General features: G+C 41.3%; 2 protein-coding genes and 1 long non-coding RNA gene across 6 annotated transcripts; 1 reads left to right on the plus strand and 2 right to left on the minus strand.

The window, feature by feature from the left end:
- Nucleotides 1-10,464: 10,464 nt before the first annotated feature.
- prrx1b (paired related homeobox 1b) lies at nt 10,465-34,752 on the minus strand. Of its 3 annotated transcripts, XM_043699505.2 has the most exons (6): nt 32,999-34,752; nt 31,751-32,748; nt 27,244-27,419; nt 22,659-22,834; nt 15,047-15,150; nt 11,141-11,276 (listed from the first exon to the last, which is right to left on the minus strand). In XM_043699505.2, the coding sequence occupies exons 2-5, from the start codon at nt 31,998-32,000 to the stop codon at nt 15,078-15,080; spliced, it is 675 nt and encodes a 224-aa protein (XP_043555440.1). In that variant the 5' UTR covers nt 32,001-32,748; nt 32,999-34,752; the 3' UTR covers nt 11,141-11,276; nt 15,047-15,077. The 3 variants fall into 3 exon arrangements, with proteins under 3 accessions (XP_043555439.1, XP_043555441.1, XP_043555440.1); XM_043699504.2 differs by lacking the exon at nt 15,047-15,150 and having other exon boundaries at nt 10,465-11,276; nt 32,999-34,742; XM_043699506.2 differs by lacking the exon at nt 15,047-15,150 and having other exon boundaries at nt 11,140-11,276; nt 22,645-22,834; nt 32,999-34,749.
- A 13,450-nt stretch (nt 34,753-48,202) lies between these two features.
- Nucleotides 48,203-100,576, minus strand: gorab (golgin, rab6-interacting). Of its 2 annotated transcripts, XM_043699495.2 has the most exons (6): nt 100,435-100,545; nt 69,152-69,196; nt 68,711-69,062; nt 63,054-63,155; nt 62,177-62,317; nt 48,203-54,853 (listed from the first exon to the last, which is right to left on the minus strand). In XM_043699495.2, exons 3-6 carry the CDS (start codon nt 68,947-68,949, stop codon nt 54,433-54,435), a joined length of 903 nt encoding a protein of 300 aa, XP_043555430.1. In that variant the 5' UTR covers nt 68,950-69,062; nt 69,152-69,196; nt 100,435-100,545; the 3' UTR covers nt 48,203-54,432. The 2 variants fall into 2 exon arrangements, with proteins under 2 accessions (XP_043555430.1, XP_043555425.1); XM_043699490.2 differs by lacking the exon at nt 69,152-69,196 and having other exon boundaries at nt 100,435-100,576.
- Nucleotides 100,577-107,410: 6,834 nt separating this feature from the next.
- Nucleotides 107,411-228,275, plus strand: LOC148149157 (uncharacterized). The gene is made up of 3 exons (XR_015758049.1): nt 107,411-107,488; nt 182,684-182,764; nt 227,344-228,275. It is a non-coding gene; the product is annotated as an uncharacterized LOC148149157 (long non-coding RNA).
- Nucleotides 228,276-288,358: the final 60,083 nt, after the last annotated feature.

The raw sequence follows: 288,358 nt of genomic DNA on the forward strand, positions 1-288,358 counted from the left end.
CCCAGCAAGTGGAATATGGTGATGGTGGTGCAGGTGAGGAAAAAAAAAGATCTCATTTAATAATAAAACAACACGACAAATAAAGAGAATAAAGGAGTCAAAGTTGTGATAATGCTTATTTACTCAGTTGAGTCACCTTTATAATCTACAGTATTAACCGGGCACTGATTTAAAATGTTGCACCAGAGTACGATACTGGGTAAATGCAACACCTAGTTGATGTCTGCTTTATGACATGCTTGCAAAAAGAAAATATTTGTGGTTTAAATTGTTTCAATAATGAAAATATTCCAGTGCCTGATGTAAAGCTGAATAGAAATGGTTTATGCAACATAACAAAAGCCTGTGATTTTATCAGTTAATTACATCAGTAAATACAAAAAGAGGGCATAAGAGGTTTACAGATGATATAAAATTGGCTCTATGGTAGATTATGAGGAAGAAGCTGTATATTTCAGGAAAATATCATCGGACAGGCAGAAAAATGGAATGGGGAATTCAAATGAAGATGGCCAGAGAATACATTTGGGAAGGGAAACAAAGCAAAAAAATTACAATAAATGTTAAAATTCTGAGAAATGTAGAAGACCACAATGTCCTTTTGGAACATTATAATACTGTAATATAGCATATGGTCTATTTGCACTCCGCAAGGTCCAACAAACAGTGAAGTATACCGAACAGTATATTTTGTAACTGTGGAATAAAATATTGGCCAAGACACTGGTAGAACACCCCATTTTTTTGTGATATAGGATCTGAGAGGGACCCTCCTATACTTTTCCATCAACACAACATTTCCTGCAATGCAGCACCCCTTTAGAATTGCAATGAGGAGTTAAATTTTATAAGGGGCTTTAAAATTCTCATGTCAGGGTGAAAAGCAGAACTTCATCCTCAATTTTACCATAGACACTGTCTTAATTAAGTGCCTGTGGACTCACTGTCTAAATAGAGGGCCAGCAGCCATGACGTCAGAGCAACATCAATGGGAGAGTTGGTCACTGCTGAAGGATGCAACAGGACCAGGGGAAGGGGTTGCTTTGCCATTGCCTAAAAGCCAATAACAACATAAAATTGTACCTTAATTATTGTAATCAGCTGCCTGTCACTCAGTGGTGGGTAACCTCTCCCTGTCCAGTCCTGCCATTGGAGATATGTCCTGATGTGGGACCTCAATGGCAAGCTGATTAGACCTGGCCTTCTACAGTATTATTGGTGATCTGTCACCCATACCCACATTCCCAGGGCCAGTAAAATCCTATCAATGTGTCAGCATGGATTCAGGATCCCAGTTCACAACTTTTTAAAAAGAGATGGGAGTGCAACTACTCAGCCAAGTGATACCTGCAGGAAGTAAACACAATTTTTACTGTGATGTAAAGCAGTCTTTCGGTTCATCATTTTTTTAAAGGTTGGAATTGCAACTTCCAACTCAGTCTTATGAACTTTTTAGCATTGGTTTCTGGGTACTGACAAGATGAACTACAGAATCTGCAGTATGCTGGAAAAGGCCTCAGCTGAGTTGCATTCTTGGGTTCTGGACACTTCATAAGTGAATGTCAGTAAAATTAAAATTTATACCAAAGCTAGTCATGCAAAAATAATGTATTTGTACTTGAGGAAAAAATGGTGTACCAGATGTTGACTCTGACGTAGACAGCAATGGTATAAGTCTATTAAAATGAAAATATAAAAGTCATTATCCTTGACTCTGCCCTCGTAAATCAGTAACTCTATCACTTTGCTCTTTACGATGCAGACAAGGCAATTTCCATACATTAATTCATTGACATAAATATACACAATGTAGAGGGATAATTGTAAGATTTCTTCTTTTAGTGAGAAAAGGTCAACAAACTTGCCAAATTAATGATGTAATGTGTTCGGTCTTGTAGGTGAAATACATGCAATCTGGTCTGGAGATTTCTGTTTCCACTCAATGGAAATAAGTACTCTCATGTACTTGTGGACCCAAGACTCATTCAACTTCTTGCAATGCATTTTTTTTTGTTTGTTTTATGTTATTGTGATGTGGTCAAATGATATAGTTTCAAAGCAAACTCCCTGAGGCTGGTAGTTCCAATATATTCTGCACAGATCTTCAATTCTGTTATCCACTCAAATCTGTCAATAGTGTGTAGTTAAAAGGAACATTCAAGTTGGTGGGTATAATAAGAAAGATAGCGCAAAAGGAAGTTGACAATGAGAAAACAAATAGACAAATAAAATTCAAGTAAGTTAGAGGTAAGAAGGAAGAGTTAGAATACCATATAGAATTAAATCGAGGTAGAAGCAGAAAAGGAGAGTGAAATGATAAAGAGAGGGGAAGTTCAAGGTGGAGATATAGGAATAAAAACTAAAAGAATCAGATAGCGGCAAATGAAGAAGGAAGGTGAAACAGAGAGTGTGAACAATTGAGGCAGAAACTAGAATAGAATAAGAAATAGGGAGGAAATTGTACAGGAAAGGACAGAGAGAGAGAGAGAGAGATAGTTTCTACCTTCTTTTTCACTATGAAAAAAGAAAGGAACAAAAGAAGAAAACAGAAAATGGCCCAGCTAGAGGCAAAGAGAAGGAGAGAGGTGTACAGAGAGTAGTACAAGATATAGTTTGTGGAAGAAATAATTTACATTTTTATAATGAGTTTCTGGTCCTCCAGAGGTTTCAAAGCATTCACAACAAAATTAATTCAGATAATAAAGGCAAAATATACAGGAGCACAAGTAGACCAACCAGCCCTCAGGGCTTCTTTGTTATTCAATAAAATCATTGCTAATTTTCTACTTTGATTCCACTTTATTGTGTGTTCTTTATATTCCTCAGATCGCTGAAAGAATCTAGCATTTCACATTGAATATACTAAATGATGGAACATCCAAACCCTCCAGAAAGACAATTTGAAAGATTCACACTGCTCTGAATGAAGAAATTTCTCCTTTTCCAAATCCTGAATAATCAATCCTATATCCTTAGATTATGTTTCATGTTCTAGATTCTCCAGCCAATAAAAAGAAATCTTATTCTCATCAATCTCCTTCAAAATCTTCTGTGTCTCAGTTAGATCACTTCTCATTCTTTTAAATCCAAGATTATAATCCTAATTTATTCAGGTCCTCAGTCTATGACAACCCTCTCATCCAAAAGACCCAAACTAGTAAAATGTCATTGTACTGCTTCTAAGACAAATATATCCTTCACTGAGTATGGAGACCAAAACTGCACACAGTAAGCAAGGTCTGATTAAGCCTCTAAATAATTGCAGCAAGACCTCTTTGTTCTTGAATCCTCTTCAATAAAGAGAACATATCTTTGGGCAACACCCAAATTTCTCTGCCTCCAATTAAACCTGTCAAGCCTTTTACAAAGTATCCTTTTCTATTTTCTTGTTTATCTGCCAAAATAAATACCCCCACACTTCCTCATATTATGCTCTCTCTGCCATCTTGTTGACTATAACTTAACATGTCAATATTTCTTTGAGTCCTCATCACAGCTTGTATCTCTAATTAACTTTGAATCATCGACAGATTTGATCACATTATTATAAAACAAAAAAAATAGATGTTGGAAATCTCAAATAAAAACAGAAAATGCTGGAGAAACTCAGCAGATCTGGCAGCAAGTGTAGAGAATAAGAGTTAAAGTTTCACATTCAGTGATCCTTCACCAGAAATTCAGGCTATACATTGTTCTGATGAAGAATCAGTGGACTCAAAACATTAACTCTATTTTTCTCTCTCTGCAAATACAACTGGACCCGTTTGAATTTCTCCAGCACTTTGTTTTTGGTCCCATTATTTGTAGTCTCTGCATCTAAGTCCTTAATATAAATTACAAAGAGCTGAGGGCCCCAGCATTGATTCCTATGACACTCATTGGTCACAGACGCCCAACTTATAAATGTCCTGTTCATGGTCCCTAACTCCTGTCAATTAACCAATTCTCTCACTATCGTGCTTTTTGGAAAACTAAATATACTACATCTATTAGTTCTCTATGGTTGGTTACAAGTTACCTAATATGTCTGAAAAAATCTGTAAAACACTTGTCAATCATGATTCCTTTCTGCAAAGCCATGGTGACTTTGCCTGATCGTACTATCATTTTCTAAGAATGTTGTTAAGACTTCCTTAATAACAGATGCCAGCATTTCTCTGATGATTGATGGCTGACTAATTGGTCTGTAGTTTCCTCTTTTCCCTCTCCCTCCTTTCTTGTTTGGTAGTGTTGCATTTTTAAATTTCCAATTAACAAGAACCAATCAAAACTCGAAGAAATTTTTAAAAATTATAACTAATGCATCCGCTGTCTCTGCAGCCATCTCTTTTGGAACCCTAAGCTTTAGGTCGTGTGATTTGTTGCCTTTTCGTCCTTTAGGTTTCTTTAATACAGTTTCCCTCCTGATATTAATTGCCATAAATTCCTCACTCTTATTAGGCCCTTAATTACCTACTCTTTATTGTATGCAATTTGTGTAAAAGCTCTTACAATCTGTTTTTGTATTCCTGACCAATGTACTCTCAGTTTTTCGTATGCTTTTCCTTTAAGCAATTTTCTAGTTGCCCTTTGCAGTTTTTTCAAACACTTCAAATTCTCAGGTTTACTATTAACATTTGCACTAATATTAGCTCCCTTTGACCTTATTACTTTGCAGTAGTAGACTCTTGGGTAGATAAAGAAAAAGTGAGAGGTAATGAAATTAAGGAATACTTGTAGAGAAGTAGATGAGACTGAAAGGAACTATATGTTTAAAGTGTAATAATGTTGAGACACAAGAATCATTTTGCACACAGGTTATATAAACAACAATGTGTGATCAAACAGGTAATCTATTTTTGTGTTGATGCAGGAATCCCTCTACACCTCCATCCGCAATGACCAGGGCCTCCAAGCCCTCCGTTTCTTAAACTCTAGTCCAGGAACTCCCAATATACATTTGAGACACCACCCATACCCTCCACCTCCTCCAAGATTCCGTTTCCCCGGCCCCCAAAGCCTCAACTTCACCATGGACATCCAATCCCTCTACACCTCCATCCGCCATGACCAGGGCCTCCAAACCCTCTGTTTCTTAACTCCCGACGTCCCCAGCAGTACCCTTCCACTGACACTCTCATTCGTTTGGCTGAATTGGTCCTTACTCTTAACAATTTCTCCTTCGAATCCTCCCACTTCCTCCAGACCTAAGGAGTAGCCATGGGCACCCATATGGGCCCCAGCTATGCCTGTCTCTGTCAGCTATGCCTGTCTCTACATAGAACAGTCCATCTTCCGTAGTTACACCGGCACCACTCCCCATACCTTCCATAGCTACTTTGATGACTGCATCGGCACCACCTCGTGCTCCCGCGAGGAGGTTGAGCAATTCATCTACTTCACCAACACATTCCACCCTGACCTTATATTCACCAGGACCATCTCTGACACCTCCCTCCCCTTCCTGGACCTCTCCATCTCCATCAATGACGACCGACTTGACACTGACATTTTTTACAAACCCACCGACCCCCACAGCTACCTGGATTACACCTCTTCCCACCCTACCTCCTGCAAAAATGCCATCCCGTATTCCAAATTCCTCCACCTCCGCTGTATCTGCTCCCAGGAGGACCAGTTCCACCACAGAACACACCAGATGGCCCCTTTCTTTAAAGACTGCGACTTCCCTTCCCACATGGTTAAAGATGCCCTCCAATGCCTCATCCACATCCCGCACCTCCATCCTTGAACTCCACCCCACAACCACAAAAAGGACAGACCCCCCCTTGTCCTCACCTTCCACCCTACCAACCTTCACATAAACCGCTTCATCCGCCGACTTTTCCACCACCTCCAAACGGACCCCACCACTCGGGATATATTTCCCTTCCCACCCCTTTCCCTCCGTGACTACCTAGTGAGGTCCATGACCCCAACAACCCACCCTCCCATCCTGGCACTTTCCCCTGCCACCGCTGGAATTGCAAAACCTGTGCCCACACCACCTCCTTCACCACCATCCAAGGCCCCAATCCACTTCCACATCCATCAAAGTTTCACCTGCACATCCACCAATATCATTTATTGTATCCGTTGCTCTCAATATGGTGGTCTCTACATTGAGGAGACTGGATGCCTTCTCGCACTTTAGGGAACATCTCTGGGACACCTGCACCAATCAACCCCATCGCCCCGTGGCCCAACATTTCAACTCCTCCTCCCACTCTGCCGAGGACATGCAGGTCCTGGGCCTCCTCCACCGCCACTCCCTCACCACCTGACGCCTGGAGGAAGAACGCCTCACCTTCCGCCTCGGGACCCTTCAACCCCAGGGCATCAATGTGGACTTCACCAGTTTCCTCACTTCCCCTCCCCCCATGTTAACCCAGTTCCAACCTTCCAGCTCAGCACCAGCCTCATGACCTGTCCTACCTGCCAATCTCCCTTCCCATCTATCCACTCCACCGTCCTCTCTGACCTATCACCTTCATCCCCACCCCCATCCACCCATTGTACTCTTTGCTGCCTTCTCCCCACTCCACCCTCTTCCCATTTATCTCTCCACCCTGGAGGCTCCCTGTCTTCATTCCTGTTGAAGGGCTTTTGCCCAAAACATCGATTTTCCTACTCCTCGGATGATGTCTGACCTGCTGTGCTTTTCCAGCACCACTCTAATCTAGACTCTGATTTCCAGCATCTGCAGTCCTCACTTTTGACTAGGAATAAATATTGGCCAGGAAACCATTAAGAACTCACAGTCTTCTTGGAATAGTGTTACAGGACCTTTTACATCCACCTGAAAGAGTATGCAGCCACAATTTATTTCCTTAATCAAAGAAACTGCACCTCCAATATACAAAACTCCCTCAGTATTGTGGTGAATGAGCAGCCTAATATAGTATTCAGATCTCTGGAGTGGAAGAAGAACTTACAGCCTTCTGACACAAAAGGTATCCACTGAGCTAAAGTGTAGATGAATGAAAACCAGGTAGAAGAACAGATGAGGTTATAAGTAGGAAGAGAGAGAATACTAGGATACAGAAAGAAAATGAAAGGATAGAAGGACAATGACGTGAGGCAAAGAGAAAGGGTTAAAAAGCAGAAAGAGACAATAGAACACATAAACATTCGAGAGGATCAATGAGTAAAGAGATATGCATTATCCCTTTAACAAATCCACAAGTTAAATTATTACACCTCCAATGATTCAGAACTTAAGTGTTTGTGGAAAGGGACAAATGTTGCTGAAGAGTTTCAGCTTGCAATCATCAGGCCAATTCACAAGATTTTCAATGCAAAGGAAAAACCCTTGAAATGAACCATCAAATGGATGTCACCTATTTTGCTGAAATGAAACAGGCACAATGCAGTGCCCAGAACAATCAGTCAAGTGCTTGGTTTAAAATGTAAGCAAAGTCTGATAGTCAACGGTCATTAAACATTATTTAGTGCATTCTCCATCACAATGCTGTACCAATCAGAGCCCATTTGCCAACCTGTTAACATTGTGCTTTTGTACAGTATAAATGTTGGTTTCCACTTTGAATTATATTCTTGTGATCCTGATGAATGCAAAATGAAAAGATTGAACAAATTTTTTTTAGCAGTATTCAAAAAATGAACAAAGTTAAGCAGCAGCCTTAGATTGAAATCTCAATCAAACAAGGACACTTCAGATAGTATTGCAGTACTTCAGTACTGCACTCGAGTGTCACCAAGACTTTTTGTCCTTAGGTCTCTGAAACTGAACTTGAATCCATATCCTGCTAGTTATACTCATTGAGCCACAGCTGACTCCTTGAAATAAACAACCAAGTGGACATACAACTAAGCAAATGCGTATATGGAAAGCTATACTTTGGTGCAAAAATGAACAGTTATATTTCACAGTGATCATTAGAATTGTTTATATTAAAATAATAGTTAGTAAGAAGGAGCAAAGCACTCTGGTGTAAATATACCCGAAACGTCGATTTTACTGCTCTTCGGACGCTGCCTGAACTGCTGAGCTCTTCCAGCACCACTAATCCAGAATGTAAATACACCCGATAACTCCTGCAAACAGAAAGTGCTGGAGAAACCCAGCAGGTCTGGCAGCATCTGTTGAGAGAAAGAGAGAAGCACCGTTAACATTTCCAGTCCAGTTTAGTTCTGATGCAAGATCACTGGACCGTCTCTCTCTCTCTCTCTCACAGATGCTGGATTTCTCCAACAATTTGTTTCCGTTTCAGATATCCAGAATCCGTTGTTATTTGTTGTTATATTACTCCTGTTGCTACCCACTTTGAATGTTCCTGACCTGCCCATTTTCCCTTCCCCGTCCCCGAAAAAGCTGCTGCTACAACTGCCCCGGACCCTGGCGGTTTATTTTGGTTCCACATCGCACACAGCAATCAAGAGCAGGCCCACGTATTCTGAGTGTCTGACAAACTCCTCCAAACCTTCAACATCAAATCTACAAGCAACTTCGATCATGATTATGTGCATTTAAAATAACCTAACTTAACACATTAAAGTTACAGTTTCAGCTTTTAACAAAGGTCACTGCGTAAAATCTACTTGTGCAATTTTGAAACGAGCCGCTTTGTAAAAACGAAATTCATGTGAAAACAAAGCGTCGTCGACACTGGTTAAATTCAAAGGGTCTGCCTCACGTTTCAACAATTTATAACTGTCATTGAGGAAAAGAACTTTAAACTAAACTCCCCTCTCTTTCCGCTGACTTTAACTTTGCAAAGTTTTTTTTTAGAAGACAGCCGCTTTAAAAATTGAATGAAAGAAACACTATAGCTAGCAGCCGTGTTTGAACTTAGGGAGGCAGGCAGATAGGCGTTGGGAAATATCTACCCAACTAAATCCGAAAGTCAATGCTTTTTCTCCTTTCGACATTCCAACACATTGTGAATGGTGGACTTGTGGAAGTAAACCCCTTGGGACATTTTATGGAAGACCGGAAAGGTCGAAGAACTGCATGGAACAACTTTACAGCGGGTTCCACTTCGTTGTTGAGGTGTCTGTTCTTAAAGTAACAACATTAAAGCAATGTCCTGTCAAACAATCCCTCCCAGGGTTGACTTCAGGCCTACGACCTTATTTTCAGTTCTCCTGGTAGCTTCTCTAGATCCTGTAAGAACACATATCCCGAGCACACAACCAGCTCTCATATGACACTGGCCTGCTTTACATTCCCAGTCTCCGAGCCTTATAATTGGCAATCTCTCAGCCACTGACTAGTATTTTGTACTTTAAGATGCTCCATACATTAGGTGCTTACACCTTGCATTCGCTTCATAACTATTCCAAATATTAATAACTAACATTAGATAGAAAATTCACTACTGCAAACGCATTGGCATAGATGCATTTAAAGAAAGGCCAGAGGGAAATGAAATTAAAGGATGCGATTATAGGTTTAGATTAAATATTTGACTGAGGTAAATAATGTAGAAAACACAAGCAGAAACTACTGGAGAAACTCAGCAGGTCTGGTAGTATTTGTGGGGAGAAAACAGGGTTAACGTTTCCAGTCAAGTGATCCTTCTTTAAAACAGGTCACTGAGCTGAAACGTTAACTCTGCCTCCTCTCCACAGATGCAGTCCGGTCTGCTAAGTTTCTCCAGCAATTCGTTTTTGTTTCAGATTTTCATCATCCGCAGTTCTTTTGTTTCAATATAGAATACAGGATAAGCTGTGCTGGATGACCTATTTCTGTTCAAAGGATTATGGGCATTTAAGCGGGCATTGGATAGGTATATGGAGGATAGTGGGTTAGTATAGGTTAGGTGGGCTTGGATCGGCGCAACATCGAGGGCCAAAGGGCCTGTACTGCGCTGTATTCTTCTATGTTCTATGTTCTATGATGAGCCTTCGGTTCAATTAAACCCACTTTCCCCACCTCCGATTCAAACCTTCTACAAACCACCTGAAAAAACTACATTGCCATCCAAATTCGTGTGGAGTGATGAGAGGCCATAAATTACTTAAGGGCATTGTTCTTATGGTTGGAGCATACCATAAGAACAATGGACCGTTTACACTTACTCCTAATTCCACTTTAATAACATCTCAATGTGCTGAAGTATAACTTCCCATTTCCTAGACTGCCAAGCTTCAGTTGAAATCACCCTGCAGTAAACCATGTGAGGAACGTTTGTAGAGCTAGTCTGGCTTTCTTTTAAATAGCCAAAGCGAAATTAGATTTGGGGTGCTTGCGCCCTGTGAGAGAGATGGGAAAGGATGCAGTATTGGAAAGTTGGCCCAGTTCATTTTGTATAATTGTCTTGATGACATACGCTGCAGAAATTTAGAAACTGGGCCATCAAAAAGCTAACAAGCAATTTCAGTCCAGCACATCAACTATACGTATAAAATCAAAACAGAAAGAAATGTCCCAGTGTACCTTGTCTGCTTGACTTGTGTATATAGCAATATTGTTTAAAAAAAAACAAATAATCTTAAAAAAGACCCGTTTGGCACCAACAATACTTTAGTAATAATTTATTGATGCATTTCTAGTCAGATATAAACCCACGTCTTTTGAGTGCTTGTTCCTTTATTGTACACAACAGAATCATTTTTCCTTTAAGAATCGGTAAAGGCTGTTACAGACGTAGAAAGAATAGGAAATCAGATTTGCCTTATTTCAAAAATAGTTTGGTCAACAAAAAGATTGCCTTATCAAGCTTGCCTCTATAGAAAAAAATGCATTGCTAACAATAATCTTGTCATGGGATACAAAATGTAAAATCTGTATAGAAACAATACAATATAACTTTAATACAACACAGTTGGAAAACTAATAAAAGCCCCTTTAAAACATACACACAACAAAAAAAAGTCTTGTAATTGGTCTAGCCAAAGTTTGACAATTGTGTCCCAGTATCTTAAATCCAGGGTGGAAAAGATTTTGACAAAACTGGAATATATACTTACTCTTATCTTTTATTAAAAATCCACAGGGATGAAACGCGTCAGCAATTCTGGCTCTATACAGGTCAAGTATTTGTGCGTGTCCTTGTTTTTATTTGCCTGTTGTATTGGGATATTTGTTGCTGTTTATAGCTTGTGTCTTTGTCCTTCCATGAGATATTTTGCTGATGCTGTCTGGTTGCAGGGAATTGAAGGACCCCTGATTGCTTTAGTCCATGAAAGGCGCTCAGTTTACGGTGGGCACCTGATTTCTTTGTAAGCTGTACTCTTTGGCCTTGAGACGAAGGTTTGCAATACTGTTGGCCATGTTCATTCCTTGAGTAGGGTTAGTGGTAGCACAAGAGGAGGAGTACGTGGCCATAGCACTGCGGGACAAACACAGGGATGTGAATTAGTCATCATACAAATTTTCTTTGGTAAGATTTTATTTTAAATATTTTGTACCTGTAATAAAACTTAAGTTTTTTTTACATTACTGGTGGTATTAGAAGCAAAATCAAGAGTCTGTCTTAAGAAAGTTTTCTATCAGGGTAAATAGAGAACATGTTAGGTTCAGGCAGGAAACAGTTACTCGTAAAACAAATACCACAGCTATTTTGTAAAATAGATCACCCATTCGCACTGGTTATTTTAATACTCTCCGCTCTCAGTAATGATTTGCTGGTCTAAAACATTTCACACGAGTAAACAAGCGTCTCAGTTTGCTGTGTAAAGCAATATGCCATTTGAACTGCAGTAACAATAAATCAACGATATGAAACAAACGATTCTTGGTGGGTGAATTATTTGGAATAGGCTCTACGGATATTCACACTGGCTTGAATCGCTTCTACTGCTGTTACATTGGGCTGGAGGGTGAAAAGAGTAGGCGGAAGCTAAGAATAAAACTGTAACAAGCGACCTATTAACAACTTCTTAGTTGGATCACGGTCTGATATGAAAAGAGCTCCAGAGAGTGAATTTTACAGTGCACCCTCAATATTTTGGGAGGGCTATGCAAGAGAAATCGTAGAACTCCTGGAGCAACAAAGGGATATAGGCCAAGGAGAAGCAAATATGATCCAGAAGTTTGCTCTGCATTTAACGGTTTCCTAATCTCAATGTAGAATCTGTGGTTGAGATAACTACCTATTGTTGTATCTAATTTTATAGGCTCCTAAATTTTTGAAATCTCATGCACACTCCCTCTAAGGCATTGTAGAACTAAATCACCAGGTACCACAACTTTTTGAACGTCGGGTGCTATCCGTTCAAAAGGGCAATTTCCGTTTGCTCTTCCTAATTGTTCTCCGTAACCTTTCACAGGTTGTCACCTACTAAGCCAGGAGCATGGCTTATTACTGAGGTTAGCATACGCCCGGTTCTTTGTCTCTCAAAGTTTGTATATGCAGAAGACCCCTGTTTGTAATTTTAAAATGTACCCCATTCCAGCTCAGAGTTTTATGACGAGGATAGGAGAAACTAGGAAAAATTTTGGAGTTCAGAGAAATACTATCCAACTGTGTGTGTTTTTATATAGATAGGCGATCTGTTCGTTTCAAGTTTTATTTTTGAAAATAAATTACAGCTGCTTTTTAGCATTTAACTTTTACTCCTAGGTAAATTCCACCGCAAACACCGACACTTGTTTATTGGCCACATAAGGTCATGTTGCATGCAGCGCTTTCAATAATTTAAAACACTAAGAAGGTCCCTGGAAGCCCATGCTCTCTCAGATCATATCCTGTGCTCTTACACAAGGATGGTTTTTGCACTTCAAAAAGGCTTCGCATGTTTATGACACTAACGACACGATACAAACGTTAAGGCTTACTGTTTGTCACACTCGGGTAAGGATGACGTTTTCTCTAACAAAACCCATTTGGAACAGTGAAATTATGCAGTTCACGGCATTAACTTTTACTTTAATTATTCGTTTTTTAATGCCAAGAACCCGCAGAAAATTTTACATTGTTACAGGCATTTTCTTTAGATTAATGTGAGCTTGCATTATTTAGTTATATTTTCGTCTCTTCGCTTCCGGCCTTAGACATATCTGCTCAAATTGCATTATAATATAGTTTAACGTTCACCATTCAGAGGCTACTAAAGAAATATTTAACTTAGTGAAGAGCTGACTGACCTGTCAGCATGTAAATAACATTAAAATTATAGTAGACTACATTCATATTTTAAATGTTATTGTTACTGTTTAAAATATAGCTTCCCATTGATTGCAGTTGAGCCTATATGAAGTACAAGTCATGCAAATTGAAGCCACTACCATATATAGATAGCTCTGCCTGAGTGAGACATAACCCAAGGCATAAACAATTGCTTGCATGAGGGGACATCTCTTTCTCATTACCAACTGTTTGTGCCTGTAGGGAGAGGCCACCTACAAACCAAAATTTAAATCATCAACAAATGACTAGTCAATGATATTACAGTTTGTATTGAAGAAATGGGGAAGAACTGATGTATCAATGTTGAAACTGTCATATTTTTAACATTGAAGAGGGCATATTTCAACACAACCAACCAATACAAATTAGAGACCTGATATATCAATTGACATGCATAGCTCCTACCTCACAGCACAGTTCAATATTTACATTATTTATGAATTACACAAGATGCTAGTAATTTACTACTTTCCCAGAAATAGCATTCATATTTTTGTCCTTATTCTTTCCCCTTTTCTTACTTAAAACTTTACCTTAAATTTGAATCAATATGCATCTATGATCCTTAACACAATTCATAAGCTACACAAATAAAATATTCATGGACAGGTCATTAGGTTGACTAACACTGTTCTGAATGACTCTCAGACATTTGAATGTTCAGAGGATCTTAAAATGTTTCATATGATATTTGACCCCACAGTGAGTTCCTGACCACAAATTCACTCCATTACTAGGACAGGCTATTTCACCATCACAACATCACCAGCTTCATCTCTGTCTCAGCGCATTTGGGGTTCAAGCCCCCATTCATCCCTCCATTACATCTAGACTTGATTATTGCAATGGGCTTCTGACCAGTCTTCCATATTCTGGTCTCCATAAACTTGAGGTCATCCAAAATTCTGTTAACTATTTTTTAGTCTGCATCCAGCCTTGTTCATCAAGTGTGTTCACTTAGTACCAGTCAAACAATACTCTGATTTTAAAATTGATTTCTCACCCCTCCCAATCTCTGTAGTCTTGTACTGTCCAATAAGATATCTCTCTTCTGCTGAGCGCCCCAAAATTTAACCACAAAAATTAATTCAATTCAATTTAACCAGCAACTGCCCTCTTTGGGTAGAATCTAAGCTCTAGAATTCCTTCTGTTCATGTATCTGCCCTCTAGCTCACTTTTTTCCTTTAAGATATACCTTAAAACCTATCTATTTGACTGAGCAACACAATTTTCAGCTCTGATCTCCAGCATCTGCAATCCTCACTTTCTCCTGAACTTTTGGTCATCTGACCTTAAATCCACTTATGTGGTTTGATATCATATTTTGTTCTTTAAAGTACCTGCTGAGCAACTTGGGACATTTTATTACATTAAAGGTGCTGTAAATTGTACGCTGATGATGGCGATCAGATAGTAAAAATATCATGAATAAATTTCAGTTGAATGTCATGAAGGAAAACAGACCTTACAAAACATTTTAAATTCAAAAATTCAATTTTTTCCAGTTAAGAGCCTACTTTAGCTGTTACAATTAAAATATCCTGTCGTCAACAATGGAGTATGATATATATCACCCATCTGGCAATGATATTCCTTATGCCTTTTCTTGTAGTACCATATTTTTGTTCTCAATAGTTACGTCCCTTAAAGTTGAGTAAATACTTTTGTTTTATTTTCTTAGAGATAGCTGTGAGAAGCAAAAACAAAAATCCACATACGAGAAAAATAAAGATTCATTTTGTGTATAATTAAACATATGTGTATGAGTGGGAAAGAGAGAGAAAAAAGCAAACTCAAGGGCAAACAGAATTGTAGCATATGTTTTAGTCCCTGCTAACAAATGCTCCATGACAAATCTGAGCTACAGCTCTTATATAATAAGTGATGTACATTGCTTGAGTGTTACTGATCAGTGCTATTTATATCTAGGCATATGGGTACATTGTATATTAATGTGATTGATACATACCCATTGTGTACAGAGGAATTGTGGATGGGACTTATGGAGTCCAATAGGATGTACGGCCAAAGAGACTAGCAGTAGGGTAAGGTTGATCCTCAAGTGTATAGAGTCTGTTTAGAAAGGTTGTGCACAGAAAATGTGGAAATTACCCTTGATGTATTGATTATTGATAAGGTTCTATTGACATCAGATTATTGACATAGCAATCATTCCAAATGAATAAAGTAAATTTCAAGTGAATAAATACATTTCAGATTGTGTTGCATAAAGTCAACATTAAAACAAAGTGCTTGTGTATGCATGCATGTTGTATGTGTTGTGTGCATGTGTTTTAATTATCAACATAAATCATTAGCCCACACGTTATGTAGCTTAATTAAATTTGTAAAGATTTAAAATCTATAAAGTCTGCAGTTTTACTAGATAACTTGCACTATGCCACGGATGCTGGGATAACCCTGCCACCAATGCATTTAAGAAACACTCTGACTAGAAACAGAAGAAATATAAAACCTGCATGTGAGAATTACTGATAAGCATGCAGGCAGGACAAAGCTTATTGACATTGAATTGCCTGAGAACAAATCAATGTTCCCAATGGCGATGACAATGGAAGTGAAAATAATAGTGAGCAATAGTAATAGATTATTACTTTGCATGCTATTTCATATATCACACAGTCCTTATAAAAAAAATTATATATATATATTAATAAGTGTACTGAAATCAAGTTGTATATCGAGTGTTGTGCATGAATAAAATGCATCCTGCACTAAGAGATCATTTATACAGGAACATTTCCATTTTTAGGACTGTGCTAATGAACTGGTGGGTAAAAACAAATTCTGTTTTGTAACACCAAGCAATAAAAATGAGAAAGTCACAATCCATCCCTGGACTGTGCTCATACAATTAACAGTGAGACATCAGTGGCAATGAAACCTGTGGCCTCAGCATCTCCAGGCTTCTGAGGGAGAAATTTGCGAATGTTCCACACACTAATCACTATCACTACCTAAATGTCAGTTGCTGTTGTTGTGGTAGGTATTTACTAATTATTGCTGCAAATTATGTATGTTTGAGAATCAAACAAAGACAAAATCGAACTTGGCTGTGATGATTTTTACAATTAGATTTTATGCCCAACATTAACTATGTTGGTTCACCTATGATTAACAATTATTTGGGTGAAATATTGGAGGTAGCACAAGTTGATGGAAGTGTTTAAGGAAAGTATAATGTAATAATTAGAAAAGAAAAGGAAAACAAACAAGGATAACATAAAATATATCAATTCAGACATGATGTTTTCTCAGAACTTTGGCATAAAAATTTGAGTTTACAATTTTTCTCATGGTAGCTATATATTCACACCATATGGATAGGGGTTAGATTGGGGGACAGTGTTTTGTTCAAAAGGAGAGAAACTGTAATCTACTGTTTCATTCATTCAGCAGCTGACTGGTGAAACATGGTGTGGAAGTAGTTCTCCAGTGTTCTTGTTTGTCAGGGATCATGGTTCATAGGGCCCATGTGAGAAAAGAAATCATAAAACAAAGTACAGAAAAAAATGGAGAAAGTTAGCTGCAGAGTAGATGGAGTGGAATGAATAAATAAAAATACAAACCCATTCGCTTTTATGGTACACTTAGTGGAATAGAATGACTACTATCTACTGTCGAGGAGTAAGTGAGGACTGCAGATGCTGGAGATCAGAGCTGAAAATGTGTTGCTGGAAAAGTGCAGCAGGTCAGGCAGCATCCAAGGAGCAGGAGAATCGACGTTTCGGGCATAAGCCCTTCTTCAGGAATGAGGAAAGTGTGCCCAGCAGGCTAAGATAAAAGGTAGGGAAGAGGGACTTGGGGGAGGGGCGTTGGAAATGCAATAGGTACTATCTACTGTCACCTATGTCTCACATAGGGAACAACAATGGATTAGCTAAGGTGAACCATGAAAAATATCCATTTTATTGAGTCTAACCTTAGGAAAGCAAACAGATTTACTCTGGCATTACAGCAGAGTCAGGAAACTTCACAATTCACTGAAGCCAAAATAAAAGAAAATCCTTGATTTTCTCACTATGGACACAAAATTTATTCTCTCTCTCCCAGTTCATACTCATGACACTAATGGCAAAATTATCATTGGTAGAAATTGTTGACAGAAATGTGAACTGTAAAATAAGTCTCACTAGTAGAGGTGGTGGCCAGGCTGATTAGTGAATAATACTAATGTGGAAAATAGCCATGGATAGGCTGGGCATATAAATAATCTCTTGCAGACAAATTGTTAGATAATATTTGAAATTGGATCTGAAACAATGATTGCTTCCCATTGATTGGGAGATGGATTATTAGAAAGTTGCATTAATTAGGTTAAATCACCAAAAAGCTCATATTCCAAAACACCACCAAATTTGAAATGAACAGAAGAGAAAACAGAATAAATCTAGAAGTACAGGTTAGAAAATGCTGAACTTTGAAGCATATTGATTGTAAGAAAAGAAAACTGAAGGAGGCAAGCATTTTCACAAGTCAATTTCTAGGTGTTTGTAAATTAGATGAAAACTGAGAACAAACAAGATATATATACAAGGATTGTATGAATTGCATAAGTCTATATAAAAAGATCAGTAATGACATATGAACAATGATTATACACAATGAAATCCCATTCCCAGGACAGATAGCATATGTTCAGGATTAGGGATGTGGGGCTTTGGTCTGGTCTGGAAGTTTATATATTAAGTATTAATGGACTGGAATGTAAACTGTTTACATATAAATGACTGATGAATAATTATTTAAAATTAATTTTGTCAGATTAATTATCATTGTGATTTTACCCACAAAGCATGTTTTTCCATCACTCGGTTACTATGTAGTTTCAAAGCTATAGTATCAGAGGTGTAGAAGATGTTGACTGCCTTGACTCACACAGATATGACACATCACTGAAAAATTCAAGTAGAGAAAGGGAAAAAATAAAAAGACACTTTATATCTCAATCAAAGAAAATTAATTAATTAACCATTAAGTAGGAATGTTTCTTTGGCAATGCTGTTCACAGCAATGACCTCCCAATTCATAAAAATATTTCTGACTGAGTTTGGTAATTAGAATCATTGGTTTTCACAAAATGTGACAGATATTAGAACCAAACAATTTTGAGAATGCTTAATCATACTAAGCAAATTGTATTCGTAGATGCATGATTAATGTAGTACACTTAAAAAGGACAATTTTCTGCTTTATAGCTTGGCTAGACAAATTGGTAGTGATCTATGTAATATCTATCCACAATGGATCATCATTTACTGAAGTACTGTCTGGGATATGAAGAGAAATATGGCTTTCAGTCAGGGATGATTTCTGTTCTAATTCACATGTAAAGTGGGAGAAAATATTTAATGTGTGTATTGCAAGATTCTGTTTTTTAAGTGTACTAAATATTATATAATGGTCAGCAGCTTTGCTAATTAAATTTTGAAGATAGTACATTATTTTGTTTGCTTTGATAAATTTCATAACCTATATATTCGATCACAAAAATATCACTTTTCAACCTGGGTTAAACTACCTTTCTCTTGCACATTTCAACTCCGTTGCTTGTTCAGTAGACTTTCTTATTCTGTGTAAAATATTCAAATTTAGTAAAATATTGAAATAAAGCTTGCTCTACTGTATTTCACATTATACCATAGCCTAGAAATAATACATATTTAATAGTGAATGTCCCTATCAAACTGCAGCTCTAAATTATCATAGATAGAAATACTATAAGGAAGATCTGGCAATTTGACCCTTGAGCTTCCTAATGGCTGTCAGATGCAAAATGTTTTGCATAGAGCTCTTCTCGTGATATCTTGGTATCTCAATTCAGGAAAATAAGTGTAAGAAGTATTGTGACTGTATCAAGGCCTCTGAAATGATGTGGTCACTTTCTTGTAGTTTCATGATGTTGTATTCGATATCTCTAAACAAAATGTCTGTCTCCTTGCTGTCCTTTACTGATTACTTTAAAGCATAAACCATAGCAAAGAACAGGAGAGTGAGACATTTTATTTAAATATGGAAATTTTTAGAATTAAGTGACAATCCCCTTTGAAAAACAATATTTATTCTAAATCTTCATTAACTTTAAATTATGAATACTGACAAAAGGGTAAAGGACATGAAGTTTAAATAAAATTGAAATATATTTACTATAACTAAAGCAAGATATTAAAAAGATTAGATATAATTTAAACAATGAATCTGATCCAGTTCTAAATTGCAATATTCCATAACAATACTTCTATTGCCTTCTATTTATATGGAACTATGACTGCTATGAGGAACACGGTTGGGAAGGATCTCTTTACTGAATCCACTAATTAGCAAAGGGCAAACTATTTTAACAAGTAGCAGCTGGTCCTTGGCCAACATGAGATGAACCATCAAAAAGTTAACCACCTAATTACAGAATCTAATTACAACTGAAAAGACCTCTAGGAATTGGGATGTGTAATTAATAGCCAGTAATGATTGTTTTAAATGCAGTCTCTTGGATGTTTTAAATAATAAAAGTAGAAAAGTAATGCATCCACAAACTGTCCCAGTTTATTTACACTAATTTAACATAGTATGAGGGCTATAGTAATAAGCTGGAACTATGGAAAAGCAAGGGAAACTGTTCTGAGATTTGGAATGCTATTCAATTTTTACCTCAGAAAGTGTTGCAAAAGCTCAGATAACATGGTTTAACATAAAATAAAATGTACAACTTGTATTTAAATGGTACTTTTCACAAGTCCCAGACATTTCAAATCTTTGTGCAGCCAGTGTTGGTAGAAACACAATAGCCAATTTGCGCACAGCAAACTCCCATAAACAGCTATAAGATAATGATTAGAGGTGTTGATCGAGGGATAAATATTGGCCAGGGCACCTGGGATGATTCCCTGCTCTTCTCTGAAATAGTGCCTTTGGATCTTTTATGTCTACTTGAGTAGACTCTTATCCAAAAGATGATGCCTCCCACAATACCACACCAGAGTATCAGCCTTAATTTTGTCTGAAGTCAGTATTAAATTCAGAATCTTGTAACTCAAAGACAAATCTACCAACTAAGGCACAGCTGATACACAAAAAATTTAAGGGTGATTTGTTTTTGATTTAAGTATGACTTTGGGTGAACATTTATGGTATCCTAAACATTTATTCTTAAATAAAGTTGTTTTTAGGATCGACTGAATTTCACGAAAGCCAAATCCTCATATTGGAACTAACCATGAGTGTGAATTCAAAATACATTTGCCTTATAAATAGTCAGTGTCCCCTACAGAATATTTCAGTGCTCCACTTATCTTCAGCTATACAGATGGTGCATTATAAAAGCAGAAAACACAGTGGAAATAATTTATTAAATTGTCAATATTGGAGATGAGTTAATGGCTGTAATTTGAAAGTAATATTCCAGTAAATTCTATAATTTTATACGGTAAAGGTAGAGTCACCGTAGAGCTGCTCTCCCATTCGATAGAGACGCCTGGGTGTCAATTTAATGCCTCAGGCATGGGGAGACGTTGAGAAGGGGAGTGCTTCATGGTAATTTCAGCCTATGTAGGAATTGAATCTCTGCTGTTGGTATCACTTTCATCACAATCCAAACATCCAGCCAAGTGAGCCAAGAGTGGGTGGTGATATAGTGGTCATGTTACTGGACTAATAATCCAGAGATCCAGGCGAATGTTCTGGGGACATGGCTTTGCATCCCATTAGGGCAGAAAGGGTAATGTAAATTCAATAAAAAATAAAGAATTAAAAGTCTGATGGGGACCATGTAACAATTGTCACAAAAAATCATCTGTTTCATAAATGTCCTTTAGTGAAGGATATCTGCCATCCTTCCCTGGTCTGGCCCACATGTAACTCCAGACAATAGCAATGTAGTTGGCTGTTAACTGACCTTTGAAATGGCCGAGCAAGCCACTCAGTTCAAGGCTAGTTAGGGATAGGCAATAAATGTTGGCTTGGCTATCGATACCCACATCCCATGCATAAATTTAAAAAAATTTCAATCTTGCCTTAAGGGCACACAAAGAGAGAGGAGGCCAGCCTCTACCTGCCTCTACCACCCTCTCAGGGAGCACATTATACTTATGCCCTCTGATCTTAGACACGTCTACCACGGGGAAATAATTCTCACAATATATTCTGTCTACACCCCTCATAATTTTGTCTACCTCAATAAGATAATCCCTCCTGTGCTTCACACACACTCTAGCCCACAAAGAGCACAGAGCTGTACATCTCTACAACTCTATGACTCTAAGTATTGAGACCGATCATGTACTGACGATACATGATCCTTTCAATCTGTTGACTAATGATTTAGCGTCTGGATATCGCCTGTGGGTGCTCACTAGTGCCATGCCCATGTGGAAACTCAACCCATGCCGATTTCATCTTCTGGTTACTACAAAGAGCCCACTTTATTTTCTCTTTTTCAAAACTCTAAAGCTATGATTGTGCTTTATTATCCTACCATTATAGATTGTCATTTTTCATTGATGTTTTGCTGCCAATAGGTATAGCTACTGACACTCCAACTGTCCACTACAAATACTATCCATCTGAAATGAATAAATTACTTTAACTATCTGGTTGCCTACGGACAAGTCCAGCTAGATAAAAAGAAAATGACACAGGTACAGTTCTTTGTTATTTTAGATTTGTTCAAACACTCCAGTATTGAGGCCTCAATACTTGCACATGGCAATAGGACTTCATGTTCTTGGGGAAGTAGTTGTATTGGGTTTGAACCTATTTGGGGATGCTGTGGATTTCACATGCTGGAGTTTCTTGCTAAATCTTCTCAATAGTGTGAACAGGTGAAAACCTAAATGCGCAGGATTGCTTCTCAACCTGTATTTAGATGACACTGCCAAATCACACCAAAGTCATCGAAATCACTGCAATTGTTCTAAGAACCCGTACAATTTATTAGGTAACCATCACCAGGCAGGAGGTCAAGGTTATTATCTTACTTTGGAATTCTAATTATGCTAATTAAACCAATAATATTTTGCTCAACTTGTATCAGCCAGATCTCAATTACATTTTGTCCAATTATTCATGCCCCTGTTTTTCCACTGTAACAAGACAATTTGCATTTATACAACACCTCTCAGATTTACTGATGTACCAAAAAGGCTCACTACCACTGTGCTATTGGAACACCGTCACTGTTATAATGTCGGTAAATGTGAAATTTAATGATACTTCTCTCACATATCCATTATTCTGCATCTATCACTATTTTAAAGATTACATTTGTATCAAGGATTAACCAAAGGGATAGGTCAGGACAAGTAGAGGTGAATTTATTGTCATTATGGCTTTTGTACTTCCCTCCGAGCCAGTTAATTTGGGCTTCTTGAGTTTAAATCCAGATTTGCACAGTCCCCTGTAGCATTGTATGAGATTGTAGATAACATTATCTATGAAATTATGTTAGAATAGTTAACTTTGCGCCTTGGAGAATACAATGAGGAGGAAATTGTTGTATCTATGTTGTGGCAAATTTGCCTTCACTGCAGTTAAAGATGACATTTGTATTACCAATAAGAGATTACCCATATGGAGATGTCGTTCCCCAGGACAGGTAATCCTGGGCTCTGGGTGCTGGGCGCGGAGCCATGGGCTGCTCCACCGCCTCCCCGCTGTATGATTTGAGGATAGAGGCATTTTTACTGGCCAACAGGGCTCTTTCATTCCGTCGGAATTTTGCTCTTCTGTTCTGAAACCAAACCTGAGAGAGAAGTGAGAATGAATAATAAATACAGAACATTTAATCTTCCCTCTAAACTTATTAGCTTCTTCCTAATATAATTAGGATGCTATGTAGCAACATCCAAAGCACAAGACTCATTTGGTTATAATTATTTTTAATCAAGTTTTTCAACATGTTATGATTACCTCCAAAGTAGGAGGTGGAGTTTGAACAAAGTCCTTATTTTGCCACTGCACTCTATATTGTTGAAATATTGTGTTAAATACCAAGTTAAAACAAAATATTTGTAGTGGACTAATGTTCAAATTAGGACTGTCATCAGGAGAAATTATACCACTGACAGAATCTCCAAAGAAGTCCCATTATGTGACATGAAATTTCCACTTATTAACAACTTCAAAACTGATCCTTTTGGATTAGATTTTGATTTGTAGTGGTGGATTCAATGTTAAAGTGAACGTCCAAGTTGAAATACAGAAGTATTGCAATATGACCAACCACAACTTCTATCAATGTTGTCATGATCCCACCAAAATAGCAAGAACCTACACTTTGAATTCTTAGATTTAATAGAAATGAAAATAATCTGGACTTTTATTGATTAAGCTGTAAAATTATGGACAGTCTTCCTTCCTTGGTTTAGTAATTTACACATGTGTAGATTCGACTGAATTAGGTTCCACAAATAAACAGATTCAAAGTTAATCACAGATGTTAAACTGAGGTTCAACATCTACTAAAGTTCATTTGGAAGAAAATGTTCATTTGGAAGACATACAATCTACAAGACTTTCTCGGTAGTGCACGGTTAAACCAGTTCCTTTATTGATCACTTTCACTAATGATTTGTTACATGGTAGTAATGTATTACCCACTCAGAAAAGGAACTTTATAAGCATTCCTTTCACAACTAGGGAGAGAGTCATGTGGCAAGATGGATGTCATGTCTGTGATAAGACTGAAAGGCCACGTATTAATACTTGAACAATGATATTCTTGGACTTTAAAATAATAAATTTTGTGGCATTTTTTGTACAAATTGTGATTCTAATCATGGGCCCTCCTGGATCTGTGCGACATATTTGATTGGATAACTGAGTGAAAAGTTGTCACCTAATAACTTGTATTTTGTGGTAGTGTAATATACAGTAATCTCTATGTTCTTCTGTGAACCACCTGATAACAAAGCTCAATAAATAAACTGATATAATCCAATTTCTTCAATATGCAAAGCCATTATGACACATTCTGGGCTTGATGAGTAGTTTTCTTTCCAATTTAAAAAAAAATAAACTGCAGGTTCATAGCTCCTTGAACGTGGAATCGCAGGTAGATAGGATAGTGAAGATGGCGTTTGGTATGCTTTCTTTTATTGGTCAGAGTATTGAGTACAGGAGTTGGGAGGTCATGTTGCGGCTGTACAGGACATTGGTTAGGCCACTGTTGGAATATTGCATGCAGTTCTGGTCTCCTTCCTATCGGAAAGATGTTGTGAAACTTGAAAAGGTTCAGAAAAGATTTACAAGGATGTTGCCAGGGTTGGAGGATCTGAGCTACAGGGAGAGGCTGAACAGGCTGGTGCTGTTTTCCCTGGAGCGTCGGAGGCTGAGGTGTGACCTTATAGAGGTTTACAAAATTATATGGGGCATGGATAGGATAAATAGACAAAGTCTTTTCCCTGGGGTCGAGGAGTCCAGAACTAGAGGGCATAGGTTTAGGGTGAGAGGAGAAAGATATAAAAGAGACCTAAGGGGCAACTTTTTCACGCAGAGGGGGTACGTGTATGGAATGAGCTGCCAGAGGATGTGGTGGAGGCTGGTACAATTGCAACATTTAAATGGCATTTGGATGGGTATATGAATAGGAAGAGTTTGGAAGAATATGGGCCGGGTGCTGGCAGGTGGGACTAAATTGGGTTGGGATATCTGGTCGGCATGGACGGGTTGGACTGAAGGGTCTGTTTCCATGCTGTACATCTCTATGACTTTATGTGGAGAGTTAACTGTGCATATAAATGATAGTTTATTTTCAATTTTTCATAATTTTCTGATTCCTGTCAATATACAATAAGTCAAATCAGTACATTGTCAACTGCAATGGGGCACAGAATTGGAAGGTTCTGGCATTTTGAAATTACAATATAAAGTTTAGTCCCCATTAAGGTCTTAATGGCTTTGCCAGACTAAACTCAATATCATGAACAAATAATGTCATGTGTCACAAAATTTTCTGGTGCCATGGAAATGTGTTGAAGTGCTTCCTGTACAATGGAAATGATAGTGTACAGTACAAGTAGATGAAACGGTATTTATTATAGTTTTCCAGTTTGTCTGAAGATACAGAGATAGCCTGGGGTCAGATAACATTCTACTAAAGATTCTGATGAAAGGTCACAGACCTGAAATGCCAATTTTTCGTATTCTTCAGATGTTGGTTGATCTGCTAAGCACATCCAAAGTTTTCTGCTTCTCTTTCAAATTCCCAGTATCCCTAGTGTTTTGTTACTGTTTTCTACCAAAAGATGTTCTTTGGATTCCTCCCACCTATTTGATATGGCAACAATCACTTGTGCCAAAAACCTGCTGATTGCCTTTTTGCAAAATAAATTCTGTCTAAATACTTGTCAGTCATACTGTGGAACTTGGTGTGGCCTTCCAAAGAACATAATATAGTTAACTATAGCGGTGGAATTGGACCATAGGCAATGGGTAGAGTGTTTCTTGCTTTGTTGTTTTGATTCACGTAGAATCTTTTCCCATGTGGCTTGGAGGCTAGCTCTCAATTTGAAGGTTCCCATTGTTCCAGGGATGACTCTCCCCTCATAGTTTTCTTACATCAACACAATTAATTAGTGGAGAAGCACCTCCAGTGCAGCTAGAAACTTTCATATTTAATTGTCTTCTCGCTGACCCTAAACAAATAGTTACTCGCTCCTACTTACTTTGCATGTTCCTATGTGATGTGCTTGTGTTACATGTACTGTCTGTGTACTGCATACATTCGACTCTAGTATGTTGCATTTTCTGTTCATACGCCATACATATTCCATATATGGGTAGTATATTTTGGTGAAATGTAAGGAAAATTGGTGAAAATGTTTCAAGTTTCAATGATATCCGCATAGCTCGATATTTAACAGTTTGGAGTTCACTTTCTGCTGCTCATGTGTATAATAAATTGCGATGTGGCGTAAAGTTGGCGACTTCTGTTTCATGAGGATTCGGGGTGACTGAGTAGCTTCTCCACCCACCCTGGGCTACAGCTTTTGGGAAACTGTCACAGCGTTATTGCGTGACACCATGGTGTGCTACTTCGACTACACGAAGGGAAACATGAAGTAAATAAAAAAGGTTCGCATTAATAATCCTGTGAAAAAGTAAATTGGCCAATCGATGGAAAAAAGCACATGAATCGGACATTTGCAGTGTCCGATTTAATGGGTCTGAAACGTGGCCTTTATGATGAAGTCGCCACAACTTTTACAATTTATATTTGAGTTGGCCGGCACTTTTCTTTGGTCTTGGGTTCCGCTTGAAGCCATCACGGTTTTAAATCGAACACTAAAGCAGAAAATATGCGTCAATTACCAGGTTTAATGAACTCGTACCCACAGGCACAATTATCTCAGTCGGAAAAATGCTGGTCAACATTGTGCAACCAGGTTCAGACAGCAGGGGGTGATCTGTCCTGAAATAAGATAACGCAGTATATAGGCGAAAGGAAGCATACATAACTTTTATTCCTACAATTAAGACTTTTTGCTTTTTTCATGTTTCCTCGAAACATTTCTGTCATCTTTCGGGCTCCAGTCAATACCCGAACAATTGAGATAACTGGATATCTAGTTCCAATCACTCTGATGCTGAACCCACTCTCCAGAAGATAATATTTTTCAATTAACAGCTCGACCGAGATCTACCACTACTTATTAGTAACATACGATTTCAAAAAGCGGCAATAGCATGTAACATTGGAATTGTTCTCATTATGAGTAGAGAATGCGAGATTAACTTTGTCAAGGAAATTATGAATACCAATCTTTATTGGTCCTTGTAGGCTTTAAATTAAAATTATAAACAAATTATGTGTAGAGGGGTTTGCAAAGATATTTGTGTTCAGAGAAATGAATTACAAATTTCTATAATATTGAAGGTAAATAATAAAGCAGCGAGTACCTGAGTTAGGTCTTAAAATAACATTTCGAGTTTCTTGATTTATTTGACTGAAAGCCGAGAGTTGGACAAAGTTGCTTGGCGCTTAGCTACAAGCGCAAAACACTTGGAGCAATAGGCGCTACAACGACGCAATATTTTTGAATGGTTTGTTAGCAGTGAAAGACTGTGAAAACAACTCTTTACCCCATTACCCATGTTCCAATGAATTATATCAAATGGCGAGAGCCATTATTCGGAATAAAATAAAACTACCTGGACCCTAGCCTCGGTGAGATTGACCCTTCTGGCCAGATCTTCGCGAACGAAAGCATCCGGATAGTGCGTCCTCTCGAAGACTCTCTCCAGAGCCTGCAGTTGGCTGCTGTTGAAGGTGGTCCTGTTCCTCCTCTGCTTCCGTTTCTTCTTCTGCTCTGTGTTTATTTTATCACCTACACTCCATAAAAACAATTACATGCACCGTTTAATCAGTTAGCACATGGAAAATTAAAAGAGACAAAAGTTTTACTCGAAGTACAGGGGACCTTAAAAGACTTTCCATTTGTGTACCACCGCAACTGGATTTTCGAGACTCAGTTTCGCAGTTGATAAGCACACGGATGATTTTGGGATAGTGTAGGGGGACGAGATGAGAATAGTACACAGGTCGACGCAACATCGAGGGCCGAAGGGCCTGTTCTGTGCTGTATTGTTCTATGTTATCCGGGCAACCGTGCCCCAGTTGAAGTCAATCGCCACCACTGCGCTAATCAAAGATTAGAGACTGTCCTTCATTCTAACTTTTAAAACAGATTGGAGAGAGGGCTGTGGAGATAACAATTCAGGTTCCCTTGTCCCACAGAAAAATATAATTTCGATTTGCGTACTTAAGAGCTGAGATATGACTTGTCTGAAAAGCTGCTCACTTTCAATGAAGGACAAATGCCGAGATAAAACAAACTGGCACTGCTCTCCTAGCATTTATTTATGAAACGAAGCACACTTGTTTAGGTATCCTATGAGTTTTTAGCATTCTTGAGATATGAGAGGGAATCATTATCAGATGACTCTTTCCTGTTACTTACTGAGCCCTTTTGGAACAGCATTCGTTTATAAATCACAACTGGGTCATAAAATAGAGCCTCCATTCTCTTATGTTTTCCCAACCTTATTACTTTCCTGAATGCCTGGGGCTACATCATTTCATTAAGAGAATACTCCATTTGTTTTATCTGTAATTCCCAATTCCAAAGCAGTGCCTTAGCTTTGATTGATGCGAAGATTAAACCGTACTGAGCATCAATATTGTCCGAAGTTTTACCGGTTCCCTGAGCTATAACTGGAACTGAAGCCACGACAGGGAACTTCCTAGCACAGGAAACTTGCATGGGGATTAGAGAAATATTTGGCTAATTTTTTTTTGCCCATTAAATGGTTTCTTGCTCGACCACTAAGCTGAAATGAAATGGCTACCCCTCACTGGAAATTACGATTCGCCACAAATTCGCCAAGCGATTCCAGAATAGGGATGATTTGCCAATGGCCTGCCAACATAAGGAATACGCAGTGTCGTTTAACGATGGATGCAAGTTCCATAATGCATGGATCAACGAGATGTCATAACAGATCTGTGTTCCAACTGCCACCCATACATGGTGAATGTTTGACATGGTAACCCTTTAAGGGTAACCCCTTATTCTAACAGTCAATGTGGTGAGTGTTGTTTAAGAGTTTAGTTAGCTTGCACGATGGGCGTATACTAGATATTATTTGAAGAAATTGACTATTGGGTAACATTGTCTGAAGACCTGTCGGGTTGGGTGCGCGGTGTATTTAGGCCGTGTAAATCTGCGATGGACAGTGTGTTATCCGCCTCCTCCCAGCTTAGAATCTGTTTTACAATGTTGTTACATTATGTTGAACTTTTTTTAAATCTTGTGCACAAAACCTCCTCGTTTTCTTCATGCTAATGTGTAAGTTGTGATCTCCTTGGCGGCTACATTGCAGCAGTCCAGTGTCGGGAGTGATTCAGCACGAACGTGGTTCAGACCAGCCTCCAGCCATTCACAATCTCGGTATAAATCCACTGGAGACCTACCAACCTATACCAAAATGATCCTTTTTGTCTAACATATGAAATAATTATTTACAGCTGGAACTGATAATTAAGGTTGTAAGTCAGGTTAATAAATAACATATTTTCTTGATATAAACAAATTACAAACGCTCTGCCTCTTACAGACACAAATCGGAATGTTTGCTTCCTCGCAGAGGAAGCAAAATCAGCCCAGGAGAAAGGTTTTGGAAAAGTGCTGCTGCTGGTCGGAATGTCACTCAAACATGTCTGCGCCTTCTGCATCATTTATGTACTGTCAGTTCTCCTCAACAAAGATCAACTTTGAGCAACTTACACGCTAGGATTGTTCACTACATATTGTACAAATAAAAGGCCATCCCTCTTCGCCAATAGAAGAATGCAAAGCAATCGATGATTCTGATGGTCTTGAGACTGATGTCACGTCGTTTCGATTCTATTCAGATTTCATTCTGCATTTGCGGACGAATCAATCTCCCACTATCGGCCTTTGATGCCGTAAGTGATCAAGTATGTGAAAGTGTAAATTGAATCATTAGGTATATGAGAAAAAGAACGAAAAACTCCCTGGCTTGTGTTCTCTCGGGAGTGACATCGGCTAGTGGGACAAAGTGAGGTTAAATCGAAGATCAACTATCCTGCATCATTTCCTCAAATTGCCTTCTGAGGGGTTGGTTTAAAGTTGGTGGTTAATTGTGTGAAATCCGTTGTTTTAAATTGCTGGACAGTGGATGAATCTAGGCCTCTAACCTAGAAATTCTTATTGGGAACATCGGGCCTTCAGCTGAAAACAGATTTTAACTTGGTAGTCCAGACTGCCTTCCTCTCATGCAATAACCTCCTAGGTTAATAACCGGTCCTATGAAACTTATTACTGATACAAAATGCCCTTAACCATCAAAATGTTTCATAATTAGGTAGTTAAAATGTAGTGGAGAACTATAAACTATAAACTGTTTGTAGACATTTCCCGGGGCCTTCTCCAGAACGCTAAGCTAGTTCTGTTGCTCGGGGCAGATTCTCAGACCAGAGGATCAAGGCAGATCTCCGGTCAGGGGCACATTGCCGGCGCCGATCCACATCTGCTGTGCTGTCAGAGAGATGTAAAGGGGGTGGGGGCCAATGAATTTAGGCTGAACTGGCTCCTTAAGCCGTATCTAATGGTCAGTAGAGGTCTCTGGAGGAAAAGAAAGAGAGCAAGGCACGCTCTGAACACCTCACATCAATCAGGCATAGCATCAAACTCACTCTGATGCATGGACAGTCGGAAAACTTCTAACAATCTTTATCTTAACAGCATCGGGATGAAAGGAACTGAGAAATTTACACGCTTGCCCTTATCTTTTATTAGCAAACTGGTGCCAGCACTAAAATAAGGCCTAATTGAAATGTTTCTTCTAAAGAAAGACATTGAAAATCAACACGTTGAAATAAAATTCTGTTCAAGGTTAAATTTTGTATCAACTGACATGGTTTTCCCAAGCGTATACCAAAGCCTGCGTGTATATGTTATGGAAGATGCAGATTTCAAATAATTTCTTGTATCCATGCACACAATCTTAGACTCATCATTCAGGTTAAATGGACTAACCTTAAAGAAAAGGCTAGAAATTCAAGTTAAACTACAGTTAATAATTGTTCTACTTCCAAAATTGATAAAAATCAGACGTTTGGTGCAAGGGAAACGGTTGGGTTTTGGCCGGCGTGTTGCCGTGGATAATTAGAAGTAAATGTTTCCTTAGCGTTACATGCTAGGCATGATTCATTGAAAACAAAGATGTCGTCTTTTATCGCTGGTGCATGACAAATCAATTTATCAAACTAATCAGATTAGCTGTCATTACCAGTGTGTTGTCTGTGGGGACACTTAAAGCAGTTTTGTCAAATTCAATCGTCCACTTATAATCCCTACACATGTTCTGAGAGAATGAACTATCAAGTGCAATGTGTTCCTGCTAATGGAAGGCGATACAGCACATTGCTGAATAATGCACTCCTACACTCGCTCAATTAGCCGTGAATTAGCTCCCTGATTTTTTCAAAGCAATGCGTTTAACGTTACTATCCATACGTACATGTCCTTGAAAAGGTTTCCATTGAAGTGATGGTCTAGCTCTGTAGCCTCTCCAGTATTCACATTGTGCTGTAACATTATTGTCTGAAAATACTTGACTTCCCGACCCTGGCGACTGTATGTGTCTTGTATGTCTCCTTCACATTTTTCAACATATCGGCACTTGTTGATTTCCTTATGAAATACTATTTATTAGACCTCACCATACATTAGGCGAACAGTACTCGATCTTGGTGCGAGTGAACATTCTCCACCACATCTCTCAGATGTGAACTTTGCGTGAAGCTATGTTACATTGGGGAAGTTTTTTTAATTTCAAAAATATACTTAAAGGGAAGCGAAATGTGGGCTCTCTTGCTAATAAAGGTGAGATTCTGTATCGCCAACTTTTAAATTGTTCTACACGTCTTCCCCCCAAACTCTTAGCTCCAGCTGCCTCCCAACAGTCGCTTCGGGACTCTGCCAAGCGGTATCTCCACGTTCGGTAATATCAAACGGTTCCATGACATTTACACGCACGTGTTAATGCGATGATCCCTCTTTGCGCTACAGTGATAATCCCGTTAATTACCCCTTGTCCCCTACTGTATTTCTTTCTTTTTGTTCACACTTACTTTCTTGTTGTGGAGTGTCACTGCCGCTGGTCACCGCCGGGGACTCGACCAGTTTCCTTCCCGCCTCACTCACACTCTCGTCGGCTTGCTGGAGGTTCATCTCCCCCACTTCTTCCAGATCCAGCAGGTGACTCACCGTGAAATTCTTTTTAGACTGTAAATTGTCCATGTTGGCAGTGATAGTGTTCTCCAAGCGACTGGGTACAGAGGACGTTTGCCTGTCCATTACATGAGGATAACTGGAGGTCATGGCTTAGATGTTTAAAAAAAATCTTTTATTTTAAAACAAAAAATGTAGGTGCAAATTCTCACAACCTTCCGAGACTCGACGCCCTTCGTCTCCAGTTTAGGCCAATGTTGTCAGAAAAGAGAACTCCACGCACTTGAACCGGACGCCGGGAAACTCAAAACGTATTTTTTTAAGTTAGAAAATGAGCAAACTTCCCTTATAGAGAGCTGTTCCGACGCCCATGTAACAGCAGCACATAGCCAACTTCAGAGGAACTTGAAGAAAAGTTGTCCTTCCTTCTCCTTGACTCACATAGGTGACATCAGTTTAGAAAGAATGATGTTTTGCAGATGTACATGCAGCTTTCTCAACTTACTCTGTTTTCAAAAGGAGACACACATACAGGAGGGGGAAAAGTTTTTTTGCTGGAAGACTCGAGGCGGGAGGAACTCTGAAGTGAGCTGTACTTCTCCTCCTTGCTGAGTAAAAAAAAGGCCTTTCTGGCACTTCAAAAGCCAGCAGAGTGCCGTCCAGGGATTGTTTTGCGCCGAATAAATTAAAATTGGCGACCCCAGGGAGACGAGATTCTGCTCATACGCGCCTGTAATTACGTGGCAAAGCCCCTGTGTTCTGTGCCTCTGACGTTCTACAGACCCCTCTCCATCACAGCACTCCCACCACTTTGATTAGAGCGGGCAAATGAAACCTTTGCTCTCTTGTAATCTGCCCTGGGATCCCTTTGTATTTCGTAATAAGACGTAATTATCATCTGAAAAATATATAAAAAAGAAACTGACAGCCAGAAAAATACATCAAAGAGCGAGCTTGTTTATCCCGTCAAGTCAGACAGACTTGCTTTGCATTGCGGTTAAATAACTAATTTGCATGTTTTATACCAATCGCTGTGCACTTCTCCCCTCCCCCCCCACAAAAAAAAAATCCGCTTTCCCGGTCGCTTACTGCTATAAGTAGTTCCTTGCTTCAGGCAAAATAAAATATTACAAGGGCCGTGTACTCACCTACACGAGCAGCGCCAAATCAACGTGAAGTGGCGAGTAAAAGGCTAATCCGATGACCCTAACTTTCATTTCGGAACTGTTTGAAGATCTAAAAACCGAGCCCGTTATGTTGGCCGTGTGCGAACCGCCGGCGTCTCTAGGTATTCGCAGCGCGCTGTGGGTTCAGGCGATACACTGCCATTACTGGAGCCTGTCTGTGTGGAAGCAGCCCGGCGAGTTTTTTTTTCTCTCTGCTTTTGTTTCACTTTTATAACTGGACGTACAGAACGCAACAGCGACCAGAGAGACACGGATAAGAAGGGGGAGGGGAGAACGCCGAAGCTTTCAGGGAAAGGCAGTTTTATTTTTAGGTTGACCACTTTCTCTGTGCTTTTAAAAAGCATTGCAAAGCAATGTATGAATTTAAAGATTCAGTTGGAATTCATCTCTTTTGTCATTTTTATTAAAACTTGAGTTAAATATCTGAGAGAATCGGGATGAAGTCATTTTTTTCAATGGTCTGCACTCATTACAAAGATTGCGTGAGGCTTCTGAAACAGGGCTCAACGGGAGTGGAGGGGAGCCCATGTGTGGAAATGGCAGGAGTCTGGACTCCACGCTGCAATAGACATCCCATTACTTTGCAGCGGCCTGATATGGGAAAAGAACACTTGATGCCATCAAAGAGATCCATATTGAAACCAGATGTGAGCCTCTCGGTTCTTTCCATGCATTTAATTAAGGCAACTGAGACGGAGTAGACTTTTTTTTTCATCATTAGTTTCCCTCCAGACCCTTTCCTCAGATTTGGGCGGCCGGTACGGTGCCAGTGCAACATGTCTGTCTTTTTCATCTACAAATATCATTGAGTTGAGACTTCTATCAACATCTGTTTGGAGAAAGCTTTTCAACCCCCTCCCTCCTCTCCCCATTATTTGCTATAGTCGAACTCATAGACGCGGAAGGAAACGTCAAATGAACTCGCCAGGAAGTTTATTAACCTGATATTGTACGCTTTCTAATTGCTCTTCCAACGGGCGTGCGTGTTTATTTTTCAAATCGCGTTAAAACCTTTATTTTGAAGAAACTTGCCAGATGTCATAAAGCCCTGTTCCTAGTTCGGCTGGCGTCGGAGGCTTCATAGAACCGGTTAAAGCACCACAGTCCAAAGATTTGTCGACACCCACCACCCGTCTTCCCGCTCCTTGTTCTCCACACCCCCCACCCCTCAAAAAATCACATCTGGTCCACCAAGCTCGATACATTTCGAATAGTCATACTGATTTTATTTTTGAATTAATGTATAATCAATGCAGAGTCCCATTTAATAAAGATGCTCCAAGGACAAAAGTTACCATTTACTACCAACTTGAAGGACATTTCGGAAAGGCGGGCATTTAAAATGTGTTTTTGCATCATTGACGGGATTTATCTGAGTACTGTTTAATGTGCAATGCCCAATAAGATTAGAGTCAAACTATTTTAGCAAAGCGCCAGCCTCAAGTCCCTCGCCCCTTTTTTCCGCGTTGTTAAAGGAAAGATGAAAGCGTACATGTTGCTAACTGGTCAGAATAATCAAGTTCTTCACTCGAATTTCTCCAGGTTGTATCGCCGTTGATAGTTTTGTTCCATATTCATTTTTTTCTCTGTCAAATGCTTCTAATTATGGCAAAGGTATATAAACGTTCCGCAAATTCTGGAGATCTGAAACCAAAACATCCAATCTATTTATCGATCCAATTCATTGCCAAGCATCCATTGCAGTCAGAACATATTTGTGATCGATTGTTCATTTCGTTCATTCTTCAGATGGTTGAAAATTAACCAATGAAACAATACCGTTCAATTCCAGACTCACTTTATTTGGGGTCTGCTGATCTTTTCTGGGGGAGCGGATGTTGCAAAAGGGCTTTCTGACTTCCATAAAACGCGGATTTCGTCCGTCCCCTCTCCTAAAGAAAAGTGGATGAGGAATGGATATATTTACTAGCACCATTAATTCCTTCCCTCATAATAATGACTATGCTGGGATCGTTCATTCATAATGTATTGTTTCGTTGTCAAAGCTATTGGATAAATTGAAAGAGGCAGTGTTTTATATTTACCAAAGGATATTGGGATATAAATTCAAACCGAGGACATTCCTCGTGTGATATTGTCAGCGTGGGGAGGTGCGTGGGTTAAAATTTCAGATGTCTGTTCTGTGCACCTGACACCCAAAAATCTAGTACTCAGCAAAGTAAAAAATAATACGCCCCGTTTCTCATGGATATGACACTATTACCACAATATGAAAATATTAAGAGCTGCGTCAGTGCTATAAGCCAAATAATGTCCAGAATTAATAAATAGACCGTACCTAGAGCACTGCCATCCGGGACTGATTAAATTATCAAACATCTCTGTGGGTACACTAGGAAAGCGACCTTTTCATAAATGAGAAGAATTGATTATACTTCTCAATCACATTTCAATGAGTTTAATTTCAATGTTGTTGGCAAATTATATTAAAAAACCCCAAATCATTTCAACATTAAGATAGAAACCGCAACCTAGCATAAACTACCCTGGTGGGGTTCATATTTTTTTCCGTTTACCATTGTGAGATGACGGTTAATATAGTTTTCTTTGCCAAAGTGCAGAGAATAATTTGAAGCAAAGATGTAATGCTCAGCGTGCGCTAGTATAATAAAGCCTTTTTTTTTACCTTCTGATTTGACAGCACACCTCACAGAAGGGCGAAGCAACAATAGTAATGATTATGTTGAGAATAGAGATGTCTCAGAAACAGTGTACATATAAGTAGGTATACTTATTACAATGCTCAATTTTAAAAATACAATGATAGAGATGTGTAAAATTGTGTGGTTTGTATAAAGGAAGCTGGCATGTTATTAAACTGTAGCAATTGATGATCTTTGACTGAATCCTGTCAGTTCCATCACTTATAATGTACCACACTACCTAATAGAAATTGGCGTGATCTTTGTAATTTGTTGGAAACTTTTGCCAGTGTCAAATCCAGAAACTGAAAGGACATTTTCTGGTCTTCAAGTATGGTCTAAATTAGGTATATATTTTTAATATGAGGATATACCGCTGATTAGCGTTGCATTCACAGGTTTTGAGTTAGTTCTGTGCTACATGTATACAAATCTACAAATGCTGCAGCATAATCATACAATTACTATTCTTTCTATCTGGAATGTATTGTGTCTGTAGCCAAGGTATATGTGCAATCATTGCCAGTCGGCATGTCACTTCGTGGCTGTAATCCATAAAGCAAGTTGATTAATGTCACAACATGCATCTTTTGTCTGTATTTATCTCGTTGGAAACCAGGAATCAAAAATGATCTATCTGGCTGCCTTGCTAAATGTGTGAGACACGAACAGGAAAAGCATGAATTTATATCATATTAGCAATGTATTTTTAAAAAAATCAAATGCTGACAAACTTTTTTAAAAAAAGGCAGGGACTGTACAATACTTGTTAACATTTGCAAAGAGCAATGAGAAATTAACAAATGGGGTGAGTCCCCTTCATTGGAAAAGTTGACAATTGCAGCTCTGTATCATTCTTATGCTATTCCTTATTTATTAAATGTGTAATGAATACCTTTTCCAACGACAGAAAAAAAACTCTCAGGATTCCGTATTGAGCATTAGACCAGCCTACGTTTTATTTTGTTAATTTAAACCATCCCGAGTAGATTTAATACTAATTGATTAAAGACTAATTACAATATATTAATCACTGGTTCTCGTCTATACACGTGCAAATACGGATTTTCTTTTATAGACACTTTGTGAGCAGGCAGTGGACCATTTTATCCACACAAATCCACTTTCTCATAACTAACTCTTATACATTTCTTCTTTCCCTCTCTCTCTCTCTCACATATATACAGTATAATCTCTCCCTCCCACCGACGCTAGTAAAGTGCCCTGCAGACCAAGCTCTAATTAAGATAAGTGGTAATAGCAGAGTGCCACTAAAACCATAATTTATTATAAATGAGGGCAACGGAACAAAGTGGCGGTCAGGCGGTTCTTTAATAATCACAAGAGGTCATTGCCCAGCACTTCAACAGAAATGTTGCTGAAAATGTGCGTGTCAGACCCTGCAAAATGAAAAAGAAGCTAGGATTTCAACTCAACTGTTGGTAAAACCCGTTTTATTCAAAAGAAAACAAGTGGACCCAGTTATTTATTTTAGTCTCCTAAAATGCTATCATTTCAACAACGGAAACCGCAAAAATCTACTGGAAACGTAGCCAAGCACTTTATTCACAAAAGTTTAAGGCTGGGTCTCATTCTTGTCTCAGAGTAGATATCAGATAGCTTTTTCCCCCGGAGGGGAAAAATTCCCACGAATTGGCTCGCCCCAAAACTCTTTGTCAGAAAGTCAGGCTAGCGGCAGACGGATTGGCACCACGGATTCTGCAACGAAATGATGGTCAGCACAATTTCACATCTGCAAAATATTGCTTTCTTTCTGAAGTTTAAACTTCTCAACCAGCTTATTGGAGACGCAAATCCATGCCAATAATTGGAGTGAACATTTAATATGACACAGAGCAAAACGAGGGATTACTCTTTGAAAATAACTGATAGTGGTTCTGTTCCAAAGAATAACTATTTGCCCTTTGAAAGATAAATGCACCAACAGATTATAGTTGATTGTTTTGGGCAAGTATCCCACGCCAGATTAAAAAAAAATCCTCTCAGTTTAAACTTTGAGCACCAATTCAAAGTATCAGGAGCTACAACTGCACTCTGACCTTGATTTTCCGACCTTGACTTTCGTATACAGTATTCTTGTGAAATGTGAAAGGTGAAGCAGGAATGGAATTGACAGATTGGACAGTTTGGGTCCCAAATGATCTTTGAAATGGTCTCCTTAAATCAACCAAGTAGCAGTAATTAAAGATTTTTATTCCACGCGACTTCCCTGCAACTAACAACATAGGTAAAGTTAAAGTATGGCTTCGATAAGAAACTATTTATTTGATTTCCAAAGTGTGATATTGCTATAATCTACATAAAGGCAGTCGCGTTTTAACAGTACACTACATTTTAATTTTAAAATTCTGGGTAAGTGCCTCATCGGGGTTCAAATTAACTGGTTGGATAAGTCCACTTCTACACAAATTGTTCGAAACAATTTCAACATCAATACAGCATTGCTTTATATTCCGCATTCCCTCTTCCGTGATAGTTAGCAAATATGAATCAAGTATTTAAAACTATTACAATTAAATAACATAAAGTACTCATGTAATTTACAAACGCTGCAATCAATAGAAAACTTGATTAAAAGAGGTTGAGAACAGTGAACGAACTTTGTATTTAATAAAGCACTCTTGACTAGTTCCAAAAACTTCAATGTTTGGCTTCGACCGGCAAAGGGCGTGTTAACTTTTTATCGTTCAAGCTGCGCGGACTATCAGCTTTATCTTGTCGCGTGCCTAACCTGGACATGTGTGAGTGCGATGTATTTCCCATTAACAAGTTGAATACGGTTATGTAGATCTCCCATTTGCCATCAAAATAATACACATTAGCTAACAGGCATGGTGCTATACGTTAAAACAGTAAAGTCGAAATGCTACATTTTTTGTTCCTGAATGAGATAGATGTGGTTTGAATAGATTTTTTTATTGGAACCCGAAATATTCTAGTTAAAAGTATTAATGTCTTGTTTTAAAATCCAGTTATTTATTTGAATAGCCTGATACCCTCGTTGAGGTTTTTCCAATTCAATGATCCCATGGTTATTGAGGGGCAATGTGTCAGTGGATTGTGATCTAAACTATTCTCGACGAATACTATTCAATTTTAACTTCGCAAAAATGATTATAAATTTAATTTTGTAGATGTACATTTTCTTGCATGACCTTCCTAGCGCGACTGAGCTATGTCAAATTGCTTTTCAACAAGATTCTGTTTCACTTCCATCAACATCTTAGACATAAAGAGACATCAGATGTAAAAGGGTACATCTTTCAGTCATCTGTATTTCTGGACCATTCGCCAATCCCTTTTCTTTCGATTTTGTGAATACAAAGGTCGCTGCCTCTACCCATTGTATTCAGCGATCACACTTGTACTGGGGCCTGCAGATTGCATTAAATATAGAGACTAAATGCATTGCAAATTATTATGCATAGACTCCGATATATTTAATATTCAATTGCAGTAGATTTTTGAGGGGTGAATGTGCGAGATTTTGGTTTTACAAGAAATTACTAAAAAAAAACTACAATAGTTCAGGTGCCTCGCGCGTGACTAATCGTTACTTATTCAAACAACTTGTAATTCCATTCACTGGTGTGAACACAGTGCCCATGAGTTCTCGCATGGTTATGTGTGCATATATGTAAATTACTTAAATGCTTTGGCATATAAATAAAACCCTTCAGCTGTGAGGATACCACAAAACAGTTTCAAATGATTTTTGAATCAAAGATATCACATTAAAGTGAATATTCCAACTGAAATGTCGGGTAGGTGGTATGAACAGGCCAGTCACGTGTCCAGTATTGCCATCTGATTAATATCTCCACTGTCCCAGCCCAATATAAATGTCTCTCCTTCACGCCTCACTGATCAGTTCTTGGGCTTGTCTCACTCATAGTTTCAAACGCCTTTTTGGAATATATCTTCTGTGTAACACACAGGATTATGACATAGTAATTCTTTTTAATAGTGATTCACAGAAACATCGTAATGGCAGGACACATATGAAATTGGCATGATACAAACGAATGGCAGTACCGAACATCAGATTGCTTAGAGACACATTAAAATAAGCGTAAACAGGTAGTTCAAACTCTAAGCTGCCATCTTGTAAATACATTATTTGTCAACGTTAAGGTATTAACAAACGTGCTTTTAATTGTTAACGTGCATGCCGAGGTGCTCAGAAATTCCAGAATTGTGGATTAACCGGCACAAAGCAAGTAGATTTATTGATTTATCTTCCCTTCCTACGCATTTATTCAAGCTGATTTTAAATTATTTTATTGACTAGCGGGTTAAACTTAATTGATTTCTAAAACCAGGTTGTATTCTTTTGTGGGTTTTTTTTGGTTGGCGCAGTGCATCATAGCATAGATTTGAATGTCAATAGGTAAAAGAAACAACAATCCCCTGCTGATACATGCCACATGAAATTGAGAATGAGTTTAGTTTGACGTGAGATCACACCTCCCTATTTAAATGGCGGTGTGTAATGTCGATCAGCGCATCAGCAAGAACAGATATGCACATGTATGAGCATTCGCATAGAATGAATACACAATTACAATATCTTACATTTTTACTTCTCAAGTCTTATGACAGTCTTATGACACAAGCCGTAATTGTTTCCAATTAATACATTTTTTTCCTGTCGTCTTAATACTTCGCAATGTGCTTTCCTGATGAATAATTTCGAGAGAAAGACAAGCCACAGATTGTCTAACCTGAAAGTATTTAAATTTTAACGCTGAAGAGATTTTGCTGAGTTAGGATGAAATAAAACTGAATTCACTTATGTTAGATTAGTAAGTTGTTGTGCTTTTGTATGTGAGCATGTAATATCTATACCTGCGTCAACATATACATCTATCTCTCTGTGTAAAATATGTGTCAGCATCATTGTCTACATGTTTAAATGTGTGTCAATATAGCGATAGTATCATGCTTCTATCGCCATATGTGTGTGGGGTGGTATAGGTATGGATGGGGATTATATTATCTGACTATATTATCAGTCTTAAGTGTCTGACAATGATTTGACTCTGATAAAATGATTTATTTAAATTAGTTATGCTTTAAAAATAAATTTTTCTTTGCAAACCGTGAGGCACTGACAGGAAACAAAGTGTTTCCAATTATACCGTATCCTTCATAATTTTCGTGTAATGCAAAGCAAGCCAAAAAGGTATACTTTTACTTTTATCAGGCTGGATCCAGTTCACCACCGCGATTCTTGGGAATCCAGTCTAAAGAGAGTAGTTTATGGCCCTCGGTCGGCCGCCCAGATCAAAAATCGATAACAAATCAAGATGCCATCCTCACAAGGTCTTAGGGGTAACATTGTAATTTACTCCCAGATTGTACAAAGAAAACACTGAAGACAATTAATGCCAAATGCAAGGAAATAATACGATGCCATAGGAATGTTGTGCTGCGCTTCTTTGCAATGCACAACTCTTACTAATGTAGCTGTGGGATTTAGTACTATTTAATATTAAGTTGATGTATACAATTGTTAAGAATTGCCAGAGGCAATGTTTCCAGAAGAAAGGTTGAACTCACTGTCCAGCCACTTCTCCGATTACATAATTCGTTCCAACTTGTCTGGAAAGACTGGCTCCAGAAAAATCGGAAGGACTTTTAAAGTAAGACTGTCTGAAGCACCAATAAAATGTTGGGGGAAAGGTACCTAACTAATTTACTCTAGCTAAGCCGTCCAACACTACTGTATTGGTCCATTACAGTAAAGTGCTTGAGGGTAATAGTGTCTATAGATAGAAATACAACACCACAATGCTTATGTTCATTGTCTCTCCCACGTGTTTAAAAAAAAGTTTGGATTAAGTGTGATTGTTTCACCCTCGAAGAGTTCGTCACTTGAAGAATGTATGGATTTGATTTAACCCAATGACGTTGCGCAGATTGTTAACAATGGGACTCTCCGAGAAACGGTGACTGGGAATCATTCACTTGAAGATGCTGCTGTAGACACGGGGTTGGGGGGAAATGTTATTTGCATCCATCTCCAGTCATTACCTGTGTTTACATAGCATCTTTAAGGTTTGTGACCTTAGTTACAAAGCTGAGTCTAACCTGGTAGAACTAGATTTTATGATGCGCTGCCAAGCCACTTCTCACGATCGCTAAAGAATTCCGAGTTTCCATTCGCGCACACATCTTTCCTTTTCGCTTTTAGAACTTTGATATTTTGAGAGCGCCACTGATGGGCTAGCAAGCATTTTATATAATTCCGGGTGAGTTCCCAACGTCCCCAGTAGGTTCGGGAACTCCTGAATACTAGTTAAACCCGGTTTGGCACCGCTATGTAATTTAAAGCCAGCTCGTACTTGCTGATTTATCTTCACTGACGATTCGTGCTCTAACCTGGAGTTTGCCTGTAGAAAACGTGGAACTTACTAAACTTTACCCTAGTTTTACTAGCTTTTTTTTTAGCTAGTACTGATATTGGCCCTAATATATATTTGGAAGGATGTTGACTCTGCCACTGCGAAGACCAATCATACCTCCTGTTAGTCTGGTTGTCTGATTACCATTACGCGCTCCTGAATCATGCACGGACTAAATAAACGCCCTATAGGCCTTACATTACCGTGTTCACCCGTGCAAGATATTTTAAAATTAAACAATCCAAATCATATTTACTTCACAGTGGCTTCTTTAAATATGACAATAAATAGTACGGCCCAATTCTAAAGATTCACATGAATTTACCTCGAAATTAATGCATTTTAGATATCCACTGAAATGCATCTTAGACGTGAACATCCCTTTTCTTTGGAGTTCTGAATAACCTTGATTATTTTATCATTTACAAACACGCCATTTACTGTGTCGGTTAAAATCCTCAATTTTAGTTTGGATTTAAAATGAAATGGTTATAAACGTCCGGTTATGTAGAATTTGATTAGCAATAGACGGCAAATGGGCGGGATTGAACAAGATGTCATATGACGAAAATAGATTTTAAACATCCAGTTTAGCCTGTATGTCATGCATTTGGCACAGATCATTTCAAAATTAAGTCTGGAAATTTATATTTCCCAATCACAGAAAATGTGATAGAGTTAAGTATTCTAACGACGAAAATGAACGGAATCCCGAGCTGTTCGTTCACAAATTAACACCCGCCATCTGTCGTGGTAAACTGATGTTCTCACTGGTGCTATATTGTTACTTTGCTAAAACCACTGAAATATCACCTTGTCTCATTACTCAGGACGACAACTGCTAACCTGCGATAAAAAATCTGATTCTGTACAAAATTCTTTAATCTGTTGCTTGATCAATCTAAAAGACATTTCAATGCAATCTCATTTACTAGTTCAAAATACTACATTAAATAAAATCTAAAAATAAACGAAAGCAATCAGGACTTCTGACAATCGCTGAATCTCGACCCTTAAAATTAAGCAAAATTTCCAATTAGGGTTTAGGATTTATCAGATGTATCCAGGTGACTTAAGGCGGAGACGTTATGGAATACAGCGATTCTTTGCATATTTCTTTTTGAGAAATAATTACATTGATTTTTGCTTGGTTGACATGAACTAAAGTCATTTTCCTCGTACAACTAAATGGAGACCGCTAGTCTCTCTCTGACGACTGACCTCTAATTCTCTGAAGGGTTAACTGATGGCGCAAAGTCAATTTGCACCTTGCTTAATTAGGGTGTGGAATGCATTTTATGTTGTGCTCGTGATCTTCGCCCTTTTCTTGGTTCTCTCCACCATCAAGTCATTCCTTTTAACATTATTCCCCAGAACCATGAAACAAAAATGTTGACAATCTCAGGTCAACTCACAAGCCTTTTAAAAGAAACAAAGAAATTGCCAGAGAAACTCAACAGATCTGGCACCATCTGGAGAGAGAGTTAATATTTCGAGTCCGATTTGAGTTTTTTTAAGAACCCTAAATAAGTCATATTGCAGCCGAAACATTAATTCTGTTTCTCTGTAGAATGCCGCCAGACCTGCTGAGTTTCTCCAGCATTTTCTCTGCTTGCTTGAGATTTCCAGCATCTTTCAAAAAAAAGTTCGACCCTTTCAACTCTGATATCTGAGTTTAAGTTCCGCCTAGACTGATATAGGAAGTCTCCTCTCTGCTCAACCTGAGTGAAACGACTTTTGAAGGGCACTTGGGAAGACTCATCATAGTCGCTTTGGAGTTGAAGTCCAAAAAACCTTCCATAATTCTCTATTATTTGGTGGATCTCACATAGAGAGTCTGAAAGGTCAGATGATGTATGGAATGGGAGTATTCTTTTGAAATGTTTTAGTTATAGAATATTGCTGAAACAATTTATAGTTCAGAAGAGACAGTGACTGCCATGTTAATATAATGGCCAAAAAAAGTAGTCTGAAAAAGGGCAGCATGGCACATCTGTTTTATACAAATGGTGAAGGACTTGTGGAATATACCAATTTCTTCCCACAAAAAAAACATAGGTAATTAGACTATAAGACATAGTAATGGAAGGATGGCCATTCAGCCCATCAACTCCACTCCACCTTGGCTGATGGGCATTTAAACGCCACTTACCCGCACTCTCCCCATATCCCTTAATGCCGATGGGATTAATAATTTATCAATCTCTGCCTTGGAGACATTTAATGTCCCGGCCTCCACTGCGCTTCGTGACAATGAATTCCACAGGCCCACCACTCTCTCGCTGAAGAAATGTCTCCTCATTTTTGTCTTAAATTGACCCCCTCTAATTCTAAGGCTGTGCCCACGGGCCCTCCTATCCCCACCTGACGGAAACAAATTCCTAGCACCCACCCTTTCTAAGACATGCTTTATCTTGTAAGTTTCTATTAGATCTCCCTTCAACCTTCTAAACTCTAATGAATATAATCCCAGGATCCTCAGCTGTTCACTGTATGTTAGGCCTACCATTCCAAGGATCATCCATATGATATATATTTACAAAAATATTCACACACTCCACCACTGAAACATACACCACCATGTATCACCTGCAAAATGCATTGCAAGAACTCACCAAGGCTCCTTTGACCACATCTTCAAACCTTACAACCACTACCACCCAGAAGGACAAGGAGGCCAGATCATTGAAACACCATGACCTGCAATTTCATCTCCAAGCCACTCACTATTTTCAGTTGGAAATATATTGGTGCTCCTTCACTGTTGCTGGGTAGAAATCCTGGAACTCCCTTCCCAAATGCATTGTAGATGTACCAACTCAAAAATGGACTGCAGCAGTTCAGGATAAAAGCTCAGTACCATCTTCTCAAGGGCAAGTGGGGATGGGCAATATATGCTGTTCTAGCCAGCCAAGCCTACATCCCACGAATATGAAAGAAAGAAAAAGTTTACTCAGTCGGTGATGGAAAAGCAACATTTCCTGAGATTCACCTTCAGGGAGTCCTTGAATCCTAATCTTGGTTTGATCCTGCTCCTATTTTTGACGTTTCTGTCAGCATAGAAAACAGATGAGTAGTTGCGTGAAGGAGGTAAATACAGTGCGCAGGACTCAGTCGAAATTACTCATGTTTTGTTGCTCAGTATAGACACAAGATTCTCTGATTGTTTGACCCACAATGTGTCTCATCCAATGTAGACTTCAATGCAGATTCCTTTTTTCTCCCAAGAGTAATTTCTTATACTGCCCAGCCATCCTGCATTTTTGTGCTGTAAAAGTTCCTTTTGATCATCATTTTAATAAAACTAATCTCAGTGGGTTTTTTTGTATTAGCAGCTTCCAGCACTGTTGGTTCGAGGGTTGATCATGCCGCTCCAACTTCATCATACAAGTTTTTTTCAGAGGAAAATGTACCTTAGGTTTGAGCCTGATTTGTCTGCAGTTCCTGTGGATACATTTTCAACACATCTAGTCTTCTTTAGATCCAATATACCAGCTCTCTGAGTGAGCATTATGACTTAGTGCCATTCTCCTGCCTTTTCCCCATAATTCTGCATATTATTTCTACTCAAATAATCATCTCGTACCGTCATGATTGCCTCAATTGAACCTGTGTCCACCATACTTTTATATAATGCATTCTAGACTCTAACTATTCACATCTATGAAAAAGTTTATTCTTACATGGTAATAGGTTCATTTGAATATTAATTTAAACCTATACCCTCTCATTTTTGATCCTTCAATGTGGGAAATTTCTTCTCTGTCCAGACGTCTCAGAACTTGAAAATTTCTATGAAATCTCCTCTTATCCTTCTTTCCTCCAAGACAAAGAGCTCCAACTTCTCCAATTTACGTTCATAACTGAAGATTCTCAACTCTGGAACCATTCTCATAGTGTCGAAGACATCTATCTCTTATGTATTTACACTTTCCGAAATGAGGCATTCAGCACTATATACAATGCTCCAGTCGAGGTCTAACTAATGTCTTATACACACTCAGCATAACCTCCTTGCTGATATGTTTACTGTATGCTTTATTAACTGCTCTCTCCACCAGCCCTGCTACTTTCAATAATTTGTGCAGAGATACATCCAGGTATCTTTCCCCCACACACTGATTATCACTCTTTATTTTCTACAGTATCACCACTTTCTTTCTACCCAAATATATCACTTGAGACCTCCCTGCATTTAAGTTCATCTTCAACTTCACCAAAATGCTAATGTTCTTTTGACTTCTACACTGTCCTCCTCACAATTTACAATGTTTCCAAGTTTTGTACTGTCCACAAACTTGGATATTTCTTTTCGTACACCACTGTCTAAATCACTAATATCTATCAGGAAAAGCAATGATTTCAATATCACTCCCTGGGTAACCCCACTCAAAACCTTACTCTAGCTAAAAAAAAATCCATTAACCATTTGTCTCCATTTCCTATGAAACAGAAACTTTTATCTTCGAACATAGCATCTGATGGTCTTTTAAACACTCGGTTGCTCCTATAAGTCTAGTGATCATAACACCTTTTATGTTGTATGCCAGGTGATAACAAAGTAAACCTGAGTCAAAGCCAGTGTCTAGATGGAGTGCATGCTGGAGCTTTTCACTTTGTCAACTACCGGATTCAGACCGAAAGCATAGTCCAACAGATGCAAAGACTCAGAAGCATGCCAATGCTACTGTATTTTGTTGCACATTGATTCCCTATGATGTCATCTCAAGCCAGATAATCAGTTCCTGCCCTTGCACTAAGTCACATCAATACAAGTTAATCTACCAATGAAATAGTTGTAATAGTTTTATCTAGGTCTTCAGAATTTTGTGTTGACATCCTCAGGACTAACCATTGATGGAGCATATGTACTAATTTTTATCACCTACTTGCAGTTCACAAGTGTTATGAGCACAATCGTGAGGCAATTGTTTATGCTCCTATGGAGAGTATCCAGACTTTTTGCAGTCAAACTTGAGAACAAATCTGACACCTGCTTCTCATCTCCCACTCCTTAGCTTACCTGTGCAGAAGAATGTCTAGCCTGCTGTTACCTGGCCTTCCACTGCTAGGTGGATTTCACTTGAAGCAGGAATGTTAATATTGCATTGTGATCTTTTTAAACTGACATCCAGCACTGTTGTCTTATCGACTAGAGTTTGTCCCTTAGAAGAAGCTAAGGAAAAAATAATCCACTTTTTCTTTGATCTGTAGTACATTGCAGTGTGAGGAAGTAGTGCAGGAATGCATATTCGTTTTTAGGATAAACAAAGGATGCATTGAAGGACCCAGCATGTATACTTGGTGAGCTCCATTCTCAGTCTTGCACATCTGCTTCCAGTGGTTTGGCATGTCAAAATGATGAAGATGTGGTTAACTGCAGTACCTTTTGCATTTATGCAGATTAACTTTACAGCTGTCCACACGGTTGTGACGCAAAGCCATTTCTTCTGCTTCTTCTTTTAAGTTAGTTTTTTAATACGCTTAATATGTGGTGGTTGGAGATCAGCATTCTCACTCATATGTGCTTTGCATGCTACTCTCGCTTTGTTTGGCCTGCGTAATCAAAACTTCTGGTGGGTGGCCACTGCCTTGCTTAAGTAGCTATGTGGAGTGCCAGGTGAGAACTGGGAGACTGTCAAAAATGAAGTAATTATTCATCATTATGAAATAGGATATGGCTAATTCTCTTAGAAGGGACTATCTCTGACAAACCCCATAGATCTCAAAAACTGCAATCTTGGTCTCTTTATTTGAGAGACAAAGTAAATATATTGAAGGCAGTTAAGGGGTAGTTTAAACCTTAGGAGATTGAGGCATGATTTTACTGAAATGTACAAGATCGTAATTCTTTTGACAAGATAAACAGAAAAAGGTTGTTTTCTGTGTAAATCAGAAAACTAGGGATCACCCTTTAAGGACAGAATTGTTTCTCCTACCAAGGATTGTGCAATTTTGGAACAATTTACTGCAGAAGGCAGAGCCTTTGAACATTTTTAAGACAGCAATGGATGGATTCTTGTCAGGCATGGAAATTAAGGGTCCTCAATAGACTGGAAGATAAACTTCAAAACAACAGCTTAGCCATGATTTTATTGAAAGGGGCAAAAGTAGATACAAGGTCATAAAGTGAACTCTCACAAAAGGTAAACACTGATTACGATTGGAAAGACCAAACACAAGAAGGTATTTACAGTCAAGCCATATTTATATTAGTGGTCCTTGAGAACTGAATCAAGTGTAAAGTATGGTGATATCCAGATGACTTTAAGATGCAGACTGGAAGCCTGTGACTAGTGGAGTGCCACAAGGATCAGTACTGGATCCACTACTTTTCATCATTTATATAAATGATTTGGATGTAAACATAGCCGGTATAGTTTGTAAGTTTGCAGATGACACCAAAATTGGAGGTGTAGTGAACAGCGAAGGTTACTTCAGATTACCACAGGATCTTGATCAGATGGGCCAATGGGCTGAGTGAGATTTAGATTAGATTATATTACTTAGATTAGATTACTTACAGTATGGAAACAGGCCCTTCGGCCCAACATGTCCACACCGACCCGCAACCCACCCATACCCCTACGGGCAATTTAGCATGGCCAATTCACCTAAACTGCACATCTTTGGACTGTGGGAGGAAACCAGAGCACTCGGAGGAAACCCATGCAGACACGGGGAGAATGTGCAAACTCCACACAGTCAGTCGCCTGAGGCGGGAATTGAACCTGGGTCTCTGGCGCAGTGAGGCAGCAGTGCTAACCACTGTGCCACCGTGCCGCTCACAGGCAGAGTTTAATTTAGATAAATGCAAGGTGCTGCATTTTGGGAAAGCAAATCTTAGCAGGACTTATACACTTAATGGTAAGGTCCTAGGGAGTGTTGCTGAACAAAGAGACCTTGGAGTGCAGGTTCATAGTTCCTTGAAAGTAAAGTTGCAGGTAGATAGAACAGTGAAGGCAGTGTTTGGTATGCTTTCCTTTATTGGTCAGAGCATTGAGTATAAGAGTTGGGAGGTCATTTGCGGCTGTACAAGACATTGGTTATGCCACTTTTGGAATATTGCGGGCAATTTTAGTCTCTTTCCTATCGGAAGAATGTTGTGAAACTTGAAAGGGTTCGGAAAAGATTTACAAGGATGTTGCCAGGGTTGGAGGATTTGACCTGTAGGGAGAGGCTGAACAGGCTGGGCCTATTTTACCTGGAGCACTGGAAGCTGAGGGGTGACCTTTAGAGGTTTAAAAAAAATCATAAGAGGCATAGATAGGATAAATAGATAAAGTCTTTTCCCTAGGGTAGGGGAGTCCAGAACTAGATGGCATAGGTTTAGGGTGAGAGGGCAAAGATATAAAAGGGACCTAAGGGGCAATTTTTTCACACAGAGGGTGGTGTGTGTATATGGAATGAGCTGCCAGAGGAAGAGGTGGAGAGGATGGTACAATTGCATTATTTAAAAGGCATCTGGATGGGTTTCTGAATAGGAAAGCTTTAGAGGGATATAGGCCAAGTGATGGCAAATGGACTAGATTAGGTTGGGATATCTGGTCAGCATGGACGAGTTGGACCGAGGGGTCCGTTTCCGTGCTGTACATCTCTATGACCTCAGTGAAATGCACCCCAGTACAATTATAATCTAGAATTGTGGGTTTTAACTATAGAAAACTAATCAAATCAAAAAGGTTGTGTGAAAAATTAAGGGGATGAAGAAAGGAAAAAATGTGTTTTCTTACCTATTAACAACCACTAATTGAATTGGCACTTGATTCCAGTTCAAACCTGAAAGGTATTCGCAACAGATTTTTGTTGGTCTTATTTCAATTTTACAGGACCCAGAATAGGCCCTTAAAGAAGGCAACTTAACAGCTACAAATGTAACCAGTGTTAATTTTCATTTTAAAACAACATAGTATTGACTTTGTAAAAAATATATAGAACTACTTCACATTTGCAGATCACGTTTTCTAATGCAGAAAATTTATAACTGTGTCCTACTGGATTTAAAAAAAAAAATACACCTCAGAACAGTTTAACCAAACTGAAAGAATAATTGGATTTTAAAGAGACAACACAATTGACTTTCAGCTTCTCTCCAGACTTGGCAACTGGGCATGGGAAAAAACCATGCAATTAGGGTGCTGCTCTTGCTTAAACACTGACTTCACTGGAAAACATACTTTTGTATGGACATTTGATAAAACATTGTTTTGGAAGCTGTAAATTAGTAACCAGGTAATATGACATGGACTCCAACAATACCAAGGGATTGATTGCACTGGTGGTACTATATTCTAACCAAAATAATTAGCTTCTCAGGAAGGAACAAAATTATGCAGGTGATGGGAGGGGGTACTGTATGGTTGGCAAGAAAATATTGTACGTGAATCCCAGAATAAAATACATTTTAGAATGCAAGAATCCAATAACGACAATAATCTTTTCAGATTTAATTTCACAAAATACACTTCGATGCATCAATCTTGAATCAATTAATCCACGGAGCAATGTGTAAATACAAAAATACAGATTTAAAAGTGAAGCCACGAATTAACAAAGTGAATTCAAATCTAGTGTAAATCCATAATGTATACATTCTATAATCAATATTAGTGTTTGCTTCCATTGACACAATAGAAGTTAACAAGAAAATAGGGGTAGATGAACAAACAAATCAAAAATTTCTCTATGTTGGTGCAGCAGTCAGTCAAAACAAACATAACATTTTTGTTAGATGTGTTGCCATTAAGAATATAGGAAAGGGCTTAATGATCTGAAAAAACTTAAAGGATGTTGTTGTTATTATACTAAGGACACAATCTTTTGCACTTCTGTGAACCTAACTTATAGTATTTGCACGTCTGATTTCTGTATTAACTGATTTTTTAGCTCCCCGTTTAATTTAGCTCCCTTTGGAATTGGTTACAGTGCACAGCTTGTATAATACCCAACTTTTCTAAATTTTACAATAAACATCTACAGCTCAAGTCAAAACCAAGTTGGTATATTTGTACAAACAGAGGAAGCTTGAGAACCTCAGCAGGCAATGTCTGTAGTGAACATATAGTTAACATTTCAAGTCCAATATGACTCTTTTCAGAAGAGGTCATATTGGACTCGAAATGTTAACTCAATTTATCTCTGCACAGACCTGCCGAGCTCTCCAGCATTTTCTGTGTTTGTTTCTGATTTCCAGCATCCTCTATTTTGTTTTAAAGTAGACACAACTATTGCAGCAGGTTGACTGCAGCCTTGCTAACAATCTCAAAAAAAAAGATAGAGGTTAAAAAATTCAGAACTACACAAAAGATAAATTATTTCACCTTTAAATACTTAAGCCATGTGGTTCTATGAAAATGTTTACTTTGAAAACCACAAAGAAAGTCAAGCAGAAGTACAAACCTAAACATAGATTAATTTAAATTTTAAAGAAAATGCCAATGATATCTCTTCATGCAAATATCTATAAAAATTGTTTGCCTAAAATTAGGCATTCTCAAAGGCAACATTTTGACTGGTCAAATGTTAAGACATCATGGGGAAAACAAACTATATGACACACATTATAATTTAAAGAAAGTTAAAGTTAGTGTGTTAGAAGAGTCGATTAAGTGTAGGAACACTTATAAAGTGCCTCAAGTAAAAACGTTTAATCATCAGGTCCAAAATACCTCAATTATATTGTGATCTGGCTTTCACTCAACTTAAATTTTGTCAACGGTTGTCAATGGTCTTGTACTGGAACACTAATTCAGAGGCCCATGCTAATGTTTTGGAGATATGATGGTGAAATGTGAATTCAATTAATAAATCAGAACTAATAGCTAGCCTAAAGGTGATCATGAAACCACTATCGATTGTCATACAAATCCATTCCCTCATGTCCTTTTTGGGAAGGATAATCTACCATCACCACCATAACAGCAGTCATTATCAAGACTTCAGAATTATAGCAATGTATTGACTTTTCAACTGCTAGCAACCAATATATACTAACCCACTAGAAACAGATTAAAGAAAAATCAAACAGATTAGTTGGGGGATCAACTAAGACACCAGAAATGACAATGGCACACAGTCATATTAACCTTGCAACATCCTTCACAGTAACATTGAGGAAGTTGTGCCAACATTGGGAGAGCCGTCTCACAGATTAGCTAAACAACAGCCTGACAGGTGTTCCCACAGAATCAAACCTTGCAGATAATGTCCTAGATATCGCCAGTACCAACTGTGGTTATCTCCTGATCCATCCACCTGTAGGAATGACCACCATACAAGTCTTTGTGGGAATGAAGAGCTGTTTTTACAGTGAAGATACTCCCCTGTTGTGTAACACTCACATTATAATGAATACTGTCGATTTAGAACAGTTCTAACAATTCTACACTTGGTATCCATAAAACATGGAGGGTCAACAAGTGAACTGTATTCCACTACAATCTGTAATCTCAGCCCAGTATATTGTCCACTCTGTCATTATCACCAAATCATGAGGTCTACCCTTGTTCAAAGAAGAGTGCAGCAGAGCTCATCAGATGCTCCTAATGAGGTGAAGCAACAGCAGAGGATGCCAAGCAGAGCTAAGGGATTCCACAACCTATGGATCAGATCCAAGTTCTGCAGTCTTAACACATCCAGTCATGCATAACAATTAAACATCTCACTGAAGCTCCGAAATATCCTCAATGATGGTTCAGCATATCAGAGAAAAAGATTATGCTAATCCATTTGCAACAATTGTCAGTCAGAAACGTCAAGTGGATGATCCATGTTGGCCTCCTCTCAAGGTCCCTATGTATCAGGTGTTAGCCCTCAGCCAATCCATTTCACTCCATGTGATATCAAGAAATGGGTGAAGGCACCAGACAGTGCAAAGGCTCTGGACTCTGACAACATTTAGGCATCAGTAGCGAAGATGTGGACTCTAGAAAAAGCCATTCTCTTCATCAAGCCATTCTCAAACAATTACAAAAACGATAATTAGCCAGCAATTTGGAAAATTGCCCAGGTCATGTCCCATTCAACAAAAAGCAGAAATACAACCGACCCAATTACCACCTTATCAAGTCTATTCACTATTTATGGAATGCATCATCAACGGTGCTATCAAGTGGCAGTTGCTCAACATGAACTGAATGTCAGTGGGCAGGCTATGTTCTGCCAAGTTCACTCTGCTCCTAACCTTGGTACAAATATGGTAAAAAAAAAAGGGTGTTGAACACAAAGGGAAGTGAGAGTGATTTCCCCAGACATCAAAACATTACTTATTTGAGGGTAGCATCAAGGAATCTTAGGAAAACTGAAGTCAATGGGAATTGAGGGAAACTCTTCAATGGGTAGAGTCATATCAAGCACAAAGGAGACTAGTTTTAATTGTCCATGGTCAATCACCTCAATCAGACTGGGTCAGTTCAGTTTTTGGTTATTGGGACAGAGATGATTGACAGCCAGAAACTGAACTGGACTAGCATCATAAATACTGTAGCCACAGGAGCAGTATGGGGCTAAGTTTGCAACGAGTAACTCAGCTTTTGCTTCCTCAAAGTATGTCCACCATGTAGAAGGCACAACTTGGGGGGGGGGGGGGAAAGAAAGAAAGAACGGACGGGAGGGAAGGGAAGGAAGGGAAGGAAGGAAAGAAGGAAAGAAGGAAAAGGAAGGAAGGGAAAGGAAAGGAAAGGAAAGGAAGGGAAAGGAAAGGGAAAAGGAAAAGGAAAAGGAAAAGGAAGGACAGAAAGAAAGACAGAAAGAAAGACAGAAAGAAAGACAAAAAGAAAGACAAAGACCAAAAGAAAGAAATCTACTGTAATGCAAAATAGCAGGAATGTATACCACCTACAAGATGCACTGCAACAATTCAGAAGATCCCTTTGACAGCACCTTCGAAACCTGTGAACTTACCACCCCTAGAAGGCCAAGGGCAACAGATAGATGGGAAAACCATCTGCAATTTTCCCTACAAACCACATATCTTCCTGACAGGGAACTACATCATTATTCCTTCATTGTTGTTGGGTCAAAATCCTGAAACTCCTTTACTGACAGTACTGGTGTACCGACACATGGACCGCAGCTCTTCAAGAGGGCAGCTCTCCACACCTTCTCAAGGTTAATTAGGGATAGGTAATAATTACTGGCTGAGCCATAAATACTCCATAAGAAAAATACAAAAGCCTCAAATATTTGGTTTTTTTCCAAAAATAATTGGTAATATGGATTAAGTTTAGGAACACAAATGATTTTATATTGTGAAAACAAAACTCAATTTCATCTCAATCCATTTCTGAAGCACAAATATACACACTCAATTTGCAATCTTCTCTGATATTCTATGGTTTATGTTCTCTGACTGAGATTTATTTTGGTCCTTTGAAACCTTTTCACCTGAGATCTGTTTTTCTTCAACCTGTTTAACCACATGATTCAGTTGGTCTGCTTGAACAGCTTGCTGTGCTGACTCATCACTTGTATTAACCTGATCAGTTCCCTGGAACATTGCCTGCTGCTTTAATAAACTGTCCACTTCAATCTCCAGTTCCAGCCGTTCCTCATCGGTCTCCATCTCCAATTGCTGCATCAGCTCCTCCAGTTTATTAGCTTTGCGTAATTCATTCTGTTGAATTATTGTGCACAGATGCTCAGTCAGTTGTTCCTTCAATTCATTCTTCTTGTACAGATCTAGTTTTGCTGCAACATATTCCACTTCTGCCTGATCATACCTCTTTCTGAGAGCAAGGACAGGACATATAATGAGCAAGAAGAATTTTGTTCATTGTGCGGGCCATGTATGCAAACATCATTACAAGTCATTAAAATTGTTCCTAATCAATATAATACACAACACAATTCTGAACAACTTCTTTGCATGGATCCCTTTCTGTTTTTGCTCCTCAGGAGATACCAAAATGCACCTTTATGTCACTGTCAACTAACAGCAGATACAGTGATACAATTTAATTTTTCTCCCAAACAAACTCATTCCTCTAACCCTTCAAGTGGTGCACCAATCTTCAACTTTCATTGTGCTATACCAGGAGGGGGAAGTACCTCCAGTAGATCTCCAGTAAGTTAGTAAGGAGCAGTGTTAGTGTGAGACTACAACAGAGGAGACAAAGGCAGAGTACACTGACTGTACTATTTGAAATGTGGTTTGAAGTGAACATTTTGATACAAGGGGGACAGAGGTGCACTCTTGCTACAGGGAACTATTCAAGAGAGTGGAGTGAAGTAGGAATATCATAGCAGTAGGGGACAATGTAATTAGTGGAATAATATTCTCTGCAGCCGTGAAGGGCTGTTAAAAAGGCGGTGTTGCCTGCCCGTTGCCAGACATTGGAACGGGAGAAAAACTTGGGTGAGGGAGGTGAGGGATACAGAAGTCATTGCTCACATTGGCACCAATAATCGCTGGATTGCCATTTAAACCAAGAACAACCTAGCATTGGATAAATAAAGTCAAGGAGTTAAATACGTGGCTCACAGATTGGAGTGGGTGGAATGAGTTTCAGTTCTTGGGTAGTGGCACCAGTACATGGGCAGGAAGAGGTAGTTCTGATGGGATAGGCTTCTCTTGAGCCATGCTGGGAGCAGTATCCTGGCAAATTGAATAATTAGGGCTGTAGAGAGGGCTTTAAACTAAGTGGAGAAAAGAAAGTGGGGAAAACATATGCTTACGAAACAAGATGATATGCAAGAATTACTGCACAGTTATTTGGTTAATGATACCAAGAGTGTGACAGGAAGGGACAAAGCAGATAAACAGATGAACAGCAGTAAATACTCAAATGTGCATAGTATTCGGAACAAAACAGATGAACTAACAGCACAAATGCAGGCTAATAGGTATGAAACAGGGACGAAGATAGTGGTTAGCAGTGGAAGGCAGTAACATTCTAAGAATCCTCAAATTCTGGAAAAGTCCCAGAGGATTGAAAAACTGCCATTATACCTTCTCTTAAAAAAAAATGAAAATATACAAAAAAAGTTAACTATAGGCCACTTAGCATGATGTCAGTTATAGGTAAAAACAATTAGAGTATATTAGAAATGATGTAACAGAAGAACATTTAGAAATACATAAAAATGATCAAGCAGAGCCAGCATGGCTTCATGAAGAGGCAGTCATGCCTGACAAAATTACTAGAATTCTTTGAGAAGGTAATGAGCAGGAAAGGGTAGCTCTGATTGTAACACATTCAGATTTTCAGAAGACAGTTGACGAGGTACTGCGTATTTTTCATAGAGGGTGGTTTGTATTTGGAATTGACTGCCAAAGGAAGTGGTAGATGCAGATACAATTACAACATTTAAAAGACATTTGGAAAGGTACATGAATAGGAAAGGTTTAGAGGAATATGGGCCAAACACAAGCTAATTTAGTTTGGGAAACTCAGTCAACATGGACAGGTTGGGCTGAAGGGTCTGTTTCTGTGCTGTATGACTCTGACACTCCTAGACTACTTAATAAAAGTAACACCCATAGTGTTGGGGGTGGTATATTAACTGGGATAGAGGATTGGCTAACTAATACAAGACAGAGTTAAGATAAGGAGGGCACTTTCATGATGGCAACCTGTAACTATGGAGGGCCACAGGGATCAAGGCCACAGGGATCAAGGCTACTATATATTAGGGATTTGAACGAGGAAAGTGAATGTTCTACAGCCAATTTTGCAGATGACACAAACATAGGTGGGAAGGCAAGTGATGAAGGAGGTAGTCTGCAGAGGGATACAGAGGGGTTAATAAGCAGATGAACATTCAGCAGATGGAATATAATGCTGGAAAATCTGAGGTTATGTACTTTGGCTTGCAGAATACTATTTAAACAGAGAAAGACTCTGGAAAGCTGCAGAATAGAGGGATTTGGGTGCTCTCATCCATGAATCACAAAAAGCAAGCATCCAAGTTCAGCAAGTACGAGGGAAAGCAAATTTCAAAGGGAATACAAAAGTAAAGAGGCTTTAAAAAAAATCATAAAGGTACTAGTCAGACCACAGCTGGAATACTTTGAACAGTTTGATCCCCTAATCTAAGGAAAGATAAACTGACATTAAAAGGCAATACAGAGAAGGTTCACTAGCCTAATACCAGATATCTGGGTGGGGGTGGGGGCAAGAGAGAGATTGTCTTATGAGGAGAGGTTTAGAAAGTTGAGTCTGTACTCACTGGGGTTGAGAAGAATGAGATGCGACATTATTGAAATATACAAGACTTTTGGGGAGGGGGCAAAAATTGACACTGTTGATATAGACAGGTGGTTTCATTTAGTGAGAGAGTCTAGGACCAGAAGGCATAATCTCAGAATAAAGGAGTTGTATATTTAAGACAGATGAAGAGGATATTCTCCTGAGAATAGTGATCTGTGGAATTCTGTACTAGAGAGGGCTGTGAAGACTGGGTTGTTAAATACCTGTAAGTTTTTAATCAGTAAGGGAATTGAGGGATCTAGGGAAAAGGCAGAAAAGTGGAGTTACGTATCATCAGATCATTCATGTCTATACATGAGTGGCAGAGCTGTTGGCCTATACCGCCTAAATCTGGTCCTGAAACTTACAGGAAGAGGAGATTTGGGGGAAAGAAAAGAGGTATAAAGAAGTATGACATGTTATAACCGATGCAAAACTTTGAATTCTAAAACATATTCAAATAAACAACCTTTTAAAACTTAAAATGATTTGGCATGATTCATTAGGGCAATATCCCATTTTACGAACAGAAGGCACAGTTATGAAGTTTATTAAATTTTCTTTTAGGACTGCAGCTTTAGGGTAAAGAAAGAATCATATGATGTGTTCTGGAGTCTGCTTGATAATAAGCTTGGATTGTTTTGTTGTTGAGAGGCAGAAGAAAACACTTAAATTGTCTAAAATTTTACATTCTCGTAAGTGTTAAAGTTCAAATTTCTTGTTAAAAGTTGAGTTATCAATCTCTACAGAGATCATAACACAGCTCAAGATATTTCTACATGATTTGTTCTCATATCTCACCAACATAAATGTGATAATTAAGGCCAAGAACATAGTATTGTATTTCCTACAAGTTTTAAGTGTGTGTCTTTAATAAAGCTGCCCATTCACATTACTGAAATGCAAAACTCTGTTCCAATTTGCATCAAAAAATGTTCTGAAATAAATGTGGGTCATGAATCTAAGTTTGAAATCCAAATCAATTCAATAGACCTGGATTGGTGTGTTGCTACCACCATAACTAGTTTGATTGCATATCACTTTGACCATCTGCTTTACTGATGCAAGGTATGCCTTTTTTCATGACTCCTAATTTGTGTGGTACAGATCAGTAAGATCTGTGGATATTATCTGCGCAGTGTCTCTGAGTCAGAAGCTATTAGCTCAAGTCCCACTCCATGACGTGATAGCCACAAAAGGTGCACTGACAACTTGGCCAAACTGGGAATAACATCAAACTATAAATCCTCCCAATGGTGCCTACAGCAAGCAGTAAAAGAGGATGGGTCTCCTGGGCAGCCAAGCTTGATGCAAACTGGCACTCATCAAACTATGGTTTCTATTAACAGAACAGCTACCTGTCGCAGAAAAACCCAAGAATGGAAACAAGATGTGAGTGAATGCCTTGTCTGCCACGTATGCTACGAAGTGTGAGAACTAAATGATGATTACAAACAAACAAAAATGACAATCATCTTCTCACTTAGTTAGACATTGCAGTCCAGCATAAAAACCTTATTTTCATTAAAGTTTTGAAGGTTCAACTTTATTTGTTGAATAATCTACAGCTGATTTTAGGTCACAAAAGACTGCATAAGTAACCAGGTGGACAGCACTGTAAATTCTTTTGAGCAATGAGAGGCGATCCCATGCATACCTACAAATATTTAAAAGCTGAAAATGTGTTGCTGGAAAAGCGCTGCAGGTCAGGCAGCATCCAAGGAACAGGAGAATCGATGTTTCAGGAATGAGCCCTTCTTCAGTAATGAGGAAAGTGTGTCCAGCAGGCTAAGATAAAAGATAGGGAGGAGGGACTTGGGGGAGGGGCATTGGAAATGCGATAGGTGGAAGGAGGTTAAGGTGAGAATGATAGGCCAGAGTGGGGGTGGGAGTGGAGAGGTCAGGAAGAAGATTGCAGGTTAGGAAGGTGGTGCTGAGTTGGAGGATTGGGAATGAGACAAGGTGGGGGGAGGGGAAATGAGGAAACTGGAGAAATCTGAGTTCATCCCTTGTGGTTGGAGGGTTCCTAGGCGGAAGATGAGGCGCTCTTCCTCCAACCGTCGTGTTGCTATGGTCTGGCGATGGAGGAGTCCAAGGACCTGCATGTCCTTGGTGGAGTGGGAGGGGGAGTTGAAGTGTTGAGCCACAGGGTGGTTGGATTGGTTGGTCCGAGTGTCCCAGAGGTGTTCTCTCAAACGTTCCGCAAGTAGGCAGCCTGTCTCCCCAATATAGAGGAGGCCACATCGGGTGCAGTAAATGATGTGTGTGGAGGTGCAGGTGAATTTGTGGCGGATATGGAAGGATCCCTTGGGGCCTTGGAGGGAAGTAAGGGGGGAGGTGTGGGCGCAAGTTTTGCATTTCTTGCAGTTGCAGGGGAAGGTGCCGGGAGTGGAGGTTGGGTTGGTGGGGGGTGTGGACCTGACGTGAGAGTCACGGAGGTAGTGGTCTTTTCGGAACGCTGATAGGGGAGGGAAATATATCCCTGGTGGTGGGGCCCATTTGGAGGTGGCGGAAATGACGACGAATGATACGATGTATATGGAGGTTGGTGGGGTGGTAGGTGAGGACCAGTGGGGTTCTGTCCTGGTGGTGATTGGAGGGGCGGGGCTCAAGGGCGGAGGAGATGCGGTGGAGAGCATCGTCAATCACGTCTGGGGGGAAATTGCGGTCTTTGAAGAAGGAGGCCATCTGGGTTGTTCGGTATTGGAACTGGTCCTCCTGGGAGCAGATGCGGCGGAGACGAAGGAATTGGGAATATGCGATGGGGTTTTTACAGGGAGCAGGGCGAGAGGAGGTGTAGTCTAGGTAGCTGCTGTCAGTTTATAGTAAATGTTCGTGTTGATTCGGTCGCCCGAGATAGAAATGGAGAGGTCTAGGAAGGGGAGGGAAGAGTCTGAGACGGTCAGGTAAATTTGAGGTCGGGGTGGAAGGTGTTGGTAAAGTGGATGAACTGTTCAACCTCCTCGTGGGAGATCATTTTCAGCTCTGATCTCCAGCATCTGCAGTCCTCACTTTCTCCTACAAATATTTAAAAGACATACACAGGGTACAGAATTCACTGGTTAGGGAGTCTAGAAACAAGGACACAATTTAAAAAGAAGGGAATGTCAGTTAGGTTCGAGGTGAAGACGTTTTAAAAAAACTCAGAGGGTTGAGAATTCTTGGAGTATTCTACCTCAGAGGGCTGTGGAAACAGTCTTTAAGTACGTTTAAGTTACAGATGAACAGATTTCTGATTACCAGTAGTGTACAATATTATTGGGATCAGTTGGGAAAAGACACTGAAATGTTTGATCAGTCGAAATTGTACTAAATGGTGGGGCAGGCTTGATGGGCCTAATGGCATAAGCCTGTTCCTATGTTCTTCTCCCCACTCAAACCCAATGTCTTCTGAATTGGAACATGTTCAACTCTAACTTGATAACTTAATCTGCTAAAAAGGGGTAGCAATCTTTCTTGTGAAGTCTTTTGTCAGAGACTGAGAAACTGACAATTCCTGTCTGAACTATGTACCACCAATGAATGTCAAACCAAGTTGGTTCAAAGACTATCAGTGACCTAATCATCTTGAAACTCTTCCCTCCAGTCTCCAGTGTTGGATTCTGTTAACCCTGCAAAGTTCACTTCCACCTCCCTCCAAGATTTCATTAACAGGACTGTCCTGAGAGAATAATTGGTTTTGCCTGTTCTTATCCCACAGACTTGCTTATCTCATTTTTTCCATTCCATGTCCAGTCTGTTTCTAACCCTTTTGCCATTTTAAGAGTTTCCACTTTGCTGGCTCTAACCAGCTCTTTCACCTGTACATCCAAAACTTTCCAAACCTCATCTGACAGGGATTGTGCAAGAGCTTTCCATAACTCATCCTCGAACTGGAAAACTTCAGCTTGCAACTTCTACCCTTCCTGTCATATTATCGATTTCAGTCCCCATTTTTTAAACAATAAATTGGATATGCCTTTGTTAAAAAGGTACAAATTTTCCATAACTTCTTTTAAAACAATGGATTTAATTATATCATTTAAAACCAAACTTTATTTGGTACAAAACTGATGTGATAACATTAGCTTTAGCTGCCAAATAATCATTTAATTCTTGTCAGAATCTACAGCCCAGCCAATGTACCTGCAAGTGGAAGCTTTGGAATCTATTAAGATTGAATAAAAAGGATGACCTGACTCAGTTAAGCTTAATAGTTACCCGGGAACAGTTAGACAATTTTAAAAAAACACTAATTGCTGTGCAACTATTAAACTGACTACTCAAAATGTACCCCTCCCTGGACTCAATCACCCGACTCTGTGGCCTGACCCCACTTTAGGCCTGAAATCTCTGACTCCCAAATTTTTCCAAAGAAGTTTCCCTACCTGGTATGTCACACTCACACTTATGTGACATAAGTTACCCTTCTGCTGTCAATAGTGGCTGTGCTGCTGATTATTTTAAAAAAAATCACAGAACATGGCCCAATCACTGCTGTAAAATCAAAAGGCTGGGTGGTTTCTACATGCTTAATTTGTGGATTCCTGGATGGACTCTTAACAAGAAGGCCCCTGACCAGGAATCTCCAGTGCAGAATTCCTCTGATGAAAAATGGATAACTTATAACAAATGATTCCTGAAAGTCATGACATTTTGATTCCCACAATCTTTTATGCTACCTGCCTGGTCTGTTAATTGTTCTTTCTGCATCTCCATGCCAATTATGGCGCAACCAATCAGCACCGTCTTTCCATTCTGGATAAGTCATGTCTCTTGCATCCTTGTTCTGATGAGTGCAAGATGAAAAGCTTAAACATTGCTCAAAAAGGAGACTAAAAGTGAAATTATACAATACCAAGCATGTATTTGTATTCTTACTTAGCCTGATAATATTCCAAGCTGGTCTTTTCAATACGATTCCGTAAGATGTTAACATCATTTGATAACAAGCTATCCAAGGTCTGAAGTTCCTTTTGGATTTGCTTCAGTTTCACAGTTTCTTCCATGGTTCGCTTTGACCTGGGATGATCAGTATAATGGATTAAAATTGAAGAAATATAGCTACTAACAAATTGTCATAACATGCTTAAGTAAAACAAAATTAACAGTCTAACAAACTTAGCAAAATATAATTAGTGATTGTTATTTATATGCATATACTCTTAATGATCTCCCCATCTCTTGGGTAGACAAAGGCTCCTTTGCTTATGCTTGGCAAAGTACTGAGCTTCAATTTTATCTAAATTAATGGCATAATTTAAAAAAAAACATTCATTCTTGGATTATGGGGATTGCTGGCTTGGGCCAGCGTTTATTGTCCATCCTGAGTTGTTCTTAAGGAAGAAGTGGTGAACTACATTCTGCAGTATATTTGGCATAGACCCACAATGCCATTCCAGGATTTTGACCGTGCAATACTGAAGGAATGGCAAAATATTCCCAAGTCAGAATGGGGAGTGGATTGGAGAGGAACTTGCAGGTGTTAGTGTTATCATGCATGTGCCCCCTTGTCCTTCTAGATGGATAGTCAGGAGTTTGAAAGGCACTGTCTAAGGAGCCTTGGTGAATTTCTGCAGTGCACCTTGTAGATTGCTCACAACATTGACAATGTGGGGAAAAGCAATTAACCTTTCAATCCCTCAAAATTTGATGAACATATTAGCTCTAAAGACATACAGTAGCATAAAAACATGTTAGCGTGTGGGTGGGGGGATTTAGGTGGTCAGTTTATCTTCCTCTTATGAATACGTCCTACCTTTCTGCAACGGCCTTTGAGAGAAGAGCTTTCTTGCGTTTATTCTTCTCTTCCATTAATCGCTGCTCTAGCTGCAGTTGTTCCAGCCTTGATCTCTCGCGCCTACAAGTAAAATTGACTTTATAATGTTTCTTTATAATTTTACTTTTTGACCGGAACCAGACAATGAAATTACTTTGTTGAATAGATTATGCATTGATCAAAGAAATGTAAAAATACAGTTGCCAAGTAAATTCAAGGGATGATTCTGACACCTACAGTCATAGAGATGTACAGCATGGAAACAGACCTTTCGGTCCAACCTGCCTATGCTAACCAATATCCCAACCTAATCTAGTCCCACCTGCCAGCACCTGGCCCACATCCCTCCAAACCCTTCCTATTCATATACCCACCCAAATGCCTCTTAAATGTTGCAATTATACCAGCTTCCACCACTTCATCTTGCAGCTCATTCCAGGCACGTACCACCCTCTGTGTGAAAAAGTTGCCCCGTAGGTCTCTTTTATATCTTTCCCCTCACACCATAAACCTATGCCCTCTAGTTCTGGACTCCCTGACCCCAGGTAAAAGACTTTGTCTATTTACCCTATCAATGCCCCTCATAATTTTGTAAACCTCTATAAGGTTACCCCTCAGCCTCCGACATTCCACGGAAAACAGCCCCCAGCCTGTTCAGCCTTTCCCTTTAGCTCAAATCCTCCAAGCCTGGCAACATCCTTATAAATCTTTTCTGAATCCTTTCAAATTTTACAACATCTTTCCGATAGGAAGGAGACCAGAATTGCACATAATATTCCAACAGTGGCCTAACCAATGTCCTGTACAGCCACAACATGACCTCCCAATTCCTGTACTCAATGCTCTGACCAATAAAAGAAAGCATACCAAACGCCTTCTTTACTATCCTATCTACCTGCGACTCCACTTTCAAGGAGCTATGAACCAGCACTCCAAGGTCTCTTTGTTAAGCAACACTCCCTAGGACCTTACCATGAAGGTGTATAAGTCCTGCTAAGATTTGCTTTCCCAAAATGCAGTACCTTGCATTTATCTGAATTAAACTCATGTGCCACCTCTCAGCCCATTGGCCTATCTAGTCAAGATCCTGTTGTAATCTGAGGTAACCCTCTTCGCTGTCCACTACACCTCCAATTTTGGTGTCATCTGCAAACTTACTAACTGTACCTCTTATGTTCGCGTCCAAATCATTTATGTAAATGACAAAAAGTAGAGGACCCAGCACTGATCCTTGTGGCACTCCACTGGTCACAGGCCTCCAGTCTGAAAAACAACCCTCCACCACCACCCTGTGTCTTCTACCTTTGAGCCAGTTCTGTATCCAAATGGCTAGTTCTCCCTGTATTCCATGAGATCTAATCTTGCTAATCAGTCTCCCATGGGAAACCTTTTCGAACGCCTTATTGAAGTCCATATAGATCACATCTACCGTTCTACCCTCATCAATCCTCTTGTTACTTCTTCAAAAAAAACTCAATCAAGTTTGTGAAACATAATTTCCCAAGCACAAAGCCATGTTGACTATCCCTAATCAGTCCTTGCCTTTCCAAATATATGTACATTCTGTCTCTCAGGATTCCCTCCAACAACTTGCCCATCACTGAGGTCAGGCTCACTGGTCTACAGTTCCCTGGCTTGTCTTTACCGCCCTTCTTAAACAGTGGCACCATGTTTGCCAACCTCCAGTCTTCCGGCACTTCATCTGTGACTATCCACAGAGTTCTAGGGTACACCTGATCAGGTCCTGGGGATTTATCCACCTTTAACCATCCAGCACTTCCTCCTCTGTAATCTGGACATTTTGCAAGATCACCATCTATTTCCCTACAGTCTATATCTTCCATATCCTTTTCCACAGTAAATACGGATGTAAAATACTCATTTAGTATCTCCCCCATTTTCTGTGGCTCCACACAAAGACTGCCTTGCTGATCTTTGAGGGGCCCTAGTCTCTCCCTTTTGTCCTTATTGTATTTGTAAAAACCCTTTGGATTCTCCTTAATTCTATTTGCCAAAGCTATCTCATGTCCCCTTTTTGCCCTCCTGATTTCCCTCTTAAGTATACTCCTACTTCCTTTTTACTCTTTTAAGGATTCACTCGATCTATTCTGTCTATACCTTACATATGCCTCCTTCTTTTTCTTAACCACACCCTCAGTTTCTTTCGTCATCCAGCATTCCCTGTACCTACCAGCTTTTCCTTTCACCCTGACAGGAATATACTTTCTCTGGACTCTCGTTAACTCATTTCTGAAGGCTTCCCATTTTCCAACTGTCCCTTTACCTGCGAACATCTGCCCCCAATCAGCTTTCCAAAGTTCTTGCCTAATACCGTCAAAACTGGCCTTTCTCCAATTTAGAACTTCAACATTTAGATCTGGTCTATTGTTTTCCATCACTACTTTAAGTCTAATACAATTATGGTCGCTGGCCCCAAAGTGCATCCCACTGAAACCTCAGTCACCTGCCCTGCCTTATTTCCCAAGAGTAGGTCAAGTTCTGCACCTTCTCTCGTAGGTACATCCACATACTGAATCAGAAAATTGTCTTGTACACACTAAACAAATTCCTCTCCATCTAAACCCTTAACATTATGGCAATCCCAGTCGATGTTTGGAAAGTTAAAATCCCCTACCATAACCACCCTATTATTCTTACAGATAGCGGAGATCTCCTTACAAGTTCGTTTCTCAATTTCCCTCTGATTATTAGGGGGTCTATAATACAATCCCAATAAGGTGATCATCCCTTTCTTGTTTCTCAGTTCCACCCATGTATTTCCAGGAATATCCTCCCTCAGCACAGCTGTAATGCTATCCCTTATCAAAAATGCCACTCTCCCTCCTCTCTTGCCTCCCTTTCTATCATTCCTGTAGCATTTGTATCCTGTAACATTTGTATCCTGCCAGTCCAGCCCATCCCTGAGCAATGTTTCTGTAATTGCTATGATATCCCAGTCCCATGTTTCTAACCATGCCCTGAGTTCATCTGCCTTCTCTGTTCGGCCCCTTGCATTGAAATAAATGCAGTTTAATTTATTAGTCCTACCTTGCCCCTGCCTGCCCTGACTGTTTGAATCACCTCTGTTCTCAACTGTACCAGTCTCAAATTGATCTCTTTCCTCACTATCTTCCTGGGTCCCACCCCCCCCCACCTTACTAGTTTAAATCCTCCCGAGCAGCTCTAGCAAATTTCGCTGCCAGTATATTAGTCCCCTTCCAATTTAAGTATAATCTGTCCTTCTTGTACAGGTCACTTCTACCCCAAAAGAGATTCCAATGATCCAATAATGTGAATCCTTCTCCCATACACCAGCTCCTCAGCCATGCATTCATCTGCTCGATCCTCCTATTCCTGCCCTCACTAGCTCATAGCACTGGGAGTAATCCAGATATTACTACTCTTGAGGACCTCCTTTTAAATTTCTGCCTAACTCCCTGTAATCTCCCTTCAGAATCTCATCCTCTTCCCTTCCTATGTCATTGGTTCCAATGTGGACAATTACCTCCTGCTGGCCCCTCTCCCCTGTGAGAACATTCTGCACACTGTCTGAGACACCCTTGATCCTGGCACCAGGGAAGCAACATACCATTCTGCTTTTTCGCTGCTGGCCACAGAAACGTGTGTGTGTACTTCGGACTACAGAATCCCCTAACACAATTGATCTCTTGGAAGCAGACGTACCCCTCGTTGCATTAGAGCCAGTCTCAATACCAGTTCCTGTAAACTATTGGTCTTAAATCAATAAGTGAGAATTTTTATAATTTGTCAACAATTATCCTGTGAAGAAGAGAAAGAACCTGATAGAAAAGACCAGGGAAACAAAAGGAGCATCCAATCCCACTGCTTTCTCAGTATCTTCTGTTGCACCATCGGTTAACTCTATTTTTGTCTGTGTCTGTCAGTGTGTGGCAACATTTCAGAAAGGGGTTAAGAGTTTTAACTAGTAGACAGTTATACGTTGACTCCATAATTGCTTCTTTGTTTAGATTTAGTCAGAGCATAATGTATAGGAGTTGGGCTGTACAGGACATTGGTTAGGCCACTTTTGGAATACGGTGTGCAATTCTGGTCTCCTTGCTTTCGGAAGGATGTTGTGAAATTTGAAAGGGTTCAGAAAGATTTACGAGATGTTGCCAGGGTTGGAGGGCATTAGCTATAGGGAGAGGCTGAGTAGGCTGGGGCTATTTTCCCTAGAGCGTCAGACGCTGATGGGTGACTTTATTGAGGTTTATGAAATCATGAGGGGCATGAATAGGGTAAAGACACATGGTCTTTTCCCTGGGTTGGGGGAAGTCTGCAATTAGAGGACATAGGTTTAGGGTGAGAGGGGAGAGATTTAAAAAGGGACCTAAAGGGCGACTTTTTCACACAGAAGCTGGTGAGTGTATGGAACAAACTGCCAGAGGAAGTGGTGGAGGCTGACACAATTGCAACATTTAAAAGCCACCTGGATGGTTATATGAATAGGAAAGATTTAGAGGGATATGGGCCAAGTGCTGGCAAATGGGACTAGATTAATTTAAGATGTATGGTTGACATGGACGAGTTGAACTGAAGGGTCTGTTCTGGTGCTGTACATCTCAATGATGAATATATTTGTAACAGACAGTTCTTGGTAAGTACAGGAACCTGGTCTGTGTTTTCTGTTAACCCAAGTCAATCAAGGTAAGTACATCAGTGACTTTGGGTAGTTTGACAACATTGAACTTGTGGCAACTCTAAGAGTAGCAAGGTTTGATTTCCAGCTTTATGCGAGTGAGGTATCGTGTAATTTACTTTATTGTTTCAAGAGAAAGTACTATTAATCAGATCTTAATTGGGGACCAAGTTTGCTGTCTATTGAAAAGATGGACTTAAAGTGCAAGTCCAAAATCTGTGTAATCTTGATTAGTTCAGAATAGTATTCTATTGAATTTCTTGATTTCAGAAGCACTATCTCTCCTTGGCAGAAACCAAGGGGTGCAGACCAGCCTTCCCCAATTTTCCGTTGTCACATCAGCACACTACATTACATGGAAGAATCTTTTGGCTTGGAGAGGATTGAGCACAATTGTAGAATATCAGTAGGATTAAAATGAACAAGTTCTGAAAAACATTGCAGAATTTAGGCTTGAATCACAAAGGATGAAAGTTGAATGGGCAATCATTAAGGATAGGATAGGTTAGTTAAATCAAGAGTGCGAGAGACAATTTATTTTGGTGGAAGAATCTATAAATATAGGCGTAAGATTAATGTTGGAGCCAGGTTGCTCAATGAAGCCAGGAATCGTCTTTATGCAAAGGTCATAGAAATTTAATACATTCTCCTCCAAAAAAACATTCAAAATAGAAAAATTCAAGATTTCAAAACAGGTTTCTGAAATCTTTGGATAGGTACCGAGGCACATGAAACTACAAACGTTAAACATAATCAAGGCATATAAATCATGAGTTAACGAAATGGCAGAACAGGCTTCAGAATTTGAATGACTTACTCCTGCTATGTTAGGAAGTTAAACTTGTAACCATTTTACTTCGATATAATTAACTCCTCTTCCAATCAAAATGCTACATAGAAGATATTAATGTGACAGTTTAACTGACCTACCAGTAGTTCCAAAGATACTTTTACAATTATTTCTAGACTTACTAACAATTCCACCCCTTTCATCTGTTCTGTTGACAAGTCTTGGACTGAGTAGTCTTGGAATGTTGATGATGCTTTGGCTCTGTTTGTGTCCATCTGATGGCTTACTCTAGTTTCACTTTGTTTTTCACTTTCATTCTGAGCCTCCTTTGGTTCTAGTTTGGATGATGAAGGCTCTGCAGTTTCGGGTGGTCTCATTTTCAGTCTGGAAAATTGTTGACCTGGATCAATTTGATTATGCTCCATTGATCTGCGACTATGCAACTGATGTAACACTCGTTCCCTTTGAAGTTGCTGACGACTTTTGTTTGTGGAGGGTGTTTGTTTAAATCTTTCTGGTTTTTCGGAGATCAATGGACCTGAAAATAACGTTTTAAAAAGTTATTTTTATTGCACCCACCATCTAGCCATCTACAGTAATTTGTCTAACTACAAGGTTAACTCTTACTTGCTATTCAGATTCTGTCTCTCCTTAAATCTGGTCTCACAGTACCTGTATAGAGAAACATCGAAACAGATCTTGGAAAATAATGTGATGAAACTATCTGAGTGCATGTAAATAAAAGATAAGCAAGATACATCCTTGATCCCAAACTAAAATATTAAACAAGTTCCATTTGCTCCTGTTGTACTGCAAGTAGTTTACATTCACTCATGGAGCAGTTCACAAAGCATCTAATGGGTTGCATGTTCCAATCAATCCCAGCTCCCGGTTGCGAGCCATTTCAATTCCCACTCCCACTTGCCTGACATGACCATCCTGGACCTCCTCCAATGTTAAAATAAGGTCACACGCAAACTGGAGGAAGAGCACGTCATCTTCTGCCTCAGAGGTTTACAACCTTATGGCCTTAACATAAAATTCACTAGCTTCCAAATCTTCCCAACGCCACCCCCCACCCCACTTCATCCCAGGTTCAGCCTTCCCTCTTCACCCCACCCCCTTGACCTGACCTGATCTGTCCATCTTCCTTCCCACCTATCTGCTCCACCCTTCCTGACCAATCACAATCACCTACCTGCATCCACCTATTGCCATCCCACCTAACTTTCCCCCAGCCCCATCCCCTATTTTTCCTCAGTCCCTTTACCCGCCCCAATCCTGATGAAAGATATAAACGCCATCAACGGAGTGCAACGAAAGTTTACTAGAACCGTTTCATGTTGTCCTATGAAGAGATATAGGGCAACCCCAGCCTGCAGTCTCCAGAGTTTTGTAGAATGAGAGGTGATGCAGAAATCTACAATATAATTAGATGGTAAACAGGGTAGATGCAGGCAAGATATTTATCTTGGTTAAGTCCAGACCAGGGCAGCACAATTTAAAAAAAAAGTGAATGCCATTTAGGATTGAGATAAGGAAAAATCGTTTTACTCTGCAGGTGATGAATCTTTGGAATTAACTCACACAGAGAGCTACGGAAGCTCAGGCTTAGTACATTTAAAGTAGAGTTTAGATTAGATTATATTACATTACAGTGTGGAAACAGGCCCTTCGGCCCAACAAGTCCACACCGACCCGCCGAAGCGCAACCCACCCATACCCCTACATTTACCCCTTACCTAACACTACGGGCAATTTAACATGGCCAAATCACCTTACCTGCACATCTTTGGACTGTGGGAGGAAACCCACGCAGACACGGGGAGAACATGCAAACTCCACACAGTCAGTCGCCTGAAGCGGGAATTGAACCTGGGTCTCTGGCGCTGTGAGGCAACAGTGCTAACTACTGTGCTACCCTGCCGCCCACACATTTTTGATTATCAATGGTGGAAAGTATTATGGAGATTGTGTGGGTAATTAGCAAAGCATTCCATCAGCCATTGTCGTACCAAATGGCATAGCAGACTTGATGGGCTACTCCTTTTCCTAAGATGATTATTTTTATCTGCTTTGTAATGGGAGTTGGACCATACAATTGTAGTAAATGAGGTTATTAAAAGTTTACATCTCCAAAGCCCAAAACACCATAGGCCTTATAATAAGAAGTTCCAAAGTTCTAATACAATCAATCTTCAAATGATACAGCACAGAAAGAATCATTTGCCCCAGTGTGGCTCTTTTGTGGAACTATTCATCACGCTTTCTTCATCAGCTTGTAAATCGCTGCACTCAACTGTCTTTCGAAAGTTACTTTTGAACTTGTTTCCAACAACATTTCAAGCAAGGTATTCCAGATCACAACTTCTGTTGTGATAAGTTTGCCAAACACATTAAGCCTGGGTCCTCTGCTTAATGAGTCTCCAGTAAAGGCAGATACAACATACTTGTTTCAGACCTCAGCCATGATCGCAGTTTCCACAAAAAGATCTCCTTTTCAGTCATTTATCAACATATCCTTCCTTTAATTATCCTTTCACGAGTTACATTTGAGACACACTTTTTGGCTCTCTTTTACGTTACCCACTAATCTACTCATTTTTCAACTTCAGATCTCCCCTGAACTTTCAATAATTGTTTTAGTCCTCCCCATATTCCATATACATATGGCTGATTAACTTTTTCTGCACCTAGTAGCAGCTCCAATTTGCATCATTACACACTGTACAAATGTACGTCAAAGCAAAGATATTAATAAAATATTTGGTTTAATCCATATGTTAATAAATGCAATATCTGCTTGCTCGAAATTGATCCTTATACTAATTTGCAATCTGTCTTTGGAACCATTTACTGGTGTTCTTTGCACATTTATTTTAAAAAGAGAGGGGAACAGTTCTAGGATAATATCTTTGTGAATTCGGAAAAAGGTGAGCAGTAGGAATCTATTTATTGTACATATAGAAAAGCAATAAGATTCTTAGATCATGATATTTAAAATGATATCAATTTTTGCTGAAAGATGATCAGATATCTTGGATGGTAGAATGGAAAACTTCCCAGCTGTCATTATCTAAACACTTGTGAAATGAGTCTGAGAGTGCCTTGCAAGTGTTGAAGCATGTCCTAACTATATCTAAATTCACAGTTCAATGATTCCATATTAGGACTGCGGTGGCACGAAAGACCAACAACAATCACAATACATGGCACTAGTACTGGACTATTGCTTCAATTGTTTATGCAAACTTAAAATTGGCCTTTCACAAAGAAAAACAGATTCTATTAGTACTCACATCATACATCTGGAACAATACAAAATGTAATGCATGTTAAGAACTACCTAGCACCTGCAACAGCTTAATATCTAATGAAGTCAAGAGTGTTAAAAATTCAATGAATCACTCTTACAAATAATTACTTCTGCAATAAGCTTTTAAAAATAATGCATACTTTGATATCCCAAAAATATTTTGATTCATGGTGCAATCCACAATTCCAATTAAGCTTCCTGTTAAATCAGTGTACTATGATAGATAAGAGGCACAGGATTTCAAGCTTTTAGAATCATAGAGATATAAAGCAACAGACCCTCCAGCCCAACTCGTCCATGCTGACCAGATATTCTAGATTAACCTAGTCCCACTTGGCCCACATTCCTCTAAACCCTTCTTATTAATATACCCTTCCAGATGCCTTTTAAATGTTGTCATTCTACAAGCCTCCATCACTCCCTCTAGCAGCTCATTCTGTACATGCACCACTCAGAGAGATTTGCTCCCGAGGTCCCTTTAAAACCTTTCCCCTCTCACCTTAAACCTATTCCCTCTTGTTCTCGACTCTCCCAGCCCTATGTATTTACCCTATCCATGACCCTCATGATTTTACAAACCTCTAAAAGATCATCCCTCAGCCTCTACCATTCCAGGGAAAATAGATCCAACCCGAGCAACATCCTTGTAAATCTTTTCTGAATTGATTCAAGTTTCACAATATCCTTCCCATAGGAGTGGGACCAGAGTTGCACGCAGTACTCCAATAGTGCCTAACCAGGGTCCTGTACAGCCACATGACCTCCCAACTCCTATCCTCAATGCTCTGACCAATAAAGGAAAACTTCCAAACGCCTTGTTCATTACCCTATCTACCTGCAACTCTACTTTCAAGAAGCTATGAACCTGCAGTCCAAGGTCTCTCTGTTCAGCAACACGCCCCAGGACCTTACCATTAAGTGTACAAGTTCTGTCCTGATTTACCTTTCCAAAACACAGCTCTTTCCGTGTCCACTACATCTCCAATTTTGGTGTCATCTGCAAACCTATTAACCATACCTCCTATATGCACATCCAAATCATTTATATAAATGACAAAAAGCAGTGCACCCAGCAACAATTCTTGTGGCACACCACTGGTCACAGGCCTTTCAGTCTGAAGAGCAACCCTTCACCACCACCCTCTGTCTTGTACCTTCCAGCTAGTTCTGTATCCAAGTAGCTAGTTCACCCTCTATTCCATGTTATCTAACCTTGCTAACCAGTCTACCATGAGGAACCTTGTCGAGCGCCTTTCTGAAGTCAGTAATAGATCACATCTGTCCTCATCAAGCCTCTTTGTTACTTCTTCAAAGATTTCAATCAAGCTCGTGAGACATAATTTGGCACGCACAAATTGTACCCCTCATCAGTCCTTACCTTTTCAAATACATGTAAATCCTGTCCCTGAGGATCCACCCCAACAATTTACCCACCACCAATGTCAGGCTCACTGGTTGATAGTTCCCTGGCTTTGCCTTACCACCTTTCTTAAATAGTGACACCACATTTGCTAACCACCAGTCTTCTGGCACTTTACTGTGGCTATTGATGATACAAATATGTCAGTGAGGGGCCCAGCAATCAGTTCCCTAGCTTCTAGGGTACACCTAATCAGGTCCTGGGGATTTATCCACCTTTATGCATGTAAAGATTGTGATTATGCTGCTCCTTTAGCAAGGTTACGTTGTCCTTGTTTTTTTTCCCCCACCAGAGAGGTCATAAAAGACACATACTCTGAAAAGTCAAAGTTGAAGGGTTTTAGGGCCAATTTGATTATCGCTAACAGATACTGCCTCAGGCAGAAGGCCTTAAAAAAAACTTGCGCAATGAAAGGACAGTAGCCAGTTCTCCTAGCTCAGCTTTTCTGTGGTTTGATTTGTTTTTTTTTTAAGTAGTCTGGCTATTCACTAAAAGCAGTCAGGCAGTTTTTAAACTGCTGGATCAAAGAAGCAGGTCCATGCTGATCCTCTCTGACTTCTCTCCTGTAAGACCCAGTGTTTGATTTTTTTCCTTTTGTGCCAAGGGGGGTTGTTGCAAGTATTGGGAACAGTATCATTAAGTAGGGATAATCTGTTGGGTTTTCAGATAGGTTAAGTTATTCTGTATTCTGTTCTCTTTTGTGTTCCATTCAGTGATCTTGTAAATAAATTGCTTTGTTTAAAACTAAGTTGTTTGATCAGCGGTATCTCTCCTGGAATATTCACTTTACACCTGCTTAAAACAACAAATTTAGAGTCTGGGCTACTTTCTTGAAATGTCTTGAAGGGGCCTGGCCTGGTCCACAGCAAGATGTCCCGTATTCCTCCTCTGTCATATGGACATTTTTCAAGATGTTGCTATTTATTTACTTTCCCACATTCTCTATCTTCCATATTTTTCTCCAGAGTAAACACTGATGCAAAATACTTGTTTAGTATCTCCCCCATCTCCTGTAGCTCCACACATAGGTGCCTTGCTGACCATGGAGGGACCCTATTCTCTCCTTAGTTATCCCTTTGTCCTTAATGTTTTTACAAAACCCCTTTGGATTCTCCTCAACCATATCCAAAGCTATTTCATGTCCCCTTTTTGCCCTCCAGATTTCCTACTTAGGTGTAGTCTTACTGCCATTATACTCTTCTACAAATTCACTTGATCCTTGTTTAATCCCTGACATATGCTTCCTGCATATTCTTGACCAAAACCTGAATTTCTCTCATCCAGTATTCCCTACACCTACCAGCCTAGCCCTTCAACCTACCAGGAACATACTATCTCATTTTTGAAGGCTTCCCATTTTCCAGCCATCCCTTTATCTGCAAACATCCACCACCACCCCCATCAACTTTTGAAAGTTCTTGCCTAATATCAAAATTTACCTTCCTCCAATTTAGAACTTCAACTTTTAGATTCAGTCTATCCTTTTCCATCACCATTTTAAAACTAATAGAATAATGGTCGCTGGTCCCAAAATGCTCCCCCTCAGTCACCTGCCTGGCCTTATTTCCCAAGAGTAGGTCAAGTTTTGCACCTTATCTAGTAGGTACATCCACATTCTGAATCAGAAAATTTTTTTGTATACACTTAACAAATTGCTCTATCCATTTAAACCCTTAACACGATGGCAGTCCACAGATCAGGCAGCATCCGAGGAGAAGGAAAATCGATGTTTTGGGCAAAAGCCCTTAATCAGGAATTCCTGAAGGGCTTTTGTCCGAAATGTCAATTTTCCTGCTCCTCCGATGCTGCCTGACCTATAGTGCTTTTCCAGCACCACTCTAATCTTTACTATAATCTCCAGCATCTGCAGTACCCCATTCTGCCCAGACCATGTTTGGAAAGTTAAAATCCCCTACCATTACCACTCTAGTATTCTTACAGATGACAGAGATCTCCTTACAAATTTGATTCTCAATTTCGTGCTGATTATTGGGATTGTATTATAGAGCCCCAACAAGGTGATCATCCCTTTCTTATTTCTTAGTTCCACCCAAATACCTTCGCTGGATGTATTCCCAGGAATATCCTCCCTAAGTACAGTTGTAATGTCGTCCCTAATCAAAAAAACCACTCAACCCTCCCCTCTTGCTCCCCTTTCTATCCTCATAAAGCATTCGTATCCTGGAACATTAAACTTCCAGTCCTGTCCATCCCTGAGTATCATGTTCCCAATCATGCACAGAATACATCTGCCTTTTATGTTAGGCCTCTTAAATTTAAATGCATTTATTTCAATGTATCAGTCCTACCTCACTCTCTGCAGTGTTCCTGCCTTCCCTGACTATTTGACTTATTCCCTTTCCTAACTGCACCAGACTGACCTCTTTCCTCACTATCTCCCTGGGTCCCACACCCTTCACACACCTCCCCACCCTGCCCACTTTGCTACTACAAATCCTCCCCAGCAGCTCAAGCAAATCTCCCCAAAGCAAAATCTCCCTGTCTGAATGGTCTCCTTTCAGTTCAGTGCAACCCGTCCTTCTTATGCAGGTCAATTCTGCCTCAGAGGAGATTCCAATGATCCAAAAATGTGAATCTTCCATCGCTGCAGCAGCTCCTCAGTCGCACATTCATCTGCTCTATCCTCCTATTGCTACCACCACTACTAACTCGTGGCATCAGGAGTAATCCAGATAATACTACCCTCAAAAACGTACTCGTTAATTTCCTGCCCAACGTCCAATATTCTCTCCCCTCTCGTCATTTTATTTTCTTATGTTGTTAGTTCGAATATGTACAACAACCTCCTGCTTCTCCCTCTCTCCATTGAAAATATTCTGCACCCTCTCAGAGATATCCTTCATCCTGGCTCCAGAGGGGTAACACACCATTCTGATATCTTGCTGCCAACTGCAGAAACATCTGACTCTGCCTCTGACTAGAGAATCCCCTACCACAGATGATCACTTGGAACCTGGTGTACCAATCTCAGTACCAGAAACCTGGCTGTCAATGCTACATCCCCTCGAGTGTCCATCAGCCCCAACATTTTCCAAAACAGCGTACTGGCTTGAGACGGGAATAGCCACAGGACCCATTCCCCATCTCAGTCGAAGCAAAATGCTCGGAGACATAGTATGGTTTTACCTACTTTATCTTTATTCCAGGCCCGGGAGGGAGGGAGAACAATCACCAATGTGCACAAAGACATGAGTTCTCTGTCTTCTCTCTCAAACAGCAGTTTCTTAATGAATTATATAGTCATTTTACAGGGAAGAGGATCCAGATAAGGCAACATGCGTTTTGATTGGGTGACCATTACAATCAGCGAGTGTCAATAGACTTTATGCCATTTGTTGTTACACAATGAATGTTCTTAACATTAACTGCCTTCACATCATGAATACTTTTCACCTTGTTAAACTGACCTTACACACTGAATGCTTCCAATACTGTTAAACGGCTCTAATGAATGCTTTTTCACCTTGTTAACCTATTACCCTTGCCTCCAGCACCCCATTGTTAATTGCAGGTTCTTATCTGATCTGAATAAAGCTCAGCTGAATCTCATTTCACAAAATTCAACTTAACTCTTCCCTACCTGTTTATACCCTATACACATTCTCAACATGAGACTCCTGCACTACCTGCATCCCTCGCCTACCTTTCATGGAGGTCACCCATCCACTTGATTGTATCTTGGGTTTATCTCCCTACCTGCAACGACCATCCATCACACCCCCTAACTCCTGTAAATTCCTCAATGCCTCTTATTGCCACTCCTCCTGATCCATGTGATCCAATCAAATTCACAACTAAACACATAGCCAACACACCTGCAGACAATTATAACATGGAAACTCTCCCTAACATCCCACATCCGATAGGAAATGCACACTCTACTGAAGGCCATCTTTGCACCTTAATCTACAGATCCAGAAGATAGCAATCTTACTGCTCTAGGCTAGCTTAATACTTATGCTTTTATATTTCTGAAGTTTAATCAAGAGACAGATCTCAATAAAAACATTGAATTAAAAAATAACCCAATTTACTCACTATTGCAGATTTACCAAAACAAAGTGAGGTTACACTTTAAAACTAGCCACATTACTGCTGCCCTGCTTGAACTCCACCACAGATTTTTCTCCAAGGTCAACTGCGAATTTTGCTGTTTGCTTATCTTTTATAGAACAAGCTCTTATGTCCAGACATACTTGAAACTAAACAACAAAAGTAGCAGCAGTGCAGATTCACTGCTGGGTCAGACAGCAGTGTAAGTCTCTTTTTCAGTTTGAATCACTTCCCATGTGGTCACTACCTTTGTCCTCCTTTTACCTTTTTAAAATTGCCATTGTTTTGATTTTCTTCCCCCCCCTCAAAGTTCCAAAACAATGCAACACCTTATAAAAGAGCAATTACTGCTCTTAGAGTTCAAGGAAATTAGCTCCAACACTGAAAGTACCTCAAAAAAAAGCTCTCACAGCCACAATTTTTTCCGTTCTCCATCTTGGATTACCCAGAATCCTTGTAAAGGAGGAATATTTCTGTACTGTTGTTGGATGCATGACTTGATTGAAAAGCAATTCAACTTTGAAACAGTTCATGTTTTTATCAGAAGATTGCAGATTGATCACTTCTTATTCTACTGCAGTGCACAAAACTGCAGGTGACCAACATGATATGACAGATAAGATTCCCTGCAGTGTATAAACAGGCCCTTTGGCCCAACCAGTCCACACCAACCCTCTAATGAGTAACCCACTCATTTCCCTCTGACTAATGCACCTAACACTATGGGCAATTTAGCATGACCAATTCACCTGACCTGCACACCTTTGAACTGTGGGAGGAAACCGGCTCACCCGGAGGAAACCCATGCAGACACTGGGAGAATGTGCAAACTCCACACAGACAGTGGCCTAAGGCTGGAATTGAACCCGGGTTCCTGGCACTGTAAGGCAGCAGTGCTAACCACTAAGCCACCGTGCTGCCCAAAAATATGTAGATATATTTTTTGTGGACATTCAGGAGATAACTAAGTTAATGACTATTTTAGTTAGATTTTTTTCACAGAAACCCAAGATTCTTCAGATCTGTAGACTTAATAATTAAAGTTTTTTTTAAAAAAAGTATTAAATAAGCAAACTGGTGACATCTAGTGGCTGAAACGAGCCTGTCCATCAATATTTGCTCACAGATTAGATTAATAATAATAATAATAATAATAAATTAGTTTAGAGAATTAAATTAAATTCTGAAAAAGAGCAAAATTAACCACTTAAAAAGATAGGATTATGATGTTTGATGTGCCACTTCATTTGAATCACAGTAACCCTATTAATTTGATGACATCGAATTAAAGGAACAAGAATGCAATTATTCAACATGGACTAAGTGAAAGACTCAAATTTATTGTTACAATTCATGAAAAGCTTATCCAAATACAAAACAATAATCATCTGAATCTAACTCAACTAGTGTATTTGGTCAAGTGAACCAGTCTTTTGTCATAAATATGTCCAAGTGGATTTCTAACAGGTTGTATGTTACTCTGAAGTAAGGGGAAGAGGAGAGAGTAGTTGTTAAATTCTTACATAGTTGGATATCAAATTGAAACACTGCAAATAAAACAGTGACTATCAATCAAATAAAGTCCAAGTACAACTAGTACAGTGGTGTTCTCTTTCAGTAAGAACACAAAGAATTCTAGCAAAATTTATAAAATTCATCACCATTGCTAGGGTAAAATTGATGTACAAATTATTCCAATATGAAAACTTAATGGAAGCATCTCAATTTATTTTATAACTTACCTACATTAGGGAAATAAGTTGGTTAAAAATCCATTGTAGGATGTCCTGATAATCAAGACAACAATGGACAGCCCATTCTACACTAGTCTTCAGCCAGGACACAGTAAAAGTTTCAAAATTCATTCGAGATATTCCAACAGTTTTCTGTTCTCTCTACCTAGTTTGGCCATCAAATCAGAATACATGGCTTATTATCCATTTAACTACACATCAGGATAAGCCTTACAAGTATAATTTCCTTCAACGGAAATTTATTTTCGTCCAAAAAAAATTTAGTCAGACTACAGCTTATTACTGTCAAGAGAACATTCAATTTTTATAAACCCAAAAGTCTTAAATTAGTCCTTAAATATATTGAGGCATTGATGTTACAAATTGCTTGTAAATGTCATCACTTGTCACACAAACCTTCAATGTCTTTGGAAATTGAAGTTCTCGTTTACAATTAACTTTTCTCTTGTCCGCAATAAACTTTAGCATAATGATTGTTTTCCGTGGATTTCATTGGAACAAATGCCTGAATAGAGAAGGTTTAACACTTCACCACTCCTCCATCATTCCCTCTTATTTAACTTGCAAGTGGTGCTTCCAAGTATCTTCAGCTCTTTTGTTGAAGTGGTGAATGTTACAGGGTTGAAAGTTCTTTTGGAGGAGGCTTGGTATATTGCTATAGTGCAACTTGTGGATGGTACAAGTTACTGATCCTCATCATTGATGCTGAACAAAATGAACATTTGAAGTAGTAGCTGGAAGCCAGTCAGGCAGCCTGCATTGCCCTGGTTGGTAGCAGCTTGAGTGTTGTTGGAACATCACTCTTCCAGGCATATAGAGAGTATTTCATCACATTCCTGACTGCCTTGTGGATTGTGGACAGAATTTGGGAAGCAGGTGAGTTAGTTGCCACAGAATTCCTAGACCAAAATAGAAACACACACAGACACCTAAGCAGTGATAACTCCTAGAATATTAATAGTGAGGACATTCAATGATGGCAATGCCATTGTATATCAAAGTGTGATGGTTAGGTTCTCTCTTGTTGGAGATAGTCATTGCCTGTAATTATGAATATTACAGGTCACTTACCAGCCTAAGTCTGAATATCATGCAGCCCCTGTTGCATTTGGATGTGGACTACTTCAGCCTCTAAGGAGTTGTAAAGGGTGTTGGACATTACGCAATCAGCAAATATCTGCATTTCTGATTTTATGGAGTGGAGGTCTCGGATAGATTATATGAAAATAGTTGGGCTTCGGATGCTACCCTGAAAACCTTCTGCAGTGATATCCTGTGGCTGAGATGAAGAATCAACAACAACATCTTCCGTAGTCCTAGTCCTAGATATTCCCCCAGATTCCCATTGACTATAATCCAGCCCGATCTAAGATCTTAAAGTTCAACTGTAATGATTAATTACTCAGCATTGTACAGGAGACACATGGGCAACAAAAAAAAACAAAGTGATTAGTGCGCACGCAGGACCAGGATGTGCTTTGAAGAATAGGTTGAAAACAACTTCCATTTAAATATGTCATCCTCTGCGTGACTACCAGACTTCTCAAACAGAGTCATCATATCACAGAGTCAGAGATGTACAGCATGGCAACAGATTCGGTCCAACTCGTCCATGCTGACCAGATATCCCAACCCAATCTAGTCCCACCTACCAGCACCTGGCCCATTTCCCTCCAAACCCTTCCTATTCATATACCCATCCAAATGCCTTTTAAATGTTGCAATTGTACTAGCCTCCATCACTTCCTCTGGCACCTCATTCCATACATGTACCGCCCTCTGTGATAAGTTGCCCCTTAGGTCTCTTTTATATCTTTCCCCTCTCACCCGAAAACTATGCCCTCTAGCTCTGGACTCCCCTACCTCAGAGAAAAGACTTTGTCTGTTTATTCTATCCCTGCCCCTCATAATTTTAGAAATCTCTATAAGGTCACCCCTCAGCCTCTGATGCTCCAGGGAAAAAAGCCACAGGATGTTCAGCCACTCCCTATAGCTCAAATCCTCCAACCCTGGCAACATCCTTGTAAATCTTTTCTGAACCCTTTCAAGTTTCATAACATCCTTCTGATAGGAAGGAGACCAGAATTGCACAGAATATTCCAACAGTGGCCCAACCAATGTCCAACTGTACAGCTACAACATGACCTCCCAACTCCTGTACTCAATACTCTGACCCATAAAAGAAAGCATACCAAACGCCTTCTTCAGTATTCTATCTACCTGCGACTCCACTTTCAAGGAGCTTGAACCTGCACTCCAAGGTCTCTTTGTTCAGCAACACTCCCTAGGACCTTACCATTAAGTGTATAAGTCCTGCTAAGATTTGTTTTCCCAAAACGCAGCACCTCGCATTTATCTGAATTAAACTCCATCTGCCATTTCTCAGCCCATTGGCCGATCTGATCAAGATCCTGTTGTAATCTGAGGTAACCTTCCTGGCTGTCCACTACACCTCCAATTTTGGTGTCATCTGCAAACTTACTAACTGTACCTCTTATACTCGCATCCAAATCATTTATGTAAATGACAAAGAAAATAGGAGACCCAGCACAGATCCTTGTAGCACTCCACTGGTCACAGGTCTCCAGTCTGAAAAACAACCCTCCACCATCACCGTCTGTCTTCTACCTTTGAACCAGTTCTGTATCCAAACAGCTAGTTCTCCCTGTAGTTCATGAGATCTAACCTTGCTAACCAGTCTACCAAGGGGAACCTTGTCGAATGCCTTTCTGAAGTCCATACAGATCATATCTACTGCTCTGCCCTCATCAATCCTCTTTGTTACTTCTTCAAAAAAATTCAATCAAGTTTGTGAGACATCATTTCCCACGCACAAAGCCATGCTGACTAACCCTAATAAGTCCTTGCATTTCCAAATACATGTACATCCTGTCCCTCAGAATTCCCTCCAACAACTTGCCCACCACCGACATCAGGCTCACTGGTCTATAGCTAGAGAAGTGATTGCTGGGCCCCTTGCTGAGATATCCGTATCATCGAAAGCCACAGGTGGGGTGCTGGAACATTGGAGGCTGGCTAACGTGGTCCCACTATTTAACAAAAGGTGGTAATGAAAAGCCAGGGAACTATAGAGCGGTCAGTCTGACATCGGTGGTGGACAAGTTAGAACATAGAACTATACAGCGCAGAACAAGCCCTTCGGCCCTCGATGTTGTGCCAACCTGTGAACTATTCTCAGTTGTCCCCCTACACTATCCCATCATCATCCATGTGCTTATCCAAGGATTATTTAAATCTCCCTAATGTGGCTGAGTTGACTACATTAGCAGGTAGGGCATTCCATGCTCTTACCACTCTGTGTAAAGAACATGCCTCTGATGTCTGTCTTAAATCTATCACCCCCTCAATTTGTAGTTATGCCCCCTCGTACAAGCGGACGTCATCATCCTCGGAAAAAGACTTTCACTGTCTAATCCTCTGATCATCTTGTATGTCTCTATCAAATCCCCTCTTAGCCTTCTTCTCTCCAATGAGAACAGACCCAAGTCTCTCAGCCTTTCCCCAGAAGACCTTCCCTCCAGACCAGGCAACATCCTGGTAAATCTCCTCTGCACCTTTTCCAATGCTTCTACATCCTTCTCGAAATATGGCGACCAGAACTGTACACAATATTCCAAATGTGGCCGCACTAGCGTTTTGTATAGTTGCAGCATGATATTGTGGCTCCGGAATGCAATCCCTCTATGAATTAAACCTAACACACTGTATGCCTTCTTAACAGCACTGTCAACCTGGATGGCAATTTTCAGGGATCGATGTACATGGACTCCAAGATCCCTCTGCACATCCACACTACCAAGAATCTTTCCATTGACCCAGTACTCTGCCTTCCTGTTATTCTTCCCAAAGTGCATCACTTCACATTTAGCTGCATTGAACTTCATTTGCCACATCTCAGCCCAATTCTACAGTTTATCTAAGTCCCCCTGCAACCTGTAACATTCTTCCAAACTGTCCACTACTCCACCAACTTTAGTGTCGTCTGCAAATTTACTAATCCATCCACTTATGCCTGCGTCTAATTCATTTATGAAAATGACAAACAGTAGCAGTCCCAAAACAGATCCTTGTGGCACACCACTAGTAACCGGACTCCAGGCTGAATATTTTCCATCAACCACCACACGCTGCCTTCTTTCAGAAAGCCAGTTTCTAATCCAAACTACTAAATCACCCTCAATTCCATGCCTCTGCATTTTCTCCAACAGCCTACCATGTTGTTTGAGGAAATCCTTAGGAACAGGATTTACTCACATCTGGAAAGGCAAGGACTGATTAGTGATAGTCAACATGGCTTTGAGAGTGGGAAATCATGTCTCACTAATTTGATTAAGCTTTCTGAAGTAGTAACAAAGATGAGAGCAGAACGGTGGATGCGATCTATATGGACTTCACTAAGGCGCTCAACAAGGTTTCTTGTGATCTAACCTTGCTACCTAGTCTCCCATATGAACTAGCCATGTCGATACAGAATAGACTCAAAAGGTAGAAGACAAAGGGTAGTGGTGGAGGGTTGCTTTTCAGACTGGAGGCCTGTGACCAGTGATATGTCACATTGGTTGGTGCTGGGTTCACTACTTTATCGTTTACATAAATGTTTTGGATTTGAACATCAGAAGTATAGTTAGCAAGTTTGCAGATGACATCAAAATTGGAAGTGTATTGGACAGTGAAGAACATTACCTCAGAGTACAACAAGATCTTGATAAGATAAGGTAAGGAATGGCCGATAAAGGTTAATTTAGGTAAATTTGAGGTGCTGCATTTTGGAAAGTCAAATCAGGGTAGGACTTGTACAGTTCATGACAAGGTCCTGGGGAGTGTTGCTAAACAAAAGATCTTGGAGTGCGGTTTCATAGTTCCTTGAAAGTGGAGTCACAGGTAGATGGGAGAGTGAAGGCAGCGTTTGGTATGCTTTCCTTTATTGGTCAGTGCATTGAGGATAGGAGTTGGGAGGTCATGTTGCAGCTGTACAGGACACTGTTAGGCCACTGTTGGAATACTGAGTGCAGTTCTGGTCTCCCTCCTGTAGGAAGGATATTGTGAAACCTGAAAGGGTTCAGAAATGATTTACAAGGATGTTGCCAGAGTTGGAGGGTTTAAGTAGGGAGGGCTGATTAGGCTTGGGCTGTTTTCCCTGAATCAGAGGCTGAGGGATGACCTTATAGACGTTAATAAAATCATGAGGGGCATAGATAGAGTAAACAGACAAGGTATTTTCCCTGAGGTGGAGGAATTATCCAGAACTAGAGGACATTGGTTTAAAGTGAGAGAGGCAAGATTTAAAAGGGACCGAAGGGGCAACGTTTTCACGCAGAGGCTGATGCCTGCATGAAATGAGCTGCCAAAAGGAAGTGAGGGAGGGTGGTACAATTACAACATTTAAAAGGCATCTGGATGGGTATAGGAATAAGAAAGGTTTAGAGGGGTATGGACCATGTGCTGGAAAATGGGACTAGATTAATTTAGGATATCATGGTTGGTATGGACAAGTTGGACTGAAAGGTGTGTTTCTGAGCTGTATATTTCTGACTATGATATGCCAAGGAATTAAAAGATGCAAAACTGACTCCTGGTTAAAAAGGTTTCTATATAAAAGTGTGTATACTCACAAAGTTAACAAAAATGTAAGAACTGGAGGGAATTCTTTCATGGGATGTGGGCATTGCTTGCAAGGCCAGCATGTGTCCCGAACTGCTATCCAAGACAGTGGCTTACTTGGTGATTAACCATACTGTCCTGAGTCTTGTGTCACATATAGGGGTGGAAATGTGTTGCTGGAAAAGCGCAGCAGGTCAGGCAGCATCCAGGGAACAGGAGAATCGACGTTTCGGGCATAAGCCCTTCTTCAGGAATGGGGAAAGTTTGTCCAGCAGGCTAAGATAAAAGGTAGGGAGGAGGGACTTGGGGGAGGGGCGTCGGAAATGTGATAGGTGGAAAGAGGTCAAGGTGAGGGTGATAGGTCAGACTGGGGTGGGGGCGGAGAGGTCGGGAAGAAGATCTCAGGTTAGGAAGGCGGTGCTGAATTTGATGGATTTGACTGAGACAGGGTGGGGGGAGGGGAAATGAGGAAACTGGTGAAATCTGAGTTCATCCCTTGTGGTTGGAGGGTTCCTAGCCGGAAGATGAGGCGTTCTTCCTCCAACCGTCGTTTTGTTGTGGTCTGACGATGGAGGAGTCCAAAGACCTGCATATCTACAAACCAACCGACTCCCACAGCTACCTGGACTACACCTCCTCCCATCCTGCCCCCTGTAAAAACGCATCCCATTCTCCCAATTCCTTCGACTCCGCCGCATCTGCTCCCAGGAGGACCAGTTCCAAAAACGCACAACCCAGATGGCCTCCTTCTTCAAGGACCGCAATTTCCCCCCGACGTGGTCGACGATGCCCTCCACCGCATCTCTTCCACTTCCCGCTCCTCCGCCCTTGAACCCCGCCCCTCCAACCGCCACCAGGACAGAACCCCACTGGTCCTCACCTACCACCCCACCAATCTCCATGTACAGCGCATCATCCGCCGTCATTTCCGCTACCTCCAAACGGACCCCACCACCAAGGATATATTTCCCTCCCCTCCCCTATCAGCATTCCGTAAAGACCACTCCCTCCGTGACTCCCTCGTCAGATCCACACCCCCCCACCAACCCAACCTCCACTCCCGGCACCTACCCCTGCAACCGCAGGAGGTGCAAGACTTGCGCCCACACCTCCCCCCTCACCTCCCTCCAAGGCCCCAAAGGAAACTTCCATATCCGCCACAGATTCACCTGCACCTCCACACATATCATCTATTGCATCCTCTGCACCCGATGTGGCCTCCTCTATATTGGGGAGACAGGCCGGCTACTTGCGGAGCGTTTCAGAGAACACCTCTGGGACACCCGGACCAACCAACCCAACCACCCTGTAGCTCAACATTTCAATTCCCCCTCCCACTCCACCAAGGATATGCAGGTCTTTGGACTCCTCCATCGTCAAGACCACAACAAAACGACGGTTGGAGGAAGAACGCCTCATCTTCCGCCTAGGAACCCTCCAACCACAAGGGATGAACTCAGATTTCACCAGTTTCCTCATTTCCCCTCCCCCCACCCTGTCTCAGTCAAATCCATCAAATTCAGCACCGCCTTCCTAACCTGAGATCTTCTTCCCGACCTCTCCGCCCCCACCCCAGTCTGACCTATCACCCTCACCTTGACCTCTTTCCACCTATCACATTTCCGACGCCCCTCCCCCAAGTCCCTCCTCCCTACCTTTTATCTTAGCCTGCTGGACAAACTTTCCCCATTCCTGAAGAAGGGCTTATGCCCGAAACGTCGATTCTCCTGTTCCCTGGATGCTGCCTGACCTGCTGCGCTTTTCCAGCAACACATTTCCAGCTCTGATCTCCAGCATCTGCAGACCTCACTTTCTCCTGTCACATATAGGCCAAACCGAGGCAGGATAGCTGAATTCCTTCTCTAAAGTACGTTAGTGAACCAGATTTTTATTTTAAAGAAAACAAACAATGATAGTAGTCACAACCACGTTACTGAGACTAGTTTTATATCCCAGACATACCAATTGAATTGAACATTTCACTAGTTACCTTGATGGGATTTGAACCGCACAGTATTATCCTCGGCCTCCGAGACTGTTTGTCCAGTGACATTACCATGATCTTAATATGACATTACAGTCTCCCCACATAAAGAATACAGGCAATATTTTGAAGGCAGCCAGGTGTTAGAATGTTTAAACATATCACAGGCAGCGTTCAAAGGAGTAGAATGGCAGCAAAAGGTGGGGTTGTGAGTGAGAAGAGTAGGGGCAGCAAAGCTGATCACACATCAATTTAAGTGTATTGTGTCTTGAAATTAAATGCTTTTCTTAAATGCTATGATTTTATATTTAAACACAGCAGTAATTATTCAACGGTATTGTTGAATTCTTCTAATTCTGCTTGTGAGAGTCTAAATATCCCACATGTTATCATGAATAGCACTCATTCACTTTGACCCTATCTGGATACTCAGCATATCTGCCTTGCATTGTCCTGCCTTGCCTTGCCTCCTCAGCCAGATTGGAGGGTCATATTACAAAGAAGGAATCTCATCATTGTTGCTGTTAGCAGGCCATCGTCAAGTCAAGAGGATGGTCTTTACTCATGGGTCTTGAGTAAGTCAAGGGCAGCCTTTGATATCTGGGTTTGGCAACTGTCAGTGAGGCACCTGGATTGGTCAGAGTAAAGGCGCTCTCCACTTAAGGGACAAGGAGCAGAATGTTGGGTAGCCCACCAACCGTCCTGAATCTTTGTGCCTGATTGAGGGTTGCTTTTCTCCTGGAATGAGGCACCAAACAGATATTAAAATATATGCAAATGAGTAGCACAGCTGTATTAGTGGGGTAGTATCTCAAGCAGGTTGAGTAGGCAGAGCAGAGGGCATGTAGGGTTAGTGGTGTCAAGGGTTTGAGTGGGTGACAGTAAGTGATGGAAGATAATGCAGACATTATTGACAGTGGCACAAAAGCCTTGGTGGGAGGTGGATATAGTAACAGAGATACAAAAAGAGTATGAAGTATCAGTGAGAAGAGGAGATAATTACATTGGTGGAGTGGAGAAGGTCGTTGACCTTCATCCTACACTGTATGGCATTGCTCCTTGGAGACTACCTTGGACCACCTGGTTGGGATGGTGTTGAGATGTGATTTGTATTGCAGATTTTGGGGAGGGAGCTATTGCCTCAGCACCATGCCATGCAACAGGACCTCCGGGCCTCTCCCTGCACTGTAAGATGCAGATTTTCTTCAATTTGCCACGTCCAGGACAAATATCAGGAATGATGCCCGATAGCCCCAGCCTGACATTACTTCTCAAAACCTAAAATGGGTTTTTAAAGATGGCGCAGAAGCAACAGGTGCTAGTCCTTTGATGGATATTCACTAAAATGACAAGGTGCTATGGGAACAGTGCATGCTAATTTGCACAAAAATTTAACACGAGGGATGCCAGAGGGATGGGATAGGTAGCATAGAACACTGTAGTGCAGTATAGGCCTTTCAGCCCTTGATGCTGCGCTGACCCGTGGAACCAATCTGAAGCCCACCTAACCTACACTCTTCCATTACCATCCATATCTATCCAATGACCTTTTACATGCCCTTAAAGTTGGCGAGTCTACTACTGTTGCAGGCAGGGCATTCCAACCCTTTCTACTACTGAGTAAAGAAACTACCTCAAACATCTGTCCTATATCTACCATCTTTCAATTTAAAGCTATGTCCCCTTGTGCTAGCCATCACCATCCGAGAAAAAAGGCTCTCACCGTCCACCCTATCTAACCCTCTGATCATCTTGTTTGTCTCTATTAAGTCACCTCTCAATCTTCTTCTCTCTAACGAAAACAGCCTCAAGTCCCTCAGCCTTTCCTCATAAAACCTTCTCTCCATACCAGGCAGCATCCTAGTAAATCTCCTCTGAACCCTTTCCAAAGCTTTCATGTCCTTCCTACAATGCGGTGAGCAAAACTGTATGCAATACTCCAAGTGTGGATGCACCAGAGTTTTGTGCAGCTGCAACTTGACCTCATGGTGCCGAAACACAATCCCTCTACCAGTAAAACCTAATACATTGTGCAGCTTGACGGAAGTGGGTACTGCAAATACTGGAGATTAGAGTCAAGATTAGAGTGGTGCTAGAAAGGCACAGCAGGTCAGTCAGCTTTTGAGGAGCAGAAAAAAATCAACATTTCGGGCAAAAGCCGTTCATCAGGAAAGCTCCTCGGATGCTGCCCGACCTGCTGTACTTTTCCTGCACCACTCTAATCTTGACACTGTACACTTGGCAACCCTATCAACCTGGTGGCAACTTTCAGGGATCTATGCACATGGACACAGATCTCTCTGCTCATTCACCAAGAATCTTACCATTAACCCAGAACTCTGCATTTATGTTACTCCTCAAGTGAATCAGCTCGCACTTTTCTGCATTAAAGTCCATTTGCCACCTCTCAGCCCAACTCTGCCGCTTATCTATGTCCCTCTGTAACCTCTAACATCCTTCCACACTGTCCATAACTCCATTGACCTTAGCGTCATTCACAAATTTACTAACCCATCCTTCTATGCCCTCATCCAGGTCATTTATAAAAATGATAAACAGCAGTGGCCCCAAAACAGATCCTTGCTGTACACCACTAATAACTGAACTCCAGGATTAACATTTCCTATCAACCACCACCCATGTCTTCTTACAACTGGCCAATTTCTGATCCAAACTGCTACATCACCCTCAATCCCATGCCTCCATTTTCTGCAATAGCCTACCATGGGGAACCTTATCAAATGCTTTACTGAAATCCATATACATTACATCAACCGCTCCACCCTCATTAGCCTGTTTGGTCACTTTCTCAAAGGACTCCAAGGTTGTGAGGTACAACCTACCCTTCACAAAACCGTGTTGACTATCCCTAATCAAATTATTCCTTTCTAGATGCTTATAAACCCTATCTCTAATATTCCTTTCCAAAACTTTACCTACAACCCAAGTAAGACTCACTGGTCCATAATTACTCTCTACTCCCCTTCTTGAACAAAGGGACAATATTTGCTACCTCCAATCTTCTGGCATTATTCCTGTACACAATGATGACAAAGCTCAAAGCCAAAGGCTCTGCAATCTCCTCCCTAGCTTCCCAGAGAATCCTAGGATAAATCCCATCCAGCCCAGGGGCTTACCTATTTTCACACTTTCCAGAATTGCTAACACCTCCTCGTGAACCTCAATTCCATCTAGACTAATAGCCTGTATCTCAATATTCTCCTCACCACCATTGTCTTTTTCTTATGCGAACACTGATGAAAAATATTCAGTTGCTAATGAAGCAAGCTTGGTAATGAAGAAGATGACTGACTGAGCCTCCTGGCATTCCCTCCAAAAGAAAAACTCAACTTGGACTTGGGCAACCCTGTGAAATTCAGCACTCTACGTTTGTGCTGCTGTGGTCACTACTGCTTCAGAAATACTTCAGTTTTTTTCCCCCCTTCTTTGTCTACATTATAGTAATCCTTACATTTGCTGTGAAACATTTTGGAACAATGATTAAATAAGTTGAAGAATATTCAATTCAGTATTTCTTTTCCTGTATCTTTTAATTTCTTTATTTTTTCTCAGTGATTTTCAAGTTAAGTGCCAGTCGGGTATGGCAGTGAAAGAAGCCACTAATGAATGGGTGCAGATATTGTTCCAATATGGGAAGCGGGAGGGAAAATGCAGGCCCTCGGTGACTCCTTTCCCAATCCAAATTTCAGTTATTCACATTTCCTTCCCTCATCTCTGTTTGCTAAGGTCTTTTTCCTGGGGTGGTTGTGGGAAAGAGTCCAGAACTCGAGGGCATAGGTTTAGGGCAAGAGGGAAAAGATTTTTTAAAAAAAGGACCCAAGGGGCAACGTTTTCCACATAAAGGGTGGTGCATGTATGCAATGTGCTGCTAGAGGAAGTGGAGGAGGGTGGTACAATTACAACATTTAAAAGGCATCTGTATGTATTTGTGAATATGAAGGGTTTAGAAGGATATGAGCCAAGTGCTGGCAAATGGGACTAGGTTAATTTAAGATATCTGGTTGGCCTGGATGAGTTAGACCAGAGGGTCTATTTCCATGCTGTACATCGGTTGACTCAATGATTGTGACTCTGACTCGGCTGTTAGAGGTAGGAGGGTATTCATTTCAAACATAAAGAACAGTTAAGCCGGTGTGCAGTGTAAATGTGCACTTTAGTTACCATGCAATAGAACATCTTGATTCCAATTCTAACTGACTACTTCCCCTTTTAGGCCATCTGCTCAATCCTTATACCATTCACACCTATCAGTCTTTCTTGCTTGCACTTTGCTTAACTCTACTTTCATTCCCTTCGATTCCCCCAGTCAGTTTACAAGAGCCCAGATTTTCCTTTACGAAGCTTTCCTATCTACTTACCTTGCTTTTCAATTCTCTCAAAGCTGCTTTCCTTTCAAAGTTCAAATTATAGAAAAAAAGTGGCTAGCCCTCCTTGCTCACTAACAACAGCAAGATATGCAATGACATTCCATCACATATCACAGAATTTACTGTGTCCGAGATGAAAGATACCAAAGTTCTTTTTCACTCCCAAGAAAAGTACATTAATAAAAGATGGTCTCAAGCCTCAGCTGTAGAAGTAATTTTTTAAAAACTTTAAAATGCACCAATTTGAGTTATTTAAAACTCTTTTATATTTCCAACATGAGTAGGTGGCACTAGCACCTATTTGATACAATTTATTCAAAAGTTTAGTTTCAGTTCAGAGAAAATTATGGAACAGAGTGCAAAAACTGAAAGGCATAAAAGAAACAAACAAACAATCTGCAGTGAATAAGTGACCACCACTTGTGAATATTAAAACCCAAAAGTTGTACCAACAAAGATATAAATAAGGATTTTAATGGTTTCCAAAGTTGAATTAACGAGACATCTGCATAAATGAGCCTTTATTACAAAGGGTGTCAAACAAACTTTGTGCCGTGTAGTTGAACTCCAAAGAAGCTAAAGAATACTAAATGTCGACATGAAATAAGGCCACAAAATTGCACAAAGAATAAGTGCTAACTAAATAAAATCATTCTTTTCCCCTGATTCTGCTACAGTAGCTTGAACTGAAATAATTGTTTTTTAATTCTGACAACTTAACATGAGGGCTAATAATTGAGAAATAAATCTGACAAAATTACATTTAACTTTTTTTGAAAACGAATGTTTTATTTATTATCACATATATCTTGGGAGATAGTAGAAAGTGTTCTGCCGCCACAATCTGGTGTCAATTTGGAGGTACAAGAAGAATAAAAGAAAGTACTTTAATGGAGTTCATTTTTACGTGCCAGGGGTCTAAAACACAGCTCTTGGACTTTTGCAGGGCCTCTGCTCCAGACCTACTGCAGCCAGGAGTCCCTGCACTGCCACCACTGCAGCCAATGCCCCATGTCACCTGCAGTAAAAGAATCTTCCAACCAATTTATAATGGGGAAAAAAAACTGTAATGATTCAATTTGCATGACACAAAGAGGCAAGAAACTGCTAACAATGGAAATCTGAATTAAAAACAGAAAACGCACATTTCTATCAGCATGTACGAGGAGATTTATGCCCAAAACATTAATCTTTCTCAAGATGCTGGAAAACATCCAAGTTCTTTTATGGGATTAAATAGAACAATCTGCTGCATACCTCTTCTGCTTTTAGTACATTCAATGATGTTATGAAGATTATGACTTTTCTGAAACAGATTGTATTTCTACCCAAATTTGCAAATTTTCAGGAAAAGGCTGTCAGTAGTAGCAACTTTTGTTCTTCTGTCATTTTCAACTGTGTGAATGCAGAACATCAAGTAAAATACATGGGTACAGTCTTTATGACTTGTAATTGAAGCTTTGTAAACATTTGCCAGCCAACTGGCTTCTTTGAGCTATATTATTCATTTGGACAGGTATTTTTAAAGTATAGTATTATACAAAATATATGCAACATAGAGGCAGAGTGATTGGCACTATTTCTAGATTTTGCTGAACCAAACCCCTTTATAATATTTATTATGCGGTGGAGCCATGATGTCGCTAAGACCCCAAGAATTACTTAAATTATGGCACAGGTAGAATATGGGAGACAGACAGCCTGGCACCCTTTTTTACAATGATCTGATGCCAATCTTTCATCGTGCACTAACAGACTTAGTACAAGCCTGTATTTGTAGATTTACTGTCTATGAACTATTAACCCATACTGCACCATAAGGTCTTACTGCTTTAATGTGCAACCGCTCCTTGGGCAAAGAACTTCTCTCAAAGTACTTGAATAAACCTCCCCTTACATGCCGATAGACATTGGCGTTTTCTTTTTTTAAAACTCAGATTTCTACTGTTAGTAGTTTCTTGCCTCTTTCTGTCATGCAAATTGAATAATTACCAGTTCATTTTTTTAATATTTTAAGTTTGCAATGTTGTATCTTCAACTGGTTGACAACAGTGCTTTTGTACTATTTTTCACCCATTGTGACACCAGTCTTCTGTATTTTGGCCTGGTTTCAAAACTGAACTAACTGTAATGGCGTCTCTTAACTGCAATTATGGCAGGTATCACTTCTACATTCTGGTTTATGCTCAACACAGCAACTGAGCTCTATACATTAGATATAAAGCACAAAATCAAGTGGTAGATGATGGTACAGTTACAGCATTTTAAAGACATTTGGACAGTCGCATGAATAGGAAAGCTTTAGAGGGACATGGGCCAAACACAGACAAAAGGGATTTGTTTAATTTGGGAAACCTGGTCAGTATGGAAAAGTTCAAAGGATCTGTTTCCATGCTGTATGACTCTGACTCCTGTACAAAGTCCGCTGGCCATAAATACTAACTTTTTTGCTTTCAGAATTGTTTTCTGCTCTTGCATGTTAGCTTTTAGTGACTTTGAAATGAAACACTTAGATTGCTTTGGCTGTCATTTTCTGGCCTCTCAAATCTTTAAAAAATATTACACTTCCACTTGTCTGGCCAAAGTAACCTCTTCCTTATCCGGATATTTCTTCTACTACGCTCCAGCCTACTCACTCAGATGCCCATTAATTTCTTCGCATCTTTCTCAAATTGTATTCCAACCAAGTTTTGAATTATGTGCAAGTTTGGAAACATTACAGTTGGCACCCACATCCAAATATTGATATAGATTTTGAACAGCCAGGGCCCAAGCACTGACCCTTGGGTATATTTATTTCTACTACTCTACTTTTTGCCTCAAACAATGCTGTTATGATCCCAATTGATAGTTATACTGGATATTTCAGATTCCAGAATGAAATCTGCTTTGATAGACCCATATTTTATTTTTGCAATTTGGTTCATGTTGAGTCACTGAATGTACATCAGCTGTCAATGTACTTTTTTTAAACAAGGGTAAAAAGCAAAGCTTTACATCTTATTATAAAGTATTCAAAAGAATGATTTACCCATTTCCTTTTTCAGCAATAACCTTAACAGGCCCTCAGCCCTAGTGAAGTGCTTTCTTTAAAACTTCATTCGAATTGGAGACTTTACTGACATTTTCTTTTTGCGACTTTCTGCACATTGATCAGATAAATTATTTTCATTACTGTCTCTCCCCGAGACCACTTCCTCTGGTATTTCATTCCACATATGAATCGCTGATAAAAAGGGCCTGAGGGACAAGTTTAAGTTCTTCTCCTCTCACCTTAAACATGTGCCCCCTAGTTTTGAACTCCCCCACCCTCCAGAAAAGATCTTTGCTATTCACCTTACCAATGCCTCTCATGATTCTATTAGTAAAGAAATCTTACTTCATTTGTACAGAACAGAGACTGCATCTGGAGTATTGTGAGTAGTTCTGGTTTCCCATGTCAAAAGGAGAATGTACTTGGTGGGGAAGCAGACAGTGTGCAATAGAAGTTTACCAAACTGTTTCCTCCAATAGTGGACTTTCTCTGTGGAAGGTATTGGGGAAACTGGGCCTATCTTCAAGAATTTAAAATGAGAGGCAACCTCCTAGAAAATGCCTAAGTTCCTGAAAGGGATAGACAAGAGATGCAGAAAAGATGTTTAATGACAGCGGGATCTTGAACAGAGGGACACAATATCAGAGTAAAAGTAAAGCCACCTGCAGGCCAAGATGATCAGCTTCTTCACTCAAAGGATGGTGAAACTTTGTGGGAGCACAGTCATTAACTAAGTTCAAGACAGATTTAGGGATTTCCAATACTTATGACAGAGTCATGAGATGTACGCATGGTAACAGACCCTTCAGTCAAAATCGTCCATGCTGACCAGATATTCTAACCCACTGGCCAGCACCCGGCCCATATCCCTCCAAATCCTTCCTATTCATATACCCATCCAGATGCCTTTTAAATGTTGCAATTGTACTAGCCTCCACCACTTCCTCTAGCAGCCCATTCTACACTCGCATGAAAAAGTTGCCCCTTAGATCCCTTTTATATCTTTCCCCTCTCACCCTAAACCTATGCCCTCTAGTTCTGGACTCCCCGATTCCAGGGAAAAGACCATGCCTATTTACCCTACCCTTGACCCTCATGATTTATAAACCTTTATGGAGGTCATCCCTCAGCCTCTGATGCTCTAAGGAAAACAGCCTTAGTCTATTCAACCTCTCCCGATAGCTCAAACCCTCCAACCCTGGCAACATCCTTGTAAATCTTTTCTGCACCCTTTCAAGTTTCACAACATCCTTTCTACAGGAGGGAGACCAGAATCACACATAATATTCCAAAAGTGGCCAAACTAACATCCTGTACAGATGCAACATGACCTCCCAACTCCTATACTCAATGCACTGACCAATAAAGGAAAGCATACCAAACACCTCCTTCACTATCCTATCTACCTGTGACTCCACTTTCAAGGAGCTAGGAGCCTGCACTCCAAGGTCTCTTTGTTTAGTAACTTTACCATTAAGTGTACAAGTCCTGCTAAGACTTGCTTTCCTAAAATGCAGCACCTCGCATTTGTCTAAAATTAAACTCCATCTGCCACTTCTCAGCCCATTGGCCCATCTAATCAAGATCCCATCATGGACTATAGCGTGGGAATATGGTGTTGACGAAGATCATCAACCATGATAGATAAATAATGGAAATTCTTTACATTGAAAATCTACTCAGCTCAGTGATCACACTTGCTTTGCATTCAGAAGGTTTAGGTTAAATCATTACTACAGCAACACATTGGCAAGACTGATACCTCAATACAGCTCTGTAGAATTGCTTGACTCAGATCCCAATGAATTAAATTGCTAACTCAGTCACAAAGATCAGTGTAGGATCTCTGATTTTGACTGACATTCTTTTTTCAAACAATGTCAGACAAATTGTTTGTTCTTTCACCCACGCACCTTTATCTTGCATTATCTTATGCACAAAAAAGGTTTTTGATTCACTCCAAGACAATGTTTCATACACTGTATGTAAAGCGATTTAGGGTGTGCCAATGACAAAAGGACTACTAAAATACAAATTTGTTTGCCCTTGTACTTCAGGTTTTGTAGAAAATATCAGTGGGATGAAAACTGTAATTGCAGTCTGTAATTGCATCTCTTCAATTGGAGTTCGCAGCTTTTAAAAGTTAGGTGATGCAAAATCAATGGCAACTAATTTTAAAATCAGGTTTCAAAGCTTGCAGTCTCATTCTTAAAAGTTTCAGACTCTCAGACAACATTGAAACATTTGTTATTCTGCTCAACATGATTCAAGAACATCAACTGCTGCTGAATCATGTCTGGTATTTCTCCCTCAACCTCCACCAGCAAAAAGTATTTTCAAATCTTTGTATACAAAAGTGATGCTGTGCTTGTTGTAATAAATTATACTTTTGAAATGCAAGTTAAGCCATAAAAAGAGGCTTAAAGGGTGAAGAATTTAAATCCTATTCCAGGATTTTAATACATCATTTCAATACTAGAACAGCACAGAATATTTCAAATGTTTCATCATTTGGAAACTAGGTTAAAACATGCCTATCCTTTTACTATTGTTTAAGTAGGGGTTGTTGTTAATAAAGCAGAAATACTCTCTGGTCAATGTCTGTACTTCAGAAGTACTTCATTGCCTCTAATTGGTTTGGTATACACTGCAGTCATGAAGAGTTCCATACAAATGGGAAATATTGCAAGTTTTCCCTTTGTTACACTGTCATATTACTAAGCATCACCTACTTAACCGTAAGTAGGTCAACAATAGCAAATACCTCCCTGAAGGATATTAATGATGCAGGTGAACATCTAAAATTTGAACAATTTTTTTCTGGTGCTATTGCAAATTCAGATTTATTGAGTTTAATTTTACAATTAGGACACCATAATCATTCATGCACCATGTCTTGTGATGCTATTCAAAGATGAGTGAGAGAATTCTAGCCAACGATTATAGCATGGCAAGCCTACACCAAAGCTTTAATTTGTGATTCATCTCAGGGTGGACTGTGAACCCTTGCTTGCGTACACTGCTATGTCCCGTTTACATGACTTAATGACCATACTATAAAACCCTATAAGCACTTTTAGGCCTGTCCTTCATGAAACACACAATATAAATACATGTTCTTTCTTCCCAATAATCAAAACATTTAGATTAGATTAGATTAGATTAGATTACTTTACTTTACAGTGTGGAAACAGGCCCTTCGGCCCAACAAGTCTACACCGACCTGCCGAAGCACAAACCACCCATACCCCTACATTTACCCCTTACCCAACACTACGGACAATTTAGTATGGCCAATTCATCTGACCTGCACATCTTTGGACTGTGGGAGGAAACCGGAGCACCCGGAGGAAACCCACGCAGACACGGGGAGAATGTGCAAACTCCACAGAGTCAGTCGCCTGAGGCGGGAATTGAACCCGGGTCTCTGGCACTGAGGCAGCAGTGCTAACCACTGTGCCACCCACTTGATGAAGGCTGTCACCTATTGAGGACTTCAGTGATGCCAGACCATCAGAGCTATATATACCAATCATATTTACAGATTGTTTTGTTCACTGTGGAACAATAGAAGAATGGTAAATCACCCTAAAACACAGTAGGCAACCTCTGCCAGAACAGCAGCCAGAAAGATCCAGGAGGAAAACTCTAACAATAGTGGAGGAATATCGGAACAGTTACAGGATAGATGGCTTTTGGCATGATACATCTGTACTGGGCCTCTGAAGGAACAACTTACTTCATGACACTCCCCTGCCTTTTCCCTTAGCCAAGTTTTTCCATTTCAAATATGGGATAAATATAGGCCAAGCGCAGACAGGTGGAATTAGTTTAGTTCAGTTTGGGATTGCGGTTGGTCGCATTGGACCGAAGTGTCTGTTTGTGTGCTGTATGACTATGATTCTGTAACTATCTTCAGAACATCCTAGGTAAGGTATTTCACAGCCACAGGATTAAAGTTTTTCTCATGTCACCAAATGTTGCTTTCACCAGTAACCTTAAATCTCTGCTGTTTCTCTCAATCTTTCCAATGGGAATAGTTTCTCATCTACACTGTAGACAGACTTTATGATTTTGAATATCTAATATGAAACCTCCTCTCCGAGAACATTTCTAATTTCTCCAGTTAATGTAACTGACATTCCTCACCCCCAGATCCATTCCCGTGAATCTTCTACACCCTATTCTCATGTCCTTAAAGTAAAGTGGATACAATCCCGTAATTGAGGGCAAACCGATATTTTATACAATTTAACATAACCTCCTGCTTTTGTACCCTGCCCTTATTGATAAACCTAAGATAGTACATATTTTCTCATCAACCTATTCATGTTATTTCAAAAATACACTTTATTCATAAAAATGTTTTATGTACATAGTCACCAGAGCACTTCAATTCTATACAGTCTTCACATGTGTAGATAAACAAACTCAAGGCATTTACTTATTCAAGACTATATTTACAACATCAGGTGGGTCCAATAACTGAACGGACCCACATTGTACTTTGGCAGAAAGACCTTACATGATGGTCTTTCCCCACTGTGCCTTGGCGGCAGCTGCCCCAAACTTTAATGCATCCCTCAGCATACAGTCCTGGACCTTGGAATGTGCCAGTCTGTAACACTCGGTCGAAGTCAGCTCCTTACTCTGGAAGACCAAGAGGTTTTGGGCAGACCAAGAAGAGTCTTTCACAGAGTGCATGGCCCTCCAGTTGTAGTTGATGTCTGTCTCGGTGTGTGTCCTGGCAAACACACCATAGAACAGAGTCCTGAGTCACAGATCTGCTCAGGATGAACATTGACAAAAACTCTCTCCAGACTTCCTCTGCAAAAGCACATTTCAGTACGTGTAAGACACACAGTCTCTTACACCCCCCACCAGCCACTTTGAGGGTAGGGTGCCGTGGCAGTGTCCAGGTGTACATGAAGAATCTGACAGTTAGCATTCTTAGATACCTCTTGAACATTGGCTTCCTGGCTCAGAGGTAAGGAGAAAGTGAGGTCTGCAGATGCTGGAGATCAGAGCTGAAAATGTGTTGCTGGAAAAGCGCAGCAGGTCAGGCAGCATCCAGGGAACAGGAGAATCGACGTTTCGGGCATAAGCCCTTCTTCAGAGGTAAGGACACTAGTAATGCACCACAAGTGCCCTTTAAGATGTTTTGGGCTTAATCAATGAACAACTTTCTCAACCTACTCTGTCACCTTCCATGATTTATGTACATAAACACAACATCATCCTGCTCCTACACCTCATTGAGAACTGTACTTATATCATCACTCTACACAGTTTTCCCAAAGTGAATTACATCATAATTCTTGCATTAAATTACAACTGCTGCATGCCTGCTATGAAGTTATAAATCATGACAAGATTAATGCAAAATCATGTAACTGATCATATGACTGACTTCAGTAATCAAAAGGACAATACAGTACAGGAACAGGCTCTTCAGCCCTCAAAGCCCACACTGAGGTATTTTTATTACAGCACCAGTTTAGACTGAGCATGAAATAGTTTTAGATTCTACACAAAATAGCTGCTTTTGCTAATCTAAGTTCAGATGGTAAATAAGAAAATTTGCATACAACCATATTCTAAGATATGATTCGGAGATGCCGGTGTTGGACTGGGGTGTACAAAGTTAAAAATCACACAACACCAGGTTATAGTCCAACAGGTTTAATTGGAAGCACACTATTCTAAGCTACTTTAGATCAGTACCTCAATGACCATTTAGTTTTAAGCACAAGATCAAGTCTACACCATTCATTGTCATTCTAAGATGTGTATCATCTGCACAATTTGCATTTGAGTTCTGTAGTCACACAGTCTGCATCATTAATGTATCAGGAAGATTATGAAATCCTAACAACCCATGCTGGAATTGCACTCTAAGTTTTTCTCTAGTTTTAAACAAACCATTCGCCATTAATACACCCTTTATTTGCCATGAAGCTAATTTTGCAGCCATAACGATACGCTCTCAAGCTATAAATGTGTTTACTTTGACGAGTAGCACATCATCAAAACCACTTTGGATTTTCAAGTACACGACATCGATATTGCCCTCGATCTTCTCTGTACCTCTTCAAAAATAAACTAAGTTAGTTAAACAAGACTGAGCCTTGAGAAATCCATGCTGGCTTTTAATTAGCGTACACTTATTCAGGTGATTAGTAATTTTGGCCAGCATTATTGTTTCTAAAAAGTTTCCTGTCACCATATTTAAATTGACTCGCCGAGAGTTGTAGCACTTGGGAATCACCCAAAATCAGAATCAGCATTCAATTCTTACACCACGATTCTTTCGTTTACCTTTTAGCTGCTTTATTCGTGTTAATTCCTCATCCGAAAATCCTGCCCAGCCAGCCATATTTCACACAAAATAAATAAACCCCTAACAGAAACACAGGCTACGATAAAAACCAAGGCCTACTCGCGATGAGCCGATAACACCACTAAAGCACCACGCATGCCCATAGATGACACGTGGCACCCGAGCTAGTGCGCTTGCGCAATACGGGCGCCACGTCCTGGAAACCGCCTCGAGTCGCAAGTATAGGCGGAGTTTCTGAGCGAATGTGGGGACAGCAGATGCCGGAGGTGAGGGTCGAGGTGCTGGAAAGGCACAGCATGTCGGGCAGCATCCGAGGACCGGGAGAATTGACGTTTCGGGCAAAAGCCCTTCGTCAAGGAGTTTCTGGGCGGCCAGTCCTGCACGTGACACCAGCTGGCAACTTGCAGCACGCGAGAGAGCCGTTGGTGGAGGTTTGGGTCACACCTGCGACCTTTGATAAACCGAACAGGGAGCTGGGAAAGCGATAGGCCACGACTGCACTGCAGTGTCAGAGTCTGGCCGACCAAACGATATGGTTAACAGTTTGAGGATCATGTAAGGCTGAAATAAATTGAATCAGAAAGTGCTGGAGAAGCTCTGATTTGGAGATGTTGGTGTTGGACTGAGGTGTACAAAGTGAAAAATCACACAATACCAGGTTATGATCCCACAGGTTTAATTGGAAACACTAGCTTTTGGAGCGCTGCTCCTCCATTGGGTGATTACCACCTAGAGTCATAGAGATGTACAGCATGGAAACACCCATTGGTCCAACCCGTCCATGCCAACCAGATATGCCAACCCAATCTAGTCCCACCTGTCAGCACCCAGACCATATTCCTCTAAACCCTTCCTATTCATATACCCATCCAAATGCCATCTAAATGTTGCAATTTGCCAGCCTCCACCACATCTTCTGGCAGCTCAATCCATACACGTACCACCCTCTGCGTGAAAAAGTTGCCCCTTAGGTCTCTTTTGTATCTTTCCCCCCCTCACCCTAAACCTATTCCCTCTAGTTCTGGACTACCCGACCCCAGGGAAAAGACTTTGTCTATTTATCCTATCCGTGCCCCTCATAATTTTGTAAACCTCTATAAGGTCACCCTCAGCCCCCGACACTCCAGGGAAAACAGCCACAGCCTGTTCAGCCTCTCCCTGTAGCTTAGACCGTCCAACCCTGGCAACATCCTTGTAAATTTTTTCTGAACTCTTTCAAGATTCACAACATCTTTCCGATAGGAAGGAGACCAGAATATTCCAACAGCTGCAACATGATCTCCCAACTTCTGTACTCAATACTCTGACCAATAAAGGAAAGCATACCAAATGCCTTCTTCACTATCCTATCTACCTGCGACTCAACTTTCAAGGAGCTATGAACCTGCACTCCAAGGTCTCTTTGTTCAGCAACACTCCCTAGGACCTTACCATGAAGGTGTATAAGTCCTGCTAAGATTTGCTTTCCCAAAATGCAGCACCTCGCATTTATCTGAATTAAACCCCATCTGCCACTTTTCAGCCCATTGGCCCATCTGGTCCAGATCCTGTTGTAATCTGAGGTAACCCTCTTCGCTGTCCACTACACCTCCAATTTTGGTGTCATCTGCAAACTTACTAACTGTACCTCTTATGCTCGCATCCAAATCATTTATGTAAATGACAAACAGTAAAGGGTCCAGCACTGATCCTTGTGGCACTCCACTGGTCACAGGCCTCCAGTCTGAAAAACTACCCTCCACCACCCTCTGTCTTCTACCTTTGAGCCAGTTCTGTACCCAAATGGCTAGTTCTCCCTGTATTCCATGAGATCTAACCTTGCTAATCAGTCTCCCTTGGGGAACCTTGTCGAATGCCTTACTGAAGTCCATATAGATCACATCTATTGCTCTGCCCTCATCAATCTTCTTTGTTACTTCTTCAAAAAACTCAATCAAGTTTGTGAGACATGATTTCCCACGCACAAAGCCATGTTGACTATCCCTAATCAGTCCTTGCCTTTCCAAATACATGTACATCCTGTCCCTCAGGATTCCCTCCAACAACTTGCCCACCACCGAGGTCAGGCTCACCGGTCTATAGTTCCCTGGCTTGTCTTTACCACCCTTCTTAAACAGTGGCACCACGTTTGCCAACCTCCAGTCTTCTGGCACCTCACCTGTGACCATTGATGTTACAAATATCTCAGCAAGAGGCCCAGCAATCACTTCTCTAGCTTCCCACAGAGTTCTTGGGTACACCTGATCAGGTCCTGGGGATTTATCCACCTTTAACCATTTCAAGACACCCAGCACTTCCTCCTCTGTAATCTGGACGTTTTCCCTACAGTCTACATCTTCCATATCCTTTTCCACAGTAAATACTGATGCAAAATATTCAATTAGTATAAGGAGCAGCGTTCCAAAAGCTAGTGCTTCCAATTAAACCTGTTGGACTATAACCTGGTGTTGTGATTTCTAACTCTGGAGAAGCACAGCGTCATCTCTGGGGAGAGAGAAACAGAGTTAGCATGTGAAGTACAATTTCCAGCATCCGCAATATTTGGCGTTTGCTTTAGAAAACTGATTGAATTGGCCCAGAGGGCATCAATTTCAGTTTGTAAAAAGGCAAATCTAAGGTTGTGAACTACTTTGCTGAGTGATCAGTCTAACAATTTATAAACCTAAAGCATGTATAACTCTGTCGAATATAATGATGAAACAAAATAGAACTGAAGATGCCATTGTGCTGCCCCTGGGCTAATGTGAAGTAGCAAAGGTGTCCACATTATTGTGAACATTTTTTAAATGTAATGTCAGTGTTACTGTTATTATCATAGAATCCCCACAGTGGAAGCAGGCCATCAATTCCACATGGACCCTCCGAAGAGCATCCCATCCTATCCATGTAACCCTGTATTTTCCATGGCTCATTCACCTATACAACACATCTCTGGACACTGGGCAATTTGGCATAGCCAATCCACAATACTGCACATCTTTGGACTGTGGGAGGATACCAAAGCACACAGAGGAAACCCATGCAGACACTTTCTCATAGACAGTTGCCTGAGGTGAGAATCAAACCCAGGTCTCTGCTGCTTTGTAGGAGCAATGCAGACCACTGCGTCTCTGTGCCAACCATTCTATTGCTCATCCTCGTCTTTCTTGGTCTCCCTGAGAGGCCTGCATGCTCTGATCTTCCCTTGAATAAGACCATTTGGATATCCTTGCTCTGGAATGGCCACCCATTGTGGCAAGATCATAAAGGAATTGCAAGGCAAAGTGGCTGTGAGGTACAAAAAGGCTTTAGCAGTTTGGTGGTGCTGGTTATCATGGTTCAACACGTCATAAAAATCTGACTACTAATCCTTCCATGTCACGTGAACAGTGACACTGTTCCAAGGTCTTGAGAGTCATATATCACAGAATAGATCCTTCAGTCCAACTCCTCCATGCTGACCAGGTAACCGAACCTAATCTAGTCCCATTTACCAGCACTTGGTCCATATCCCTCTAAACCTTTCCTATTCACATATCTATCCAGATGCCTTTTAAATGTTGTAATTGTACTGTCTCCATGCCATACATTTCTATGATTCAAAAATAACAGTTATATTAACCTATACCAAGTTAGTTAAATGTTCCACTGACCATATCTGGTAAGGCATAGACTGAGCAATATGTTAGGCATATTCCATACCTTGAAATGTCACCATTGATGAGATTTAACCCTGGATAGGTTATGCCAGGTCAAACTGCTCATCCATAAACTGAAATGTCAGCAAACAAACAACAGTACTCATGTAGAGAGCAGTCACTGTCACCACACTCCTATACTGCAGTGAGACCTTTACTATGCATAAGTGACATATAAAACTCCACAAACAGTGCCTGCACAGTTCTCTGGATTCAATGAGAATATCATTGGCCAAAACGTCTTGTCATTCTTGATGCCAGCTCCATAAACATGCAGGCAACCACATGCAGAATCAACTACAGTGGGCTGGACTTGGTGTTTGGATGGTTGAAAGGTTCTGTTTCTTGAACTCTCAAATGGCCAACATTCCATGAGAGGACAAAGAAAATGCTTCAAATACGTTCGCTAGCACTATTTTACATGCAGCAGCATTGACATTAATGACTTGGTGAAGCTTGCTATTAATCATTTAAAACGGCGACAACTTGTTCATCAGGTTGCTTTGTGCTTTGAAACAAAACATCCTGATGTGGCAGAGAAGGAGAGAAAAGGGAGCAAATCCCGCATTCCAGATCCTATTAACCCCTGGCTTGTCCTGCTCATGTGTGCTGTTATAATCTCAGTTGATATTATTACTGAACAAGGCAGATCCCAGGTCGAAACCTGGCTTGAAGGATCATATTTTGATTTGTTTTGGTTTTAAATAAGTGATCTCTTGCTTAAACATAAACACACAAACCTGCAGACTTTTGTTTTAACAATAAAACAGATGTTTACTTGTAAAAGAAATTAAGATATAATAGAATAAACTAAAGCAGTTATTTCTTATACTAAATCAAAGATTTGTAAACTTAGTAAAAGTATAATCCCATTAATCCCAAAACACTCCCTCATACATTGAAAGGAAACAAAACAGCTTTTGCATAGTACCTTAAATACCACTTGTATAACACTCATACCAGAGTCCTTGCATCTAAAATCTCAATAGGCTTAAATCATAGTCATTAGAGATGAACAGCATGGAAACAGACCTTTTGGTCCAACTCATCCATGCCAGCCAGATATCCTAACCCAATCTAGTTCCACCTGCCAGCACCCCAGCCCATATCCCTCCAAATCCTTCCTATACATATACCCATCCAGATGCCTTTTAAGTGTTGCAATTGTACTAGCCTCCACCACTTTCTCTGGCAGCTCATTCCATACACATACCACCCTCTGCGTGAAAATGTTGCCCCTTAGGTCTCTTCTATATCTTTCCCCTCACCCTACATCTATGCCCTTGAGTTCTGAACTCCCCCACCCCAGGGAAAAGACTTTGTCCATTTATCTTATCCATGCCCCTCATGATTTTATAAACCTCTATAATGTTACTCCTCAGCCTCTGATGCTTCAGGGAAAACAGCCCCAGCCTATTCACCCTCTCCCTATAGGTCAAATCTTCCAACCCTGGCAACATCCTTGTAAATCTTTTCTGAACCCTTTCAAGTTTCACAACATTCTTCTGATAGGAAGGAGACCAGAATTGCATGCAATATTCTAACAGTGGCCTAACCAATGTCCTGTACAGCCGCAAAATGACCTCCCAACTCCTGTACTCAGTACTCTGACCAGTAAAGGAAAGCATACCAAACACCTTCTTTATTATCCTATCTACCTGGGACTCTACTTTCAAGGAGATATGAACCTGCACTCCAAGGTCTCTTTGTTCAGCAACACTCCGTAGGACCTTACCATTAAGTGCATAAGTCCTGTTAAGATTTGCTTTCCCAAAATGTAGCACTTCACATTTATCTGAATTAAACTCCATCTGTCACTTCTCAGCCCATTGGCCCATCTGATCAAGATCCTGTTGTAATCTGAGGTAATCTTCTTTGCTGTCCACTACACCTCCAATTTTGGTGTCATCTGCAAACTATACCTCTTATGCTCACATCCAAATCATTTATATAAATGATGAAAAGTAGAGGACCCAGCACCGATCCTTGTGGTGCTCCACTGGTCACAGGGCTCCAGTCTGAAAAACAACCCTCCACCATCACCGTCTGTCTTCTACCTTTTTACCAGTTCTGTATCCAAATGGCTAGTTCTCCCTGTATTCCGTGAGGTCTAACCTTTCTAACCAGTCTACCATGGGGGATCCTTGTCGAACACCTTATTGGAGTCCATATAGTTCACATCTACTGTTCTGCCCTCATTAATCCACCGATGTCAGACTCACTGGTCTATAGTTGCCTGGCTTGTCCTTATCACCCTTCTTAACAGTGGCATCACATTAGCCAACCTCCAGTCTTCCGGTAGCTCACCTGTGACTCAGCAAGAGACTGAGCAATCACTTCCCTAGCTTCCCACAGAGTTCAAGGGTATACCTGATCAGGTCCTGGGGATTTATCCACCTTTATGCGTTTCAAGATATCCAGCACAACCTCCTTTGTAATATGGACATTTTTCAAGATGTCACCATCTATTTCCCTACATTCTATATCTTCCATGACCTTTTTCACAGTAAATACTGATGCAAAATACCCGTTTCGTATCACCCCCATTTTCTGCCGTTCCACACAAAGGCCACCTTGCTGATCTTTGAGGGGCCCTATTTTCTTACGAGTTACCCTTTTGTCCTTAATGTATTTCTAAAAACCCTTTGGATTTTTCTTAATTCTATTTGCCAAAGCTATCTTATGTCCCTTTTTTGCCTTCCTAATTTCCCTCTTAAGTATACTCCTAATGCCGTTATACTACTAAGGATTCACTCGATCTCTCCTGTCTATATCTGACATATGCTTCCTTCTTTTTCTTAATGAAACCCTCAAATTCTTTAGTCATCCAGCATTCCCTATAACTACCAGTCTTTTCTTTCACCCTAGCAGGAATATACTTTCTCTGGATTCTCGATATCTCATTTCTGAAGGCTTCACATTTCCCAGCAGTCCCTTTACCTGCGAACATCCGCCCCCAATCAGCTTTTGAAATTTCTTGCCTCACACCATCAAAATTAGCCTTTCTCCAATTTAGTACTTCAACCTTTAGGTCTGGTCTATCGTTTTCCATCACTATTTTAAAACTAATAGAATTATGTTCACTGGCCCCAAAGTGCTCCTGTGACTTCAACCTTTCGACTAGAACTGCAAATGGATCCAGGAGGAAGTCATTATGTGCATGAGCTTCAGTGTACTCCACTTTAAGCAACTTCTGCGGTTTTGTCTTAACAAGTCTGATCTGGGACTAACAGTTCACTCTAAGGTAATCTAGTTCGCTATATATCTTTCCCTTCTCAGGAGTCTGTTCAACTGTCTTATTCAAAAGATTGCACAGAACTGCTCAATACTGGAACCAAAAGTATCCATCTCTAAGGTATGGGTGCCTCTGTTAAGCTTTAAAAGAAACAAGTTCTCGAAGTGTATAACAAACCTTGAGGCCAATGTTCCTTCCAAACTGTGTAGCTGCACATTGACCTTCAAGTCCCACACAGCTGAGAAGAGAATTAGAGGGAACACTGCTTTGAGGCCCCATTATTTACCTTGCTGGGTCACTAAACCAGATAGATTTGAAAAACTCATTCTTGGTGCAAACAAACATAATCACTCTAAAAACAGATCTTAAAAAAATTAAAAGAAAGCACAGCTACAGAAATAGTTGCATGATAATTATTAACTTCAGATGCACAGAAAGCCCACAGGTTATTAACTCAAAAGCCAGAACCCCAAACTTGCAACAAATGGGATTGAATATTTATTTATGTCTCAGAGTTTATATTATCAGCCATATATGTATGGGTTGAGAATCATCTTATTCAGTCACATGAAGACCCAGAGCAGGAACTTATGTCTCTGATTAGGTGTTATCCCTGAATCAAGAAATTACTGATGGCTGTCTCTCATGGTTTTTTAATGAAGGTAGCAGTAAAGTGCTTTTTAAACTTCCTCATTCCACAGCATGTAGGTGTATACCTGGGGCTGCCGATAGAGAGGGAGTTTTAGTGTTTTGACCAATGTCTGTTCTTTTATTGTGAGGTTTGATGCTACACTGAATTTGGGATTGACGTAGCCCAGGAGAAGGGAAAGACAAAAACTGTCTTAAGGCTCTCACTGTACTTTAATGCTAAATATTGTAGTATAGGATAATTGTAGATACATCAGACTCTGACTTAGATTACTCATTACCTATTTGATATATGTTCCTATATTTACATATCCATGCGCTTATGGATTCTCTAGTTTAGGTTGCTGTTATAGTAATGTTCTTCCAGAGTATTCATCCACAACATCCAGACTGTGCTATTTATATTCAGTGATGTGTAGCTGCGTGACATCCCTGCAAGTTTGCTCCAAAACCTGAAGCCATTACACAACAGTGAAAAAATTGTGACCGATTTCACAAGTCAAAATGATGTGGGAGTTGGAGGGGAACTTGCATATGTTCCCATGTATCTTTCTTTTACAAATGGTGGCGGCTTTGGGTTTGGAAGCTGCTGAGGAGGGAGGTTTCATGAGTTGCTGAAGTGCATTCTGTTCATAGTAGACACTGCTGTTATTGTGTTGGTGCTAATCAAGTTGGCTGTTTATGTTGTTGGAGCTGCAGTCATTTGTAAATGGAGAGCATTCCATTAAACTCCTAACTTGTAACTTCTAGCTGTTGGACAGGTTGTAAGTGGTGAGTGACTTGTTGCTGAATTCCCAGCCTCTGACTTGCTCTTGCAATCTTTGTATGTTTATTGGATTATTATTGTGCAGGTACACTTCAAGTTTACTCTTAACAATCAAGTAGTGGAGGAACAGGTGGGGGATGGTGCCAGTGTAACTGCGGAAGATAGACTGTTCCACATATCTGATGAAGAGGCAGGCATAGCTGGGGCCTATGTGGGTGCCCATGGCTATCCCTTTAGTCTGAAGGAAGTGGGAGGATTTGAAGGAGAACCTGTTGCGGGTGAGGACTAGTTCTTCCAATCGAATGAGTGTGTTGGTGGAGAGGTGCTAGTTGGATCGGTGGGAGAGGAAAAAATGGAGAGCTTGGAGGCCTTTGCCATGGCGAATGGACGTGATTAGGGACTGGATGTCCATAGTGAAGATGAGGCGTTGGGGGCTGGGGAAACAAAAGGCATGGAGGAGGCGGAGGGTGTGGGTGGTGTCCCAAATGTATGTGGGGAGTTCCTGGACCAAGGGGGACTGGACAGTGTCAAGATAAGAGGAGATAAGTTCAATGGGGCAGGAGCAGGTGGAGATGATGGATCGACCGGGGCAATCAGGTTTGTGAATTCTGGGTAAGAGGTAGAACCAGGCGGTGTGGGGCTCCGGGAATATGAGGTTGGAGGTTGTGGATGGTCTGAGAGATGATGGTTTGGTGATGAGAGGTGAGGTGGCGGTTGAGGGAGTAGTAGGAGGAGGTGTCTGTGAGTTGGCGCCTGGCTGCATCAGTGTAGAGATTGGTGCGCCAACCTACCACAGCGCCCCCTCTGTCTGCTGGTTCAATGGCGAGGCTCGGGTTGGAGCGGAGGGAGTAGAGGGCTGCACTTTGTGAGGGTCAGAGGTTGAAGTGGGTGAGAGGGGTGGACAGGTTGAAGCAGTCAATATCCTGGCGGCTGTTGGAGATAAAGAGGTTGAGGGCAGGTAACAGACCAGGACAGGGTGTCCATGTGGATGGAATATGTTGGAGGTGGGAGAAGGGGTCCTTGGAGGGTGGGTGGGTGTTCTGGATGGAAAAAGTAAGTGCGGAGGCGGCAGAAGAAAGCTTCGTTGTCACAATGCTTCTTGAATTTGTTGATCTGGGGGCATAGGGGGATGAAGGTAAAATCTTTACCAAGGACTGTATTTATTACACAATTACTACAATTTTTTTTAAGTTGCTATTTATTACCCTTTCATTAGATTGCTCATATTACTTGAATGCAGACAGATTCTGTCAGGAAATTTGAAGGCAAGCAAAGTGAATGGGTAGTTTGGGATAATTTTATATGAACTGGTTCTCAAAGTTGCCCTTTGTGACTTTCCATTTTCCATGGACAGCATTTTTATTTTTCAGGCACTTCATGTGCTCCAATTGCTCCCTTTCAGACAACTTTAGGTAGGAGGTGTTACTGCCTAAGACAAGCAATTCCAAGGTCCTATCTTCAGTAGTTTGAAAGAAAATGCAACAGATTTGAAAGCCCTAACTGGGGGAAAGGACTGGATTAGACTGCAGGACTATTTCATGAATGCTGTTGCTTTGCAGAAACAGTACCTTTATATTTTGCATATACAAGAAGTGCATTTGCTTTTTAATTGCTTGAAGGATTGCTTTACGTTTTGCTACATTTCTTTCTGATTCTGCCTTTGTGGCTCACCTACTGCATGTAGTTAGCAAAGTGAAGATGTTTCTATCTGTATGTTTCAGGATTTAGCTAACCTGCTGACTGCAAGTGCAAGATTAGTGGGCAAGCTTACTGCAACTGCTTGCCCATACTAAGGTATATTGGACCCAAGTGTCCCTGATCAACCTGCAAAAATTAGGTATGATTATTATGAAGTATGACAGCAGCCAGCCGGGAGTTTCAATTTCTGTTGACATCAATTTTACAGAGATTCCTTGATGCTTTACTCAGTCAAATATTGCTTTGATGTTAGGAGCAGTTGCACTCAAATCAGCTCATCTCACGAATTCAGCTATTCTGCCCAAATTTGAAGAGGAGAAAGTGAGGTCTGCAGACGCTGGAGATCAAAGCTGAAACTTTATTGCTGGAACAGCACAGCAGGTCAGGCAGCATCTAGGGAACAGAAGATTCGACGTTTCGGGCACATTCCTGAAGAAGGGCATGTGCCCGAAACGTCGAATCTTCTGTTCCCTAGATGCTGCCTGACCTGCTGTGCTGTTCCAGCAATAAAGTTTCAGCTGCCCAAATTTGAACCAAAGCTGCAATGAGAGATGGTGTCAAGCAGCCCTGGTCAACATCAAACTGAGCATGGTAAGCTTATTGTTGTGTAAGCAATAAGAATAAAGATTTACTGTTTGCATCACTTTGATGATTTAGAGTAAACAGAAGAAGTGACAATTGCCTGGATTGTATTTATCTGACTTTTTATACACAGGGCACACTCAGGACAATTTTCTGTAATGTTGGCTAGATGCAATGTTGTAGCTGTACTGAAACCAGGATCCAGAAGACGGCCTTGCAGTTGATGCTAATCACCAGGACCAATGGTAGTTTAGACTCACTGGGTGACTAGGCCTGCCCTTGAGGAGAATTATTTCACAGAGGCTTTGTCTCATTGTCTTCCATTTGAAGAGCTCCCAGGCAGTTACCAGAAGAATTAGCTCAAGTCTTTCATATTCCAGTTATGATTGATCAGGCCGTTTCCTAAAAGTGTGGAATTTCTGATAATTTACCTTTGGTAATAACCAGTATGCTTATTTTGATATCTTGTAGTTAGTGGCACTTTGGTGAGAGGGAGTGAATCTTGTGAGCTTTCCTTGAAATTTAATCTGCAGCAATGGGAATGAAAAACTGTACAGGTTGCTTTGCCTGGTGAGCATTGCCAACATTTTCTGTTTTATTTCAGACATCCAGCAATATTTTGCTTGTGTTATTTTGTTAAATCTGCTCTTGCCCATCCTTTAGTGTTAAGCCCCATGAAATAACTGCACAAAGGCCAGGTGCTGTCACTAAGTCACCCTTTATTTACTACTACACAGTACATTGGCTTTGGCCAGTCAACTCAGACTCTGTGCTCAATTGAAGAGATTGTAATCTTCTGGTTATGTTTTTTTTCCTGTTTATAATATTTTATTAAACAATACATAGTTTACAAAACAATTAACATTAACAGCTATATACAAAGAAACAGCAATTTTACAAGGGAGAGGAATGGCAAAGCAAAGCCCCAAACCCTAACGTTCAACCGGTTTTCAAGGAAATGAGGACAAACCTCAAATCCCAGTTTCAATCATTACAAAACAGTAACAATGACATTTGTATATATAAGACAGTCCAATTACACTTTTAAAAAAAGTACATATCATATCGACCTCAAGCAACCCAGCAAGCCCCCCCATCCCTCCTACCTTCCGGCCACACTAAGGCAGCCCGCCCCTATGCACTTTCCAGCTCTCGGTCCACCCCATGCCCCTTCCAGTTCTCGGTCTGCCCTGTCACACCTTTCGATCACCTCTAGGACAGCCCGCCCAGGGTGACAGCATTGAGGACGGCCTACCTACCTTCCAGCTCTTGGTCTGCCCCTTCATACCGTTGGCTCTCACCCACCCCGATGCGCCATCTGGCCTGTGGACTGCCCTGACACACCTCCCGGCCACCTCTAGGACAGCCTGTCCCCGATCATCTGGTTATATTGGTCAGCCAAGGCTTTTATGATTGGCCCATGTTAACAACTCTAGTCAAGAACCTGGTCCCAATCACTACACCACAGTAGGGAAATTATTCCATGTTCTCCTTCCAGTGGCATCACAATTGAGTTTGAACTAATCTTTGAACATACACTTTCAATGCTGAACAATGAATGAGAATCTTGGTGAATTCAGTCTCCAGTCTACGGGCACTGACAAAAACTATGAAACTGCTACCAATGCCCTGGCTGAGATCAGATTTGTTAGTACAGAACAGAGATTGAACTTGGAACTTTTCTCGTTTATATAGCCCAGCAGCTAAATAGCAGTTCATTAATATTTTCCACACAGAAATACTGTTTTACAGCTTAAAACAGGTCTGTGCTCTACATAATTGGCTGCCACTTGCAAATGTTCCCATTACAAAAGTTTGTTATTCTAACTAACAGAAACATAAGAGCTTAATCAAGGTCAAAATTCACATTGCATTGGAATGCCAAATATTTACCATACAGTAATTACTCTGGAACAAAATATTTTCATGAACAGCTGATCTACATTAATTCATATTCATAATTATCTATGTAACATACTAAATCTATCAACACAGAACTATTGAATAAATATAATAACACAGCAATCATAAGTCAACTGATGTAAACCTTGAGTTTTGAGCACCACTAATTATAAAATGATCTGCCTTGGCAGGCTGACATAAAAATGTTTATATTTCAAGCAAACTACTGGTCTAAGAGATCCAATGAAATGAGATCATCTTAAAAAAATTAACTATTGTTTAAAAGAGCAGTATGCCTGGGGCAGGACTTGTTAGGACAGAACAGCTAATGTTATGTTTGACCACTAGCAAATTGCCAGATGATCTTTAACATTCAGCTTTGTTTTAAATTATATTTATATTTTAGAAAAAATGAAGCATTAGCTGCTTGCTAGATTGTTGGCTGGGAATACAAGAAGCAGATGTATTGCCAATTGAAAAAAAGGACATTCCTATTTTGAGAATAGTGTGGCATTCCCTTTTTAAAATATTTCCATTGGATACTGGTTTCTGATGTGAAACCCATATTGTTACAATGTGTAATTATTGCACGAACATTTCTCACTTTTAGTTTGCTGCAAGACAAAATCAATCTGACATCAAATCTGTAGACTCCTTTGGGTCCTGCTGTTTACATTAATGCTTAGAAAAGCTTACTGTGAATCTGCAGCTGCTTTCAATCTTCTAATGTAAAAGTACCTTCTAATGTTGCTATCCTTTACCTCCACCAACCTGACCATCTTCCTTGCGAACGTAGCATTTGAATAAAATTGGGTTGCATCAAATAAGAAGAGAATGTTAAGGGAAGTTGGATTGAAGGTCTTATGTTATCGTCAAAGACTTATTTAAAATGATATATCCTTAAAGATCAGTATCCTTAGGAAGAAAAATATACAGTATTTAATATATCACTGCTACTTTAATTAAAGTCTTGATGAGATTATAGTTAGCGTATTCTTTGCGTTTTGAATAAACATTCAGAATGTTATTTCGGTTGATATTGCTGAGGGACTGATTTTGTTGGGAATAACAATAGGCTATGCAAATGTTAAGATGCTTTATTTTTCCTACTATCAAATTAAGCTTGATACTTTATTGGCTATTCCGTAGCGACTCCTTGAAGTATAACTTTATCCTTCCCAGTCTCTCCAGATTAATGAAATCCCACAGATTTGAAAATCTGCTTTGCTAAATTGATGTTTTATTGTGTAATATAATGAAATTGATGTTGAAGCAGGAATAGAAAAGCAATTTATTGTGATAATAGCAAAATAAGATGATATGAAGTCAGCAAAAAACGTTTTTGGTGTAAATACATGAAAAGGGATTATTAATGACATTAACAGAAAGAAAGCAAAATGAACTCCTGATGGACCACCGGCCTCTGACAATGTGGTTCATTAAAGACTAGTTTTAATGTGGAGACAAGGCAAAGGGACAGGGCAAGACTGATTGTAAATTTGTACTGAGAACAATTATACATAATCGCAGATATAAACAGCTGACATTTTAGGTGAGTAACAATGAGCAACATGAGTACTTAATGAGAAGAACAGCAGGAAATCCTTCCAGATTCTTACAGCAAAAAGATTAAAGTCTTAAGTGAAGGCATATTACAAGAGTCATTTTGAATTCATTTGGTCATGATTAATACAGAATTTACTGGGATAAATAGACAACCAAAACTATGTATTGTTATCTGTTAGCAATAATCCGGTGATAGTTTCCCATAAAATAGTGAGAGATGCCAACTGCTATGTGCTATGATGCGAACCACTACCAATTTTTGACTAAGTGGGCATTTGTTGCCGCCATCTATTTTCCTTGAGTAGATCTAAAGGCCCTCCTGATATATAGTAGTTGAGGAAAATTGCTAGTGCATCTTAATGAGAAGAGGGCCCTGTATTAAACAACATGTGCCTGATTGCCTCATGCAACAAAATGGTGTTATGTTTATAAGTTAGACCTTGCTACTAAGACTCTGCTAAGGCCTCAGTTATAGGTCTTCACACTACAAGGTCTTGGGATGTTCTGGTTTTTCCCTACCCAAGTCTGTATAACATAACCAGATTAGGTGTAATTTAACGCGGTGTCCAATATTAACCCTTTCAGAACCATGACTATATAAATATAATTTTCCTCAAAACTTTAATCCCCAAAGATATATACATGGATGTATAAACATTAACCACATTTGCTACTACCCTATCTTTGCCATTCCACGGTCCCTGACTTCACAATTTCAGACAGTCCAGAGGTTTTATAGTTTTTCCAGAATGGACTTGTAAGATTGATAAATCTTTGGATTGAGGACTGTGGATCTTGATTCTATGAGCCCATGTGGTTATTAAAGTCTCTCCACACTGGATGATCATTGTCCCAATACCTTTAATTCCATGAATTCCCTCATGGGAGATGGCTGCTCTGTCGAAACAAGTATTTTCGTTTTACAGTATTTTAGATTTCTGAAAGAAGTAATTTTTTTCTTGTCAACATCCTAGATCTCTGTCTCAGAGATCTACTTACTTCTTGACAGTGTCCTGAATTTGTAGATGTTGATTGTTCAATCTCAGTGTGACTTCCCTGGAATCAAATGCAACCTGCAGAATCTCTAATTTATCAGCAAATCTAAGATTCCACTTGGTAATTCCAAACTCTCAAAGGGTCTGTTTCCATGCTGTACATCTCTATGACTAATGCATCCAAATCCAAGAATTCTTGAGGTCATGGTGGCAGAGAGTGGTGGTATGTGTTGTAAGTAAATTGTCTGTATTTTTCAGAGTAACCATCAAAAACTAAGTCTAACCCCTGGGTAGCTACTAAACCTGCCTCCAGCCAATCCCCAATCCTGGGACTCAACAACACCCCTCAAGGACCTGACAGCACACTCACCATCAGATGATCTGATACCTCCTGCCTGCACTGAATATTCCTTCACTTGTCTTGTCCCTGGAACCCTAACTCTCACACATCAAATGTACTTATTACACATCTTGTACAGTAGCTATCAAACTGGCTGTAATGATAGACATTACAATTGCAGAATAGCAAATGAGTGCTGTGAAGGGGAGCATGGTTTTCCTTCCTCCAACTCTCCTGCACAATGAGGGATCTGTCACATTTTAATTATAGCTCAGTATTTTTGATGAAGTCCTGACCTTTGTGTAAAAAAGTAGAGGGGTGGCAACCTGGGTATGATTGCCAATCCTTGGAAAGTCCAGCACATGATGAAGACCTCGGGTATAAGTCTTAACAAGATTCTAAGCTGTTCTGTCTTTCCCCACCTAAGTCTGCATGAATCGTCATCAGATTGTGTGGAATTTAATGCAGACTTCAAAATTTATCTTTTCTGAACCTTATACAACACCAAGTAGTAGGAAGGATAGGGATAAATAAAAAAGGAATCTTCTCATTTAGATCAGTAATAAAATGGACAGAATTCTATTGGCTTAGTACTCCTGAGCATATCCATAAATTTAATAAAACATTACTGACTATAAGTCTAAAATCACACAACATCAGGTTATAGTCCAACAGGTTTAATTGGAAGCACACTAGCTTTCGGAGCGACGCTCCTTCATCAGGTGATTGTGGAGGGCTCGATCATAACACAGAATTTATAGCAAAAATTTGCAGTGTGATGTAACTGAAATTATACATTGAAGAATTGATTGTCTGTTAAGCCTTTCATCTGTTAGAATACAGTGATAGTTTCACTTCTTTCATGTGTAAATCACAAAACCCTTTTTTTTAAAGTTGCGTTCTCGTGTTAGCTGTTAACAATGGTGATAGCTAGACAATATGTTGAAGGTGTTAGCCCCCTGTGTTCTCTGTCTATGACCTGATGTTTAGATTGATTCCAATCTAAAAAGTGAAATAACAGAGTTTTACATAAATTCATGCAGTTTTTTACCTCAGAGTTCGACATGAATCTATGTGGTTTTTGAGCAAAGTGCAATGTAACTCTGAAAGTAACAAACAAAATTCACCACACACAATATATATGTGTGCATGTGGGTCTTTGTCTGTCTGTGTGTGTGTGTCTGTCTGGGGTGGGGGTTATGAGTGTGAGAAAGTGTGTGTGTGTGTGTGTGTGTGTGTGTGTGTGTGTGTGTGTGTGTGTGTGTGTGTGTGTGTGTGTGTGTGTAGTGAGTGCAGAGTGTCTTAAGTCTGTGAGGGGGTGCATGTGTGGGAGTCTGTGTGTCTATAAGGGTGTGTGTGGGTGTCTGTGTGCGCGTCTGTGTGTATCTGTGTCCGTGTGCATGTGAGAGTGTGTGTGTGTGTAGGAATATCTGTGTGTGTATGTAGTGCAATGGTGATCACCTGTAATGTGACATGAACCCAAGGTCCCGGTTGAGGCCCTCCCTATGGGTACCGAACTTAGCTATCAGCCTCTGCTCAACCACTTTCCTCTGCTGCCTGTTCCGAAGTCCACCTTGGAGGATGGTCACCCGAAGGTCCGAGGCTGAATGTCCTGGACCACTGAAGTGTTCCCCAACTGGGAGGGAACCCTCCTGTCTGTTGATTGTTGTGCGGTGTCGAACTCTGAGCTCAAAAACTGCATGAATTTATGTAAAACTCTGTTATTTCACTTTTTAGATTGGAATCAATCTAAACATCAGGTCATAGACAGAGAACACAGGGGGCTAACACCTTCAACATATTGTCTAGCTATCACCATTGTTAACAGCTAACCCGAGAATGCAACTTTAAAAAAAAGGGTTTTGTGATTTACACATGAAAGAAGTGAAACTATCACTGTATTCTAACAGATGAAAGGCTTAACAGACAATCAATTCTTCAATGTATAATTTCAGTTACATCACACTGCAAATTTTTGCTATAAATTCTGTGTTACGATCGAGCCCTCCACAATCACCTGATGAAGGAGCGTCGCTCCGAAAGCTAGTGTGCTTCCAATTAAACCTGTTGGACTATAACCTGGTGTTGTGTGATTTTTAACTTTGTACACCCCAGTTCAACACCGGCATCTCCGAATCATGACTATAAGTCAGAAATGATTGTGACATCATCATGCTGAGAATGTGTCATGCATTCAACAAAACAAAATGCAACATTTGATTTTTCTTTACCTCCTTTCCTGCCATCAATTCTGATTTCTCATTACATTATAATTGCTTAGCATAACTTGAAAATAGCATAAAAGCTGCCAGTGTGTATTGGTGCACTTTTAACCAGAGAACATTTTTTCTAAATACACTGAAGACCCTTGAACAAGATTATTTCAGAAGTGATGAAACTTAAGATGTTTAGAAAATGGATACATTTCCTTTGACATGAGTGAGGCTTGAAACATTTGCTGGTTTATAAACAAAACTGAAATGATCAAGAATGAGGAATAAAATAAGGACTACACAGAGTTTGGTGCCAAACATAAAACAAAAGCAGGTCAAAAACTGTAAAACATTATAGATGGTTACTTAAATGACAATGTAAGTTCACTTTGTAACTGATATTTAAAAAGATTCACTTGAATTCAAAGCTATCAGTCCAAATTGTTTGTTCATATTCTAAATATGCAAGAAATATAAAACCAGCTAGGATATTTTTCAATGTTTTCTGGTAGACTATTTTTAAAGAAGGTTATCTGTAACCTTAGATGTATTTAGAGGTCCTACGTTTACTTTTCATCTTGTTACTGGGACCTGTTTCCCCTTTTTGCTGTTTAAAGCAAAAACTTTATTTTTAAAAAATGTAAATTAAGTATTTTGGTTTGATCATTTCAGAATTCTACAACAATATTATATAGAATTTAATTTTCTGCATTAATTTAAATTCTTGTGCTAACATTATTAACTCTGTGGGTTTTCAAGATTCTAAATTATTTCTCAGCTTTATTATAACTTTTCCAATCTAATAAAACCATATGTAATATGCATGGTCATGTGTTTTTAAAATTAAAAGTAAAATATAAATGTAAAAAAAATGCACAATAATGTTATTTGAAATCTCTCTAATTTGGGTGCTCTGCTGTTCTTATGAGGGGGAAAGGAAAATCAAGATATGGATGGAAGCACCTAGACCACTCAAGTATGCATTTTCCTATTGGGTAAGACAAGGTATGGTGGATTTAAGCTTAAGCGTAAGTTATTTTACCGAGTTTTGAGAAGATTTGTAGTTCAGGTTGAGGTTCTGGATGTAAGTTTGCTCACTGAGCTTGAAGGTTCATTTTTGAACGTTTTGTCACCACACTAGTTAACATCATCAGTGAGCCTCCGGTGAAACACTGGTGTTAGTGATCCACTTTCTATTTATGTGTTTAGGTTTCCTTGGGTTGGTGATGTCATTTCCTGTGGGGATGTCAGTTCCTGTGGTGATATCATTTTCCCATTCTTTTCCCCAGAGGGTGATAAATGGGGTCCAAGTTGATGTGTTTGTTGATAGAGTTCCAGTTGGAATGCCATGTTTCTAGGAATGTGTGTCTCTGTTCGGCTTGCCCTAGGATGGATCTGTTGTCCCAATCGAATTAGTGTCCTTCATCATCTCTATGTAAAGATATTAGTGAGAATGGGTCATGTCTTTCTGTGGCTAATTGATGTTCATGTATCCTGGTGGCCAGTTTTCGGCCTGTTTGTCCCATGTAGTGTTTGTTACAATGACACCTATGGGCTCAATCCACAAAACTGGCTCGAAAATGGTAAAACCAATGCCATCTGACAGAGCGTCATCTGCGAACAGCTGTACTTCCTGCACAAATGTTTAAGGAAACAGGTATTACCAAAATGTCTGAAATACAAATCTCCCCTTCACACCCCACTAGCCAAAGAAATAGCAGAGCAAAGTGCCCACAGAGAAATGATTAATGATGCCCACAACAAACTCCATAAATACAACCGGAAAATTTCGCGGCAAGAAACTTTACTCACTGATGCAACAGACCATGCACAGATACAGCCATAGACAGTGACAAATGCAAAAAATGAAAAAAAACTAGACAAAATAACAACACAGACAACACAGAAGCATGGATAAAAAAACTTATCTGACTGACCCTAAATATACACTGAAAATCCCATCTTAGTAAGAGGATTAAATTACAACTTCCAGGATGCGGACAAGAAAGATTTCTTAACAGCATTAGAAACAATACTGAAGGACAACAAACTCGCAGAAGAAACCCAGCAAACCATTGGACAGACAGTTGCACCAGCATTAAGCAGGAAAAAGGAAGGAAACAACCTCAATACACAAGAAAGGACTAGAAGGACCCAAAAAAGATAAAAACATTGTTATCCTACCTGCAAACAAAGGACGCTTGACAGTAATTTTAAACTGAAAAGACTACATTGAGAAAGCAAACGCACTGCTTGCAGATAGTGACACTTACCAACAGGTAGCGATGAACCCGATCTCACACCAAAAGAATTGAATCATATCCCTATTCAAAAAACTTCAGAAATCTGGTGAACTAAATGTGATCTGTAGGGACTTCAGTAAGGTGTTCGTCAAGGTTCCCCATTGGACACTGGTTAGTAAAGTTTAGATCTCACGGAATACAGGGAGAACTAGCCATTTGGATACAGAACTGGTTCGAAGGTAGAAGATAGAGGGTGGTGGGGGAGGTTGCTTTTCAGACTGGAGGCCTGTGACCAGTGGAATGCCACAAGGATCGGTGCTGAGTTCCACTACTTTTTGTCATTTACATAGTTTGGATGTGAGCATAAGAGGTATAGTTAGTAAGTTTGCAGATGACACCAAAATGGTGGTGTAGTGGACAGTGAAGAAGGTTACTTCAGATTACAATGGGATCTTGATCAGATTTGTTAATGGGCTGAGGAGAGGCAGATGGAGTTTAATTTAGATAAATGCGAGGTGCTGTATTTTGGGAAAGCAAACCTTAGCAGGACTTATACACCTAATGGTAAGGTATTGGGGAGTGTTGCTGAACAAAGAGACCTTGGAGTGCAGGTTCATAGCTCCTTGAAAGTGGAGTCGCAGGTAGTTAGCATAGTGAAGAAAGTGTTTGGTATGCTTTCTTTTATTGGTCAGAGTATTGAGTACAGGAGTTGGGAGGTCATGTTGAGGCTATACAGGACATTGGTTAGGCCACTTTTGGTATATCTCTTGCAATTCTGGTCTCGTTACTTTTGGAAGGATGTTGTGAAACTTGAAAGGGCTCAGAAAAGATTTACATGAATGTTACCAGTATTGGAGAGTTTGAGCTATAGGGAAAGGGTGAATAGGCTTGGGCTGTTTTCTCCTGGAGTGTTGGAGGCTGAGGGGTGACATTATAGAAGTTTAAAAAATCATGAGGGGCATGGTTAGGATAAATAGATAAAGTATTTTCCTGGGGTGCGAGAGTCCAGAACTCAAGGGCATAGGTTTACGTTGAGAGGGGCAAAATATAAAAGTGACCTAAGGGGCAACCTTTTCACACAGAGGGTTGCGCGTATATGGAATGAGCTGCCAGAGAAAGTGGTGGAGGCTAGTACACTTGCAGCATTTAAAAGATATTTGAATGGGTATATGATTGGAAGGGTTTGGAGGGATATGGGTGGGGTGCTGGCAGGTGAGACTAGATTGGTTAGGATATCTGGTTGTCATAGATGAGTTGGACCTGCTGTACATCTCTATGACTCTAAGACACACTTCCAAAAAATGAAACCAGACGGATCCAACAAACCATGCTTCTACAGATTATCCAAAGTTCACAAACCAGGAGCGCTCCTCAGACCCATAGTCTCACTACCTGGAACACCAATGTACTGATTGGCTAAGGAGCTACATCAAAGACTAAAACACTTAGTGGAAGACTCACACCATTCTATCTGGCTCATGCAAGAATTCCTGAACACCATCAAAGATACCAAGATAGAAGAGGATGAAATAATGATCTCCTTTGATGTAACAGTCCGATTCATATCCATCAACATCAACCTGGCCAAGGAAACACTGACTACACTATTAGACGAACCAAAGATACACATACATCAAATACCACCAACGTCATCAACAAGGACAACATAATCAAGCTAGTGGACCTATGCCTGACCACCCACTTCACTTTCAATAACAAAACCGACAGACAAGCTAATGGAACACCCATGGGCTCTCCGATATCAGGATTCTTAGTAGACGCAGAAATGCTCTGCCAACCATCCAACCCAAACTTTGTCTCCGCTATGTGGATGGCACCTTTGTCATCACTAAACAAAATAAATTAATGGAAACCTTCAAGACCATCAAGAATATCCTTACTGGCATAAAATTCACAAAAGAGGAGGAAAACAACAGCAAGCTGCCATTCCAAGATTTCACAGTCGAGCGAACAGCCAATGGGGAATCAAACCAGCGTTTACAGGGAAACAACATATACAGACCAAATATTGAACTACAGAAAATGGTGAAGATTTAAAAAGAGAGGAAAACTTGTTCTCTGCTTTACAAAAAATAAATCACTGCTTCCTTGACAGATGCATAAACACATGGACTAGAACAATATCATACTCCACATCCTCATCAATACTTAATTAGCTGCCCTCAGCAAGATGATCCTCACATTTTGCCTCAGCACTCCGAGGCTGGATTGTGGAAAGAGTAACTTGGATTTCAACTCCTCATTGTTATTCAACAACCTTTCTGCAAGTTCAAGTGTTCAGACTTATAGAAGATGGAAACAGACTTCAGGTGACACTGTTGAATAGCCTGTCAACTATCATTATCAAGGAATTCAACTGAATGTTATATACTCAGGCAAAACAGCCTAATTTCATGTCACCTAAAGAAGTTAATGCCTTTAGGAGCAAAATGAGAAATGAATATATGAAAAACCAAACTTTATTTTGCAAAGTATTATAGCCTGAGATTACTCCCCAGCATCTCATTGTGGCAACTGGACTGCCAGAAATTCTCTGTTTCCAATGTTAGGCACAGCTGGGATTGCTTCCTTGAAGGACCTCCAAAAATGTACCATTGGTGTACACATCGTTTACATCTGTAATTATTTTTTTTAAAATGGCTGTTAAACATTGTTAATGTAATGCTTCAGATTATGATCTTCCCTCCATTTTAACTTCAGATCTAAACTGAAAGTTAAAGCTGTCATTCCATTCAATGTTGCATTTTCTCTCCTGCAAAAACTCCTGTTTTCTGAAAAGCTGTAATGTTTAGTGAATTTATCGAAATATACTTGGGTCTTATCCTAGACAGCTACCCAAGTGTCCTGCATGCTGTTAACCAGAATTTGATGTATGTTGGGTAATGATTTCAGAGTTGTCACCCCATCAAATTTCTCCTTTGCTTGCTCAAATCTTAATGCAGTGTGCTGTTGTGAATTAGGATCTCTGCTTTGTGCCTGCTCATTGGACCAGATTTTACTGTGAATTGTGACACCTGCTGTTTGCTCAATCTGCTCTTTACTAAAGTCATTCCATGGAGTTTTCACCGAATTGTTACAACATGGTGGGTAACTCTTTGGCCAATCATTGCCTTTCCAATGAGCATTATGACATTGTGCATTTGCCCATACCTTTGCACATTGGATAATTATTTAATTAGAAATAATGTCATCTTGAATGTCTCAATTAACACTGCTAATTCTAGGCAATGCAAACCACTCATTGTGACCTCTGTCACCATGGCCTGGATAGCGCCTACCTCCTTGATAAAGACAACTGTAATGTGTTCATCTAACACCGCAACGTCTCCATGTATAAATTTCCTTTTATGGTCCCTAATTGGCAGTATCTTCCAAACACTACCCTTTTATTACTAATGTACCTGCAGAGGACTTTGGGATTCCCCATTATGTTTGCCACCAGTGTTTTGTCAAATCATTCTTTGCTACTTTCCAATGCTTTTTCATAAATTCATAGAGTCAAACAGCATGAAAACAGATCCTTCGGTCAAACCAGTCCATGCCAAACATTATCCCAAGTTAAACGAGTGCCACCTTCTAGCTCCTGGCCCATATTCCTCCAAATCTTCCCTATTCATGTAGTTATCCAAATGTCTTTTAAACGTTGGACTTGCACCCACATCCACCATTTCCTCAGGAAGTTCATTCCACATGCGAATCACCCCCGTGTAAAAAAATTTACCCCTCATGTCTTTTTAAAATCCTTCTCCTCTCACTTTAAAAATATGTCTCCTCGTGTTGAAATCCCCCATCCTATGAAAAGGACAATTACCATTAACTCTATCTATACCCCTCATTATTTTATTAACTTCTATAAATTTGCCTCTCAACCTCCTATGCTCCAGTGAAAAAGGTCCCAGCCAAGCAGCCTTTCTTTATCACTCAAACCTTCCATACCTGGCAATATCGTGCTAAATCTCTTCTGAACCCTCTCCAACTTAATAATATCCTTCCTATAACTAGGTGACCAGAACTGGATGCAATATTCCAGAAGAGGCCTTACCAACATCCTGTACAACCTCAACATGACTTCCTAACTCCTATACTCAAAGGACTGAGCAATGAAGGCAATATGCTGAAGGCCTTTTTAACCACACTGACTATATTTACACAGACTTCAAAGAATTATGTTCCTGTACCCCTAGATCCTTCTGTTCTACAACACTACCCAAAGCCCTACCATTAATTGTATAACCCCATCCTTGTTTTTCTATCAAAATGCAATACCTCGCATTTATCAAGTTTGAACTCCATTTGCCATTTTTCATCCCATTGATCAAGATCCCTTTGTAATCTCAGAAAACCTTCTTCACTGTTTCTGAACCTTCAGTATTTCTCTTGGTTCTCAATTGTATTTTATTCCCGAATCCTGTCATAAGCACTTTTTGTTTTATTTTAGTTTTGATTCCCTTTTTCATTCATGGAGCTCTAGTTTTATTTTTCCTCCCTTTCCCTTTTGAGGGAATAGACCTTGACTGTACCCAAATCACATTCTGTTTGAATATATTCCACAATGCACCTACTGTTCTTCCAACCAACCTTTTTATTCTAGTCTATCTGCCCCTCAATTCTTGCCCAGTTGAAGTCAGCTCTCCCCTAGTTAATTATTCTTACTTTAGATTGCCTGTTATCCTTTTCTATTATATCCTAACCTTTATGAAACAATGAATACAGTCCTCAACATGTTCCCCACTGACACTTGATCTATTTGGCCAATGTCAATTATAAGAACCAGGTCCAACATAAAGACTGGATACATGTTGAAGCAGGAAATTTTCTTGAACATTACCTAGGAACATTTGGCCGTCTCAGCCCTGAATACTACCACAGTCCCAGTCTAAATTACGATAGTTAAAGTCTTCAATTATAACCATGCTACAATGTTAACATCCCTCTCTGATTTCCCTGCAGATTTGTCCCTCTACCTTCTTCCTACTAATTGATGATCAAGAGATTATGCTGAGCAATATAATTGCACTCTTTTTGGTCCTTACCTCTTATGAAATTGATTTTGTCCTTAAAACCTCTGTGACATCCTCTGTTATTCCAGCAATACAATGCCCTCCTCAACTAATTCCACTACATCTCCTTTCCTATCTTTTTTGAACAACTTTTACTCAAGAATATTTAACACTCTGTCTGTCTTTCCATGAGCCAGGTCACTTGTTTTTACAGGGTATATTGCTTTCCATGGGCATGGAAATGGAGTGGTACCCTTTACAAAGACTCTGTGACGTCAGTAAACAAGGCAAACAACTGTATGTCTCCCGAATCAATCAGTTTGAAGAACTGTTGATGTGCAGTGTGGAACCTGAACCAGGAAGTATAAGTTCAAATGCTGAATTCAATGCCAAATGAACAAAATACAAAATAAAGTGAATGAAAGAACAAGTTATTTAAGGAACAGCTGAAAGACAAAGGACAAAAAAGATTTTATTGAAATAATTAAAGTCTAAACTAATGAAATATCATATTCATAAAATTTCCAGTGTCAGATTGATTGGCGGTAACACTTGCCATACCATTAAAAAAGTACTTAAACTGAATGATTAAACCCTAACTTTTGCAACAATTTTATTCCATATTCATGACATCAGTATAGGAATATCATGCCATTCAATGCAAAATGCCATTTACAGGCAATGTATGGAGTTGTGGTACATTTTGGGCAGCAATTTTCAGAGTTTTGAATTAGACTTTGCATCCTCACATGCTGGGAGTGTGTAGCTTGTGCATAAATAACAATGAAAGACATCAACCCTTCTATTATTTTCATAGCAATATAAGGGCCAATGCTATGAATTCTCCAGAACCTGAATGTTTCTAGGTATACCTTTAGCAGGGTGGGCATCAGTTCAAATATTTAATTGTGTACAGACAATCCACAGATTTGAATTAACAAGTGCAGCAAGACACAGCTCAATTTTGAACATCAACTTAAATTACTCTGAACCAAGCAAACAGTTTTAGATCCAATCTAAAAGTTAATTCTTCTTGACATTCTACATTGGAAAGGGGACTTTAATCAACTAAAGTTTCAACCTACTAGAGTGATTATCCAGCCAACGACAGATGATTCTTGATCTGACCCAAGGAGACCTGACATGATTATGGTTCACATAATTTTTTTCAGGCATTGAACTGAATTCTCCTGAGTCACTTTGTGTTTTGGGGCAATAAGCAAAACAGGCCTTAAAACTTCCTGCTTTAAAATGACCAGAAAAAAAAAGTGCCTGAATTTTCCTTGCAAAAAAAGTCCCTGAATCTCCAGTTTCTTAATGGCCAGACACAAGTCATACTCTTAAATTTTATCGGGGTCAAAAGAAAGGTAGTTAATTTCCTCTATCCTATTCCCCACTATTTTCACCAATAATTGCTACTTCTGTTACATGTGCTGCTTCAAACTATCCCTGAGACAAAAGGGGTAGTTTTGAGTGTTGCTACTCAAGCTTTATATTTCTTTGGATGCAAAGCATGGATTTTAAAGTTTTATGAGTTGTCAGTATGCTTACTGTTACTTTTACTGTGCTTAGATTCCAAACTTTACAAATTCTTACCAGAACATTTTCATTTTGTTGTTATAAAGAAGAGGAGACCAAACACACGGGAGAGATAAAATTGGAGCATTGTGAAAGCAGGTATCAGATATACCTCTTTCATCATATAGTAATACACATCAAGCCTGTTTTTGGTATTCTAAATATGAAAAAGGAAATGGAATAGGAGAGCTAGCAGTATAGTTGGAATAGTGTTCAATCTGTTTTGGACTGTACTGATTGTAATAGGGTCAGCCAGGTATACCTCATAGAATATGAGTTCCCTGATTGGGGCTGTTAATCTGATCCAGTCATGGAGCCCTGGCTGACAGAAGAACAGAAGTGTCGGTGGTTCTACTCATTCTGAGAGCTGGCTCTGAGGGAGCTGGATCAGTGGCAAGGACTTTCCACTTATTAATAAACGATGACTTGGTGATGGGATGCTGGCCTCTGTGGAGTTATTTCAGGAACCCAGTAAAGAATTGTGGAAGATCAACTTTCTCCCCTTCTTACCTATGAAGTAGAAATACAAAATAAAACCCAATTGAACAAAAATGGTGAGAATAATTATTTTTTTAAATATTCAAGGGTAGTATATCTCAAAAAATTAGAAAAATAAGTTTCAGTGTGAAATTTGAGATTGATGACTTTACATATTTCTTTGATTCTTGGATAAATTGTGGATAAGCAGTCTCGCATTTCTTCTTTAACAAATAGAAGCTTTTTTTCTCTTAATTTTGATGTTGATAAGAGCTGAAAATTTGAGTTTGGATAAATATGTTATTGAAAATTGCAGCAAAACTCTTGGAGCCCTCTTTACAATTTTGTTGTACTTAGCTTCGATACTTATCAAAATGAACACAGAAGTGATTCATATGTACTTTAATTTCAGTGTTTGATCATTTTTGGTTATCTGTCAACTTTTATGATTGACCTGTTCTCTATGGCATTTCCATTAATATATTTCAAATCTAATTTCAATGGACAAAGAAGAAAATTAGCAGCTGATACTTGTAATTATCTAAAATATGCAGGAGACTTTCTTCACATATTATTCTGAGCACCAAAGGGAACATCCAGATTTTTATCTGAGATATTCATTTCCCACTTCCTAATTATATTTTGAACCGTATAAATTTTGCCAGTTGAACTCAGGAAATTTTCTTTTCCTCCCCACATGTTAGCGTTCACTTTGTTCTAATGCTGAAAAGTGTCAGCTAAATCTGCCAACATTGAATACCCTCCTAAGCAAATTAGAAAGCTCAGCTAGATTCTTTTGATATAAAGGGAAACAACAGTTCTAAAAGTGATTTCCACTTTTTGGAAAATCCAGCCCATTGTCTTTACTAGTGCTTGAGAAATGGGTGAAATCAAAAACTCAACAATTGTGTGTACAGTACTTTTATTCCTCCTGTAACTAGCTCTGCCACCAGATAACTTGCCTCTTGGTGTTTGTCACTTATTTTGTCTTCCTTTTCAAAACCTAAAGATATTATTTTTGGTATGTTCAAAAATAACTTAAAATAAGTCATGTTTTTATTTGGTAAACAGCTTTAATTTGTAGAACAAAACTGTTTCAGATTGTCAGGTGCCATGCCAACCTTTGCCCACAAATAATGCATTCAGGTAAAAGACAATTTATAACTCCAGTCCAAATGAAGGCTGTGCCTAAATAGATAACGTTATACCTGCAACTATTGTTCAGTTCTGCTGCTTGTATTTGATTTCACTTCATGTGAATGATTTGCAACACTTGTGATGTTATTGTCAATACTTCTCCCATATTTCCAAAGGTTGTTTGATCAAATTTTAAGAAATGTATCCATATGTTAACTACATTTTACAAAAATCCTGCTGTAATTTTTAAATCAATTTACTCACCTCACAGATAAAAAAAAATCTTGATCAAACTGAAGGTTGTGGAATTAGTAACAATACTAAATAAAGCCAACACATTCAGATGTCGAAGGAGCAAGAACAGATTTGAATACATTTGCCATGTATTAGAAATTGCTGAATCTCATCTGTAAAAAAGCCAACCAATGCAAAATTAAGTTTTACATATTTTATGTAATCTCTATGGATAATTGACTAGTCATACATATCATGACTACTGTTAAAAAAAAGCTGCAAAACCTTTTTTATCTAGCACTCATCAGGACAGTTGCAAGAATGCCAAATTTCAAGGCTACCATTTTTACCGCATGAGAAATGGGTGTTGATTTGTTTGCAAATTGACTCTGATTGGTTGAGACACTGTCATAGAAAATGCACCAGGGAATTATTGTCCTTGAGATTGAAAAGCAAAGCAGTGGTGTATTCATGATTTCGATGGACTAGTAATCTAGAACAACAGGCTAAAGTTCTGAAGACGTAGGTTGAATCCCACCACTGCAGATGGTGAAGTCTGAATTCGCTTAAAACCTCTAATAAAGAGTTGGTCTAATAACGACCCTAATGTCCCTTAGGGAAAGAAATCTGCTGTCCTTACCTGATCTGGTCGATATGTGACTCCAAACTTTCAGCAACGATGTTACTCTCAAGATAATTAAGGTTAGGGAAAACGTGTCGCCAGCAACACCTATATCTCATAAAAACAATTGGTATTCTTGCAACTAGTGCAAAAATGTTTTTCTTTTTTGTGATGGCTCACCTTGACAGCCTCTTCTAGATTTTGGAAACTACTTTTTTATCCTCACTAACCCTTTTATTAAGTGATGCAGTCACACAGTATAATTTTCTTTTGTACCTTTATTGATGCAAAGGGGTATTTGGACTTTTGCATAATAAAAATTAGAAATATATATCAATATTCCCATTAGTTATCAACCTATTAAACCGAAAACCCCAACACACGAGAAATGTTCGATTCCTAGATGCCACAGTATTATATTTAATCAGATAACCATCGCATATTAGCAATTGTTTTTCCAAAATAACTGACACATATTTTGCCACACTAACACCCATTATCCTAAACAAACCTCTGCAGACAGGTGTGGTCACAGCTGGTGCATTTCCATTGCACATTCTCAAAGTTAGAACATTAGAAATATGCAATTATTATCCTTTTCATTTCACTGCATTTCAGGTGTCAATCTCAAACTTAAATTTAACAATTCTCATAACAGGTTAACATCACAGTTTTTAATCTTTGGATATGAACATCGCTAACAATGTCAGCACATGTCTTTCCTCCCAAATGTTCCTTGAGAAGGTGGTGGTGAATACCTTCATAAGCCATTGCAATCCATGTGGTATAGGAGCTTAAATTATCACCCAGTAACAGAAGTAATGGTAATATGATTCCAATTTAATATGGTGTGCGCCTTGGAAAGGAACTAGCTGATAGTAGAATTATGTTGCATTTCCTGCTGTTGTTCTTCTAAGTGATAAAAGTTGTAAGCTTTGAAGAAGCTTTGGCAAGTTGCTATAATGAATTTTTATGGCAGAGAAAAAAAGAAACGCCAAGGAGCTGTGGATGCTGGAAATCAGAAACAAAAGCTGAGCAAATCTGGCAGCATTTGTGAACAAATATTCTGAAGAAGATTCACTGGACCCAAAATGTAAACTCTGCTTTCTCTCCACAGATGCTGTCAGGTTTGCTGAGTTTACCAGCAATTTATGTGTTTCTTTATGGTAGATACTTTGTCACTGTATCCAGGTAATCGTGAAAGTAAATTTTTAAGTGTTTTGGAGAGGGTGCCAATCAAGTTTGCTGCTTTCACCTGGATGATGTCAAGTTTCTTGAGTACTGTTGTAGCTGGAGTGCTCCAGGCAAATGGAGAGTATTCCATTACACTCCTGACTTGTTCCTTGTAGATGGTGGACAGCCATTACAGAGTGAGGAGATGGAATTACTAATTGCAAAATTTTTCGCCACTGATCTGCTCTTACAGTCACAGTATTTATGTTTCAGGGTCAGTCGTAATCAATATTATGTGTTATGACAACTGGTCATGGGCTTAGTTCCAAAAGTGTGTTCTTTAAAAGAGCGCTACTACAGAGACAAAGGACTGAATCGTATGCCTTTTTGGTTAAGTTTGATATGAAGGAAATTCAGAGGGTACTTAGGTATCAGCCTCATTCCTATGAGTTTTAAAAAACACCTTTCAATGTATCACAGATGTGAATGACAGACTCTATCATTTATCCTTACATGGAATGCAAGCATTCCTGACAAGGCTGATGGTTCTTCCAACTCTAATTGCCCTTTTACTGATTGACTAACTGATTAACCGTCTAGGGTATTTCAGAGAAAGGTTAAAAGTTAACCACATTTTTGTGGATCTGGAGTTACATATAGACCTTCCTTCAATGTCCATCATCTCAAGTTGAAAACTTTCTCTAATGGCTCCACGCAAATATCATACTCTGCAAATTATTGTCCTGTGAAAATTTGGACTCCTGATATTCGTGCTCCTGAGCTCTTCCACAAAGGGAAATTATTTCTGTTTTTTTTTCCACAGAGAAACATCTGTTCCCTCCAATCCTGCCACTGTCCCACTGCTACTTAATGATTCATCTGGTGAAAATCCTTGAATCTAACAAAATATTTTTTATGTGTGCTAGTCTATGCTAATGTTTATGGATTTAAGATGCCACCTTGTAAGACTATAAGAAATGGGTGCATGTGTAAGCCATTTAGCCTTTCAAGCATGTTTCCCCATTCAGTAATAGCTTTCACTAAAGCTGAAAAGGCCCACACAATCCCCATGTGCCTAGATTCCTTTAATGTCCAAACATCTATTGATGTCTGATTTGAATATACTTCACAACTGAGCATTACAAATGAGCATCCACAGCACTCTGAATTATTAAATTCTGGGCTAGCTGTTAACAGTGACATTTTTCTACATTATAGCAATGACCAATTTCAACTGAGGTTAATTGGCTGTAAAATTCTTTTGGATGTCCTGAGAGGTGGTATACAAAGGAGAAAGTGAGGTCTGCAGATGCTGGAGATCAGAGATGGAAATGTGTTGCTGGAAAAGCGCAGCAGGTCAGGCAGCATCTAGGGAACAGGAGAATCGACGTTTCGGGCATTAGCCCTTCTTCATTCCTGAAGAAGGGCTAATGCCCAAAACGTCGATTCTCCTGTTCCCTAGATGCTGCCTGACCTGCTGCGCTTTTCCAGCAACACATTTCCATCTCTGATCTCCAGCATCTGCAGACCTCACTTTCTCCTCAAAGATTTCAACCTACTGCAAATCCTCTTACAAGGATGCCTTCCTTGAAGAAGCTCTCTTTCTCCCCATTCCTGAAGAAGGGCTAATGCCCGAAACGTCGATTCTCCTGTTCCCTAGATGCTGCCTGACCTGCTGCGCTTTTCCAGCAACACATTTCCATCTCAGGTGGTATACAAATGCAAGTTAGTCAGTTAATCCTTCTATATATCCTTCCTTCCTTCCTTTTCCTTTTTATCCTGTGATTGGAGATTCTCTTCTGAGAGAGAAAAATGTGTAAGTAAAGGGTTGAATTAAGCTTCTAAGCTGTCCTGAATGCATAATGATGCCCAGGGCATTTACTTAATTTCATTCAATCTCTTTGAGCATAGTGTAGCAATTCTTGATATAGTGAAATGAGCACTTTTCCAACATTTTCTTATTGTTGCTTCAGCCCTTGATGCTCATCAGGTAACCTTCTGATCCTTATTTATATTATTAGCTCCTCCACTGATTCATTGAAAAATCTATTTACCCTTCTAATTGATTTGAGTCTTCTGCTCCTTTTGCAGCTCTGGCAATCAATAACAATGCCCGTTAATTTGCTTCCAACCCATTGAAAGCTGCCCCAGATTGTAGTCCCTTCTCTACCAGTGGTGATAAACCAATAAAAGAAGACTTCCTGAGATCCAAAGCACTCTGTGTTTTAGTTATCTATTGATTAATGGTAGTTTCACATTGATAGGTACTCAGACCACCTTACCACATACACATTAATTGAAAGAGATAAAATGCTCCTGACATATTTGGGAGGGAGTAGGTCACTGCTGTTGTGGAACTAAAGCCCAAATATTCCAGGAATGTAGAAGTCTTCCCAAATTTAATGCTTTTTATTTTGCCGGGTAGCCTGTTTGACAGGCTAGCCATCTCTCAATGGGTATGTCAATGGTTGCAACTGTGAGCCATTGGAATGTTCCCCATCAACTCAGAATGAATGAGGGTGCTTGCACCAGTAGTCAGGAGAGACAGGACTGGGATAGGTTATGGGAATGAGGGGAGGTGGAGATGTGGGAGTTCAGGGAGGAGGAGGAGAAGGTTAGTTGGTGGGAAAGGGTGTGGTCAGACTGTCGGGAGTGGCAGAGTAAAGATTGAATGGCTGGTATAGAGAATATGGAATCAACAAATTCTGGCTGAAGAATACTTATGGGGAACAATCCAGCCCCTGTTTGCCCACAAACACTGCCATAACATGTTCTTACCTGCTGTATATGACTGTTTTCTCTTCCTTTAGCTTCTGGGTTTATTGAGACCTGGAAACCCAACCAGAGCTAAATTTTAAATCCGGCTTTCTGCTGCACTTTGAGATCCTATTTCTAATTTTATTAGGACAGGAGTAAAATAATGCAGATGCTGGACATCTAAAATAAAACCATACTCAACATTGCTGACAAAAACTGTACAAAAAAACAAAGTTCATATTTGACATCGTGACATATAAAGAACTGAGTCAATTGGGTTCTTTGAGCTAAGTAAGAAATAATTTACATAATAAAATTAACTTGGGTGAAGGTAGAGAAAATTATTTCAAGATAAAATATGTCCCAACTTCCATAATATATATTCAAAAAACAAAAATTCAAGCTGCAGGATAGATTGATAAAAGCTAAAGTGATAAGTAAAAGGAATTAACGATCAAATGTTCCTTTGATGATTTGTTGTACTAGTTTAATCGTATGGCTCTTGTTCTCCTGGAGATGCTGAGTGGCACCTTCCTTTTGAAACTGTCTGCAGCACGTATCCTTCCACTTGGATACAGCATAATGCAGGTTTTAATAGATATTTCAGGGAGAAGGGGTAAAGCTATTGCCCTTCTGTCCCTAATTGATCTCCTATTATTTCAGGATGGTTCTGAGAAAGTCCTGTGGCCTACTGTCAGTAGCAGCTGGACCTGCTTTTGTACATTGGTAGTCATAATGGCTAGTGTTAAGTGACTTTAAACTGAAAAGTCATTGTCTCAAAAAGGTGATAATCCCATTAAGTAGTTGGTTCTCTCTTGATAACAGTTGAAATTTTCTGTTCCTTAACTAGATAGATTCACTTTCTATTATGATGAAGGTGTTAGTGGAGTTTTGTTCACTTCATTTCTGAAAAACATTGAGTCAAATCAGAAACGTGTTCTCAGGGTTCATTGAATATTCCATGATGTTACAAAATATAAAATTTATCAGGGTTGTCTTGTTATGTCCCTTTATAGTCCATTTTGGAAACTTCAAGTGGTTTGGTAAGTTTGAAATTGCAAAATAAATCTCACAGCTATTTTAGAATTCACAATGCTCAATCTAAAAAATAGTTTAATGTATTAAAGCTGCTGGAAAGTTAAAGATATAGAATTTGATACAACACACCTTCATAATACAGGCAAAGAGATAATTAGAGACAGCCACTACAGAAGAGGCTATGCATGCCAGTACTCTATAACATAGGAAAAAATATTCCTATTCAGACTATAGCAATCATGAAATGAAGTCAAATTGAGGATGACAAGTTAGTGAACGTTCTGAATAATTACTGCAAAACTTGTTCAGATAGGAACGCATGAGTAACATGCCCAATTTGATCAGGATTACTAAAGTAAAATCAACATTGCTTTTATAAACAGAATAAATGTCCAAGATAGGCAAGAAAACTCAAAATAAAACAAATACCGAATCAATGACACTTAATCAGAGTGCTTGGATAGACTAAGAAGGAGATTTGAGTACGAGCCACCATTGTAAGCATAGACATTGGAGAGAAACAAGTAGATTGGAAATAGGCTAATAAAATGCCTACATTTTAAACAGGGTTAAAAAGTAGAGGAACTGCAGAACAATTTTTTTTCTGTTCCATGCATAGTTAAGGGATTGAGTATCAAGAAGCAATTATAAGAGTATCTGTACAATAATAACTTGCAAACATGAAAGTTTCCAAAAGGTATTTAACAATGCCCTCATGAAAGCTAATTGTAAGACTTGATGATACAGGGAGAAATGATAAGTTCTGAGAATGGGTACGAAACTGACTTAAGTGTAGAAAGCAATGGGTATTTGTTAGAGTTATGTTGGAGGGGTTGGGGAATACCGAAGAGTATTCAATGAGATGTCTCTCAAGCTCTCCATTGGGACAAGTTCCATTTACAGAAATAATTGGAAGCTTGACTCTTATGGTTCTGGATGTTGAGTTACAATGGCTTGAGAGGTCACCTTCATCTGTAATTATTTTGTGGTTAACAAATGATGCATTCTGGCCCATCAACCTCATTATTATACTGGGCCATCAGTACATTGGCATTTTACTAATCCAGAAATGGATGGTATTTTTAAAATCCCAGGACTTCAAAGAAAATCAGTATATATTCCAATTAGTCTGACTGTAGTTTCCTGTAGGAATTGATAATTGTTGCCAGTGCCCTTGCTATTTCCTCCCTTGCCCCACTCAGCAGCCAGGGATATATTTCATCCAGTCTTGGAGTTTTCTTTACTTCTAAACCTGTCAGTACATAGATGCACACTTCACTTGTTCACATACTGAGGCTCAGCTCCAAATCATTATCATTTCATCCATAAAAGTGTATAAGAGTATATTCTTTACTAGCCTTTTTTTGCTAGATAACACTGTCACCCCTTCAGGCTGCAATGTTTACTACAGAGAAATGCAACGTGTGAAGATGATAAAGAAACTTGACTATATACTGCCTCTACCCCCAGAAGAAATGAAATACCGTTTCAAAGATATATTTTATGGTACACAATGGTAATTCACAAACAGAATTTAAATCCATCCATCTTTCCTCCTCATATATACAATCTTTCAGCATTTCTTAAACTCTAACCTTATTCTATCAGTTTGCACTCCAGCCTATGTGTTACATCGATATCATTTCCAGTGATGTGAATAATCTTTCCGTGAAATGGCGACTCCACCTCAATAATCTCTCATATTGAGTTTTAAATTTTTAAGTGAATGCGAGTGGATTATGGAGCACTTAGAGAAATGATATTTTTTCATTGTGTTGGACCCCAAGTGTTAAAGAACCAACAATAATCACAAAATATTTTTTCCTATGTTAGAGCACTCCCTCTGGTGCTGGCTTAGTTTCATAGTAAGGTATCCATATGGAGGCCTCTTCTGGAATACTTGACCAGTTCTGGCCATCCTGTTAGAGGAAGGATACTATTAAGCTGGAGAGGGTTCAGAAGAGTGTTACCAGGATGTTGCTGGGAATGGAGGGTTTGAGTTAGGAGAGGCTGGATAGGTTGAGGTGTTTTCCACTGGGGTGTAGGAGGTTGAGGGGGCGGCATTATAGAGATTTTTAAAGTCATAGAGTCATAGAGATGTACAGCATGGAAACAGACCCTTCAGTCCAACCCCTCCATGCCGACCAGATATCCCAACTCAATGTAGTCCCACCTGCCAGCACCTGGCCCATATCCCTCCAAACCCTTCTTATTCATATACCCATCCAAATGCCTCTTAAATGTTGCAATTGTAACAGCCTCCACCACATCCTCTGGCAGCTCATTCCATACACGTACCACCCTCTGCATGAAAAAGTTACCCCTTAAGTCTCTTTTATATCTTTCCCCTCTCACCCTAAACCTATGCCCTCTAGTTCTGGACTCCCCAACCCCAGGGAAAAGACTATCCATGCCCCTCATAATTTTGTAAACCTCTATAAGAGCGTCCAGCACCGATCCTTGTGGCACTCCACTGGTCACAGGCCTCCAGTCTGAAAAACAACCCTCAACCACCACCTTCTGTCTTCTACCTTTGAGCCAGTTCTGTATCCAAATGGCTAGTTCTCCCTGTATTCCATGAGATCTAACCTTGCTAATCAGTCTCCTTTAGCAAGGAGAACCTTGTCGAACGCCTTACTGAAGTCCATATAGATCACATTTATTACTCTGCCCTCATCAATCTTCTTTGTTACTTCTTAAAAAAAACTCAATCAAGTTTGTGAGACATGATTTCCCATGCACAAAGCCATGTTGACTATCCCGAATCAGTCCTTGCCTTTCCAAATACATGTACATCCTGTCCCTCAGGATTCCCTCCAACAACTTGCCCACCACCGAGGTAAGGTTCACCGGTCTATAGTTCCCTGGCTTGTCTTTACCTCCCTTCTTAAACAGTGGCACCATGTTTGCCAACCTCCAGTCTTCCGGCACCTCACTTGTGACTATCAATGATACAAATATCTCAGCAAGAGGCCCAGCAATCACTTCTCTAGCTTCCCACAGAGTTCTTGGGTACACCTGATCAGTGCTTGGGGTTCTATCCACTTTTAACCGTTTCAAGACATCCAGCACTTCCTCCTCTGTAATCTGGACATTTTGCAAGATGTCACCATCTATTTCCCTACAGTCTATATCTCCCATATCCTTTTCCACAGTAAATACTGATGCAAAATATTCATTTAGTATCTCCCCATTTTCTGTGGCTCCACACAAAGGCCGCCTTGCTGATCTTTGAGGGGCCCTATTCTCTCCCTAGTTACCCTTTTGTCCTTATTGTATTTGTAAAAACCCTTTGGATTCTCCTTAATTCTATTTGCCACAGCTATCTCATGTCCCCGTTTTGCCCTCCTGATTTCCCTCTTAAGTATACTCCTACTGCCTTTATACTCTTCTAAGGATTCACTCGATCTATCCTGTCTATACCTGACATATGCTTCCTTCTTTGTCTTAACCAAACCCTCAATTTCTTTATTCATCCAGCATTCCATATACCTACCAGCCTTCCCTTTCACCCTGACAGGAATATACTTTCTCTGGATTCTAGTTATCTCATTACTGAAGGCTTTCCATTTTCCAGCCGTCCCTTTACCTGCAAACATCTGCCTCCAATTAGCTTTTGAAAGTTCTTTCTGGATCAGTGGTGCTGGAAGAGCACAGCAATTCAGGCAGCATCCAACAAGCAGCGAAATCAACGTTTCGGGCAAAAGCCCTTCATCAGGAATAAAGTTCTTGCCTAATACCGTCAAAATTGGCCTTCCTCCAATTTAGAACTTCAACTTTTAGATCTGGTCTATCCTTTTCCATCACTATTTTAAAATGAATAGAATTATGATCGCTGGGCCTAAAGTGCTCCCCCACTGACACCTGCCCTGCCTTATTTCCCAAGAGTAGGTCAAGTTTTGCACCTACTCTAGTAGGTACATCCACATACTGAATCAGAAAATTGTCTTGTACGCACTTAAGAAATTCCTCTCCATCTAAACCTTTAACACTATGGCAGTCCTAGTTGATGTTTGGGAAGTTAAAATCCCCTACCATAACTACCCTATTATTCTTACAGATAGCTGGGATCTCCTTACAAGTTTGTTTCTCAATTTCCCTCTGACTATTGGCCAGGTCTATAATACAATCCCAATAAGGTGATCATCCTTTTCTTATTTCTCAGTTCCACCCAAATAACTTCCCTGTAATGCTATCCCTTATCAAAAATGCTACTCCCCCTCCTGTCTTGCCTCCCTTTCTATGCTTCCTGTAGCATTTGTATCCTGGAACATTAAGCTGCTAGACTTGCCCATCCCTGAGCCATGTTTCTGTAATTGCTATGATATCCCAGTCCCATGTTGCTAACCATGCCCTGAGGTCATCTGCCTTCCCTGTTAGGCCTCTTGCATTGAAATAAATGCAGTTCAATGTATTAGTCCTACCTTGTCCCTGCCTGCCCTGACTGTTTGACTCACTTCTGTTCTCAGCTGTACCCACCTCAGATCGATCTCTTTCCTCACTATCTCCCTGGGTTCCCCCCCCCCCACCTTACTAGTTTAAATCCTCCCAAGCAGTTCTAGCAAATTTCCCTGCCAGTATATTAGTCCCCTTCCAATTTAGGTGCAATCCGTCCTTCTTGTACAGGTCATTTCTACCCCAAAAGAGATTCCATTGATCCAAAACTGTGAATCCTTCTCCCATACACCAGCTCCTCAGTCATGCATTCAACTGCTCTATCCTCCTATTCCTGCCCTCATTAGCTCGTAGCACTGGGAGTAATCCAGATATTACTACCCTTAAGGACCTCCTTTTAAATTTCTGCCTAACGCTCTGTAATCTCCCTTCAGAGTCTCAACCTTTTCCCTTCCAGTGTCGTTGGTTCCAATGTGGACAATGACCTCCTGCTGGCCCCTCTCCCCCGTGAGATCATTCTGCACCCTCTCTGAGACATCCTTGATCCTGGCACCAGGAAATCAACACACCATTCTGCTTTTTCTCTGCTGGCCACAGAAACATGTGTGTGTACCTCTGACTACAGAATCCCCTAACACAATTGATCTCTTGGAAGCCGACAGACCCCTCATTGCATTAGAGCCAGTCTCAATACCAGAAACTTGGCTGTTCATGCTACGTTCCCCTGAGAATCCATCACCCCCTACATTTTCCAAAACAGCATATCTGTTTGAAATGGGTATATCCACAAAAGACTCCTGCCCTCGGTGTCAACCTCTCTCACCCTTCCTGGATTTAACCCATCTATGTGACTGTATCTGGGACTTTCCCCCCTTCCTATAACTGCCATCCATCACATACTGTTGCTGTTGCAAATTCCTCATCGCTTCTATCTGTCTCTCCAACCGAACCACTCGATCTGATAAGATTCGCATCCAACAGCATTTATGGCAGATATAATCCACAGTAACCCTTAAACTCTCTTTAAATTCCCACATCTGACAAGAAGTACAGATCACTGTACTAAAGGCCATTTTTGCTCCTTCACAATCTACAGACCCAGAAAATAACACTGTCTTATTCCTCTACAAACACTGCCCCAGGTTAAATTAATAGTTATGGCTTATATTTTAAGTTTAATCAAGAGACATATCTCCAAAAGCATATAATCAAGAAAGAATCCACTATACTCACTACTGCAGCCTTTCTCTTTGACAGACTTAAAACAACAATTAACTTATCTGATTCTGTGCTGTGAACTTCACCCAGCAGTTCCTCCAAGATTAGTTGAGAATTTCACTGTTTGTTAATTTTCCCAGATGCACTCCGATGTGCTGCGATACACGAATTCAAACAGCAAAGGCGGTAACTGTGCAGGTTCTCTCTCTCTCACTCCTGCACTGTCCTCACCATGTGCTTCCTTTGTCTGCTCTTCTCCCTTTTAAATTGCTGTTGTTTTGACCTTTTTTTTCCAAAGTTCCAAAACAATGCAACAGCATATAAAACAGTAATTGCTGCTCCTGGAATTCGCAGAAATCACCTCCAACACCTAAAATACCTCAAAAAAAGGAGTAGCTCTTAAAGCCAGAAATTTTTCCCATCCTCCATCTTGGATTACCCGATAAAGTGAATGGCAGGTATCTTTTTCCGAGGGTGGGGAATTTCAAGACTAGGGGCATTTTAAGGTGAGAGGAGAAAGATTTAAGAAGAAGCATTGGGACAGTATTTTTTACACAGGGAGAGATTTGTGTGTGGAATGAACTTCCAGATGAAATGGTGGATACAAGTACAGTTACAATGTTTAAAAGATATTTGGATATGCACATGAATAGGAAAGGTTTGGAGGGATATGAGCCAGGAGCAGGCAAGTGGGACTAGTTTTCGTTTGGGATTATGATCATCATGGACTGGTTGGACCAAAGGGTCTGTTTCCATGCTCTATGACTCTATGAATGTTTGATGCGATTTTCCTCTCCCAGGTTCAGACTATAGTAAAATATGTATCATCTGGGATTTGTAGGAATACAAAGAAAAGGAAAAAGACAGGGACCAAATCATCAAACTCCTAAACGCATCCCACTAGTACTATAACAGTCCCATTTACTGCATTCAGCTGTATTTTGCAAGTCTCTACTGTTATTGATTCTGCCAAAATTTTAACATGGATTCCAGAAGTATTGTCCAGTCTCTGCTTTAAATTGAAAAGAATGCAAGTGTTAAAATTTTAATTCCTACATAATATTCTTATGACTCGAGATTGATTGTTTTTTATTACATTTCTCTCTATCTTCTCTACTGCTTCTTTTTAAATGGCAGGATTAAACACTACTCCAACAGTGCTTTAACAAATGCACTTTAAAACTCCAGCAGAGTACCTGCTGGATACCTCTGTTATTCTCTGGTTGTAGAACTTGGCATTATTTTTATCTCTTAAATTATGTTGCCTCATCCTCTAATTTTTAGACTTTTTTTTAGATTAGACTACATTACAGTGTGGAAACAGGCCCTTCGGCCCAACAAGTTCACACCGACCTGCCGAAGCGCAACCCACCCATACCCCTACCCCTACATTTACCCCTTACCTAACACTACGGGCAATTTAGCATGGCCAGTTCACCTTACCTGCACATCTTTGGACTGTGGGAGGAAACCGGAGCACCCGGAGGAAACCCATGCAGACACGGGGAGAACGTGCAAACTCCACACAGTCAGTCGCCTGAGGCGGGAATTGAACCCAGGTCTCTGGCGCTGTGAGGCAGCAGTGCTAACCACTGTGCCATCGTGCCGCCCGAGGTGATGAGTTTAAATGTGATGAATTTAGCATAATTCCTGTTCAACCTCAATGCACTCTTAGTGGGCGGCACGGTGGCACGGTGGTTAGCACTGCTGCCTCACAGCGCTAGAGACCCGGGTTCACTTCCCGCCTCAGGCAACTGACTGTGTGGAGTTTGCACGTTCTCCCCGTGTCTGCGTGGGTTTCCTCCGGGTGCTCCGGTTTCCTCCCACAGTCCAAAGATGTGCAGGTCAGGTGAATTGGCCATGCTAAATTGCCCGTAGTGTTAGGTATGGATGGGTTGCGCTTCGGCGGGGCAGTGTGGACTTGTTGGGCCGAAGGGCCTGTTTCCACACTGTAAGTAATCTAATCTAATCTAATCTAATCTAATTATATGTTGTTTGTAAATTTTAGATCAAGTTATAACACAGTTAATAAAGCAAGTGTGATTTCAGTCCATCTTCCACATGCATTTAATTAAGAATTCACTTTTTTCTTCTGTTTTCTTATGTTTTAAATGTCATTAATAGATAAGTTGCTTTTGATTGTCAACCATTGCAAGTATTGTGGAAATTAAAATAATCAGAAAACTTTATTTGTGAAAAAGAATTAGGAATCTTTAGTGCATTAAAAAACTTTGTGTAGGTAAATAGTATCAGCAACATAATTGGGTTCATGTTTTCAAAGAGTAACTCATGCAGCATTGAAAGTTGATGTAATTTCCTCCAACATCCCAGCACTATAAACGCAAATGTTGATTTCGTGATAAACATGATATGCTCACTTAACTCTAACAATTCAAATCCTTGGGTGTTGATTCACGGTCAACTTGTTAAATCTTGTTGAGGGCATGAACACATAATTTTCAGAGGATGTATACTAAAGGGAATATATCAATTTTACTAGATTTCAGTGGATGCTGAGAATCAATGGCTAGAATGATAGAGTGCAGGTCAATGCACATATCCAGCAGAATCTGAAAGCGCTGGACCTGATATTCCATGACCATCGCTAACTTGTCTGTGAAAGGAGCCAGATATTCGCATGCCTGAGGCAGTAATGTCGCAACCACAATGCTGCAGTCCTGAAGCCCTTATGTTAGGTTGCCCAGTACACCTGCCAAACTTGCCTTCTGCTGTGGTATCATTTCCATGAAGTGAGTGCCAGCACTATGAGGCCCTCTTCTGCATGGGGCTGAGCAAAAGCCTGGTTTGGAACAGTCCTCAGCATGCTTGCAGCTTGGCATGTTTCTTCCTTGACAAACCAGGCTGATGTTGCAGTGAAGTGCCAACCAGCAGGTTCTCCCAAATTTAATCTGATTGACATACCCATCTGGTATCAGAATCTAAGCTGGTGGAGGATGCAGGAAGCAGCCTTGCCCTTGCTTTCATTTAGACATCTATATTCTTCTCCTCAGAGGTGGAGGAGGTATCTCTCACCTGGCAGTCCTCTTCACAACCACTGTGGAAGACTGTTTGTTCCTGTAAGATACAAGAGAATGACATGAGCAAGAGGCAGAGGTTTTGGCATAGAAACACAGACAATAGAAGGAAGAGTAGGTTACTTGGCCTTTTGAGCCTGCTCCACCATTCAATTTGATCATAACTAATTAAGAAGCTCAATATCCTGTACCTGCTGTTTTCTGATACCCTTTCAATTCTTTAGCACAAACAAACATATCTAACACCTTCTTAAAAATGTTCAATGTTTTGGCCTGAACTGCTTTCTGTGGTAGACAGTTCCACAGGCTCACCACTCTCTTGGGGAAGAAGTTTCTTCTCATCTCAGCCCTAAATATCCTACCCCATATCCTTAAACTATAACCCCTGGTCCTTGTCATTGGAGAACTTCTTTCCTGTGTCTACCCCTGTTAGAGTTTTTCAACTGAGATTCCCCCATCCCCACTCCCATTCTTCTAAACTTCCATGAATTTAGTCCTAACTGATACTGTCTTTCTTCATAATTCAGTTCTGCCATCCCAAGAATCAATCCAGGGAACTTTCATTTCACTCCCTCCAGAGCTAGAACATTATTGTTAACATGTTAAAATGCATATTGAGGGGAAATGGGAGAGTCAATACTTTTTACTTGGTTGCTAAGACATGAACATTTACCCATCTCTATAAGACAACTCCCAGTCTTTGCCTGCCAGGACTAAGATTCTCTCCTCATAGGAAGTGAATGCACAAATATTGACCATCCCACCTGGAGCTTTTGGTCCTGGAATCAGAGAAGTGGAGGGATTGAGCAAGATGAAAGTGGATGGCACAGCTGTTAGGGCTGGAGTAAAGGGGGGGGGGGGGGGGGGGGTGGGGGTGTAAGTGGTGAGGTGCCCTGCCTGAGTAAGTAGGCACTGTGGAGTGTTAGCGCTGAGGGAAGTTGGAATGGACATAAGGGAGTGAAGGAAGATGTTGAATTAACAAGTGAGCATGGTAGAGCACTATTATTCAACATTAAAAGTGATTTTCTGAATTAAATAGGTCTTTTTTGTTGTGTTAGTTGAGCTTGGAGCATTTTCAATTGTGACCCCAATTAGCCAGCATAATGAGTAATCATGGGTCCCTACAGTGTGGAAGCAGGCCATTCGGCCCATCAAGTCCACACTGACCTTCCTAAAAGCATCTCACCCAGATCCCCTGCACCCTGTTCCTGTAACCCTGCATTTCCCATGTCTAATCCACCCAGCCTGCACATCCCTAGATATGATGTGCAATTTAGTATGGCCAAAACATCTTTGGACAGTGGGAAGAAACTGGAGAACCTGGAGGAAACCCATGCAGACACGGGAGAATGTGCAAACCCCCAACAGACAGTTACCCCAGGGTGGAATCAAACTCAGATTCCTGGCACTGTGAGGCAGCAGTGCTAACCACTAAGCCATTATGCCTCCCCTGTTCTGCTGAGTTAATAGTTTTCCAGGTGGAAATTTTGTCGGTCCCTTATGTCTGCATTGGGTTCTGGGGAATCCACAAGATCTGAAACTCTGAATATCAGCAAAGCAAGAGTTCCTCAATTCCACCCTCAGAACCATCTTCTATGATGGCATTATACAGATTCCACCTGAACAATTTTTGCCCCTTTTAAAATTTATATGGAGTTACAGAAACAAAAAATTGAAATGCTAAACAATAATTAAAAGACTACTGTTGTTTCGTTCAATATTTGTATAAATAAGCAACAGTGGAAATAGAAATTTCTTTAAAAAATTAGGACTTGGTATATGTGGGAATATATAGTATTGGATAGGGATCATAGAGAGAAAAATCTAAAAATACTGCTTAAGATAAATGTAAAGCTTTAAACTCAATGTTTAAAGCAAAGTTCTTTTGACTAAAGTTTATGTATGCGAGTAAGAAAGACTGACACAGCTTTGTCTAGACAGGGTTTTAATGGGACAGGAAATTCTCATTAGTACACATAACCTAATGAAAAACGTACTTTCATTGTTCTATATTCATTAAGTAAAGGTTTGATACCCTTTGTCTTTGTTTTTTTTAATACTTTTTGATTGGTGCAACTCATCAAAATAGCTCATTTTATCACATTCTCAGACTCCCTCAGGGTTAACTGCTTTTTCTGGCGCCAGCCTTAGTCTTACATTAACCCTTGATCTTCGCAGCCTCAAGGTCAGAGGTCAGGTGTTAAAACTAGTAGCAGTGTAATAACTGTTATCGTTTTTGTTATTCCCACAGGATTGCATATCTCATGCTGGAATGGTGAAAACCTTTTTTTCTTAAGTAAGAGGTTCATTTACAGTTCTAATATTTAATGTGTTTTGAAAAAAGAAGGAATGTGGTGGGTTAAGTGGTATCAATGTGTGTGAGGCCACTTATTAATGTAAATGACCTTAATTAATTGCTGTTTCTAACATAATATGCATGATAGTTTCTTTACCTTAGGCAGTCCCTTGAGATTGAGGACAACTTACTTCCACTCTCATTTGATGAGCTCAGAGGTAGTTAATAAGTCTGATATGCAATCTGCAGACTCTGTCATCTGCAGGGCTTGAAGGGTCATGTAAATTAGTTGTTGAGAGGTTAGTGTACTCTCTTCAATACCTTGACTCCACTTTTGTACACTGTCAAAGAAGTGTCTCAAATGTGTTTGGTGTCATTCTGAATGAAGTTTCTCCATTTTAATTAGTCGTAGGTCAGGGATTCACATTAGTTGGCAGGGATGTTTGACTTCATCAGTGCTGCTCTGAAGAGATCCATAAAGTGTTCTGCCATCAGATTGGGAGACGCCTTACTTGACTGAATTCTGAATGAAACAATTTTAAGAGTGTTATGAAAGGCTTATAAAAGGAATCTCTGCTCAGTGAAGCTGGCTTGTTGGACATAACACCGTCACTCTGGGCACATTGGCTTGGGAGAGGATGTTGGTGTTGGACCCCCTTTCTTGCCACTGGATTTGGAGGATCTGGTGAAGGCACTGTTCAAATTCTTCTTCTTCGCTGCTTTGAGGTGACTGCTATCAATTATCTAAATTAAATATTTCTATTTATGGCAAGAATGGAATATGAGAAGGGGAGTGAGGTAGCTGGTTAGCTTGTCGAGCTGCTGGGATATCATGCAGACATTTCATTACCATGCTGGATAACATCATCAGTGCGATTTCATGAAGTGCTGTTGTTCTGTCCCGCTTGGTTATTATGTGGTCCGGTCTGTTGTGGTGAGTGTCACTTCTGATCTTTTCTGCAACAGTTTGTACACTGGGTCTATTGCTATATGTTTCTTGATGGTCATTTTGGTAGAAGACCAAGCTTCCAAGAACTGTCTTGCGTGTCTCTTGTTGACCTGTCCTAGAATGGTTACTTTGTCATAGTTGAATTGATGGCCCTCTAGCCTGCGACCTGCCTCCTGGACTTGCCCTCTGTTGGTCTGCTCCCAATCCAGGCTCCGACCATAACTTGCTTCCTGTGCTGGCCTAGTCTCCGACTCATCTCCTGCACCAGGCTGGTCTTGGACTCCGATCTCCATTCCAGGTAGGGTGGTTTAAGAAGTTAAAAGTTGGGGGAGGGATGGAATAAAAAATGCAGCAAAGAGGGAAAAGGAAATGAAAAAGGAAAAGGGACTGGCGAGCCAAAGAATTCCGGTTGCAGTATTCTACCCTGCTGCCAACTTGCAACATGTGGGCAGAATGGTCAACTTTTGCTCCTACGTCTTATGGTTTTATGTGGAATTCTCTTTTCCAGAAAACATTGACAGTTGAATCAATTTATTAAAGGTAGAGTTGGACAAATTTTTGATGGGCCTTGGAGTAAATGGTTGTGGGCTGGGATGGTGGTGGGGAAAGGGGAGTGGTGGGGTGGTAGAAAGTAACTTGGAATTCAGATCACTATCTGGTCAACCATTATCTTATTAAATGGCAGAATAGGATAGATGGGCCAAAAAGCCTACTCTTGCTGCTAAGTTCCTCAGTCTCCTAAGGATATAAGAGCATATAGTGCACTACAGCAATAGTATTGCGTACTATATGTCATCTTCATGAACTTTACAGTTTTTTCATGGAGAACCCCTTGAAGCACTTAGTAATTCACACTATCCAAATTTGTTCAATTACTTTAAAGTACTGAATAGTATACAAAATTAATTACATATGGTACTTGTGACAGACACAAGTCTGGTTTTAGAAGGTAACCTGCATAAACCTCACTGGGAACAGATGTATAATAACCATTGTCTGATATTACCTATAAAAATATAATGAGAAAAGAAAGCAACCACAATCCCAGTTGGTACATAGTCTAATAATTAATTGAGTACCTTTGAACATTCGGCATGTGGAAAAGTCTTATATACAACATGGGGACTAAATGATACAGTTAGTTCAGCAATAGCCTTTCATCCTGGTACATAATACAGGCCAGACTAATGAATGAACATTCTTGTTACTGACAGTTTCAGTCCAGTTCCCAAAACGTATGAGACAACAGTATAAAATTGGCACTTACTGTCAACAAATCAACGGTTGCACCTAGAAAAGCCGGGTGATAGTGGAATCCTCTGTATTTAAACGTGGGAAGACTTGTGTAATCATTTTCAGGTCAAGAACATGATTTTCTAATTGGTGGCTCAACTCAAGTTCTTTCCACTTTATTAACATCACACTTTTGGTTTCCTTCACCATTCAGAGTGTGGGTAGGCCATTATGACTATTTTGCCAAAGGAAAGAATTCTAATTGGGTTACAAAGACTCACTAATTCGAGAATTGAGAAGAGATCTGAAAATGTTGCACACCAGTTCTCTCACTCTTCACTAGAGATCCTGCTGAGTGTGTTGAGTCTCCGAAGGATTGGAGAAGGAAGACAACCTTTCTAATCAAATCTAACCTTTAGTCTGGTTGGATGTAGCCAAGGAAATCTGCAATAGAAGTGTGGTTCCCTATCCTAAGGATTGATGAGTAAAGGGGATTCAGAACCTTAGGGAAGTGGAAAAGATGAGTGATATGCTTTCAGATGCGACGCCCCACAATCTGACTTGCCGAGCAGTGTCCATTTCTATTATTCACAACGCTCTGCTGAACAACATACTTTACACTTCCACCAGTTTCGCTCTGTCACTCTCCAGGAACGTAACATCCACTTCTGTGTACCTAACAGTCACAGTCATCTTTATCTTGTTGCCCTCTCATGCCCATATCTAACAATTACCGTCCACAAATATTGTCCGCCTCTCCTCTCCACATAAATCTTTAGAACACACAATGCTCCATTTTTACTCCTCATAGAAGAAAAGACATGACTTGGTATGAGACAAAAACGAGGGGCATAGATGGGTAGTAGTGATAGACCCATTGTCACCCTCTGCAATACATATCCATTCAGAAGGTGGTGCTGTTCCAGGACACTGCCGATGTCAGCAGTGATCTGCCATCAGCTTCTAAGCCTTCTGCAGCACCAAAGCTCAGACATGTTGAGGGAACTGATCCTCCAAATGTTGATTCTGTTTGATGGTTCATGCCTGCTTCTTGATGTCCCACCTACTCTTTGGAGGAGTATAAGGCTGAATACAAGGCATTTTGTGCTGCTGGTGATGTTGTTGCTGCTACTTTTAGTTCTGTTGGTTTGTTGTCCAATCACATCCTTCTGATAGTGCAGTGACCTGAACAGCACATAGTACTCGAGCTGTGGTCTACCTAAGTTTTGTATAGCTCCAACAGAACCTCCCTGCTCTTGTAATCTATGGCATGACTGATAAAGACAAGTGCCCCTATGCCTCCTTAACTACCCTGTTAACCTATCCCACTGCCTTCAAGGATCTGTGGTCAGGCACCACAAGATTTTTCTGAGCTTCCTAGAGTTATACCATTTATTGAGTCCTCCCTCACCTTGTTACTTCTTTAAAAATGCATCGTCTCACATTTTTCAGGATTAAGTTCAATTTATCATTGATCTCCCCATCTGACTAAGCCATCTATATCCTCCTGTAATCTAAGATCTTGTTCTTCAGGCCAATCTTCATGTCATTCACAAACTCATTTATCATCCTCCCTACATTTTCTTTAATATTATTTATATGTATCATCCACAATAAGGGACCTAGCACTGATTCCTGTGTAACACCACTGGACACCTGGTTCCAGTCACACAAACAGGCTTCTACCACCACCTTCTGTCTCACATTTCAAAGCGAATTTTGGATTCAAATTGCCAAATTACCCTTCTTCCCATGTTACTTTTACCTTCTTTAACAATCTCTCATGTGGGATCTTGTCAAATGCTTTGCAGAAATCCAAATAAACCATATCAACCGTACTAACCTCACATCCATACCTAGTCACCCCCTTGAGAAGTTCAATCAAATTTGCTGGGCATGACCTCCCTCTGAAAAAGCCACATTAACTATTGCTGATTAAACTTTGCCTCTCCAAGTGGAGGTTAATTCTCTCCTTCAGAGTTTTCTCCAATAGTTTCTGTACTACCCTTGTGAGTCTCACTGGTCTGTAATTCACTGGTTTATTTCTATCACCCTTTTGGAAAAATGGAACCACATTAGCTGCCCTCCTGTGTTCTGGCACCTCCCCATGACCTGAGCAGAAATAAAAATTTGGGTCAAAGCCCCTAAAATTTCCTTTTCCATCTCTCACAGCAGTCTGGGACATGACTCATCCAGATTGGGAGTTTTGTCCACTTTAAAGTCCTCCAAAACTCCTCATTCCTTATGTTAAACTGCACAAGAACCTTACATTCTCTCTTCCCAGATTCTTTGCCGACGTCCTCCTTCTTTAAAGACAGATATGAAGTATTAACTTAACACCCTACCAATGTTCTTTGTCTCCATGCACAGATTTCCCCTTTGGTCCCGAATGGGCCTTACTGTTTCCCTGGGTTTCCTCTTAGCCTTGATATACTTATCGAGTATCTTGGGATTCTCTCTGATTTTGCCTGCTCAAGTGTTTTAATGCCTCTTCATTGCTCTTTTAATGGCTTTCTTAAGTTTCTATACCCCACTAGGATATAAAGGGTATAGGGTATTTCCTTTATGCTCTGCCATAGGAATTTCACATGCTACTTGCAATATCTCCTTACCATATCTGGGCAATCCACAATTTCAAGAAAATGTATTGTCTGTTCTTCAACCACAGGTCTGTGAGGATGTCTCCATTTCATCAACAGAAATCCTGGATTCTTTGGGAATCTAGGGAGGAGATTGCAGAGCCTTTGGCTTCAATCTTTATGTCATCATTATCGACAGGGATACTGCCAGAAGATGGAGGATAGCACATGTTGCTTCCTTATTTAAGAAAGGGAATCGGGACAACCCTGGTAATTATAGGCCAGTGAGCCTTCGGTTGTGGTTAAGGTGTTGGAAAAGGCTTTATGAGATAGGATTTATAATCATCTAGAAAGGAATAATCTGATTAAGGATACTCAACACAGTTTTGTGAAGGGGAGGTTATGCCTCACAAACCTTATTGAGTTCTTTGACAAGGTCACAAAACAGGTGGGTGAAGGGAAGGCGGTTAATGTGGTGTATGTGGACTTCAGTAAGGTGTTTGATAAGGTTCCATATGGTAGGCTATTGCAGAAAGTATGGAGTTTCAGGATTGAAGGTGATTTAGCGGTTTGGATCAGAAATTGGCTAGCTGAAAGAAGACAGAGGGTAGTGGTTGATGAGAAATGTTCAAACTGCAGCTCAGTTACCAGTGGTGTGCCATATGATCTATTTTGGGGCTGTTTGTCATTTTTATAAATGATATGGGGTTGGATGTAAAAGGATGGGTTCGTAAATTTGCAGATGACCATAAGATAGGCAGGCTTGATTTTATCTCTCCACCCTGGAGACTCCCTGCCCCCATTCCTGATGAAGGGCTTTTGCCCTAACCATCGATTTTCCTGCTCCTCAGATGCTGCCTGACCTGCTGTGCTTTTCCAGCACCACTCTAATCTAGGCTTGTGGATAGTGCCGAACGATGATGTGGATTACAGAAGGACATAGATAAGATGCAGAGCTGGGCTGAGAAGCATCAAATGGAGTTTAATGCAGAAAAGTGTGAGGTGGTTCACTTCAGAAGAAGTAACAGGAATGCAGAGTACTGGGATAATGGTAAAATTCTTGGCAGTGTAAATGAACAGAGAGGTCTCTGTGTCCAGGTGCATAAATCCATGAAAGTTGCCAACCAGGTTGATGAGAAATGTTCATCCTGGAGGTCAGTTACCAGTGGTGTGTTACAAGGATCTGTTTTAGGGTTGTTTGTCATTTTTATAAATGACCTGGAGATGGGTGTAGAAGGATGGGTTTGTAAATTTGCAGATGACACTAAGGTAGGCAGAGTTGTGGATAGTGCCAAAGGATGTTGTGGGTTACAGAAGGACATAGATAAGATGCAGAGCTGAGCTGAAAAGTGGCAAATGGAGTTTAATGCAGAAAAGTGTAAGATAGTTCACTTCAGAAGAAGTAACAGGAATGCAGAGTACTGGGCTAATGGTAAAATTCTTGGCAGTGTAAATGAACAGAGAGATCTTGTTGTCCAGGTGCATAAATCCCTGAAAGTTACCACCCAGATTGATAGGGTTGTTAAGAAGGCATATGGTGTTGGCGTTTATTGGTAGGGGGATTGAGTTCTGGAGGCACAAAGTCATGCTTCAGCTGTACAAGACACTGGTAAGGACGCACCTGGTGTATTGCATGCAGTTCTGGTCACCGCATTATAAGAAGGATGTGGAAGCTTTGGAAAGGGTTCAAAGGAGATTTACTAGGATGTTGCCTCGTATGGAAGGAAGGTCTTATGAGGAAAGACTGAGGGAACTGAGACTGTTTTGGTTGTAGAGAAGAAGGTTGGGGGTGACTTAATCGAGACGTATAAGATAATCAGAGGGTTAGGTAGGGTGGACAGTGAAAGCCTTTTTCCTCGGATGGTGAAGGCTAACACGAGGGGACATAGCTTTAAATTGAGGGGTTATAAATTTAGGATAGATATCAGGGATAGTTTCTTTACTCAGAAAGTAGTAGGGGCATGGAACGGCCTGCCTGCAACAGTAGTAGACTCGCCGACATTAAAGGCATTTAAATGGACATTGGCCATACATATGGATAATAATGTAATAGTGTCGGTCAGATGGGCATCAGATTATGTTTGCAGGCCGGCACAACATCGAGGGCCAAAGTGCCTGTACTGCTATGTAACATTCTATGTTCTTTGTTCAATGTAAAACTCAGTTTTAATATAATAACAGAGTCATGGAAGTGTTACAGTTCAGAAGGATGCTATTAGCTCATTGTATCTGTACCAGAATTCATTAGCTCCTTACATTCTGGAACTCCTTCTCACCCAGCTTCAATGTGAACTCTTTGTGGTAACTTACTTAACTCTGGATCTACTTCCTAATCTTCAATTAGTGAAAACATGTCAAATACTTCTTTTGAACTCTCCTTATTCTTAACTAGAATTTCAGCCACCCTACCACCTCCCTGTGGCATTACTCTGATCTATTTGATGGACTTAATTTAGCCATTGCTCCAGTCATTATACACAATGGGAAAAATGCCTGAACCCTGTTCTTGCAACTGTTCCATCTCTTTACCCTCAACAGGATTTCCCATGATTTTAGGTGAAACTATGTCTTTCATTCCAAATAAATAATTTCCCAGGAGTGAATCAATTCTATCCACAGTGTTTCTGAACCACCTTAACTACCATAGTTCCAGGACAATTCATACTCCAACTGGACTTTGTAAAATGGAACTGTGATATACTTCCCTGCCTATCCGACCTACTAACGCTTTGGCTTTCATTGAACTCAGTGGAGGAAAAACTGCATCATTCTATCCCATGAGTGTTTGAGTATCCCCTTTATGTCTTAGTATAGTTATGGGCTTGGATTCTGCATTTGAAGAAAAAGGGGTTATCTTCAATTCAGATAAGAACCCTTTGTATTTCAGATCTATCCTGTCTCCTTCTTCCACACTCACAGCAATGTTGTCCTCTGGTCTCTTAGTTGTAATTAAAGCAACAATCTGATCTATGGGCCTTTTCCTTCTGAGTTTTGTTTCAGACTCATTCTTACAATCTCTGATAAGTCCCATGGGGTTCCCTCTACACTTTCAACATTCTGAATGAACATATCCCACCTTGTTAGAATGGTAGCAGGTCAGGGTCCAAATCTCACCTACACTCTCAGAACTTTCTCTTCTTATCTGAGAATGGGTATTAACAGCTATTTGTTCTTTACCTTGGTACTTACCTTTCCTTTGTTCTAACTTACCTTCATTTTCCATCCCTTTTGAATTTATGAGGATTATGGAAAATGTTTAGTTTTATGGATTCATAATTGTCAGACATATTGCTGATCTTTGCAAACTTTTGATCCTCACAGTGGGTTCTTATGATGGAATGTAGTGAGTTTTTAAATTCTTTGAGAATAATCTCTTTAAGAGCTTCATGTGTGGTTTCAGTTGTTAATGCTCATTACCCTCTGTCAAAATTACTTATTTAACCACCTCTAGTTCAATTTAGCTTTGCCTTTTTTTTACTTAAATTCCAGAACCTTTGCTGACAGGTAAAAGTAAAGTTGCTGTTGTCTTATTAAACCATAGGTCTGCTCTCTCATTAGAGAGAGACGGGATTTTGGTAGCTTAATTTGAGGGTCACCATGCCTCAGGCAAGGGAAGAGATTGAGAAAGAGAGTCCTTTGTGGTAATCTCAGATGGTGTGGGAATATGAACACTGTTACCATTACACTGCATTGTAAAACAGCCATCCAGCCAACTCAGCTAACTGACCCCCATGATCTCAGACACTAACACATATGAAGTCATAATCCCTAGAAATCTCCTCTGACAGTAAAGCATAAAATTTCTTGTGCTTTACTGGTACACTTACTCTGCATGAATAATTTCCTGTCCTCTTTTGCCCAATACATTTTTCAAGAAATTTTTTTCAAATGACATCAGGAGTGCCTCTATATCCTGTTCCTCAAGTAAAGCCTGTGTAAACTTAAAAACTTCTTTTCTGGATTTCAAATTATGATCAATATTCTCTCTAACAAGGGTTGCATCAATGTCTGACATCTGCTGTTTTAAGCTGATTTCATGTTCACTTTTATCTTGTTTTGCAATTCTAATTCTACTTTATTCATTTCCATTCCTTTAGATTCTTTTTCGAGTTTTTCTGCTGTCTCTCGTTTTCATGTGAACACCACCACCCGCAAATTCCCATCCAAGCCACTCACCATCGTGCGTTGGAAATATATCACTATTCATTCACTATCGCCAGGCCAAAATCCTGGAATTTGCTCCCTAAGGATATTGTGAGTCTATCAACATAGACTGCAGCAGTTCAAGAAGGCAGCTCATTCACCACCTTCTCAAGGGCAACTAGGGATGGACAATAAATGCTGGCATAGCCAGCAATACCCATGTTCCATTCTCTCCTCATGCTCAGGCTGTTTTTTAAAAAATATACTTTTATTCAAATAAAGGAAAATTTTTTCTTTTGAATATTACAACAAATACAAAACCAAACAATTCAAACCAATATTAAAAAACAACCCTGCTAATGACATAAATAAATAATAACTAATAACTAAGCTAAAAAATGAAAATCTTAACGATAATAATAATGATGATAACCATAACACAACTCAGCAAAACAACATAATAGTTATCGATCATCGAACGCATAAGTTTATACATATTCATATGTTTGAAGTTCCTCCCCTCTGGATAGCAGATTCATTATATAGAATTGCCATGGCTACATAAAAGCTCTTATTAGTATGGCGGACAAATCTGTACCCAGGTAGTCCAAAAAGGGCTGCCATGTTTTATAGAAATTCTCAGTTTTATGGTGCACCATACTCGTAAGAAAGTCTGAAGGGGATGTGCTCCATGACTAGCTTACGCCAGGCCCCAGCTTCGGGGGATTTTCTGACACCCACTGTAATAGAATGTTCTTTCTTGCCCAAAAAGTGAGGATACTGAAAAGCCTTTTTTGTGTGCATCTAATGAAAGTGAATTAACAAAACCAAGAAGAAGAGATATCAGGTCCATCTGCACCTCCATCCCCAAGGCCTTCTCTGTTTCGCCTACCACAGCATTCCAGTATGCCCGCAGTCTGTGGCAGGACCAAAATGAGTGTGCCCATACTCACTTCACATTTAGGACACATTGGAGATTCTCCCATTTTAAATTTAGCGAGGCGGTCTGGGCCAGACGGACCCTGTGGAGAATCTTCAATTGTAAGGCGTGGGTCCTGTTGCAAATCGAAATCCTTCTTGCATTTTCCCAGATATCCTCCCATATTTCAGAAGAGCTCTCAATGTCCAACTCCCTCTCCCATACCTTAGCGAGCCATTCGGTCTTGTCTGAGGGACCCTTTCCCAATAGATGATAAGCGTTGCGAACAGATAATGTACCCTTCGCACTCAACACCCTCTTCTCCATGTTGGACCTATAAGGACCAAAAAGAGACCTACAGAAGTGTGGTCTCTTTTTGTATGAAGATTCTAACTTGAAAGGAATGAAAGAGGTCTCTATTGGGCAATTCATGTTTCTGAGCCAACTGGTCAAAGGACATCAATATGTCCCCTTCGAATAAATCACCCAGGCAAGACATGCCCCTAGCTGTCCATAGTTTAAACCCAGAGTCTTTCATCTCTGGCTGAAAGCCCAGCATACCAGCCATGGATGTCAAAAATGATGATTTGGCAATATTGCCCTCACCCTCCACGCTTTGACAATATTGATGACTATTGAGCTATGGCAATATTCCTTAACTATTCTCATTTTTCCCTCAGAACGGCAGGCTACCAAGGGGACATCTTGCCTGAACTGCTTCAATGTCCAACCAAAGTGAGTGAGGGTTTCCCTGGGCCCAATCATTCACGTAAGATAGGAACGGGTTTAACTGATAGTTTTTGATACCTGGGACGTCCACTCCTCCCAGTCAATATAATTAAGGGGCGCTTGCGATACCAGATAAAATAACTCAACCAACTGTTCGGTCTTCAAAATATTTGCTTAGTAAAAATCAGAGGAAGCATTTGCATAGGATACAGCAGCCAGGGCAGAATGTTCATTTTAATGAGGGCTATCTGACCTAACTAAGAGATCGGAAGCGCCTCCCATCTAATAGGTCCAGCTTGATTCTGTCGAATAAATGGGCAAAATTGGCTTTAAGTAGCTGAACAAAAATGGGAGTAATTAATATACCTATGTAGAGAAAGCCCTCCTGCGACCATCTAAAGGAGAACTGAGATCCACCCTCAGGATCAGGCATTCTCGAGAGACCACCCATGGGCATGACCTCTGACTTTGCAAAATTGATCTTATAACCTGAGAAGCCACCAAATAGATTGATGCATTGTATCAGCTGTGGTACTGAGACTGTTGGGTTTGATAAGAAGACAAGAACGTCATCCACATACAGTGCAGTCTTATGTGACTTCGTCCCCACTTCTGGAGTGGTTATATCGGGAGCCCAGCATATTGCCTCCGTCAGCGGTTCAATCACCAATGTGAAAAGCAATGGTGACAAGGGACAGCCCTGTTGACTACCACTACAAATATTAAAATTGCTTGACTGTACACATTGGTGAGGAACACAGCGAGAAGATTACTATACAAAACCACCACCCACCTGATGAAGATCTCTTCCAGGCCAAACTGCTTCAAAGTATGAAAAAGATACGGCCACTCAACCCTGTCAAATGCCTTTACCGCATCTAAGGAGATGACCAATCCCTGTACTGATCGTTGTTGACATACTTGGATCATGTTGAATTATCTCCTGACATTATCCATCGATCTATGACCTTTAATGAAGCCCGTCTGGTCCTCCTTAATGATGGAGGGCAGTACTGTTTCTAGCCTTAATGCCAGAGCCTTGGTTAGGATTTTGAAGTTGACATTCAGGAGTGAAATGGTTCTATAGGAAGCACAGTCCTCTGGGGACTTCCCTTTTTAAAGAGTGAGAGAGATGTTTGCCTCTCTTAGAGATAGTGGGAGGAGGCCATGACTATGTGAGTCATTAAATATACTAAGCATCGGCCCTGACATTATACTTATAAATTCCTTACAGAACCCACTGGGGAACCCATCAGAACCTAGTGCCTTCCCATTCTGGAGCTTCCACACAGTCTCTGCACCTCCTGCTCTGACAATGGGGAATTGAGGAGAGACTTTTGTTCAGAAAGTCCAAATTCTTAAAAAAAAAGCCTCCGACCTAACCCTTCCACTCTCACAGCTTTCAGATTGGTATAATTCAGACAGAGATTTTTGGAATGCTGCATTAATCCTTTCAGAATCGTAGGTCAAATTTCCAGTGTCTTCTCTGATCGAGGTAATGGCTGGGTTGGGGGACACTCCTTTTCAAAGCAAGGTACACTCGGTCCTTTCCGGGCTTATCCACATGCTTGAACAACCTTTGACTTGTAAATGTAAGCGCCCTCTTGGCTGTCCGTGTGAGCATGGAGTTCATGTTGACCGAAGTGCCGTGATCCTCTGCAGTTTTAACCAACGAGGGCCTGTCAAAATATGCCTTTTTAGCTACTTTCAGATGCGTCGCGAGGAAGCGTTGCTGCTCACTCGTCTATCGCTTCTTACTGGCTGAATAGGAAATAACCAACCCCCTAGCATAGGCTTTAGCTGTTTCCCAAAGAATGGATGGGCTACCTGCTGAGCCTGAATTAATATATTGAAAAGCCCTGAACTCAGTAGAAAAGAATTCAATAAACTTGCTATCCTTGAGGATGAAGGGGTCCAGTTGCCCGTGCCTCGAGCCTACCACGGTATCCTGACTCTAAACCATTAAATACACTGGCTCGTGATCGGAAATAGTGACATTGCCAATTGTACATGATACCACCCAGCCCAGATGTGTTGAGGGGATCAGAAAAAGATCAAAGCTGGTATGGCATTGATGAGGGTTCGAAAAGAACGTGAAGTCCCTGCCAGTAAGGGTGAAAGTGCCTCCAAACATCTACCAACCCCAACTCAGCACACAAATCCCTTAATTGTTTAGATCGCAAAGAAGATATCAGCGGCTCTTTGGGCAGTCTATCTACCGTAGGGACTATAGACAATTGAAATCCCTTCCCATGATAATATGTTGAGATGAAAGGTTAACCAGTCTATAAAATGCATCTGTCAAGAGTTTAAGGGGGTGAGCTGGAGGACAGGAAACATTTAAGATCCTGTATTCTTCCCCATGTATCAAAGCTTTAAGGATTACAAATTTTCCAAGTGTGTCTTTAATGCATTCTAATAACTTAAATGGGAGATTATTTCTAACTAAAATAGCCACCCCTCTACTCCTTGTATTGAATGATGAAAATGGACCCAAGTCATACCCATTCTATTGCAGCTTCAAAAGCTCTGCATCATCCAAGTGTGTTTCTTGTAAAAAGGCAGCATCCACCCTCTCCCTTTTGAGGCTGGAAAGTACCTTCTCCTTGACAAGTGAATGACACCCTTTAATATTCCAGGTTCACCACTTAAACACATTCTTAGCCATAACCTTCTATAGCACCATTTAGACTCCAGAGAGGAAGAAGGTGAACTACAGATCGCTGAGCTTTAATGCAAACGAATCCACAAAACCCAAAAACTATACAGATTAAAATAACTACAACCAGCAAATCTACAAAACTTACAAAAAACTATATAGAGCAAAAACAGAAAAACAAAAAATTGCCAAAGGCACTGATTGGATGAATTTACCCCCAATTTAAATGGGTATCTGCACAACCAACAACCCTACTAATCATCCCAATCGCCCTCTCAACTCCTACCAGCTAGGATTGCGCCACATACACTGACCAGCCGGTCGAGAAAAAAAATGCCCAAGAGCAGGGTTAGTACTATAGATAAGTAAACCAAAACTAAATATGTCACCCATCCCTTAACATAACTTAGAGATTAAAGATAAATACTCTATCTATCCCCGACATCATTTCACGCAATTTATTACCAAAAAGGAGACTGCACCAAGTCCTTTTTAAAGAAAAGCAAACCCGAAACAGCTCTGTCCTCTACGCCTATTCAGCCATTCGTCTTAAGTCAACATGTCACAAAGTTCGTTGCTTTCTCTGGTGAGTCAAACAAATGTCTGGATCCATTATGATTGATCCGAAGCACTGAATCCCAAGCTCTCTCAATCTCCTCTTGACGCCATTGTAGGACTTCCTTTTCCAGACTATTGACGCCGAGAAGTCTAGAAAAAACATGACCCTGGAGCCGCCACACACCTAAGCCCTTGAATCCCTCCCCTGGGCTCTTGAGGCTTCCATGACCCTCTGTTTGTCTTTATAATGATGGAACCTCACCAGGACAGGGTGTGGACGCTGATCCACACCTGGCTTTCGTGCCACAATCTGGTGAGCTCTTTCAATTGTTGTCCTTCCCTTCTCAACCTCAAAACTAAGGAATTCTGGGAACCACTTCTTGAAGAACTCCACTGGCCGCTTACCTTCTGTCCTCTCCGGTATGCCAACAACACGCAGGTTCTTTCTTCTGCCCCTGTTTTCAAGATTGTCGACCAAATCCAACAGACCATAGACCTGTCTTTCCAGGGCTTCAATCTAGCTCTTAGAGGAGTTAGAGTCTGGCTCTACCCCTGCAGCCTGGCGCTCGAGCTCATCGGTTCTTTTACCCAAGTCTTGCAGCATTGCAGATACAGGAGCCAGCTTCTCTTCGATTTTTTCCTGGATCTGCTTCCCCAGAACCTCACAGGATTTGGCCAGCTCCTCAACCAGGATCTGGTGAGTAAGCAAGTCTGCTGCTTCAGAGGGCTGGGCTGTGGCCCTGGCCCTGGACGAGCTTCCTCCTTTGTTTGGTATTCTCCAGCTGCAAGGACAAAGGTAAGTAGATTTCTTTGCAGATTTCTAGCTCCTTTACTGTGTTTTTACTTACAGTGAAGTGTTTAGAATGCGTTCTGGCTCTGTCGGGTCGGTGTTGCAGTGTGGAGCCCAGCAAACGCGATCGTAACAGGACGTTGCCATCTTGGATCCCCCGCTCAGACTGTTTTAACAATAACTGAATATCAACTGATTCTGATGTTTCACTACCTGGATACTTGGTCTATCTTGTATTTCCTTTAAACTCATGCACTGTGCCAGTACTTCAATTTTCTTTGTCTTTTTACCTCTGACAATGCAACGCTGCTTCCAGTTTAACCACCAACTCAAGCAACCTGGTCTTTGTAAGTTCCCTTAAGACTGCCAGAGACAAGTCTGCCATCTGGAAGAAATTCTTTGCTATCCATATCATGTCTTGAACAAAGTACAGAACCTGTGTTATTTGCTAATGCCATACGCAAATCCTTGTTCCCTCCATTTCAAATCGATCATAGATGAAACCCAAAATCTGGTATGTCTTTCTGGGGTAACACACTGGACATCAAGTCCTGCAATTCATGGAATTTTCACAAAATTAAAGCTTTTTAAAAGTATGCAGAATTCCCCAATTTCTGATTTTTAGACCAAGGTTGACAGAAAGGGCATACCAGATTTCTCTACTCAACAAGAATGAATATTCATTACAAATGAATAGGTTCTAACTCCAACAAACTAATATGAACTGCTGGCATAATGTTTTACTGGTTAAAATTCTAATCTCTTGCAACACACATACTTTCAGAAAAAAGATGAGTGCTATGGGTGGAGTCTGTGAAGACAGTTCCCTGGTCCCTACCCAAAGGGTTTGCTCAGATGATTCTTGTGCTGATCAAAGCACTGCTTCTATATCACCTTTTCCATATAGTAGTGCTTGTTTGCAAGAGTCATAAGTTGATTGGTTCCCACTTACGAACATCTTTAACTCAATAATTAAAAGTCAGTGCTTACAGTAACTTGGGAGTGTGTGGGGGAAAGAAATTGGCGATCCTCAGGCAGAACAAAAATAGATTCTTTTCCTCCTGAAGTCCAATGGTTTCTGCCAAATCATTCATAAGGTCCCCCCAATGTGTGCAACAACCTTGGAGCCAATCACATCATTGTTGGCAAGGAGAAGGCCTTTGTTATTGGTCTATGGACTGATGACCAGTGAGCAATCAACCAGTTGTTGCCAGCTGAAGTTCCATTTATATATCTCCCTTGACTCCAAAAAGTCATCAAACTAGGCTTTCATTATTGATTGGACAAGCAGCTCCATAAACTATACTTACAATGAGTGTCAGATACCTTGCTTTTAAAAAATGCAACAATCCTTCAGAAATTCTTGGCTTTTAAAACAGTCTTTTTCTGTTCAGTCCACAGAAAAGTAAAAAGATACTATCTTTACACATGTAAGTAGTCCTGAGTTGTAGCTTCACTGGTTTGATACCCCATATTTAGGCATGCCTGGTGATGCCCCTGACATACTGTCTCACATGTTACCCTGCCTATCAATTTTACTGAAGAAGCTTTTACTATTGCTACTCACTTTATCTCGTGAGTTGTTGACATATTGATAAACCAGTGCTCTTGCTGGGAAAGTCAAAATTCAGGACTAAAAAAGCTCTTACTTGCCTTTTGTATTGTCTTTATTAGTTTTCGGGCAGGTCTAAGGAGGGCTCCTGCTGACGTTAGAAACTATCACAGGGAAGTCCAGAAAGGGCAAAATGACATCACATTCCGTACTGACTTCAAATTCAAGGGCTAAAGTCCCTGCAAGTATGCAAACCTGCCTGACCTTGATGGGGAAAATCATGTCTGTCGCATTTGCTATAACAATTTTGGGCGTACGTGATATTTATACTGGCCACCTGAAGCAGAAATCATTCAATTTTGCAACAATAATGCCCTCATATTGATGAGTGCAAATTACCAAAAATGACCCTTTTGTGCTTAAAAACATCTATGGTTACAGTTCTTTGAAGCATAAAACTTTTAATACCTTTGATGTTTTCAAGTATTGTCAATTCAACCTAGTTTGATTTAATTGAAGACTATCTTCTTTGGAATTATGGAATTAAAACTTCTGGTGAGTCAAAAAATTGAAGTGATTAATATTTGTATTATAACATCAAAAGCTCATCCACAAAGATGTCAATCATTTATTAACAAGTCAATTGCCTTTGTTGGTGTTGAAAACTAGAGAAAGCATTTGTAAGGTATTTCCACAATGGCAGCAAGATAATTTTCTTTATTGACTTAAGAAACAGATAGTTTTCCTTAGCATCTACAATTATGTAGATATCACAATGACAAAACTAAATTTCCATATATAACATGAAGAATACAGCTTTCTACCTTGAGCTTCTACCTGTTTCAAGTTGTGGATCATTATGGAGAATGCTAGAAATGTATCAAACTTAAGAAAAGATAAAACATTTAGAATCTATCCATCTTTACCAAATATTTTTGCTTTAGTACTTACATCAGGAATTTCGTGAGGGCTCTTCTGATCAGTTGTCTTATCGTTGGAAACTTCATTTTTGTGATTTTGTGATACTTCTGTTGTCAACGATCTGTGGTCTGGGTTCTGCAAAAGTGCAGGACTGGCTTTTTTTCCCCAGTATTAGTTCCAGCCACTCCAATCTATGATACAAAGCTGCTGGAGTTACAGTGATCATCATGTAATGCCTTTGATCTTAGAAAACTTGTTGTCGACAGCCACCCTGTGGCATCTGGTCAAGTTATAGCAGACAAAGATGAATTGATCTGAAGTAAAGTTTCATCAAGTAATGGTAAGTATACAATTGCAGCACACAAAAATACTGATTGCTGAAACACATTGTTTTTAATGAATGTCTAAACAGGGACTTCAAAGCTTGTTTTTCATAATTTTGCCTAGTCATTAACTTTATTACTTGATAAATTATTTCAAAACAACTAGTAGAGAATTTGAAGTCAATGTTATAAGAATTTCTTCTGAGTGCATTTGAAAATTTTCAGAAAGTTTATAATTTCTGAATATTTGGTTCCTTCTTATAGGGGTCCAAACATTTTTTGTTTTGTGCTGGACAATTTTTAAAAGTAATTTGGTAGTTTAAAATTGTCTTTACAGAATATTTACCAACTTAAACTAAGACAATGAGGTTTGTGAAAATCATGTTACTTTAAAATCATAAAATACTTTTGATTTCAAACTGTGGTGATGAATCTTGCCAGTTCCTTGTGTGATAACACCTCTAATAGAGAAATAAATCTACAGCATATATTTCACTCTAACATGGAAATTGTTAACCCTAGTTTCAATATATATGTTCAGTGTACAAAAGAATAGGCAAAAAATAGGTTTAATTTGATTAAAAGCTGAAGGCCTATAAAAGTATAGGAGTGAAAATAAAAAGATAATTAGGAAAGCACAAAGAGGACATGAAAAACATATTGAATAATAAAATCAATGAAAGGCTAAAGTTTTTGTATAAATACTTAAAAGGCAAAGGGATAACTAAAGGATTAAAGTTCATCATGAGCCATACACATAATTTGTTTGTGGAGATGGCAGACATTCGTATGGCTCTTAGAGTCATAGAGTCATCAATATGTACAGCATGCAAGCAGTCCCTTCAGTCCAACTCATCATGCTACCCAGATATCCCAAATGAATCCAGTCCCATTTGTCAGCACTTGGCCTATATCCCTCTAAACCCTTCCTATTCATACACCCACCCAGATGCCTTTTAAACGTTGTAATTTTATCAGCCTCCACCACTTCCTCTGGCAGCTCATTCCATACATGCATCACTTTCTGCATGAAAAAGGGGCCCCTTTGGTCACTTTAAAATTTTTCCCTTCTCACCCCAAACCTATGCCCTCTAGTTCTGTACTCCTCCAAACCAGGGCAACAAATTGTCTATTTATCCTATCCATGCCCCTCGTAATTTTATAAACCTCTATAAGGTCACCAATCAGCCTCCAATAGTCCAGCGAAAACAGCCCCAATCTATTCAGCTTCTCCTATAGCTGAAATTCTCCAACCCTGGCAACATCCTTGTAAATCCTTTCTGAATGCTTTCAAGTTTCACAACAACCTTCCTGTAAGTGGGACACCAGAATTTAGTGAATGCTTTGATCTGCTTTAATATAAAGAGATTATTGCAGACATTCCAATCTGGAAGGACTGAATTAACATAGTGGAAAAGGAAGTATTAACTTTTAAAGAAGTGGGAAAGGGGTTAACATCTTTGAAAGTGGAGAAATCCCTGGTCCTGGACAAATTAAATGCTTGACTGTTAACTGAAATGAGCAACAAAATGGATGAGTTTCTGACCATCATTTTCCATCTCCCTTATATAAAACAAAAAATTGCAAGTGCTGGAAATCTGAAACTTAAACAGAAATTGCTGGAGAAACTCAGCAGGTCTTTGAGAAGAAAACAGTTAATGTTTTGAATCCAGTGACCCTTCAGAAGTGAACTCAGTTCTGAAGAAGGGTCACTGGACCCACAATGTTAAATTTGTTTTGTCTTCACAGATACTACTGGACCTGTTGATTTTCATTTCTCTCTGACTACTGTTGGCAGAGCACTGAAGAGCAGTTAACATTGTACCATTGTTTAAAAAAGGACAGCTATGTTAATCAAGAAATTTCAGTCTTACTTTAGTGGTGGGAAAATTATTAGGAAAATTTCTGATGAGCAGGATATATCTTAATTTCAGCTTTAGAGGATTAAAGGCAGGCGAGGAAGGAGCTCAACAATAGTCTGAGGAGAGCCAGGACGGGGCACGAAAAAGGCTTGGCAGGAAGGATTAGGGAGAATCCAAAGGCATTTTACATGTATGTGAGGAATAAGAGAATGATCAAAGAAAGAGTAGGGCCGATCAGGGACAGCATAGGGAACTTGTGTATTGAGTCTGAGGAGGTAGGGGAAGCCCTAAATGAGTTTTTTGCTTCTGCCTTTACTAAAGAAAAGGACCTTGTAGTGAATGAAATCATTGAGGAACAGGTAAGCATGCTGGAATGGACAGAGATTGAGGAAGCTGATGTGCTGAAAGTTTTGACAAACATTAAGATTGACAAGTCGCCACTGCCAGATCAGATTTGTCCTCGGCTGCTTTGGGAAGCGAGAAATGTGATTGCTTCGCTGCTTGCGAAGATCTTTGCATCCTCGCTCTCCATGTGTGTTAGAAAGGATTCTGAGGGATAGGATTTATGACCATCTGGAAGAGCATGGCTTGATTAAATGCGGTCAGCACGGCTTTGTGAGGGGCAGGTCATGCCTCACAAATCGTATTGAGTTCTTTGAGGATGTTACTAGACAAGTTGATGAGGGTCGAGCAGTGGATGTGGTGTATATGGACTTCACCAAGGCATTTGATATGGTTCCCCATGGTAGGCTCGTTCAGAAGGTCAGGAGGAATGGGATACAGGGAAATTTAGCTGTCTGGTTACAGAATTGGCTGGTCGACAGAAGACAGCGAGTGGTAGTAGAAGGAAAGTATGCTGCCTGGAAGTCAGTGGTGAGTGGTGTTCCACAGGGCTCCGTTCTCGGGCCTCTTCTCTTTGTAATTTTTATTAATGACTTGGATGAGGAGATTGAAGGATGGGTTAGCAAGTTTGCAGACGAAACAAAGATTGGAGGTGTCGTTGACAGTATAGAGGACTGTTGCAGGCTGCAATGTGGACATTGACAGGATGCAGAGATGGGCTGAGAGGTGGCAGATGGAGTTCAACCTGGATAAATGCGAAGTGATGCATTTTGGAAGGTCGAACTTGAAAGTTGAGTACAGGATTAAAGACTGGATTCTTGGCAGTGTGGAGGAACAGCGGGATCTTGGTATGCAGGTACATAGATCCCTTAAAATTGCCACTCAAGTGGACAGGGTTGTTAAGAAAGCATATGGTGTTTTGGCTTTCATTAACAGGGGGATTGAGTTTAAGAGCCATGAGATCTTGTTGCAGCTCTATAAAACTTTGGTTAGACTGCACTTGGAATACTGTGTCCAGTTCTGGTCGCCCTAATATAGGAGAGATGTGGATGCTTTGGAGAGGGTTCAGAGGAGGTTTACCAGGATGCTGGCTGGAATGGAGGGCTTATCTTACAAAGAGAGGTTGACTGAGCTCGGACTTTTTTAATTGGAAAAAAGAAGGAAGAGAGGGGACCTAATTGAGGTGTACAAGATAATGAGAGGCAAAGATAGAGTTGAGAGCCAGAGACTTTTTCCTAGGGCAGAAATTGTTAACACAAGGGGTCATAGTTCTAAGCTGTTTGGTGGAAAGTATAGAGGAGATGTCAGAGGTGAGTTCTTTATGCAGAGAGTTGTGAGAGCATGGAATGTGTTGCCAGCAGCAGTTGTGGAAGCGAGGTCATTGGGGATATTTAAGAGACTGCTGGACATGCATACGGTCACAGAAATTTGAGGGTTCATACATTAGGTTTACCTTACATGTGGATCAATGGACGGCACAACATCGTGGGCTGAAGGGCCTGTTCTGTGCTGTACTGTTCTTTGCACTATGTTCTATTAATTTTAAAGGTCATGCATTAATCAAAAAGCAGGCAGGGTGTCACAAAAGTCAGGTTGTGCCTGACTATCTTGATTTAATTATTTGAAGTGTCTGTGGAAGGTCAATGAGGGTAGTACACTTTCAAAAAACGGTTTGAGCTTCTCTAAGAAGGCCAGCATTTGGTGATCACCCCTAATTTCCCACAGGAAGGTGGTTCATGAATCACTGCTGCCCATCTAGTATAGATACTGCTGTTTGGAATGGGTTCCAGGATATTGACCCAGTGACTGAAAGAACAGCAGCATAGTTCCAAATCAGGGTGGTGTGTGACCTGGAGGGAGACTTGCAAATAGTGGTGTTCCCGTGGTCTGCTGCAATTCTCCTTCTTGCAATAGAGATTATGAGCTTGTAAGGTATTGTCAAAACAGCCTTGGTGAGTTGTTGTTACCTTGGAGTGCAGGTTCATAGCTCCTTGAAAGTAGAGTCGCAGATAGATAGGATAGTGAAGAAGGCATTTGGTATGCTTTCCTTTATTAGTCAGAGTACTGAGTACAGGAGTTGGGATGTCATGTTGCAGAACATTGGTTAGGCCACTTTTGGAATATTGTGTGCAATTCCTGTCTCCTTCCTTTCAGAAGGATGTTGTGAAACTTGAAATGGTTCAGAAAAGATATATAATGATATTGCCAGGGTTGGAGGACCTGAGCTATAAGGAGAGGTTGAATAGGCTGGGGCTGTTTCCCTGGAGTGTCGGAGGATGAGGGGAGATATGGGCTGGGTGCTGGCAGGTGGGATTAGATTGGGTTGGGATATCTGGTCAGCATAGATGATTTGGACCGAAGGGTCTGTTTTCGTGCAGTACATGTGAAGGAGTAAATGTTCAAAGTGGTTCTGGAGTGTCAATCAGATGAACAGCTTGATACTGGATTTTTACATGTTCTTTGAGTGTTGTTGGAGTTTCAATGAAAATTTGTTGTGCTTTTGTGTGATTTTGGCAATGCTTTTGATAAGATCACAAAAGTTAAAGTCTCTTTTTTCCAAAGCAAAGTGACATGTTTAATCCAAATTTGGTTCACAGACAAGAGATAATTGTCAATGGGTGTCTAATTCGAAAGCTGTTTGGAACTTCATAATTATCAGTACCAGGTGCCTTGCTTTTTGTTATACCTCAATGTTTGGACTTGAATGTAGGGTGTAAGATTAAGAAGTTCTCGGATTTTACAAAAATTGATTGTGTAGTTGATAATGAAGAAGAAGGCAGCAGATGCCATGATTTGGAGATGCCAGTGTTGGATTGGGGTGTACAAAGTTAAAAATCACACAACATCAGATTATAGTCCAACAGGTTTATTTGTAAGCACTAGCTTTTGGAGGGTTGCTCCTTCATTAGGTGGTTGTGGAGTATAAGATCGTAGGACACAGAATTTATAGCAAAGGTTTACAGTGTGATGTGACTGAAATTATACATTGAAAAAGACCTGGATTGTTTGTTACGTCTCTCATCTTTTAGAATGAACATGTTAGCTTCAGTTCTTTCATACATAAATCACAGGAATTTTTTAAAAGTTACATTCTCAAGTGAACTTGAACAATTGGTGTCATATCGGCCCAGATAATGCATTTAAGGTGTGAGCTGCCCTGTGTGATTTTTAAGTCAGAATATGGCAGGGGGTTATCAATTGGCTAATTGGGTGGGTGGAACAATGGTAAATGGTGTTTATGCTGGAGAGATGTGAGATAATGAATTTGAAGAAGGTTAACAAGACAGGTGAAGCCTTGCGGCATAGTGATAATGTCACTATCAATCCCTATCTCTCAACTAGAAGTTCTGTGTTCAAGTCTTACTCAAGGACATGATGGCCAGGGAAGGGGCATTCATGGCATGGCCAAATAGATTGGAAGCGCTTTTGCTCGAAATATCGATTCTCCTGCTCCTTGGATGCTGCTTGAACTGCTGTGCTCTTCCAGCATCACACTCTCAACTCTAATTTCCAGCATGTGCAGTGCTCACTTTCGCCGTTCAGTATCAAGTTGCAAATCCTTGCAATATATGTTAATGGCTATATAGTACACTATAAGAAAGATGAAATTGCACTGCAAAAAGTACAAAAGAAATCAACAAGGGTATTGTCTAGATATTATATCTTTCTAAAGATTGGATGGGATATCATTGTCTTATTTGGAACAGATGAGGGTTGGGAAGACATGATTCATGTATGTAAAATTATAAATGAAGTAGATAAGAAGGCCTTATTCCCTTTGTCTGAGAGGCCCTTATCTAGGGGTCTTAGATTTAATGTGAGAGGTTTAGAATGAATTTGAAGGAAGAATTTTTTACCCACAGGTGAAAATTTGAAACACATCGCCTGAAAGGGTGATAGCAGCAGGAATCCTTATAACATTTAAATTCAACTTGGACATGAATTTTAGGTGCCATAAATTGAGGCAATCAGGCAAGAGCTGGAAAGGAGATTACGCTGGATGGCTATTAGTCAGTTGGTGCAACATGATGGGCTGAGTAGCTTCTTTCCATGCTGTAAAATTCTATGAATTGGCATTTAGCTCCTGTTCAGCAATGCTGTTCTTAATCAGTTCCAGGAAATAAACCAAATTTGTTGTACTTAACCCAAAAACAGTATAAATTCTAAATGACCTTATTATGACCTCAGCTATAACGTAGGCAATGGAGAATGAAATGAATGCTGAATAAACCTTACATTTACATTTGTTCCAAGCATTTCAGTGAGCCTTTACACTGAGATATGTGGCTATCTCTCATATGGTGCACTTTTGAAGGATCTCCATAGCCAATCAACTTGAAGAATCTTTAATGAGTTATTCAGAGTTTAAAAGGGGAAGATAAAGTTCAAATAGTTGATTTGAATCTGTAAAATCATGTGCAGGAACTAAAATAAAGAAAGAGAAATAAGAATATTAAGAGAAAAAGGGAGACATAAAAGACTGAATTGTAACATCAAGTATTTTCAGTATCAGAGATTGTCTGGTAATAATTCAGACCTATCACACTGTTAAATGTTCACACACATTTGTATTGGTGCCTATTTTTTCTTTGACATGTTTGCTAGACAACTGATGGCTTAGTATCACAAGTTAATCATGCTTTTGAATGTTGAGTCTTGTGGCGAGTTACTTAGTACAAGTGTAGAAAAACCTATGGAAGAGTAGGTTAACTTGGACCATGCCTTCTTAATTTTGACATTTAACTGCAAACAGAATTTGTTATCTTATTTTACATTTTAGTGACAGTGTGCATTGATATTCTTAACTGCTATTGTTACTGTAAATCTGAAGCTATTGATCTCATGAGAGGACTGACTGTGGGATCATAAAACACAGTTCTTTCGTTTTTTAATTAGTATTGGGTGGATCTTCTGTCTATCTCCAGGAGGAAGTTTCACTTTGCTGAGCTGCTGACCAATTGCCGAATTGATGGCACTACTCTTAAGTCTTACAATCTGGTAGCCCTGTTGAAAATGCAGAAGGCCTAGGAGCAGGAGGAACCATGGTTACTTCTAAACTCAGTTAACTCTGAGATCTCAATGGGGCCAGGTTGGCATGCCACAACAGAGAAGTTGAAAGCATGTTGGTCAGGGCAGAAAAGGGATAGAATGAGGGTGAACACAGGGGTGCAAAGCTATGATTGGATACTTTGGCGTGGGGTGGTGGGGAGATGCACGGGAGATGCAATGTTTCGAACCGTCGATTTTCCTGCTCCTTGAATGCTGCCTGACCTGCTGTGCTTTTCCAACACCACTCTAATCCAGACCCAGGTTTAAACCTGCCAGGCTAAACCTTCAGCATGCCCGGATATTATGGAATACATCTTAACAAAACAAACTGATAGGTAAATGAAAAAACAGTTCAAAACATAATATGGTAGGAGTAGTTCACTTTATTTAAATGAGTAACTCAATCCAAATGTAAAATTAAGCAACATTTCTAATAATTTGTACAACATAAAATCCTTTGTCTGATGCTCTGAAGCATAATAATGTCCAGTGTATAGCATTGACAATTTTACTGGCCATACAAGTTAATTTTTGTTCTGAAGACCTTTACCGAGAATGTTAACTTTATTTCTCATTGCATAGATGCTGCTAGAACTGCTGTGTATCTGACACATCATCTGTTCTTATTTCAGACTTCTGACATTTGCAATTCTTCACTTTTGTTAAATTAATCTTTGCATTCTTTCTGCCATTGGAGCTGTAGATAAATTTACCAATAAAGAAAATAATTTTGCTCAACACATTTGAGAACAGCACCTGTTTGCAACATAAATCTTTTGGAAATATTGCCTGGAATTTCCTTGTAATATTTGATGTATCAACAGAGAGATACTGGCTTGGAGACAACTTTTAGCAATGATAATTGCGGATGAGAAAGTTGAGTTGCAGAGGCGAGGGCCTCTGGGAGTGATAGACCATGTAGAAGACAGCAGCTTTCTGTTCCTCCAACCCTCATTGCTAGGGTGGATGGGCAAATAGCTCCAACTAAGACCTCTTGGACTTTGTTTGGATTGATATGGGTTGGAAAGGATGGAAGAAGGATGGGAAGGTGATGGTGCTGCATCAGAAAATTGCACATCACAATGGAACCCATCTGTGTGCCTTTCTCCAGAAAGGCCTCATGCCAGAATCAATATCCTCAGAGTATTGTTAGCAGAGGTGTAGGTTGCTATGGCTTAGAATCTTTACAGATATGGATTCTTCCACTCAGCCATTAGAATCTATGTAATACCAATAGGATGTTGCATGAAGATGCATTTACTCTACAGAAGCTATTCAGAGCATTCAGGAGGTGACTGGTGCCCTTGTTTGGAGTGGATCAGATTTCACCAGCTATGAGGAGTCACATTTTCAGGAAAACACAATGTCTTTTACATCTGCCAGTCATTGGCAAATAGCTGCATGCAGCAGCTGTGCCCTGTTTGTGGAAGCTATTACCTGTGTAACAAATTGACTAAGAATGCCATGTTCGAACTTCTACTGTAAATTGGAAGTTCCGAGAGTCTTTGGAGATTTTTAATGGCACCCAAGTTGCCCTTTAGGTTTCTTCTAATAGAAGTACCAATGATGTGATTAGAAGAGGTTTATATCGCCAACTGTATGTCAATACACCAAGTGCCACCGAGGGATCTGTTATCATGTCTTCATTGGGATTAATAAATTGGTGCATTTATTATGATGGGTGGGTGCACTTAATGTAAGACAGGAGGTGTCACATTTAGATTCATATCAACACATCCATACCCCAGCAAATTTGGTCTTCAAATAATGTTAATTTAGAAATGTTCTTACTGACAAAATCTATTCATGACTATTGAATATCACAAATTGTCAGGTGAGACTGTTAAAATGCTGACCATTTCAAAAATTATATGTATTAAACATACCATTGGCAACTACACAACAATAAGCAGCTACATGGTAATAATTTTAACAGTGATTTTTAAAATTACAGAATGGTGATATTACAGGAAAGTCCTGCTATTTGCGAATTAATTTATCCATGCAAAATATCACGTATACATTTCACCCATTGCAATGTTCGCTGATCTACAGTTTTCAGGAAAGTAATTTGTCAAAAATATTGAAAAATGAAATTCTTAAATTAATTTTTTTAAGTGGCTAAAGCCATTGTCTTACAAGATGGAAAGTCATCATCCAACACTAATGCTAAACTAACTGGCCTGTAATTGCTAGCATTGCTTTTGCTTCCTTTCTTGAATCAATGTGTCACTTTCACATGGTGTCCAATCTCCTGGCACCTCCACTGTATTTAGGAAAGATTGAGAGGTGATGGTAAGCCCTTCGTTGTTGTCATTTTTAGTCCATTCCCATTAACATAGTATTGCTCTCTTCTGCATTGTGGTTCAACATGCTCATTGTATACACCTTATTCCGTTTCTTCTACCATTTGCTACTGCTCAGCCTCCACCAATTTACCTTAGTGCTTAACCAACCACACGAGAGCCCCTTCCTGTAAGACATTTGCCCCATCCTATTTTTGTGCAACTGCTCCAATACCCCAAGAACCTGAAGTCCACATTCTTCCTGCAACTTCCTTGAAGACATGGGCTGATCCTCCCAATCTTCCTACATTTATTTTTATGAGTGGGTACTAATCTGGAGATTATTATCTTCAAAGTAATTTTTTATTTTCCTGCCTAGGTTCCGAAAATCTGACTATAGTACCTTAAGCTCTGATTGTTGTTAGTACTGATGGATGCTACGACTTCTCGTTCAATGCACCTCTGTATTTCCTGCCTTCCCTGGTGACTACCCATCTATTTAAAATATTCTTACTGCCTGTTGGTTGGCCACTTCCTGGAATATAAGATCCAGGAAATTGTTATCTGCCTTGCTGCTCCACAATGACTCCAGTTGCTGAACATACTGCAAAACTTGAGTGCAAGCTGAAGCACCTGGAGATCCTGCCAACACATCTGAGATGCCATGACACATGTCCTAAAGCACAGGAATTATAAGCAACAGATCTTAGCTGCCCATAAATGACTTAAAAGAAATCCATTACCCCTTTAAAAATCTATTTAGTATCTTGGTGGAACTAGTAATTTAATTAATGCCTCGAAACTTGCTTATTAATTTTTGTACTTTTATACTTGCCTTAGTTGAAAATTTTAATTTATGAGCTCCCTGTTTGAATAAATGTGCAAGTTTTTTGAAAGAGAACGAGAGAGAAAAAAATCAATCACTTATCTGTGTCCCTCTGTCATCACACTTCAAATTTTTTTTAAACTTGACAGGTCAACTCTGAACGCATGCACCCTCACCTCTTTTATCTCCATGGTGGTCTTGATGTTCTCTTGTTCTCTATGCAATTGCCACTGCTCTTTGTATCTCTTCTAAACTGGAAATTATGCTCCTGTTTTAAGGTGTCCTAAAGGTGAGTTGCTACCAACAGATAATAGCTGAAATGTGAATAAAATGAGTTACCAAATTATAGCAAATACTTTTCTTCTTGCTCTGTTTTGTCACTTCCAATGGGACTTCCAAGTTTTTTGTGAAAAAAGCTTTATGCGTTTGCTGGCTGAAACTACTTTCCTTATATTCACTGTGAAGTCAAAAGGCGTTTGTGCTACTTGGAGAATGGAAGCAAAATGCTCTAAAACTAAGGATGCTTCTGCAAAGGAGGCACAAGACTGCAGGAGATGATGATAGTTTTCAGTCGGGGGAGAGACTATTTGTAAAGTTAATCTGTTAATGATTGTTGTGATGCAAACTATGGGATATATATTTAGACGAATCGCAATTATCTGAATGAGCTGGGCAGGCACTATTTCATTTGGATAATTGATTTTTCAGATAATTGATTTCCTCTGGGTCTTGGAGTTTTCCGTGAAGCCTGTTCCCCGTTCAGGAGACGAGGCAGCAGCACACTGTGCATGAGCCCCCACCTTCTGCCCACCCCAAACCTCATCCGCCCCTCCCAACCCTTCCGCTCTGCCCCTCAACCCTGTCTGCTCTGACCCCCATATGCCTCTCTGCCTGCCCGCCAACTCCGTCTGCCCCCACCCCCCATCCTCTCTGCTCCCACCCTGCCCCCCAAACGCCATCCATCCTCAATCCCGTCCGCTCCCACCCTGCCTCCCCAACACCATCCGCCTCCAAAGCCATCCTCTCCCACCCTGCCCCTCCGCCCGCCCCCAATTCTGTCCACTTCCTCCCCGTCCCAAACCCCATCCGCTCCCACCCTGCCCCCCCAAACCCTGTCCACCTCCACCCTGTGCCCCAAACCCATCCACTCCCACCCCGCCCCCAAACTCCATACGCCCCCACCCCATCCTCCCAAACCCCGTACGCTCCCAGACTGCCCCCCAAACCTTGTCCACCCCCACCCCGCGCTCCAAACCCTGTCTGCTCCCACCCCGCCCCCCGCCCACCCCCAATTCTGTCTGCTCCCACCCCACCCCAATCCCCATCTGCCACACCCACATCCCCAATCCCCATCCCTCCCACCCTCATTTCAAACTTCGTCCACCCCCACTCCACCCCACCCCCCGCCTGCCCCCCCAACCCTGTCCGCTCCCAACCCGCCCCCCCACAACCTTGTCCAACCCTGCCCTCCCCCACCCACCGTCTGCGCCCCCTGCCCCCGGCCCACTCCCCCCAACTCCCGGGGCAGCCAGACTGTGCTGCCTTTGTGGGGTAAGTCTCCAATAGCACACAGACACACACACACAACCTTCTACTGAGCCTTTTTGACACGTTCTACCTTTGTCTTGTACAGGACAATATTGGAGAGATTTTCTGGGAAGGGGGGGTTCATGGTGCACCCCTGTGTAGAACTCCAGGGAAGGTGTGGGGAGAGAGAGAGAGAGAGAGGGCGGGAGGTCAGTCATTTAGAGACGGTGTCTGGACTGTACAGGACTGGTCTCGGCAGCATTTCAGTGAGCCGAGTTTGTTTTTAATCATTGTACCTGTAAACAAAAGATGCGATCAGGGTTGAAACAGCTCTTTGACGTAATGTTTATTTCGGGATCTCGAGATCTCCTTTGGATAATCCGATATTTGGATAATTGATATTCGGGTAATCGAGGTTCCTCTGCAGATACAATTTATTTTAAGTTTGGATTTCTGGTTTTTGAGTTGATAAGCTCTTGACTTTTCTGTATTTCTGAAATTCATTGTTAAATTGTACATATTTTTATAGCCATGGTGATTTACTTAAAATCAGCTTTTGAGGCCTAATGTTAGAATGGTTTGTGGTTAGCTTTTATAAAAATTATCTTAGATTGTTTTATGACCTAGCAAATAATAGGGCCTAAAGGTTTGTTAGAGATTTCTGGGACTTTTTTTAAACTTGAGGGAAACACCCATTGCTTAGAGAGGGAGACTCTTGGTTTTAGTTTTACTTTGATTCTTGAGCAGTCCTGTGAAGTCCTTGGAATAGAAGGCTATGTTGATGAGTACTCCTGAGAAGGGATGGATATATAATGAATTAGGTTACCAAAGAACAAGGAGTTAGTGTTAATCCTAGACGAGAAATTTGAAATGCTGAAAAGGTTACCTAAAGCTGAGCACATTGAAGCAAAAATGTATAATAGCTTGAGCAAGAAGGTAGTTTCAGTTTAAAAGTTGAAGTCATAAGTGACTTCAACTTACGAAGGTTTTAGATTTAGGAAGAGTATGTACAGGAAAAATATCTGGTGTAAGCCAGGATTCTATCTTGTAACTGATTTGTCTCATAATAACATCAGCTGGAATCATAACATCGTGAAGTAGCAATGGCCATAGCTCCTCATTATATTCTCTCAGAATGATTCTCTCAGAAGTATCTTTTCTAACGTAAATTGATCCCCGTTTTGATGATATTCATAAGTACCAGCCCATCACAGCATGAACACATTTTTGACAATTTTTATAGAGAAATTTGACCTTTTTTAAGCCACTGAAGCAAAGATTGGGTTGTATCACATAAAAGCAAGGTGAAATATAGAGAAACGAAGAAGAGATGTCAGTGTGATTTATAGGTAGGTCTCATTGTAATTACTTGATTACTTTATAAATGAAAACTGTATTTGATCATAAGGAACAAAGAACTGCTTTTAATTCTCATTCTGTTCTCATTCATGGATTTAATGAAACAATTGCATACAGATTTTCAATTTCACTGTCTTGCTTTGTAGTTCCATAAAATATTGGTTTATTAGTGATCGAAACAGAGTTGATGTAATTTTAAAGTTGTTGAATGGTGTATCATTTTGGGGGAGGGGAGAGACAGGGGGAATCATTAACAAGAAAAGTTGGAGAAGTAGTTTGAACTGAACTGCCTCAGACAGCGCCTTGAGGGCAGTACAAAAACAAAACCAAGGCGCCTGGTATTGGGACAATTAATCTGCTGGAGGCACATGGTATGAATTTTTCAACTCTCTTGATTTGCAAAGAGTAGGGCCTATTTAGGTTTCATAATATTTGCAGAAATAGGAGGAAAAAATGTTTATGAAAGACCATTAGTCAGAGACTTTTCTTTCAGCTGTGCCAAATGTTGCCTGCCACAATTTTAAGGCTGATCTGTGACAGCTGCACCAACACCGAGATCTACAGGTCAGCTCGCAAAATCAGCATAGGTTTTTTTTTGATTATTTCAAAGGAAAAGCAAATACTGGGAGGTGGGGAAAGTCACACAAACCAGCAGGAGTTTATGACAAATAAAATTAACCCTTTTCCTGACTGAACTAACTTCATGATTACTCCTAGTTTTTTTGCATGAGGTGTAAGTAGCTAATGCCGAATTGCTGAATGTGATCATGACAAAAATACATGGCTCAGATATTTTACTGACCAGATAGTAATTTTTGCTGCTAGACTGATCACGCATTTTAAGCCCCCGCAGAATCTTAAATACAGCAGACTGTATAAGCATTGCCCGGAAAATTAAAGATTACAGTGGGTAATTCCATTGAGTCTGGAACCTTCCAAAAAAAGCCCTTAGTTTAGAAGATTCCACTTCTGTTAATAGGTAGCCCCAAGAATTTGGACAATTAAAGTCTTGTGTAATTCCTGAGTAACTATTAAGATGAACCCCGCCCCCCCCACCCCCTCCAATCCAACATTTGCTGGCATCTAAAGTAGACAGGCAGGTGGCTGGAAGATGTAACCCTTCTTCAGGACTGTGGGTGGGTGTAGAGGAAGTTACAGATGAAGAGGGTGGTGGGGGCGGGGTGGTGAAGTGGGGATATGTGAAGACAGGTAGAGGGTACGACCTGGTTGGTCAATGGGAATAATGAATCCGGTTGGTGGCAGAGAACAATGGAAGGGAGGGGGAGAGGCTGGGAGGGAGTCAGGGAATGGGAAGGGAGGTTATTTGAAATTGGAGAACTCAATGTTGAGTCCAGGGGGCTGTAGGCTGCCCAGGCAGAAGGTGAAGTATTGTTCCTCCAATTTGCGGTGTGGTTCATTGTGGCAATGGAGGAGGCCAAGGATGGTCATGTTGGAAAGGAAGTGGGAAGATGAATTAAAATGGCTGGTGACTGGGAGATCCGATCGACCCCTATTGGCCTGGATGTGATGTTCGGCGAGCCGTTCCCTAAGTTTATGTTCAGTCTCCCCGATGTAGAGAAGACCACACCAGGAGCACTTGATGCAGTAAAGTAGATTGGAAGAGAGGCAGGTGAGCCTCTGTCTGGAAGGACTGTTTGGGGCCCTGGATGGAAGTGAGGGGGAGTGGTGTGTTGGCAGGTTTTGCATCTTTTCCGGTTGCAGGGGAAGGTACCTGGGATTTGTTGGGGGGGGGGTGTGGTAGTGGTTGAAGAGTGGCACAAACCAAGGACTGTCAAAGGGAATAATCCTTGTGGAAGGCAGAGAGGGGTGGGGAGGGGAAGATGTTCTTGGTGTTTGGGTCTAGTTGTAATTGGCTGAAGTGTTTAAGGATGATGTGTTGCATGCGGAGGCTGGTGGGGTGGTAGGTGAGGATAAGGGGGACTCTATCTTTATTGTGTTGTGGGGATGGTTAGAGTAGGGAATGGAGGTAGTTCGGCGAAGGGCTGTTTGGATGACAGAGGGAGGAAAAGCATGTTCAAAATAGGTGGACATCTGGGATGCTTGTGAGTGGAATGTCTCCTCATCCAAGCAGATGCAGTGGAGGCAGAGGAATTGGGAGAATTGGATGGAGTTCTTGCAGGATACTGGGTGGGAGGAAGTGTAATCCAGGTATACTGGGTTGGAGGACTCCAGAATGCCTGGCAACTACTGTCCATGAACAGAAATACCTGAATCACAACTCTATTTCACCTGACTATTCTGGGACCTAACTTGGCACCCATGGCTCGATGTTGCCAGTCAGAGAATCTGGAATCCACTATCCCCTCTCCCCCACTCTGCAGCATGCTGACAACCTCCTTCACCAACCAGCCACAGCATCACCCACTTCTTGTGACAACAGCAACTTCACCAGCTCTGAATCTCCTCATGACCTCTCTACCCCACCAGCCACTGGCTCTGACACTCACCCTCTTCCCTAGCAGCTCCCCACACCAGCCCCAACATACCCAACTCCATGCACCACCTGCCTGGCAACCTTCTTCCGCAGTTTATGACACCAATCCCACATCTTGACTCCTGAATTCCCTGGCAACATCTCTTGCCCACTGGCCTTGAAATACCTCTGACACTGCCCTCACACAAGATCACTTCCCTGGCACCCTAACTAGCTAGCACTCTCTTCACCAACATCCTAACGCCTTAACCAATTTTAACCCTAACTCCACATTTACCTTTTATGTGTACCCTTTTCACAGCAGCTCTCAGTGTCTGGCCATGCTACTGGACATATAAATCTCAGAACATAGCAATTGATTGCTGTAAAAGTGAGAATGATTTGACTTTTTCTGACCATCCTGCGGTATCTTGGAGGTGGGGGTGGGCGGTCTTTTTTTACTCATTTGTGGGATGAAGGTGTCGCTGGCTGGCCCACATTTTATCACTAATCCTTAGTTGTCCTTGAGAAGGTGGTGGGGGGCTGCCTTCTTGAACTGCTGCAGTCCATTTCCTGTGGGTTGACCCATAATGTCATTAGTGAGGGAATTCCAATTTGGCTGTGATTGCCACTCCTCATAATGTTTGCCCAATCCTCCAACAGTCTAGAAGTTAAAATGCAATTCCCACTGTGACATTAAAATGTCTAAAGTTTATTTTCCTTTTTGTGCCAAATTGACTGACCACAAGCAAGGCAGTTATTGAAGTGCTATAATTGGTCAAAAGCTGGATAACGAAAGAAGCTCAGTCGGGGTTTCCATTTGTGATTTGTTAAGAGACCCAATACTTCCTATCCTAGAAGGTGCAAATTTATTTTTACGACCTGTTCCTTGATGATGTTCACCAATTTATTATGGCTCCATATGAGATACCCCAAAGTGTCAAGCTCCTGGGTGAGGAGGGATACACTGGCCACCCTTGTTTATTCACCCACCTCTCCGCAGTCACATAAAGCTTAATTAAAAGAATCCCTTCTCTGGTGGATATCTTTCTCCCAGACCAAATTAATTTGAAGGATCCAAGTTTTTTTTGGGTAACCAAAAACTAAATTTATTAAATGCTAAATGGGCAAAAAATTAGGATTGCAACACACAGATGAGAAGTGAATACAAAAATAAGATAAAAGTTAAGATACACTTATCTGGGGTGTTCGTCAAGAGTCAATGGTGGAATGTTGATAATAACTTAGTCAATTTTGATATTCTTGGCTTTGCAGGTTACATGAATTTATTTTGTCCCATTTCCTTTTAAAACTACTTCCAACGCTCTGAGTGAGCATATTCTTGACCTACAAAGCAGGTGTGACTGGTGGATAATTCTGTGAATGTCACTTTCAGAGCATAGCAGCATCCAATCCAAAGCACATATCAGTTTCTCAGCTGGCCACTACACATAGCCCAAGATCAAAACTTGATTTTAAACATTGCCAATGTGTATTTTTGAAAGGGAAATATGTAAATCTATCTCTTTTCCAAACTACTGTCATTTCTCCCACCATGTTCACAGTCTGAGATACTCAGAGAAGAATACGGTTCAGTTTGTAGTTCATTATTCGCTTTGAAGCTTCTTTGACACCTTCATGTGTAAAATTCCAGACTTCCTCTCTAGATAGCTACTGAATTTATATCCACAGTCAGCAATATACTATTATTGTCTCTTTTTACAAGACACAAGTCACATTTAATTGTTCAATATGTCCATAAGGAATATAGTATCCATGGTAATTTTATCATGGAGAGGATCAGGTTTCTCCCCACACTGACATTCTTAAAATTGGAAGAGGTAACAAGTGCCTGGTACTTTTCAACATGAATTAATATATTTCCTCTGAGAAGAGGGAGACCAGAAGGCTATTCCATATCAATGTAACACAGGACCCAAGACCAGTAATTTGTTGCTAGAAAAATACCACAGGTGCCAGTTGTGGAAAAGTTTACTTATCTGCTCCAGATGTAAAATAAGTAAATACTGGCTTGCACTTGGACAGGGGTAGGTTTATGCTTTTAACAAGTTATTCCTCAGTGACATTAACATTGCAACGTGGATTTTATTTTAATCTTTAGAGCCAAGCAGCTTACTAGCCCTCTCTTAATATACTCCCTTTATCTACTTAGAGGGTTCGCAAACCTTCCCGTTTGACAGGAATCTCCAGTCTTCAAAGATTCATACCACTCAGACTTCTTGGCATCATGGTAGCCCACAAACCCACCAACACACTAAAACAGCAGCTAATGAACTTGAAAGAACCTATACAGACAAGAAGCAAAACAAATGTTATTTACAAAATACCTTGCAAGAACTGTAACAAACACTTAATTAGACAAACAGGCAGAAAACTAGCCACCAGGATACATTAACATCAACTAGCCACAAAAAGACATGACCCACTCTCACTAGTATCCTTACATACAGATGAGGAAGGACACCACTTTGACGGGGGCAACACATCCATCCTAGGACAAGCCAAACAGAGACATGCATGAGAATTCCTAGAAGCATGGCATTCCAACCTGAACTCTATCAACAAACACATTGACTTAAATCCCATTTACCAACCCCTGAGAATAAGAATAGGAAATGACAGCACCACAGGAAAGTACGTCAACAATCCAAGGAAACCTAAATAGAAAGCCGGCCATGCCACGGGTGCTTCATCCGGAGGCTTATTGTTGATGTTACCTAGTATGGTGACGAAACGTCTGAAAACGAATCTTCCAGCTCAGTGAGCAAACCTACATCCAGAAGATTCATACTGCCAGACTGCTGCAACTGTCAACTTGGGAGACAATAAAATGTGCAGCTGGAAAGGCACAGCATTGGAGGAACAGGGAAGTTGATCTTCAGGGTTGGGATCCTTCGCTATCGACTCTGACTTCCAGCATCTGCAGTCGTCACTATCTCCAACTTGGGAAATAAGTTCCTTTGAAGAAGACTAATATTTGATATACAATGTTTCATCTAGATAGAGAATGGGACTGACATTTTTAAATGATGTAACAGCCAATCAGCTATTTACTGTTGCTATGCTGTGCTATGCCTGCTTATTGCATTTCAAAATTCCAGAAACTTGTAGACGTCTGGATGGAATTCGAGATGGTTGTTTGGGTATTTGTATACACATGCCTGGATCAGTTCCAACACACAGGACAGAGGCAAAGCCAGAAGTGATGGTCAGTTGAATCTATATTGAAAGGGGATATTTACAATGAGTTGTTATGTGTCTATAATTTCTGCAAGGTAAAGAAAAACATCTCACTGTAGTGCAGAATGACCTCTTTCTGCACCATAACAATTCCATGATTCTGAATACAAAATAAGACAATGGCGTTTTGCTTGTATTTAGTGTAGTAAGTTTTTTTTGTGTGCATTTGCAACTCACAAAGTTAAGATTGATCTCTTCGACCCTGTTGCAACTGCAAGTAAGTTAAGGAACTCTGGAAAGAAAACATTTAACAGTCTCATTTATGCGATTGAATATTTACAATCTTTCACTGTAGATGTAACTAATAATGACTTGACTGGAAAGTCAGCAATATTTCACTTTATTGCTGAAATCAAATCTAAATCTAGTTTGTAAGGTAGCTTTTTGCATGTATCCAGTTTTCAATAGCGAATCACTGCAGTGACCTTTCATAATTTTGTAGTTCTGAAGGTACTATCAAAAAAGAAGTGTTTTGAATAACAGAAATGACTTTGAATATTAAAACTGGATTTCAAAATTGGATGATATATTGAATATATTTTATGTCATTGACCACTTTCCATTACATGGAATGGACAAATCACAAAATTGAGATAAATAAAATCAAGAACAATTACGTCATACGATATTTTTTAATGACAAAGGAAACACTCCAGGAAAGTCTTATGATGACCATAGAATTAGGAATAGTTTGCCATACTATGTTTCACCACTATGTTACTTCAGTCATGGTAACAAATTAGCTTTCCAAAGTTTTGATCAGATTAAGAAAAAGCAAACAGAAGTTTTGTGGATGAACAGAAGAATGTAGCAAAAGTGAGAATGTTTCAGACCCGAAATTGCAGGAACTTTCGTGTGTAATCTCCAATTAGGATAGTTTCTCAGATAGAATGTGTAACTTAATTAAAAAAAAGGTTTCTTCCCATTGTTGTTTCCTATTTTTCAGGTGAGAAGAGACTTAAAGAAGGCTAACTTGATTTTTACCATTCTACTAATGCAATAATTAATGATATTGCTGTGTGTTTTTAGATCATGTCGAAGCAGAATAACCTTAATATAAATTACATTTTATTTTGTGCAGCTGATAATGCTTCCGTCAAGGTGAGGGAAATGCAAGTCAATTTACCAGAAACCAAAGCTACTGAATGACAAAATGATTCAGGTTGGATGCTGGTCCTGTAAAATTCAAACTGTTACAAATAACTTGAAAGCTTTTAATTTTAATGTGGATGGTCCCATTCCATGTATGAGCAGTTCTCTTGTGCTAAACTGTGAGAATCTGTCAATTAATTTAACAACTGTATAGAAGTTTAGTACAATTTGACTACCGCAAAGAACATTTGTGTAATATACCAACAAAGTTGTTCTCTCTTCTGTCTGTGGTAGAGTGAATCCTGATATGTTTGTCTGTATCAAAGTAACTATTTGTTTTGGAGGTAGACAAATTTTGCCATGATAATACAGGAAGCATTAATTGAGAATCTTTTTTGAATGATTCTCTTTGCTAAATGTATTTTCCCGCATTAAAAGGGACTTACCTTGGGAGTCAGACCTCCATTTTACCAGAGGGGCGAGGACAGAAGGAGAGGTGAGGCGAGGGCTGCCGGGAAGATTGAGTTTTCCCGCATTAAAAGGGACTTATCTTGGGAGTTGGGCCTCCATTTTACCAGAGTGGCGAGTAGAGAAGGAGAGGTGAAGTGAGGGTTACCAGGAAGGGTGAGTTTTCCCGCATTAAAAAGGGACTTACCTCGAGAGTCAAGCCTCCATTTGCCGAGAAATGCGGGAGGAGCGAAGGATTTCTGGGAAGTCATAAATTTGTGTGGTTGCGTTACCCGAAACACTACTCGGGTAGTGTCTCCCACCCATCCTCCTCCTCTAACCAAAAAAAAGGACCTGTGCGCTAGATTGGTAAGGTAACGAGCTTTATTTATTCCTTATTTTTTCAACAGTCTCTTTGGGAATTTAGAATAGTGGAGTGGAGGTTAGGGCAGTTGAATGTTCCTCCTGCAGAATGTGGGAGGTAAGGGTCACCACTAGTATCCCTGCTGACTACATCTGCGGGAAGTGCACCCAACTCCAGCTCCTCGAAAACCACGTTAGGGAACTGGAGCTGGAGTTGGATGAACTTCAGATCATTCGGGAGGCAGAGGGGGTTATTGAGAGGAGTTACAGGGAGATAGTCACTCCTAAGGTACAAGAAAAAGGGAAATGGGTTACAGTCAGGGGACAGAAAGGGAACCGGCAGGCAGTGCAGGGATCCCCTGTGGCCATTCCCCTCAATAATAAGTATACCGTTTTGGATACTGTTGGGAGGGATGACTTACCAGGGGAAAGCAGTGGGTACAGGGCTCTCGCACAGAGTCTGTCCCTGCTGCTCAGAAGGGAAAGGGGAAGAGGAGCAGAGCAGTAGTCTTTGGGGACTCCATAGTTAGGGGGACAGATAGGAGGTTCTGTGGGGATGAGAGAGTCTCACGGTTGGTGTGGTGCCTCCCAAGTGCCAGGGTTCATGATATCTCTGATCGTGTTTTTGGGATCCTAAATGGGGAGGGGGGGCAGCCCCAAGTCGTGGTCATAGGTAGGAAGACAGATGGGATTTAAGGTAGAAATTCAGGGAGCTAGGATGGAAGCTTAGAGCTAGGATGAACAGAGTTGGTGTCTCTGGCTTGTTGCCCGTGCCATGTGCTCATGAGGCAAGGAATAGGGAGAGAGAGGAGTTGAACATGTGGCGACAGGTATGGTGCAGGAGGGAGGGTTTTGGATTCTTGGATAATTGGGGCTCTTTCTGGGGTAGGTGAGACCTCTACAAGCAGGATGGTCTTCATCTGAACCAGAGGGGTACCAATATCCTGGGGGGGGGGGGGGGATATTCACTAAGGCTATTGGGGTGGGTTTAAACTAATCCAGCAGGGGGATGGGAACCAAAATTGTAGTTCGAGTACAGAAAAGGTTGAGAGTAGGGAGGTCCGAAATCAAGTTTCAGGGACGCAAGATGGCACCGGCAAGCAAGAAGTTTGTTTGAAGTGTGTCTACTTCAATGCCAGGAGCATCTGGAATAAGGTGGATGAACTTGCAGCATGGGTTGGTACCTGGGACTTCAATGTTGTGGCCATTTCGGAGACATGGATAGAGCAGGGACAGGAATGGTTGTTGCAGGTTCCAGGATTTAGATGTTTCAGTAAGAACAGAGAAGATGGTAAAAGAGGGGGAGGTGTGGCATTGTTGGTCAAGGACAATATTACAGTTGCAGAAAGGATGTTTGGGGACTCGTCAACTGAGGTAGTATGGCCTGAAGTTAGAAACAGGAAAGGAGAGGTCACCCTGTTAGGAGTTTTCTATAGGCCTCTGAATAGTTCCAGAGATGTAGAAGAAAGGATAGCAAAGATGATTCTCGATAGGAGTGAGAGAGACAGGGTAGTTGTCATGGGGGATTTCAAATTTCCAAATATTGACTGGGAACACTATAGTACGAGTACTATAGGTGGGTCAGTTTTTGTCCAGAGTGTGCAGGAGGGCTTCCTGACACAATATGTAGACAGGCCAACAAGGGGCGAAGCCACATTAGATTTGGTACTGGGTAATGAGACCGGCCAGGTGTTAAACTTGGAAGTAGGTGAGCACTTTGATAGCAATCACAATTCTGTTATGTTTACTTTAGTGATAGAAAGGGATAGGTTACTGGGCAAGAGTTACAGCTGGGGGAAAGGAAATTACGATGCGATTAGGCAAGATTTAGGAAGCATAGGATGGGGAAGGAAACTGCAGGGCATAGGCACGTTAGAAATGTGGAGCTTATTCAAGGAAAAGCTACTGTGTGTCCTAGATAAGTATGTACCTGTCAGCCAGGAAGGAAGCTGTAGAGCACGGGAGCCGTGGTTTATGAAGAAAGTGGAATTTCTAGTCGAGAGGAAGAAGAAGGCTTATGTTAGGATGAGATGTGAAGGCTCAGTTAGGGCGCTTGAGGGTTACAAGGTAGCCAGGAAAGACCTAAAGAGAGAGCTCAGAAGAGCCAGGAGGAGACATGAGAAGTTGTTGGCAGATAGTATCAGGGTAAATCCTAAGGCTTTCTATAGGTATTTAAGGAATAAAAGAATGATGAGAGTAAGATTAGGGCCAATCAAGAATAGTAGTGTGGAGTCAGAGGAGATAGGGGAAGCACTAAATCAATATTTTTCAACAGTATTCATTCTAGAAAATGACAATGTTGTCGAGGAGATTACTGAGATACAGGCTACTAGACTAGGTGGGATTGAGGTTCACAAGGAAGAGGTATTAGAAATCTTGCAGAGTGTGAAAATAGATAAGTCCCCTGGGCTGGATGGGATTTATCCTAGGATCCTCTGGGAAGCCAGGGAGGAGATTGCCGAGCCTTTGGCATTGATCTTTAAATCGTCATTGTCTACAGGAATAGTGCCAGAAGACTGGAGGATAGCAAATGTGGTTCCCCTGTTCAAGAAGGGGAGTAGAGACAATCCTGGTAATTATAGACCAGTGAGCCTTACTTCAGTTGTTGGTAAAGTGTTGGAAAAGGTTATAAGAGATAGGATTTATAATCATCTAGAAAAGAATAATTTGATTAGGGATAATCAGCATGGTTTTGTGAAGGGTAGGTTGTGCCTCACAAACCTTATTGAGTTCTTTGAGAAGGTGACCAAACAGGTAGATGAGAGTAAACCGGTTGATGTGGTCTATATGGATTTCAGCAAAGCGTTCGGTAAGGTTCTCCACAGTAGGCTATTGTACAAAATGCGGAGGAATGGGATTGCGGGAGATATAGCAGTTTGGATCAGTAATTGGCATGCTGAAAGAAGTTAGAGGGTGGTGGTTGATGGGAAATGTTCATCCTGGAGTCCAGTTACCAGTGGTGTACCGCAAGGGTCGGTGTTGGGTCCACTACTGTTTGTCATTTTCATAAATGACCTGGATGAGGGTTTGGAAGGGTGGGTTAGTAAATTTGCAGATGACACTAAGATGGGTGGAGTTGAGGATAGTGATGAAGGATGTTGTAGGTTACAGGGAGACATAGATAAGCTGCAGAGCTGGGTTGAGAGGTGGCAAATGGAGTTTAGTGTGGACAAGTGTGAGGTGATTCACTTTGGTCGGAGTAACCGGAATGCAAAGTACTGGGCTAATGGTAAGATTCTTGGTAGTTTAGATGAGCAGAGAGATCTCGGTATCCAGGTACACAGATCCTTAAAAGTTGCCACCCAGGTTGACAGGGTTGTCAAGAAGGCATACAGTGTTTTAGTTTTTATTAATAGAGGGATCAAGTTCTGGAATCATGAGGTTATGCTACAGCTGTACAAACCCCTAGTCATAGAGTCATAGAGATGTACAGCATGGAAATAGACCCTTCGGTCCAACCCGTCCATGCCGACCAGATATCCCAACCCAATCTAGTCCCACATGCCAGCACCCGGCCCATATCCCTCCAAACCCTTCCTATTCATATACCCATCCAAATGCCTCTTAAATGTTGCAATTGTACCAGCCTCCACCTCTTCCTCTGGCAGCTCATTCCATACACGTACCACCCTCTGCGTGAAAAAGTTGCCCCTTAAGTCTCTTTTATATCTTTCCCCTCTTGCCTAAACCTATGCCCTCTAGTTCTGGACTCCCTGACCCCAGGGAAAAGACTTTGCCTATTTATCCTATCTATGCCCCTCATAATTTTGTAAACCTCTGTAAGGTCACCCCTCAGCCTCCGACACTCCAGGAAAAACAGCCCCAGCCTGTTCAGCCTCTCCCTGTAGCTCAGATCCTCCAACACTGGCAACATCCTTGTAAATCTTTTCAGAACACTTTCAAGTTTCACAACATCTTTCCGATAGGAAGGAGACCAGAATTGCATGCAATATTCTAACAGTGGCCTAACCAATGTTCTATACAGCCGCAACATGACCTCCCAACTCCTGTACTCAGTACTCTGACCAATAAAGGAAAACATGCCAAACACTTTCTTCACTAGCCTATCTGCCTGCGACTCCACTTTCAAGGAGCTATGAACCTGAGTATTGTGTACAGTTCTGGTCACCGCATTATAAAAAGGATGTGGAAGCTTTGGAAAGCTGCAGAGGAGATTTACTCGGATGTTGCCTGGTATGGAGGGAAGGTCTTACGAGGAAAGGCTGAGGGACTTGAAGTTGTTTTCGTTGGAGAGAAGAAGGTTGAGAGGTGACTTAATAGAGACATATAAGATAGTCAGAGGGTTAGATAGGGTGGACAGGGAGAGCCGCTTTTCAAGAATGGTGACGGCGAGCACGAGGGGGCATAGCTTTAAATTGAGGGGTGATAGGTATAGGATAGATGTCAGAGGTAGTTTCTTTACTCAGAGAGTAGTAAGGGTATGGAATGCTTTAGGTAAAAACAATGACTGCAGATGCTGGAAACCAAATTCTGGAATAGAGTACTGCTGGAAAAGCACAGCAGTTCAGGCACCATCCAAGGAACAGGAAAATCAACGTCAATTTCCCTGCTCCTCGGATGCTGCCTGAACTGCTGTGCTTTTCCAGCACCACTCTATTCCAGTATGGAATGCTTTGCCTGCAATGGTAGTAGATTCGCCAACTTTAAGTACATTTAAGTCGTCATTGGACAAGCATATGGATATACATGGAATAGTGTAGGTTAGATGGGCTTCAGATTGGTATGACAGGTCGGCGCAACATCAAGGGCCGAAGGGCCTGTACTGCGCTGTAATGTTCTATGTTCTATGTTCTATAACCTGATGATTATACTCCATATCACACTCACAAGACTAGAAAGTAACAAAGCTACTTTGAACATAGCTACACTGTGTCATCAATATACTGTCTTCTTCCAATTGGATCACCATCTTGGTGCAGTGGAGAGGCTTATAATTCTCTATAATCCTTGAGCAATTCTATGGGGACCTGGTTGCTCTGAGTAAGACCATTAATGGCAGCCAGGATGTGGGGCGGTTCCAAGTAAATGTGGTCCAAAAAGTCCTCAATAGCCAAACAGATGAAGGTTGACACAGGGCAGAATCTACATCCTTCATAATTCTAGTATCCAGGTAGCAGTCATGATGCCTTCACTCAAATGACTCTGAAGCATGACCCATGCACATGTGTAAAGCCTGCATAAAACTGAACGTCATACTCATCACACAACTTAGAATGTATCTTTGGCATGCTAAAATGTCACTTCCACTGCTGAGACCACTCTAGAGGAGCTCTTCTGTGCTTAATTGAGGAGGTTTCTATATTCATGTTGGAGTGCTGCATTTTGAATAACCTTGTCACTGTACGGGAACAGTACAAATCACCAGCTTTCAGGCAAGAAGCTGGGCGGTAGCAATAAGGGATGGAAGCTACAATCTAGACAGTCCTTTTGTACCCGAGCTGTACATAAAGAACTAATTCAAGTGTGAAATTATTAACTTCAACTCCAATTCACCAATCAACAACAATCTCATCTCTTTCCTCTATCATTAACCACATTCCATACAAAAGTTAAGTAATAGCCCATTGAGCATTGCTGAAAACGTGTTGCTGGAAAAGTGCAGCAGGTCAGGCAGCATCCAGGGAACAGGAGAATCGACGTTTGCCCGAAACGTTGATTCCCCTGTTCCCTGGATGCTGCCTGACCTGCTGCGCTTTTCCAGCAACATATTTTCAGCTCTGATCTCCAGCATCTGCAGACCTCACTTTCTGCCCATTGAGCATTCCCTAAGAACTCCTATACCACGCTACCTCAGTGATTGGAGCATAGTTAGTGAAAGGTCACAAGTATAGCTGACTAAAGATGGCCCTGGATGATAACTTCAAGCAATTCTGGGCCTACAAGTAGTGATCTGAGCAGGTTGGCTGACAGGCAATAGCAAGGTCAAGGGCATTGTGGCAAATGTTGGAACATGAATATGAATACTGTCAAGCGAGCACAGCCAGCTGATTCTGAAAATTGCACTGTCTCTCTTCTGAAGTGGTACCTTGGTTACAGTAGCAATATCGTTGGATTGTTGTCTATTTGAATGCTGATATTTCCAAGCTAAGCTTTCATGGCTTCAGTCTGACTTTCCACTGCATCACTGAAATGTGGGGTAGCTGCTGCTTGCAGTGGAAACTACAACATTGGCTATCAGATTCCCCCATATGATTGAGTCCACAAGTGTGTTGGTGGAGTTAGCCACCACTTTCATGCTTGAAAAAATAGGCTTCCAGCTCTGCAAAAACCCTATGGCCAAGTAGGTGCCAGGTTGCTCCGTGTTCTTTGATATTGAATGCATACTTTTTGGCAGACTTCTCAATGCACCAAGCATTTTGTTATGCATAGCTTTCAGCTGCCTTCCGAAGGCTGCTCCAAAAACTATTTGAATCTTTTGTCGCAGAACTCTTGTGAGATCTCATCCCCTAGTGAGCTGGCATCTTGGTTGTTCCAACTCACTGTCCTGGCTGCAACATAACTATGCCTGGTGTCTCACTATGTGCAGATCTGACCTTTAATCTATGCTGTAATTTATGTGGTGTCAGTAACTGATCAAGTGAGGATGTGACTTCATCTTGGTCTTCCTCCATTATCTGCTCGGCTGTTATTTCTGGGTATCTGACAGGAAAGTAATATTGTAGTGAGGGGTCAGTGGATGTGCACACTGGTGTCATGTACAACTTTTAGTCAGAGGTTTTAAGAATGAGAGGAGTGTGGGAAGGCAGCTTAGATGTTGGGATACTGTCCGTTTCAGTTTTTTTAGTCCTGTCACTGACCATGGTTTCCATGGTGATTAGAAGATGCAGGCAGCTTTCCCCTTCCTTTTGAAAAGCTGGATTTGTTTGTGGAAGAGAAAGGGGTATTTATCAGCAAGTGATAATTATGAGGTTGTCGGGATTAGATAGCTGGCATTGTTTGCAGTTTGTGAGATATGGCTTTGAGGGAAGCAACAGTACGAATGTGTAAGGGAAATTGAAACACATGGAAGTTATGTATGAGTGATGACTGAAGAAATTGTTGGTAGGAGTGCGATGGGGATTTTGTGAATTGAAAAGTGCTAGAATTGAACCTAAGATAGTTGGCATTCATCAATCTTGCATCACTTGTATGCGATCATTGAACTTCCTTCAACATTCCCTCCAGATCTTTGGGACTAAACTCCTCCCACTGACCTCAACAGTTATTAGCTATCATTGCCTTTTCACCAGGTGGCCAGAGAGCCTCATAGCCCTAAGTAGTTACAGGATATCACTCTTTTCTGGATTCTTATCTATTTCTCCAGTGCAGCATCAGGAAACCTAGATGCCCACTTTCTCCCATGATCAGTCAATTTTTTAAATATATCCAGAAGTGCTTTCATGGACAACTGAATGTATTAGTTACCATCACCAAATCACTTGTGTTACTTCTCACAATTATCCACCACCCATGTTTCAAATTAATTCTCAATTTATCCGCAAGTTCATCAGGGCAATGCAATATCACCAAAGATGAGGGAAAGGTAAGGAGAGAACGAGGGCACTAAATCAAAATGAAGGGAGAAATAGAGCACTCCATCCCCTGCAATGCCCACCTCTCTCTAAAAGCATCAAGAGTTTTGGTGATCATTGTGTACCCCTTCTCCAAGGACACCTGGGTGTGAAGGTAGCTGCAGAAGAAGAGAAGGCAAACAGGAACTATGACCCCCTCTATGGTGTGTTGCCTGGACCTATTGGTCAGGCAGAGCAGACCCAGGACAAGGCCCTCTGACTCACTAGTACCTCTCCACACGCATGTGGGCCTGAAGTGCAGTCAAAAGAATAACAAAACGTTTTGCAAAAAACGCTTTTTTCCAGTTTAAATCCGTGCAAAACCTGTTGTGGGCAATGCAGATCACTAAAAGTGAGGGAAAGGTACGGAGAGGGAACTAAATTAAAATGGAATTGGAAGGGGAGATAAAGCATTCTACCCTCTGCAGTGTCCTCTCTCTCCAAAGGCATCAAGAGTACTGGTGGGCACTCCATGCCCCATTTCCAATGACAACTGGGCACAGATGTAGCTGCAGGAGCTTTTTTTGTATATCCAGAAGTTCTCTTACTCACAAGTGCTTGTGTTTTTTTATCCCTCATCGCTAAATCACTTACTAACCACCACTAGTAAATCACCCATGTTTCCAATTAAATAACTTGCTTGCAAAGCCTATAAAGGGGAATGCAAACCATCAATGGTGAGGGAGAGGTAGGGGGAGCAAGAGGGGGAGATCAGTCACTCTTTATATTTTTTATTTTTCTTTTCAATCTGTTCAGAAATGTTATTATACACCTCTGGAACAGGTGGGACTTGAACCTGCACCTCTCTGTCCAAGCCTTACCACTGTTCCACAGTAGGGGACCCTATCAGTCACTCTTCTCTATCCCACGGGATTCACATCACCTGCTCCAATCAGAATGCAAATCCCTTTAAGAGGTGACTTCTAATTTTGAATGCTACAGCCTGACTTTAATTTGTGCTCGCAAGTGTGTTCAGCACTGATTATGCCCAGATATCATGTAAATAAGTAGACTGCACAAACATACTCATCTAGCTGCAATTCATGAAAAGGAAAACTTGCATTAATGTAACACTATTTCAGAATCAGCTAATTGCATGTAACCGATGTTGTATGTCATCAAAAACAATCTGATTCAATGAATGTACTTTATGGAACTTTACCTGGTATCAGCTACATAACTCCAGACCGAAGGAAAGTAATTTTAACTGTTCCCTGAAATGGTTCAAGAAAACCACTAAATTCAAGAGATAGTTGAAGCTAGACAATAAATGCTGGCCTGGCCAGTTATGTGTACAACCCATGAACAAATAACAAAAATGCACAAGGTATCCTCACCTGCTTTACAGCCAATGAAGTGAACTTACTTTTGTAATGCAGAAAACCCAGTAGCAAATTTGAGAATTTTTAACAAGTTTAATTGGATGTGGACTTCACTGGCTAAGCCAGCATTTGTTGCCCATCCATTATTTCCCAGATGGCAGTTAAGAGTTAACCACATTGCTATGGGTCTGGAGCTACACTCAGTCCAGCCCGTGTGAAGATGGCCGATTTCCTTCCTGAAAGGACATTAGTGAAACAATAAAAACTATGCTTTTATTGAATTCAAATTTCACCATCTGTCTGGTGGGGTTCAAACTAATGTTCTCAACATTCGTCTAGGGTTAATGAATTGCTCATCTAATGATGTTACCATCACACCACTGCCTCCCTCAAAGCTCGCCCCCTTCAGCTGCAACGAACAGTAATGTCACAATGAGCAGCTAATCTACTTGTTGTAATACTGATTGAGGATGAATGTTGACCAAGACATTGTGGATAACATTCTTGCTTTCCTTCAAAAATGTTGCCTTGGGATCATTTACAACCACCAGAGACAACAGATGATGGTTTCAATTTCATAAGCCCTGTGGGGCGACTGTGAGTTAGGGTGAGGAGGTGAGTAAAATTAGGGAGTGTGGGGCACTACATCAGCTCCCTGATGTATTCCTGCCTCCAAGTGCTTTTCCAAAAGGGTTTTCGAATGGGTATGTACCTGTTAATTAAGCTGTTTGAAAGAACAATTCACCCCTATTCTGATGCTGAAATTTATCAATGGTACACTGGCAATGGCAAAAAAATAGTCATAGAAAAAGTTGTAGCAGAATAAAATGATGGTTTTGACCAAACACTAAAAATATTCTACTTGGACATAACATTGTTTCAGGATTTGTTTATGCTGTAAATTATGAATCCCACAAATTGCTTTCTTATTTAAAACAGTGTTAAAGTTGGAGGTCAATGCAGCAAATTACAAGCCCTGAGATGGAAACTCTTTTTCATGCAAAATTGCAGATCCAGCCAGACATTAAGATATTCTAAATTTTTTTGTAGTACTTTTGAAGAGTTGTTATTATGATTACAGGAAATGTTGCATTCAGTTTGTACATAGCAAGTTTCCATAACAGCAATGAGATAATTATCAGATAATCTGCTCTTAGTGATATTGGTTGAGACTCAAATATTATCCAATTTAGCAGGGGTCCCCTCACTCTCCTTGAAAGGGTACATGGGATGTTTCACATACCCTTCTCCCTTTTCAAGGAGATAGGTTTCGTGTCTCTTCTGATGACTGACACTGCTCAGTACTTAGTGCAAAGTTGAAAAATCAGTCTAGTTATATGCTCAAAACTCAGGTGTGAACCTTGAACTCATAACATTCTGACAGTATTATAGTCAGAATTATTTTTCTCCCTTCATGACACTTTAGCTGTTGCAATGGATGATATGACATCCTGAGCAAATTATATGTAATTACCTGGCTAACGTGCAAAGTCAGCAGTGTGATTTTGGCAATATCATTGACATGATATATTCATAATCTAAATATTTGAATATTAGTGTAAATGTTGTTGTTGCATGCAATTGTCTTTGTGATATTTTTATGTTTACAACTTTAGTGGGGCTGTTAACTTATTTTAATTAAATTGTCTTCAAACAGTCGATAGAAAAATGCCATATTCCAGTGACCCACAACTCATCTATGTTTATAATTTTAATGAAGCTATTTTAAAGTTTGTAATACTGCAAATCATTTAGTGTAGGTGTTAACTCTGAAATGATACTGAATTGTGTATAAAATTTAGAATACCTTTACTTTAGATTACCAACAAAATTAACTGATTTTCAATCTGTGTCAGAATCTAATTTCACAAGAGTGTGGAAGTTTATTGCATGTAGATCATTTTAAGTGTTAAAGTTGAAAATGAATAATAAATTTGTCAAATGGAGCAGAACGTGACATCACAAATGCAGTTCTGTCATAGCAGGAGAAATAAGTGACTCACAGCAACCAAGGCCATGTCAGATGTTTCTCTCCAGAGAAAATGGTCTCTGTTTGCAATTTTATCTTCTGATCTTAACTTAAGGTTAAGATCACAAGATAAAATTGCAAATGGAGATTGTTTAGGAGAAAGTGAGGACTGCAGATGCTGGAGATCAGAGCTGAAAAATGTGTTGCTGGAAAAGCGCAGCAGGTCAGGCGGCATCAAAGGATCAGGAGAATCGATGTTTCGGGCATAAGCCCTTCTTCAGAAATGAGGAGGGTGTGCCAAGCAGTTTTTAAACTCTCTCATCTCACCTTAACAATGTACCCTTTAGTTTTGGAAGTGTATCACTTCACATATCTCCACATTGAGCTCACCAGCTACATATCTACCCACTCATGCAATTTGTCAATGTCTTTTTGAAGTTCTCCATAGTTGTCCTCTTGGTTTACAATTTTTCCATGTTTTGCGTCATTCACAAACTTTGAAATTGTCCTGTGCACACCAAGGTCTAGACCATTAATATATGCATGAGGCCCAGTATCAATCTCTGGCAAACTCTACCACTTTGCTCCAGCCCGAAAAATTTTCATTAACCATTACTCTTTGTTTCCTATCCCAGAGTTAAACTTGTATTCATCTTGCTACTGTCCCTTTTATTTCTCATCTACCACTTCCATCGCAAGTTTATTGTGTGGCACTGCATCAAAAACCTTTTGGAAGTCATTGTACGCCACATTCACAGTTTTGTGCCAATCTACCCAATACTGTTGTCAAAAAGTTAGTTAGATATGATTTTGCCTTAACAGATCCATGCTGACGCTTTTAAATTAACCCACATTTTTCCATGTGACTATTAATTCCACCGTTTCAATTAAACTGTCCAATTAAATCATCAATGAATCCACTCTACTATCTTATTCAGAAGATGATTCAATGTTGTTCCCTCTTTAAATGAAAAAGTTTTCCAACACTTGGTGTTTACACAACAGCTTTATTGTAGAATGACAATTCGTGAATTCCCAAGTGTTTCATTTAGTGTTAAATTGTTTGGTGTTTGGCTATATGTCTATTTGCTGTGTGTGCTTAATTAAGCCTGAATACAGTTATTTAGAAAAGGATCACATATGTTTGGGTTATGGGGCATATCGGAGGACATCCTCGTGGGTCTGCTCTGGGGCTTTGCCAAATTGGTTATAAACAGGTCCACTCAGTGAGCTGTGGAGGGATCATCTATGTCAACTGTTTGCCTCTTTTCCCCGATTATGTTTTTTCATGGATATCATTGGAGAGGGAGTGTACAATGTCCATCAATGCTCTCAATGCCTCTAGAGAGAGGTTGGCACCGTGGGAGACACAATGCTTTTTCTGCCCCTACAACTTCATTTTGATTTAGTCCCTTTCCACTCTCCCTAACCTCCAAATCTTGATGTTGTTCATTGCCCCAATGGACTTTGCATGTAAATTTATAATTGGCTAAATGGATGATTTAATGGTTGTGGTCATTAGTTAAAAACACAAAAAATGTCACGGTGTTCTAGTGGTGGGGAAGCCATTCAATTGTATGTAAATAGTACTACTAGATATAGAAAAAATGACACTCTCTCTACCCTTCCCTTACTTTTGAGGGTTTGCATTACCTGTAATGGGCTTTGCATGTAAATTTCTAATTGGCAATTCGGGTAATTTACTGGTGTCGATTAATAACTAACAACAATAGATGCCATAGTGATGGGAAAAAATGTTCACTTGTACATAACAGTATTTTTGGATTTAAAAAAAGAATCAACAAAAGAAAGCAGATCCTAAGGTGTCTTGTGGTGTAGCGATAGTGTCCATATCTCTGAGCCAGAGGGCCCTGGTTCAGTTCCCACTTGTTCTAAAGGTATATAATAACATTTCTGAACAGGTTGATTAGAAAATATGTATAACAGATATTTCATGTGGGACCAAAGACAACGCATTTCTCAACAATTCGTGAAAAACATTTAATCTTGAAGTGTTATTGTAACTCTGAAGGTTTTAAAAAGAAAGAAAGTACAATCATTGTTTGTGCTTGGGTGCCCTTGGAGATGGAATATGCAGTGTCAACCAATACTCTGGAATGCTTTATTTCCTCTTCCAATTTGATTTAGTCCTTTCCTGCTTTACCTAGCTTTCTGTTACCTTTAAATGGTTTGCATTGCTCTAATAGGCTTTGCATATAAATATCAAATTGTCTATATGGATGACTTACTGGTGGTGGTTAAGAAACTTAAGGAAAAAAATGTCAAGGTGATTTAGTAATGGAAAACCCCTTTCAGCTTTGTGTGTTAGAGCTCTTTTGGATATTATAAAAAGAAGTAGACTCGAGGTCCTGGGTTGGTATTAGCTTTTGTACACCACAAGTAGTGGCTCTATTTTGGTGTTCAAGAATAAACGATGTTGCTTTCCAGTTGAGCCTCCTGTGTTATTACAGCTGTATATAGTTGTATCTTCAAGTACAGAACCCATAATTTGTTTAACCAGTTCTTGTGTGTATTGATATTGTTATGGTGAATTGAAGAAAAACATAACAGAAATCTAGTTGGAGAGATTCAAAAATGGGAGTTGCAAGAGAGAGAAGCATGGTGATGGGCAGTTGGTAACATGTCGAATAAGTTTGGAGAGCAAAGGGAAATTGGAGAGGTTCAGGATATTGCTATTGAGGAGTGGATAATGACGAAGAATAGGGACAATATGTAATGAGAGGGGACATTTACAGTCAGATTTAACTTTTCACTGGTGCTCTTCCGTTATTACTTCCTTTAATGCCAACAGGATAAATTTAGATAAAAAAGTTCTTAGCCTATTATTTTAATCTTCTAAAATACCAATTTATTGCTCTTCCAACACCTAGATGCCTTGAAGTAATGCTTCAATTTATCTTTTCCACAGCAATTTATTGCAGATATGTCTCTCAGTAGTCCCATCTCCACAATTAACTTTCAAAGTTAAAGAGGTTAGTTTCTGTATTTCTTTAGTCTATTCTTTTGCTTTGTGTATGGAATTGGTTCTGATGAAGAGCTGTATCTGTAATGATCAGATACTCTTCTTAAAATATTGATGGACCATTTATGCATTTCCAGGATTTCTGCTTCTGCTATTTATTATTTTTTTTTACTGCAATACAAATAACAGTTGTATCAAAATCAAAACCTCAAAATGACTGCAGAGGAAAATATTTTAATAATTGCAATTTTGTAACACATGAATATCTAATGCCACAGAATAAGACAGGAAAATTAAAATTATGCGCAGCATTAATGAACCAGGGGAACATAAATTGTTTAATGAAAGAAAAGGCCAAAAAATTCTCAGATCTAGCACATGTATGTGCATCACATACTTAAAAGTTTTAGTCTTTGAATTTTTGAAGTGTGTCATTTTTGGAATAGTTCATTTATAGTCAATTTGTGTATTCAATATTTTTTATGAATGCAATATACTTGGGCTTGTCAAAATATAAAACTGAAAATTGCTCACAGTCTTTCAGGACTGATAGCATAGAAGTACCTTGACTTTTCTGGAGCCAGTTTGTTTTGTTCTGGAATCTACGAGAAGAGGCAATCACTTTTGTAAGAAGTGAATCTGTCCATCTTGTTTCCATATGGGACCCAATTATTCCGAACTAAACTGCTGAATTCTTCATTGGGACATAAATCTTGCAGCTTTTAAAACAGTTTTATACATGAATTCCAGATGCCAATAAAAGTGGTGAACATTTGTAATATGCCTGTGCTTCGTTGCTTTGAGCAACCACTATTTAAGGCTCAACAGAACAAATACCCCATTACACAGAGAATCTGTTCATGTCAAAGATATGAAGCCCTCCAGGGACTGAGGTGAATTATACTAATCAACATTGGCTTTGTAAAAGGACATGTAGTTCAAATTGTCCACAGGCTATTTTTAATGATACATTTTTTTCTCCAAATTTCCAGGCTTGACATCATTTCCATTTTCAAATCAATGATCTGAGAAGCACGTGATGAGGACACACAGTTGGCATTGCAAATCAAATTAGTTTTATTTAACCCAATTTAATGCAAATGCAAATTAAAATTAGAAGAACATTTTATGGAGACAGAGGGCACAAGTTGAGTATATAGCTTATTTATACATAAAAGTGTGGGAAAGAGTACAATGCCCAAGCAATGACAACGTGTGGAATACTTAATGTAATTCTTCTATTCCAGATTTTATCAGGTGAGTTTTGAAGTGAGACTTGGTAATTTTGATAAATCTTTATTTGTATGGAGTTAATTCTGGATTTTGGCTTTGGCAATCAGCTCATGAGTTTCCTGAGCTTAACTCCCTTAAGTGAACAAGGTGAGAACACTGTGGGGAATCAGTGAAACTGATTGGGCTGGATAGGTTTTAGACAGTGACAGTGAAAGTGCATAACTGCTGGATTGCTTCTGTGAAAAAGAATCATGATCACAACGCTTGCACAGATGGCCAAATTTTACTTCTACACACGTAATTTTCATCCTACTGATAATCATTTTATCTGGCTTAGATTTTTCTACCTTGAATCAAAAACAAAAAATGTTAGAGAAACTTGAAAGGGTTCAGAAAATAATTACAAGGATGTTGCCAGGGTTGGAGGATTTGAGCTACAGGGAGAGGCTGAACAGGCTGGGGCTGTTTTCCCTGGAGCGTCGGAGGCTGAGGGGTGACCTTACAGAGGTCTACAAAATTATGAGGGGCATGGATAGGATAAAAAGACAAAGTCTTTTCCCTGGGTCGGGGAGACCAGAACTAGAGGGCATAGGTTTAGGGTGAGAGGGGAAAGATATAAAAGAGACCTAAGGGGCAACCTTTTCACGCAGAGGGTGGTATGTGTATAGAATGAGCTGCCAGAGGATGTGGTGGAGGCTGGTACAATTGCTACATTTAAAAGGCATTTAGATGGGTATATGAATAGGAAGGGTTTGGAGGGATATGGCCCGGGTGCTGGCAGGTGGGACTAGATTGGGTTGGGATATCTGGTTGGCATGGACGAGTTGGACCAAAGGGTCTGTTCCCATGCTGTACATTTCTAATGACTCTATGACTCTATGTGTGGCAGCATCAGTGGAGAGAAAGTCCTGGGACCATTTTTCAGAACTGATGGTAGCTAGGAAAAGGTGTTGATATAGTGGAGGGGCGAAGGGAGAAGAGGGAGGAGGGGGTGCGGGGGCAGTTACGATAGTGTGGTGGAATGGGGGGGGTTGTTGTTGATGTAAAGAAGTAAGGAATAAATGGAGACACACGTCCAAAAAGAGAAAAAGACATAGGCAGACAAAGGGATAAATAATGGTGAGCCAGGAAGTTAAAAGAAGGTAAGAAGAATAAGAAGATGAAAATGTGATGGCGGTGTTGAAAGCAGCCCATATGATGACAGGTATGGGTGTGGGTAAAAGACATAGAAGAAGGTATTCAGGCCCTAACTTTAATAAACTTGATATTCAGTTCTGAAGATTCAGGGTCTTGAAGTGGAAAATGAAATGCTGTTGTTCTAGCTTGTGCTGAGCATCACCGGAGCACCACAGGCTTGAGACAGAAATGCTGGCCAGGGAAGACAGTGGATTGTTGAATTGGCAGGCAACTGCAAGCTCAGGATAATTTTTCAGATGGAACATAGGGATTCCGCAAAGCGGTTGACTCCCCAGTGAGGAGGAGACCACGTTGTGAGCTGCAAACATTTGGAACTGGAACTTATAATGCAAGAATCAAAAACAATGATTTTAGTCATATTTAATTGAGGGAAGTTTCTGCTTGGTAGTACTTGATGACAGATAGGCAATTTAATACTTTTGCAACAGTGGAGGAGTTGAGAGAGCCGTTACAACAACAACAAAGCAGAGTAGTATCAACATCAAGAGCAGCTACCTTCTCCTCAGCTCCATGCCAATTTACAGGAAAGAGTGAGTGAGCCCAAAATTCCAGCATAAAGGAGTCTATACCCCTAGTATAGGTTGGACAGGCAGAGGGTCAGCCTCCTCAACCTTAGGTAGCAACGGTGCCTCAGAAGTCTCAGGCAGTTGCAGCTAGTTGTTGCAAATGCCAGCAGCCTCCTGGAATAAAACTTCTTTCCAAGAGGGGTAGGTAGCCATGCATTCCAGAAGCTGTCAAGATCACTACAATCACAAATTTCTTTTTCTCTGACTCCTTCCAGGAATTCACTGGTGAAATATGCAGGATTTCACAATCTGCTGTACATAAGCACATCTCCCAGGTTACCAGTGCCATCTTTACCATGGAATTCTATGATTTGTTGTTGTCACATGTACCGAAATACAGTGAAAAGTGTTTTTTTTGCATGCTATATCGGCAGATCGTACCATACAAAGGGCACCAGGTTGCAGAACAGAGTGTGGAATACAGTGTTAGAGCCACATAGAAGGTGCAGAGAGAGAGAGATCAGAAATAATATTGAAAAGAACTGTTCAAAAGTCTGATAACAGCAGTAAAGAAGCTGTTCTTGAATCTATTTATATGCATAGTCAAACTTTTATATCTTCTGTCTGATGGAAGTGGTGGACTAGTCAGGCACGAAGAGCTTTTGCATTTCACACAGGTACAGGGAATCATTTACCACAGACATGTGATAATCAAGGCGCTCTGAGATCAGCCTGGAGGATTTATTCATTGAAAGGGATTAAATTCTCTCAATACTCAGCTGTTGGATGACAACAAAAGGCTTATCATGCATGTCTGCGTAAAACATCCTGGAAGACTGCCATGATTCTTTTATTTTATGATAGTTACAGCTCCAAATGTCTTGGACCTCCTCACAGATTGAGAGGTTGGCTGTTTGGACTCTGAACACCTGACTGAGGACACATATAATGACTCCATAGCTGCCACAGAGGAAAGATGCAACAACCACAGGAGTGGTCATTAAATAAGCCAAAAGGTTGATGAAGATGCAATACAAGAACCTGGACAGATCTGGATGCACTCTTTAGTATAAAACAGTGTAGCAGTAAAGGTGTCAGGAACGATAGTGTTTTACAATGTGGAGATACATGAGGACAAAATTACAGACTACTTGGCATTCCAGGAAAGAATGAGAAAGACAAGCAACAAGAAGAAGAAATGGAGGAGGAGAAACTAAATATGCCTATGATGCCTTCAGACGTTCACTTGACTGTTAAAGAAGCCTATGAAAATCTTACTGAAGCATGCTTCAGCTAAGCTGAGTAAGGCTATATGGTAGTGTAGTGATAAATCCTCTGTCCTCTGCAACATGAATCACTCCCACAGTCAAAACTCCAACCATTCAGATCTTTTGCTTATCTTTCAACCTAATCATGCATTCTTCTGAATAGTAGGACAATGAAGAATTCAAATAAAGTGTTTGATTCACTTATATATGCATGTCTGTAATAATATGAACATTGCTGTACAGATGCAATCAACTTCTATGTCTTTCTCACATGCTTCTGTTACTCCTGCATTCGTATTCCTAGCCCTGGCTTTTACCCAATCACCCCCCGACCTCCCACATCTCCAATGACTCCCTGACTACTGACATTCACTGACAGAGCTAATCAGTGCTTTTTCAAATGCAGGTCAGTTCTCTCCTGTGTTTGCTGCGAATAAGCTCACAAGTAAGCCAATAAATAAACACGGAAAAGAAGCAAACTATGATTGGTGGAGCAGCTTCTCACTATTTCCTTCCATTCTGTTCTTCAAGACAACATTTTCTTTGTTTGTTTGCCCCTGTAACTGACTTCTCCCTGATACTTTGGGAATTTTATATTTGCATATCAGTTCATGTGCATCCTATCTACCTTCATTTTCACAAGGTAGCTTTTGCAACCTATCCATTGTTAATAACCGTGCTGGAGACAAAAAGGGTAAAGAAATTAGGTTTTCACATTATTCAAAAGTGAATTATTAGAACTGGCATCAATGACTAGTTGACAGTGTATTTAACTTGTCTTTCCTTGCAAATGGTTGATGTACTAAACAATCGTAGTTTTAATATATATTCTTTTTATTTCTAGAGATTTCATCCAATGCAATTATGCATGATGATATCTTTTGAAGTCTTTCTACTGTCTGTTATTGGATAAAGTGAAAATAATAGAGCTAGCCAGCAAATTGACAGTAAACATACCCAAGCATTTTAGATTAGATATTGAAGTTCGTTTAATGGAAGTACAAGACAGGCCAAGAAGATTGAACTTTCAATTGAAATGAATTGAAAATGGGAAAATTGCAGATGAAATTCTCATTCTTTTTGAAATTCTTAAAGGCAGTAAAAGAGTAAGTTATGGAGAAAGAAGAGAAAGAATTCCAAAGAACATTCAAACTTTGAAAACTAGAACATGAGAGGCAGAGAAAGAAAGCACAGAAAAAGTAAATTAAAGTGAATTTATTTTACAAATGATGCAGTTTAAGCATGTAAACTGGATATTTGGGATAATGTGGATGAGATCAGGCTTGGTTGTAATCCATAGTTATGTCGGCTTTGCCAAAATTTGAAGAGAAGGGTGTGGAAGCCTTTCATATCATTTGAGAAGATAGTATCCCAAATGAGGTGGTCAAAGGCAGCCTGGACTTTGCCCATGCAAAGTAAATTAACTGATAAAGCACAAGAGATTTATGCATCCCTGTTGGAAGGTTTTAGACATTTTGACGAGTTAATAAGGGCAGTGCTAAGCACATATGCATTGGTTCCAAAATCATACAGAGACCTTGAAACTTAGGGAAACTGCCTGGACAAATGTGAACAAATGTACATTGAATTTGGGAGAGTTAAATAAAGCAATTTAAAGTGTGTTAAAGCTGTAACTACTTATAATGCTCTCAGATAAATTATTATTTCAGAAGAGTTTAAAACTTCCCTACTTTCTGTAATAAGAACTCATGTAGAAGACTAAAGGGAAGCAATAGTTAAGCAAACAGCTATAATAGCTTATGATGATGAACAAATCTATACATCTTTAATCCATTAACCTCAGCAATTTGAAAAAAGATAAACTGCAGGAAAGTGACTGGAAGGCAGATAGCCAGGGGAATGAATGGACATTAGGAAGTATTTCAAGAACTGCTCCTCAGATGAGGAAAGAAAGTGCTGTGGTGGAGGTTCGGTTCAGAAATTTAAATGTTTCAATTGTAATAAGTTTGGACAAATATTGTATGTCATCACAGTAGCATGCTACCCTTCCTTCTGAACATTATCTGGCATTTCTGCACCAACTCCACCAGTGTGATCTCTTGCTGACTCTGCCAGGGTGACTACCCATGGGGAGAAAGAACAAGGGACATTTTACTGGAGTAGTGGACATAGGGGAAGTGATAAAGAAAAAATCAGCTACACAAGTAACACCTTAAATTTGACAACCTTTGAAGAAGTTTAATTAAGTGGAATTAAATTTAAAAACATTTGAGAAATGAAGCCTAGCACCTCACTGGAGAAGATGATGGCCTTGTGGTATTCTCACTAGATTATTAATCCAGAGACACAAAGTGTGGTCAGGTAGTATCCAAGAAGCAGGAGAGTCGATGTTTCGAGCATAAGCTCTTCATCAGAAATGTCATCCTCGGATGCCACCTGACTAGCTGTGCTTTTCTAGCGCCACACGTTTTGACTCTGATCTCCAACATCTGCAGTCTTCACTTTTTCCTGTTAATCCAGAGACCTTGGTAATCTTCTGGGGACCCAAGTTCAAATCCTGCCATGGCAGGTGGTGGGATTTGAATTCAATTTTTTAAAATCTGAAATTAAGTAGGAAAAACCCATCTGGTTCACTAATTCCTTTAGGGAAGGAAACTAACGTTCTTACCTGGCCTGGTCTACATGTGAATCTGGATCTACAGAAATGTAGTCGACTCTTAACAAGTGAGGATGGGTATTAAATGCTGGCCCAGCCAATGATGCAGGACTACTGATCGACTATCTCAGACTAGTTTACCTTGTCCCATGTCTCAGGACAACACAGCCTCCTCAGTTTCCTCACTTCCCTCTTTTCACACCACCTTGGTACCGTCTTGCCATTACCTCTCACACAAACCCTTTCCCACCAAAGGTTCAGGAGCCTTTCTGCTCGCCAGGCTCAGGAATCCCGTCCCCATGCCCCTTAGTCCAAGGCTTGGGATGAGGCTGGGTTTTTGAAGCTGGATCTGTGCTTTCAGCACTGAAAGCTGAATGAGCAAATCCACCAAATGTATTACATGGGAAATATGTTATCTTGCATCAGCACAACTGGTACAGCCTTCCCCAACCAACCCCTGTCAAGAACTGTCACCCCATCAACCAAACTCTTCCCGGTCCTGGAACATACCTGAAATTGCATGTATTGCTGTCACTGTGCCTCACATCCCACACTAGAACTAGACTGAATCAAACCTCCAGCATAACCAAGAGGGAGAGGGATGAGGGGTTTTAATATGTGGGGTGACAGAGGGATGGGTGGGAAGAGAGTGGAGCAGGGGATGGGTGAGAGAGCGAAGGAATTGGGGAGAGAGGGACAAAAAATTGGGGAAAGAGAAGCACAAGATAGACAAAAGTGCAGGAGACAGAGGGATTGGGAGAGAGAGGGGTGGCAATGGGGAGAAAGAGACCAGGACTGGGGTAAAGAGAGAAGGATGGAGGGAAGGGGAAAGAAGGGATATGATAAAGGGAGGATATGGGCAAGATAGGAGAGACAGGTGTGAGAGAAATGGAGGAAAGGAGAGATGGAGAGAGAGAGAAATAAGAAGTTGGGGAGATAATATGTGGACAAAGGGAGGAAAGCGGGGTGGAGGAGGGTGAAAACATGGGGAGGGTGAGAAGAGCGAGCAGAAAGGGAGGGGAAAGAGACGTGAAAGTGAAGCAGTGGGTTACACATAATAAAAATAGTCACTACATGATAACTAATTGCAAGTACAGGCACTCTGTTATAACACGTGTTTCATCAATGCAAATTTGCTCTAACACGATTGACGAATTGGCGATGTTGTTCCTAAAGCATGAACTTTAAAAAGTGTGTTGGCTGTAATGCAATTACAGTGCCAACACTTTTAGTTCTGTTCCTAAAGTGTGATTTTTCCATAACTCAGGGTTGCAGAAGAAAGCAACCATCACATTATAGAAGATCTGACAGTAATAAAAATTTGTTATATATTATCAATATTTAATTAGCATAATTACTACTACTTGTAATTGTATATAATTATATAATGGTATATTGTATATCCTAATATACAGAATTATGATGATCATGGTTGTGATTTGTCTATGTTCCTTAGCAGAAAGAGTAAGTTTATAAGTCGCAAGTATGCCAAGTGAGTGGCTGACCGTTACCATATTTAATAAGACAGAATCCAGCCATCGTCCCTTGATATTCAACAGCATTACCATTTCTGAACTGTCAACAACTGGGCACCTACCTTAAATAAGAACCTAACTTGCCCAGGCATACAAGTACTATAGCTACCGGAACAAGCCAGAATTTAGGCATTCTGCAGTCACTGCTTGGCTCCCAAAGCCTGTCCACCATCTACAAGACAAAAATCAGGAATGTGATGGAATCCTTTCCACTTGCCTGCATCTCCAACCATGCTCAAACAACTTGACACCATCTTGGACAACCTATCCCATTTGATTGGCACATTCTCCACCACTTTCAACATTCATTCTCTCCACCACCAATAGGAAAACACAGACAACAGTATGGATCATTGCAAGATGCACTGCGGTATCTGTCCATCTTCTCTCCCAAATCAATATCACCAAAAAGCTTTATAGAAGCCCTACATGTGGAAAAGGACCATTCAGTCCTCAAGTCTTCACTGACCCTTTGAACAGAATTCTACCTAAATGCTGCCCCTTACTCAATCCCAGTATTTTCCTGTGGCTAAACCACACATCGCAGACTCTATGGGGCAATTTAGCATGGCCAATCCACCTAACCTGCGCATCTTTGGACTGTGGGAGGAAACTGGAGCACCCAAAGGTGACCCACGCAGACTCGGGGAGAATGTGCAAATTCCACACAGACAGTCACCCAGGCTGGTATACCTGGCACTATGAAGCAACAGTACTAACCATTAAGCCACTATGCTGCCCCCCAGAACAGTAGGTGTAGAGATGTTGAGTAGTTCCATTATCTGCAAGTTCCGCTCTAAGTTACATGCCATCCTGACCTGAAATATTATCATTCATTATTTTTCCTTCATTATCTCTGCAACTCCATTCCCATTTGTTCTGTGGACATACTTTTTCCAAGTAGACTGCATTAGTTCAAGATGCAGTACACCTCACAGCACCAGCGTCCCAGGTTCGATTCCAGCCTTGGGTGACTGTCTGTGTGGAGTTTGCACATTCTCCCCGTGTCTGCGTGGGTTTTCTCCTGGTCCTCCGGTTTCCTCCCACAGTCTAAAGATGTGCAGGTCAGGTGAATTGGCCATGCTAAATTGCCCGTAGCGTTAGCTGCATTAGTCAGAGGGAAATGCGTCTGGATAGGTTTCTCTTCGAAGGGTCGGTGTGGACTTGTTGGGCCAAAGGGCCTGTTTCCACACTGTGGGGAATCTAATCTAATCTAATCTAACCACTGCCTTCTTAAATGCAGTTAGGGCTGGACAATAAAGGCTGACCTGCCCCCGGATGCTCACATTCAAATTGAAGCATACAATGAATTAAGCCTTGGAATGATAAATGGCAGGCAACACCTGTGACATGATAATGCCATTCAATGATCACCTCCAGTCAGTGAACATCTCGCCACCACTGCTTGCCATTCAGTTTTATTAACATCATCAAATACCATCAATAACCTGAGGTTCACCATTGACCAGAAACTTAACTGGATCAGCTGTATAAACATTGTGGCTGTAAGAAACTGGAATTCTGTCATGACTGACTTACCTCTTGATTTTACTAAATCTCTTTACTTTTATAAAGCACAAGTGAAGAGTGCGACGGAGTTCGCTGCATTGGCTGAATGGGGGAGTCCCCAGTGCCATCAAGAAACTCAACATTATCCATATAGTTCTTCCAATGTCTCAAACATTTACTCCCTGCACCGTTTCATCATCACTTGCTTCGAATTCTGGAGCTCCCTACAATGTGTGTCAATGTTGGAGTACCTCCAACACATGAAATGCAATGACTCTTGAAAATGGCTTACTGCCACAAGGGCAAGTAAGGATGGGAAATAAATGCTTGGGTTTGGTGACTATGAATATATATTTTTATAATTAAAAACATATGAGCTGAAAGGTTGCTGTACATTACTAATTAGAACCAACCTCAAGAAATTCCATAAGACTGGACCAGTGCGTGTGCTGTTGCTAAGCACAAATCTCACAACACTTGGGACCAGTCTTTGTATCTAGAGAGTTTTGTGTTGGAAGTGTCATTGCTGCGATGATGTAAAGCTGTCAAATCCAACTGATTAGAGTGACAACTTCTTGTAGAAGTCAATGTCAAATGGAACCTTGTTTTCTTGCTTTTTTGATACACTCCAACCACTGCAAAACAGCTAAGTTCTTCCAATTCATCATGAAATGAAGGCATGAAAAACAACTTTCCATACAAAATAATTTCAAATCAGAATGATCAGGAATGGACAGAAGGTCAATCACGTTAAGATTTCAGAATAATTCTGAGGCCTCAAATTCACACTGGAATTTTTCTGATTCATATGTTGATACATGTGCTGTGTATTTCCAGCATTAACTTTGAATTTTGGACAACTGGTACCTGTGCCTTCCCTTTCCTTTAAGAACTACACCTCCAAAACAACAAGAAAATGTGGAATTGAGAAAAGGCCATTTGGCACATAATTTGCATTTCCCTTCCAACATCATGTGCATTTCCCTTCCAACATCATGTGAAATGTATTTTGCATTGGCCTTTTAAAGTATTTGCAGTGTTATGGGAGACAACAAAAACAGATAACATCTCCAAAAGCAGTGTGAAATTTCTACAAATAGTATTGCCTTGTACAATTGCCTTGTACTGAATAATATATCTTTTGGTGCCTAAATTACATGTCCAAATGTTTATTGTTATAACTTTTAATTTCATTTTAGCCACATATTTACCAATGTAACATTGAAGTAAGTCAATTTCAGCCTTGTAAAATACAGTATTTAAAAAACAACTTTGTATCCAGTTGAGATATGGGAACACTGGTCTTTTGGCATGTCAATTGACATACTCTTATGGTGTTCCTGGTGCCCAATACACCACATGATAAGAATTCAATGGAATATGGGTCAGAGCAACCTTTAAAGGGTTGTTGCTTAACTATATAACTCCCCTGGATATACAAGGATAACATAAAGATGTGTGAAAGTATAAGTACTGTTGAGGAGGTGCAGGCTACAGAAGGACTTAGGGCCTCTATTCCTGATGAAGCGCTTTTGTCCAAAACGTCGATTTTCCTGCTCCTGTGATGCTGCCTGACCTGCTGTGCTTTTCCAGCACCACTCTAATCGAGACTCTGGTGTCCAGCATCTGCAGTCCTTGTTTTTACCTACAGAAGGACTTAGACAGACTAAGAGAGTGGAAAATGGAATATAATGTGGGAATATAATGCATTTTAGTCAGAAGAATAAAGGCATAGACTATTTTCTAAATGGGCAAAGGCTTCAGAAATCTTAAATGAACTGAGGATCCTAGTTCAGGATTCTCTTAAGATTAACAAACAGGGGGATCTAAGATGGTGGTGATCTGAGATAATCACACCGCAGAGCTTCGCATCGCAGCAGGAGCAGGACGGTCCTTTAACCCACCCAATCCAGGTCATCAGGATTTCTTGGGGTGTTGGAAAGATTGTGGAGCCCCAAGAAACATTTAAAAATTGACTTACCTGTATTTTCAGCTGACTAGAAATGTCTAAAAAGGCAGGAGGAGCATCTGAGGCCGGGCCTGCAGCTCAGCCTGCAGCAGCCTCAGAGCAGATTACTCTCCAGGACCTGGTGAACCAGCTCTCGAAATCTCGCGAGATGTTGGGGAAACAGATTGAAGAGAAGCTGGCTCCAGTCTCTCTGATGCTGCAGAAGCATGAGCAGCAGCTGGGAGACCTGGAGAAGAGGACGAATGAGGTGGAGCACAGGGTCACAGTGGTGGAAGCTGGTGCCAGTTCATTCAAGGAAGAGATCCAAGCCCTAAAGACGCAGGTTCATAATTTGTGTGACCAAGTGGATGATCTTGAAACCAGAGGCAGGAGAAAAAACATTCGGATCATTGGTCTGCCTGAGGGTAAGGAAGGTGAGCGGCCTGCGGAATTTGTTGAAGATTGGCTTCCGAAATTCCTTGATTTGGAGACTGGCATGAGAGGATTGAAGATAGAGAGGGCTCACCGGGTCGCAGCACAGAGGTCGGGTCTGGGTCAACGCCCTCGTCCTTTCCTGGTGCGGTTCCATCATTACCGGGATAAGGAGAGAGTCATGGAGGCTTCCAGACTCCAGGGGAAGGATCCAAAGGCCCTAATTTATGAGGGGTCTAAGATCATGTTTTTACAGCAATTTTCAGCGGCGGTGATCCAGAAACGAAAATCGTATGATGGTGTCAAGAGAAGATTGAAGGAGCTTGGGATTCAGTACTCCCTGAGATATCCAGCAGTGCTTCGGATTACCTTAGATGGATCCATGCATCTCTTTGACACATCGGAGAAGGCAAGAGACTTTGTGGACAAACTAATCTAAGTTAAACAATTGTAGTATGTGTAAATATCGTTGCTTGGGTATGCGTTTATCATTCTGTAAAAGAAAAGGAGGAAATCCAGTTGGAGATTTGTTTTTCCCCTTTTTTTTAACCTCTATTGATAATAATTTGGTTCAAACTATGTCTGGCAGTGGTTAAGATGTACATTTTAAATTTCTAAGTTAGGACATACCAAAGGATGGGTGGGGTATTTATTCCCCCTTTTTTTATATAAAATAATTTTTTTTAATTCATATTGATATTCTATGGGGTGTTTATTCTTTTTAGCTTGTGCTTGCGATGCGGCTCTAGCTGGGAGAAGTGAAGGTGGTTGAGATGGTTAGATGCCTATTTATGGGCAGTTCGGGATGGGTAGTTGCCCCCTCCGGGCAGGGGGTGAGTTCCCCTACTCAGTGCTATTGGCGCTTTATATGTTGGTTTGTTTTCTGGTTTTTGTTGTTTTTTATTTTTAATAATTTTGTATGTTTGTTAAATGTAGTGGTTTTAGTTTATGTAGTTTTTATATTTGGTGGATCATGCAACACTAAGGCTCAGCAATTTGTGGTTCGGGTTCCTCCTCTCTGGAATTTAAATGTAATTGCAGAAGATTATGGCGAATGATTTGATTAAATGGTGTACCTGGAATATCAAGGGAAGTCACTCACCAATTGAGAGAAAGAAGGTATTCTTGAGTCTTAGAAAGGAGAAGGTGGATATTGCTTTGTTACAGGAGACACATTTGAATGACAAAGAGCATCTGAAATTACAGCAGAATGGCTTTGACCGAGTTTATTTTTCATCATTTAATACCAGAAGTAGGGGAGTGGATATAATGGTTAGGAAAAATCTCTCATTTAAATAGTTGGAATGTGTTAAAGACACATACGGGAGGTTTGTAATTCTTAAAGCCTTGATAAATGGGGAAGAATATGGCATTTTAAATGTTTATTGTCCCCCAGCTCATCCTCTTAAATTCTTGGTAGATGCTTTTTCTAAACTGATAAGTCTTAAGTCTCAGCACATCATTATAGGGGGAGATTTTAACTGCATCATGGACCCCACAGTAGACAGGTTGCCCTCAATACCTTCTGCATAAACTAAACAGTTATTGGGTCTGTGTGGAGAATTAGGGTTGGTGGATTTCTGGAGGTGTCTCTTCCCTACAGGTAGGGATTTCACGTTTTTCTCCAATCTGCACAGATGTCACACGAGGAATGATTTTTTTCTGACCCCTGCGGTAACCCTGAATCTGGTGACATCCTGTACGATTGGTAATATTGCCACCTCTGATCATGCTCCAGTGTACCTCATGGTTAAAATGAAGGATGTTACAATGGATTCAAGGTACTGGCGAATGGACCCCTTTATTCTCCTGGACAACAAGTTTGTGGAGTATTTCTCTAGGGAATTTTGGGCATTTCTAGACATCAACATAGACTCAGTTGATAGCTCATCTGTTCTCTGGGAAACTGCCAAAGCTTATGCCAGACGGTTAGTTATTTCATATTCCACAAGTAGGAAGCGACAGAAGGGTGAGCAGCAATGTCTCCTTGAAGCATGGTTGAAGGCAGCTGAGAAGGCCTATTTTGACAGACCCTCGTTGGTCAAACTACAGAGGATTACAGCACTGCGGTCTGCACTAAATTCCGTGCTCACGCAGACGGCAAAGAAGGAGCTGGCTTTTGCAAAGCAAAGGTTATACGAGCATGGTGACAAGCCAGGCAAATACTTAGCATACCTTGCCGGAAAGAGAAGTGCCCCACAAACCATTACAGCGATTAAGGAAGGGTCTGGGAACCTAACATGTAATTCTAAAAAGATTAATGTGGCGTTCCAGAGATTCTACTCTAAGTTACTATCAGTCTGAGAATTGTGAGGAGGGGCAGGCCAAAATGGAATCCTTTTTTCGAGATCTGAAGCTCCCGGGTGTGACTCCCAAACAACACTCATTTCTCAATGCCCCATTATCAGAGCAAGAAGTGCAGGAAGCTGTGAGACAGCTTCAGAGTGGAATGGCGCCCAGTCCTGATGGACTTCCCAGTGAATTCTATAAGGAATTTATAAGTATACTGTCAGGCCCGATGCTGAATATGTTAATGATTCATACAGTCATGTTTGTCTCCCACCATCTCTGAGAGAGGCCAATATTTCACTTATCCTTAAAAAAGGGAAGGATCTGGAAGACTGTGCTTCATACAGGCCCATCTCGCTCTTAAATGTGGACTTTAAGATCCTCTCTAAGGCTCTTGCGTTAAGGCTGGAGACTGTGTTACCCTCTATTATTAAAGAGGATCAGACAGGCTTCATAAAGGGTCGCAGATCCTCCAATAACGTTAGGAGGCTGCTTAACGTAATTCAAGCATGCCAACTGCAGTCAGTACAGGGATTGGTGATTTCTTTAGATGCAGAGAAGGCATTTGACCGAGTTGAGTGGTCGTACCTTTTCTATAATCTAGACCGGTTTGGTCTGGGCGAAGTTTTCATAAGATGGGTAAAAGTTCTTTACGGTGTACCTCTCGCTGCGGTCATTACCAACGGGGTATGATCAAGCAATTTTAATATTTCTAGGGGCAGCCGGCAGGACTGTCCCCTTTCACCATTATTTTTTATGTTGGTGATTGAATTGTTGGCAGAGGCCATTCGTGGGAATCTCAATATATCAGCTCCAGAAGTGGGGTCAAAATTACATAAGATCTCGCTGTATGCAGATGATGTTCGAATTTTCTTCACAAATCCAGCAGTTTCAGTGCCTTGCCTGATGCAATGCATTCACGCGTTTGGCGCTTTTTCGGGGCATAAGATTAATTTTGCTAAATCAGAGGCTATACCTATGGGTGGTCTTATGAAAGAGTTGGCTCTTGAGAGTGACTATAGATTCCCATTTAGGTGGTCACAGGGGGGTTTTGTGTATTTGGGCATATTCATTACTCCAGTTCTGGATTGGCTGTTCAAAGCCAATTTTACTCAATTATTTGAAAAAATTAAACCAGATCTCCAAAGATGGGAGGCACTTCCAGTCTCATGGTTGGGTCGGATAGCGCTTATTAAGATGAATATTCTCCCTTGTTTGCTATACCCTATACAGATGGTCCCCCTGGTTTTCAATAAATAAACACTCAGGAGACTGAACAGTTGGTTCAGCTCCTTTATCTGGCACCGTAAACGGCCTCTCATTAAATTAGCCAAACTGCAGTTGCCTCACAGATTGGGGGGAGTAGACCTTCCGGACATTAAAAATTACTAGTTAAGCTCGCTTTTGACCTACGTAAGTGATTGGGTTTGTGGGGACCCTCTTTCAATATGGCTAGATATCGAAGCCTCCCAGGCAAGGTGCCCCCTTACCAGTTTGTTGTTTTTGGACAAGGTGAGGACAGTTAGGGAATATTGCCATAACCCAATAGTCATCAATACTGTTAAAGCATGGAGGGCAATTCGGCAGAGGGAAGGTAATATTGGCAAAACATCTTTGTTTAACCTTTAGTGGGTATGCCGAGTTTTCAACCAGGTATGATAGATTCAGGATTTAAACGTTGGACAGCTAGGGGTATATCTTGCATGGGTGATTTATTTGACGGAGATGTAATGATGTCCTTCGATCAGTTAATACGGAAGTACGAGTTACCTAATAGAGACCTCTTTCGCTTTTTTCAAGTTAGGGATTTTATTCAAAAAAGGACCACACGTTTGACTGATCCCTACAAATCTGATATAGAAAGAGGGGTACTAAGGGCTCAGAGTACACTCTCTGCCAGTACTCTATATTACCAATTGGGGGGTGCCACCTCAGATGAGTCTGATCGACTCTGCAAGATGTGGGAAAGAAAGCTGGGTGTTGAAGTTTCTTCAGAGGCATGGGAGGATATTTGGGAGAATGCAAGGAAGTTATCAATTTGCAATAGGACCCATGCTTTACAGTTGAAGATTCTCCACAGGATCCACTTAGCCCCAGACCGTTTGTCAAAATTTAAACCAGGGGTATCTTCAGCATGCCCCAAGTGCAAGGTCTGTATGGGTACTCTTACCCATTGTCTTTGGTTTTGTGACAGGCTTCAAACATGTTGGAGCGCTGTGGTGGGTGCAATGGAGAAGATTTTAGGTGTAGGGGTGGAGAAGGACCCTATTTCGCTCCATTTGGGCCTACCCATTGTATTTCCTGCAGACTCTCATAAGGCAAAACTTTTCAATATTCTTACATTCTGTGCAAGGAAGAATATCTTGCTAGGTTGGATGTCCGAAAACCCCCCAGGCCTGTCGGGTTGGCGGAAGATTGTTATGGAGCATATTCCCCTGGATTTTCTCATTAATATGGTACACCACAAAACTGAGAATTTTTACAAGACATGGCAACCCTTTTTGAAATACCTGGACACAGATTTATCTGCCACACTAACAAGGGCTTTTATATAGCCGTAACGATTATGTTTCATGAGTCCAATATCCAGGGAGGAGGAACTGTGAATGTATGAGTGTTTTGTTTGGCTGGGCTGAGTTATTACTATTTATTTGTTTGTTTTTCGGTATTTATTTAGTTAGTTAAATAGCTAGTTTAGGTTTTTTTAAATTTTATACTTCTCTATATATGTTTATACATTTGCATAGGAGGGTGGGTTGGGGAATTTTTTTTATTATTTGGGTTTAGTTTTGTACTACTTTTGTACTGTTTTGAATTGCATTGTTTTGTATTTGTTGTAATATTTAAAAATCTATATTTTCTTAATAAAAATATATTATTAAAAAAAAATAATGAACAGATTCAGTTGGCAGTTAGGAAGGCAAATACAATATTAATATTCATTTCAAGAAGGCTAGAGTACAGAACAGAGATGTGCTGCTGTGGCTGGATAAGACTCCGGTCAGACCACATTTGGAATATTGTGAGCAGTTGTGGGCTCCATATCTTAGGAAAGTGGTGCTGCATTATTTTATTGTCTAATGGTTTTATGTGAATAAATGGCAGTGTCAAAGCATCAGTTAAATTCATGCATCTGAAAAAAATAGTCCTTCAAAGTTTATTTTACAGCTCAGGACCAATCATGCAGAGATCTAGTATACATGAAGTAAGGGCCAATGCTGTCCAATCTGTGGACAAAACCTGGGATGTGAGGAAGAAATTTGTTGATGCAGAAAACTGGCCTGATAAACACTTCTTTATTGCTTTATTTTCAATGTAGTCTTCCAAAGAATAACATTTCAGTTTAAATTTGGGGATGGTTATTGAGAAAAGAAAAACTGCATCATAATGTGACAACACTTCATTTGTTTTTAAATGTGAGCTTTACTTGTTTTTTTATAGACCATTATGTTTTGCTCCCATAGAAACGTGCCTTCCCTGTGCCCATTACATGTGACAAGCAGCATTTAGTCAATACCAAGCCTGCTTTGAACGTAAAGTATCTCCACGTTCATTGACTTAAATGAATTAGTTGCTGCTTAGATGGGAGGAAACATGTATTCGATCTTATCATATTCTTATGATGACTAATCCATTGTCCAGCTGCTCAGAGAACCGGGCTGGTTGTAACAATAGTTCAAGCAGACTGAGGATAGAAAGGTGGGGCAGGGAGAAACTATCTTACATGACTGCTGTGAGAAATTTCTATGAAGATTTTCAGTATAGAGTAGTTGAAAGAATGGAAGGGTGGGTTTGGAAGTATTTTAAGCTCATGGCTAGTATTGGCCTTTGCTTTCCATTCTTTTGATTTTCCTATTAATACATTTAGTCACAGCCTCAAATATGGGCAATCTGCAATGCCACAGCATAACACATAAGGATATCTTGCTATGGAAGGATGTGTAAGCTTTGGAAAGGGTGCAGAGGAGATTTACTAAGATGTTGCCTGGTATGGAGGGAAGGTCTTATGAGGAAAGGCTGAGGGACTTGAGGCTGTTTTCGTTAGAGAGAAGAAGTTTGAGAGATGACTTGATTGAGACATATCAGAGAGTTAGATAGGTTCTCACTGTCCACCCTTTTTCCTCGGATGGTGATGACTGCACGGAGGGACATAACTTTAAATTGATGGGTTTTAGATACAGGACAGATGCCAGAGGTAATTTCTTTACTCAAGAGTAGTAGGGGCATGGAACACATTGCCTGCAACAGTGGTAGACTCGACAAATAAGGGCATTTAAATGGTCATTGAATAAACATATGAATGAAAATGTAATAGTGTAGGATAGATAGGCTTCAGATTGGTTTCACAGGTCGAGGCAACATCGAGGGCTGAAGGGATTGTACTGCGCTGTAATGTTCTATGTTCTATGTAAAGGTTTGCTTTAATGACTATCCAATTGCCTGAATTCTTTAGATTGTTTTATTCTTTATTGCACCAGTGATGTGATTGAATACAGTGTCATATTTTGCAATCCAGTACTACAGTCACAGGCTTCAGCATAGGGAATTGCAGGAAATCAATTAATGAGTTCCATCTCAAAACAGTAAACAGAGCACCAAGTGTAAATGCAAAGTGCAGTTAAGAATTGCTGACCAGAAGATTAACTTGAGGGCTCTAGCAGTGAATGCAGTGAGCTGAAACTCACATGGGCTTACCCTACAGTACAGATGGCTTCTCTCAAGTACAGAAGTAAAATTCGTCTGATACATCTCACCAAGGTACAGACTGATGGACAACATGGATATCCCAAGTAACTTTCAATGGCATTTCCCCTCAGTTTAGCCCCAAAGTTATAAGGTGACTTCCTGAGAGTTTGAGGGCACTTGGGTAAGTTCCTGAGACTCTTTAAAATTTATAAATACCTGATGATGGAAGGGCAGGTCAAAAAACTCAGAATCTCACTGTGAACAATGGTTCAGTGAACAATGTTTGGTGAACAATGAACAATGTAAGGTTGTAATACCATAAAGCCTTCAGGTTCAGGTGATCATGTGCCAGCTAATGAGGCTTCAGTATCCATAAAATAGGGCACCAGAAATTGATGCGCTGCAGTACTTTGAGGCTGAGATGTTGCATTATTTACCCTGCATTTGGTGAGTTGGATAAATTGTATGCTATTTATGATATTTTGTCAGAATACTTTAAATCTCTTCCTCTATTCTTCTTCATTATTTTCAAATTAGTTTCATTTATATATATTAATTTCAGAATTAAGAAAACAACTATACATTAAGTATTTTAATTTACTGCAGTGATTGCAATGTGTCTGGATGGAAACTGCTTGGAATTTTCAATTGCTGTTCTGTTCCAAACATTAGCTACCCATCTAAATATACATAAATTTTCTACTTCAGGTTTTGACAGATATCTACTGACCCAGGGATTACTTAAGTGACCAGATAAAGTATGACTATTAATAACTGAAATTAAAAGTTAAGTTATTCTTGCATTGACCAGGTCAGTGTAGTTACATACCATACAGTGTTTATCTCTCAATCCTGAAATTGACACTCACTGATTTATTGTACTCAAGCACTTAAGTTTACATCAAATAATGAGGAAAGCTCTACTTATATTTATACAGCTCTTTTTCTGCAATTTGTAAAGCAGCAATAACTGACTTTTATTTGCATGTTATGTTCATTTCAATTTTTATTTCCAACTGACATTGGATAGTTAAAAATAGATGTATAACTACTTTCTAATAAGTTGAAAGCTTTCTTAATTGGCATACTTTATTTTGGAGGATTCAATTCTCCATTGCTTGTAGTTGGCATGAGCTTGACCGTTCAGATTCCTGTTGCTTAATAAACAAAGTCCTTGTAAACCTTCAGCCAACATTCCCTTTCAACAAGCAATGGAATGAACAGAATTACAATTCCCTGTAATGATCAAAGGAAGGACGTAAATTAACTTTTTTGGTTGCTGCATTAGGGAAAATTTCTGCACATTGGATGTTTTTCAGCTGGAAACCTCCATACCGTACAAACTGACATACTTGTTTGCTGCACAATAAAAGTGCAATTTTCCACACTTTTTTCCTTTGGTGAAAACTGGCAAAGTAGTCAGAAATCTATTTAGGCTTTTTGAAACTCACGTTTTGACCCATGGGCCATGTCGGTGTAAGTACAGTTTGGAGGGTCTTCGAAAGTACATTGAATGGTGCTCCATCAACACCATTCTCAAGCATGAGGAATCGTAATGCTGAAGTCTTAATTATGATCCTTTCAGATGATTAGTGATTGGCTTGGAACAACCTGATTACCAACTAATGTAGTTAAGGAATTATATTTGACAAGGCTTTAACATCATTTACTTGTTTAGTTGATATCAACTTAGCAACTCCTGGAAACATGACACAGACCTGGACACTACAATTGCAGGATAATAGGTCATTCAACATTTGGTATAACTAGGCAGAGTTGCATGTTGCAATAGTCTGCCTGTCAATCTGAAATTTTAAGACTTGCTTGTTGCTTCAATTTGAATTTTAAGTAGCCTGTGCAATTTTTAGGCAGGAGAGTTACTCATCCATTCATTAGCATGTCAAAGGATTTTAGTATGTGAACCTTGAGTACCAATTAGCAGAGGAGGTACCCACTGTTCCTTGCAGATATTTGTAATCAACCTGTTCAGGGATGTTATGACACATATTTGGAACAGATAGGACTTGAACCTGGGCCTCCCGATTTAGAGGTAGAGGGACATTGCCACTGTCCCACAAGAGCCCTTCAATGTAAGTTGTAGCAATTGAAATTAAGTACATACAGGTGGAGAGCATTGATTGAAGGGTTACATGAGTACATATGAAAAGACACTTACTGCACAGGAGTACCATTAGATGTTACTATAATGTTACACTGTGTGAATAAATCAATTCCAAATCAACACTGATTCCGTTGGAGTGTGACATTCATTTGGACAGTACCTGCCCTACTTCCAGATTTTCAATGTTGGTACAGCATTTAAAATAAGAAAAGTGTCTTGAGTTTAAAATTTCCCCTTTGAAACCTATGTATATGCCTGTAAGAGAGAAGATACAAAAGATGGAAATGTAAATAAGTTCATTACATTCTGAGTGAAACATATTCCTACTATATATTTTGTAGTTTCTTTCTGTGTAAATATATTTCATACTTCTGATTTGTGCCTGCTGTCCTGGCAGCAGTACTATGGGGGAGAGGCCCTCCACATACTTCCACATTCTTCACAGGGAATGTTAAAGGAATCAATGGCACCTCTTCATGAAGTATCAGTCAAGGAAAACTTATGTAGAACCATCAAAAATTATACTTCAATTTGACGTAGCTGGAAAATAAGTTTCAAAAAGCTTTATCTGTCCTTTTTCTGCTTGGAATAATACTGTTGATGCATACTCAATGATTGGCACTGAACTGAAGGAGTTCAAACAAAATGTACCTCAAATATGAGGAAAAATCCTGCTTTGAAATTCGTTTTTCCCTCCAAAACTGTTCAAACAACTTACAGACTTCAATGAATGATATGCAAAGAATAGAAACAAGCAGAGCATTGAGGACTTTGATTGTCAAGTCAATCGATCTCTAAGTTAACAAGGTTTCCTTTTGATCCACAGTTAACCTAATGCATAATGGACATTTGGAAATTGAGGTAGATAGTGTTTGTTGTGAAGTGGCAATGTCCCTATCTTTGAACTAGGAGACCTGGTTTCAAATCCCACCTGTTCCAGAGATGTGTTAGAACACCTCTGAACAGGTTGATTCAAAATCATATCCGGTTTAATGGGAAGTCAACTGATTTCTGAATTTATTATTTCTTTCATTATGGTCTTGGTTATTTGCAATGTGTCTTCAGTCTTTTCAAGCTATCATCAATTAATACAATTAGAACTCAACTGTTTTTCTAACTTTCTTGGCTGGAGAGTTACAAAGATGCAGATGATATTGCCTTGGGAACTGCAGCTTTTTAGTAAAGTTATACTTTCCATTGGTGTAATGTGGTTATGTTAATTGTTTTACATTGTTACATGGCGATAACACAAGGTTAATTAAAATTTGGATTAATGTTCCCCTAAAGTATGAGCACAATATCTTCTATCCCACCTTTGCCCCATTTTGAGTGGGTAGGGCAGGATCTGGACTGCGGAACTCGAAGTATAGCCTGCAGACGAGAGAAACTGGCCCTCAGGGTACAGAATTGGGATAGCTCACAAAGGGGTCAGTAAAATTGTGCACTCAGAAAGCTAATTGAGATTACCACTAATTATTTTAACAAGCAAAGTCAATAAGAAAGTCAAAGAGGAGAAACAAAAGTACCTTAATCATAACCAGGAAATACACATTGATTTCTGTCATGGCCCAGTAGGTTACAAACAATGCTATGATAGCTTCTTGAATAGCATTGTTGCCCAGTACCATTTTGAATGCTCATCATTTAAAAGGGAGATTTTCTACTTGTTGCTAAGCATTTTCATCTCTCATCATCTCCCATCGGAGGCATGTATGGTGTTGACACAGCTGGATATCTGCTTCCAGGTTTATTTACTTGCTTGTGGATTTGGGGTGCATGCCAGAGTAATTATTGCTTCTCCCTGGCCAATGCTTCCTGTTCAGTCAAACTCCCCATTGCACTGATAAAACACGCTTCTTTCATTGATTTTTCCATTATGGCTATAAAGTTTCTAGTCAAGAGTCCATGTTGGTAAAAATCTTGTTTTATATAAGGTTAAGGTAGATCTGTCCTTACTTGTTAAGGTTCTAACTTAATTTTAAGCTGATTTTTTTGACTGTTTGTTTGAAAACTGTTTGCTACATTTGATTAAAGGTGGGTAACATAATGGGAAGGTATGACAGGAAACTTCAACATTTTCATCAGTTTGTAAATTCTTTGCCTTGACTGACTAACAGTCTAAAGACAAATGTTGACTCTCATGTAGATATCAAACATTTTCAGAGTTTGAATACTGTCATATTCACAAGATCCAATGAAAACCGATCATAAATTATTTTAAATATTGAATCTTGATGTTTGAATTTTATCATTGCTGGACAAAAATGTGGTTATCACTGATCACATGCTGCAAATTGGAATCTGCCCAGAAATGATGGGCAATCGAATAGTGACCAGGAAAGACCTCGGAGATGATCTGCTGGAGCATCATTCTTGAGCATTTGTTAGAAAGCAGATGACTGTAAAACTCTGGTGTTCATGGGAAAGTGCAATATTGTTGGAGTCTGATGAGGAGAGCAACTGTTTAAGTTCCTCATTTTGTTTTAAATTCAGAAGAATTAAGGATTGATCAAAAAAACAATTCAGTTCAGTTGACGCCTGGGTTGAGTGTGGAAGCACATTTAGTTTCTCTCCTTATTTCCATTGTGATATGACTGGACATTGCCAAAAGTTTAAATAGGAGATTGATTGTGGTATGAACTTCATGACAATATCTAAAGAATCCTCAAACGATGGCACCAAGAAAGAAAATTGGTGGAAATGGTTACTGTAGTACAAACAGGACATGCTTCCTTCAAATTTGCTCTAAAGGGAGAGAGAACTCAGGGCTGTCAAGAAAATTCTTCCTTGATTATTGATGAAGACAATCAAACCATTGGAGTTTGAATATTTTATGTCAAAAGGGAAGCTATTTCATTATGCTTCAAATTAAACAAGCAAGTAATGTTGAAGAAAGGATACAAAGATCTTCTTTCAGTTTACAAAGAGAAAAGCCAAAGTGAGCATAGGTCCTTTAGCGAATGAGGTTAGGGTAATAATATGAGGAAGGTATGAAATGGCAGAGAATATGAATAAATACTTCATATCAGTCATAACAGAGGACACAAATAACATTCCAAAGATACTAAGTAAGGAACAAAAGGAGGGGAGGAAATGAATACAATAATTATCAATAGAGGAAAAGGTTCTCAGGAAACTAATGGGGCTAAATGCCAATAAGTTCTCTGGACTTGATGGTTGCATTCTAGAATATTAAAGGAAGTAGCCACAGAAATATTGGATGCACTGGTAGGAATCTTTCAAGAATCTTTTTGATTTAAAAAAAACATCCCAGGGGATTGGAATGTTGTCAATGTAATATCCTTATTCAAAAGGGAGGAAAACAAATAAACAATAACTATAGGCTGTTGTTGGGAAAATTGTTAACAGTCCATATTAAAGGGTGTAATGGAAATAAATTTAGAAATGCATAATATGATTAAGCAGAATCAGTCAGCTTAATGAAGGGGAAACCATGACTGGCAAAATTATTAGAATTCTTTTGAGGTGGTAACAAGCAAGATAAGTAAAGGAAAACAAGTAGATGTGCTGAAAAAGTAAATGTACTAGTCAAGTTTATAGAGGACATAACAATAGGTGGGAAGGCAAGTGGTTAGGATGACAGAATAGTCTGCAGAGGGATATAGACAGATTATGTGAATGGGCAAAGACTTGTCCAATAGATTATAATGTGGGAAAATGAGGTTAGGAACTTTGGCAGAAAGAATAGAGAGGTTGAATATTATTTCAATGGAGAAATCCCACAAAACTCAGCAACACAGTGAGACTTAGGGGTTGTTGTGCATAAATCACAAAAAGCCAGCATACATGTTCAGAGGCAGTAGGGAAGGTGAATGTTGGCTTTCTTTCAAAGGGAATTAATATAAAAATAAGGAGGTCTTGCTAAAACTATACAAGGCACAAGGCACTAGCTAGTTGGAATATTGTAAACAGTTTTGGCCCCCTTTTCAAAAAAAAATACATTGGCATTGGAAGCAGTCCAGAGAAGGTTCACTAGGTTGATCAAGCTATGGATAGATTTTCTTATGGGGAAAGATTTGAGCAGGTTGGACTTGTACTCATTTGAGCTTGGAAAAATGAGAGAATCTTGTTAAAGCATGAAGGAGTTCTTACAGGATTTTACAAGGTGGATATGGAGATGTTATTTTCCCTTGTGGGAGAGTTTTGGACCAGAGACAGTAATCTCACAGTAACGGGAGATACATTTAAGACACAGATGAGGAGGAATTTCTTCCCTGAGGATTGTGAATCTGTGGTATTCTTTACCACTGGGTAATTTAGTATGATCACACCTGAAGTAAACAGATCTTTAATCAGTAAGAGAATTGAGTTATGACGAAAAGGCAGGAAAGTGGAGTTATTCACCTCATTGAATTTGCGCTGCCATTCAATCTATCCTCCTTAAGGATACATTTCCAATTGTTTTGGAGGAGAGACGTGATTCAATGTGTATAACTTACATGCAGTATCATTTTGGAATTTTTATTTTAACATAGATGAGTATTCATTTTTTAAGTACAGGGTTTCTTCTTTAAAAAGTAACATCAGAGAATCCTTCTGGAGCAGTGACTAAACCTGGTATTTGTCAGACAGCAGGTGACTGCAGACCATTGTGATCTTAATAAAAACTATCTATATTGTTGGGTTTACTATAGGTAGGGTTAAGTGCAAGTTTTTAAAATTTCAATTCCCGTGACACTATTATTGAGTTTCTGTTCTAGGAGGAGTTCAGGGACAATTCCAGAAGCATTTGGTTGGAAATCTGCAGGTTATTGAAAGTAGGATCTCCAGTTTGTTAGCAATTCATGGTGGCAAACTTGGAAAGGACTTATAATATTTGCCTCCATAGTCCATGGCAAAGAAAATCTGTAAGGTTCAGTTAAGAGAGACTTAAGGCAATATAGAATTGTAATTTCTCGAAATAGCATGTGGAAAAAGGTTGAAAAGTTATCTTATTGTATGTTTTAGATCTTGTCTTCCAGGTTTATATTTTATATTTCTTAATTTATGTAAGACATCTTTTGTTCGGTTGTTAAAAAAAAACTTCAGTCTTGTGAATATGGCAGTCAGTCACTGAAACATATTAACTAACTGAACAAAACAAAATGAAATATGATCTATCAAGTCAGATTTCAGTTTGGGATCTGACCTGTCCCATAATAACACCATCTGGGATCATATTAAGTGTAGGTTTTTGTGGGATTTGATTTAGGAGGGATCTGTGCATGCTCGTTAAAATAATGGGTATGTGGCGTCTCTTGACGAAAATAGCTGTGTTCTGGTGAAGTTCATTACAAAGAATTTGAAGATGGTTTTGAACATTGCTGAGAGTTTTCTGAAAGAGAAAGATATAGTAACAGTGGATTAATTGAAATCTTTGACAAATACTAAAATGAGAGTATTATCAGATAAATTGAAAGTAGGCTTAAAAGTAGAATGAGGTGCTTCAAGTGATTTCAAACCTAAATTTGGGTGTTGCAACTGGAGTTAGCTAAGCCACAATTAAAAGTGAAAAACCTTGAGTTAGAGGAGAGTGAAAAACGGAGAACAATGGAAAGAGATAGTGTTAAGAAAACTTGAAATGGAAAGGGAGGGTCATGAAAATTGAGGAAAAGAAAAATAGACAGATGGAAAGTGAAGCTTTTCAATTAAAATGCAAGACTGTCAGAAAGAAACCAAAGCAAACATTAACAGAATGTCGAAAGGAGGAAGAATGCTTTCGGGTCAGTGCTGTAGATTACTCAAGCTAGAGAGAGATTTTAAGAATGTGATGTAAATGATAATCATGGCAACTTTCACTAAGAGTATTCCTGCAAACCTGAAGACTGACTTAGAGAGAAATGGCAACTGTTAAAGAGCGGGAAGGAGCTGATGTGGAGCACACATTATTTCTTGCACAGACAATTACAGGTAGGGAAAAGGATATATGGAAATCTACAGGGCAATTGGATGAATAAAAATGGTGGATGTAAGAGGTATTACTTTTCGAGAACTGACTGATGGATGTCAAATTAATAAAGGAAAAATTTTAGAACTAGAAGTTATGGGAAAAAAAAGATAGTTTGCTTCCATTGTAATATAACTGGATATACCAAAACTATTGCTGGAAGTTAATGGGAGACCAATTGCAATCATGAAAATGTGTGGGGAATCTTCCAGAAAAGGGGCATCAGAAAAGGACATAGGTACTAAAACTGCAACAGTTGTATGGGTGGGGGAGCGTGCAGATGGGAGGACATGTCTCCTCAGAATGCACAAAGAGGAAGATAGCTCAGGATAGACACAAAGACCTTTCTTTTAATATTGATGAAGATAATCAGACCACTGGAGAGTCTGAGTATTTTATCTCAAAGAGGGAGATACTTGCTTTTGCTTCAAATCAAGGAGATAAGTCAATAAACATAGTGAGAGATAAGTTATTCACTGATTCAGGTTGATGATGCTGTTTGTCTTTCAGAAGAGTTGATTTAACTAGAAAATATGATTTGGGGTTACAGATAAATATTACAGATCAGCCTCACTTATACAGAATTGGATTAAGGAGTGACTTGGTAAATGAATAAGTTGTAGTACTGAAACAAATTTCTATAGGAGACATTTATTTTGGTTTAGGAAATAACTTGGCAGGATCAAGAAGATTAGCTTTACCAGGGACAATAGGACAGCACTAGAGCTAAAATAAACTAAAATCTTGCAGCCAGAACATCCTGGATTATTTCCTGTCTGTGATGTGACTATGAACCACTTGATGAAGGAGCGACGCTCTGAAAGCTAGTGCTTCCAATTAAACCTGTTGGACTATAACCTGGTGTTGTGTGATTTTTAATAGTGATGTGACTAGATCTTGTGCCTATAGAATTAGACAGGAAGAAAGGAAGCCTAAAAACAGGAAGATGACTTGAAAATTCAGTTATCAGATAACACTTTTGATAAATTAACTAAAAGGGAAGAAGGTAAAGAGAATGAGGCTGATATGCTTATACCATCTGCTTATTGAAAATGTAACAAATACATTAAAAAATTGGAAGCTCTACCAAGCAATCTACTTGGAAATTTAATCAGAAACAATACCAGAGTGTTGTTATTTGAAGAACAAAGTACTCATGAGAAAATGGAAACTTTTTCAAATAACACCTAATGAGAAATAGGCAGAGGACCATCATGTGATATTTCAATCTGAGTAGATTTTATGAGTATTTCACAAACTTCCAGTGGCAGGTCACTTTGGTATTAGGAAAACACAAGTTTAAACATGTTTCTTGGCCAAGATTACGTAAGTATGGTTGAATTTTATCATTCTTGCCAAGTAGTGGAGAAAGTCCAGTGCTCCCTTAAACCCTCATCTTTAATTCTGACACCAGCTTTTGAAGAACTATTTATCAGTATCTTCATAGACTGAGTAGAATCACTACCTAAAACTGAGAATGGGAGCCAGGATTTTTTAAAATTTTAATGGATGTGTTCTTTGAGATTTCCTGAAGCAATGTCTTTAGGAATAAATACAGCAAAGGCACCAATCAAAAAGTTGGTTTTCAATTATTTGAAATGACCTGATGGTACTTCTTTGGATGAGGTTCAAAGTTTATGTCACAGTTATTCAAATAAATGATCACCAGCTTGGGAATTAAATGATTTAAATCTTCTCCCTGACACCTACATTCTCAAGATGCATTAGAAAGATGGCATCAAAAGTTAAAGACCATGATTAGAGCTTATTGTCAAGAATGTTCTAATGATGAGGAGAAGTGAATTCCTTCTTAGTGTTTACAGTTATAGATGTGCACAGATGTTGAATGAAATGAATTATATGAGTATTTCAGACCAAAGGCTCAGTGAGTGTATCACGTTAACTTGTCAAAAAGATATTATGACAGAGACTATATTCAGTGAAAAAGTATACTTCTAGTAGTGAAAGAGTGACTAGAAATATCAGAACAATTGGGAATGAATCATAAGTTGAAAATTCAAAAGTTGACCATCTAGCAATCATTTAGATAATAGGGAAGTGCTTAAAAGGTTAGATAGCATAATGTTTTATCTCCCAGAAAACTGTTGAATTGACTTGTGAGAATATTACAAAATCAGACGTCAGTTTGTGGGAATAGGCCAGGAAACAGTGGGTTTGGCTGTTCATGATGTTAATGTGTCGGATGCACTGCCAATAAACACCACCCTTAAGAATCAATCCAAAGAGCTCAGCTTAAATTAGAGATGTAGGTTATGTTCATGAAAGACAATGATGTTATTGAATTGAGTCTGGTAGCTGGAGTTCACTTGTCATGATGGGGCCAAATGGGATGGTCACAAAGATCTGTGCTGATTATTGCAAAGTCAATGTGGTAATAAAATTAGACTTGTATCATATTCCAAGATTGTAGGACTACATTGAATGAATTGGACATGCACAATTTGTCACAAAAATCAACTTATTAAAAGGATTTTGACAAATTCAAATGAATGATAGAGCCAAATAAGCATTGGCTTTTATAACACTGGATGGGCATGATCATTGCAAAGTCATGCCCTTTTGAAATGAAAAATAGACCAGCAACGTTCCAATGATTAATCAATAATGTCATTGAAGGATTATGTAATTGTCTTGTTGACATTGATTTGATTGATTTTAACCAAACCTGTGGAAATGTTTTACAGAGTTTGACAACTATTTGATCAGCTACAAAAGTCAATTTGGGTATCATTCTGGCTAAGAGCGAATTTGTGAAAACAGAAGTGACTTATTTGGACCACACTGTGGGATAAGGCCAAGTAGCACCTGGAGAAATGAAAATAAGAGCTATTTTGGATTTTCCTGTGCCTGGAACAAGATGTGAAATTTTGTGTTATGTTGGCATGAGTGGATTTTATCACAAGTTTGTTCCGGGTGTCAGCACTGTTATTGCACCTTCAATAAATTTAAAGCACGACAGAAAATTTTAATGGATGCTGGAGTGTTTTGAAAATTTGAAAGCTATTGCAATATGATGAGATGGGTATTGAATGGTCAGTCAGTTTCATTTCAAACAAGCTGACTGTAAGTCAACAAAAGTATTCAACAGTTGAGAAGGAAACATTGAGTGCTGTGTTGGCTCTTCATCATTTTGAAATACAGCAGCAATGTGGAAAAAAAAAGTGTTTATAGAATATATAATTTGAAACATTTTTTATGTGCTTTGTAAAGAAAGTGTCACAGCAGATGCTTTATCAAATGCACATATAAAAGACAGTGCTGTGGTGCCTGTGGACTCATGCAAAATATGGCTATTACATCACTCATTCTAAGTTACAGATGTGAATATGACAGTGTTAAGATAACTTTTTTTGATATTGAAAATGCCTCTTGAAGATACATTTTAATTCTTCTTTGGGAGAGATATGATGAAAGTTATGTTATTTCTATATATTGATTATTTGTTTTAGTTTTGATTTTGAATGAATTGCATGTGGCACTTGGTCTGTGAATGAGCACATTTAACTATTAACTTGCCAGTATTTGTGGAGCTTTTTTAAAAAGCACTGAGATGGTGAGAATTTGTTTGCTTTGAGTTTCACCAGCAGACAGAATAAACATTTGAAGAGCATTAGCTTGCTTTCAGTTAAATCTGGACTTGTTTATTTTTGGTGGGGTGGGGGGAAGCCCATAACTTAGAAAGCTTTTGGTTTCAGTTGCAGAAGTCCTCTTTGGAGCTAGATTCTAAGGATACAATTTCTCCTGCAGGTAGGTTACCTCAATGTAAGGGTTTTGGTTGAAACCTCCAGATCAGAGTATTTTGTTCAAACACTGAAGAGGTTATTTGAAGCTGAGAAAGCTTAATCTCAAGCAAACATAGATTTCTGGAGAAACTCAGCAGGTCTGGTCGCATCTGTGGAGAGAAATAGTTAACATTTTGAGTCTGGTATGACTCTATAGGACCAGAGAGATGAGTTAAAAGAGAAATTGTTCATATTGAGAACAAGTCCAGCTAGGCGAATAAAGGTAGTGATAGATGGAGACTGTGCAGGCCTCTTTTCAAGGAAGTAGCAGTGAGCTTTCAGACCATCCTGATGGGGGAATGGCTGTGTAGAGCGATTGTGCCATCCATAGTGAAGATGAGCTGACGAGGACCAGAAAACTGAAAATTATGGAGCTGCTGAAAAGTGGCAGAAGAAAATCAAATATAATGGAAGAGACTGGACAAGGGCAGAAGAAATATGTTCAGTCAGGCAGAAGCCAGGGAGATAGTGAGGAAAGACATCGATCTGAGACAGGTACAGCTGAGAACAGAAGTGAATCAAACAGGGCAGGCAAGGTAGGACTAATAAATTGAACTGCATTTATTTCAATGCAAGGGGCCTAACAGGGAAGGCAGATGAACTCAGGGCATGGTTAGCAACATGGGACTGGGATATCATAGCAATTACGGAAACATGGCTCAGGGATGGGCAGGACTAGCAGCTTAATGTTCCAGGATACAAATGCTACAGGAAAAGTAGAAAGGGAGGCAAGAGGGGTTGTGGCATTTTTGATAAGGGATAGCATTACAGCTGTGCTGAGGGAGGATATTCCTGGAAATACATCCAGGGAAGTTATTTGGGTGGAACTGAGAAATAAGAAAGGGAGGATCACCTTATTGGGATTGTATTATAGACACCCCAATAGTCAGAGGGAAATTGAGAAACAAACTTGTAAGGAGATCTCAGCTATCTGTAAGAATAATAGGGTAGTTATGTTAGGGGATTTTAACTTTCCAAACATCGACTGGGACTGCCATAGTGTTAAAGGTTTAGATGGAGAGGAATTTCTTAAGTGTGTACAAGTCAATTTTCTGATTCAGTATGTGGATGTACGAGAGAAGGTGCAAAACTTGACCTACTCTTGGGAAATAAGGCAGCGCAGGTGACTGAGGTGTCAGTGGGAGAGCACTTTGGGGCCAGCGACCATAATTCTATTCGTTTTAAAATAGTGATGGAAAAGGATAGACCAGATCTAAAAGTTGAAGTTCTAAATTGGAGAAAGGCCAATTTTGACATTATTAGGCAAGAACTTTCGAAAGCTGATTGGAGGCAGATGTTTGCAGGTAAAGGGACGGCTGGAAACTGGGAAGCCTTCAGAAATGAGATAACAAGAATCCAGAGAAAAGTGTATTCCTGTCAGGGTGAAAGGGAAGGCTGGTAGGTATAGGGAATGCTGGATGACTAAAGAAATTGAGGGTTTGGTGAAGAAAAAGAAGGAAGTATATGTCAGGTATAGACAGGATAGATCAAGTGAATCCTTAGAAGGGTATAAAGAAAGTAAGAGTATACTTAAGAGGGAAATCAGGAGGACAAAATGGGGACATGAGATAGCTTTGGCAAATAGAATTAAGGAGAAATAAAAAGGTTTTTAACAAATATATTAAGGACAAAAGGGTAACTCGGGAGAGAATAGGGCCCCTCAAAGATCAGCAAGGCGGCCTTTGTGTGGAGCCACAGAAAATGGGGGAGATACTAAATGAATATTTTGCATCAGTATTTACTGTGGAAAAGGATATGGAAGATGTAGACTGTAGGGAAATAGATGATGACATCTTGCAAAATGTCCAGATTACAGAGGAGGAAGTGCTGGATGTCTTGAAACGGTTAAAGGTGGATAAATCCCCAGGATCTGATCAGGTGTACCCGAGAACTCTGTGTGAAGCTAGAGAAGTGATTGCTGGGCTTCTTACTGAGATATTTGTATCATCGATAGTCACAGGTGAGGTGCCGGAAGACTGGAGATTGGCAAACATGGTGCCACTGTTTAAAAAGGGCGGTAAAGACAAGCCAGGGAACTATAGACCGGTGAACCTTACCTCGGTGGTGGGCAAGTTGCTGGAGGGAATCCTGAGGGACAGGATGTACATGTATTTGGAAAGACAAGGATTGATTCGGGATAGTCAACATGACTTTGTGCGTGGGAAATCATGTCTCACAAACTTGATTGAGTTTTTTGAAGATGTAACAAAGAAGATTCATGAGGGCAGAGCAGTAGATGTGATTTATATGGACTTCAGTAAGGTGTTTGACAAGGTTCCCCATGGGAGACTGATTAGCAAGGTTAGATCTCATGGAATACAGGGAGAACTAGCCATTTGGATACAGAACTGGCTCAAAGGTAGAAGACAGAGGGTGGTGGTGGTTGAGGGTTGTTTTTCAGACTGGAGGCCTGTGACCAGTGGAGTGCCACAAGGATCGGTGCTGGGCCCTCTACTTTTTGTCATTTACATAAATGATTTGGATGTGAGAATAAGAGGTACAGTTAGTAAGTTTGCAGATGACACCAAAATTGGAGGTGTAGTGGACAGCGAAGAGGGTTACCTCAGATTACAACAGGATCTGGACCAGATGGGCCAATGGGCTGAGAAGTGGCAGATGGAGTGTAATTCAGATAAATGCGAGGTGCTGCATTTTGGGAAAGCAAATCTTAGCAGGACTTATACACTTAATGGTAAGGTCCTAGGGAGTGTTGCTGAACAAAGAGACCTTGGAGTGCAGGTTCATAGCTCCTTGAAAGTGGAGTTGCAGGTAGATAGGATGGTGAAGGCGGCGTTTGGTATGCTTTCCTTTATTGGTCAGAGTATTGAGTACAGGAGTTGGGAGGTCATGTTGCAGCTGTACAGGACATTGGTTAGGCCACTGTTGGAATATTGTGTGCAATTCTGGTCTCCTTCCTATCGGAAAGACGTTGTGAAACTTGAAAGGGTTCAGAAAAGATTTACAAGGATGTTTCCAGGGTTGGAAGATCTGAGCTACAGGAAGAAGCTGAACAGGCTGGGGCTGTTTTCCCTGAAGCATCGGAGGCTGAGGGGTGACCTTATAGAGGTTTACAAAATTATGAGGGGCATGGATAGGATAAATAGACAAAGTCTTTTCCCTGGCATCAGGGAGTCCAGGACTAGAGGGCATAGGTTTACGGTGAGAGGGGAAAGATATAAAAGAGACTAAGGGGTACCTTTTTCGCATAGAGGGTGGTACCTGTATGGAATGAGCTGCCAGACGATCTGGTGGAGGCTGGTACAATTGCAACATTTAAGAGGCATTTGGATGGATATATGAATAGGAAGGGTTTGGAGGGATATGGGCCGGGTGCTGGCAGGTTGGACTAGATTGGGTTGGGATATCTGGTCGGCATGGACAGGTTGGACCGAAGGGTCTTTTTCCATGCTGTACATCTCTATGACTCTGTATGAATTTTGGGAAGGAGGTAGAAATGGGCTGCACGGGCTTGGGGGAATGATCAGTTGGGAAGATACGGAGGGAAGATCTTCCAAAGGAGATGAGGTCCATGACAGGATGTAGCTTCCATGTGGTGGTGGTGTCACGATGCAGGGGGAGATGGCAGGAAGTGTCTGAGAGTTAGTGCTCAGCCTCTGCTAGGTGGAGGTCTGCATGCTACACAACACGTGCCCTGCTTATCAAAAACACAGAACTGCCAATGCTGGAAATCTGAAACAAAAACTAAGTACTGAGTTCTGAAGAAGGGTCACTACCACAGCAAAGTTTCTGAATCTTAACATTAGAACAAAGTGTGTTTTGGAATGCCACTGTTTACTGGTAAAATATTAGCCTCTCTCAGGGTAGGATAGTTGAGATTTGCAGATTGAAGAATACAAATAAGTACCGACAGAGACACTTGAGTAACTCCAGACACTTCTTAAGCATTTTGGGATTCAGTCCATAACTGTAACATGTAGAAGTGTCAGAATCTAAACTTGATGGGTCATTCCCAGGATAAGTACCTCAGCCAAAGAATGCCTGATGAACCCAGTGAAGAGGAAAATCTGGCTAGAGTTTCAGGAAGAAGATGATGAGTGAGAATGACCTTTTCTCAGCTGGAGAGAAAGTACAAATGGGACAAGAGAAACTAGCTATGTTACTGGGAAATGGCTTGTACCAGAATAAATGCAAACAGAATCCAAAGCATTCCAAGTGGGGGAATGAGAAAAAATGGAAGAGAACCAGAAAGATTCTATTTCGCGACTGAGAGTTGAGATGATCCTGAAAATCCTAAAAAAGGATGAGAAAAGCCGATATTGGAAAAAATAGAAGGAAAACTATGGGTATTTATGAATGAAAGGTTGGATCCTGCTGGATTAAGAGGAGTCAGGTACAACCCATCAGAGTTTAGGTCAAGCACAAGCCTATCAAGTGAAAAGGGGTCAGGATAGAAGCCAGAACATATTCCAGAGAGACTGTACAAACTAATCAGTTTCAGCCCGCAGAGCTCAGAGTCCTGACAGGGGGTAGAAGAACCTATTAGGGATCAGCTGACTCAGGCGGAACTACCTAGATTTTAAAAAGCTGACGTCAACCCTGTAAAGTTAAGAAAGGATCTGCAGATTTCAAGAGATTAAGGGAGCCAGCCAGAAATCAAACAAACACCATTCTAACAAATTAATTGGCGACCAGCAAAGCAGAGGTCAAAGGAGAGACAGCCAAAGGTTGGATAGTGGAATTCTTCTTCCTAGGGTTAAATCATGGCCAAGAAATTTCCCAGACTTGGCTGGAACGTTCAAAAGGCAGAGAGCCTATACCACTGCTGGTTGAGCAGGAGATCTGGCTACTGAATTTTTCTTTCCACATTTGGACAGAGACCAGAGAGATTTCCAAATAGACCAACAGCTGGTGAGGACCTTGCCCTAACACAATTTAAAAGAACAGAGTCCTGCATCCCGCTGGATAATCAGCAGCTCTGGCTATGCAAAACCTTTCTTTCTGCACTCCAAGGGATGCTAAGGAAACTATTAACAAGAAACACAATTGTTGACGTGGCTGTCTCCACTTTAAAAGAAAAGTAAAATGCACTCTTAGTGGTTGAGCAAGAGACCTGTCTGGCCAAAACTCAGTCCAGGAAACAGGAAATGTCCCAGAAAGATGGGAAAATAGTGAAGGAAATGCCTCACCTAGTTGAACAGCTGCTAGACTTTGCAGCAGAAGAGGGTGTCTGAGGCCAGTAATGTCATAGGGCAGGTTGGGTACCAACCCCTACCTAAAATAATAGAAGAGTAGTAGATGTTGTCCATATGGACTGAGCAACATATTCAACAAGATCTCACCTGGTAGGCAGATTATTAAGAACAAAGAATAAAGAACAAAGAAAATTTACAACCCAGGAACAGGCCCTTCGGCCTTCCAAGCCTGAGCCGATCCAAATGTACTGTCTAAACCTGTCGGTCAATTCCTAAGCTTCTGATTCCCTCTGCTCCACACCTACTCATGCATTTGTCCAGACGCATCTTAAATGAATCTACCGTGCCTGCTTCTACTACTTCTGCTGGCAACGTGTTCCAAACGGCCACCACCCTCTGTGTGAAGTACTTACCGCGTGTATCCCCCTTAAACTTTCCACTTCTCACCTTGAAAGCGTGACCTCTCATTATTGAATCCTTCACCCTGGGAAAAAGCTTGTTTCTATCCACCCTGTCTATACCCTTCATGATTTTGTAAACCTCAATCAGGTCTCCCCTCAATCTCCTTTTTTCTCATGAAAATAAACCTAACCTACTCAGTCTTTCTTCATAGCTAGCACCTTCCATCCTCGTAAACCTTCTCTGCACCCTCTCCAAAGCGTCCAAATCCTTTTGGTAATGTGGCGACCAGAACTCTACACAATATCCTAAATGCGGCCGAACCAATGTCTTGTACAATTTTAACATGACTTGCCAGCTCTTATACTCAATACCCCATCCAATGAAGGCAAGCATACCATATGCCTTCTTGACAACTCTATCCACCTGTGCAGCAACCTTCAGGGTACAATGGACCTGCACTCCCAGATTTCTCTGCCCATCAACTTTTCCCAAGGCTCTTCCGTTCATTGTATAATTCGCTCTGGGAATTAGTCTTGCCTAAATGCATCACCTCACATTTGTCTGGATTCGAACCATCTGCCACTTTTCCACCCAACTCTCCAGTCTATCTTTATCCTCCTGTATTCTCTGACAGTCCCTTATGCTTTCTGCTACTCCACCAATCTTCGTCATCTGCAAACTTGCTGATCATACCAACAGCGCCCTCTTCCAGATCATTTATGTATATTAAAAACAATAGTGGCCCCAACGCTGACCCCTGTGGAACACCACTGGTCACCTTTCTCCATTTCGAGAAACTCCCTTCAACTACTACTCTGTCTCCTGTTGCTCAACCAGTTCTTTACCCACCTAGCTAGAACACCCTGCACACCATGTGACTTCACTTTCTCCATTAGTCTACCATGGGGAACCTTACCAAATGCCTTACTAAAGTCCATGTATATGACATCAACAGCCCTTCCTTCATCTATCAATTTGGTCACTTCATCGAAGAAGTCTATTAAGTTGGTAAGGCATGATCTCCCCCGCACAAAACCACTGATAAGCTCATTCTTTTCTAAATATAAATAGATCCTATCCCTCAGTATCCTCGCCAGCAACTTTCCCACCACTGACGTCAGACTCACTCGTCTGTAGTTACCTAGAATATCCCTGCTACCCTTCTTGTACAGGGGGACAACATGAGCAACCCTCCAGTCCTCCAGTACCTCACCTGTATTTAAGGATGCCACAAAGATATCTGTCAGGGCCCCAGCTATTTCCTCTCTTGCCTCCCTCAGCAACCTGGGATAAATCCCATCAGGTCCTGGGGATTTGTCCACCTTAATAACCTCTAGCCTACCCAACACATCTTCCGTATATGTCAACGTGATCCAGACTAATCAATCTTCTATCTCTAACCTCAACATTCATCATGTTCCTCTCCTCAGTGAACACTGATGCAAAGTAATCATTCAGAATCTCACCCATTCTCTCAGGTTCAACATACAGCCTTCCTTCGTTATCCTTTAGTGGACCAATCCTTTCTTTAGTTACCTGCTTGCTTCTTATATAAGAATAAAATGCTTTGAGATTCTCCTTAATTCTGCTCGCTAAAGCTATTTCATGACCCCTTTTAGCCCGCTTGATTCTTCGTTTAAGACTTGTCCTACTCCAATATTCTTCCAGGGCCCGTTCTGTTCTTAGCTGCCTGGACCTTATGTATGCTTCCCTTTTCCTCTTCACTAGTCATACAATTTCTCCTGTCATCCACAGTTCATGAATCTTGCCCTTCTTATCCTTTGGCTTCAACGGGCCATGCCTATCCTGCACTACCTTTAACCTACCTTTGAAAGCCTCCCACGTCTCAAATGTGGACATCCCTTCAAATAGTTGTGTCCAATCCACATTTCTGAGCTCCTGCCTAATTTTGATATAATTGGCCTTGGCCCAGTTGAGTACTCTTCCCTTAGGACCACTCTCTTCTTTATCTATGAGTATTCTAAATCTTATAGAATTGTGGTCACTGTTCCCAAAGAAATCCCCCACTGCAACTTCTACCACCTGGCTTGGCTTGTTCCCCAGTACCATGTCCAATATGGCCCCTTCCCTCATTGGACTATTGACAAACTACTCAAGAAAACTCTCCTGGACGCTTCTTACAAATTCTACCCAATCCAGACCTCTGACGTTTAGTGTATCCCAGTCAATGTTGGGAAAATTAAAATCTCCCATCACCACTACCCTATTGCCTCTACATCTTCCCATAATCTGTTTACCTATTTGTTCTTCTACCTCACCCTCACTGTTGGGAGGCCTGTAATACAGCCCCAACAGTGTAACTGCACCCTTCTTATTTCTTAGCTCCACCCATAATGCCTCACTACCCAAGACTGCCATAATGTCCTCCTTTAACACAGGCGTGATGTCGTCCTTGACCAGCAATGCAACTCCACCCCCCCCTTTTACTTCCCTCCCTGTCCTGTCTGAAGTGTCTATATCCTTGAACATTTAATTGCCAATCATCATGCCCTTCCTTCAAACAAATTTCTGTGATTGCAATAATGTCATGCTCCCAGGCACCAATCCAAGCCCTAAGTTCATCTGCCTTACACACTGTACCCCTTGCATTAAAGGAGATGCAGTTCAGGCCACAGTTTTTTTGCGCTCATCTGCTTTCTGCCTCCTATTCCCTTTATTAATGCTATCTTCATAATTCTTACAGTCTCCACCTCGCTGCCTACTTGTTTTCTCTTCTGGTTCCCAGACCCCTGCCACATTAGTTTAAAACCTCCCCAACAGCAGTAGCAAAAACTCCCCCAAGGAAATTGGTTCCGGTCTGGTTCAGATGTAGACCGTCCATTTTGTAATAGTCCAATCTTCCCCAGAACCGATCCCAATGTCCAACAAATCTGAACCCCTCCTTCCTACACCATTTCTCAAGCCACGTGTTCATCCTGCCAATTTTTTTCATTTCTACGCTGGCTAGCACGTGAGACTGGTAGTAATCCCGAGATCACTACCTTTGAGGTCTTTCCCTTTAACTTCTGTCCTAGCTCCCTGAATTCTTCTTTCAGAACCTCATCTCGTTTTCTACTTATATTGTTGTTGCCTATATGCACCAAGACAACTGGCTGTTCACCCTCCCCTTTTAGAATGCTCTGCAGCCGATCCTTGACATCCCTGACCTGAGCACCTGGGAGGCAATATACCATCCTTGAGTCCTGTTTTCGGCCACAGACCACCTATCTACTCCCCTCACAATAGAATCCCCTATGACAATGGCCTACGAGTCTTTTTCCTGCCCTTCTGAACAATAAAAGCTAACACACTGTATGCCTTCTTAACAATCCTATCAACCTGGGTGGCAACTTTCAAGGATCTATGTACCTGGACACCGAGATTTCTCTGCTCATCTACACAACCAAGAATCTTACCATTAGCCCAGTACTCTGTATTCATGTTACTCCTTCCAATGTGAATCACCTCAAACCTCTCCACATTAAACTCCATTGTCCACCTCTCAGCCAAGCTCTGCAGCTGATCTATGTCTCTTTGTAACCTACAACATCCTTCGTCACTGTCCACAACTCTACCGACCTTAGTGTCATCCGCAAATTTACTAACCCAAACTTCTACGCCCTCATCCAGGTTATTTATAAAAATGATAAACAACGGCGGACTCAAAACAGATCCTTACGGTACCCCACTAGTAACTGAATTCCAGGCTGAATATTTTCCATCGAGCACCATCATGTCTTCTTTCAGCTAGCCAATTTCTGATCCAAACCGCTAAATTACTCTCAATCCTATGCCTCTGTATTTTGGGAATAGCCTACCATGGGGAATATTATCAATGCCTTACTGAAATCCATGTACACCATAACAATGCTTTACCCTCATCCACCTGTTTGGTCACCTTCAAAAAAAACTCAATAAGGTTTGTGTGGCATGACCTATCTTTCACAAAACCGTGTTGATTATCCCTAATCAATTTATTCCTTTCTAGATTATTATAAATCCTATCTCTTATAACTCTTTCCAACATTTTACCTACAATTGAAGTAAGGCTCACAGGAGTATAATTTCCAGGGTTGTCTCTACTCCCCTCCTTGAACAAGGGAACAACATCCTCCAGTTTTCTGGCACTATTCTTGTATACAATGGTGATATAAAGATCAAAGATAAAGGCTCTGCAATCTCTTCCCTGGAGTCCCAAAGAATCCTGGGATAACTCTCAACTGGCCCAGGGGACTTATCTATTTCCACACTTTCCAGAATTGCTCGCACTTCTTCCTTATGAACCGCAATCCCATCTAGTCTAGTAACCTGTATCTCAGTATTCTCCTCGACCACATTGTCTTTTTCTAGAGTGAATACTGATGAAAAATATTCATTTAGCACTTCCCTATCTCTTCTCACTCCATGCACAACTTTCCATTACTATGCTTGATTGGCCCTAATCTTACTCTAGTCATTCTTTTATTCCTGATATACCTATAAAAAGCCTTAGGGTTTTCCTTGCTCCTATCTTGATTCCTTGATCCTTGATTCTTGGGCGGCACGATGGCACAGTGGTTAGCACTGCTGCCTCACAGCGCCAGAGACCCGGGTTCAACTCCTGACTCTGGCGACTGACTGTGTGGAGTTTGCACATTCTCCCCGTGTCTGCGTGGGTTTCCTCTGGGTGCTCCGGTTTCCTCTCTCAGTCCAAAGATGTGCAGGTCAGGCGAATTGGCCATGCTAAATTGCCCGTAGTGTTAGGTAAAGGGGTAAATGTAGGGAAATGGGTGGGTTGCGCTTCAGTGGGTCGGTGTCGACCTTGTTGGGCCGAAGGGCCTGTTTCCACACTAAGTAATCTAATCTAATCTATCTGCCAATGACTTCTCATGTCCCCTCCTGGCTCTTCTTAGGTCTTTCCTGGCTAACTTGTAACTCTCAAGTGCCCTAACTGAGCTATCACATCTCATCCTGACATGAGCCTTCTTTTTCCTCTTGACAAGAGATTCAACTTCCTTAGTAAACCGCAGCTCCTGTGCTTGACAACTTCTTCCCTGCCTGACAGGTACATACTTGTCAAGGATCTGCAGTAGCTTGTCTTTGAATAAGTTTCACATTTCAACTGTGCCATCCCCTGCAGTTTCCTTTCCCATCCTACGCATCCTAAATCTTGCATAATTGCATTGTAAATGCCTTCCCCCCCAGCTATAAATTTTGCCCTGCAGTATATACATATCCCTTTCCATCACTAAAGTAATTGTGGTCACTATCACCAAAGTGCTCACCTACCTCCAAATTTAACACCTGGCCCGGTTCATTATCCAGTACCAAATCGAACGTGGCCTCACTCCTTGTTGGCCTGTCTACATACTGTGTCAGGATTAGTGGTGCGGGAAGAGCACAGCAGTTCAGGCAGCATCCAAGGAGCTTTGAAATCGACGTTTCGGGCAAAAGCACTTCATCAGGAATAAAGGCAGTGAGCCTGAAGCATGAAGAGGTAAACTAGGGGAGAGTGGGGGTGGGGAGAGAGTAGCACAGAGTACAATGGGTGAGTGGGGGAGGAGATGAAGGTGATAGGTCAGGGAGGAGAGGGTGGAGTGGACAGGTGGAAAAGGAGCTAGGCAGATCGGACAATTCCGGACAGGTCATGGGGACAGTGCTGAGCTGGAAGTTTGAAACTAGGATGAGGTGGGGGAAGGGGAAATGAGGAAGCTGTTGAAGTCCACATTGATGCCCTGGGGTTGAAGTGTTCCGAGGCGGAAGATGAGGCGTTCTTCCTCCAGGCATCTGGTGGTGAGGGAGCGGCGGTGAAGGAGGCCCAGGACCTCCATGTCCTCGGCAGAGTGGGAGGGGGAGTTGAAATGCTGGGCCACGGGGCGGTGAGGTTGATTGGTGCGGGTGTCCCAGAGATGTTCCCTAAAGCGCTCTGCGAGGAGGCGCCCAGTCTCCCCAATGTCGAGGAGACCGCATCGGGAGCAACGGAAACAATAAATGATATTAGTGGATGTGCAAGTAAAACTTTGATGGATGTGGAAGGCTCCTTTAGGGCCTTGGATAGAGGTGAGGGAGGAGGTGTGGGTGCAGGTTTTACGGTTCCCGTGGTGGCAGGGGAAAGTGCCAGGATGGGAGGGTGGGTTGTAGGGGGGCGTGGACCTGACCAGGTAGTCACGGAGGGAACGGTCTTTGCGGAAGGCGGAAAGGGGTGGGGAGGGAAATATATCCCTGGTGGTGGGGTATGTTTGGAGGTGACGGAAATGTCGGTGGATGATTTGGTTTATGCGAAGGTTGATAGGGTGGAAGGTGAGCACCAGGGGCGTCCTGTCCTTGTTACGGTTGGAAGGGTGGGGTCTGAGGGCGGAGGTGCGGGATGTAGATGAGATGCGTTGGAGGGCATCTTTAACCACGTGGGAAGGGAAATTACAGTCTCTAAAGAAGGAGGCCATCTGGTTTGTTCTGTGGTGGAACTGGTCCTCCTGGGAGCAGATCCGGCGGAGGTGGAGGAATTGGGAATACGGAATGGCATTTTTGCAAGAGGTAGGGTGGGAAGAGGTGTAATCCAGGTAGCTGTGGGAGTCGGTGGGTTTGTAAAAAATGTCAGTGTCAAGTCGGTCGTCACTAGTGGAGATGGAGAGGTCCAGGAAGGGGAGGGAGGTGTCAGAGATGGTCCAGGTAAATTTAAGGTCAGGGTGGAATGTGTTGGTGAAGTTGATGAATTGCTCAACCTCCTCGCGGGAGCACGAGGTGGCGCCAATGCAGTCATCAATGTAGCGGGGGAAGAGGTGGGGAGTGGTGCCGGTGTAATTACGGAAGATCAACTGTTCTACGTAGCCAACAAAGTGACAGGCATAGCTGGGGCCCATACGTATGCCCATAGCTACCCCTTTGGTCTGGAGGAAGTGGGAGGATTCAAAGGAGAAATTGTTAAGGGTGAGGACCAGTTCGGCTAAACGAATGAGAGTGTCGGTGGAAGGGTACTGTTGGGGACGTCTGGAGAGGAAAAAATGGAGGGCTTGGAGGCCCTGGTCATGGCGGATGGAGGTGTAGAGGGATTGGATATCCATGGTGAAGATGAGGCGTTGGGGGCCGGGGAAATGGAAGTCTTGGAGGAGGTGGAGGGCGTGGGTGGTGTCATGAATGTATGTGGGGAGTTCCTGGACTAGGGGGGATAGGACAGTGTCAAGGTAGGTAGAGATGAGTTCAGTGGGGCAGGAGCATGCTGAGACAATGGGTCGGCCAAAATGGTCAGGCTAGTGGATCTTGGGAAGGAGGTAGAACCGGGCAGTGCGGGGTTCCCGGACTATGAGGTTGGAAGCTGTGGGTGGGAGATCTCCTGAGGTGATGAGGTTCTGTATGGTCTGGAAGATGATGGTTTGGTGATGAGGGGTGGGGTCATGGTCGAGGGGGCAGTAGGAAGAGGTGTCCTCGAGTTGACGTTTGGCTTCAGCGGTGTAGAGGTCAGTGCGCCAGACTACCACTGCGCCCCTTTATCCGCTGGCTTGATGGTGAGGTTGGGATTGGAGCAGAGGGCTGTGCGTTGTGAGGGTGAGAGGTTGGAGTGGGGGAGGGGGGTAGACAGGTTGAGGCGGTTAATGTCCTGGCGGCAGTTGGAAATGAAGAGGTCGAGGGCAGGTAATAGGCCAGCGTGGGGTGTCCAGGTGGATGCAGTGTGTTGGAGGTGGGCGAAGGGGTCCTCGGAAGATGGGCAGGAGTCCTGATTGTGAAAGTCAGCTCGGAGGCGGAGGCGACGGAAGAATTGTTCGACGTCACGGCGTGTATTAAATTCATTGATGCGTGGACGGAGGGGGATGAAGGTGAGTCCTTTGCTGAGGACTGATCGTTCATCCTCAGTGAGGGGGAGGTCTGGGGGCATAGTGAAAACTCGGCAGGGCTGGGAGCTGGGATCTGGGACCTTCGCATAAACCAAATCATCCGCCGTCATTTCCGCCACCTCCAAACATACCCCACCACCAGGGATATATTTCCCTCCCCACCCCTTTCCACCTTCCGCAAAGACCGTTCCCTCCGTGACTACCTGGTCAGGTCCACGCCCCCCTACAACCCACTCTCCCATCCTGGTACTTTCCCCTGTCACCGCAGGAACTGTAAAACCTGCGCCCACACCTCCTCCCTCACCTCTACCCAAGGCCCTAAAGGAGCCTTCCACATCCATCAAAGTTTTACTTGCACATCCACTAATATCATTTATTGTATACGTTGCTCCCGATGCGGTCTCCTCTACATTGGGGAGACTGGGCGCCTCCTCGCAGAGCGCTTTAGGGAACATCTCTGGGACACCCGCACCAATCAACCACACCGCCCCGTGGCCCAGCATTTCAACTCCCCTTCCCACTCTGCCGAGGACATGGAGGTCCTGGGCCTCCTTCACCGCCGCTCCCTCACCACCAGATGCCTGGAGGAAGAACGCCTCATCTTCCGCCTCGGAACACTTCAACCCCAGGGCATCAATGTGGACTTCAACAGCTTCCTCATTTCCCCTTCCCCCACCTCATCCTAGTTTCAAACTTCCAGCTCAGCACTGTCCCCATGACTTGTCCGGACTTGTCCGACCCGCCTAGCTCCTTTTCCACTTATCCACTCCACCCTCTCCTCCCTGACCTATCACCTTCATCTCCTCCCCCACTCACCCATTGTACTCTATGCTACTCTCTCCCCACCCCCACCCTCCCCTAGTTTATCTCTTCATGCTTCAGGCTCACTGCCTTTATTCCTGATGAAGAGCTTTTGCCCGAAACGTCGATTTCAAAGCTCCTTGGATGCTGCCTGAACTGCTGTGCTCTTCCAGCACCACTAATCCAGAATCTGGTTTCCAGCATCTGCAGTCATTGTTTTTACCTTTTTTCTACATACTGTGTCAGGAAACCCTCCTGCACACTTTGGACAATACCTGACCCATCTAAAGTACTTGAACTATAGTATCCTTAGTCAATATTTGGAAAGTTAAAGTCTCCCATAACAACTACCCTGTCACTCTTGCTCCTATCGAGGATCATCTTTGCTATCCTATCCTTTACATCTCTGGAACTATTTGGAAGCCTATAGAAAACTCCCAACAGGGTAACCTCTCCTTTCCCATTTCTAATTTCAGCCCATACTACCTCAGTAGATGAGTCCTCAAATGTCCTTTCTGCAACCGTAACACTGTCCTTGACAAACAGTGCCCCCCCCACCCCCAATACCATTTTCTTACTGAAACATCTAAATCCCTGCAATAGCTATTTCTGTCCCTGCTCTACCCATGTCTCTGAAATGGTCACAACATTGAAATCCCAGGTACCAAGCCATGCTGCAAGTTCACTCACCTTCTTCCAAATGCTCCTGGTGTTGAAATAGACACACTACAAACTAACTTCTTGCTTGCCGGTGCCTTCTTGCGATCTTGAAATGTTAGTTCTGACTTCATTACTCTCAACCCCCTGTATACTTGAGCTACAATTTTGGTTCCCATCTCCCTGCTGAATTAGTTTAAACCTGCCTGAAGAGCATTAACAAATCTCCACCCCCCAGGATATTGGTACTCCTCTGGTTCAGGTGATGACCATCCTGTTCCATCTACTCCAGAATGAGCCCCAATTATCCAGGAATCCAAAACCCTCCGTCCTGTAGCCATATGTTCAACTCCTCTCTCCCAATTCCTCAACTCGCTAGCATGTGGCACAGGCAACAAACAGGAGACAACAACTCTGTTTGTTCTAGCTCTAAGTTTCTAGCTCCCTGAATTTCTGCCTTGAATTCCTATCTTTCTTCCTACCTATGTCGCTGGTGCCTATGTAGACCATGACTTGGGGCTGCTCACCCTCCATATCAAGGATCCCGAAACCACGATCAGAGACATCACGAACCCTGGCATCTGGGAGGCAATGCACCACTCATGAGTCTCTCTCATTCCCACAGAACCTCCTATCTGTCCCCCTAACTATGGAGTTAGTGAATAATGCTCTGCTCCTCTTCCCCCTTTCCTTCGGAGCAACAGGGACAGACTCTGTGCCAGAGGCCTATGCCCCATTGGTTACCCCTGGTAAGTTGACCCCCCCCCCAACAGTATCCAAAACAGTAAACTTGTTGTTGAGGGGCACAGCCACAGGGCATCCCTGCACTGCCTGCCAGTTCCCTTTATATCCCCTGACAGTAACCCATCTACCTTCTTCTTTTACCTGAGGTGTGACTACCTCCCTGTAACTCTTCTCAATGCTTGTCTTCATTGGTCAGTGCATTGAGTATAGGAATTGGGACACCATGTTGCAGCTGTACAGAACATTGGTGAGGCCACTTTTAGAATACTGTATGCAGTTCTGGTCTGTCTGCTCTCGGAAAGGTTTGTTAAACTTGAAAGGGTTAGAAAAGATTTACAAGGGTGTTGCTGGCATTGGAGGATTTAAGCTCTCGGGGGAGGCTGAATTAAGTGGGGCATTTCCTTATTGACGTTAGTAAAATCATGAGGGGCATGGATAGGGTGAATAATTACAGTCTTTTTCTCAGGGTAGGGGAGTCCAAAACTAGAGGGTGTAGGTTTAAGATGAGAAGGGAAAGATTTAAAAAGGACCAAAGGGACAACTTTTTCATGCGGAGGGTGGTACATGTATGGAACCAGCTGCCAGTGAAGGTGGTGATGGTGGGTATAATTGCAATATTTAAAAAGCATCTGGATGTGTACATGAATAGAAAGGGTTTAGAGGGATACGGACAAATGCTACCAAATGAGACTCCCAAATCAGTTTAAGATATTGGGTCGGTGTGGATGAATTGGACTGAAGGGTCTATTTCCATGCTGTATAACTATAATAGGGAAAGATAGTTACTCTGAAGTTCCACCTCATTGTAACAATCAATAACAAGTATAAGTACAGGTAAAATGAAACCAAACACAGCCTAGTCATCCAGAGAGTGTCTGCCACAGTGTTGACCCATCTGAGCGTAGCCAGAAGGAGACAGTTGAGATTTCCCAGGAGGTTTCTCAGTTGGCAGACATCAGCAGCAGCAATGTAAAAGTTGCAGAGGCTTCAGCAGGATTCAGCAAGGAAGCCCTGGAAAGGAGCAAGACTAACAATAGGGATAAAGTGGTGCAGAGATGGTGAGAACTCACTGGGGGAGCAGCAGACACTGAAATCTTCATCAGGAGCCAGATATCGCAGGGAAACAGACATGTGATTGGCTGTGTGTAAAACAGCAAGGAGAGATGTGGCCTTTATTCTTGATCAGTCATTGTCTCTGAAGGGAGATGAGCTGGTTCCCCTTATAATAAAGGCAAAATTCTGCAGATGTTGGAAATCTGAAACAAACACAGAATACTGGAAAAACTCAGAGGTCTGACCATACCTGTGGAGAGAAAAACAGAGGTAATGTTTCAGGTTTGGTATCATTTTCAGAACTGCAGAAGCTGATTCTTCTAGGTGATTCCAACACCAGGATTTGGAGGGACAAAAACCTCTGGAACGGTTGATTGGCAAAGGAGACATAGAGGAAGCAAACATCAACAGAGACTTCTGCCTGAGGAGATGTCTAGAACATGACCTATCGCCACAAACACCCTATTTTGCCAGTGAAACAAATACAAGACCTCATGGTAACACCCTCATTTCAGATTATGGCACCTCCATGACGACATCTTCTTCCCAGCAAGGGGCTGCAAAGATGTTCACATCACCCATACCATGATAGGGGCTTACAACTGCTGGACTGATCAACATCTAATCTGGTCTACTGTCTCCATCAGTCTGACCCAAAAACAAGAGCAGCAGCAGCAGCAGCAGCAGCAGCAAAACCACTGCCACAGGAAATTTAATTCTGATGAACTCTTGACTCTGCAAAGAAAGACTACACAGACAGTGCCTCAGCCAACTTAGTGATGCTCATTAAACAGGAACTGCAGAATGTCTTCTATGCTTTGTCTGCTCTCAAATCCATCGTAAACAGCACTTTTGAGAAGACCTGGGTTGCTTTACGAGGAAACATCAAGCCCTGTTTGACAAGAACACCCAAGAGATCGAGGAGCAATTAAATAGCAAGTGTAGGGTGTTCTGAACTGCACACACCACCAACACTTAGAATAAAGATGATCTAGGGATAAATGAAGACCAACATCCAATGAAAAAAATGAACTAAAGAACAGATGGTGCGTGCAACATTTAGGTAGGTGTAATTACTAAGAATGGTTCCAAAGATGAAAAATTTCAGTTAATTGAAGAAACTGAGACTGCTCTCCTTGAAGTAAAAGGCTGAGATGAGATCTGATTCAAGGTTTCAGAATGATATGGGGCTGTGTACAGTATATAGTTAGAAACGTTTCCTGCTCCTGTATGAAGATCAAGAATAAAAGGCACAGATCTAAAGTGATTTACAAAAGAATGAATCAAGAGGTGAGACAACAATGTTCTTTTGTCACAAAGAGTGGCTTGGACTTGGAATGCACTGAGATTAACTGAGGCATTTAAGAAGGCATTAGATGGTTACATAAGTATAAGTAACATGCAAGAGGTTTTGAAAAAGGCAGGAGAATGTCATTGAGTCATGATGCTCATTTGGAGAGCCAGTGCAGACACAGTGGGTTGAATCTTACCACTTTTTTGTTTAAATATGAGTTTCCTTGTTTAAGTGGAGGAACCTGCATCTTGGTGGGGTCTACCATAACACCCTTTGGATTATGCCATCTTTCAAAGCCTGCTGCATGTCTGCAGAATGGCAAAGAAGGGGAAGCTGGCATCATTCCTGAAAGACAACCTAGAGATCCTTATGGATAGGGTGTTGAAAGGAGTCCACTTTCCCAAAAGCCCGCTATACCATGCCAGCTCAGCTGGAAATAACCACCAGGTCAGTGCTATCTCCAGGGTGAGGAAGACTGGGCAGAGAACAGGAAGAAGATCAATGATCTTCTTGACTCTGCCAGAATAAGTGCAATAGTCTGCTCTCTACTGCCTCACATTTATTGGTGCCACTGCATTAACCTCCCACCAAGGTTCACATTCCAACACCCTCTCTGTTGCGTGCAACCCCTTCTCTCACACTCTGTTATCACATCCCACTGTTTCCCCACCCCTACAACCACACCACTAACCCTGTGTGCTGCCTCCTCATTCCTTTGGAATACTATCATATTTTCTTCCCCACATGCACCAGCCCTAACAGTTATGCCACCCACCTGTGACTTACTCATTTGTCCCCTTTTGTCACTACAACAGATCCCGTTACAGGGCTGAATGATTCCACACAGGTTGGACAAGGGGAATGATGCTTCATGTGTCCTCACCACCTTCAGGAAAGGATTTTTGACCTGGTAGGAGAAGACAGGGACTGCACCTGCAGGAATACAGAGGCAATGTTATTATGTCACATGTGTGAGTAATATTTGTCATTCCATTGAAATGATTACATTAACCAGGTGTCGACAGCCAGCATCAACCCATGGCTGCAATGTTTCTTGTCTCTCATATGCCTTACATCCTCATCGTGCATTCTCCGAAGCAACAGCCCATCTCCCATAAAGCAGAGTTTCTTGACCTTTCCAGACCATCATGGACAACCACTGGAGAGATCATCCTTTGCATTGCCTACCTTTTTCCCCCTCTTCCCCTCTCAATTTGTGAATAGAGGATGACCGTGGCCCACCCCCTTGAGTAACCTGATCTGCCCGCAGCTGCCGAGACCCCTGGCTGATGGACATATAATACCTGCTTCCCCAGTGGACTAGTTGCTGCAAAGAAAAGGGATTGACCATGATCCACTTCCTACAGCACAGAGGCATGGACCCCCTGGGTAAAGCCACCCTGATCAGATGTCTGACCATGGCTAAAGCCAAAGGAAAACTGTTCTTGACTAATTGTGCAGGACCCCTGACTGACAGATCCCTTCCTGGTTGACTGCTCCCCTAAGATCTTTATACATGTTGCTCTGCTTGCTGCAGATGCGTGTTTTTGGCATAAATATGGAGCTAAGTGATCCAGGTACTATAGCAATATGCTATACTGACATGTGATGCACGTACTGTTGACTTAGGACTACTGGACAGCATGGCTCCTTCCTGATTGTTTGACTGTGCTCATTGCCAGTGCAAGGCATGGTAAGGCAGTGAAAAGCAGGCATGCTGCTGGCCTGCCGTAGAAACCAGGTGAATGCGCACTGAGAGAGCAAGGGAACAGACCTGGGAGACAGCCTGGTAAAATCTATGAAATGGGTTTCTTTTCCCATGCGATAACTATGCAAAGCAGCCAAAGATTTTTGGACAGCAGTGTATCCACGTAGACCAGTCTGCTATTGCACAATGTAGAGTGCCAGTGATTTGGAGGATGCCTGGGTTGTGGCAACACCTCCCTGAGAGTGGAGTGCCAATATCCATGGTTGAAGGGTACATGCAACTGGTGCTGGTGGATCATGCCCTGTTCTCCAGTTTATCCTTGGCCAACATGGATCTCCTGAAGTGAGTAGTGGGTTGAATCCACTGAGAGCCTGCTGTAGTCTCTATGCCAGGTTTTCCCAATGGGGAGTTCGGCAAAGTCACAACTCATGATGAGTTGGGCTGTTAACGAGTCATTCAACAAGCAATAAACGCACTGCTCCCTGTTGACAATGTTGCCATGCTGCTTGAACAAAGGGGGAAAGTTGCAGAGATGACTTTTTCACCAAGATAACTATTCTACCACACATCACACTACAGCCTATGCTATTCAGAGTCTGCCCACTGGATTGAACAGGAGCACTTCTGTGATTTCATCACCAAAATGTTTTTACATGTATTAAGTGCATAAATGAAATGGAAAGCTCACCTTCTATCAGGGTATCAGGAGTTCACATATTTGTTTACACTTGGAGACATCTCCATGACTGTAAACATTGGTGTCTCTCTGTATATATCAAAAAAGGAGCTTGCACTCTAATGCATGGATTACTTTTGGTTGTTGGCACTGTTCTTATGTAGGTAAACAGTAGTAAAATCCTGGCAAACACTAACTGAGATGGAAGGCAAATTTTATTTCTTTTCGGTGTTGAGGAAGAAATTAGTCCGATTTTTCCACATTCACTCCATGACTGATTGATTTTTGGAGCTACATTGCCAGCATCAGCACATAGTCTGAATAAATTTATTTATGATCACATGATTTGTGCCTCAAGAAACGTACTGAGATACCTTCATTTGACATTCAGAGAATTTGGGTGACTACCAAAGAAAACAAATAACTTTTACCAACTCTTCCTAACACTTTATGTATTAAATATACAAAAATATTTCCCATTGATGAGTTGATGGAATGTAATAGGCCATGAGAAAAATGTTACAATTTGGAATTAATTCTGTTCACTTTTTAAATTAAATATGTCATTGCCTTCATGGCTACGACACTGAATATCTATCACTTATGCACTTACCAACTGCCTTTTTCCGACATATCTATGCCATTCTAATGACAGTGAATAAAAATAACTCTTACCTTTTCACTATTTGCAATGAAAGGGGAGTTGACAGATGTTGTAGTCATTTATTTAGATTAATCACTATTACCTTTCTGTTTCCTGTTTTTTTTTTTACAGGCAGTTGGCAGTACTTTAATGTTAAAGGCGCCAGCTTTTTCAATGCTCTGGCTTCCAAAGAATTAGTCTAGTATTCTGCCATCCACATTTTCTCTTTCTCTTTCCTGAACATGGTGTAATTTTGATTTTTGCTTGATCATGAAATGTCAAATGATAGCCTATTATACGTCTCTCCCAATACTCATTCACTTTGGAGTCAAAATTGACTCTCGTGATTCGTAATGATGGATCCATTTTTACAGGTGCTAGAAGCCTTCAGGCATGTTGTGCATGTGGTTAAGTCAACCTAACAGTGAATACCAAACTCTTAGCTTTATTTTTGTTGGATGGAGGGCAGATATGGGGATAGTACGTTTGGTTCAACTAAGCTTGATACGGTTCTTGTCCAAGTCCTTGAATGCATATTCCTTAAAGAGTCCTTACGTGGGTCTGGGGCATAGAAAACTTAATTGAATTTTACTCTCCCTTGTCAAAGGATCTGAAATCCAGGATATGCTACAGGATAATACACTTGATTTAGAACATGAAGAGTATCAATTTTATCATTACATTTAAGATAAACTGTGCTCCCCCCCTACCTGAATAGTTCTTCAATCCAGTATATCTTCTTTAATCACTACTCATCTATTCTTGCCTCTGTTGAATTTCTTATCCATTCACAGAACTTATTGTTTCAATGGTAGCTAATGGACATTAATGTCAAGCTTTATCATAAGTTTGGCAGTTTAGGTACACTGTGGTATAGGGCCAATAATTGTCACTTCAAAGAGGACAAAGAGTTTAATCAGGCAATTGCTTTCACTACTAAACCCATATGTTAACTGCTGTTATGTGGCACTATTACCAATAACACTCTGATCTGTCTTAGTAATCAATTGCATTATTGAACGCTGATTAGAAGTAAAATCCATGGAAGCTTGGTAAAATATTAGATTAACGCTATTTTCTGCAGAGGCATGAGTTTGAATTTCACTTATTCTTTATTGAGAGTGTGACAAAACCTGATAACATCTTCTGGAGAATCAGCACAGGCAGATTGGCAGAATGGCTTCAGTTATGATATGTTAGATGTGAAAGGGCTAATCAGAGTTAGGTTGACTTCCCAGCCTCTCTGATATATAACATAACCATTGGATAGAGCGTCTGGCTGTGGTCAGGGTAGTCTTAAACCGCTGGTGTTGGAGATAGTCATGTCTTTTCCTTCTCGTGTTCACAGCAGTGTAATGTAATCCTGCAGTAGTGATTGTAATGAGGTCAATCAGGTAGACCTCATATAATATGAGTTCCCTAATTGGAGCTGTTAATCTGGTCTAGTCAGGGAACCCTGGCTGACAGATTTAACAGGAGTGTCAGAGGTTTTGCTTATTCTGAGAACTGGCTCTGAGGGAGTGTGATCAGTGTCAAGGATTCTCCACATGTAAATAAGGGTGACTTGTCAATGGGATATCGGGCTATGTGGAGTTATTTCAGTAGCGATGAGCGAAAAGCATGCTCCTGAAGACTGGGCCCAGTGTGTGGAAAGAATGCATTACTTTTTCCAGGCAAATGACATAGGGGCAGATGAAAATCAAAAGAGTCCTACTCGACATAAATTGAAAAAGAGAACTCAGAAGCTGGTATCCAGGAATGTGAACACCCTGGAAAGTCCACTTACATCTGGTTTGGAACAATTAAATTACTTAGCAATGTCCAAATCTGAACCATTCAAAATAAATGTCTGATTAAATGGTCACCTGGTTCTAATGGAGGTCTTTACATAGAACCAATCTTGAACAAAATTTGCGCTGGGCTCCAACCTTGACGTTTGTGCAAGACATCGGCGAGACTGAGAACCTATACTGGGCAACCTTTGCAAGATTAAGGGTACAATTATGGGTCCGGTTTCCGATGAGAAGCAGCTTTTTCAGTTATCACTGATTATAGTAAAATCTCAGGCACAAGCTTGATGGGGTGAAATTAGTTGAGAAAGATTCATCTAGATTGGCTCAACAGTTTGATTAGTAAATACCTGCCTGAGTGAAGTCCTCATTAAGTACCTTAAAATTTTCAGGAAGGTATTGGGACTATGAAAAGAGCAAGGCAACTTTGCATGTTTACCAGGAAGCAATTCCATGATTCTGCAAGGCCTATGAGCAAAAAGTAGAGGCTAAAATCAGATGCTGGAAAATGAAGGAATTATCAAATAAGTCCAGTTTACGGACTTCCAGCACCCAAGTTGTACCGATTGTGATGGGTCAATTTGCCTTTGTGGGGATTTGAATCAAATGATAAACTACTTTTCGCAGCTGGATAAATATCCAATCCCTTGCACAGAAGATTTATACCCAAAGCTGGCAGGGGTGCTATCCTTCACAAAACTGGACATGAACCATGTGTAGTTACAATTGCAGTCAGGATTCTCAGAAGTATGCTAGAATTAATAACCATTGTACCAATATATGAGTCTGCCATTTGGGGTATTGTCAGCCTGTGCAATTTTTCAGCGGACAATGGAGAACTTTTTACAAGATCTACTCCAGGTCTCCTTTTATCCAGATGATCTGCTAATAACACAGAAGACCAATAAAGAGCACTAAGAGAATTTGGACATAATCCTGAGATGTTTCTCCCAGGTGGATGATGGGGAGAACATTTTACTTCCAGCTATCATTTATCTAGATGATGTACTAATAACACAGAAGACCAATAAGAACTTAAGAGAACTTGGACATATTCCTTAAATGTTTCTCCCAGGCGGGCTTATGCCTTAGAAGGAAAAAATGTGTGTTCCAGGCATTCCAAGTGACCTACTTGGGTTGCAGAGTTGACAAGACAGTGTTACACCTGTTGGAAAATAAAGTGAGGATGATCTGCTCCCATGTCAATGCCAAACCTTAGGTCTTTCCTTGGGCTGGTGAACTATTACAGAAAGTTCAGACATAACCTGGCCTCCATCCTGGCACCTTTGCATCAACTCTTAAAAAAGGGTCAGCCTTATAAATGGTCATGTAGCCAAGCCATAAACATCAAGGAAGTGAAGAAACAGTATTATTCTTTAAGGTTCCTCTGCGATCCCAAGTGAAATCTGGTGTTGGCATGTGATGCTACCCCATAGAGCTTCGGTGTAATATTAGCTCATAAGTGGCCAATGGAGAGAATCGCCCAATAGTGTGTGCATCTAGGACTTTGGATAATGAAGAGCATACATAAGCCCTGATAGAGAAGTAAGATTAGGTAGTCATATTTGAAGTCAAGATTTTCCACTGGTCCACTTATGGACATAAATTTGTAATAATAACAGACCACAAACCTTTGCTAGGTCTACTTAAAGAGGATAAATCAGTGCCACCCATAGATTCAGCCTGAATTCAACAGTGGACAAGATGGAACACTGTCCAGCAGAACAAAGAGCAAATGTGAGTGCATTGAGCCACCTCCCACTGGAAGATACACCACCAGTGGTCCTGCCACTGTAAGAGTCTGGAATGGTTTTAAATTTTCTCAACATACTTCCAGTAACAGCTGACAATATCGGACTTCGAATGCAGAAAGATCCAGTCCTGGCAAAACTGAAACAGCTGGTGGTGATGGGAGAAGCCAGAGAGCCGTCACAACAAGAACTGAAACCTTTTTGGACTCAAGATCACAGAAAAGGACTGCATATTATTATGGGGAGCAAGAGCGATTGTCTAGGGCAAAGGTCATCGCAGTATACTGGCTGAACTCCACCAGGGTTATCCAGGGGTGTCCAAAGTGAAGGTGTTGGGAAGAAGTTATTGTTTATCCACAGTGAATATTTCCTAAAATTCAATGGTATTCATCATAGAAGTACAATTCTATACTGTCCATCCTCCAATGGTCTGGCAGAAAGAGCAGTCCAAATTTTGAGGGTAGGCTTAAAGAAACAACCTACAGCTTCATTAGATACCAAACTGTCCCCATTTCTATTCGCTTGTAGGATGACCCCTCATACAACTGCAGGGATAGCTCCAGCAGAGTTGCTAATAGGGAGAAGGTTAAATCTGATCTTCCTGGTCCTGGCATCTGGAACGACAATGCTGGGCACAAGACTCCAATAAGCGAGAGATAGCTTACTTCAGGGGTTGAAGTTTGATGTAGGAACCCACAGGAATGGCCCTGCATGAGTCAGAAGCATGGTCATCATAAGGTCAGGTCCAGTGATGTATAACGTTTGGGTAGGTGCGACAAGCATGCGGACCATATTAAAAGTTGCAAACTTGTAAATGGTGTGGAAGCAAATGATCGCAGCTTCATGACTGCCTTTTCTGCTATTCTGGAATCTGTGAGTTCTCCCTGTCCATCAAGTATTGAAGATAGCTCATAATCTGAGATGGATACGGCTGATGTCGCCACCTTGATGCCTTTGCCGCCTGAAGAGAATGAATTTCTTTCAAGATGACCCAGGCACACGAAGTGAGCTACTGTGAGTCACGCGTCACCCGTTTCAGACACCCGTTTCCTGACTCAGAGCTAAAATGACCCAGGAGGAGCTACAGAGAAAGAGAAGTGCCCCATGTGCTTGGACTCAGAGGAGAGGGATGTCGTGACTGTAATGAGGTAGGCTAGGCGGACTTCATGGGATTTGAGTTCTCTGATTGGGGCTGTTCATCTGGTCCAATCAGGATGCCCTAGCTGACAAAAAAGAAGAACAGGAGTGAGCCCGGGTGTCCTTGGAGAAGGAGCACGCGGTGTCGACCAACACCCTGGAGTTGTTCAGGGAGAGGTGGGCGCCGCAGGGAGTGGAGTGCATCATTTCTCCCTCCAATTCTATTTTGATTTAGTCCCTAGCCCCCCCTTCACTGTTTTGATCACACAGCACTGCCCTTTGATGTGAAGGGCAGTGCTTGTCACTGGCCACCCGGGTGTTTTCCTATCTTCCTGGTGGTGGAAATTGAATAAAGATTGGTGCACTTTGTGTCTTCCACTGTGTCTCACACCTGCACACACACACCATGGGTGCTGGGGGAAAAATAAGCACTACCGCACTTAGGTGGTAGTGTGGGGGTTAAAATAAAAGGGGTGACAAAAAAATAAGCACTACCACACTTAGGTGGTAGTGTGTGGGTTAAAAAAAAAATCTGGAGTGTCTGGAAAAAAAAAATAAATGGGACATTAACTGGAAGGGGCATGGGGTGGACCGAGAACCGGAAGGTGGGTAGGGGCGGGCTTCCTTAGTGAAAAAAAGAAAAAAGAAAAAAAAAGAAAAGAAAGGAAAAGAAAAAGAAGAACAGGAGTGAGCCCGGGTGTCCTTGGAGAAGGAGCACGTGGTGTCGACCAACACCCTGGAGTTGTTCAGGGAGAGGTGGGCGCCGCAGCGAGTGGAGTGCATCATTCCTCCCTCCAACTCTATTTTTATTTAGTCCCTACCCTCCCCTTCACTGTTTTTGACCACACAGCACTGCCCTTTGATGTGAAGGGCAGTGTTTGTCACTGGCCACCCGGGTGTTTTCCTGTCTTCCTGGTGGTGGAAATTGAATAAAGACTGGTGCACTTTGTGTTCTTCACTATGTCTCACACCTGCACACACACACCATGGGTGCTGGGGAAAAAATAAGCACCACCGCACTTTGGTGGTAGTAAAAAAAAAAGAAAAAAAAACAGGAGTGTAAGGGCAGTGTTTGTCACTGGCCACCCAGGTGTTTGCCTAATTTGAGTCTATGTGCAAGGACTCTCCTTGAAGAAAAAAAGAAGAAAAAAAGAAAAAAAAAGAAGAACAGGAGTGAGCCCGGGTGTCCTTGGAGAAGGAGCACGCGGTGTCGACCAACACCCTGGAGTTGTTCAGGGAGAGGTGGGCACCGCAGGGAGTGGAGTGCATCATTTCTCCCTCCAACTCTATTTTGATTTAGTCACTACCCTCCCCTTCACTGTTTTGATCACACAGCACTGCCCTTTGATGTGAAGGGCAGTGTTTGTCACTGGCCATCCGGGTGTTTTCCTGGTGGTGGAATTTGAATAAAGATTCGTGCACTTTGTGTCTTTCACTGTGTCTCACACCTGCACACACACACCATGGGTGCTGGGGGAAAAATAAGCACTACCGCACTTAGGTGGTAGTGTGGGGAAAAAAAATTAAAAAAAATAAACAGGGATGAAGGGCACTGCTTGTCACTGGCCACTCGGGTGTTTTTCCTTTTGAGAGTTGGATCAGTGTGAGTGTGCACACGTGCAAGGACTCTCCTCAAAAAAAAAAGGAGTGAGCCCGGCTGTCCTTGGAGAAGGAGCACACGGTGTCCACCAACACCCTGGAGTTGTTCAGGGAGAAGTGGGCGCTGCAGGGAGTGGAGTGCATTATTTCTCCCTCTAACTCTATTTTGATTTCGTCCCTACCCTCCCCTTCACTGTTTTGATCTCACAGCATTGCCCTTTGATGTGAAGGGCAGTGCTTGTCACTGGCCACCCGGGTGTTTGCCTATTGTGAGTGTATGTGCAAGGACTCTCCTCGAAGGGGCTATCCCTGGACTAGCTGCCCTACAGAGAGAAGAAGGAAGGAAGGAAGGAAGGAAGAAGAAGGAAGGAAGAAGAGACCAGCACTCCCACTGCTGGTCTCTGGGACCCCGCCCAGATTTGCCTCAGCTGTTGCTGTTTGGGGCCTACCTCACTGCTGCTGCCTGGGACTTGCCTTGGGGCCCCTCCCAGGGCCTCCACCACTGCCACTGCTGGAGGCCCACCTCCACTGCTGCTGCCTGGGACTCAATTTTGGGGCTGCCCGGGACTTGCCTTGGGGATCCTCCCCAACAGGTCTGCCCCCTCACCACTGCGACCAAAGGCCTGCCCAGGACTTGCCAGAGGCCTGCCTCCACTGCTGCTGTTGCCTGAGGCCTGCCTCCACCACCGCTGCCTGGGACTCGCCTTGGGCCCCTCCCCAGGACCTCCACTGCTGCCTGGGACTCAATTTGGGGCTGCCTGGGACTTATCTTGGGGACCCTCCCCAACAGGTCTGCCCCCTCACCGCTGCGACCAAAGGCCTACCTAGGACTTGCCTGAGGCTTGCCTCCACTGCTGCCGCTGCCTGAGACTTGCCTTGGGCCCCTCCACCACTACTGCCTGGGACTCAATTTTGGGGCTGCCTGGGACTTGCCTTGTGGACCCTTCCCAACAGGTCTGCCCCCACCGCCGCGACCGAGGGCCAACCTAGGACTCACCCGAGGCCTGCCTCTACTGCTGTTGTCGCCTGAGGCCTGCCTCCTCCACCGCTGCCTGGGACTCGCCTTGGCCCCTCCCTACAACCTCCACCACTGCTGCTGCCGGAGGCCCACCTCCGCCGCTGCTGCCTGGGGCCTGCCAATGTCCAGCAGTAGAGCATGGCGAGCCCGAAGGTTGCGGGGCCCAGCCGCACCTACGCCGGGGTAGCCGCTGCCTTGGGCTCAGCTGTCCCAACCCCGGCTGCGACGTCAACCCCCTTCAGGCACCTAACCAAACGCCTGGGGGTCAAGGCCTATCCCCACCCCAACATGTCCATCGAGGCCTGCAGTAAGGCCATGGCTAGTGTGGTCGGCCCACTGGCCAACGTCGCTGCGGCCCGGATGTACTGAGCAGGCGGTCCACCTGGCCGTGGAGAGGGGGCTTACTGTGGGCGGGACACATTTGCCCATCGACCCTTTGGAGGTTACAGCCCAGAGGGTCGTGATCTCCAATGTCCCACCCTTTATTTCGAGTGAGCTCCTTCTTCCCCACCTCACCACCTTGGGGGAGATCCGGTCAGGGGTCCAGCGCTCCTGCTCGGTCTGAAGGACCCTGCCCTCAGACACATCTACTCCTTCCGACGCCAGGTATTTATTTGCCTGGCCCGGGAGGAGGTCACCGAGGGCAATTTCTCTGTCCTCCACGAGGGCGTGGCCTACCACGCTTTCTGGACAGCATGCGGTGCCACCTGTGCCACGAGGTGGGGCACATAAGGAAAAACTGCCCCACCCAGAAGGCTGCCCAGCCCGTGCCAACGGCTGATGGTGGTGCTGCCGCACCCACACCCCCTCCCCCGAAGTCAACACCTCCAGCCCCGGCATCGAAGCCAGAGGCTTCCAATACTTCAGCCTCTGGCAGGGAGGGGGGGGTGAGCGTCCGGCCGGCCAGAAGGCGCAGAAGACGACGCGATGCGTCAAGCCTGCCCACGGGGAGACCACCCTATCCCCTTCCCCGACACCTAGCCCACGACCTGTCCTGCCCCGGCACGACAATGCCCCTGCGGCCGTGCCAGCATCGCCCCGGCATGGGAACCCTGACCCTCAAACCCCGAACCCGTACCTGATCCTAACCCAGCTGACCCCACATCCACTCCCCACCCAGATAGAGAAACCCCTCGGGATTCAACGCTTGCCCCAGGCACTGCAACACCTCGCCCGGGGGCACCTGAGCCCGAGCCCTGCTCAACCCAGCCATGCCCTGGCACTAACCTGGGGGGAACCACCGCTGCACCACCTCCTGCAGCGACCATGTCTCCAGGCCCCGGAGAGGGAACTGGGCCCCTGCCCTCACCTGATAAACCGGAGGCAGGGCAGGAAGTGACACAGCTGACCCTCCCCACCCTGGCCACACCCCCTGTCTTCCCCCAGCCGATTGTATTCGGGGAAAGGCTGGGGGGACGGACCTCGGGCCCCATGACCACCAAGGCGGGCGGAGAGGGGAAGGCCCATAAATACCCCCCGGTCTCTCTGGAGAAGAGAGGCCGGGTGCTCCGGTTTCCTCCCACACTCCAAAGATGTGCAAGTCAGGTGAATTGGCCATGCTAAATTGCCCGTAGTGTTAGGTAAAGTGGTAAATGTAGGGGTATGGGTGGGTTACACTTCGGCGGGTCGGTGTGGACTTGTTGGGCTGAAGGGCCTGTTTCCACACTGTAAGTAATCTAATCTAATCTAATCTAAAGAGGCACTGGCACCTGGAGGGGAGAGACATTCCAGCAGCGCGCCGGTGGCGCTGCCCCTCTCTGGGGGAACGAACCAATGGTGCCCCTCGACTGTCCCGCACCATGGCCCGACCTACCCGGACCCCCAGGGGCTACAGCAGGGCCTCCTGCTGCCTCAACTCCTCCGGCCCCTGGGGAGGACCTTAATAACCACGAGGGCCGTGGTGCGGACGACGACGGAGGACCCTCTGCTGGGTTGTCGAGCGGTGGAGGGGAAGAGGGTGTTATCCTCGCTCCTCCCTCCCAGGCTGTTTTTCCAGGGGCCTTGACCTTTTCCTGGGGGATGACCTTTTCCCCGAGGAGCCAGGCGTGCCGGTGTCTGGAGAGGAGCGGGGCCCTGAGCCTCTGCCGCCCTACGACCCGAACTCGGGGCGTTCCGGGAAGGGGTGCGCTGAGGAAGGTACCACTGGTGACCCTGGGGGTGGGGTCGCCGGGGGTTTGAGGCCGGTTGGCGGCGCCGGACCAGCCCCCATCCTCTCGGTGGGGGAGGGGTCGGTGACCGAGGGCGACCTCCTGGAGGACACCGGGGACGACGCGGACTCCGTCTGCAGTGACATTTTTGAGTCCCAGGTGCCCCCCACTGATCTCCCCCTCATCCCCCTCGAGGAACTCTGGGAATTTGTTGAGGAAACTCGGGGTCGCCGGGATAGAGCCCAACTGGCGCTCGACTGCTGGAGCTCATTTCAGAAAGTTTACTGGTCGGCCCACGCTGCCTGCCAGGCACCTGGGCTTGACATTAACGAGCGAAAGCGAGTCAGGAACTTCCTGGGGGCACTCCTGGTGAGGGCGAGGGACTTCAGTGCCCCTCCCTGTAAATATGTAGATAGGTTTGTTATCTGTACTGGTGGTGGTTGCACAACGCTTCCGACATGGAGACAACTATAGCCAGCCTCAACATCAATGGCAGCAGGGAGTCACAGCGCAGATTCAAGACCCACTCGGTCCTTCGGGACGGGAGGTATGCAGTGTGCTTCCTGCAAGAAACCCACACTACCCTGGGAGATGAAGCCACCTGGCTCCTGGAGTGGTGAGGGGGAGTCTACATGAGTCACCTCACCCGCAGATCTGGCGGGGTGGCTATCCTGTTGGCCCCGCATTTTCAACCGGAGACCTTGGGGGTCAGGGAGCCAGTGCCAGGCCGTTTGGTTCACCTGACGGTTCGGCTGGGGGGCGCGGTGCTTCACTTGGTGAAAGTCTACGCTCCCCTGGCCGGGCCGAGGCAAGCGAGCTTCTACAAAGTGTCCGCTCATCTCGCTTCCATCGACGAGAACCAGTGCGTCGTCCCCAGGGGAGATTTTAACTGCGTCCTCAGCAGTGCCCGCACTGGCTGGGCGTTGGGGAAGAGGTTGGGGGACTTGGTCAAGTCCTTCGACCTGGTGGACGTCTGGCGCAATCTCCATCCCGACTCCATCGCCCTCACCTTCGTCAGGCCTGGGATCGACCGCCTGTACGTTTCGCGGGCGTATGCCTCCTGTTTTCCGAAGGCCTCCACGCGGCAGGTGTCGTGCATGGACCATCACCTGGTGTGGACGGAACTCCTTCCGTTCGGCGCCAGGCTCGGCTCCGCGTACTGGCACTTTAACAACCTGCTGCTGGAGGACGAGCGGTTCCGGGACTCGTTTCGTCGTTTCTGGGCCCGCTGGAGAAGGAAGTGGGGAAGCTTCCCCTCCCTGAGGCTATGGTGGGACGTGGGCAAGGCTCACGTCCGCGTCTTCTGTCAGGAGTACGCGAGGGGGTCGACGAAGAGGCGGAAATCCAGGATCGGGGAGTTGGAGAGGGAGTTGCTCGACCTGGAGTCATGCCTCGGTCAGCCCGACGCGGACCCGACCCTACGCGGGGCGTACGAAGAGAAGAAGGCCGCGCTCCGGGACCTGCAGCTCGTCGGGGCTCGGGGCGTGTACGTGAGGTCGCGGATCCAGCTCCTCCAGAACCTGGACCGTGGCTCCCCCTTCCTCTACTCGCTGGCAAAAAGGCGTGGCACCCGTCAGCAGCTCCTTATGCTGCTGGCCGACGACGGGTCCCTCGTCTCGGATCCGGAGGGCATCAGGGCCCACGTCCGAAACTATTACATGGCTCTGTTCTCTCCGGATCCGTCCAGCGAGGATGCTCGCAGAGTTCTGTGGGAGGACCTGCCGCAGCTCGGCCCGGAGGACGCCAGAAGGCTCGATGCTCCCGTCACTTTAGAGGAGCTGACCGGCGCTCTCGACCGGCTCTCGAGGGGCAAAACCCCGGGGCTGGACGGGCTGACTGGGATGTTCAGGGCGTTCTGGGACGTCTGGGACGTCCTGGGGAGCGACTACGCACAGGTCCTGGGGGAGTGCCTAAATGCCGGAGAGCTGCCCCTTTCTTGGCACTGGGCGGTTATCGTCCTGCTGCGAAAGAAGGGGGACCTTTGTTCTTTAAAGAACTGGCGTCCGGTCTCCCTCCTCAGCACAGATTACAAAATCTTCGCCAGGGTGTTGTCTTCTTGCCTGGCTTCCGTATTGGCCCACATGATTCACCCGGACCAGTCCTACACGGTCCCGAGCCGGAGGGTACACGACAACGTCCACCTCGTCCGGGACCTGATCCATTTCTGTCGACGTGCTAGTCTGCCGAGCGCCTTCCTGTCTCTCGATCAGGAGAAGGCGTTCGACAGGGTCGATCACGAGTACCTGCTCAGGACTCTGCGGGCATTTGGGTTCGGGACGCAGTTCGTCGCCCGGATCCGACTTTTGTGCGCCGCCGCAGAGTGTCTGGTTAAAGACAACGGGTCCCTGACGGCGCCCCTTCGCTTCGGGAGAGGAGTGCGTCAAGGCTGCCCCCTGTCTAGCCAGCTGCATTCCCTGTGCGTGGAGCCTTTCCTGCGCCTCTTGCAGAGGAGGTTGTCGGGGCTGGTTCTGCGCGGCGCGGGTACGGGGTGGTCCTCTCGGCCTACGCCGACGACGTTCTCCTCACTTTCACCGACCCGGCTGACCTGGGGAGGATACGCGAGTGCCAGGCCGTGTACTCGGCGGCGTCTTCTGCCAGGATCAACTGGGCCAAATGTTCTGGACTACTGGTCGTTCCGTGGCGGGTGGACTCTCTGCCGGAGGAGTTACGGGGGTTCAGCTGGAGTACCACCCATCTCCTCTACCTGGGGGTCTACCTCAGCCCGGCTGAGGAATCCTGGCCGGCCAACTGGCAGGAGCTGGAGGCCAAAGTCTCTGCTCGCCTAGGCCGCTGGACAGGACTGCTCCGAGTGCTATCTTACAGGAGTCGAGTGCTGGTCATAAACCAGCTGGTGGCCGCCATGCTGTGGTACCGGCTGGTCACTTTGGTCCCTCCTCCTGGCTTTGTCGCTGACATCCAGAGAACATTGGTCGACTTCTTCTGGGACAAAAAGATGCACTGGGTCGCTGCGCAGGTTCTGAGTCTCCCTATTGAGGAGGGCGGTCAGTCGCTGGTGTGCGTCCGCACCCAGGTCGCGACGTTCCGCCTTCAGACCTTGCGGCTATACCTTTACGTCGAGCCTCCTCCTAGGTGGTGTGCCCTGGCGACGTATTTTTTCCACCAGGTGCGTAACCTCAACTATGACACGCAGCTCCTGTTCGTCAACCGTGACGGTTTGGAGGTCGCCCTCAGGACGCTGCCTGTCTTTTACCAGGACCTGATCACTGTCTGGGACATGGTCGAATTGTGCCGCACCTACCCTCCGGCTGGAGTAGCGTCTGTCGTCAGGGAGCCGTTGCTCAGGAATCTGCACCTCCATACTTGTGGGTTTGAGTGGCTGTCGGAGGGGAGGGCCGTGGCAGCGAGGGCAACCAAGGTCGGGGATGTGCTGGGTGCCGGGGTCCTGGGCTGGACGCTACTGCAGGACATAGCGAGCAGGGCAGCGGTAGACGTCCAGTACGTGGCCACCGCCATCCGACGCCTTAAAACAGCGGTGCTCGGCCCGACGTAGTGCACCAGTTGAAGGACGCTCAGGTGTGGGGTGGGATCCCGTCCGCGCTCACCCCAGCCCGGACGGAATTTCACATTGGCCCCAAGGTCCTGTACTTCCCGCAGGAGCCTGTGCCCCACAACCTGAGCTACCTCCGGAATTTTCATTTTGTCCCTTTTTTTGAGGATGTAAAAAGGCGGGCCCTGTATAGACTGCTGTTGCACACCGTCCACCTCTTCTCCTTCATCCACCGTCCGGACACGCCTTGGCGTGCCCATTTGCCACCGGGTGGTGGGGATCCCCAGTGGAGGGCTCTCTACGCGGGAGTCCTCCCCCTTTCTCTCGGGGATCTGGGGTGGAGTGTGCTGCACGCAGCAGTCCCCTGCAACCGCAGATTGCGGTGGTTCACGGACTTCCAGCCCAACTGCTTGTTCTGTGGGGCTGTGGAGTCCGTGGACCACGTGTATATTGGGTGTGGGCGTTTGCACTCCCTTTTTGTTTTTCTCAAACCTCCTCCTCTGCTTTTGGTTGCACTTCAGTCCCACGCTCCTGATTTTCGGGCACCCGGTACAGAGGAGGGAGGCAGGTCTGAAGACCTCCTCGTGGGTCTGCTCCTGGGCCTGGCCAAACTGGCCATTAACAGGTCCAGGCAGCGGGCCATGGAGGGGTCGTTAGAGCCGACTGCCTGCCCCTCTTCCGCGGTTACGTTAGAGCCCGGGTGTCCTTGGAGAAGGAGCACGCGGTGTCCACCAACACCCTGGAGTTGTTCAGGGAGAGGTGGTCGCTGCAGGGAGTGGAGTGCATTATTTCCCCCTCCAACTCTATTTTGATTTGATCCCTGCTCTCCCCTTCACTATTTGATCACACAACATTGCCTTTTTGTGAAAGGCACTGCTTGTCACTGGCCACTCGGGTGTTTTCCTATCTTCCTGGTAGTGGAAATCGAATAAAGATTTGTGCACCTTCGAAAAAAAAGAAAACTGTTTAAATGGATGTCAGTTAGCAAAGGGTGGAAGCTGAAACAGGCAGAACTTGCACTCCAATGTGAAAAGGCAGTCAGATCTGGGGAAAGAATGCAGTAAATGCCTGTATGGGCTACAGGAAAACCTGTAAAAGTTGTGAATAACACATACTGTCCAAGTGAAGCACTGATATGCCCTTTTCCAAGGGTTATAGCTTTTGTTACTCTACAGGGCATAACTTCAAGTCACAATCCAGCAAACAAATAGATAACATCAGGTTCCAGCTATGTTATTTTATTTTTTAAAATTGTTTGAGAGCTTTAAAGTTCGCAAGGCAGCAATATATTTTCAATAAACTTCTAAGTGTCTTTTAAATGGTTCTAAATTTGTAAATTGTTAGATCGAGTTTGAATTATTAGTATAACCTTCCTGGTTTTAAGCCTCAAATTGACCATTCTCACCCTTTTTCCTTTTGTTTGGAAATTTCCCACTTTTTAACTAAAATGAAGGTTTATGACCTTTTTACTTCTTATTGGGATGATTTGTCCTTTATCCAAAAAAAAGGTCTTGTGCTCTTTTCACATTTTAAATGCATTATTGCAAAAATGCTTTCTAATCAAGTTACATTTTCTGGTTTAAATCTTCTTTTGCCTTTGCCTTATATTGTTCCTTTTTTTTGTTTCTGATATTTCTGACTTTGAAATAACGCAGTGGGCCTGTTCTAATTTTTTTGCAGCTGTAGCTTCTGTTGCTCATTCCTGACTGCAACAATGCTCCTTTTAATGGTTAGTAGTTCTTTTCTTCTTTTTTCCCCAACTTCCCAGCCCAGATCTGAGACACACAAGTTAAGTTTTTTTTTTAAACTTTATCCCAATAAGAAGTAAAAATGTCATAAACCTTCATTTTAGTTAAAAAGTGGGAAATTTCCAAACAAAAGGAAAAAGGGTGAGAATGGTCAATCTGAGGCTTAAAACCAGGAAGGTTATACTAATAATTCAAACTCGATCTAACAATTTACAAATTTAGAACCATTTAAAAGACACTTAGAAGTTTATTGAAAATATATTGCTGCCTTGCGAACTTTAAAGCTCTCAAACAATTTTAAAAAATAAAATAAATTTTCAAGAAAAATGCTTTCAGAGCTGAGAGCAGTAACTTACTCCAAAAATAACAGACTGATAGATTAGGATGGAGCTGCAAAGGCACTAGCAATTGTTACAGTAAGTTAAAATAAAACTGTCTGCCTGAATGCCAGCAAATGACCTTATAGAAATTAAATAAAACAAAACTAAAAGTGTAAACATTTAAAATGCTTTAAAATAACACATATTAAGGAGAAATGAAAAAGACATAATGCTTCCTATCAGATTCAACGTCAGAGATGGGTGTAATAGAATACAACATTGGTATTCAAGGAGAAAATAGTTCCTAAGATACAGAATTGCTTCAAAATAAAATATTGATTAGAAACAGAAAGCTAATAGACTATATATAGTCAATGATATTATAAATCACTAGAAGATAGAGACTCTTCTGATGCCATTATAAAAACTACTTACATCACTATCAACATCCTAAGAGGTACCATTGTCCAGAACAGAACTGGAATAGCCATATAAATACAATGGTAAAAACAAGGACTGCAGATGCTGGAAACTAGAGTCCAGATTAGAGTGGTGCTGGAAAAGCACAGCAGGTCAGGCAGCATCTGAGGAGCCGGAAAATCGATGTTTCGGGCAAAAGCCCTTCATCAGGAATAGAAGCAGGGTGCCTGCAGAGTGGAGAGATTAAAAAAAGGCTAAAAATTGGAGGTCAGAGGCTAGGAATACTGCAGTGAACAATTAATCTCCTGACTCCCCAAAGCACATCAACCATCTACAAGGCCCAAGTTTGAGTGTGATGGAATACTCCCCTCTTGCCTGGATGAGTGCGTCTCTAACAACATACAAGAACTTGGCATCATCCCGGACAAGGTAGCCCACTTGATTGGCAAAGCATCCACAAATGTTAACTTACTTCACCAATGGCACTCAATAACAGCAGTGTGTACCATCTACAAGTTCCATTGAACAAATTCACCAAGGTTCCTTTGACGGCATCTTCCAAACCCATGAACATTGCCATTTAAAAGGAAAAGAGCAATAGTTACATGGGAACACCACCTCCTGCAAGTACCCCTCCAAGCCACACAGCATCCTTGAAATATATAATTGTTCATGCACTGTTACTGGGTAAAAATCAAGGAAATCACTCCCTAATGGCATTGAGGATCTACCCAAACCAAATGCAATGGTTCAAAAAAGCAACTGATTGTTACATTCTTGAGGGCAACTGGGCGTGAGCAGTAAATGCTGGCTCAGCCAGAGACACCTACATCCCATGAGTTAATTTTTTAATAACTCAGTGAAATGTCCAATACATGGCATTGAAAATGCAACTATTTCTTTATTCAGCATAAATGTCTTCCAATAAGAATATTCATGAAATCAAAATTTCTTCTGATAAGATAATGGATCATCAACACCAAGCCCAGCAGTCAACTAACTCCTCAACGAAAGAGATTCATGAGATAAAGGGTCTCTTAGAAGAGAAATAAAAGAATAATCAATGTCAAGGTCAATAATCCTCAAGCCAATGACCTGCTGACATCCCAATTCTGAAACAAATGCATTTTGGAAGAATGGTCAAATCACCAGTGAATTTGTGAAATCAAGTCTTGGGGATAGAAGGAGCAATAGTAGATATAATATATATAATTGTAGAATGGGTTAACTATAGGGAAGAAAATTTGGGTAGTAATGGTTATGAAAGGGTTAATCTGAGCTAAGATAGCGCTCCCTCCATTGATATATAATAAATCTTTGGGTGGAGCATCTGCCAATGCTTGGAGCAGTTTTAAGTCATTGTAATTAAGACAGTCATGTCTTCTACTTTTCATGATACTATCAATATAATGTAACCTACATATTTATAACTTCAACCAAAATGTTATAAATGAATTTGCCCAGGTGTACTACAACTGAAGTGGTCCAATCAATACAAACATAAGCCGGTACCAATGCAAAACAGTCTCAAATCTCTTAGGAACAAAGTTAGAATAACCTTTAATACTAAACATATGATCTCTAATCCTATTTGACTCCTTAAGGTTGTAATATTTCCTGCGTCTCTTATAGATTTACACAGTCGCTTTTTCTCTGGCTAATTCTCTGGGTCTGAAAACTGCTGTCTTCCTCTTTCTCTCTCTGGATGGTGAGCTGATCTCCTTAGAAAGCCTCCAAGAAAGACATCATCAGGTGAACTTTCAGATGGTTTTTGGGAACTTTCTGTAGTTCTAGCCAATTAGGGAGATGCACTTAATAGTGTGAACCAGGGTCAGTCATTTGGATGGCATGCTACTATTGGTTTCTTGCAGTCGCAGGACCTGTTGCCCTTCTGCCTGGGCTGCCTTTTGATTAATAGATAAGTTATTGGGGGTATGTTTGTTCAGGTTAACAATTGCTTTTTACATTATGCTAATGTCATTAGCACCTGGCTGCTGTGTTTGCACTGTGTCTGGTGTGTGGATTTTGTAATTCAGAGTTTTACTTGGCCAATGTACCCAACATCCATTGCTGCTTGACCAAGTTAGCAACTATTTGTGTTTTAGCAGCAAAGTTATATGTGTGCTCATATGATTTTATATATATATATATATATATATATATATATATATAAAGAATATATATATCTGCTTTTACATAAGAAACCTTATCTTGTTACCTTAAGTAAATGCCTCTTCTGCTGAGACTTGCTCGTGGCTCATTCTTCACCACAAATTACTCAAAGGCTCCCAGTTAAAAATCACGCGACACCAGGTTATAGTCCAACAGGCTTATTTAAAAGCACTATCTTTCGGAGCACTGCTCCTTTATCAGGTGGTTGTGGAGAATAAGACCCTGAGACACAGAATTTATAGCAAAATACTACAGTGTCATGCAACTGAAATGATATATTGAACAAACCTGGATTGTTGTTAAGTCTTTCATCTTTTAGAATATTTTGGATCATTAATATGTAAATCCCAGACTTCTTTTAAATCACCTTCTCGAGAAAAGACAAGGTTTTGTAACAAAAAGTGACATCTCAGCTCAGACAATGCATTCGAGGTGTAAGGTTAGAGTCTGTTTTTTCCCAATCTTGAGTCAGACTGGTTCTATTTCCAAAGTGGAATTTACAGAATATTACATGTATTGACTGCCTGCAGATTGTGCATTTTTTGAGCAATATAAAATGTATCTGCAAATATAATTTTGCAAATACAAATTCACCCCATTGACCTATATGTGTGCATGAGAGAGAGAGAGAGTGCGCATGTGAGTGTGTGTGAATGTGAGTGCATATGAGGGAGTGTATGTTTGCGTGTGTGAAAGCTTGGTAATGTATGTGTGTGGGTGTGATGGAGTATAAGCCCGTGAGAGGGTGTGTGCATGAGTATGGGGATTATTTGTGTGTGTATGAGAAAGAGCGTGTGTACCCATGAGGATGGCCTCAACAGGGATCTTGGGTTCATGTCACATTACAGGTGATCCCACTACATTTCCACTCTCTCTCATACACATACACACACTCTTACATGCTCACGCAGGCCCTCTCTTATACACATGCTCTCTCTCATACACACACAAATATACCCCCCACACTCACACCCACACACACACCCTCTCACAGACTTATACGCTATCATATCCATACACACACTTTACCAAACTTTCACACACGCAAACACACACTCTCTCATGTGCACTCATACTCACACTCACATGTAACACTCACATGCACACACACACACTCACTCACTCTCTCTCTCTCTCTCTCTCTCTCATGCACACACACACACATACAAGTCTATGGGGTGAATTTGTATTTGCAGGATTATATTTGCAGATACATTCTATTTTGCACAATCTGCAGGCAGTCAATGCAGGCAGTCAATACATGTAATACTTTATAAATTCCACTTTGGAAATAGAACCAACTGACTCAAGATTGGGATACAACCAGACTCTAACCTCGCACCTTTAATAGATTGTCTGAGCCGAGATGTCACCTTTTGTTATAAAACCTTATCTTTTCTCGAGAAGGTGACTTAAAGCAGTTCTGGGATTTACATATTAATGAACAAAAACATTCTAAAAGATGAAACACATAACAATAATCCAGGTTTGTTCAATATATCATTTCAGTTGCATGACACTGTAATCTTTTGCTATAAATTGTGTCTCATGGTCTTATTCTCTACAACCACCTGATAAAGGAGCAGTGCTTTATATAAAATAAATCATAGAAGGCGCCTAGACTAACACAGGAAGGCTTGATGACAACATTTTATCAAAGAGATCCAGACAAAATCATTAATTTTATAATATTTTCCTTCTGTGCTGTATAATATTAGAATTCTTTTTTTTAAAGTTTGTTCATTATGTATCGAGATTATCATCATTTTAAAATTTTATTTTTTAGTTTGCTTTCAGTTCACCAATGGCTAACATCTGTTATAATTGATTATGAGCACAAATGACCCCTGTAGTCTTTGTCCATGGTCTGGGAATATTAATTCCTGGAAATATTATTTGCTTCAACCTATTTTGGTCCATCCAGAATTTTTATTCCAATGATATTGAAGTCATTGATTTTACTTAGGTTATATCTGCTTGAAATGGAAATCCTACATCTATCTTTCATGGTGTATACTTGTATGGATTTATCAAGCAGAGTACTTACTATTACTATTTTACCGTTCTACTTTTTTAGTATTTAAGCTGTCTAACTAGAACTTTAACCAGACGACTTGCTGTCACCCGAAATGGCAACTTAATTTGCCTCCCAGATTTCCATGACATACAAATGTACCTTTCCTGACTATTATGTTTTCTGAACGTTGGACAACCTTGAAAGTTTGACACTTCTCATCTTCTGAGCAACCATGTTCCTGCTACTCCCAAAGCATCATTATTCCCTCTAGAATTAGTGTTAATACATTTTACATTTTTCATGTTTTCCATGGTCTGCAATTCACAAAATCCAGTTCTTCTTCTCTGGCATAGACCAGGAGATGAGTAATACATTTGTGAATATTACTGCATTTTTATTTCTGACCAATGATTTCCTCCACCTTCCCACACACTCCACACTTGTTGCATATTCCCTATTTTTCTCCTCTCTCCCCTACCCTTATCTCTTTTCTTTCTTTCACCTTGTCATCCCCTGTTCACTACGAAAATATGTTTTATTCTCAAGAAAATGGCACTGAGATGTGTTAAAAAAAGCAAATTTGTCTTTGCTTATATAATAACTTTTTATGTTGAAAACAATTGCTTTTTTTCCGATACCTTCACTCATTTTAATCCTACACTTAAAATGAACTTTTCTGAACTGTTTAACATTGCATGGTGTTGATTTGAATGCACTGCGTCAGCAAAGTGAACATTTTAGCAGCTTTTAATTACTTGTCAACAGTATGTCGCGAACTGATTGCAGTCAGATGTGAGTTTAACTGACAGTCTAGTAAATACTTCACAAAGTAACTTTGAAGAAAAATGTCCCCATCTTACGAAGTATAGTTTGAAAGAAACTTTAGCCTTTGCAGGCTTCCGAGAATATTAGTTAGAGCTTTGTAAACCTTTACAGGTCGTTCTGCTATAACGCACATTTCATCAGCATGAATTGGCTCTAACGCGACTGACGAATTGTAGATAATGCAAACTTTCTACAGAGCAAGTATGGTGACTTTCTATTAGCGATCTTCTACAGCGTGATTTTCTATAGAATAATTTTGTATAGTGCGAGGTTGCAGAGGAATAAAACTGTTGCGTAATAACAGAATGACCTGTATCCTGTCTGGAAGTTCATGGTTTAAGAAAGAGGCAACAAAATGATGCTAGTATCCCCCTTGATACATGCTATATTCTTCAATCCAGGAAATGATACAGTCCGGCTGGTGTTTTGAATACTGCCAGCTCTGTCCCATGATAAAACCAGCACATTCCTGGGAGAGAAAACTTGTACACATCCCCATCAAGCATGTCTTCCACCACCATTCCCCTCGCCCCAGCTTTTCTTGTTTGTTCATCCCAGCATCACCGTACCACTTTTGAACATGTTTAAAACCTATTACATTTCTACCATTTCAGTTTTGCTGAGAGGCTTTTTTTCCCCATAGGTGCTGCCTAACTTGCTCAATAAATCCACTATTCTCTGTTTTTACTTCAGATTACTGGCATCTGCAGTGTTTTACCTTTCTGCAAGGAAATGCATTGGTAATTACCAAAACTCTCTCTCTTCTTTCTGAGAGCGTTTTTTTGTCTTTCTCTACATTTATTACTGAATTGTTCCTCTTTAATCTCAATGTAAAGTGCAAACATTTTAATGCCATAGCTTGCAAAATTTAGCCTCATAGAATTTATAAGTTGATGGTACAGGTGGAAGTTTGGATAAAACCAGCATCTATATTGTGCATGTGCAATTCTGCTGCTGTTTGCATTAGCTGTCATTTTTCTGAGGGTGTAAGTGCCCATGTTAGGAGTGTACAGAAGTAGCAGATTGTGATCAGAAACAAAAACAGAAATTGCTGGAAAAATGCAACAGGTCTGGCAGCTACTGTGGAGAAAATTCAGAATTAACATTTTGGATCCAGCAACCCTTTTCAGCAGGTTGTGATTTTAGTCAGCATTTCTGAACTCCAGAAATCCAGCTGATGGATATAAATGGAGTCAATCTTTACACAGGTTTATAATTTATTTAGAAAATGGAAAATTACACACAAGCATGTCCTTATCCCAATAGCATCACATCTATTTAAGCCTTTCTTGAGAAAATCTTGGAGTCATAGAGATGTATAGGACAGAAACAGACCTTTCAGTCCAACTTGTCCATGCTGCCCAGATATCCGAAACTAATCTAGTCCCATTTGCCAGCACTTGGCCCATATCCTTCTAAACCCTTCCTATTCATATACCCATCCAGATGCCTTTTAAATGTCGTAATTATACCAGCCTCCACTACTTCCTCTAGCAATTCTTAAACTGTGGAGAAAGTGAGAACTGCAGATGCTAGAGATCAGAGTCAAAAGTGTGGTGCTGGAAAAGCACAGTGGGTCAGGCAGCATCTGAGGAGCAAGAGAATTGATGTTTCGAGCATAAGCTCTTCATCAGGAATGAGGCTTGTGTGTTGGAGTGCTGAGAGAGAAATGGGAGAGGAGTCGGGCTGGGAGGAAGGTAGCTGAGAGTGCGATAGGTTAATGAAGGTGGGGAGAAGGTGATAGGTCGGAGAGTAAGGTGGAGCAGATAGATGGGAAAGACAATGGGCAGATCGAGAGAGCGGTGACGAATTGGAGGCTTGGCACTAGTATAAGGTGGGAGGAGGGGAAATGAGGAAACTGGCAAAATCCACATTTATCTCGTGTGGTTGCAGGGTCCTGAGGCGGAAGATGAGGCGCTCTTACTCCAGGCATCAGGTAGTTAGGGAGTGGCGATGGAGGAGGCCCAGGACCTGCATGTCCTTGGCAGAGTGTGTGGGGGGTGGGAGTTAAAGTGTTCAGCCATAGGGTGGTGGGTTTAGTTGGTGCGGGTGTCCCAGAAATGTTCTCTGAGATGATCCACAAGTTGGCATCCTGTCTCCCCCATGTAGAGGAGACCACATCAGGTGTGACGGATACAGTAGATGGCATTGGTGGGAATACAGGTAAATTCCTGTCAAATGTGGAAGAATTCTTTGGGGCCTTGGATGGAGGTGAAGGGGGAGAGGTGGGTGCAGGTTTCCGCTCCACCCTCCTTTCCGACCTTCATCTACCTAATACATTCTCAGCTATGTTGCCCCCAGCCCCACACTGCTCCCATTTACCTCTCAGCCTGCCCGACCCAAAAGCCTCATTGCTGATGAAGGGCTTATGCCCAAAACATCGATTCTTCTGTTCCTCAGATGCTGCCTGACCTGCTGTGCTTTTCCAACACCAAGCTCTTGTGGCTATTTATAGAGGCACAAGTGAATCTCTAGCTAATATCCATCACCTGCCAATAATTAAACAAAATTAATATACAATGGATGAATTCCCTTGTGTCTTTAAATGACAGTTGGAATTCATCATTTATTGAAATTAACCTGTTTGGATGTGTTATGATACACCTCTGTGACTATCATATCTTGAAGTGAGACTTATGGACTTTCTGAGACTGGAGGTAAGGATACACCAATGTATCATAGGGTATACATGTAGAATGAAGATTTCAAAACAAATTATTTTGACAATGTTCATATTCCATGTAAAGGACTACAGTATGAGATGCTGCTCCTCTAGAAACTCTCATACTTGCATTTCATTTGATAAAGCAATCAGACTTGCATACACCATTTAACTTTAAAGATTTCATTTCCCCATAACATTTATTTCATACCAGTATGAATAATCCATAGCTATTTCTACTTTTACTTCTTGTGGCATATACAGTACATAGTTTCCATCTGCATCTGCTGCCTCTTTAGCAATTTCAGAGTCACTTCTCACAGGAAAGCACCACCCTATAGAATGTGGCTTTCTTTGTTGATTGATCTACAATCCTACGAATATATAACTGAAAGAACTAAAGAGAGATTTTCAAGATTACTTTTCCAGCTGTGGGAAAATCCAACCAGTCTCTGTTCAAAATTGCAAACAACTAGCTTCTCCTTAGCCTTATAATCTCCATCTGCAATAAATAGATTTATGTGAAAAAGCTGATTGTCCTTTTTCTGGCACCTCAGCATAAATTTCAAATTTGATCTAACAATATAATACCACTTGTTTTGACTTTCTTATTAGTATGTCCTCTGACTTATTGGTAACCACCACAAATGTATTTTTAAAAAGTGTACTTTTTCTTCTATTCTGTTCTATGGACTTGGTAACATAGTTTAATCCATTCAAACTATGGCCTCTACTTACATTGCTACGTATAGTGAGATCTCACTTTTGCATTATTTGATCCACATGATTGTTGTCTGACAAAGAATTAATTCTGGACTCACTATTTGCAATTGCACTGCACTTCCTTACTGTCCCTCTTGCATCCTGTTCTGCCATTCCAAGGATCTAATTTCTTGGCCATAATTCAAAATATTCAGCCAATATTTAACTTACTAGCATCTTTTCCTGAAAATACTACAATTGTTGCATCCCATCATTCACGAGGCCCTTATGAAATATATATAATCTGAGTACCCACTTTGGTCAATTGACCAATAGGTGTAGTAGCTTTGTAATGTCAATGACAATAACCCATATTGCCAATAGCCAGTCCTCAATCTATCATATTCTGATCGTTGAGTCCTTAGCACAAAATGTATCAACATTTGACATGAGGTTTTTCCTTTAATTCTGACACCTGATCAAAGTCAATTCTAATCAATTCTAATAATCATAAGAATGAACCAGTTTTATTGTAATATTTGGTGAATATGATCAGGCCCTTTTCTTTCCCAATGAACCTCCCTATAATACACCAAATCTCTTGAATTAAATTCTGCCTCAAATAGTTTTGTGATATCTCCGTTATCTCGGAAGTTTGTCAGAGACTTTTGACCAAATGGTCTGTAGTGGTTCAAGCATCCGGCCTTCCATCACTTTCTCAAGGGCAATTAGGGATAGACAATAATCATTGGCTGAGCCAGCAATACTCATATTCCCATGAAAGAATTAAGAACACTGCCTACATGTAAAACATTCAAATGTCCAGAAGGTATGTGGTCAGTTGAATGACCACTCCCTGGATTTAATGTGCCCAGCTTCATCCAGCTTCAAACTCACTGGCAGGGAAGCATAACATCCAGCCCTACTTTATCAAGCAAACTATCCATATGTCAATGTACAAAAATCACCAATCACCATTCACTTAGTACCTGCACTTGCCTGCCCTTTTCATCCTAAGTAGTAGTTCTCCAGTGGCTACAGCATGGCTGGTGGAAGGTGCTGACTGCAAACAACCTCACAGGATGACTTCAACTCAGAATCGAAATGGTTTGGCTTCCGAATATACCATCCTGCAATCCTAGCAATGATCTGGAATAGCTGGCTGACAGACAAGTCAGCTAGTTAGTAGCAGCTGTGGGAGGCCAAATTCAGTCATTTTGGAAGAGGATAACCAGTTCAACTTTACAGAGATCCTGAGCAGAACCTTAACAATCCAGTCATTTGTTGGATGTGTAAATGCTGAACTGCTGTGCCATTTTGCAAGATCCTTTGAGTACTAGCATCCACAGCCATGAAGGCAGCAGACTGAGCATAGACTGCACCCATTGTCCTGACATAGAGCAACAAGCTGAGCTTACATGACTCAAGCCTGAGATTCCAGTGTAACATTCAAATGTTAGAGGCTTCTACTTGGTCTGCAATGGAAGCTGAGACATTGGCCTTCAGATTCTGCATCTGATTGGATCTGCAAGTGTTCTCATGGAGTTCACACCACTTTCAAGCTTGAAAGGATCTGTTGCAATGTCTGTGAAATGCCCTATGCAAAGTTGTTACCAGCATCTTTCATGCTCCTTTACATCGATTGCAGTCTTTGTGGCCTATCAATATCCCTAGCATTTCATTGTGCATACATATCAGCCAACCTTTGTAGCTCATCACATCACAGTCTGCATCTGAGTACTCTGCTGCAAAGTGACTTCATTTTCCAGTGAGCAGGCACCAGCATGACACTGACTTGTTTGAACACCAGCTTGGTGGGGAATGAGGGAAAAGTGAACACAATCTACAATTTGTAAATCAGGTGAGATTGTAGGATATGAGCTGTGGTTTCTGGAGCTGGATTAAATTGGAACATAGCATCGCCTGCAATGGTTTCAGCCCACATCAGGCCTAGGCCTCAGTCACAACCACTGCAATGGTGGCCAGCACCCACTCCTCTTTTTAACTGATAATCTAAATCTTTTATCCAAAATTTAGAAAATGAAGCAAAATATGGATTTTCCATAGATCAAATTTCCCAAATATTGGGTGGAATTTTCATAGCCAAGGGAAAATGAGTTTGGGTGTGTGCAGAGAATAAAATGAAATGACATCAGATCATGTTCCTGACATCATCTCTCTCTTTTCCAGATCAACTCAGTGGGATTGAATATGCACAGGGAGCCCTGTGTAGTTGTCACATAAGACATTTAAATATTATAATTAGTTATTAAATGTTGTTTTTAACTTGGATTCTGACTTTCCCAGCCGACCTTTTCCTCAACATGAACACTATTTGCCAGGATCAGTACAGTGCATGCACAGTAGTAAGTACTTCTTCAGTCAAATTGGTAAGCTGTGAAGGCTTTGAACAGTAAAATTTAAAAGTTCTACTGAGAGATTGCAGTTCATAAGAAACTGAGGGAACAGTCTTTGCAGATTTTCTCTCCATCCCTGTAGTTCCTGCACTCTTGCCATGTCTGTTGAATCATTTAATTCATCCCTGGATATCTTGAATTAGAATTTCATCCTTTTAACAGACTTGGTTCATCATCCTGAGTACCTTCCCTAACTGGCTCAGGAACTTGGGAGTGGGATGCCAGTACACTCTCAGAAAGAGTCTCAGTGAAGCCCACTTTTCAATTAAAAATGTTTCCAATCGATTATCATCGTAATTTTCGGGAGCAAATATGTTCAGAACATTCTGTCTATTATGTTGATATATGCTCAAATTTAGCCTGTTCCATCCACACCCCTCCATCATCATACCAGAGACTATATGGATTTTTTAAATTAACCTGTTCAGACAGACTGGGGCAGATAGATCTTCTGGCTCAGAGGTAGAAACACTACAGTGTTCCACAAGACCATCCAGGCACTGTATATCCAAAAGAACTGGATGAATTTTAGATGTAAATGTCATTTTTCCAACTCTCTAACATTTCACACAGATGTGATCCTGCTGCTCCAAGCATCACAGTTTGTTTTGGTATTCTTTTTCCTCTTCATCCCTAATTAAACCCTTAATCCTCTAAACCTCCTCCCTTCATTTATTTGCATTGTATTGTCTCCTTATTCAGAATGCCATTCTATCTCTGTTGGACTTCCATTGTTTTGTTTCCATCCAGTGCCCTCATGTCCAATTAGCACAATTTCTTGCCTCACAGATTCAAGTGTCACCATTTCACTCTCAATCCCTCCCCATTTTTGCTGGGTATGGAGGATTTGAACTATTAAAATAAGCTAGGACTTTTTTCACTGGAGATTGAGGGGTGACCTAATAGAGGTTTAGAAAATCATGAGGACAAAGATAAGATGAATAGCAAAGGTCTTTTCCCTAAGGTAGGGGCATATTTTTAAGGTGAGAAGAGAAAGATTTAGAAAGGACAAGAGGGGCAATTGTTTTTTTCCACAGAGTGTGTATATGTGGAATGAACTGCCAGAGGAAATGGTGGATATAGGTACAGTTACAATGTATAAAAGACATGAGGGTAAGTCCATGAATAGGAAAGGTTTGAAGGGCCAAGCACAGGCAGGTAGGCCTAGTTTAATATGGGAAGATTTTGGTGGACTATTTGGACCCAAGGAATCTGTTTCCATGCTGTATGACTCTATGACTCTATTCCCTGTCAGCATTCTCCTTCTGATGCCATTTGTGGTTGTATATATACAAACCAAAGGAGTAGCCATGGGCACCCGCATGGGCCCCAGCTGTGCCTGCCTCTTCGTAGGATATGTGGAACAGTCCATCTTCCGCAGCTACACTGGCACCACCCCCCACCTTTTCCTCCGCTACATCGATGACTGTATCGGCGCTGTCTCGTGCTCCCACGAGGAGGTTGAACAGTTCATCCACTTTACCAACACCTTCCACCCCGACCTCAAATTTACCTGGACCGTCTCAGACTCCTCCCTCCCCTTCCTAGACCTCTCCATTTCTATCTCGGGCGACCAAATCAACACGGACATTCACTATAAACCGATCGACTCCCACAGCTACCTAGACTACACCTCCTCCCACCCTGCCCCCTGTAAAAACACCATCCCATATTCCTAATTCCTCCGTCTCTGCCGCATCTGCTCCCAGGAGGACCAGTTCCAATACCGAACAACCCAGATGGCCTCCTTCTTCAAAGACCGCAATTTCTCCCCAGACGTGGTCGACGATGCTTTCCACCACATCTACTCCACTTCCCGTTCCTCCGCCCTTGAGCCCCACCCCTCCAATCACCACCAGGACAGAACCCCACTGGTCCTCATCTACCACCCCACCAACCTCCATATACATCGTATCATCCCTCGTCATCTTCCGCCACCTCCAAACGGACCCCACCACCAGGGATATATTTCCCTCCCCTCCCCTATCAGCGTTCCGAAAAGACCACTCCCTCCGTGACTCCCTCGTCAGGTCCACATCCCCCACCAACCCAACATCCACTCCCGGCACCTTCCCCTGCAACCGCAAGAAATGCAAAACTTGCGCCCACATCTCCCCCCTTACTTCCCTCCAAGGCCCCAAGGGATCCTTCCATATCTGCCACAAATTCACCTGCACCTCCACACACATCATTTAGTGCATCCGCTGCACCCGATGTGGCCTCCTCTATATTGGGGAGACAGGCCGCCCACTTGCGGAACGTTTCAGAGAACACCTCTGGGACACCCGGACCAACCAACCCAACCACCCCGTGGCTCAACACTTCAACTTCCCCTCCCACTCCACCAAGGACATGCTGGTCCTTGGACTCCTCCATCGCCAGACCATAGCAACACGACGGCTGGAGGAAGAGCGCCTCATCTTCCGCCTAGGAACCCTACAACCTCAAGGGATGAACTCAGATTTCTGCAGTTTCCTCATTTCCCCTCCCCCCACCTTGTCTCAGCCCCAACCCTCCAACTCAGCACCACCTTCCTAACCTGCAATCTTCTTCCTGACCTCTCTGCCCCCACCCCCACTCCAGCCTATCACCCTCATCTTATCACCCTCACCTTAACCTCCTTCCACCTATCGCATTTCCAACACCCCTCCCCAAGTCCCTCCTCCCTACCTTTTATCTTAGCCTGCCTGGCACACTTTCCTCATTCCTGAAGAAGGGCTCATGCCTGAAACGTCGATTCTCCTGCTCCTTGGATGCTGCCTGATCTGCTGCGCTTTTCCAGCAACACATTTTCAGCTCTGATCTCCAGCATCCGCAGTCCTCACTTTCTCCTGTATATATACATTAGCCCACATAACATATACACAGATGGTCAGGTTCTGTTGAGACTGATATCTTGAAGTGTATTACACTTGACTCTATTACACAGACAGAGTAATTAAAGTCAAGATGGGTACTGTTATACTGTAACATCATATGTTCTAACTGCCATATAGATGTGGGCCCTCTTGTCTAGAATATGAGGCAATACAGAGGAACCTCAATTATCAGAATGAGATGGACGGTCAATATTTCGTTCAGATAATTGATTATTCGGATAACATTCAATGCATCTTCTCTGGGACTCGAGAGTTTTCTGAAGTTTCCTTTTTAGATTAGATTAGATTACTTACAGTGTGGAAACAGGCCCTTCGGCCCAACAAGTCCACACCGACCCACCGAAGCGCATCCCACCCAGACCCATTTCCCTATATTTACCCCTTCACCTAACCCTATGGGCAATTTAGCATGGCCAATTCACCTGACCCGCACATCTTTGGACTGTGGGAGGAAACCGGAGCACCCGGAGGAAACCCACGCAGACACGGGGAGAATGTGCAAACTCCACACAGACAGTCGCCTGAGGTGGGAATTGAACCCGAGTCTCTGCTAACCACTGCTCTGCCTACCTTGCTCCCTCTCTCTGTCTCAGGGTTTGTTTCTGAGCAGACACATTTGTTTGTAAAGGACCTGCAGCATTGCTGTGGACTCTCCCCGCTGCTGCTTCACTTCAATGGGATTGACAGAGTGAACACTTGCTATGTCAGTTCCCCATTCAGGAGACTAGGCAGCAGCAAGTCTGCTGCTGTCTTTGGGGGATGAGTCTCAAAATAGCACACAAACGCACACACTCACACACACAACATCTTGACAAGTTCCCATTCTGTCCTGTACAAGACAATGCTGGAGAGGTTATCTGGAGAAGGGGGGGGTTAAGGTACACCCTTGTCTAGAACTCCAGGGAAAGTGTGGGGAGAGAGAGAGAGGACAGGAGGTCAATCATTTGGGGACGGTGCCTGGGCTCCCGTCATTGTCCAGGACTGTTCTTGGCAGCATTTGAGTAACCTGAATTCACTTTTAATCATTGTAAACAGAAGACATGATCAGTGTTGGTAACAGCTCTTTGATGTAATGTTTCTATCGGGACCTTGAGATCTTCTTCGGACAATCCAGGATTCGGATAATTGATATTCTGATAACCGAGGTTCCTCTGTACTTTACTTCTTTATTTCCTTCATAACAATAGAGCCTGCATTCAATAAAGATATTGCTTTGGATATAAAAGGATATCTTTCACTTATGACTGGTACAGTACAAATTCAAGTTCTTCATCCTTCTTCATCCTTCATCCTGCTCCCAACTTCTGCTTTTCATTCCCACCTTCCTTTTTTCTTCTCTTTCCTTAAATTACCAGTTTCCAAACTGATCTGCTCCTCTTTACTGCTTACAATTTCCTTCTCTTCCACATTCATTGCCATCCCCAATTCTGACTTTTGCTCCTTCATCACAATTCATTTCCCCATTTCCTTTCATAGCCATCTTATGTTGTGTGTGTATAGTGCTTTTGGACCATTTAAGCTGCCTTTTGAATTCAGGAGCTTGGTTCTGTGGACAGGAGCTTTTATTCCCTGGAGAATTCCTACCTACAGTATGCAACAAATATCCGTGAACAACAGAACTCTCAAGCTTAGTCCATACTGATTTTTGCCATCAGTGGTTAATATTTTGAAGAGGTCCCCAATATGTTATTGGTTTGGAATTGTGATTGTAATAAAGGAGGAGAAAGTGAGGAAAGTGATTGTGATAAAGTCAACTAGGTGAACCCCATAGAGTATAGATTCCCTGATTAGGGCTGTTAATCTAGTCCAATCAGGGAGCTCTGGCCGATAATTAACAATAGGAATGTTCGCAGCATTGCCCCCTAAGAAGGGCACTACGTGTCACTGGCCACTTGGGTGTTTTCTTTCTTCCGGTGGTGGTAATTGAATAAAGATTTGTACACCTTGTGCCTTTCAGTGTCTTTCACAACATGAGTGCTGGGGAAAATTACAAGCAGTTAGGTGGTAGTGTGGGCAGATAAAAAAAAAAACAGGAGTGTCAGGGAATAAAAAAATAAACAGGAGTGGAAGACATCTTGTACGCTCCGAGAGTTGGCTCTGACAAAGCTGAAACAGTATCAATGACTCTCCACATGTAAATAAAGTGTGACTTGGTGACGGGATACTGGTGTCTGTGGAGTTATGTCAGTGGCAAATAAGAAATGAGAAAAAAGAAAAAAAAAGGAATGACAGACATCCTGTTCACTGAGAGCTAGCTCTGAGGGAACTGGATTAGTGTCAAGGACTCTCCACATGTTAAAAAAAAATGACTTGCTGATGGGATCCCAGCCTCACTAGAGTTATTTCAGTGGCAACAAGAGAAAAGACCGCTTCTGATGAAATCTGTTCACAACAGTCATCTTTAAGTTGGGGTAAGCATTTCTGGCATCATGCCATTATTTGGGAAGCTAGATTTGCTTGATGCTGCTATTGAAGATTGTGCCCAGTATGTGGAAAGAATGCATTATATTTTTCAGGCAAATGACATTGGAGCAGATGAAAAGCAGTGAGTAATTCTCCTGACAGCTTGTTGACCCATTGCTTTCTTAGTTATTAGGATCCTAATGTCCCCTGAAGGACCAGATACTAAAACCTTTCAAGAGTTGATGGATTTACTTAAGAAGTATTACAACCCCGAGCCTCCTCTAATTGTAAGACACCATTGTTTGAAACTCAGCAGTTTGAGAAACAGAGGAGTTATTTTGGGATTTTTGACGAGGTTAAGATGACTGACAGAGCATGTGACTTTGGTTTACCCCTAAATGAGATGCTAAGAGACCATTTCATATGTGGGATTAATGATGTAACCATGCAGACCTGCCTACTAGCAGAAGCCCAACCGGACTTCAAACAGGCACGACAACAGGTTTTATCATTGGAAAATGTGGTAAATGGAGTAAATGATTTGCAGGTATTCCAATGGAAGTGGACACCCTCATGAGTCTGACTGAGCTTGGGGAACACCACTTGAGTGAAGGCAATTGCACAGCCTCACTCAGGACATAGCCTGAACAGAGGGACCCTAGGTCGGTCTACAGCAAGCCCCAAAACTAAGCCAAGCCTCGGCCAAACAGTTAAAATTTTCTTCAGGATCCAAGTCGGCGAGCCATTATAGTTGCTGCTGGCATGTGGACTCAAGACAGCAAAAGAGTCCCAATAGACTCATAGACTGGTATCCAGGAGAGTGTGCACAATGGAAAATCCACTAACATCTGGGTTTGGAACAGTTAAATTGCTCAGCAACATCCAAATCAGAACCAATCAAAATAAATGACTACTTAAATGGTCACCAGTTCTAATGGAGGTCGATACCATCACAGCCGTTTCAGTGACCGCAGAACCTGTCTTTAATGAGATTCACTCTGGTCTCCAACCCTTAAATTTGCACAGAACCTTGGCTAGACTGAGACCTTATACTGGGGAGCCTTTCCAGATTAAGGGTATAACTTCAGTTCCTGTCTGTTATGAGAAAGAGCTGGTTCAGCTTCCACTGATTATAAACTCGTGCCAACCTTGATGTGGCAAAATTAGTTGAGAAAGATTCACCAAGGTTAGCTCAACATTTTTCAATTAGAAAATAGCTGCCTGAGTGAAGTCCTAATTAAATACTCAGACATTTTTCAGGAAGGTCTATGGACTATCAAAGGGCCCAAGGCCTCCTTGCATGTTGACCAGGAAGCAATTCCACAATTCTGCAAGATCCACCCAGTGCCATTTGCCTGATGGGCAAATATAGAGACAGAAATCAGAAGGCTGGAAGATTAAAGAATCATCAAGCCAGCCCAGTTTGTGCAATGGGCAACACCGGTTGTACTGATTGTGAAACCCAACAGGTTGGTTCACAATTTGTGGCAATTTTAAACAAACAGTAAACCATTATTTACAGCTGGATAAATACCCAATCCATTGCATAGAGGGTTTATGTGCAAAACGGGCAGGAAGCTGTCCTTCACGAAGCTGGACATGAGTCATGTTTAATTGCAATTGTGGTTTGATGAGGATTCCCAGATGTATGCCATTCCTCATTTCTGATGAAGGGCTTTTGCCCGAAACGTTGATTTTCCTGCTCTGCGGATGCTGCCTGACCTACTGTGCTTTTCCAGCACCACACTCTCGACTCTAATCTCCAGCACCTGCAGTCCTCACGTTCGCCTAAGATCAGGTTACACCTGCTGGAAGATAAAGAGAGGGCAATCGAAGATGCCCCAGCACCTATGTATATACCGGAGCTTAGGTCTTTGCTTGGGCTGGTGAATTACTACGGAAAGTTCATACATAACCTGGCCTCCGTCCTGGCATCTTTGCACCAGCTCTTAAAAAAAGGGTCAGCCTTGAAAATGGTTACCTTGCCAAGCCATAGTTTTCAGGGAAGTGAAGAAACAGCTATCAACCTCAAAGGTGTTGGCATACCATGATCCCAAGCAAGATCTGGTATGGACATACGATACCTCCTCGTACATCATCGGTGTAATATTAGCTCATAGATGGTCCAATGGGGAAGAACAACCAATGACATGTGCATCCAGGACTATGGCTAAGGTTGAGCAAAAATATGCCCAGATAGAGAAGGAAAATCTGGCGGTTATATTTGAGGTCAGAAAGTTTCACCAATACCTTTACCAACATAAATTTGTAACAATAATGGACCATGTACCCCAGCTGGGTCTACTTAAAGAGGAGAAGGCAGTGTTGCCCATAGCTTCAGTCCAATTCAGCGGTAGGCTCTAATACTAAGTATGTATAATTACAAGTTAGAACACTGTCTGGGAGGCCAAGTATCAGATGCAGGGGTACTGCCACTGAAAGAGTCTGTAATGGTTTTCAATGTTTTGGTCACACTTCCAGTCACAGCTGACAATATCGGACTTTGGATGCAGAAAGATTCAATCCTGGCAAAACTGAATCAACTGGCGGTGATGGGGGAAACAAAAGGGCTATCACAACCAGAATTGAAATCTTTTTGGACCCGGAGAGACCAGATCACAGTAGAGGGTGGCATACTGTTATGGGGAGCAAGATTATCCTGAGCAAAGGTCACCGCCAGATACTTGGTGAACTCCACCAAGGTCATTGAAGGATTTCCAAAATGAATTTGTTGGTGAGAAGTTATATCTGGTGGCCAGGATTGGACGCAAGCACAGCTGTATTGGTGGGGCAATGCACAGAGTGCCAACAAAGACAAAAATTACTGCCAGCAGCTTCCCCCACATTTGTGAGAATGTCTGGGTAAATTCTGTACTCGGTTACATGTCGACTATGTAGGTCTTTTCATGGGTTTAGAGTTCTTAGTCATTTTGGATGCCTGTTTAAAGTAGCTGGACTTACATAAAGTTTGTTTGTTAGCCATGTGAAAAACAATAGAAAAACTGTATTCATCCTTTGCAATACATAGACTCCTGTCACAGATACCAGATCATCATTTACCAGCAGGGTACTTTCTAAATTTGAATGGCATTCAACATATAAGGACAGCTGCATATCATTCAGCATCTAGTGGTATGGTGGAAGATGTAGTCTGAAATTTGAACACAGACTGAGAGAAACAGCCTACAGCTTCACTTGCAGCAGTATAGGACATTGGAAAGGACATTTTTGGAATACTGCATTCAATTCTGGTCTCCCTCTAAAGGAGGGATGTTGTGAAACCTGAAAGGGTTCAGAAAATATTTATAAGGATGTTGCTGGCATTGGAGGGTTTGAACAAAAGGGAGAGACTGAAGAGGCTGAGACTATTTTCCGAAAGCGTGGACGCTGCAGGTTGACCTGATAGAAGTTTATAAAATCATGAGAAACAAGGATAGGGTGAATAGCTTAAGGTCTTTTTCTAAGAGTAGGAGAGTCCAAAATGAGAGGGCATAGGTTTAAGGTGAGAGCGGAAAGATTTAAAAAGTACCTAAGGTCAACTTTTTTACGCAGAGGTTGGTGCATATATGGAATGAGCTATCAGATGAAATGGTGAAGGCTGGTACAATTACAACATTTAAAAGGCATATGGATGGGTGTATGAATAGGAAGGGTTAAGTGGGATATGGGCTCAATGCTGGCAAGTGGGACTAGATTAATTTATAATATCTAGTCGGCATGGATGAGTTGGACCAAAGGTTGTTTCCATGCTGTACATCTCTAAGACTCCATGACTTGATACCAAACTGTTCCGGATCCTATTTGATTATAGGATCACCCCTAACCACACGGATAGCTCCAGTAGAGATGCTAATGGAGAAAAGTCTCTGCACCATGTCTTCCTGAACCTGGGGTGGAAGGTGAAATAGCACCAGGAATGCCAATGCTGGACACAAGACTCAATTAAGCAAGAGAGACAGTTTACAGTATTTTAGGGGATGACATTTGATGTAGGAACTGTGGGAATGGCCCTGTATAGATAAGAGGCATAATTGATGCAATGTCAGGTCCAGTGACATATAAAGTTCGGGAAGGTGTGATGATCCTGAAAAAGCACGTGGATCATATGAAAGCTGCAAACTCACAAATGTTGCAAGAACAAAATGTGCCAGGCTCCTTGACAACCTTTCATACTGTTGAAGCGACCTTGGAATCTGAGATAGGCATGGCAGATACCTTTGCTGCCTGAAGAAGAGAATGAATTTCTTCCAAGACACTCTGGGTGCAAGAGGTAAGCTACTTTACATAACGCTTTGCCCAAATCAGATGCAAAATTGAAGGAACCTGACCTGGTGCTAAAATTCCCCAGGAGGAATTAAAAAAAAGAGAACTGTCAATATCCTTAAACTCAGAGGGAGTGGGATGTAGCGATTGTCATGAGGTCAGACAAGTGGGCATCATGGAGTAGAAATTCCTGATTGCAGCTGTTAATCTGGTCCAATCAGGGAGTCCTGGCTGACAGATATAAACAGGAGTGTCAGAGGTTCTACTCACTCTGAGAGCTGGTTCTGAGGAAGCTGGATCAGTGTCAAGGACTCTCTACATGTAAATAAAAGGTGACTTGGTGATGGAATACTGGCATCTGTGGAGTTATTTCAGGAATAGTGATATGTATGGTTATGTATGCATTTTTACTACTACTTTATTTTTTGAGTTAGTAATCTAGCATTATCACATCATAACTTTCATAAAAGAGGCACTGTGTCCTCCCCAGTAAAGCCAGGTGAAGAAGAAGCAGAGATCCTGGCAGGTAGGATTTCACTATGTTTTGAGTCTACAAGATAGTTAATAATTTTCTGGTCACCTCAGGATAGTCATAGAGTCATAGAAATGTACAGCATGGAAACAGACCCTTTGGTCCAACCCGTCCATGCTGACCAGATATCCCAACCCAATCTAGTCCCCCTGCCAGCACCTGGCCCATATCCCTCCAAACCCTTCCTATTCACATACCCATCCAAATGCCTCTAAAATATTGCAATTGTACCAGCCTCCACCACTTCATCTGGCAGGACATTCCATACACGTACCACCCTCTGTGTGAAAAGGTTGCCCCGTAGGTCTCTTTTATATCTTTCCCCTCTCACCCTAAACCTATGCCCTCTAGTTCTGGACTCCCCGTTCCCAGGGAAAAGACTTTGTCTATTTATCCTATCCATGCCCCTCATGATTTTGTAAACTTCTATAAGGTCACCCCTCAACTCCGACGCTCCAGAGAAAATAGCCCCAGCCTGTTCAGCCTTTCCCTATAGGTCAAATCCTCCAATCCTGGTAACATCCTTGCAAATCTTTTCTGAACTCTTTCAAGTTTCACAACATCTTTCCGATAGGAAGGAGACCAGAATTGCATGCAATATTCCAACAATGGCCTAACCAATGTCCTGTACAGCCATAACATGACCTACCAACTCCTGTACTCAATATTCTGACCAATAAAGGAAAGCATACCATATGGGCGGCACGGTGGCACAGTGGTTAGCACTGCTGCCTCACAGCACCAGAGACCCGGGTTCAATTCCCGCCTCAGGCGACCGACTGTGTGGAGTTTGCACATTTTCCCTGTATCTGTGTGGGTTTCCTCCAGGTGCTCTGGTTTCCTCCCACATCCAAAAATGTGCAGGTTAGGTGAATTAGTCTTGCTAAATTGCCCGTAGTGTCAGGTGAAGGGGTAAATGTAGGGGAATGGGTCTAGGTGGATTGTGCTTTGGCAGGTTGGTGTGGCCTTGTTGGGCCGAAGGGCCTGTTTCCACACTGTAAGTAATCTAATACCAAATGCCTTCTTCACTATCCTATCTACCTGCGACTCCGTTTTCAAGGAGCTATGAACCTGCACTCCAAGGTCTCTTTATTCAGCAATACTCCCTAAGACCTTACCATTAAGTGTATAAGTCCTGCTAAGATTTGCTTTCCCGAAGTGCAGCACCTCGCATTTATCTGAATTAAACTCCATCTGCCACTTCTCAGCCCATTGGCCCATCTGGTCCAGATCCTGTTGTAATCTGAGGTAACCCTCTTCACTGTCCACTACTCCTCCAATTTTGGTGTCATCTGCAAACTTACTAACTGTACCTCTTATGCTCGCATCCAAATCATTTATATAAATGACAAAAAGTAGAGGGCCCAGCACCGATCCTTGTGGCCTCCACTGGTCACAGGCCTCCAGTCTGAAAAACAACCCTCCACCACCACCCTCTGTCTTCTACCTTTGAGCCAGTTCTGTATCCAAATAGTTCTGGAGCTGAATATAAAAAAATGTGCTATGTACTTACGACAGGGAAATAAAATTACAATTATATGCTGGCCACTTGCATTCTGAAATCTGGAATTTAGATTTGAAATCAAAACAAGCAAGTGCATACAAATTCCACTGGACGTTGGGAAGCCTTAACTCTTTCCTGGGAATGAATTCAATACCATTTCCATTGGGACTCTCCAGTAATTAATTCAAAGGATCAGTTGTCATTTGTCATCAAAAACATGGCATCCAACTACAGGCAAGTCAAAAAAAAGTCCTCTTAACACCTGATGTCTACGTAGCTGCTCTGTCAGTAGGTATCACTAAGTACAATCACTGATCATAATTGACTAATTTTCCTCTTCTGACTTTGAGTTTCTGAAACCAATTTTACTTCTCCACTGTCATCATTATTAAAATCAGGATATTCAGCTTGCACAATTGTGAAACTTGTATTTTTTTCAAGTGTGGTAGCATTTTGATTTTTCTATGTGTGGTTTGCTGCTTGATTGATCATTCCACTAAGCAAACAATTTTATCAAGTGAATTAGTGGCAAAAGGGTAACTGGTAGCTGAGAAGGAGGCATGTCATTACCTCCACCCTCCACTCCAACCTATCATTTCTAATCTCCTCTCCCCCCACCTTATCCCAAATCCAACCCTCCAACTTGGTATCACATGTTAAATTAGATTAGATTTCCTACAGCATGGAATCAAGCCCTTCAGCCCAACCAGACCCTCTGAAGAGTAACCCACCCAGACCCATTTCCCTCTGACTAATGCACCTAGCACTATGGGCAATTTAGCATGGCCAATTTACCTGAGCTGCACATTTTTGGACTGGGAGGAAACTGGAGCACCCGGAGCGAACCCACGCAGACACGGGGCGAATGTGCAAACTCCACACAGACAATCGCCCGAGGCTGGAATTGAACCCAGGTACCTGCGCTGTGAGGCAGCAGTGCTAACCACTGAGCCACCATGCAGCAGTTAACTGTCCTACCTGTTGATCCTCCTTCCCACCTATCCACTCCACCCTCCACATCTGACCTATCACCATGACCCCTCCACCTTCATTTACCTATGGCATTCCCAGCTACCTTTCCCCAGCCCCACCCCTCTTCCATTTATCTCTCAGCCCCCTTTGCCCACTCCCCTGCCCACCCCCCCCCCCAACATTCCTGATGAA

This window comes from Chiloscyllium plagiosum, unplaced genomic scaffold (assembly GCF_037043375.1).
Source record: "Chiloscyllium plagiosum isolate Xiang-an unplaced genomic scaffold, Cpla_swu_hap1 HiC_scaffold_9, whole genome shotgun sequence".
NCBI classification, from domain to species: domain Eukaryota; kingdom Metazoa; phylum Chordata; class Chondrichthyes; order Orectolobiformes; family Hemiscylliidae; genus Chiloscyllium; species Chiloscyllium plagiosum.

What these genes read in the sequence shown, in the direction of transcription:
- prrx1b (XM_043699504.2), bottom strand. Translation starts at nt 32,000, where the DNA reads ATGACCTCCAGTTATCCTCATGTAATGGACAGGCAAACGTCCTCTGTA. An exon ending in TCACCGAGGCTAGGGTCCAG is followed by an intron (nt 22,835 to 27,243) that starts GTAGTTTTATTT and finishes CTTCTCTCTCAG; the next exon opens with GTTTGGTTTCAGAACAGAAG. An exon ending in GGAACGACATCTCCATATGG is followed by an intron (nt 11,277 to 22,658) that starts GTAATCTCTTAT and finishes TTTGTCCCGCAG; the next exon opens with TGCTATGGCCACGTACTCCT.
- gorab (XM_043699490.2), bottom strand. Translation starts at nt 100,492, where the DNA reads ATGGCTGGCTGGGCAGGATTTTCGGATGAGGAATTAACACGAATAAAG. An exon ending in CAGATGAAAGGGGTGGAATT is followed by an intron (nt 63,156 to 68,710) that starts GTTAGTAAGTCT and finishes TTTTACTTGTAG; the next exon opens with GCGCGAGAGATCAAGGCTGG. An exon ending in TCAAAGGCCGTTGCAGAAAG is followed by an intron (nt 62,318 to 63,053) that starts GTAGGACGTATT and finishes TGATCATCCCAG; the next exon opens with GTCAAAGCGAACCATGGAAG.